This window comes from Mobula hypostoma, chromosome 14 (assembly GCF_963921235.1).
Source record: "Mobula hypostoma chromosome 14, sMobHyp1.1, whole genome shotgun sequence".
Taxonomy (NCBI): domain Eukaryota; kingdom Metazoa; phylum Chordata; class Chondrichthyes; order Myliobatiformes; family Myliobatidae; genus Mobula; species Mobula hypostoma.
In genome coordinates this window covers 31,327,711-31,616,068 of record NC_086110.1, presented here as the reverse complement: position 1 = coordinate 31,616,068, position 288,358 = coordinate 31,327,711, and the positions used below count along the sequence as shown (strand labels likewise).

The 288,358-nt window shown below is 40.8% G+C and overlaps 3 protein-coding genes across 10 annotated transcripts; 2 read left to right on the top strand and 1 right to left on the bottom strand.

The window, feature by feature from the left end:
• Positions 1 to 38,134: 38,134 nt before the first annotated feature.
• snx20 (sorting nexin 20) lies at positions 38,135 to 73,456 on the bottom strand. 4 transcript variants are annotated; one of them, XM_063067444.1, is made up of 5 exons: positions 67,087 to 67,222; positions 58,355 to 58,401; positions 54,897 to 55,083; positions 51,154 to 51,287; positions 38,135 to 39,863 (listed from the first exon to the last, which is right to left on the bottom strand). In XM_063067444.1, the coding sequence occupies exons 3-5, from the start codon at positions 55,069 to 55,071 to the stop codon at positions 39,192 to 39,194; spliced, it is 981 nt and encodes a 326-aa protein (XP_062923514.1). In that variant the 5' UTR covers positions 55,072 to 55,083; positions 58,355 to 58,401; positions 67,087 to 67,222; the 3' UTR covers positions 38,135 to 39,191. The 4 variants fall into 4 exon arrangements, with proteins under 4 accessions (XP_062923514.1, XP_062923515.1, XP_062923516.1 ...); XM_063067445.1 differs by lacking the exons at positions 58,355 to 58,401; positions 67,087 to 67,222 and adding an exon at positions 73,354 to 73,456; XM_063067446.1 differs by lacking the exon at positions 58,355 to 58,401.
• A 25,171-nt stretch (positions 73,457 to 98,627) lies between these two features.
• nod2 (nucleotide-binding oligomerization domain containing 2) lies at positions 98,628 to 138,195 on the top strand. 3 transcript variants are annotated; one of them, XM_063066889.1, is made up of 13 exons: positions 98,628 to 98,858; positions 104,907 to 104,987; positions 105,169 to 105,701; positions 107,154 to 107,256; positions 111,988 to 113,809; positions 117,700 to 117,783; positions 118,234 to 118,317; positions 119,330 to 119,413; positions 119,841 to 119,924; positions 120,040 to 120,123; positions 122,753 to 122,836; positions 130,789 to 130,872; positions 132,515 to 138,195. In XM_063066889.1, the coding sequence occupies exons 2-13, from the start codon at positions 104,930 to 104,932 to the stop codon at positions 132,585 to 132,587; spliced, it is 3,177 nt and encodes a 1,058-aa protein (XP_062922959.1). In that variant the 5' UTR covers positions 98,628 to 98,858; positions 104,907 to 104,929; the 3' UTR covers positions 132,588 to 138,195. The 3 variants fall into 3 exon arrangements, with proteins under 3 accessions (XP_062922959.1, XP_062922961.1, XP_062922960.1); XM_063066891.1 differs by having other exon boundaries at positions 104,907 to 105,061; positions 105,172 to 105,701; XM_063066890.1 differs by having other exon boundaries at positions 104,907 to 105,061.
• A 13,062-nt stretch (positions 138,196 to 151,257) lies between these two features.
• On the top strand, positions 151,258 to 234,418 carry cylda (cylindromatosis (turban tumor syndrome), a). Of its 3 annotated transcripts, none has more exons than XM_063066886.1 (17): positions 151,258 to 151,394; positions 154,373 to 155,045; positions 165,016 to 165,315; positions 173,320 to 173,419; positions 179,087 to 179,182; positions 185,750 to 185,875; positions 187,000 to 187,367; positions 189,833 to 189,998; positions 199,764 to 199,905; positions 200,510 to 200,632; positions 200,991 to 201,082; positions 202,069 to 202,135; positions 204,222 to 204,354; positions 207,450 to 207,558; positions 212,270 to 212,388; positions 225,107 to 225,323; positions 228,162 to 234,418. In XM_063066886.1, exons 2-17 carry the CDS (start codon positions 154,533 to 154,535, stop codon positions 228,344 to 228,346), a joined length of 2,856 nt encoding a protein of 951 aa, XP_062922956.1. In that variant the 5' UTR covers positions 151,258 to 151,394; positions 154,373 to 154,532; the 3' UTR covers positions 228,347 to 234,418. The 3 variants fall into 3 exon arrangements, with proteins under 3 accessions (XP_062922956.1, XP_062922955.1, XP_062922958.1); XM_063066885.1 differs by having other exon boundaries at positions 151,389 to 151,497; XM_063066888.1 differs by lacking the exon at positions 179,087 to 179,182 and having other exon boundaries at positions 151,389 to 151,497.
• The last annotated feature ends 53,940 nt before the right edge of the window (positions 234,419 to 288,358 follow it).

Genomic DNA, 288,358 nt, shown 5'->3' with positions numbered 1-288,358 from the left:
TAGTGGCTAGCACATCGCTTTACAGAACAGGCAACCGCCGCTGACTGTGACGAACTTGTACGTTCTCCCCATGACCGCGTGGGTTTTCTCCAGGAGCTTCCGTTCCCTTCCACACAGCAAAGACCTACCGGTCGGTAGTTTAATTGGTCATTGTAAATTGTCTTGTGATCAGTCTAGGATTAAATCAGAAGGTTGCAACCATCTGATTTATTCTGTGCTATGTCTCATTAAGTAAATTAAAATGTCTGTAGGAGGCCATTTGTCCCCTTTAAAGTGCATACTGGCTCCTGCCAAAACAATCCCAAGAGTCATATCCCAATTTTATTTCCCTGTAGCCTTTTGTCCCTTACAAGCCCACTAACACCTTTTTGATTCTTTTGCTAATTATCTACATAAAGGGGTCTTTTACTGTCATTAATTAAGCCACCAGCATTTCTTTTGAATTTATATACACTGAGCACTGGGGTTCTTGGCTCTACTCTGAGATATTGATCATTCTGAGACTACTTACTACTGTAAAATGGACAGTATAAAAATAAAAGAGAGAAAAAATGAGGTACAAAGGTAAACTAGCCAAGAATATAAAGGAGGATAGTAAAAGCTTCTTTAGGTATGTGAAATGGAAAAAAATAGTTAAGACCAAAATTGGGCCCTTGAAGACAGAAGCGGGTGAATTTATTATGAGGAACAAGGAAATGGCAGACGAGCTGAACAGGTACTTTGGATTTGTCTTCATTAGGGAAGACACAAACAATCTCCCAGATATCATAGTGGTCAAAGGACCTAGGGTAATGGATGAATTGAAGGAAATTTATATTAGGCAGGAAATGGTGTTGGATAGGCTGTTGGGTCTGAAGGCTGATAAGTCCCCGGGACCTGATGGCCTGAATCCCAGAGTACTTAAGGAGGTGGCTTTAGAAATCGTGGACACATTGGTAATCATTTTCCGATGTTCTATAGATTCAGGATCAGTTCCTGTGGATTGGAGGGTGGAAGAAGGGAGGAAGGGAGAAAACAGGGAATTATAGACCGGTTAGCCTGACGTCGGTGGTGGGAAAGATGCTGGAGTCAATTATGAAAGATGAAATTACGACACATCTGGATAGCAGTAACAGGATTGGTCCGAGTCAGCATGGATTTATAGGGGGAAATCGTGCTTCACTAATCTTCTGGAATTTTTTGAGGATGTAACTATGAAAATGGACAAGGGAGAGCCAGTGGATGTAGTGTACCTGGACTTCCAGAAAGCCTTTGATAAGGTCCCACGTAGGAGATTAGTGGGCAATATTAGGGCACATGGTATTGGGGGCAGAGTACTGACATGGATTGAAAATTGGCTGGCTGACAGAAACAAAGAGTAGCGATTGACGGGTCCCTTTCGGAATGGCAGGCGGTGACCAATGGGGTACCGCAGGGTTCAGCGCTGGGACCGCAACTGTTTACAATATATATTAATGATTTAGATGAGGGAATTAGAAGTAACATTAGCAAATTTGTCGCTGACACAAAGCTGGGTGGCGGTGTGAAATGTGAGGAGGATGTTATGAGAATGCAGGGTGACTTGGACAGGCTGGATGAGTGGGCAGATGCATGGCAGATGCAGTTTAATGTGGATAAATGTGAGGTTATCCACTTTGGTGGTAAGAATGGGAAGGCAGATTATTATCTAAATGGAGTCAAGTTCGGAAAAGGGGAAGCACAACGAGATCTAGGTGTTCTTGTACATCAGTCACTGAAAGCAAGCATGCAGGTACAGCAGGCAGTGAAGAAAGCTAATGGCATGCTGGCCTTCATAACAAGGGGAATTGAGTATAGGAGCAAAGAGGTCCTTCTGCAGCTGTACAGGGCCCTGGTGAGACCACACCTGGAGTACTGTGTGCAGTTCTGGTCTCCAAATTTGAGGAAGGACATTCTTGCTATTGAGGGAGTGCAGCGTAGGGGTTCACAAGGTTAATTCCCGGGATGGCAGGACTGTCATATGTCGAAAAATTGGAGCGACTGGGCTTGTATACTCTGGAATTTAGAAGGCTGAGAGGGGATCTTATTGAAACATATGAGATTATTAAGGGATTGGACACGCTGGAGGCAGGGAGCATGTTCCCGCTAATGGGTGAGTCCAGAACCAGAGGCTACAGTTTAAGAATAAGGGGTAGGCCATTTAGAAGAGAGTTGAGGAAAAACTTTTTCACCCAGAGGGTGATGGATATATGGAATGCTCTGCCCCAGAAGGCTGTGAAGGCCAAGTCTCTGGATGCTTTCAAGAAAGAGATGGATAGAGCTCTTAAAGATAGCGGAATCAAAGGTTATGGGGATAAGGCAGGAACTGGATACTGATTGTGGATGATCAGCCATGATCACAGTGAATGGTGGTGCTGGCTTGAAGGGCCAAATGGCCTACTCTTTCACCTATTGTCTATTGTCTAAAATAATTTAAAACGTTAAAATAAATACCTCACCCTTTTCTGTCTGATTTCCTAGTAGGCAAAATGAGATTCCACAGCTGGGAGAAGCATAATCTTAGATCATATTTTCACTAACTCTCAACATTCTGCATTGAATCTCAGAATTCTGAGACTTACTAAGATTTAAACCTCTTAGTTCCATTTGAAGCTATTACCTTCATTCCGCGAGAGTGACCCTGTAGCTTCCAGCAAAAGTTGGATTCAGAATTTATCTCTTTGTAAGAAAAAAATTGCAAAGTTTAGATTTAGACAATGTGCAGGATTCTGACAAGGCCTTACAAGATAGTTCATTGTCATTCTTCAGTATATGAGTATAAAGGAGAACAAAGTAATTGGTACTCTGGGTGCAATACAGCAGAGAAGAAGCAGAATTAGCATAGCAACACAATAAATAAAAGCAATCCTATAAATATACAGAATATTAACTTGTATACATAGACTGATTATATACATACAATTTGAGCAGTATCTGAACATAAGGTGACCCTGATGGGAAATAATAAAGTAACCAAGAGACCAATGGCAAGAGGAACCCTTCTAGTAGCGGCAAGGCATATCACTCAGGACACTGACTGCGTCAGTGTAGGTATGGGGTGTGGAGTGTAGGATAAAATGGCAGTGCATTGGCGGGGGGGGTATGAACAGAGCTGAGAGGCTGGGGAGAGCAGTAGCTGATGTGGATGTACTGATGGTGGGGAGTGGTTAATGGGTGGAGTTGATGATCAGACCAATCTTGAAGTTTCTTGTGCAAAAGAGAAAAATACCACTAAGCCTTTAAGCACTTTTCTTTTTGCACGATGTGTGTGCACAATCCTGACACTAATGCAAACCAGAAAGCAACCCCATGCAGAACCACAGTAGCACATTTTCACAGGTGACTGAATTTCTAAGCCTATTACTGAGCTGAATATAGCTTACCAGCTGTGCTCTTCAGTAGCCTGCAGCCAGAAAACCTGAGCCACTGTGTTCAAGATAACAATGTACTCCTGAAAAATACTAGGAGGTAGACTTTACACTGGAGGCATTCCGACATCTTTGGCAGACTCTAGAGTAACAAAGCAAGCCACCACTTCCATTGTTTTCTAGAGTTTGGGCGATTTTCTACTGAATTTAGTGTGAGGGTCAATGCCAGAATATTGGTTGCATAAACCCTATTTGAATCCAGCAATGGATCTAATGGAATGGGATTTCTGCTTCCCAGCCGATTGTCCTTACTGATTAAATAACAAATGTAACAGATTTCCAAGAACTTTGAAGGACACTTTTTAAAAAGTTTTTGCCTGTTCTTACTGAGTAATCGAGTTTCTGTTCAAATGTATACTTTGCAAACAGTTTTTCAAACCTTAAGATGAAAATTATTTCTTAACCGAGAAAGTTTTTTTTTGACGAAGCTGCCTCTGAGCAGGAAATGCGCTTACAATTAATGATTTCTTTGATAGCTAGATCAGGACTTGGTGCTCCCATCCCCCTCCACTCTACCCTTCTGGTTCATTTCCAGATCAATTGGTCTGGCTCTTTTCCCTCCCATTGGAAGCAGTTATTCTTTTGAAGATGTGATTAGTGATCATGACCAATTTTGCATGCCTGATTTATTGATAACTGCTTGATCACTATTTACTGATAAAACATCTGTCCCTCTATTTTTGATCTGCAGCTTGGTCAGCAGAGCTCGAAGAATGCTTAGAAACTAATCTATTCAACATGTTCATGCAGGCACACTAACACATCACAGATGATTACTGCATTATTTAATGCAAGAAATAATGTCACATAATGCTTTGTGGAAATGTATTCAAAATTAACCCAGAGGTACTCTCAGGTTTGGCTCTTCAGGAGGAGGAAACCAAAGGTCCATGAGCCAGTCCTCATTGGGGGATCAGGGATGTGATGTTGCAGGAGAGCAGCATCCATCATCGAGGACTCCCACTGCTCAGGGTATGCTCTCTTCTCACTGCTGCTATCATGAAGAAGGTACAAGAGCCTCAGGACCACATCACCAAGTTCTGGAACAGTTATTACCCCTCTACCATCAGGCTCTTGAACTAGTGGGGATAACTTCACTCAACTTCACTTGTCCCATCACTGAACTTTACCCACAACCTATAGATTCTCTTTCAAGGACTCATGATATTTTGTTCTCGATATTTATTTCTTCTTCTTCCTCTTCTTTTTCTTATTATTATCTTCTTTTGTCTTTGCACAGTTTGTTGTCTCTTGGACATTAGTTGTTTGTCCATCCTTTTGGCTGTATCTTTCATTGATTCTATTGCGTTTTTTGAATTTTCTGAGTATGCCTGAAAGAAAACAAATCTCAGGATTGTATATGGTGATTTATATTGTCACGTGATTGGCAACAATGAATTATGAATTGAGGCAGGTTTTATAAACAAGCATAAACATTTATTAAACTCTGCTCAACAAATAACGAAAAGTATTCAAGCGACTAACTTAACCAGAAGTTAACTGCTATACGGCAACTCTGGAACAGTTCTTAAACGGGTAAATACGAAAACAATTCATAAAGTGGTAAATTCGAAAGTCCAAGCGATTCAGACAGTCAAGAAGGAGAGACTTCTCTGGAAACGAATTTCTTCAAAGATGTGACATTACTGCTGATTCTTCAAGAGGTTAGTTAATGGAAGAGAAATGTTAACAAAATTCTTACAAAATTTACAGTAATATCCTACCATTCCCAAGAATCTTCTGAGAATTTTTTTTTTCCAGTTGGAGTAGGTACCTCTAAAATTGCCTGAACAGGAGCCAATTTTCCTTGACCCACAACATAACCAAGGTAGGTCACCGTGGCATGACCAAATTCACTTTTAGCTTAGTTAATAGTTAAGTTAGCTTTTAAAAATCTTTCAAATAGTTTCTCCACCACAGTAATATATGCTTTCCAATTATCATTTCTTGTAACTAAATCATCAATATAGACATCTATATCTTTTAACCCATGAATCACAGTATTAATCATCTGCTGGAAAGTACCTGGTGCATTCTTCATCCTAACAGGAAGAACATTATATTCACCCAACCCAGACAGGGTTACAAATGCAGAACTCTCCCTACCTCTATCCATCAATGGAACACACCAATAACCTTTTAACAAATCAACCTTTGTAAGGAACTTTGCTTGTCCAACTTTATCCACACAATCATCTACCTGAGGGATTGGATATACATCAGTTTTTGTCACAGCTTTCACCTTCCTGTAATCTGTACAAAACCGAATACTATTGTTTGGCTTAAGCACCATAACACGGTGAACTCCAATTCAAATTAGAAGGTCTAATAATATTATTCTCTAACATATACTTAATTTCTTAGTCAGCAAGTTCACATTTTTCCCTGTTCATCTGATATGGATGCTGTTTTATGGATTTGGCATCTCCAACATCTACATCATGTGAAGCTACGGTAGTTCTTCTAGGAACGTCTGGAAATAAATCCCTATATTTAAAAACTAACTGTTTCATCTGTTCTCTCTGCTCTGGCTGTAAATGAGCTAACTTCTCATCAATATTTTCTAGAATTGTTGAGTTTGGTAATCTGTCAGAAATAATGTTGGGTTTAAAATGAGTTTTAGATGAATCATCCATTAAGTTTCCAGTGGGATCAGATTCATTATTATTGACCACAATAGTTATAGCAGCAGACTGTTTCTCATAATACAGTTTTATCATATTTATATGACACAGCTGTGTTGGCTTTCTTCGATCTGGGGTTTTTAATCACATAATCCACATCATTAACTTTAGATTTAATCTCATAAGGACCATGAAATCTAGCTTGTAACGGGTTCGTCTGCACCGGAGAAAGAACCAAGACCTTATCTCCAGGCTTAAATGACCTCATTCTAGCTTCCATATCATACCAAGTTTTCATTTTCTCCTGAGCTGATTTTAAATTTTCCTTGGCTAAACTACAAGCTTTATGTAATCTTTCTTTAAATTTTAAAACATAATCCTACAAATTAGCGTGTACCTCTTTATTAATCCACTGTTCTTTTGACAAGGCCAAAGGTCCTTGAACTCTATGCCCAAACACAAGTCCAAAAGGGCTATAACCTAATGATTCCTGCACTGCCTCCCATACTGCAAAAAGTAGCAAATGTACACCCTTATCCCAGTCATTTTCATTTTCTACACAATACATCCTAATCATAGTTTCGAGGGTAGAATGGAACCTCTCCAAGGCTCCTTGCGATTCTGGACGATATGTAGATTAGGTAATCTGTTTTGCTCCCAGTTTATAAAACTATCTGCTGAAACAGTTCAGGCATAAAATTACTACCTTGATCAGATTGTATTTCCTTAGGTAAGCCAAAATAAGTAAAGAATTTTATAAGAGCCTTTATTACAGTTTTAGTCATTATATTCCTGAGTGGTATGGCCTCTGGAAACCTAGACGCTGTGCACATGATAGTCAGCAAATATTGATGTCCAGCTTTAGCTTTTGGCAATGGGTCTACACGATCTACAATAATTTTTGAAAACGGCTCACCAAATGCTGGAATAGGTTGCAGTGGGGCCACTGGGGTAACTTGATTAGGTTTACCTACAATTTGACAAGTATGACATGTTCTGCAAAATGTCACAACATCTTTTCTTAAACTAGGCCAGTAAAAATGTTTAAGAACCTTGTTTATAGTTTTCTTTACACCTTGATGGCCACCCAAAGGCATACTATGAGCCATAGTTAAAATCTCATTTTGATAAACTTTAGGAACTACTACCTGGTGACTAACTTCCCATTCCTCACTTGCAGGAATTGTGGGTGATCGCCACTTCCTCATTAACACTCCTTTTTCAAAATAATATCCTACTGGCACCTTCTCAATTTCACTATCTAGAAGAGATTGGTCCTTAAATTTGATAATCTCAGGATCTCTACCCTCCTCTGCTATCATCTCCTTCCGAGATAAAGACAAATCTTCATGGTCAGACTTACTACAATAATCTTGATCAAGTAATGTAGGTAAGAAAGTTTCTGACACATCCTCAAAGTTTGAATCTCGAGTTGAACAGTTATGGGTAACAGACCTATTTTTCCTTTTAAAAGTTCTACCTGGAGAAAATTTACTCTTATGAATTAAAGCATACTCATCAGCTAATTTAGCAGTCTCCTGCAATGTAGCAGTGCCCCTCTCATTTAAGTATGTTCTCACTTCAACAGGAATGCTCCTTTTAAATTCCTCCAGTAAAATCAACTCTTTTAATTTATTATACTCCCCATTCACATTTTTAGAGGAAACCCATCTCTCAAAACACACAGATTTCTCATAGGCAAATTCCACGTAAGTTTTTCCACGGATTTCTTCAAATTTCTGAACCTTCCTCTATAAGCTTCTGGAACCAGTTCATACACTTTCAATATATGCTGCTTCACAATATCATAATCAAGTGCTTGCTCAGCAGTTAAAGCTGTATAAACTTGCTGTGCCTTACCTCTAATTACACTTTGTAACATCACTGGCCATTTATCCTTCGGCCACCCTGAACCCAAAGCAATAATTTCAAAATGTTGGAAATATTTGTCTACTTCTGTTTCATTAAATGGAGGAGCCAAAATAACTTCTCCACTAGCAACAAAGTATTTCCTAGAACCAGAGGACTGATTTTCCATCCTTAATTTCACCATCTCTAGCTCAAATTTCCTCTGGCTATCAGCTTCTCTTTCTCTAAATTCCCTTAGTTTATTTGCCTCTCTCTCTTCAAATCCTCTTATTTTATTTTTCTCTCTTTCGGCCATTTCCACTTTAAATTGCTCAAACTTTATCTGTTCAATATCTAACTGCATTTCCAGTTTACTCATTGGAAACCTCCCTAACACCTCATCATCAAACTTTCCCGAACTTGTATAATGCTCCGCAATTTTTCTCTGAATTATCGGCTTTGTTGTAACATTCGTAATTCCTTTAAGATCCAACCTTCTAGCAATCTTGGATACATCACCCTTTCTCGCCTTCGCCAATACCTCCGGGTCTGGCGATTCCATAAAGTCGTCAACATTCATTGCTGCCGAATACCACCCACAGTCCAATCAAACAAAAGAATCAGGTATTTCCCTCTTTCAAATCAGATCGATAAATAAACAAGCACTTAAGCTCAAAATTGGAACAATTCTGGATGAGCCCCCAATTTTATGTCACGTGATCGGCAACAATGAAATATGAATTGAGGCAGGTTTTAAACATTTATTAAATTCTGCTCAAGAAATAGCGAAAAGTATTCAAGCAACTAACTTAACCAGAAGTTAACTGCTATACGGCAACTCTGGAACAGTTCTAAAAAGGGTAAATGCGAAAACAGTTCTTAAAGTGGTAAATTCGAAAGTCCAAGCGATTCACACAGTCAATCAGGAGAGACTTCTCTGGAAACGAATTGCTTCAAAGATGTGATATTACTGCTGATTCTCCAAAGGATTCACAACGAAGGAAATAAAACGGCTTAAGGGAACTGACCTTTTCCTGGCGAGTAGACACTGCTCAAACTTCCCTGCTCTTGCAGGAGTTATCTCAGATACAGGTCACCATTTCTGAAACGAATCCTCAATAGGTCGATAAAGCCGCCGAACAACTCCAACTTTATTCTGATCCTTCAGGTTTCCGTTCTTTAATTAAGTCTTCACTCTCCAATACTACTGAAACGGGAAAATTATAGATGCAACACACATAAACCTGGCAGAAATTGGCGAAACTGCCAGCACCAATCTTTGCACCTTAAAATAAACAGGAAAACTCCGCTTTAAAACGAAACTGTGTCGTGACAAAAACGCAGCATAGCGAACTAACACAAAACTAAACTGCGTCACCAGTGTTTCCCTTTATATACCTGTTGAGAACAGGTCATCATGTGACCTCACACTGGCAGGAAAATTACATCATGTGACCTCCACAAGACCATTACATTATGCTCATAAGACAGTCACAGGATACCCACGGTGTATGTAACAATATGTACCTTGATAATAAATTTATGTTGAACTTTGATGTTAAAGAGGTGGGCCTTATGGAAGGTTGTGAAGGAGTAAAAAATGAAAGAAAGATGGATAGTCTGCAGTAGGGAGTTTTCATTTGTTCAGCTAGGCACTCCCAAGGCACAGTTGTCAGTAGGGGGCCAAAGGGAGAAGAGATTTATCACAGGTTAAGGATGGAAGAAGAGAGTTCTGTATTGTAGGGCTGTATTAAGCTACTCAAATAGTGAAAGATGAGGTCATGAGCACGTTAAATAGACAGTGCTGTGCAAAAAATCTAGGGCACACTAGATATTTTACATAAATTTTGTTTTAGATGTTTGTTTTTTTTTTGTCTTCTGCATTGGTTTGTCAGTAGAAAAGAACACATTTTAGATTTCCAGACATCCATTTTCCAAAAAATGAAATGTTAAAGAGAATTTTTTGTATCTCATTAAAGAAAGTAACATATTAAGTAACAGAACACTTTACAACTAAAAACTTGTTTATTTTATTGGTATATATTGTAGCCCAGTGCATAATTAAACCCAGTTAATAAACAGGTGCTAATGATCAGTGACATAATGAATTAAGAGAACTAAACTGATTAAATGAAACAGAAATGACCGTGGAAGGAATCACACTCCGCAAAGGATGCTCAAACTGAAAGGTGAGGGTGTGCCAGATGTGACAGTTTAACCTTCAAATCATCAATTCTTACACCATGGCAAGAGTGAGCATAGCAACAAGACTCAAGGTGGTCATCCTGCATCTGCAAATTTTATCTGAAGCAGAAATTTCATGGCAGACAGAAGTTTCAAGATGTGCTGTCTAAGCTCTTCTGATGAAGTACAACTGAACAGGCAAGGTTGAGGACCAGAAACATAGTGGTCAGACATAGAAACTGAGTGCAGCAGATGAGCGATACATCAAACTGATGTCCCTTCTAAATCAGATGTCCAGTACCACTGTCTTCTCTGAACTCACAGAAATTACTGGAACCCAAGTACACCCCTCTACAGTCTAGAGAAGTCTTATCACAAGTGACCTTCGTGGAAGAGTTGCTGCCAAAAAGCCATTCCTCCGAAGTGGAAGCAAAGCCAAAAGACTCACTTACCACAAAAACACAAGGACTGGGGTACTGAACAATGACAGCGTGCTTTGAACTAATGAGTCAAAATTTGAAATTTTTGCCTCAAACAAGAAGAACTGGAGAATGCTACATGGATGAGTGTCTGCAGCCAACAGTGAAGCACAGCAGAGATTCCTGCCAGGTTTGGGCTGCATTTCTGCAAATGGAGTTGGTGATCTGGTAAACAGATTCTTATCCATCACACAATACCATCAGGGAGGTGTCTGATCTGTCCCTACTTCATTCCGCAGCAAGACAATGGTCCCAAGCACATGGCCACGGTCATAAAGAACTACCTTCAACAAAAAGAAGAACAAGGAGTTCTGCAACAGATGGTATGGCCTCCACAGAGCCCTGATTTCAACATCATCAAAGCTCTCTAGGATTACCTGGAGAGGCAGAAGCAAGCGAGATAGCCAAAGTCTGCAGATGAATTGTGGCGAGTTCTCCTAGATACTACCAGCCAATTGTCTTATAAAGAAGCAATCGAGACAGCCAAAACTAATGTCTCCAGAAGAACTGTGGCAAGTTCTCCAAGATGTTTGAAACAACCTTTTAACCAATTTTCTTATAAAACTGCACAATAGTGTACCTAGGAGAACTGACGCAGTTTTAAAGGCAAACAGCAGTCACACCAAATATCGATTTGATTCAGTTTTTTACTGTTTACTACACTTTTTAATACTTTTTGATATTTAGGAATTTCTCATTTCATTATTTTTGAAAGCAACTTCACTTTACAGATTTTTTTTATATATGTACCCAAAACTTCCACAGTTCATGTGTACATTAAAATAGATATCAATGTCCTTACTCTATGATGTTTAAATGCAGGGGATAATGTTAAAGGGAAGGCCAGCTTATCCTTAATGGAATCCAGGTGAGATGGCATGGTCAGGAAGGAAGGCTATGTTTGGAGGTGTGTCTGCATTGATCCAAGATAAATGCTGTGGAATTTAAATTATGAAGGATGTAGTGGAGAAAGATGGAATGGTTCCCTATTTCAAATGCTTCTGAGAAGTCACTGGGGGGCAAAAAGAATTAATACAGCTTAATTACTGCCACAGAGGATATTGTGCTTGACTACAACTATCTTGGTTGCAAACAACGGAAGCCATAGGACGGCTTTTAGTCGAGAGGTTATGTTGAATTATTAGGCACCAAGATCTCAGGACTAAACCTGCAATACTCTGACTTAAACCCAAACACTGCAATAAATTGTCAGGTTAGATTTGAATTGGAAGAGATATGAATATTATAATTAAAATATACAATTGTCATGGCTTTCTGTTATTATCGTTGGAACATTTATGCCTTGTTTGCAAAATTTAATATAATTTTGGGTTCTGGCACTTTAACACTAAACTCAATGCACAGATGGTACTAAGTACCACAGAACCCAGAAAGGTATTTCCCTTTTGGATTTCAATGTTCTAAGAAAATATTCATATTGCTTAAATAGCTGGGACTTTTATATGTCAGCTGTTTGTCCTGGTGCAATCTCAGGAACTTGGAGGCGAATGCCCTCAAAACCTCGGAGATGTATGTTGACTTCAGGTGAAATATGTCTCCTCTCCAGTCACTCATCAATAACTCTACAGCTAGCACCGTTTCAACATTCAGGTTCCTGGGCGCCATTATTTCATAGGGCTTCATGTAGAAGAACTATATCTTCTACATCAGGGGTCCCCAATCTTTTTTGCATTGCGGACCGGTTTAATATTGACAATATTCTTGCGGACTGGCCGACCCGGGGGGTGGGGTTGCCAACAGACAAGAGTAGCAGTCAAATGCGTTGTTTCCCCAGAAAGACTACAATGACCATGAAGCCTTGCGCGTGTACCAAGTGCGCATGCGCGTCGTGACCTGCCGATTTCCCCCCACCAGTAAATCCTTTCTGGCGATTCTGTTCGTGGGGGTGGGCGTTAATCACTACTAGAATATAGGCGATAAGTGGGTAATACACTCAATTTTGTTTCTAAAAGGGTTTATCTAACGAATTTAATATTAAACACACAGCGCATATTTTCCTCGCATGAATATAGTGATAAGTCAATTATCAGGGGAGGACAGGGGAGCTTGAAGTAAGTGTTGAACAAACTTCCAGTAGAAGTGGTAGAGGCAGGTTCGATATTATCATTTAAAGAAAAATTGGATAGGTATATGGACAGGAAAGGAATGGAGGCTTATGGGCTGAGTGCAGGTCGGTGGGACTAAGTGAGAGTAGCTTTCGGCACGGACTAGAAGGGCCGAGATCACCTGTTTCCACGCTTGTTTTACGGTCACTTATAAGTCAATAGCATCATAACATTTTTAGTAACATTTGGATATTAAACACACAGTACATATTTTCCCCGTATAAATATATAAAATCATTGCAACACACCAATATCGCTGAATCAGTGGGAGCCCTGGGCTTGTTTCCCTGCAACAACACGGTCCTATCGAGGGGTGATGGGAGACAGCGATACTCGAAGGGAGTTCCTTATGTCCAGTCTGTTCCGCAGTTTAGTTTTCGTTGCATTCATTACAGAAAACTCCACTTCGCAGAAAAATGTTGGAAATGAAAGCAATGTTTTCAGTGCTTTCGTGGCTATCTCAGGATATTTAGCCTTGACTTTGATCCAAAATGCCGACAGAGATGTTATGTCAAACATACTTTTCAGCCCGCCGTCATTTGCAAGCTCGAGGAGTTGATCTCCTTCCTGCCCTGACACGGATGACGCGCGGGTCATGAACCTCGCATGCGTAATGGCTGATCAGTGGCCGTGACAGGGAATGAGGAAAGGTGCAGCCGACTCCTATCGCCAAATCATATTGTTTCCTCGCGGCCCGGTAGCGCATGCTCTGCGGCCCGGTGGTTGGGGACCGCTGTAAGGTTCAGCGGGGGATGTACTTCTCAAGGCAGATTATAAAATTCCATCTTCCCTGAAACATATTGGTACAATTCTACTCTATTATCATGGAGAGCATCGTCATATCAGCCAGTGCTGCTTGGTTTGGTGCAGCATCCTTGCACGATGTATGAAAACGACAGCAAACTGTTCGGTTGGCAGAAAAGGTAATTGGCTGCAGTCTACCATCACATAGTCCTTACACATCTGGAGAAGAGGAATGCTTTTGTGAGAATGCTGTTCTTGGACTACAGTTCAGCATTAAACACCATAATTCCCTCTGTTCCCTTTGTGTTGGGCACGTGGCCAAGTGGTTAAGGCGGTCGTCTAGTTATCTCAAGGTCGCTAGTTCGAGCCTCAGCTGTGGCAGTGTGTTTGTGCCCTTGAGCAAGGCACTTAATCACACATTGCTCTAGTCTGTACAAGGAGTGGCGCCCCACACAGACTTCCAATCTGCGCCTTGTAAGGCATGAAAATGCCCGATGCAGGCCTCTCATGGTCTGAGTCAACATTCCCTCCCTCCCCTTCCCTCTAGGCTCCACAAGAAGCTCAGAGACTTCGGCCTTCACCCTGCCTTGTGCAGCTGGATCGCTGGCAGATGGTAAGAAGTTTGGTTTGGGCCCCCAAATCCTAAGAACTTTCTATAGAGGCACAATTGAGAGCATCCTGACTGGCTGCATCACTGCCTGATTTGGGAACCGTACTTCCCTCAATCGCAGGACTCTGCAGAGAGTGGTGTTGACAGCCCAGTGCATCTGTAGTTGTGAACTTCCCACTGTTCAGGACATTTACAAAGACAGGTGTGTAAAAAGGGCCCAAAGGATCTTTGGGGACCCGAGTCACCCCAGCCACAAACTGTTCCAGCTGCTGCCATGCAGTACCACAGCATAAAAGCCAGGACCAACAGGCTCCGGGACAGCTTCTTCCACCAGGCCATCAAGCTGATTAACTCATGCTGACACAACTGTATTTCTGTTATATTAACTATTCTGTTGTACATACCATTTATTATAAATTGCACATTGCACATTTAGACGGCGACGTAATGTAAAGATCTTTACTCCTCATGTATATGAAAGATATAAGTAATAAAGTCAGTACAATTCAATTCACTACAGGACTCATATGTGTTGAGGACAAAGATGAGGGCAGGAATATCATTGTGGACACCACCTACCCATCAAACTGCCTTTTCCAAGAGCTTCCTTCTAGAAAACCTTATAAGGCTATTAAAATTTTTAAAAATCACACCGACTTAAAAGCTTCTTCTCTCAGGCAGTTAATCTGATCAATAATTCTAGTTTGCCACCCCATCCCCTCACCTCAGTCACTGCACTGCACTGTAAGCACTTTAAACCACATTTTATAATGCTGTCTACTTTGTAAATACATTCTGGTATGTATGTATTTATGCATATTTTATTCCATATCCATACTTTAACTTCTAAGTTTATTTTATATATAATTCTTTATCCTTATAATTGTTGAATATTGTTGTTCATTGTTTCATGTCGCACCAGCACACCACAGCAAATTCCTAATATATGTGAATGTATATGGTGAATAAAGTTGATCTTTGATCCTTGATGCAATTGTTGGAGCAGGAAAGAAACAAAATATCTCCAGTGGAACTAGCAGCTGCAGATACACATTACTCTCTGAGCATTTAACATTCTCTGGAGAATTATTGGAATACTTTTGACATTTGAATTAATCCTCTAACTGGTTTAGCTGCTCAGATGTTAAAGCTTGCCCCGAATTGTTTTCTGAATTATACTTTGTCAGGGAATGCCATTTACATCTAATTGTAGATGCCCGTTTTCCTAGGAATGGTAGTTAATTTTCAATAACCATCACAGTCAATAATATGTTTTGCTACTTTGGCATCATGCCAGCTTTGACAATTGAATTTTTAATATCATCACTATCCGTCAATTGTGCATTTTGATGTTGAATCTGTATTTGCACATTAATCTGTCCCTGAAACAATTTAAAACAAATCCATGTGGACCATCTCTCTTCCATAAAAGCATGCTCTGCCCAGGCTACACAAGCTGACTTTGAATGTGAGCAGCTTAAGAATGCACTGAAAAGTACACCTGATCTATCAGCCACTGCTAATAGGAACGCCAGCAATGCCAGGCCATGAGGTGCACAGCACTTCCAGATCGGAAATCATGTTTGTATGAACTCACATGAGGATGGAGGTGGTCCTCTTGAATCTATTTAACCTCTTGAATGAGATTACATATTGAACTGAGTTACGGTACACCTAAGAGACTAATCTTAATATGACCATTGAATCAATCACCAGCAACATAAAGTATATATAAATAACAATTACATTTAAATGAACTGGTTTGAAAAAAATTGTATTTAACTGAGTTTGAACATTGAAATATTTATTTTTTCTGGATTACTTAGAGCAATATTTCCTTCATCAGACAGCCAAAACTTACTAGTAAGTGCTTTCCTAAAACCTTCTTAGAAACACGAGTTGTAAATGAGAGCATAAATGGGCCATTCAGCACCTCAATTAATACTGTTTCTCAATCTCAATATAATTTCCATACCTTATAACCTCTTCCCGTGATTCCTCTAATATCCAAAAGTCCAGTAATTTAGTGTGCCCAAAGGCTTCAACTTCACCTTCTTCTGAATTGTCCTGTTTTTTTATAATCTAATCTTGATAAGCAATTAAGACATAAGAACAGAATTAAACCATTTGGCCCATTGAGTCTGCTCTGTCATTCCATCATGGCTGATTTATTATTCCGCTCCATCCCATTTTCTTACCGCCTTGTAACTTTTGATGTATTTACTAATCAAGAACCTATCAACTTCTGCTTTAAGTATATCAAATGTCATGGTCTCCTCTGCCATCTATGGCAATGAATCCCACAGATTCACCATCCTCTGGCTAAAGAAATTTCTCTTCATCTCTTTCTAAAGGAATATCCTTATATTCTGAGGCTGTGCTCTCTGGTCCTAGACTCCCCCACCACAGGAAATATTTTCTCTATCAAGGGCTTTCAATGTCATCCCCTCTCATTCTTCTAAGCTCCATTGACTACAGGCCCAAAGCCATCAAATGCACCTCATGAGTTAACCCTTTAATTTCCATGATATTTCTTGTGATCCTCCTGTGGATCATCTCCAATGCTAGCAGATCTTTTCTTAGATAAGGGGCCCAAAACTGCTCACCTTACTCTAAGTGCAGTCTGACCAGAAATAAAACTATTTTTATTTCATATCCGTTATAATTTAAAACTTCTAACCATGTCACTTAGCGCAAAGGTAATTTCTTTAGTGCCTCCATTCTTAAAGGTGTTATTAAGATTGCTATCAATTTGGCAAGCAGTCACTGGATCTGAAAGAGAGATGATTTGACCAACTGCATAGTTCGAAATTTTTCCAAGATTGTAAATTAAACCCTGCCCTCAGGATTTCCAGGAAATAGCCAACACTGGTGAAAGGAGTTGACATTAATGTGGAGACTAATAAAGAAGTAATATCTCACATTAAATGAGAAAAACATCTTTAAACCATTTTCCTTCTTGAACAGATAAGACTAGTAATACCCAAGGTTATGGAATTTTATCTTATTCTTATAAGTGTCATAAAAAATTAGAAACTATTAAATGATTCTCTGGCCTGATACATTAACTTGACAGATTCATCCTATTGTGTGCAATTACAGAAGATATGGACCAGACTTTATTGTTGATTAGACACCATTACTACATATCCAGTTCGTCAAACCTTCAACACATCTTATAATATATCAGTGCCATCTAATGGTGAATAAGACATATATCAGTCAAAAAAAAACTGCTATCTGCAGTCAGTGATGGAATACCCAATCCTGGGGACAAAATGATGCACTTGAGATAATATGCTTATTTTCTAGACTGAATTGATTAAAAATGCATTATTAGTAATCCATGCAATAAATGTTCTTCATACTTCTGTATCTCAACTCCTTGCATTAACATCGTTTCTTCAGCGTCTTTAGCATGTTTAGAAAATAAATTGACTTTAGCTACCAGTCTGCAGTTTAGCCTAAGGATTTAATGGGAATCATTGTAAATCTTTGTCTTTTAAAGATTACTACATCATAAGTCTGCATAGACATTTATTTGTTCAAAAATGACAAAATTATTACAGTTCACTGCCATTAGTGTATGCATTATCACAGAGATAAACTTCATATTTACTCTTGACAATTCTATTTTACCTTGTATGTATGTGAAGTTAATTGATCTATGATGCCTTGCCACTATATTTGTCTATTTCCTATCTAGAAAGATGTCTCCAGCATTCACTACTTCCTCCTAGTTACTTACAAAACGTTTTCATTGTGTCCTCCATTCCAGAGAACTGGAAAATTGCAAATGTCACTCCATGCTTTAAGAAAGGAGGGAGGCAGCAGAAAGGAAATTATAGACCAGTTAGCCTGAACTCCGTGGTTAGGAAGATGAAGCTATGGAATACTTGGTCACACAAGACAAGATAGGACAAAGTCAGCATAGTTTCCTTAAGGGAAAATCTTGCCTGACAAACCTATTGGAATTCATTGAGGAGATCACAAGTAGCATAGATAAAGGGGATGCAGTGGATGTTGTATATTTGAATTTTCAGAAGGCCTTTGACAAGGTGCCACACATGAGGTTAAGAGTCCATGGTATTACAGGAAAGTTACTAATATGGTTAGGGCATTGCCTGATTGGTAGGAGGTAGCAAGTGGGAATAAAAGGATCCTTTTCTGGTTGGTCACCAGTGATTAGTGGTGTTCAGCAGGGGTTGGTGTTGGGGCCACTTCTTTTTATGCTGCATATCAATTACGTAGATCATGGAATAGATTACTTTCTTGCCAAGTTTGCAGATGATATGAAGATTGATGGGAGGCAGGTAGTGTTGAGAAAACAGGAAGGCTGCAGAAGGACTTAGATTAGGAGAATGTGAGCAGGAAAGTGGTAAATGAAATACAATGTTGGAAAATGCATGGTCATGCACTTTGGTAGAAGAAATAAATGTGCAGGCTATTTTCTAAATGAGGAGAAAATCCAGAAAAATGATGTGCAAAGGGACTTGGGAGTCCTTGTGCAGAACACCCGAAAGATTAACTTACAGGTTGAGTCAATGGTGAGGAAGGCAAATACAACGTTAGCATTGATATCAAGAAGTCTAGAATATAAGAGCAGGGATGTGATGCTGAGTCTTTATAAGGTACTGTTGAGGCCTCACCTTGAGTATTCTGACAAGATTTAGAAACATAGAAAACATACAGCACAATACAGGCCCTTCAGCCCACAAAGCTGTGCCGAACATGGCCCTACCTTAGAATTACCTAGGCTTTACCCATAGCCCTCTATTTTTCAAAGCTCCATCTACCTATCCAGGAGTCTCTTAAAAGGCCCTATCGTGTCTGCCTCCACCACCGTTGCCGGCAGCCCATTCCACACATTCACCACTCTCTGAGTAAAAAACTTACCTCTGACATCTCCTCTGTAGCTACTTCCAAGCACCTTAAAATTATGCACTCTCCTGCTAGCCACTTCAGCCCTGGGGAAAAGCCTCTGACTATCCACAAGATCAATGCCTCATTATCTTGTACACCTCTATCAGGTCACCTCTCATCCTTTGTTGCTCCAAGGAGAAAAGGCCGAGTTCGCTAAACCTACTCTCATAAGGCATGCTCCCCAATCCAGGCAACATCCTTGTAAATCTCCTCTGCACACTTTCTATGGTTTCCACGTCCTTCCTGTAGTGAGGCGACCACAATTGAGCACAGTCCTCCAAGTGGGGTCTGACCAGGGTCCTATATAGCTGCAACATTACTTCTCGGCTCTTAAACTCAATCCCACGATTGATGAAGGCCAATGCACTGTATGCCTCCTTAACCACAGAGTCAACCTGCATAGCGGCTTCGAGTGTCCTATGGACTTAGATCCCAAGATCCCTCTGATCCTCAACACTGCCAAGATTTTTACCATTAATGCTATATTCTGCCTTCATATTTGACCTACCAAAATGAACCACTTCACACTTATCAGGGTTGAACTCCATTTGCCACTTCTCAGCCCCGTTTTGCATCCTATCAATGTCCCGTTGTAACCTCTAACTGCCCTCCACACTATCCACAACACCCCCAACCTTTGTGTCATCAGCAAATTTACTAACTCATCCCTCCACTTCCTCATCTAAGTCATTTATAAAAATCACAAAGAGTAGGGGTCCCAGAACAGATCCCTGAGGCACACCACTGGTCACCGGCCTCCATGCAGAATATGACCCATCTACAACCACTCTTTGCCTTCTGTGGGCATGCCAGTTCTGGATCCACAAAGCAATGTCACCTTGGATCCCATGTCTCTTTACTTTCTCAATAAGCCTTACATGGGGTACCTTATCAAATGCCTTGTTAAAATCCATATACACTACATCTATGGTTCTACCTTCATCAAGGTATTTAGTCACATCCTCAAAAAAATTCAATCAGGCTCTTAAGGCATGACATGCCTTTGACAAAGCCATGCTGACTATTCCTAATCATATTATGCCTATCCAAATAAATGTTCATAAATCCTGCCTTTCAGGATCTTCTCCATGAAGTTACCAACCACTGAAGTAAAACTCACTGGCCTATAATTTCCTGGGCTATCCCTGCTCCCTTTCTTGAATAAGGGAACAACATCCGCAACCCTCCAATCCTCTGGAACCTCTCCCATCCTCATTGATGATACAAATATCATTGCCAGAGGCAGAGCAATCTCCTCCCTCGCTTCCCACAGTAGCCTGGGGTACATCCCGTCCGGTCCCGGTGACTTATCCAACTTGATGCTTTCCAAAAGCTCCAGCACATCCTCTTCCTTAATATCTACATACTCAAGCTTTTTAGTCCACTGCGTCATCCCTACAATCGCCAAAATCCTTTTCTGTAGTGAATACTGAAGCAAAGTATTCATTAAGTACCACCGCTATTTCCTCCGGTTCCGTACACACTTTTCCACTGTCACACTTGATTGGTCCTATTCTCTCACATCTTATCCTCTTGCTTTTCACATACTTGTAGAACGCCTTGGGATTTTCCTTAATCCTGTCCATCAAGGCCTTCTTATGCCCCTTCCGGCTCTAGTAATTTCATTCTTTAACTCCTTCCTGCTAGCCTTATAATCTTCTAGATTCCTATCATAACCTAGTTTTTTTAAACCTTTCATAAGCTCTTCTTTTCTTCTTGACTAGATTTACAACAGCCTTTGTACACCACGGATCTTGTACCCTACTATCCTTTCTGTCTCATTGGAACATACCTACTCAGAACCCCCCCAAATATCCCCTGAACATTTGCCACATTTCTTCTGTACGTTTCCCTGAGAACTGTTTCTGAGGTGTTCCTTATCTCAGAAAAGGTATACTGGCATTGAAGAAGGTTTTGAAGAGGTTCACAAGGATGATTTCGGGAATAAAAGGATTATCATAAGAGGAACGTTTGATGGCTCTAGGCCTGTACTCGCTGGAATTTAGAAGGATGAAGGGGGATCTCATTGAAACCTTTGGAATGTTGAAAGGCCTAGACAGAGTAGATGTGGAAAGGATGCTTCCCATGGTGGGGGAGTCTAGAACAAGAGGGCACAGCCTCAGGATGGGTGGGTGTCCATTTAAAACAGAGATGTAGAGAAATTTCATTAGCCAAAGGGTGGTGAATTTGTGGAATTTGGTACCACAGGCAGCCGTGGAGGCCAGTTCATTGGGTATAAATAAGGTGTAGATAGAGAGGTTCTTGATTGACCACAGCATCATGGGGAGAAGGCCGGATGTGAAGCTGAAAAGGGGAAAGAAGGATCATCCATGATTGAATGATGGAGCAGACTCAAATAGGCAAATGGTCTATTTCGGCTCAATGTCTTATGGTCTGATGGTTCAATCCCCATCTATCTCTGTGATGTATTTGGTTTTAGCCTGTTCTAGTCCATGTCTCCAAACTCTCTCAAATGTGTGATGCAATGCTCATGTTTCCAAAACCAAAGAACCCAAAAAATTCCTACCAGTCTAAGACCGTCTGGATCTTCCCGTTCTCGTCTTGCTTTGTGTCATTGGCAGTAGGGTGACTTAAAATTTAATAATATGTGTGTCTTTATGGAAATATTTGTTCTAAGTTTTGAAAAATTCTGGTATTGTACTTACAGATAGTTGGGAGGAGTCCAGTTCAGGCCACTTTGGGTCGAGAGAGATCATCCATGGAACTTGCACCTACACACACTTTAACAAACATGAAGTCAAGCATTCAAAAAGACAATAATGAAAAGATCACTCAGTGTCTTTCATTACCTTCACATGGAGAATGGTAGGGAAGAACAGTGGGAAGGCCTTCATTATGAGAGAAATGTTTGCCCATGGTGGTGGAAACTATGTTGTGGCTCAAGGGCAGAGAAGACACTGTACCCCCAGTACAACTCAAGAGCAAATAGGTTCAATAACAAAGTTTCATTGTGATCACCCCATTCCCTTTGCTCTGATCCTTCCATTCCTTCCTGTGTTGTTGTATCACTTTACAGATGTTTTGCCACAACCTGCAAATGCAACTGTTTTCTGGTTTATCTTTCCATGTAATTGGTATAAATCCTCCCTTTCCTCCCTCACTTAAAAAAAAACAGACAGAGCTGAGGGGCAAAATAAGTGCGATGGGAGAGGAGGAGGAGGACAGTGATGACAATGATGAAGAGCTTGGTATGTCATTGTGACTGGCGCCTGACAGAACAGTATCAAAAACTGATACCTTGAAGAATGGGCAGATAAGAATACAGAGATAAGTCAAAGGATACCTATGGAAACTAGCAAGCAGACTATTGTCTGCCACAATAGCAAATAATGTAGTATGGGATCTCACCATAAGGGTGGTACATTTTGCCTCAGCATACTCAGATGAGGACCACAATTGGATGCTTCAATATGGATGCAAAGAGAGGTGGTGAGCACTTTGTCAGGCCTGTCCTGCTGAATATAAGAGATGGCAAGGAGCACGAGGAGCTCCATATCAAAGTGTTCACAAGAGGGTTATGTGGAGCCAGGCTATCATGATGTCCTCTCTAGCGACCAAGTGCATTCTTTGATCACCAAACACCTTTGCTTCAGATGATGATACACGTGGAGGCAAAGATAGAGGGTGTACAAAATCTGAATTAAAATCAGAATTTTTAGAAATACTCAGCATGTTAGGCAGCTGTGGGGAGAAAAGGAGAGTTGAATATCCTCCAGTAGATGAGGAAAAAGTGGGAAAACAAGTGTGTTTTAACTTGTCAAGAGGATGAATATGCAAGAGTTCATGGGGAAAATCGAGGGTTTATTATCTCTTTCAATATTTTTATTAGTTTCTACATATAAGAATATAGAGTACAAGAAGATATATACAGGTGTCCCCTGCTTTTCGAACGTTCGCTTTACGAAACCTTACTGTTACGAAAGGCCTACATTAGTTCCCTGTTTTCGCTAACAGAGGTGTTTTCACTGTTGCGAAGAAAGGCAGCATGCGGAAAAAGCAGTGCGCGAGAAAAAGCAGCGTGCGATAAAAAAGGCAGCACACGCCCTGAGCAGCCGCTCTCCCCTGGATTCGGAACGGTATTGCTTAAAAATGTGCCTGTGAGCAGCCATTTGCAAGATGAGTTCTAAGGTATCGGAAAAGCCTGAAAGAGCTCATAAGGGCGTTACACTTAGTGTAAGACTAGACATAATTAAGCGTTTCGATCGTGGTGAACGAAGTAAGGACAAAGTGAGTTTGGCTTGTGGAAGTTGACGAAGATGATGTTGAAGAGGTTTTGGCATCCCATGACCAAGAACTGATAGATGAAGAGCTGACGCAATTGGAAGAGGAAAGGATAACAATCGAAACTGAATGAGTAATGATAAAGTAGGACTTTAATTTTGAAAGGGTACGTCGGTTTAAAGCATATTTGCAGGATGGTTTGAGTGCTTACAAAGAACTGTATGATAGAAAAATGCGCGAGGCTAAGCAGTCAATCAAGCTTTCCACATCAGCCACAAGCAGACGACGAGCCTCGACCTTTGACTTCGAGGCGAGCAGTCATAAGAGAAGATGAGCTGCCTGCCTTAATGGAAACAGACGACACCCCAGTGTCCCACCACCCCAACCTCCAGGCCATGGACAGATAACGATTCGCGGAGAATGAAGCGGTAGCCAGGAGGCATCCAGCACATCTTCAAGAAAAAAGCCAAAATAAACATGCTAATTAATTAGGCGCCGCTCGGCACGTAATTATCGGCCCAGATCAGAGACGATTGCTGATTGCGTCGCCTCTGATCTGGGCCGACACTTATGTACTGGGCAGCACCTAATTAATTAGCTTGTTTATTTCAGCTTTTTTTCTTAAAGATGTGCTGTGTGCCTCCCGGCTACTGTTGTACCCCTGCACACTTCGCGGATCGGTATCAGTTCGCTGCCCGGAGGGTGGGGGCCACTGCACCACCCAAACTCTGACGACTCAGCCTAACACATCATCATCATGTGCTCTGCACTGTCCCAATTCAGGTAAATGAAACTACACTGTACATACATTATTTCTACTTTATATCCGTTGTGTATTTTTATGTGTTATTTGGTATGATTTGGAAGCTTCGTAGCTTAAAGGTTACTAGAAAGAGTGTTCTTGCCAACAGTGCTTGCGTGAGATTTTCGGTACAGAGACCAGTGCAGCAATGATTGTGGAAAAGTACTTCTACTTTATATAGGCTGTGTGTTTATCATATCATTCCTGCTTTTACTGTATGTTACTGTTATTTCAGGTTTTAAGTGTTATTTGGCATGATTTGGTAGGTTATTTTTGAGTCTGTGAACGCTCACAAAATTTTCCATTATAAATAAATGGTAATTGCTTCTTCGCTTTATGACATTCAGGCTTACGAACCGTTTCATAGGAACGCTCTACCTTCGGATGGCGGGGGAAACATGTATTATAAATCAAAAAAAAGATAAAATAATACCAAATACATTATATTAGAATCACACTTGCAATCATATTACCCTATATTCATGTAAATTAAATTAAATTGTAATATTGAAATGTAATAATTTTATTATACAGAAAAAAAATCTAAACCCACTACCAAGATCAAAGTTGTTTGGTAAAGAAAGAAAAAAGGAAAAAAATCCTTATCATAAAGTGAAATATGTTATTAGCCACCATCTGTACTTTAACAGCAAGTCAAAGGTTTTGAAAATAGTTCAAAAATGGCCCCCATAATGTTTGAAAGTCTTGGCTAGATTCAGAAATTGAACAACGGATCTTCTCTAAATTTAAGCATGACATAACATCACGTAACTATTGAGCGTGAGTAGGCAGTACAACATCTTTCTATTTAAACAAGATCACCCTCCTAGCTATAAGAGAAGTAAATGCCAAAATGTGCAAGTCAGACGTCTCCAAAATAATATCTTTTCCTCCAACAATATCGAATAGGACGGTCAAAGGGTTAGGCTTAAAATTTACCTTAAAAAGTACCAAGAAAGTTTGGAATACTTCCTTCCAATATCTTTCAAGACTCAGACATGCCCAAAACATGTGAATTAATGAAGCTTCTCCATTGTTACATCTATCACAAAAGGGAGATATAATTGCTTTCATTTGAGCAATTGTTTGCTAAATATAGTTTATCAAAAACCCACTTTTTCTGTTACCTACATGTAGCCCCCTGGCCAGCCTCAAGGTCGCTCAGCTCGCTGTCGTCTAGGGAAACAGCCCTCGGCGCCGCCAGACTGGGTAATTAGTTTGTGTGGATGCTGTGTGATGTACCCCACCCCGCCCAAATAACAGACAATACACCAGATACGATTAAATGATTTACAGTTTATAGATATTACGGGAACTATATAATTAATAGAGAATAAAATATTAAATGAAACTAAAAGGCGCCACACTTATCAAAATTCAATCTTTTTGTACACAAACAGTTGGAGCTCAGGACCCTTTTTCTTCACCCTGCGACCCCTTGGACCATCTCGACTGGCCGCCTGGGACCAACAAAGGTGGTCGACCAGATGCTCCACACAAGTCTGTCTCCGTCTCCTCTCCTCGCCGAACGCCCTGCTTGGGGTCCGACCCCGTTAGCGGACTCACAGCACCTGGTCCATCCTCTGTCTCTCTCTCCCGCCTTCTGCCCCAAAACCCCGCGCATACAATATCTTACAGATACACCAAAAACATAACAACTATCACAATTGGTTCATAACATCTTCTTATCAGTAACGTGATTCAAACAAACTGCTAGAGGGAAGGACTTTCTCAGCAGTTAACATAACAAAGAAGCCCTTTCAATTATAACATAACAAAGAAGCCATTTTAATTAGACTACGCAGTGACATAAAAATAAAGAAACCCCTGTGACGAGAATACACATAAAATTAAGATGTTTGCTGGCCTGGGTTAGCATCAGTGGCATCAGCAGTTGGTCTGCCACCTGTCCCCAGGGGAAGGAGAGATAAGGAACAATGAAGCAGCATCTGGAGATGTGTAATGAAGGGACGGGAGAGAGAGAGCTGTCTGGAGCGGCTCCCCCTTTGAACCCTGAACTGTTTGAAGTGATGGACCGGCGATCTGGAGATGTGTAATGAAGGGACGGGAGAGAGAGAGCTGTCTGGAGCGGCTCCCCCCCTTTGAACCCTGAACTGTTTGAAGTGATGGACAGGCGATACCCCAGCAGGGGGATAAAAAGGGACAGGTTCGCTAAGGCAGCACACACACGACACCCGAGGTAACAAGACCCTGGAAGCGGTGCGCCTCTCACGAGTCGGTGGGAAGTATCGGACCTTAAACGCACAGGGTGGAAAGGTACGATCAGCGGGAACCCGGTGTGTGTCCACCCTCGCTTGGGTGCCGGGTTCACTGCAGAGGATCGACCGCATCTGGAGGAGGGGTCACAGTCGGTGACCTCAGGTGACATCACAAAGGACCCGCCCGGAAGCTGTTTGTGAGCAATATCGCCGGTCTGTGAGTGGAAGCCGTGTCTGAATGATCAGTCGTTCCCGTTCTCTCTCTCCCTCCCCCCACCATGTTGTCCATCGCCACGGCAACGATTACTGCGAACTGAACTATTAAATCGAACCGGACTTTAGTGTCACTTTGAAATTGGTCATTTACCCCAAGACAACGATAGAGCTTGATTGATCCTGTTATCTTAATTCTGTGCACATGTGTGTTTATCATTGCTGAACTGTTGCATTTATTATCCTTTCGATTACTGTGTTGCTTGTTTCTTTAATAAAACTTTCTTAATTCTAGTAATCCAGACTCCAACTGAGTGATCCATTTCTGCTGGTTTGGCAACCCAGTTACGGGGTACATAACACCCCTTACATACAAATTAGAGACTTTCTGTGTTCTCAATTATATACATTTCTAATAGTCCTGATAAGGACCTATTAGATGTAATTTCTAATTTGAAACCCTTTCTTAATGGTTCAATATCCAATATTTACGATATGTTGCTGGGAATGAGAAATGCTCCTTTAGATAAAATGAAAAATCTCTGGGAACAAGATTTACAGACTTCAATTTCTGAGGAAACTTGGAATGAAATTTTTAAATTGGTTAACACTTCTTCGTTATGTTCCTGCTGCTCCCTCCTATAATTTAAAGTGGTCCATAGGGCTCATATGACTAAGGATAAGCTATCTCGTTTTTATTTGGAGGGGTTATTATCTAAATCTATATGCCTGTAATGCTGCTGCAAGCAAGTTCTTCATCAAATCTGCATATGGCAATAAACTCAACTTGATTTGACTTGACTATGCACATACATGGTCCCTGGAAGTGGCATTACAGGTAGAGGGGTTGGTGAAGAAAGCCTTTGGCATGCTGGCCTTCGACAGTGAAGGCAATGAATATAGAAGCTGGGATGCAATGATGAAGTTGTACAAAACGTTAGTGAGGAATATCATGTACAGTTTTGATCACTCTGTTATAAGAAAGATGTCATTAAATTAGAAAGAGTGCTGAGAAGATTTATGAGGATGTTACCAGGTATTGAGGGACTGAGTTATGGAGAGAGGTTAAACAGGCTTGGACTTTTCTTATTGAAGCATAGGTGATCTTATTGAGGTGTATAAAATCATAAGGGGAATAGATTGTGTAAATGCACAACTAGAGTGCATAGGTTTAGGGTGGGGGAGATACTTTATAGGAACCTGAGGGTCAGCTGGTTCACTCAGAGGGTGGTCAATATATGGAATGGGCTGCCAGAGGAAGTGCTTGAGCAGGTACATTCACATTTAAAAGCTAATTGGACAGGTACATGGATTGGAAAGGTTTAGAAGGATATGGGCAACTGGGACTAACTTGGATGGGAATGTGGTTGCCTTGGATCGGTTGAGTCAAAAAGCCCATTTCTGTGCTGTATGACCCTATGACTATGATCCAGCTGGAGATCTGTCACTCACCAGCAACTTGAAGCTCCAAAAGACAGTGCTCTGCCACCAGGGAACAGCTTATTGACATTGATGCAAAAGGAAACCACTCATTAGCAGACTGATGCTCCCATTGAATAGCAACATACCATATTGCTCTTGGTGTACATGGAGGAGTGGCCAATGCACATGCCGTAGTTCTCTGGAGGTTAAACAATGTCCTACAAGGCCAACTGGCTGTTCTCCACCAACAGCAAGGTACTACATATCAGTGAATTTCTCGGCTGCATAAGCAGAGGGATGCACGTGAGTAGATTGTTCTTCTACATGGTCAGTGACATGGACTGTGGGAACTACTTCACTTCCACAGAAACTGCTAGTTTGTTCTGAAAAAAATTGGGTTCTAATTGATACAATTCCCAAGTTCAGAAAATGAAAATGAAGACCAAATGGTAAAGTTTCAATATTAGTTTGCGATAAATATTCTGAAAGCATTTGCTCTGATCAAGTTCATTATTTATGGCAAAGTAGATGCTTTGGGTCTCACAGGCTGGCAAGATCACTAGCAAAAGAAAACTATCAAACTCATGCCACTGAACAAAACGTGTGTTAACCTGTGGTGCATCACACCCCAGCAGCTGTTATTCATTTTCCAGACAAACGTTTTTAACCACGATTAGGGCAGTCAGAGCAACTTCTGATGATTGCGGAATTGCTTCCATGAGCACCTGGAAAGCAGAACTTCCTGGTGGCCAAATATTTTAATTCCAATTCCCATTCCCATTCTGACATATCAGTTCATGGCCTCCTCTTCTGCCTAGATGAGGCCACTCTCAGGATGAGGACCAGCACCTTATATTTGGTCTGGGTAGCTTCCAACCTAATCGCATGAATATTAATGTCTCCTCCCGGTAAAAAAAATCCCTACCCCTCTCCTCTTCTTCTATTCCCCACCCTGGCCTCTTATCTCTTTTCACTTGCCTATCACCTTCCCCTAGGTCTTCTCCTCCTTTCCTTTCTCCTATGGTTCACTCTTCTCCCCTGTCAGATTCCTTCCTCTCCAGCCCTTTATCATTCCTACCCACCTAGCTTTACCTGTCATCTTCTAGATATCCTCCTGCCCTTCCTCCCACCTTTTTATTCTGGTGTCTTCCTTTCCAGTCCTAAAGAAGGATCTCATCCTGAAATGTTAATTGTGTATTCATTTTCATAGATGCTGCCTGTCCTGCTGAGTTCCTCCAGCATTTTGTGTGTTTTGCTTTGGATTTCCAACATCTGCAGACTTTATCATGTTTATGAACTTCTGATGATCTTGGGCTACTTTGGAGGTATTGATCCTGAATAGTAAGAGTGACAGTCCTTTTTTAAAATAGGAAGTGTTTGGTATTTGTTGTCACACTAACTGTCCCGGTAAGCAATATCACGTCCACCTCATCTTTTCCATTGATGCCGCCTGGCCTGCTGAATTCTTCCAGCACTTTTTTATGTTGCTTTGGATTTCCAGAATCTGCAGATTTTCCCATGTTTGGGACTTAAAAAAGCATGCTTTGCAACAAATTAGAGCTATACTGAAACTTTGAGAGGATAGAATTGCAAATTGGGATTTGTCTATGCATTGAGATAACTTATTTGACTATTGTAACACGCTGTAAGGTTTCACTGCTAATGAAATGGCCTCTCTGTAATGTTTCACTGCTAAGGCTAAGGTAATGGTTTCTCTGTGGCAACAATGTTTGGGTTATGACTAGAGATAACGGGGCATGTTAGCCAATGAGCTGGATGTTGTTCTTTCTTGTGTGTCTGGGAGAGGGATTTCGCGGTCTTTTGTCGGGGAGCAATGAAGAGAGAGGATACGTATGGAGAGAGTTGGTAGACAGCCGGATGGAGTAGACTGAGGAGCGAGGGTTGGCTACGCTCGGAAGAGGACGATGGGAACAAATGGACGACACTGTGAGCTCCAACGTTTGCGCATTAGACTGTTTCAAGTGTGACAGTGGAAAAATATGTATGGATCCGGAGGAGATGGCAGAGGTACTTAATGAATACTTTGCTTCAGTATTCACTACGGAAAAGGATCTTGGCGATTGTTGGGATGACTTGCAGCGGACTGAAAAGCTTGAGCATGTAGATATTAAGGAAGAGGATGTGCTGGAGCTTTTGGAAAGCATCAAGTTGGATAAGTCACCGGGACTGGACGGGATGTACCCCAGGCTACTGTGGGAAGTGAGGGAGGAGATTGCTGAGCAACACTCACAACACGCTGGAGGAACTCAGCAGGTCGGGCAGCATCCGTGGAAAAAATCAGTCAACGTTTCGGGCCAGAATCCTTCGTCAGGACTGTAGGGGGAAGGGGCAGAGGGCCTATAAAGAAGGTGGGGGGAGGGTGGGAAGGAGAAGGCTGGTAGGTTCCAGGAGAAAAACCAGTAAGGGGAAAGATAAAGGGGTGGGGGAGGGGAGGCAGGGAGGTGATAGGCAGGAAAGGTGAAGAAAGAATAGGGGAAAACACAATGGGTAGTAGAAGGAGGAGGAACCAAGAGGGAGGTGGTAGGCAGCTGGGGGAGGGGGCAGAGTGACACAGGAATAGGGGAAGGGAGGGTGAGGGAATTACCGGAAGTTGGAGAATTCTATGTTCATACCAAGGAGCTGAAGACTACCTAGACAGTATATGAGGTGTTGCTCCTCCAACCTGAGTTTAGCCTCATCCTGGCAGTAGAGGAGGCCATGTATGGACATATCTGAATGAGAGTGGGAAGCGGAATTGGTGGCCACTGGGAGATCCTGTCTGTTTTGGCGGACGGAGCGGAGGTGCTCGACGAAGCGGTCCCCCAATCTGTGTCGGGTTTCACCGATGTAGAGGAGGCCGCACTGGGAGCACTGGATGCAATAGATGACGCCAACAGACTGCTGATTGCTGAGCCTCTGGCGATGATCTTTGCATCATCAATGAGGAGGGAAGAGATTCTGGAGGATTGGAGAGTTGCGGATGTTGTTCCCTTATTCAAGAAAGGGCATAGAGATAGCCCAGAAAATTATAGACCAGTGGGTCTTACTTCAGTGGTTTGTAAGTTGATGGAGAAGATCCTGAGAGGCAGGATTTATAAACATTTGGGGAGGCATAAAATGATTAGGAATAGTCAACATGGCTTTGTTAAAGGCAGGTCATTCCTTACGAGCCTGATTGAATTTTGTGGGTATGTGACTAAACACGTTGATGAAGGTAGAGCCATAGATGTAGTGTATATGGATTTTAGTAAGGCATTTGATAAGGTACCCCATGCACAGCTCATTGAGAAAGTAAGGAGGTATGGGATCCAAGGAGACATTGCTTTGTGGATCCAGAAATGGCTGGCCCACAGAAGGCAAAGAGTGGTAGTAGGCGGGTCATATTCTGCATGGAGGCCGGTGACCAGTGGTGTGCCTCAGGGATCTGTTCTGGGACCCCTACTCTTTGTGATTTTTATAAATGACCAGGATGAGGAAGTGGAGGGATGGGTTAGTAAATTTGCTGATGACACAAAGGTTGGGGGTGTTGTGGATAGTGTGGAGGGCTGTCAGAGGTTACAGCGGGACATTGATAGGATGCAAAACTGGGCTGAGAAGTGGCAAATAGAGCTCAACCCAGATAAGTGTGAGGTGGTTCAATTTGGTAGGTAAAATATGATGGCAGAATATAGCATTAATGGTAAGACTCTTGGTCATGTGGAGGATCAGAAGGATCTTGGGGTGCGAGTCCATAGGACGCTCAAAGCTGCCACGCAGGTTGACGGTGGTTAAGAAGGCATACGGTGTATTGGCCTTCATCAATCATGGGATTGACTTTAAGAGCCAAGAAGTAATGTTGCAGCTATATAGGACCTTGGTCAGACCCCACTTGGAGTACTGTGCTCAGTTTTGGTCACCTCACTACAAGAAGGATGTGGAAGCCATAGAAAGGGTGCATAGGTGATTTACAAGGATGTTGCTTGGATTGGGGAGCATGCCTTATGAGAATAGGTTGAATGAACTTAGCCTTTTCTCCTTGGAGTGACAGAGGATGAGAGGTGACCTGATAGAGGTGTACAAGATAATGAGAGGCATTGATCCTGTGGATAGTCAGAGGCTTTTTCCCAGGGCTGAAATGGCTAGCATGAGAGGGCATATGTTTAAGGTGCTTGGAAGAAAGTACAGAGGAGATGTCAGGGGTAAGTTTTTTACGCAGAGAGTGGTGAGTGCGTAGAATGGGCTGCCAGCGGCGTAAACAATAGGATTGTTCGAGAGAATCTTGGATGGATTCATGGAGCGTAGAAAAATAGAGGGCTATGGGTAAGCCTAGGTTGTTTGTGGGCCAAAGGGCCTGTATTGTGCTGTAGGTTTTCTATGTTCCTATTTTTCTATGTTTCTAATGGGCCCTTTTCTTTTTGTTTGTTTCTTTACTAACCATTTAGTCAAATTAAGAATTATAAAGCTCAATTGTTTAATCACATATTGTGTACTGTCTGATATTTCATGGTACTGATTTGTAACAGGGGACACATTGCACAGCATCCACCCGAGTGAGATTTCTTAAGTTTGGCCGGGCCAGGGGCTATCATCTCCTAGATTAAACTGCTGGCCGAACTGAAGGTCACACTATTATCGATTTTGGGTGTAACTGTTGGCACTTCATAGTGTTTTAGATCACTGGATTCACACAGTATGGCCCTACATTATACTCAGAGGCAATCAGCATCACCAAAAGGACAGTTAGAGAGGTCAGGGCATAGAGAGACTTAGTTACCCCCAAGGTATGTAACACAAGAAACAGGGTGACAGTCAGGAGGGTGAAAAGGGTTAAGGAGTCAGTGCAGTGTACCTCTCTGGCCATCCCCCTCCACAACAGGTAGACCACTTTGGTTACTGTTGGGGGCAATAACCTAGCAGACGAAAATTTCAGTGGTCGGGTCTCTGGCACCAGGTCTAGCTCTGTAGCTCAGAAGGGAAGAGGGGAGAAGAGGCGAGCTGTGTGATAGGGGATTTATTAGTTAGGGAAACAGGAAGAAGGATCTGTGGGTGAGAACAAGATTCCTAGATGGTATGTTGCCTCCTGGGTGCCAGGGAGGCTCTTGTCTTCATCATTCTAAAGTGGGAAAGTGAGCAGCTAGAGGTCATGGTCCATTTAGGTACCTATGACATAAGTAGGAAGAAGGATGAAGTTCTGTAAAGTGTATTCAGGGAGTTGGGTGCTACGTTAAAGGACAGGACCTCCAGGGTTGTGATCTCAAGATTGTTATCCATGCCACATGGTAGTCAGACCAGGTATAGGAAGATTATTCGGTCTAACACGTGGCTAAGGAGTTGGTGTGGGAGGGAGGGCTTCAGATTTTTGGATCACTGGGATCTCTTCCAGGGAAGCTGGGACCTGTAGAGGAGATGGTTTGCTCTTGAACTGGAGGGGGACTAATATCCTAGTGGGAATATTTGCAAGTACTGCACGGGATGGCGGGTGGGGGGGGGGGGGAGTTAAACTAGAGTTCAGGAGGATGGGAATCAGAGTGAGAGAACAGATGGTGGAGTGATTGTAGAGACAGATGTTGTTAAAATCTCAGCCAAAGTCAGGAATCAATAGGTTAAACATGGTGGGACTAATGTTCTCACTTGCTTACATTTCAATACAAGAAGTATTGTAGGAAAGGCAGATGATTTCAGGGCATGGATCAGCACATGGAATTATGATATCGTAGCTGTTAGTGACACTTGGTTGCAGGAGCGCTAGGGCTGGGAACTCAATATTCCTAGGTCCTCAGACTTGATAGAGCAGGAAGGATTAAAGGGGGAGGGGTAATATTACTAGTTAGAGAAAATGTCACTGCAGGGCTCAGTCAGTATTGACTGGAGGGCTGGTCTAGAGAGGCTCTATATGTAGAATTGAGGAATAAGAAAGGTATGTCCATGTTAATGGGTCAATATTATAGAGACCCAACAGTCATGGGATTTATAGGAACAAATTTGTAGAGATCAGACTGTTGCAAGAAACATAGGATTTAATAGTAGGTGATTTGAACTTTCCACATATTGACTGGGATTCGTTTACTGAAAAAGGACTAGATGAAATAGTTTCTCAAATGTGCTCAGGAAAGTTTCCTTAATCAGTACACAGAATCCGAATGAGAGTGTGCAATACTTGAACTCCTATTAAGGAATGAGACAGGGCAGGTGACAGAAGTTTGTGTAGGAGAACACATAACAACTAGTGATCATAATGCCATCAGTTTCAAGGTAATTATAAAAAAGGACAGGTCAGGCTGACATTCTAAATGGGAGAAAGGCCAATTTTGATGGTGTCAGAAAGGATCTAACATGTGTGGATCGGGTCAGACTGTTTTCTGGCAAAGGTGTGCTTGGTAAGTAGGTGGCCTTCAAAAATGAAATTTTGAGAGTACAAAACTTGTATGTATTTATTAAAATAAAGGGCAAGGGTAACAGGTTTAGGGAACCTTGGTTTTCAAGAGATATTGAGACTTTAGGTTTTAAAAATGGAGGTGCATAGCAGGGCACACAAAACACTGGAGGAACTCAGCAAGCCAGGCAGCACCTATGGAATAAAGGACAGTCGATGTTTCAGACAGAAACCCTCTGGCAGGACTGAAATGTCGACTGTGCTTTTTTTCCATAGATGCTGCCTAGCCTGCAGAATTCCTCCAGGATTTTGTGTGTGTGTGTGTTGCTTGGATTTCCAGCAGCTGCAGATTTTCTCTTGTAGCTGCATAACAGGTATAGGCAGGTAGAGACAAATGAGGTACTTATGGAGTATAAGAAACTCAAGAAAACACTTAAGAAAGAAGTCAGGAGGGCTAAAAGAAGGCATGAGATTGCTCCAGCAGACAAGATGAAGATGAATCCTAAGGGTTTTGAGAGAATTGCAATGGACAAAATTGGTCCTCTGGGAGATCAGAATGGTAATCCATGTACGGAGACAAAAGAGATGGGGGACATCTTAAATGAATTTTTTGCATCATTTACTTGGGAGACAGACACAGAATCTATACATTGAGGCAAAGCAGCATTGAGATCATGGGCTCTATACAGATTATAGAGGAGAGGGTGCTTACTATCTTGAGGCAAATCAGGGTGGACAAATCCCCAGGGCCTGACAAGGTGTTCCTTCCGACCCTGTGGGAGGCAAGTGCAGAAATTGTAGGAGCCCTACCAGAGATATTTATATCATCTTTAGCGACAGGTGAGGTACTGGAGGATTGGAAAATAGCCAATGTTGTTCTGCTATTTAAGAAAGGTTCTAAGAATAAACCAGGAAACTATAGGCCAGTAAACCTGACATCAATTGTAAGAAAGTTATTGGAAGGCATTCTAAGAGACTGGGTGTATGAGTATTTGGATAAACAGGGATTGATAGGGAGAGGGGGCATGGCTTTGTGTGGAGTAGGTCATATCTAACCAATCTCACAGAGTTTTTCAAGGATTTTACCAGAAAAGTTGATGAAGGCAAGGCAGTGGATGTTGGCTACATGGACTTCAGCAAGGCATTTGACAAGGTCCTGCATGGGAGATTGGTCAATAAGGTTCAGTTGCTTGGCATTCAATATGAGGTAGTAAATTGGATGAGACATTGTCTTTGTGAGAGAAGCCAGAGAGTGGTAGAAGATGGGTGCTTCTCTGACTGAAGGTCTGTGACTAGTGGTGTACCGCAGGGATTGGTGCTGGGTCTGTTGTTGCTTGCCATCTATATCAATAACCTGGATGATAATGTAGTTAACTGGATCAGCAAATTTGTGGATGACACATAGATTGGGGGTGCAGTGGATAGCAAGGAGGACTATCAAAGCTTGCAGCGGGATCTGGACTAAATGGAAAAATGGGCTGAAAAAATGACAGATGGAATTTAATGCCGACAAGTGTGAGGTGTTGCACTTTGGGAGGACCAACCAGGGTAGGTCTTACACAATGAGCAATAGGGCACCAAGGAGTACAGTAGAACAAAGGGATCTGGAATTACAAGTCCATAATTCATTGAAAGCAGTGTAGATAGGGTTGTAAAGAAAGCATTTGTCATATTAGACAATAGACAATAGACAATAGGTGCAGGAGTAGGCCATTCAGCCCTTCAAGCCAGCACCGCCATTCACTGTGATCATGGCTGATCATCCACAATCAGTATCCAGTTCCTGCCTTATCCCCATAACCTTTGATTCCGCTATCTTTAAGAGCTCTATCTATCTCTTTCTTGAAAGCATCCAGAGACTTTGCCTCCACAGCCTTCTGGGGCAGAGCATTCCACATTTCCACCACTCTCTGGGTGAAAAAGTTTTTCCTCAACTCCATTCTAAATAGCCTACCTCTTATTCTTAAACTGTGGTCTCTGGTTCTGGACTCACCCATCAGTGGGAACATGCTTTCTGCCTCCAGCGTGTCCAATCCCTTAATAATCTCATATGTTTCAATCAGATCACCTCTCATCCTTCTAAATTCCAGTGTATACAAGCCCAGTTGCTCCAATCTTTCAACATATGACAGTCCCGCCATCCCGGGAATTAACCTTGAGAACCTATGCTGCACTCCCTCAATAGCAAGAATGTCCTTCCTCAAATTTGGAGACCGAAACTGCACACAATACTCCAGGTGTGGTCTCACCAGGGCCCTGTACAGCTGCAGAAGGACCTCTTTGCTTCTATACTCAATTCCCCTTGTTATGAAGGCCAGCATGCCATTAGCTTTCTTCACTGCCTGCTGTACCTGCATGCTTGCTTTCAGTGACTGATGTACATGAACACTTAGATCTTGTTATACTTCCCCTTTTCCTAACTTGACTCCATTTAGACAATATTCTGCCTTCCTGTTCTTACCACCAAAGTGGATAACCTCACATTTATCCACATTAAACTGCATCTGCCATGCACCTGCCCACTCATCCAGCCTGTCCAAGTCACCCTGCATTCTCATAACATCCTCTTCACATTTCACACTGCCACCCAGCTTTGTGTCATCTGCAAATTAGCTAATGTTACTTTTAATCCCTTCATCTAAATCATTAATGTATATTGTAAACAGCTGCGGTCCCATCACTGAACCCTGCGGTACCCCAATGGTCACCGCCTGCCATTCCGAAAGGGACCCGTTAATCGCTACTCTTTGTTTCCTGTCAGCCAGCCAATTTTCAATCCATGTCAGTATTCTGCCCCCAATACCATGTGCCCTAATTTTGCCCACTAATCTCCTATGTGGGACTTTATTAAAGTCTTTCTGAAAGGCCAGGTACACTACATCCACTGGCCCTCCCTTGTCCATTTTCATAGTTACATCCTCAAAAAATTCCAGAAGATTAGTCAAGCAGGATTTCCCCTTCGTAAATCTATGCTGACTTGGACCTACCCTGTTGCACTTCATAAATCACTGAGTACTGGAGACGGAAAGTTATGTTGAAGTTGTATAAGATGTTAGTGAGGCCTAATTCAAAGTATTGTGCGCAGTTTTAGTCACCTACCTACCTACAGGAAAGATGTAAGTAATATTGAAAGAGTACAGAGAAAATTGACAAGGATTTTGCTGGGACTGGTGGACCTGAGTTATAAGGAAAGATTTAATAGGTTAGAACTTTATTCCCTAGAACGTAGAAGAGTGAGGGGAGATTTGATAGAGGTATACACAATTATGAGGGGTATAGATAAGGTAAATGCAAGCAGGTTTTTTCCACTGAGGTCAGGTGAGACTACAGCTAGCAGTCATGGGTTAAGGGTGAAAGGTGAATCGTTTTAAGGGGAACATGAGGGGAAACTTCTTCACTCAGAAGTGAGAGTGCGGAATCAACTTCCAGTGCAAGTGGTGCATGCAATTTTGGTTTCAACATTTAAGAGAAGTTTGGATAGGTACATGGGTGGGAGGGGTATGGAGGGCTGTGGTCTATGCATGTTGATGGGTCTACGAAGTTAAAACGGTTCAGCATGGACTAGATGAGTCAAAGGGCCTATTTCTGTGCCGTAGTTTTCTATGACTTTATGACTCTAAAAGGAAGACATAAAAGACAGCAGATACTGAAATCTGGAGCAACCAAAATGATAAAGAAACTCAGAAGGTCAGGCAACATCTGTGGAGGGAAATAGACAGTTGATGTTTTGGGTTGAAATCCTTCATCTGAATCCTAAAAGTCGACCGGCCCACTGAGTTCATCCAGAATTTTGTTTGTTGTATCACCAAAAGGGAATTTACTTAATGCAAATTATTTCAAGCTCGTGTTTTAGAAAACGTTCACAGTGTAAACTTACTTCCCCTACAGAGACCACATAAGAGTACAACCTAAAATTCAGCACAACGAAGAATGTTTCCTTTATTTGGCCACAAATGAGATGGGGAAATTCCAGTGTGAATTACATGGTAACAGTTAATTTCCTTTATATTGGGATAAACAAGTGTTAGCAGAGCATACTAAACAGCAAACTAAATATGACATAAAGAGTAAACTCATTTATTTTGTGCCCAGGCATGGAAAAGTATTCTGAAATTTGCATAATTATAATAGTCTGTCGCAGATTTTTTTATACTGTCTCTTTGCTCTGAGCACATGGTGTAGGTTCATTTTTAATGCCCAATGGTTGATAAGAATTAAGTCTTTTAAGTCAAATTGCGTTCCCGTCTCCTGATGAGAAGAGGGGGATAAAAGCGTACCCATGTCTATCATTTTAGTCACTTAGCTCAGTAGTTCAGTATGCCTAAAGACTATTTTTTCCAGATGACCGTCTATCATTGGATAAAACTGCCTGTTCTCCAGTATTCCTCCCAACGTTGTGGTCACATTTCCAATGCTGTTCTCAGACATGTGTTATTGTTTAAGCATTATCTTTGCCGAGGCCATGCTTTGAGGTTTTACACTTATCTCTTTACTGGAAGAAGCATTTAATTTCTCTGACACTTTCTCAAGCATCATAAAAGGATCATAAAGAAATATGTTATGCTGCCAAATCAAAAGCATGTGATTTAAATGATCTTCTTGACTATTGGCCAACCGTTTCTAGATTTAATCTTTAACTTCTAATTACATAATCTATTGTTTAACATACTGAATGGCTAAATTGATTAGTAGTACAATGTATAAATATTGAGGTGGCCAGTCTACGATAAGGAAGCTACGTTCAACTGGATGGTACAACCATTCGATGCCTTCCACCTGCTTGCAAAACATAAGTTGATATTATCTCTTTTCTCCATCGATGAGAACTCAAATGAGTTTTTAAAAAACTATTTCACATAGAATTTAGAACGTAAATCATCTTAAAAGTAAGGGGACACACCAGAAAGGCCAGCAATAACTTTTTTGTCAATTGAATTAACTGGTCATAAAGACTTTGCAGGGAGATGGTCCATCAGGCTTATTGTATGAATTCCTGTACCACCAGTTCTTTCAGCGAAGGCAGGTTATTTTGGCTCCCATGTAGTTCCTCTAGTATAATCAGGCTCTGTTGTAAGTGTTGCATATTCTTACCTAATTCATTTCCTAACGTAATCTGAACCTTTATCAAAGGGAAGTAGTACTTGTGGCCATAGTTTTTATGTAAAATAAGCCCCGCTTTCTCACAGAATTCATAGGCACCATCTATATCATTCAGATCTCTGCAACACACACCAATAGCACTGAGTGTAAGGACAAGTCGATCAATTTGGTGCATGCATAGTTTTTCCTGCAAACTAAGTACATTCATAAGACTATTCAAAGCTCTGGTGTACTGTCCACTTCTAAGGAACCCATAGCCTTCCTGTACCTCATGTAGGAAGAAGAACTCAATAAATTCATCAGAAAACCGAACGTCTTTGATTGCATATAACTGGGCTAAATAGTCCCTGAATGCCAATTTTCGTTCAGTGATTTTCTCAGGCTGGAAATTTCCAGACATAATTTTCTTTGGAAAAGTAATTTCTTCGACCTCTTCTTTAAAATTCTTCAAAATATTTTTATGCAATTTTTCAAAGTCTGAGTATCGTCGTTCGATATATGATTGGCTGCCATCGTAAGTGCCAGACTTTATCACCACCACTTTGTACACCTGATAAGAAGAAAATATACATCAGAATAGTTGTGGATGATTTCAACAATTGATAAGTAACTGATAATAAAATTTAAAAGTTGCAATCAATATCCTTATAACACTGTAAAATTAATTTAAAAATTTCAGCCCAGTTGGTATAGTTGAAGTTTTCTTAATTTGGTTGCACTAACAAAAACAAAGCAAGGTTGTGATTGTATTCCAATCATTTTTACATGAATGAAACTTACTGCCTCTACAGCACATATAAGCATTGTATTGTTTATTAATTTCTCCTTCATCAAATGTAACATAAAAATGAATATGAAAATATATCAGAAAACAAAATTACTAAGAAAAAGGAAATGCTTCCTTGAAGCCCCATTTCACTCTACAATCTGATGTTCAATAAGCGATACCTCAAGAAGGCAGCATCTGTCAGTAAGAACCATCACTGTCCAGGATATGCCCTCTTCTCATTGCAACCATCAGGGAAGAGGTCAGGAGCCTAAAGACACACACTCAGTGTTTAAGGAACAGCTTCTTCCCCTCCAACATCAGATTTCTAAAGGACCATGAACACTACCTTCCTTTTTGCTCGATTTTTGCACTACTTATTTGTTTTTAATACATTTCTTATTGGATCTTATAGTATTTTTATGTATTGCACTATACTGTTGCAATAATACAACAAACTTAATGATATTTGAGTTTGAGTACGGAGAGGAAATTAAGAACCTGGTGGCATGGTGCGAAGACAATAACCTATCCCTCAACGTCAGCAAGACAAAGGAATTGGTTGTTGACTTCAGAAGAAGTAGCAGACCGCACAACCCAATTTACATTGGTGGTGCGCAAGTGGAACAGGTCAAAAGCTTTAAGTTCCTCGGGGTCAATATCACAAATAACCTGACTTGGTCCAACCAAGCAGAAGTTCACTGCCAAGAAGGCCCACCAGCGCCTTTACTTCCTGAGAAAACTAAAGAAATTTGGCCTGTCCCCTAAAACCCTCACTAATTTTTATAGATGCACCGTAGAAAGCATTCTTCAAGGGTGCATCACAACCTGGTATGGAAGTTGTCCTGTCCAACACCGAAAGAAGCTGCAGAAGATCATGAACACAGTGCAGCACATCACACAAACCAATCTTCCGTCCTTGGACTCACTTTACACAACACACTGTTGGAGCAGTGCTGCCAGGATAATCAAGGACACGACCCACCCAGCTAACACACTTTTTGTCCCTCTTCCCTCTGGGAGAAGGCTTAGGAGCTTGAAGGCTCATGCGGCCAGATTTGGGAATAGCTTCTTTCCAACTGTGATAAGACTGCTGAACGGATCCTGACCCGGATCTGGGCCGTACCCTCCAAATATCCAGACCTGTCTCTCAGTTTTTTTGCACTACCTTACTTTCCATTTTTCTATTTTCTATTTATGATTTATAATTTAAATTTTTAATATTTACTAATTTTTACTATTTTTAATATTTAATATTTGTAATCCAGGGAGCAGGAAGCACAGAATCAACTATCACTGTGATGATTGTACATTCTAGTATCAATTGTTTGGCGACAATAAAGTATAAAGTACGAAGTATAAAGTATTTGTCTGTGATAATAAACCTGATTATGATCAAAGATAATCCTTTAAAGCATATTTCTTACACTTTCACCTGGACAATAATGAATTGTTGCAAATGTTGTATTTCCAATTTTGGAATTAACATAAATATAGCAATCAAGTTAGAAATACTTAGGATGGAAAATGTAAAATTCAAACTTGATTCCTGGAAATTGTCAATATATGATATTGGTTTGGACTTTCAGTTATCAAGGAAGGGATGGATACTATCGGGGCATTGTATGGTAAAGTTGAAAGGGACTCAGTTTTAAATATGAAAATATTTTATTTATTGTTTGATCAGACTGATGAATAGGCAATGCTATAGAAAGCAAGTATCTTCAGCATTTCAACCTTCCTTCCCTCATAAGATCAGAAATAGGAAGTCCAAAACAAATTGCACAGCATTCAATTCCATTCACTGGAACATGACAGGTGAAATTGCATATGACTGAATCCAATGAGATCTAGATAATATTTAGGGATGATCAGATTGGTGGCACGTAAAATTTGCATTATGAAACTGCTAGGCAATGAATCTCCAACAAGAGAGAATCTAATGACTTACTCTTGACATTCTGTGATATTGCCATTATTGTGTTCCTCCCAATAATATCCTGAAGAATGCAGGGGTAGAATATCCTGTAGCAAGTGACTTACCTCCAAAAAACCCAAGTCCCTTCCACTACTTACAGGAGTATGATGGAATATTGGCCTTTAGTGTAGTGCCAATGACTTTCAAGAAGCTGGACATTTTTCAAGACAAAGCACCTGTCTGATTGGCACTTCCATCTACTACACTTGCATTCATTCGCTCTCATAGTGACTACAGTGTATAATATTTACAAAATACACTGCACGTGCTTACTTGTGTAACCCTGATAGCAATTCTCAAACCTATGAAGTAGAATAAGAGCAATAGACCATAAAACCATAAGACATAGGAGCAGAATTAAGCTATGTGGCCCATTGAGCCTGCCCCACTATTCCGTCATGACTGATTTATTACCCCTCACAAATCTATTCTGCATTTTCCCCATGACCTTTGACACACTCACTAAATCAAGAACCTATCAACCTCTGCCTTAAATATACCCAGTGACTCAGCAGCCTCCACTGCCATCTGTGTCGATGAATTTCCTCAGATTCACCACTCACTGGCTGAAGAATTTTCTCCTCATCTCTGTTCCAAAGGGACGTCCTTGTATTCTGAGGCTGTGCCCTCAGGTCCTACACTCAGTTGTTATTGGAAACATCTTCTCAATATCTATTCTATCTAGGCATACGGGAACTCCACCATTTCAGGTCCTTCTCCAATCTGCATGCTGCCCTGATTTGGAAATATATTGCCATTCCTTCATTGTCACTGGATCTAACTCTTTGAGCTCCCGGATCATAGCACGATAGAAGTACTTTCACCAGAAGGACCACTGCAGGTTATAATCAAGGGCAATGGAAATATATGTTGGCTAGTGATGCCCAGCTTTCGAAAATAAATAATAAAAACATTCTCTGAAGAGGGACGCAGCAAAAAATATTGAGAGGCTTGGATATTTATAAAAGCAGTTAAACTCTAAAGCAAAATGGTGGCCAATGAATTCTAATGAAGTATCTGCAAAGTAAAATGTTAACTGTTTATCTTTCCACAGATGCTGCCTGATCTGCTGAGGTGTATTTTTAAGCATTTTATGTTTTTATTTCAGACAAGTGGGAAGATGTTGTTAATGTAATCATGGACATTCAAAAGTAAGCTACCATTAATGGTGTTTAAACTGCTGCTCAAGATTTATATACAAAATTACAAGTTTCTGTTATCACAGTCCTAAAAGTTGAGAGCTATAGTATTTGTCAATTTCTCTTTTGCGAGCATTATTTTTCAACAGCAAAGGAGACAGCTCCTTTTCCCATGAATCTGTGAGTAAACACAAAGTGGACATGATATACAAAAAATAAAACTAAGTTTTCTATATCTTGATAATTTTGGGAGCCTTTAGTAGGTTGTCAGTGAGAAGAACATTGTCATCCTATCATCAGATGGGTTATATGACCTACACATTCAATATTGACACGTGGAAAGTCTGTAAATGTACGGTATATACCTTCTGAAACAGTAGTATCAAACAAACCTGTAGCAAGTTTAAAATGGAATATGGACTTATATTGACACTGACATTGAAGAGAAAAGTTAGTTTCATTTGAACTGTAGTATATTGCAGTATCAAAGAGGAGGATAAATTTCCTGTTTGTCACAGGTAACCCTCAACTAATAATATCTGTCAGTAACCAGTCTTGTGTGACAAAATGTGGGTATGAGTCATAGAAACACCCATTAAGGTCACACATGCATTTCCCTTTGAATCCTCCTGCAGCAATATTTCAAACTTGAGGGCTTTAATGCAGCTGGCTCACCAAACAACCTGGGATTAATCAGTCACACATAGGAGGCCCTCCAAGTACCTTCTTGAATAAACCAGTTTCTTGAAATTCAAAGCAGCTGGGTTTTAAGCCTGAGGTTGTTACACATGGTGGTTTGAGTAAAGTTAAGGTTCCAGCTGCCAAATTTCCATGGTAGGAATGCAATATAAATTTGATGGGTGAACGACTTGCAACTGGAATACATTTGGTGGCCAAGGCTATGCCATAGCTGTCTGATGGGTCCCAGCAAGAGACAATTTTCACAGTAAGACCTCTTCTACCAGAGCTGTTGTATATTCAAATACATTTTTGAACAGGTTCACTTTTAAGTGTGCTATTAATATCCAAACTTTCCAAGGTTATTGTTCACAGAAATGCAGCTCTAGACCAATGAAGAGAAAAGATTAGACAAAAGAATGGTAGAAAGAAATTAAAGGAAAATAACATGGCAAAAATTCTGGATGACTTAGTAAGGTTTGAAGTTCTTGTTTTGCCGAAGTAAAACAAGAGAATGCATTGAAAACAGAAGGTAAAAATCAAAGAGAAAGAATCCAGTTGGTAGGCATGATATGCTTCAATATGAGATTCTAACTTCTTGCAAGGTGGTTGCTAAGATGCATTGTAGTTGCAATGTATATATACAATAAATGTAATCCTTTTTGAAACTTCACAGCATTATGTCTGCACCTTGCAGTGTAACAGATTAAGAGAAGATAGACGGTACCCCTAAACAGTAGGGAAATCGTCTCTGTAAAACAGCTGAAGCAATGAGAACTGCCCCATGAATTGGATGGATTGGAGTTTGGGGTGGATAACATGTCAAACACTCTAACAGGCTCAGAGAGATAGCACAGGATCTCATTCATAGTTTTGGCTGGAAATCAAAGGTTCAAAGTTTCATTTTTTTGTCAAATTATGCATGTACCATACAACCCTACTAATTATCTTCTCCAGATAGTCATGAAATACAGAAAAAACCATGAGAGTTGTTGAAAGAAAAGACATCAATTCCCACAACCGCCCCCCCACCACCGCACCTGCAAGAAAAAGAAAAAAAAAACTTGCAAACCCGAAAATCACCCAGTACTTCCAGTACTGAAAAGAACTGGAGAGAAAACAAAAGTCATGCTCACCAGTGGAGCTATATAACTATTTGTGCTCTTTCTATAAAGCATTCTGCAATTGCATTTTAAATCTCAGATTATGAATGCAATTAAATTACAGGATATGTTGCCAGAAAAATGGAGTACTGAGTTCTTGGACATCTTGTTAGAAGTCTCATTAGCCATTGGAAATTGCTAGTGATCAAAGTTTCAGTATGAAGTCTGTGAGTTCATAATTTCGCATTTCCAGTAACTGGGTCTAAAAATTGCTGACGAAAACTGGCTTCGTACACCAATTTCTTGTTTTCAGTCTGCTATCAAAGCCAATACAATATTTTCATTTCAGCAAAAAACTACAACTGTCACCAGCAAAGCTTCCATGGTATTCCCGGGATAAATATTTGATACAGAAGTGAAAATCTGAAGTGAGACATCATATGTTGGATCAGATGATTATACAAAAAATATTACACAATCTGTTTGAATAAAAGTCCCATTTGCTCACACTTAGTTAAATGCCCAAATCCCCTTAACCCCTAATGATGTTGTGTGTTGCCAATTTTAAGAAGATGGACTGTCTTGGGGGTTTCCAGACACATCAGGGATGCCCACAGCCAACCTTCTTGCATGTTAATGCATTATTTATTTATTTACTTTTTATAATAAACTTTCTAACTAAATTACCTCATTATTAAAGTCACATGGACCTCCTGTAATATTTGACACTGTTTTCAGTCTGGGAGCAATTGTTTTTGTCAATTGTTTTTGTCAATGTGGGATCTGCACCAAACTCATTAATATTTCAGAGCAATTTCTGCATGTTTTCTTTCTATTCTTCTCCTCAAGGATGTTCCCATCAGTTGACCTTACTGCAATTTACATGTTCATTGGAGTACGCATATTGGCCAACCTTTTGTCACAGGGTAGTCCCAAGGCCAAAGTCTTGAGAATTTTTCTGTTGAGGTTAACATCCAAAATAAACGTAAATCAGATAAGTTTGTGAAACTCACCAATTATTTTGAGAATCCTCTGAAATTGACCCATTCCCTCCCAAACATCTCTATTTGCTTTTGGATTTCAGAAATGAAAATACACAACATTCTGCATAGCCGTTGCTGTTAGAATTTGCCTTTAATTGACATCTCTGACTGATTTATTGAACTTCAAATGAACAAGACTTTCAGTAATTCATGCAGTACCACATCTCCTGAAATGATCACATTCCTCTTTTTACTGCTAAGTTTATATTGCAGAAAGCTCATTTCCCTTATTAATTGGGGAAGTGATTGTAAAGTGGTACCATACCAGCTGAAACTTATTTTCAGTTGAATTATTCTGAACTAGATCCAAAGAGAGTGATTCTTGGAGATAAAAGTGAGGCATTTTATGCTTTTGTAGGTCATTTTCAGTGGCATAAGCAGGAGCTAAGCATCAGAATAACAAGGTTGATCTATTTGAATTACAATTAGCTTTTTCTTCTTTAGTTTTAAAACATGGCCTAGGGTTTGTTTTGGGGAAAACACATTTCAAGCAGTGATATGATTAATAAACATTATGCATTGGGAAATGGTATGTTTTTATAACTCCAAACCTAATCAAAAGAAAAACATGAAGAGCCTGGGGATAAACATGTGTACCACATTTTTACTTTATCAATGTGTCTGCATTGAAATGGTGGCATAATGAGGTATACCATTCATATATATTTACATATAACCCATAATGAATTATGTAAACAAAGAATGTTTAATCAAGCAATATATTTACAACATCCCTCAAATACTACTGAAATATTAAATGAAATAAATTGATTTTGAAAAGACAGTGAAGAAGGTAACTAGCTTCTATTCTTTCTCAAGAGTGCTACAAATAGAAAAGAACATTAACTATTTCAAAAATTCACAGGCATCGATACTGAATGGAAGAAATCATAAGATTTGCAGTTCCTACTCGGTACTCAGTAGATTCCAGAATTTTCTCCTTCTGGTCTGTATAGAACAGGGGCAGGAGTGAAAAGATCAGATGTGTCTGATGCAGATCCGCAGAGCAAAAACCATGTCACTTCCCCTGTACTTCACTTTTTTTAACCCTCACAATTGAAGTTCTGCAGAATTATGTAGTTCTCCATGGCAGAAACTTCCCTGTATTTCTAACTTATTTAATAGTTGCTGGCTGTTTCGGCTCACAGTAACACTTCCCTCTTGAAGATGATTACCTGAAGGATTTAAGCCCTATACCTTTGCCACCTATCAGCTCCCAGCTTCTCACGTCAGCTCCCTTCCCCCACCTACCTACCTTCCCCTTCAACTGGTTTCACCTTTCACCTCCTAGCTTGTACTCCTTCCTCTCCCCCACTGACCTTCTTATTTTGGCTTCTTCTCTCTTCCTTTACAATCCCGATGAAGGGTCTCGGCCTGAAATGTCAGCTCTTTATTCCTCGCCATAGATGCTGCTGAGTTCCTTCAGTATTTTGTATGTGTTACATTGATAAGCATGGTGTTTTCAGCTTTATGCCATTTTTACACGGCCCTTGAAAATCAATTTGTCTTTTAATCATACATGCATAACTTCAGATATACTGGCTGGCACAGGGTGGCACAGTGGTGCAGCTGGAAGAGACACGGCTTCACGGCACCAGAGACCCGGGTTCAACCCTGACCTCAGACTGTACAGTCTGAACACTTCTCCTGTGACTGCAAAGGTTTTCTGTGGTTCCTTGGGTTTTCTCTGGGTCCTCGGTGTTCCTCCTGGCAAAGATCCAAAGATGTGTAGTTTGGTAGGTTAATTGCCTCTAGTGTTCGTTTGAGAATCTGGGTGGATTGGTGAGAATGTGGAGAGAATAAAATGAGATGTTTGTAGGATTGGCCTACATTGGTGGTTGATGGTAGGCCAAAGCCTGCTTCCATGCTCCAACTATCTATGACTATGATTATTTATTTATTTAGTGACACAGCATGGACTAGGCCCCTCAAGTTACACCACCCCATCAGCCTCACAATCCAGATTAACCCTAACATACTCATGGGACAATTTACAATATCCAATAATCCTACCCAGTGGGAGGAAACTGTAACACACAGGGAAAACTTGTGCATTCCACGGGTAGGATGTTCAGACTCCTTACGGGACCAGTGCCGGAATTGAACTCCAAACTCCAGGATGCCCTGAGCTGTAATAATGTCACATAAACCGCTGCACTACAATTGCACCTGATTTGGAAACTATGGTCACTGTTAAAGCACACACAGTTGTGTGTAAACTCTAAAGAAAGTACAAAATTTTAATTTGTATTTATATTCCCAAAGGGGAACCAACTGCATCCCCAGGGTCAACAGGGATTTTAGTGTGTTGTGGTCACAACTAGTGAGACCAGAAGCCGGGAGATAGAACAAAGTTGGGAATCAAAATAAACCTTTATTCGGTAAAACCGTGCCAATACAGGAATCTCAAATCTCAACAGTACATCACAAAGCATGACTGTTTAAAAGGTTTACCCAAGAACATTTGAGATGCTGATAGAAACATCAACCTGGCATTGGCTGTCAGCTGATCAGTAGACATTGGTTGTTTTGGCTTGCTGTAACACCTCCCTCTTGAAGATGACTACCAATAGGATTTAAGCTGAGGGTTGATTTGGATTGGAGCAACTGGCTTATGCTGGCGATCGTTTTCCCTTAGTGGTTGCCAGCTCTCATTTTCATGTTGTGATGTTGCTTGTGATGGTGGTTGGTTTGGTCGGGGTAAATTGAACTCTTCCTGGAGGAAATGGAGGTCCAGCTCTGGGTTTGAAGATCTGCCAGACAAACATGTGGTGTCTTCGGGAGCACGTGGCTGCAACTGGTTGATGTGGTGATGCCAGCGATCTCCGTCTTCAATAACTTTGTCAAATGAATGGGGTAAGTCCTCTACAATCTGAGCTAGTACCCAGTGGTCTTGCCTTTTGTGATATTTTCTGGCCCACACTGCAGTTCCAGGGTTGAATGATTTCACCCGTTGACCAAAGTCTCTGTGGCTGCCTTTGTGCACCTGACATCTGCTGTCTCGAACGTTGAACGCTGTGGCAGCATTGCATCCAATATTGTGTGCAGTTTTCTTCCCAATAGTGCTCCAGCTGGAGACTTCCCCTTGAGGCCTGGATGCAGTGTAATTTGATGTCAGCAGAAATGTATTGAGAACTTTGGCTGATTCTCCTTTCCCTCTTGAATTCGAAAGCAACTGTTTGAAAGTTTCCACAAACCTCTCTGGTTTGCTATTGGACCCTGGATGATATGGAGGTAAGTGGATGTGGATAATTCTACTGTTCTTGCAGAATGCAGCAAACTGCTGTGAATTGAATTGAATGCAATTGTCACAAAAAAAGCATTTCTGGCATCCCAAAGTAGCTAAAGATCTGTAGCAGTTGTTGAATGGAAGGCTCTGTCGTTGACTTCATCAATAATACCTCTGGCCATTTGGAGTAGGGGTCAACCAGGACAAGGTAGGTACACCCATTGACAGGGCCAGCAAAGTCTATATATACTCAACTCCAAGATCTGTTAGCCTGAGGCTAGTACACAAAGCTTCTTGTCAGGGTTTTCATTTGATTGATGCCTGCGTGACAACAGTGGAACTGTTTCAGTACTTCTGGTCAAAATGTTCATGGAACCACTGCTCTGCCTCCAAAAATTAGGCAGGAGTCTAGAGTTGAGACCAATGAATTATGTCAGTAGAAGGGTGCAACATCTTCCTGAACCTTGACTGGCCATCTGTCAACAAAGTATCCAGAGATATGCTGAACATGAGGATCTGCAGATGGTTCTTAACTGATATTTGTTGACAGTGACTGGAACAGTTTCAGCAGCGGCCGAACAACCCAATAGACTTTGCAATCGATTGACACCACAGCCACAAACTGCATCTTCATTTTCAGCAACCCTGTCTTAAGTCTGGAGAGGGCATCTGCCTGACCAAGCTCCTGGGTTGATGTGTACTTGATTTCAGATTCGTAGGCTAATATCTTTGTTGCCCACCTTTCAAGATTGTTATCTGTATAGGACTGGGATTCTTTGCCTAGACCCGAAGGTAGACAACTGGCTTGTGATCAGTAAGGAGAGTGAAGCATCTGCCACATTGAAAACAACTTTAATTTTTATCTCAAACACAAGAAAATCTGCAGATGCTGGACATCCAAAGCAACACATACAAAATGCTGGAGAAACTCAGCAGGCCTGGCAGCACCCATGAAAAATAGTAAACAGTCAATGTTTCAGCCAGGGATCCTTCATCAGGACTGGAAAATAAGAGGAGAAGTTATAGTAAGAAGGTGGGAGTGGGGAGGACACCTTATATTCCGTCTGGGTAGCCTCCAATCTGATGGCCTAAACATCAGTTTCTCAAACTTTCTGTAATTGCTCCCCCTTCACTATTCTTCATTCCTGTTTCTGTCTCTCAGCTGATCTCCCTTACCTGCCTCACTGACGCTTCTGCCCCTTCCCCTTCCCCCATGGTCTTCTGTCCTCTCCGGTCAGGTTCCCCCTTCTCCAGCCCTTTATCTCTTTTACTAATCAACTTCCCAGCTCTTTGCTTCACCCCTCTCCCAGTTTCACCCATCACCTGCCACCTTGTACTTATTCATCCCCTCCCCCAACCTTCTTACTCTGACTTCTCCTCTTTCTTTCCAGTCCTGATGAAGGGTCTCAGGCTGTTACATTGACTGTTTACTCTTTTCCATAGATGCTGCCTGGTCTGCTGAGTTCCTCCAGCATTTTCTGTGTGTTGAGTTTTCAATCTACTGCCTCTTTGACGATTACAAACTGTATAAACTTGTGACATACACCTGTTAGGGTGCATTCTCCAGTTATCTTATAAGGTAACCGCAGCCTTCAGCCAGGAGCGGATGTCATCAGGTCCCAACCTTCACCGAGTGTTTCGACCCTTAACCACGACACTCTCCAGTTGGTGGGCCGGCAGTGGTGGCCAAATCACTGCCTATCTGCTTCTGGCTTCCAGCTTCCCTCCTCTCGCCTACTCCAAATCCAACAAGAGGCTCGTTCTGCCTCTTCCCCCATCCTACGAGCTGCTTGTTTTTGACTCCTTTCGTCCAGGCCCAGATCTGACAACAACCACCATGCTGATTTGGCTGGGAAACCTCTGCAGCCAAACAATAGCTATGTAGTCTTTTGAATCAAACTCACCACGTGTTTGGACCACTGATCTTTCACTGTTCTGGTTTCTGGTATATCAAAGAGTAGGCGAATTGGTTTCACCTTTTTATTCACAGCATTCCAGTACTGAAATAGCTGCTTTGTGGTCAGCATAGCTTCTGGCACTGCAGTGGTGAAGAAGAGAAGAGAAAACCAGATTGATTTCAGCTTAAGTACCCATCAAAAAAGACACTTATATCACTTTTCTTAGAAACAATTCAGGAATAACATCTTAATTCTTCATAGTGGTGGATTTTGATGGAACATTTATTATAAAGATTACATTTTCCAATTACTATCACTCCTTTTCATTATAGAAATTTCAGCACAGAAATGCATTTGGCCTTCGAGGTCAAAATCAGTACTTCCTCTTCAAATGATCACGTAGATTATAATCCTATTCCTTTGATTTATCTTAAATTACTTATGAAATAATTATCAAAGTATCCTTTAAATGTTGTAGATAGTCCCTCAACAGATTAACATATTGGTTTGAAAACAATTGTTCAATAAATGTCTGACTTTATCATTGTGTTGCTAAACTAGAATCCAGGCCCCATGTGACTAAATTGCCACAATGTAATATTTCAGAACTTACTACTTATTAGTTTGCTCTCTTGAACTTCCCTGTCCCAGTTAAAAAATATTTCACTTTCATTTCTTTGTCATGAGTAACAAATGAACATTTCATGATTTTACTATCATTTAGATTCAGATTTTGTTATCACATGCATATCGAAACATGCTTGCATTAACAACCAACGCACTTAGCCAAGTACTGGAGCAACCTGTGGTATCACCACACATTCTGATGCCAAATATCATTTATGCAATAGAGCTGTCAAAGGTACACATAATATAGAATCTGTCAGCGAATGTACTGGAGGCCTGATCCAAATGCAGATGCAGAGATAATTCAGCAGTGTACAATGACTTCAATAATCAACTGCAAAATAACAACCCACGAGGGGCCACAAAACAGGAGAGAACAAACACTAAACTCAAAGGCAACAAAATAATTGAAGACTAGGAGCAACTTGTTGAGGCTGGCTGGCTCATATGAGTGAACAAGGACTGTGGATGTGAGCTGGATTTAAATAGTCTGCAGGTGATGAGCTGGAAAGAGTGGCAGGTGACTCTTGTTAGCTAGGTGGAGACTGGGAGGAGCTGGACTGTGCAGGCCTGACAGATGCAGGCCTTGGGAATCTCTGAACTGTTGGAAAGCCCGAAAGACATCAAGCATAGTGGCCAGTGGTTGTTATGAACGCCATCTTCTACTCATCCCTCTGGTGGATGAAGGTCAAGTTGTATGTGCTCCATTGGTCCAGTTTGGTGAAGTTCTGGGCTTTACGGAGTGTTTTGAATGCACTATCCATCAAGGGTGGAGGGTAGAGGTTCTTAATAGCAACTTTGTTGAGTCCATGGTAGTCAGTGCCACCCATCTTTCTTCTGGACAAGGAAGAATCTTGCAATGGATGGTGACTGGGAGAGGTGAATGAAGTTGTTCTGTAGCACTACAGTAACACAACTATTCATGACTGGCTCTCAAGAGGGGAGAGGGAGAAGAAATGAACTCAAGGGGAAAGATGCCTGGAAGGAGGTTGATCACGCAGTTGTGTGGTCTGTGAGGCAGCAGGGTGCTGGCCTCACTGTCACAGAAAGCAATGGCTAAGTCATGGTATTCCAGAGGGAGTTTGGTAAGGTCAAGTGTTTCCCCTGTCTCGACAAATTTTCGGGGTGAAGTCAAACGAGGTTGCTGGCAGGTGGTTACCCAATTCAGCAGTGAACCAGATGACCAGGCAAGGTGAGGGTCATGGGGGGGGGGGTAACCCAAGATGAGAGGAACGTTGGGCAAGGAACTGGATGGACTCGCGGTGCTGTCCAATGCTCATATGCACTCTCTGACCATCCCAGACCCCAAGGGATGTCTGCCAATGGCCATGGTGCAGAAGGGGTGAGAGGTAAGCTGGGTAGGGAGTCCAAGCTGTACTACACACAGAGACCAGTCCAGAAAGCCACCTGCTGTGCTGAACCTCCTGTGCATATAGAGCCACCAGGGTGTGGAGGAGGATAGAGAGAGTGAGTTGGGCTATGGCGCTGGATAGAGGGGCCGGGAGTGGTGGGGAAGCTGACCAGATAGAAGGCCCCTCATCTCTACCTGGTAATGCCATTTTTCAGAATGCAGTGAGCATTTGATGCGTGCGTGATCCATAGCTTCACAATAAGTGCACAAGTTGTTCTCCACCGACACACACGCTCTTGGGGGGTTAAAGAAGCTCTCCTTACTGCACAGTTTATGGAGGTGCTGCTGGTGAGGGTTCTGCAGCCTGAAGCGGTTCTGGGAATGGAACAGGGGTTTGGTCGGTGATTCAGAGTGCCGTTCCATAACATGCTTCTCAACATGAAAGGCCAGAGTGATGAGGCTTCCAAGGTGGGTGGGCGTCTTCCAGGTAGACAACTCAACTTCCAGGTGCTCTGAGAGGCTGTGTTGGCAATGGGCCAGCAGCACTTCAGCATTCCAGCTGCTCTCCACCACAAGGTTCCTGAATTCCATGAACCCAGCACCAAGCATGAGACCTGGCACAGGTGAAGTATCCAATCCACTGCCTCCCTTCCACTTCCTGGCAGTGAACTCCTCATATTTATTGTAGATGGTGGTTTTATTGCCCCGGTAAGTGGCGGCCCACATCAGGGCTCTCCCAGTCAATGGAAATTTTGGCTCAGTTTGTAGAATGCAGAGATGGCTGCTACTCGAAGTGAAAAACTCACTGCGACATCGTGGCATTGGGTTTGGGATCCGTCAACGTGTCTGGGCACCAGAACCCGCGGCCCCGAGGGAGGGGGTTGACTGGCACAGGGTTGCTGTAATGGGACGCGGAGTTGGCTAAGAGTGGTGAGCAGATGTTCAGTGGTTCCTGCTGCTTCTGGATCATGTGCTTATGTCAGCGGGTAACTTCCTGTAGGCCAGCAAACTCTGCTGAGTCAATCGCTAGGTCACCTATTCTGTCTGTGTATGAAGAGGAGGCTTGAGCCAAACACAGCGCAGCAGAGGTAATTCAGTGGGGAACAGTGACTCTGATGATGATCTGTAAAATTACCAGCCATGAGGGCCCGCAAAACAAGAGGAAAAATACTACAACTCCAAGGTAACTGAAAGCTAGGAACAAATGGTTGAGGTGGGCTTGTTCACTATGATTGTGGATGAGAGCTGGGTTTAAATAGGCTGCATGTGATGAGCTGAAAAGGAGTGGCGGGTGACTCCTATTATCTGAGTGGTGACTGGGATGAGTCTGCCTGTGCAACCCTGACAAAATCTACAATTTGACAACTATGTTCCTTGCTTCTACAATACCTATGAATGATTCCTGGAATAACATTTACATTTTAATAGCCATTTTTACTTTTGCTCTAACCTGAAGTTATTTTATTGAAGTGTTTCCCTTATCTGTTAGGATTTCTTACTCCTGGCGATCAGGGGTCCATGATTTTCCATCTACTAAAATAAATGGATGGGGTCCAGATACTCTTCAATCCAAAGACAGAAATATCAGGCTAGTTAATTGCACTTATAGAGTCTGCCAAGGTGATATTCAACCTAAGTCAAGTTTAGGCCCCATAGATGACATATGTATAAAGTAGGGATGCTCTCAAACTGTTCAGTAGTTTTATATTGAACAACTTGATCTTAACTTTAGCAGTGAAAATATCTTCTGATCTGACATCATTTTTTTTACCTGCTTTGTTGTGTGGTGAGACTCTGTCCATTGGATTGCGTCTTTGTGCTTGTGTATCTATGCCTCCAGCAACAGAAACGCTCTCGTCCTTGTTACCACAAGTTGTTGCTGAGTGTTCATTGCTCAATGACAATTTCTCTAGTTTGCTGATGTGATCAATGTTGTTGCGTTCCATTCTTGTAATAACCTGCAACATGTAAAAACACAAGATTATGTTGTTTAATTTAACTCAGACTTTCTAATCAATAATTCATTGAAATTAATATTCCACATCTGATAATTGGGTAAATTTAAAACTATGTGAAAACATTTTTACTCTCAGATATTTACTTGGAGCATAGAAGAAGGTTATTTGGTTCACTGAGTCTCTGCCAAGCTCTCAGAACAATTCCTTCAATACCAATGAACTTAGACTCTCCTTTTACCCATCTGCACTAGAGGAAGTTAACATCAACACGTATCTGAAATGTGGGAGGAAAACAGAGAATGCAGAGGAAACCTCTGTAGTCACAGAGCCGACACATGGGAGGTCAGAATGAAATTCAGAATACTTAACATACTGCAGAGAATTCCGCAGCATTGAGCTGTGGCAAATTAGGCAGATGCTTTGCAATCTTCCGGAATATAGTCAAAATTCAGAAGCTCCAGAGCAGCAAGCAGCGCATTAATGTTCACAGCTTGCCACTGTTGCAATAGTGAGGCTTAAAGGCAGCATTAAGAAACTCCAAGCCTTGCTCTTCTGGCGGGGTCTGCCTGCATTACAACTGGCTTCGCGTGCAAATGATATTGGTATCTTCAAATATTCTTTGAGTGCAGAGGGCCCTAAATATGTATGGAAAAAAAGTCATTTGATTTCTCTCAATAATAATTCCAGTGGTTTGATACTATATTCACATTGCCTTTGCACAACAACAGTGATTTTGTAAATCATTCTGTTTAATCTCCTGAGTTCACGGGCCATTCAGGAATCTGATGGCTGAGGGGAAGAAGCTGTTTCTGAAACATTGAGAGTCTGTCTTCAGCCTCCTGTACCTCCTCCCTGGTGGTAGCAATGAGAAGATGGCATGGCCACTTTCCTTTTATTCCTATTACATGCACTTATTAAATGCCAAGGCAGGCACAGTGAGCCAAGTGGTCTACTCAGGTTTCTGTTCTTGGGAGAGGAGATAATTTTAACTGAATGAAAACTCCAATTCAACAAGTTAATGTGAGGATGATATATATATGTACATCATGAAATATTTTATCAAGTGCAATCAGAAATATAAATTTGGTTCCAAAATTTAATCATAACTCAGCAGAATGCCTCATACAACTTATTAAGTTATAATGTGCTGTTCTATTCGCATAACAGATACATACCAGTGGTATTCAAAATAGGTAGCTGCCAATATCAGTCAGTGTTTTTTGTTGATCTTATATATTTCTGCCAAGATGTACAGTGTTAAACCAGCAGACAAAAAAAGGAACTATGCCTGAACAATGGTAAAACGCATGTCATGATGTGTGATGGCAATCTCAGAATCCCAGTGCAGAGGAAAGACAGACTCCAATGTAAATACAGCAAACAGACATTATTCATAAGAATTCCAACAGATCATCAGTAACTCAGCTGAGCGACACCACGAGATGTAACATTCTCAAAATTAGGACCCTGCGATTAGTGCTAATCAGGCGTCCACTTAAATAATACAAGTAACATGGAGTCCCTGAGTCTAGCAAAATAAACTTAACAAGTTTAACAAGAATGCACAAAGAGACATTACAAAGAGTGAGTCACATGAGAAAAATCACAGGGAACTCTAAATGATTAACAACTCTCATTAAACAACAATTAAGCATTTGAGGTTCTCTTAAAAACCTTGGAGGTCAACACTCTCTGGCTCCCAAAACAAGCCCAAAGAGCTCATTATAACACACAACCATCCTTCAGAATTACCTTTGTGTCTTAGGTATATATAGTCTTAATTCCTTGCAGATTGTTGTTTGGAATAATTCTCCCCAGGATTAAAAGTCTGACATAAAAGCAAAAACTGTCACTAAAAACATTTTCTCAAGCAGTACACTGTCATTCTTCATCTGCCAAGTTGAATTAAGGGTTGTCACTGGGGCACTGAATCCCAGATTCTTCACTTCAGCTAGTGGGTCTAGTGAACACTACTGACCAGTTTTGTACTGAAATCCACAGCCAAAAAGGGGCATGGTGAAAGCATCCAGTGTAAACCTTAAATACTGTTGCACTATGTGTCATAGGTGTATTTCTGGATGGATGAATTATGAATGTGCAGTACATGTGCCATTTTCAGATACATCTTGCAGCAGGTCCAACTGATGTGTGCATGTGCGTGACATGCGATTGTGACTCCATGGAATTTTTCTCATGCCACTGAACTTCTGAGCCCATCCTGCTATGTCATACTGATCACTGCCCTTATATTTTACTAGCCTTCACACCCTATCCCCAACCCATCCTCCCTCTCAAGAGATCTTACACACGGATTGTGTAAGCATTGTTATATCCTTAATGACAGTCTTAGCAAATATGCTCAACATAGATTTGTAGAGAAACATTGATATCTATCAAAATAATGACGTAAATACTGTCTATACTGGGAACATCTTTTAAAAGTATATTATATTAAGTCTTATATTAAGCATTGATTATGAAGCCAAAAGGAAGTGAGGGTCTTGATCTGTGACACCGACTCACACTTCTCCTCTTTACATCATCATCCATTGATTTAATAAGCTAGTAAGCATTTCATTCGCAGTTCCTCCACATCAATCCTATTCCGAAATACTTTATTGCAAATACTCAGCAGCCTTGAATTTTCCAAAATGGCCAGCCATTGTGTTGCAGAGTCACTAGAGAGTCGGCACTACATACCTGGTGATGCAATTATCTGATCAATCACCTAGAGAAGTCTGCCAAACCCTGTTGTCCTGAATTGCTGAAAAGATTTCTCCTCTCTAATGTCAACATTCCTCTTCAATCCTCATTTAACTTTAAAATTAAGGAGAACATCTTTTAGTTACATTCTCCTAACCTTGTCTCTCTGTTGGCTATAATTTTCAAGTAATAATTTTCTTTGGTTGTAAGAAACCCATAATAACCAACTCTCCAGCCAACCAGGAGGTCTACGCCTTCTGATAAGCATGGTAATTACAATGACTTGAACGCATCAATCAAACATATAAAAATAGATTGTAAAAATGGGAAGTGATTCTGCTAAAAGAGAGCTTTTGTCAACAGTTCCAGATTTCTGATAGTGCAAACTTATTTGTGCATTAGATGAAAGGGACATACATATCCAGATGTCTGAGTTTTGCATGCACTCATACACTTCCTGGATGCCCACACAAAAGAACATTTATTAATCTTTAAGCATTTTATGTAAATACTGCTAATAATCTTGTGAAGGTTCTATAAAAGTGGATTTAAAAAGTACTAATGCTACCTTTTATGATCAGTTGAGTAGGCACAGAATCTTTCCACATCATCAGGCTGAGGGAAACAGAAATATTGTGAGTCTTATATTAACCATATCCAAGCTTAGCCACTATCACAAAACCAAGTTAGATCTGTGAGTACTTATTATCCAGCCCACAACAACACACACAAAATACTGGAGGAACTCACAAGGTCAGGCAGCATCTATGGAGGGGAATGAATAGTCAACGATTCAGACTGAACCCCTTGGACTTGGCCAGAATGTCAACTGTTTATTCTTCTCTGTAGATGTGGCCTAACCTGCTGAGTTCCTCCAACATTATGTCTGTGTGCTCTGGATTTCCAGTATCTGCAGAATTTCTTGCGCTTATGATCCAGCCTACAAAGTACTTTTTGTTAAATCAATTAGCAATAAGTAATAGATTGTTAAGAAGGCAGTTTGACCTAAATAAAAATATAAGAAGCTGCAGACGGTGGAAACCAGAGCAAAAAATGAGCCACTGAAGGAACTTGACCTGAAATGTTGGATATTCATTGAAGGGGCTTGACTTGGAAAGCTGACTGTTTATTTCTCATGACAGATGCTGCCTGACATTCCTCCAGCAGCTTGTATTTTGACCTGGATGAAAATGGATGTTTCTAATAAATCATCATCGATGAGCTGCTTTAAGGGTGGATGAATCAATTTGCTGAGTACAAGTAACATACCACAATTTGAAATCCGTACACATGAAGAGAAGGTTCATTAAACTTCATTCAAAGGTCACAAATCTCTTTGATGTGCACCGTCATCAAACCCCCAATATCCAGGCCATGCCCTCTCCTCACTACTACCATCGGGCAGAAGATACAGAAGCCTTAGGTCCCACGCCACCAGATTCTGATGCAGATTCCGAGTACGTCGAAGTGTCAGAACATACAGTGAAATGCATTATTTTGCATCAATAAGCAATGCAGTTAGGGATGTGCTGGGGGAAGCTGCAACTGTTGCCATGCATTTCAGTGCCAGCATAGCATGTTTAGGAACAGTTATTACCCTCCCATCAGACTCCTGAACCGGTGTGGATAACTTCCATCACCAATTATTTCAATGACATATAGACTCACTTCCAAGGACTCCTTACAACTCATGTCCTCAGTATTATTTTTTATTTGCACAGTATGTCTTCTTTTGCACGTTGGTTGTTTATCAGTCTTTGTCTGCTTCTGTATGGTTTTTCATAAATTCTACTGTATTTCTTTTTTTCCCTGTAAATACTTTCAAGAAAATGAATATCAAAGTTGTATATGGTAATGTATATGTACAAACGTTACTTCATTATAAATTTACTTTGAATGTTGAAGTTGGAATTTTGAGCTAATGTGATACAGGAGAGTAAAAATATTTGATCACATATGTATCAAAACTTGATGCAAGTAAGTAAGCTCACATCATCAGAGGTGACTGTATTATTACGTGGAATGCCATGACATGGTCCATTTGACTATACTGGTCCAAGCTAGTGTTTATGTTCCATCCACCCATCCTCACACTTTACTACAATGCACCCTATCAACATGCTCTTCCATCCTTTTCTCTCCCACGTTCTCATCTAGATTTCTCATAAAAGCATCTATGCTATTCACCTTACCTATACTGTACAGCAGTTTATTTCACATTCCAACCACTCACTGACTGAAGAGTCTCTGCTGAATGCAGACATCCCACCTCTCCCGGAAGTTCCGGGAGTCTCCCGCATATTAATAGTGGCTCCCTGATGCCCGCAAATTATATGCAATATCACAGAAATCAATTTTTTTGAGAGCGAGCGAGAGAAAGCAAGAGAGAGCGCGAGAGTGACCACGAGAGAGAGAGAGCGCGCGAGCGAGAGCGCGCCATGGCAGAGTGTTCCAAAAAATATATAAAACGTACATCACCCCAGACTACACTAAAGTGTACCCCTGCCTAACAGGGGTCAAAAATAATGACAGTGTTGCTCGCTGCACTGTTTGCAACAGTGACTTTTCTATTGCCCATGGTGGGTTAAGACGGTAAAAGACGTGATGAGGTGAGTTTTAACAGGTGCCATTCGTTCATTAGCATAGCTAACGTTATTTAAACTAGCTGACTAGCTGCTAAGGAGCTACTCTATTGCAGACATCCCACCTCTCCGGGGAGTCTCCCACAAATTGATGGTGCTACCTCCCGGAAATGAGTTTTTCCAGGGTGGGATGTCTGTGAATGTCTCATTGGATTTAAGTTATACTTATGGTACCCAGCTTTGAAATCACTATGTGCACCTACCCTCTCAAATTCCTTTAACATTTCACAGCCCTCTATCAGCCAATCTTTCAGTTTTCTACAGGAAAGACCACTGTCCAATGGTAGAAGCTATTAGTGAAGTGCAGTGACTTTTCATATTCAGAGTTAATGAATTGAATCATGACTGTAAAAGATTTGAACCCCTGGCTTCATTCTTTAGGAATAAAACTGGTTCCACCGCACAATCAGTCATTATAAATTAATTTCAAGATTTTTGCCCCTACTATCCGGAAGCTTATTTCATGTGTTATCCAGCCTTTATTCAAACAAATAATTCATGAACTTTAACTGCACCTGCTGTAGTTTAAACCTGTACCTTTTGATATGGTTTGGATTAACATTTTTCCTCAAATAATCATATGTATCTGTCTAAGATGATGTCTTCTCTGGGATAAAGGTCAGGTTTTCTTGTCACTTCTATGGTCTTGACAGAGAAATCAATCCCATCAGCTTTTTTTTTGCACAGTACCCGTCACAGTACTTCCTGACACTGTTTCAACAACGGAAACAAAACTTGTTCTTATCTTTCAGTATACACATTCCAAAGTGGCTCAGAAATGTGTGGCATATTGCCAGTGTCACACGAGTCCCCTTTTACTTCTGATGTACTGAACCATTTTGATTAAACACCTGCCTGTGCTATATTCTATGAGGCAGAGAGTCATAATAGTATTCAATTAATTGATCTAATAAAAGAAAACAGCTACCACAAATCCCACGGATGATATTTTTGTTATTCAGACTTAGAGGTAAACATGCTTGTGTGGCCATCTGCTAATGGTGGGTGTGAGCTCAGATGACATTCAAAAAGCTCTTTGAAACTTGCATTAAAAGTGGCTATTTGGCATCAGCACTCACAAAAGCACACAGTTCTGAGGCTGTGCTGCCAAAAGCAAGCTCGAAAAGGGGAAACAATAAGCTTTCAGGTGCAAACGGATCCATTTAAAGGGAAGATGCTTTTAGAAAAAAAGTAGTCAGGATGCATGCAAAAACTCAATACTTCTGCCAGAATTTCTCTTTCACCTAAGCATGTGCCACTTTCACCTGATTGACATTGGCTTCTGGAACAATTTTAAAATGCACACTGTTACAGATTTCACTTTGCAACCACAGTGATTTTAGCTATAAACAAGTGAATTGTGCTTCAAGGCTTCAAAGGTATTCAGACATCATTCCATAAAATGTCATATGAAAGGTTACTGGAGAAGGGCAAGAATTTGTGGCATTGTTCCTAATAAATTAACATGACTGGAGTATTGGCTAAATAATACAAAACAGAAAATCCAGATATAGAAGGTCATTTTCAGATTGACAAGCTATAACTAGTTTCATGTTACAAGGATTAGTCCAGGGGTAAATACTAATTACAAACTTAATTAATGACAGATATGAAGCGATTGAGTATACTGGACCAAATTTACTGGTTGTGCAAAACTGGGTGGGAAAGCAAGTTGTGGGGAGGAGAATAAAGATTCTAAACAGAGATGTGGACATATTAAGGGAATTGCGATAGAATTTGGCTGATGGAATATAATGTGATAAAATACTGCATGAAGTTGTTCATTTTGATATAAAAATGAGTAGTCATAATTTATTTAAATGGAGAGAAAACAGAATAAAGACAACAGAATTAACAGGGCAGAAAGCTCAGGAAGGAATCGGAGAGTATGGCCAAGTGCTATAGGAATCGATGTGAAAGGTGAGGGGAGTAATGGATTAAAAGTATTATATATGAATGCACGAAGTATAAGAAATAAAGTGGATGACCATGAGGCACAGTTGGAAATTGGCAAGTATGATGTTGTAGGAATAACAGAGACATGGCTGCAAAAAGACCGGGGCTAGGAAATTAATATTCAAGGGTATATGTCCTATCGAAAGGACAGACAGGTGGGCGGGGGGGGGGGTGGCTCTGTTGGTGAGGAATGAAATTCAGTCCCTTGCGAGGGGTGACATAGAATCAGGAGATGTAGAGTCAGAATGGATAGAACTGAGAAATTGTAAGGGCAAAAAGACCCTAATGGGAGTTATCTACAGGTCCCCAAACAGTAGCCTGGATATAGGGTGCAAGTTGAATCAAGAGTTAAAATTGGCATGTCACGAAGGTAATGCTACCGTTGTTATGGGGGATTTTAACATGCAGGTAGACTAGGAAAATCAGATTGGTACTGGACCCAAAGAAAGGGAGCTTGTGGAGTGCCTCCGAGATGGATTCTTAGAGCAGCTTGTACTGGAACCTACCAGGGAGAAGGCAATTCTGGATTTAGTGTTGTGTAATGAACCGGATTTGATAAGGGAACTCGAGGTAAAGGTGCCATTAGGAGGTAGTGACCATAATATGATAAGTTTTAATCTACAATTTGAGAGGAAGAAGGGAAAATTGGAAGTGTCAGTATTGCAGTTGAACAAAGGGGACTATGGAGCCATGAGGGAGGAGCTGACCAAAGTTGACTGGAAAGATACCCTAGCAGGGTGACAGTGGAACAAAATTGGCAGGTATTTCTGGGAATAATACAGAAGGTGCAGGATCAGTTCATTCCAAAGAGGAAGAAGATTCTAAGGGGAGTAAGGGGCAACCGTGGCTGACAAAGGAAGTCAAGGACAGTACAAAAATAAAAGAGAAGAAGTATAACATAGCAAAGATGAGCAGGAAGCCAGAGGATTGGGAAACTTTTAAGGAGCAACAGAGGATAACTAAAAAGACAATACGGGGAGAAAAGATGAGATACAAAGGCAAGCTAGCCAAGAATATAAAGGAGGATAGTAAAAGCTTCTTTAGGTATGTGAAGAGGAAAAAATTAGTTAAGACCAAAGTTCGGCGCTTGAGGACAGAAACGGGTGAATTTATTATGGGGAACAAGGAAATGGCAGATGAGTTGAACAGGTACTTTGGATCTGTCTTCACTAGGAAGACACAAACAATCTCCCAGATGTAATAGTGGCCGGAGGACCTAGGGTAACGGAGGAACTGAAGGAGATTCACATTAGGCAGAAAATGGTGTTGGATAGACTGATGGGATTGAAGGCTGATAAATCCCCAGGGCCTGATGGTCTGCACCCCAGGGTACTTAAGGAGGTGGCTCTAGAAATCGTGGACGCATTGGTAATTATTTTCCAATGTTCTATAAATTCAGGATCAGTTCCTGAGGACTGGAGGTAGCTAATGTTATCCCACTTTTTAAGAAAAGAGGGAGAGAGAAAACAGGCAATTATAGACCAGCTAGTCTGACATCAGTGGTGGGGAAGATGCTGGAGTCAATTATAAAGGATGAAATAGCGGCACATTTGGATAGCAGTAACAGGATCGGTCCGAGTCAGCATGGATTTACGAAGGGGAAGTCATGCTTGACTAATCTTCTGGAATTTTTTGAGGATGTAACTATGAAAATGGACAAGGTTGAGCCAGTGGATGTAGTGTAACTGAACTTTCAGAAAGCCTTTGATAAGGTCCCACATAGGAGGTTAGTGGGCAAAATTAGAGCAAATGATATTGGGGATCGGGTACTGACATGGATAGAAAATTGGTTGGCAGACAGGAAACAAAGAGTAGGGATTAACGGGTCCCTTTCAGAATGGCAGACAGTGACTAGTGGGGTACCACAAGGCTCAGTTCTGGGACCGCAGCTATTTACAATATACATTAATGATTTAGATGAAGGGATTGAAAGTAACATTAGCAAATTTGCAAATGACACTAAGCTGGGTGGCAGTGTGAAATGTGTGGAGGATGTTGCAAGATGACTTGGACAGGTTGGGTGAGTGGGCAGATGCATGGCAGACGCAATTTAATGTGGATAAATGTGAGGTTATCCACTTTGGTGGCAAAAACAGGAAGGCAGATTACTATTTGAATGGTGTCAAGTTAGGAAAAGGGAAGTACAATGAGATCTAGGTGTCCTTGTTCATCAGTCACTGAAAGTAAGCATGCAGGTACAGCAGGCAGTGAAGAAAGCTAATGGCATGTTAGCCTTCATAACAAGGGGAGTTGAGTATAGGAGCAAAGAGGTCCTTCTGCAGTTGTACAGGGCCATGGTGAGACCACACCTTAAGTATTGTCTCCAAACTTGAGAAAGGACATTTTTGTTATTGAGGGAGTGCAGCACAGGTTCACAAGGTTAATTCCCGGGATGGCGGGACTGTCATATGTTGAAAGATTGGAGCGATTGGGCTTGTAAACACTGGAATTTAGAAGGCTGAGAGGGGATCTGATTGAAACATATAAGATTATTAAGGGATTAGACACGCTAGAGGCAGGAAACATGTTCCCGATTTTGGGGGAGTCCAGAACCAGAGGCCACAGTTTAAGAATAAAGGGTAGGCCATTTAGAATGGAGTTGAGGAAAAACTTTTTCACCCAGAGAGTTGTGGATCTGTGGAATGCTCTGCCTCAGAAGGCAGTGGAGGCCAATTCTCTTGATGCTTTCAAGAAAGAGTTAGTTAGAGCTCTTAATGATAGTGGGGTCAAGGGATATGGAGAGAAGGCAGGAACGGGGTACTGATTGTGGATGATCAGCCATGATCACAGTGAATGGCAGTGCTGGCTCGAAGGGCCGAATGGCCTACCCCTGCACCTATTGTCTATTGTCTATAAAATAAGTATGACAATCACAAAAGATTAGAATGATTGTACAGCAAAAGTTGCGGAAAGGCAAATGGAATGTAGGTCTTTAAAGTAAAGAAAATGTAAAAATGGAGAAGTTTTGCTCCAACTAAGGTTTAGATAAAACTGCACCTGAAGCATTGTGTACAGTTTTGGTCTATCTATTTAGGGAATAATAAATGTGCATTGGAAGTAGTTTAGGGAAGATTAGCCAGTTTGATTCCTGGACGAAGAGATTGTCTACTAAATATTTTGGGTCTGTACCATTGGAGTTTAGAAGAAAAAGAGCTGATCATGTTGAAGCGTATAATAACTCAGTGGCCACTTTATTAGGGATACCTGTAAACCTGCTTATTAATGCAAATTTCTAATCAGCCCATCATATAGCAGCAACTCAATGCAAAAAAGTGTGCAGACATGATCAAGGGGTTCAGTTGTTGTTCAGACCAAACATCAGAATGGGGAAGAAATGTGATCTAAGTGATTTTGACTGTGGATGATTGTTGGTGCCAGACGGGTTGGTTTGAGGATCTCTGAAAATGCTGATGTCCCGGGATTTTCATGAACAACAGTCTCTAGTGTCTGAGAGTGAGAACTGTGCGAAAAGCAACAGAAAAAAAATCCAGTGAGTGGCAGTTCAGTGTTTGAAAATACCTTGTTGACAAGAGAGGTCACAGGAGAATAGCCGGACTGGTTCGAGCTGACTGGAAGGTGACGGTAGGTCAAATAACCACACATTATAACAATAGTGTGCAGAAGAGCATCTCTGAACACAGAGCACTTTGAACCCTGAAGTGAATGAGTTAAAGCAGCCGAAGACCGCAAACAGGAGGTGCCTAATATAATGGCCACAGAATGTGTTATGAGGGGGCCTTACAACATAGATGCTTCGTGTGTTTTTCCCCAAGAATAGCTATTTGGAACAAGGGGGCATGGATCCCTAAGTAAGTGGTTGCCAATCTAAGAAGCACAGGAGGAGTAATTTCTTCTCCTGGAGGTTCACAAGTCTTTGGAAATCTCTGCATGAGGGAGTTGTGGAGTGTGAGTCATCCAACTTAAGCTCATACAGATTTTTTAAATGTACAGATTTACAAGGAAGTCAATGTTATAAAAAAAAAACAGGAGGAAAGTAGAGCGGAGAACAAGATCAGATCAATCAAAATCTTAGTAAATGATGGAACAGGTTTAAAGACCACATGACATACCGCCGGTACTATTTCTTCCCTTCATATTTATGTGGATGCAATTATGATAAAAAGACTACAGTTTTGGAAGAAATAATAAAAAAGCCTTGTGCCTTTTAATTGTAGTAATTCTTATCATATCTTGCAAGGAAACAGGAGCTTATGTAAAGTATAAATGTAATTTGTTTTTCCTTAGTTTCTGAAAACAATCATTTCAAACAATCATTTTTGTGCATGTAATAATTTTAATATATATAAAATTATTACATGCACAAAAATGATTGTTTGAAATTCTATTTAAGTGTTATTTAGAGATAAGAAACATGTAACTTAAGCTAAGATCTCTACTGTAACTGTGAGTTCCAGCTACCTTGTCACGGCCATAACTGAGTCATCACTGTATTGTTCAAACCTATGGGTGCCTCTCACTCATGATAAAACTATGTAACTCAATTGTTCAGTAAAATTTCCTTAAAATATGCAGTAATGAAGAACTCAAAATATGTTAAATCAAGACAAGTAGGATCAAAAAAGTATTTGTTAAATACTAAGGAAGTGAAGAAAAATTTTAGCCTTTAACTATATTGTTGCAATATATTTTCTTTATTGTAATCTCCAAAATAGGAAGCACTGAATTCAAAGCTTAAACTAACCTTTAATGTCTTCCTGGAAGTTCAGAACAGACCCGTACCTGGAAATAGTTGCGGTATTAGATGTAAACAAATAAAGTACAATTCCAGCTTTATATAACTGAAACACATTTCTGTAGATGCTGGCAGTTTTGATAAAGACAAGGCGTTCACATGTTTGCAGGAAATACAAAAATAGTGTCCAGTTCCTCTGACCTCCCGTAAAGGAGGAGCTTATGCAAAGTAAAAGTGTTCTTTGTCAGTTATTTTAAAGAGATATTGAACCCATTCAGAACATTTACAACCTGATTTAGATTTATGATGGCAGTGATAAACCTGGAGCAATTATACCATTTTTATTTGATCGCCATCATGGACAAGTGGTATAACAATGTGTCATAGGAAGCTTTATGCTTTTATAAGCTTTTAGGATGTTGTAATCTCATTTAAATGTATCTTCATGCTTTAAAATACTACTTAGAGCAAAACTATTGAAGCATTGCTTAGAGCAAAATTATTAGTAGTACTTCCAATTAATTATCAGCCAGCGAGTGTCCATTTCGTGCTCTCACTAATTTATAAATAGTGTATTTAAAATCTTAAGAGAAAGCTGCCCCTTGCCCAACAGCAAGTTTCAATGACTTGCTGATAACAATTGGCATCAAATCATGTTGAGCAATGGTTATAAAATCCGTAACATTCTGAAAAGCCTAGCAAGACTTTTCAGTTAAGGACAAATATAAAGCTCAAATTTAGACTTGGTCATGTAAAATACTTCAAATGTAAGATGGAAAAGCTCAATACTTTGTTTCCCATCATCCATTCATGGGATATCATTTAAAAGCAGCTCAATGTTAGAGTGTTCACAATGAGACAATAATAATTGTCAACCAATAATCATCTAAACCAGGGGTTCCCAACCTTTATTATGCCATGGACCAATACCATTTAGCAAAGGGTCGGTGGACCCCAGGTTGGAAGCCCTCGATCTAAACCAAAGCAGAAAGTGCACATTCATTTCGTTAAGGACTTATGGACGTGCCCCTCCAAAAGATGACAAACCTGAGTTCATTTCTTAAGTTTAGAGAGGCAAATAGGACTATGCAATTAGGCAACTTAGCATGGGAAAGTTATGCCAAAGGGTCTGTTTTCTCAGCTGTACAAATGAGTGAGGAAAGCTGGAGGCAGAAGAGGAGGAACAAATGCAGAGAGAAGGAGCAACACTAACAACTCCTCCCTTGGAGGGTTAGACACCCTGAGCCAATAGGCTGGTCCTGGACTTATTTCCTGGCATAATTTGCATATTACTATTTAATTATTTATGGTTTTATGACTATTTAATTATTTATGGTGCAATTGTAACGAAAACCAATTTCCCCCAGGATCAATAAAGTATGACTATGACTGTGTGTCATAGTCCGGTCCGTGAAGTCCATATTCCGGTTCATGGTCCGGTCCATTCACCCTTGCTCCAGGTTTTCCTATCTACCCTGTTTCTGTCCTTGTTGAGCTAATTGAGGCAGCTGAAGCTCGTTGGGGCTGGCTACATAAATACCTCCAGAGACCAGGGTGTGGCTGCTGGATTGTTCTTGTCCTTACTCCTTGTATCCCTTCCCCTGCCTTCTGTTTCCTCGCCTGAAGCCCTGCCTTGTATTGCCGGCAACTCTCGCCTCGCCTGAAGTTCTGTCTCGCCTTGCTTTGCCTGAAGCCCTGCCTTGTCTTGCCGGTAACTCTCACCTTGCATGGAGTTCTGTCTCACCTTGCTTTGCCAGTAGCCTTGCCTTGTCTTGCTGTCTGGTCCTGGAGCCACCCTGTACCTAGCTCCTTTCCTGTCCCTCGCCTCCACCCAGGTAAGCCAGGCCGTCTTGCCGTTACCTGGGGTTGGTTCTGTCCCTTCCTGTCCCTTGCCTCTGCCCAGGTAAGCCAAGCTGTCTTGCCGTTACCTGGGGTTGGTTCTGTCCCTTCCTGTCCCTTGCCTCCGCCCAGGTAAGCCAGGCTGTCTTGCCGTTACCTGGGGTTGGTTCTGTCCCTTCCTGTCCCTTGCCTCTGTCGGGTGGTGATCCGTGCCCTGCCCAGGAGGAGCCTGCCAAGCCTCGTCTCCTGCCTCCTGCCTCCAGCCTCGCCTCAAGTCTCCTGCCTGCCTGCCTCCAGCCTCGCCTCAAGTCTCCTGCCTGCCTGCCTCCAGCCTCGCCTCAAGTCTCCTGCCTGCCTGCCTCCAGCCTCGCCTCAAGTCTCCTGCCTGCCTGCCTCCAGCCTCGCCTCAAGTCTCCTGCCTGCCTGCCTCCAGCCTCACCTCAAGTCTCCTGCCTGCCTGCCTCCAGCCTCGCCTCTCACCTCTTGCCAAGCCAAGCCAAGAATCTAGCCTCTAGCTTCTAGCCTGAAGACTCCAGCTTCGTCCTGCCTGCCTGCCAAGCCTCGTCCTTGCCTAGCTCTGGGGTCCAAGCCAGAGGCAAGACCCAGGTACTGGGTGCTTGTCCAGTCTCTGGCGCGGAGTCCAAGCCCGGGCTCCTAGCTCTTTTGTCCAGTCCTGTTCCAGGTTCCTGGTTTTCCTGTCCATGTCCTTGCCATTGCCCTGTATCCTAGTCCTGCCGCTAGTACTTCAGTGTCTGTGTCTTGCACTTGGCTCCGTTCCCAGCCACTGCCCCCATATGTCACTATGACTATGAATAAAGGCAATTAATCTATCTGAACAAATTCAATTTGAGTTCTATGCACAATTTAGACATTATACCTGAGCAATAATTAATGATTAATATTTGTTGCATATTGTTGTCAGAATTAAGATTAGCAGTGTCAGAAGGTAATAAATTCCAAGTGCACTGCAAGGACCTGATTATATTGGATGAACATCACAGAGACAAGATATTCAATGTAACTTGTTATAACAATGGTAGGATGCAGCAAAGGTTGGCCATGTTTTTAGTTACCTCGTTGTGAACATTGCCAAGCCCTCAACAATATGCTGCATGGCATGACTATTGACCAGACAAGAAACTGAAAAGATAGTGGACAATTGCTCAAATGGGCAAAAGTTTGGAAGAGGCAAAATGAAGTTATGCACCATCAATTTCAGCACAAATGACCGTGTGATCTCCGTCTCAGAGGCCGATGTTAGGCTGTCTTTAAAGAGAGTGAACCCCCTCACAAGGTGGAAGGTCCCGATGGAGTACCTGGTAAGGCTCTGAAAATGTGTGCCAACCAACGAGCGGGAGTATTCAGGGACATCTTCAACTTCTCACTGCTACAGGCAGAAATTCCCACTTGCTTCAAAAAGGCAACAATTATACCAGTGCCTAAGAAGAATAATGTGGGCTGCTTTAATGACTATCGCCTCGTAGCACTCACATTGACAGTGATGAAATGCTTTCAGTGGTTGGTCATGACTAGACTGAACTCCTGCCTCAGCAAGGACCTGGACCCATTGCTATTTGCCTTTTACCACAATAGGTCAATGGCAGACATAATCTCAATGGCTCTCCACACGGCTTTAAACATCCTGGACAACATAAACACCTATGTCAGGATGCTTTTCATTGACTATAGCTCCGCATTTAATACCATCATTCCCACAACCCTGACTGAGAAGTTGCGGAGCCTGGTTCTCTGTACCTCCCTCTATAATTGAACATCTCCTCCTTGCTGACGATCAACACTGGCACACCTCAGGGATGTGTGCTTAGCCCACTGCTCTACTCTCTATATACACATGACTGTGTGGCTAGGCATAGCTTAAATACCATCTATAGATTTGCTGATGATACAACCATTGTTGGTAGAATCTCAAGTGGTGACGAGAGGGCGAACAGGAGTGAGATATGTCAACTAGTGGAATGGTGCCACAGCAACAACCTGGCACTCAATGTCAGTAAGACAAAAGAGCTGATTGTGGACTTCAGAAAGGTTAAGATGAAGGAACATATACCAATCCCCATAGAGGGATCAGAAGTGGAGAGAGTGAGCAACTTCAAGTTCCTGGGTGTCAAGATCTCTGAGGAGCTAACCTGGTCCCAACATATCAATGTAGTTATAAAGAAGGCAAGACAGCAGCTATACTTTATTAGGAGTTTGAAGGGATTTGGCATGCCAACAAATACACACAAAAACTTCTATAGTTATACCATGGAGAGCATTCTGACTGTCTGCATCAATGTCTGGTATGGAGGGGCTACTGCACAGGACCGAAAGAAGCTGCAGAAGGTTGTAAATTTAGTCACCTCCATCTTGGGTACTAGCGTACAAAGTACCCAGGACATCTTTAGGGCGCATTGTCTCAGAAAGGCAGCATCCATTATTAAGGACCTCCAGCACCCAGGGCATACCCTTTTCTCACTGTTATCATCAGGTAGGAGGTACAGAAGCCTGAAGGCACACACTCAATGATTCAGGAACAGCTTCTTCCCCTCTGCCATCCGATTCCTAAATGGACATTGAATCTTTGGACACTACCTCACTTATACAATATTTCTGTTTCTGCACGTTTTTTAAAATCTATTCAATATACGTAATTGATTTACTTGTTTATTTATTATTATTACTTTATTTATTATTATTTCTTTTTTCTCTGCTAGATTATGTATTGCATTGAACTGCTGCTGCTAAGTTAACAAATTTCACATCACATGCCGGTGATAATAAACCTGATTCTGATTTTGAAACAGATCTTATATTACTATATTGTCAGCAATTATCAAAGTCAACGAACCTTACAGATTTTATTTGTTGACTATATCCCATATGGGAGATATTGTTAAAAGTCAGCCAGAAATGCATTCCAACAGATGAAAAATTCAATAGGCACCATGGTTTAAACTCTCATCTTTCATGCAACTAAAGCATTCACCTTGTTCATTTCAGCACTGACAGATTATGAATCCTACTGAAAAAGAATTTTGTTTCACACTTGCCTCTCTAAAAGTTTCAAAAATTAATTTCTCCGAAGTGCTTCGCTATACCACCATTAGTTGATACTGTCAAATGGTTTGAAGAAAAATAAATATTAGAAGCAGTCAGCACTTAAATTCAAAATTGAAGATTTTGCTTGACAGATGTAACCAAGTCCTTTGAGGTTGAAACACTTGGTGAATGTGGGAAATACAGGAAATGTGGTATTCATTTCACAACATTGATTACCTGGTATCACAGGGGACTACTTAAACAATATAGGATATGGAACTGTGGAAGAATAGCAAAGTAACTTCAAAACAGGATAGAAATTAGGAAACAATGGGAATGATTATTGTAATTCTTAGACTGGTACATAGAAATCAAGAACAAAAAATCTGCAGAGGCTGGAAATCTAAGCAACACACTTCAAGCCTCCAGCACTAAAGACTGATCTCATTGTAACATTTATGCTGTATTCCTGCTTTCACCTTCTATCTTATCAAGTATACATCTACCTGTGTCCTAAAAATACTCATAGACTTGTTTTACCATCTTTTGACAAAGAGAATTATATAGATACACAGTCCTTCAAGGAGAATAAATTTATGTCATTTCTGTCTTGACTGAGCAATCTGTGAAAAGTAGTTAAATAATGTTCTAGATTCTCCCACAAGAAGAAACAGAAATTCACCCTTACGGAATTCATAAATAACTATCAAAAATCTGTGATACGGAATAGATATCTCTCTCGCAAAACTATGTAAAAATATTTTTTAAAAAACACAAAATCTATTTTGTTTCAACTTGCATTTCTTGACGCATCTGCAAATGATGTTATGGAAAATTGCGATCTGGGCAGTTTCTAGAAATACAGCTCCCCACCCGATAATGCAGGGGACACCTGTAATAGATTTTAAGATTATTCCATTCTCTTTATATTAACATTGTTATTGTGTTTATAATTTTGAAAATTAATAAAAAGATTTAAAAAGAAAGAAAAAAGATTTTAACATTTTGCCCATGACAGTTGCCTTTTAACAGAGGTCATGCATTTAAGGTGAAAGGGGTTAAGTTCAAAGACGATGTGCAAGTTTTTTTTTACACAGGGAATGTTGGGTGCTGGAGTGCTCTGCAAGGGCTAGTAGTGGGGGCAAATATAATAGAGAAACTTAAGAGGTTCTTAGGCAATTAATATGTGGGAAATAAACCTTGTGTGGGCAGAGGTATTAGTTTATTTAGGCATATAATTACTAATTTAATTAGTTTGGCACAATATCATGGGTCGAAAGGCCTGCTCCTGCGCTGTACTGTTTGGCTATCTATCAGTTACAGCTCTGTGTTCTGTATCTTCATTCCCTCAGTGGTAATCACCAAGCTTCAAAACCTGAGCTTCTGTAGCTCACTTACCTCCTCTGCAAACTGATCCTTATCTTCCTCATCAGGACACCACAGTCAGTGTAGATTAGTAATAACTGCTCCTTCTCCTCGCTGACAATCAACACAGGATGTGTGCTCAGCCCACTGCTCGATTGCTCGATTCTCTCGCCATTCATGACTGCGTTGCTAAGTGCCGCTCAAATGGCATCTATAAATAGGCAGATGACAGACACCACCACTTGTTGATAGAATCTCAAGTGGTGACAAAGAGTTGTACAGAAGTGAAACAATTTGGCTGGTGGAGCGGAGTTGCCACAACAACCTCACAGGCCACGAGACCAAGGAACTGATTGCAGATTTCAGGAAGGGGAAATCAGAACGCATGCCAGTCCACATTGAAGGGTCTGCAGTGGAAAGGGTGAGCAACTTTAAGTTCCTGGGCATCAACATCTCAAAGGATCAGTCTTGGGCTCCACACATTGATGCAATCATAAACTCTCATGCCAGTGGTGCAACTTTGTCAGGAGATTGAAGAGATTTGGTATGTCACCTGTTACGTACCCCGTAACTGGGTTGCCAAACCAGCAGAAATGGATTGCCCGTTGGAGTCTGTGATTACTAGGAACTAATAAAGTTTTATTTTTTTTTGTAATATAATTTTTATTGAATTTTCAAAAAGAATACATGAAAAAAAAAGAATCTACCCTCCCCCCTCCCCTTAACCCTCCCCACCCCCAAATATATTCCTACCTAAAAAGAAAGAAAAAGTAAAAAAAAGAAAAGAGCCGCCTGGGTATTGGAAGGTTTCCACATGCTCCATGGGATTCAAAATAAATTTGGTATAATTATTCGTTACTTTCCCCAAGTGACCAAAATCTTTATCGGAGCACTTAAATATGCCATCCTATCTTTTGTAAATACGGGCGCCAAATATTCAAAAATGTTACATATTTATCTCTTAAATTATAAGTAATTTTTTCGAGTGGGATAGAACTAGCCATTTCATTATTCCAAAGATCCATACTTAAATACGAATCAGATTTCCAAGTAACTGCTATAGTCTTCTTAGCTACTGCCAATGCAATTTTTATAAATTCTTTCTGATATTTATTCAATTTAAGTTTCGGTTTTATCCCTTCAATATCACCTAATAAAAATAATACAGGGTTATGTGGAAGTTGAGTTGCAGTAATTTGTTCCAATAAGATTCTTAAATTTATCCAAAAGGGTTGAATTTTAAAACAAGACCAAGTAGAATGTAAAAAAGTACCCATTTCTTGATTACACCGAAAACATTTATCAGATAGATTTGAATTTAATCTATTTATTTTTTGCGGTGTAATATATAATTGGTGTAAAAAATTATATTGTACTAATCTAAGTCAAACATTTATTGTATTTGTCATACTGTCAAGACAAAGTCTTGACCAATTAGTTTCATCAATATTAATATTCAGATCTGTTTCCCATTTTTGCTTTGACTTATGGGTTCCTTGTTTAATTGTCTGTTCTTGAATTAAATTATACATACAAGAAATAAATTTTTTAATTTTCCCTTTTTGAATTAAAATTTCAATTTCATTAGGTTTTGGCAAAAACATTGTTTGACCCAGCTTACCTTTTAAGTAAGCCCTTAATTGAAAGTAACAAAAGAAAGTATTATTAGATATTTTATATTTATCCTTTAATTGTTCAAATGACATCAATATACCTCGTTCAAAACAATCTCCTATAAATTTAATCCCTTTTTGGTACCAATAAAGTTTTATTAAAGAAATAAGTAATACAGTACACTAATCGCAAGGATATAAATGTAACAGGTTAGCAATGATAATACACACATATACACAGAAATAGAGTAATAGGAATCAACCAAGCTCTATCGCAGTCTGTGGGTAAAATGATCAGTTTTAAGTGAAGCAGAGTTCAGTTCAGTTTAGTGCAGTTCGTAGTATCGCTGTTGCTGTACCGTTGGGGAGAGAGAGAGAGTGAGAGATGCAGTTGGTTTCGGGCAGACCTTTTGATGTCTTCTGATCCCGCTGTGGTCACCGACTGTGACCCCTCTGTTCCGGATACGATCGTTCTTCCGCGGTGAACCCGGCACCCAGGCAAGGGCGGACACACACCCCAGGTTCCCACCGATCATACCTTTACACCCTGTGAGCCTTTGACCAATTCCCACGAACCGGTCCTCAAAACTCCCACCAACTTGTCGGGGCACACTGCTCTTTCCAGGGTCTCGTGGCATGTGGTGCCTTAGCAAACCTGCTCTTTTTATCCCCCTGCTGGTGTATCACCTGTCCATCAAACTTCAAACAGTTCAGGTTCAAAGCAAACGGTCTGTCAATATCTGAATTGTGTTTCTTTCTCATTAATCTCTCTCTTCTCTCTTATTAGCATTTTGAATGTTTCTCCATTGTCTTCCATTCTGTCTCTCATTAGCTTCATCCGTCCGGTAGCTCTGCTTGGCGTCACACATGACACATCAAAGAGCAGATGTGGGGTGGAAAGCATTCTGACTGATTGCATCACTAACTGATATGAAGGCTCTAATGCACAGAATTGCAAGAGCCTGTAGGGGGTTGTAGATTCAGCCAACTCCATCATAGGCACATCCCTCCCCACAATAAAAAGACATCTTCAAGAGAGGATGCCTCAAGAAGGAGGCACCCGTCCTTAAGGACCCTCACCATCAGGGACATGACCACTTGGGAAGGAGGTAGAAGAACCTGATGACCCCACACTCAATGATTCAGGAACAGCTTCTTCTCCTCTGTCATCAGATTTCTGAATGGTTCATGAATTCATGAACATCACCTTGTTTTTCCTTTGTATTTTACTTTTTGTTTATTATGTAATTTATAGTCATTTTTATGTCTTTGTACTTTAAAAGGAGTGTGGAGGGCAACTGAAGGGTTATACAGAGTGTTGATTAGTTGATTAGAGGGAGTGAGTACTTGAGATAATTGGCAAGGACAAATAAAGGGGGGGGGGGGTAACTGAAGAGGAGCAGCCAGTGTGTGAGTGGCTCAGGGTAGGAGTGGAGCTTTGAGGCTTTGCCTCAAGAGGCTTCGGCGAGCTGAGGACGAGCCTGCTCCCAGTGAGGTAAGGCTGGGTAAGTTCCTTTAATTAATTTAATTAACTTAGGAGTAGGTAATGGAGGCAGCAGTCAGTACAGTCAAGTGCTCCGCATGCAGTATGTGGGAAGTCAGGGACAGCACAATTGTCCCTGATGACTACACCCGTAAAAGGTGCATCCAGCTGCAGCTCCTGACAAACCGAGTTAGGGAATTAGAGCTGGAGCTGGATGAACTTTGGATTATTCATGAGGCAGAGGCAGAAATAGACAAGAGTTTCAGGGAGACAGTCACCCCTAAAAGTCAGGAGGCAGGTAGTTGGGTGACTGTCAGGAGAGGGAAGAGGAATAGACAGAATGAGCAGAGCAGCCCTGTGGCCATTCCCATCAATAATAAGTACATCGTTTCGAATAATGTTGGTGGGGACCACCTACCAGGGACAAGTTGTAGTGGTCGCATCTCTGGCACCGAGACTGGACCCTCAGCTCAGAAAGGAAGGAGGGAAAAGAGGAGAGCAGTAGTGATAGGGGATTCAATAGTTAAGGGGAGGCAGATGAGAGGTCCTGTGGGAAAGATCGAGAATCCTGGATGGTCTGTTGCCTCCCTGGTGCCAGGGTCCACGGTATCTCAGTATTCTCAGGAAGGAGGGTGAGCAGCCAGATGTTGTGGTCCATGTAGGGACCAATGATGTAGATAGGAAGGAGGAGGAGGTCCTGCAAAGGGAGTTTAAGGAGTTAGGTGCAAAGTTGAAGAACAGGACCTCCACGGTTGGAATCTCAGGATTGCTACCCGCGCCACGTGCTAGTGAGGCTAGAAATAGGAAGATAATGCAGCTAAATACGTGGCTAAGAAGATGGTGCAGGAGGGAGGGCTTCATGTTTCTGGACAATTGGGCTTTGTTCCAGGGAAGATGGAACCTGTTCCGATGGGACGGTTTGCACCTGAACTGGAGGGGGACTAACATCTTTGCGGGTAGGTTTGCTAGTTCTGCTCGGGGGTTTAAACTAGATTTGCAGGGGGAGGGGAACCAGAGTGTTAGAGCAGATAGTGAGGTGGAGAAGGATAAAGGTCATGCGAGGACTGCATGTATAGACAGAAATCAAAGATTTGTACATGATAGAAATGTTCTCAGGTGCATCTATTTCAATGCAAGGAGTATTGTAGGTAAGGCAGATGAGCCTAGGGTGTGGATTGGCAAGTGGGATTACGACATTATTGCTATTAGTGAGACTTGGTTGCAGGAGGGGCAGGACTGACAGCTTAATGTTCTGGGGTTCTGTTGTTTCAGACGTGATAGAGGGGGAGGGATGAAAGGGGGAGGAGTGGCATTACTAGTCAGGGAGAATATCACAGCTGTGCATTGACAGGACAGCCCGGAGGGCTTGTCTACAGAGGCCATATGTGTGGAGCTGAGGTACGGGAAAGGTGTGACCACACTAATAGGGTTGTATTATAGACCACCCAATAGTCACAGAGAATTGGAGGAGCATATCTGTAGAGAGATAGCAGACTGATGTAAGAAACAGGAAGTTGTAATGGTAGGGGATTTTAACTTTCTGCATATTGACTGGGACCCCCACACTGTGAAAGGGCTAGATGGCTTGCAGTTTGTCAAATGTGTTCAGGAAAGTTTTCTAAATCAATATATAGAGTTACCTACGAGAGAGGATGCAATACTTTATCTCCTATTAGGGAACCAGACAGGTCAGGTGACAGAAGTATGTGTAGGCGAACATCTTGGGTCCAGTGACCATAATGTCTTTAGTTTCAAGTTAATTATGGATAAGGATAGGTCTGGTCCTTGAGTTAAGGTTCTAAATTGGAAAAGAGCCAATTTTGTGGAAATGAGAAAGGATTTAGGAAGAGTGGGTTGCGATAAGTTGTTTTCTGGTAAGGATGTGTTCAGTAAGTGGAGGCCTTCAAAGGTGAAATTTTGAGAGTGCAGAGTTTGCACGTTCCTGCCAGGATTAAAGGCAAAGTTAACAGGCATAGGGAACCTTGGTTTTCAAGGGATATTGGCGAGCAGGTTAAGAAAAGAAGAGAGATGTATAGCAGATATAGGCAACATGGAACAAATGAGGTACTTGAACAGTATAGAAAATGTAAAAAAATACTTAAGAAGGAAATCAGGAAGGCAAAAAGAAGACATGAGGTTGCTTTGGTAGATAATGTGAAGGTAAACCCAAAGGGTTTCTACAAGTATATTAAGAGTAAAAGGATAACAAGGGACAAAATTGGTCCCCTAGAAGATCAGAGTGGTCATCTATGTGTGGAGCCTCACGAAATGGGGGAGATTTTAAACAGTGTGTTTGCATCAGTATTTACTCAGGAAACTAGCATAGCGTATATGGAAAGAAGGGAAACAAGCAGTAGTATCATGGAACATATAGAGATTAAAGAGGAAGAGTTGCTTGCTGCCTTACAGTGCATAAAAGTAGATAGATCCCCCAGGCCTGACATGATATTTCCTAGACCTTGAGAGAGACTAGCGTGGAAATTGCAGAAATATTTAAAATATCCTTAGCCACGGGTGTGGTGCTGGAGGATTGGAGGGTAGCTCATGTTGTTCCATTGTTTAAAAAAGGCTCCAAAAGTAAACCAGGTAATTACAGGCCAGTGAGCCTGACATCAGTAGTAGGTAAATCATTGGAAGGTGTTCTGAGAGATTGGATATACAAGTATTTGGACAGCCAAGGGCTGATTAAGGATAGCTAGCATGGCTTTGTGCGTCGTAGATCGTGTTTAACAAATCTTGTAGAGTTTTTCGAGGAGGTTATGAAGAAAGTAGATGAAGGAAAGGCTGTGGATGTTGTCTACATGGACTTTAGTAAGGCCTTTGACAAGGTCCCACATGGGAGGTTAGTTCAGAAGGTTCAGACACTAGGTATCCATGGAGAGGTTGTAAACTGGATTTGAAATTGGCTGTGTGGGAGAAGATGGAGAGTGGTTGTGGATGATTGCTTCTCAGACTGGAGGCCTGTGACTAGTGGTGTGCCTCAGGGATCTGTGCTGGGACCATTGTTGTTTGTTGTCTATATCAATGATCTAGATGATGATGTGGTAAATTGGATCAGCAAGTTTGCTGGTGACACTAAGATTGGAGGCATTGTGGGCAACAAGGAAGGCTTTCAAAGCTTGCAGAGGAATCTGGACCAACTGGAAAAATGGGCCAGAAAATGGCAGATGGAATTTAATGCATACAAGTGTGAGGTATTGGATTTTGGAAGGACAAATCAAGGTAGGACATACACAGTAAATGGTAGGGCACTGCGGAAAGGGATCTGGGAATTCAGATACATAATTCCCTGGAAGTGGCATCACAGGTAGACGGGGTTGTAAAGAAGGCTTTTAGCATCCTGGCATTCATAATTCAAAGTATTGAGTATAGGCGTTGGGATGTTATGGTGAGGTTGTATCAGACATTGGTGAGGCCAAATTTGGAGTATTGTGTGAAGTTCTGGTCACCTTACTATAGGCAGGATATCAGTAAGATTGAAAGAGTACAGAGAAGATTTACTAGGATGTTGCTGGGTCCTCAGGAGTTGAGTTACAGGGAAAGATTGAACAGGTTAAGACTTTATTCCTTGGAACATAGAAGAATGAGGGGAGATTTGATAGAGGTTTACAAAATTATGAGGGGTATAAACAGAGTAAATGCGAGTAGGCTCTTTCCACTTAGATTAGGAGAGATAAATATGAGAGGACATGGCTTTAGGGTGAAAGGGGAAGGGTTTAGGGGGAACTTCTTCACTCAGAGAGTGGTGGGAGTGTGGAACGAGCCGCCACCTGATGTGGTAAATGTGGGCTCACTCTTAAGTTTTAAGAATAAATTGGAAAGATACATGGATGGGAGAGGTCTGGAGGGTTATAGACTGGGTGCAGGTTAATGGGACTAGCGGAATAAAGTTTTGGCACAGACTGGAAGGGCCGAATGGCCTGTTTTCTGTGCTGTAGTGTTCTATGGTTCTCTGTACTCTACTACTGCAACAAATTTCGCATTCTAGTTGTCCTAGATCTTCCTTCCATTCACTGCATGTGTTTCATCTTCCTAGGGCTCTGCATTTTTTGCATAAAGGAATTACAGTTGCTATTTTTCAATCAAATGGAGCCTTCCACAAATTGGGGAGATTTTTGAAACTTTAAGCCAATATCTCACCTATTTCAAAAACTACTTATATCCTGGTGATGGAGTTCTTTGGGACTGAAAGCTTGTCAGCCCATAGCTTCAACAAATTTTCAGCTTCACTTCTTTGATGATAGTAATGTTTCTGAGTTCTTCCCTTCCTTTCCAATTCACAGCTACAACTATTTTCTGAAATGCTTTTTTGTTTTCTTCATTGTAAAGGCTCATGCAAAAGCCTGTATAATTCATCTGCTGTACCTTGTTTGTCATTATTAGTCATAGTCATAGTCATACTTTATTAATCCTGGGGGAAATTGGTTTTCGTTACAGTTGCTCCATAAATAATAAGTAGTAATAGAACCATCAATAGTTAAATAGTAATATGTAAACTATGCCAGTAAATTATGAAATAAGTCCAGGACCAGCCTATTGGCTCAGGATGTCTGACCCTGCAAGGGAGGAGTTGTAAAGTTTGATGACAATAGGCAGGAATGACTTCCTATGACGCTCTGTGCTGCATCTCGGTGGAATGAGACTCTGGCTGAATGTACTCCTGTGCCCACCCAGTACATTATGTAGTGGATGGGAGACATTGACCAAGATGGCATGCAACTTAGACAGCATCCTCTTTTCAGACACCACCGTCAGAGAGTCCAGTTCCATCCCCACAACATCACTGGCCTTACGAATGAGTTTGTTGATTCTGTTGGTGTCTGCCACCCTCATCCTGCTGCCCCAGCACACAACAGCAAACATGATAGCACTGGCCTCCACAGACTCGTAGAACATCCTCAGCATCGTCCGGCAGATGTTAAAGGACCTCAGTCTCCTCAGGAAATAGAGACGGCTCTGGCCCTTCTTGTAGACAGCCTCAGTGTTCTTAGACCAGTCCAGTTTATTGTCAATTCATATCCCCAGGTATTTGTAATCCTCCACCATTGTCCACACTGACCCCCTGGATGGAAACAGGAGTCACCAGTACCTTAGCTCTCCTCAGCTCTACCACCAGCTCCTTAGTCTTTTTCACATTAAGCTGCAGATAATTCTGCTCACACCATGTGACAAAGTTTCCTACCGTAGCCCTGTACTCAGCCTCATCTCCCTTGCTGATGCATCCAACTATGGCAGAGTCATCAGAAAACTTCTGAAGATGACAAGACTTTGTACAGTAGTTGAAGTCTGAGGTGTAAATGGTGAAGAGTGCTGCTGATCACTCTGTCGGACATACAGTGTTGCAAGCACACATACTGTGGTCTGCCAATCAGGTAATCAAGAATCCATGATACCAGGGAAACATCCACCTGCATCACTGTCAGCTTCTCCCCCAGCAGAGCAGGGCGGATGGTGTTAAACGCATTGGAGAAGTCAAAAAACATGACCCTCACAGTGCTCGCTGGCTTGTCCAGGTGGGCGTAGACACGGTTCAGCAGGAAGACGATGGCATCCTCAACTCCAAGTTGGGGCTGGTAGGCAAACTGGAGGGGATCTAAGTGTGGCCTGACCATAGGCCGGAGCAGCTCCAGAACAAGTCTCTCCAGGGTCTTCATGATGTGGGAGGTCAATGCCACCGGTCTATAGTCATTAAGGCCACTAGGGCACGGTGTCTTCGGCACAGGGACGAGGCAGGACGTCTTCCACAATACAGGAATCCTCCAGCGCCTCAGGCTCAGGTTGAATACATGGCAAAGTACTCCACATAGCTGAGGGGCATAGGCTTTGAGCACCCTGGTACTGACACCATCCGGTCCTGCTGCCTTGCTTGGGTTGAGACGTTTCAGCTGTCTTCTCACCTGTAGATCTGTGAAGCCCACCGTGGTGGTTTAGTGTGGGGAAGTGGTATAGTCATGAGAGCAGGGTGGGGGACTGTGAGGAGGGGTAGGAGGGGAGAGTGGAATATGTGTCGGTTGGGGGCTGACAACAGATGGCTCATGTGTGGGATGGGCAGGGGCCACACTGTCAAATCTGTTAAAGAACAGGTTAAGTTCATTGGCCCTGTCCACACTGCCTTCCACTCCACTGTTGCTAGTTTGCCGGAACCCAGTGATGGTCCTCATCCCCCTCCAGACCTCTCTCATGCTGTTCTGCTGGATTTTCCACTCAAGCTTCCTCCTGTACCTGTCTTTAGCCTCCCTGATCCTGGCTTTCAGGTCACTCTGTATTGCCCTCAGCTCCTCCCTATTTCCATCTCTAAATGCCCTCTTTTTAGCATTCAGGATGTCCTTAATGTCCTTTGTCACCCATGGCTTGTTATTTGAATAACAAAGGACAGTTCTTGTCGGAACATTGCAGTCCACACAGAAGTTGATGTAATCAGTGATGCACTCTGTGAGCCCATCAATATCCTCTCCATGTGGCTTACAGAGCGCCTGCCAGTCTGTCACCTCAAAACAACCCTGGAGCGCCTCATAAGCCTCCTCCAACCATTTTCTCACTGTCCTCGAGGTTGCAGGTTTACTCTTCACCAGAGGCACGTAGCAGGGTTTTAGATGCACCAGGTTGTGAACTGACCTTCCCAGTGGGGGGAGGGGAGAGGAGCTGTATGCATCCTTAACGTTAGCGTATATCAAATCCAGAGTCTTCTCCCTCTGGTTGTACAGCTCACGTACTGCGTGAAGTTGGGCAGCGTTCCAGCCATGGTAAATGGTTGAAGTCACCCGAGATGGTAATGAGGGCACTCGGGTGCTGGGTTTGTAGTCTGGCTATGACAGTGTAAATGACGTTACACGCTGATGTCGGGTTGGCAGAGGGAGGGATGTACACAACAACCACAACTGTATGGGAGATTTCCCTTGGCAAATAATATGACCGGAGTCCAACAGCAAAAAGTTCAATATCCGGGCTACAGACACGTTCCTTGATCGTAATATGCCCAGGATTGCACCATCTGTTATTTACCAGAACCGCCAGTCCCCCTCCTCTATGCTTACGGCAGTCAGTGCAATTCCGGTCAGCTCGAACGGTCTGGAAGCCCTCAATGGAAACGCTTTGATTGGGTATGTTCTCGTGCAGCCACGTCTCAGTGAAGCACATGACACTGCTCTCCCAAAATGTTTTCTGACTCCTGACAAGCGCAGTCAGTTCGTCCATTTTATTCCCCAGCGATCTCACATTTCCCATGATAAGAGAGGGGAGGCACAGCATATAACTTCTCTTCTCCAAAAGCCTCTGTTGTCTCGACCCGGTCCTCTTCCCTCGCCTTTTTGATCCCCCTCTGCATCCTCTGTGTGTTTTCCTCCAGATTTCAGTCAGTATGTCCGCTGTTCTGTTCGCTAAACCGGCTGGCATGAGTGTAATCAATTGGTCCCCGGAATACACAATGCGGCCATCCTGCTGCCACACTAACGAGACGTGTCCAAATGTAACTGTTTCCAGCGCTAAAAAAACAAGTAAAACTCTCTCCACCAGCATGTTAGAGAGGGTGCAGCTTCAACGTGTTACCGTGAGAAAAAAAATACAACAAATAACTAAGTTAAAAAGTTTAAAAGTAAGAATCTGCGGAGCAACTGTAACCGGCTGCATGCACGACCGGCGCATGCGCACAAATCTACCCTTAATGGAACAAATGCTCATTTAATGAATAATAATATCCCACGAGGTTCTGAACTGGAATACCTGCTGTATCCTGTGCACATCAGTGCCTTGTGTCAGGAACTGGAGAAAGAGAGGACCAACGTTGCCAGAAATAAATTAATGGCTCTCAATGTAAAGAAGAGAGAGGACCAAAGAGGGGCAATATTGATAACATACAATAATGGATAAACAACATATCCAATATAATTGCATGCTGGCAAAAATGAGGAGTTATCCTTTGCCAAACTAGTAGGCAGCCGTTGATCCCTCTGGTGGACTGTATCCTCTCCAGGGCGCAAGTCGGGGTGGGAAGATTTGAAGAACCGGCTGTCGCCCATGCAGCGGGCTCCCCCTCTCCACATCACTGATGTAGTCCAAGGGAAGGGCAAGTGCCGATACAGCTTGGCACCGGTGTTATCGCAGAGGTTGTCAGAGGGAAGTTGTAAGCAACATCAAACTGCCTTAGGGACCCCAGCTCCAGATTTCTTCCTTGGGGTTTACACCCGAAGCCTTTCCCATGGGTGGGTAAGGCTGCAAGGCAGTGGAGGTTTAAAATCAGAGTTTTCTATTTTCTTAGGCGGGCTGCCGTCCAAGGCTGACGAGTCCCACCTGACAAGCTAAATAAAAAGAATAGCTATACTTTGGGTCATAAGAATTATCAGGAACATTTGTGATACCAGGTTCACAAGACAACAAAGCATTAAATTTAAAGGTTAAAAGTATGTTTTCCATGATAAACATTGAAATATAGATGTCTCAATGGAATGGTGAATTTATACATAAATATTAGTAAGATTATAATCAGAGAACTGCTTATGGTTCTAGGGTGAACTACTATACTTTTGTAAAGATAAATATACAAGAACATACTGAAGTAGAAGCAGAGGGAAACCATTCTGCCCATTGTCCCTATTCTGGCAGTTACCTCACCACATTTTCCTGTACTAATCTCATATTCTTAATTCTCTTTTATATCTAAAAATCTGTCACGCTATGTATCTGTTATACTTACTAACAGGGCATCCATAGCTTTCCTGGACAGAGAATTCTAAATGTAATCCGGATGAAGGTATTTCTTCAGACCTGAATGGCTGGTTCCTTATTCTGGGACTGCAATCTTTGATCGTAGACACCACTGTCAAAGGAATCATCATTCCAGCATCTCTCCAATCAAACCACATAAGAATTTTGTATGGTTCAATGAGATTACCTCTCATTCTTCTACTGAGCATTGTAGAACGAGTTTCTCTTCACTACACAAGTTCAGACTGGGCTGGGATTGAATATTGATTTTCTAAGTTAATACCCTTTCCATTGCATTTATTATTGGGAATGCCCCTCTGTTTTCCCATTTTGCCTCTATCTTCTGAAATATCCTGAAATATTTAACACCGAATCTGGTCACTTTGCAAAGACATTTCAGTACCGACTATCAGATCATACCCATTTATTTCTACTTGTGCTATTAATTTGCCTATTTTCATATTGGAGTTTGTACATGTACATGTCTGCACAAATGCAATGAAAAACTTACTTCAAGCAGCATCACAAACACGTAGCGTCATAAAAGCAGCATTCACAAGGAAAACATAAATTAAACATGAACAATTTTTACGAGAAAGAAATAAGTGCTGTAGGCATTCACATAAAAGCCTTCAATGTTGTCTTTTCCTAAGCATTTATCTCCAATCTTTTTGCATGCTCTGTGCCTCCTGACTCTCTCAAGTTATCATTGCTCATGTTACCACCTTGCACTATCATTTTTTTCTTTCACTTTAACCTTCTAAATTTCCCCTGACCAGACCTCTCCCAGTAGGAGTGCCAGTTTTTACCATACCTTTGGGCTAAACACTTGAAAAATTGAGAAATTTTCCATTCAAGATTGGATATTGATGTTTAAAACTAGGAAGTGTCTTTTGTGATGCTCTTCACCCAGGCAAATAGCAATGACAAAGTTCCATATCCTTTATTGAAAGTAGTCATCATTCAGCTAACAGCTTCCCACGCGCAAAAACAAAATCGCACAAACTGCAACAAAAAAAAACAAGTGAAAAACACAGAATTAAAAGAGTACAGGCATATTCAGTTCAGCTCAGTTCATTATCTACAGGCTATCTCAAACAAAATCACACAAAATAGCAACAAAAAAGGAGCAACTAAAAACAGCAACACATCATAAAGTTCAATCTACAAACTTTATTGCTTCAACCTTGGCCAGGAGCCAGAAATCCAGCACCATCGGGGAAGAGAGCCATTCGAATGTAGGGATCTTCCTTCAGGAGCAGTAAGCTAGAGGGAGAGAGAGAGACCATCAAACACAGAGACCTTCCACAGCAGCGAGCTAGTGGCTGGTAGACAGCACTGAACATCCGCTCGCCTTCTGTACTCGCCTTGATGATTTGAACATTCTTCAGTGTTTACAATACCACTTATTTTAGTCGCGCCCACAAACATTAACCATGCCTTGTATATTCACATCTAAATTGTTTTTGTAAGGGGGGGGCGCAATTGAGCCATGAGCAAATAGGACGCACCCTTCTGTAGCTCCGGCAGATTTGATATTAAAACTTCATTTACACAAAGTCAATTTGAGGTTTAAGGTGGCAAATGAAGGGGAGGTGCTCTTCAATACATACCAGAAGGAGAAAGAGTGAAGGAATACGCTACAATAAGCCAAGAAGAGGAAAGGCTAAGGCAGGGACGAACGAAAAAACAGGCCCAATTGACACCTCGGAGCTCATGAGTGAGGGCCATGTGGAGCCACGTGCACAGAGAATGGACAGCAATGCGGTATTGGTGGCCATAGAGTCGCTACATGCAGAGCTAACTACCGTGAAGTCAGACATCCGTAAGAAAATTGAAGAAAAAGTTGCAGAGGTAGCGGTCGCTTTGAGAAGTGAAATTGATTTGTTGAAAGCAGAAAATGGTGCTGTGATTACCGCGTTGAAAGCCCAGCTGAATACACAGGATCAAACTCTGAAAGAGATAGCAGAGTCGGCTAACAGAACTTCGGACATAGTTGTGGAGCTGGAAAGCAAGCTGAAACGACTTTGTGGGCAAGTTGAACAACTTTCTGAAAAATGCCTGGATTTAGAGGGACGTTTGAAACGACAGAATCTGAGGATTGTGGGCCTATGAGAGGGGAAGGAAAATGGGCAGAAGACAAGAGATTTCACGGCACAGATGCCAAAAGAAGCTCTAAACCTGGAAGAATCTCCGGTGATCCGGCGATCGACCGAGCACATAGAGCACTTCGGACCCGCCCGGGGGACGACGAGCTGCCGCAACACCTGATCGTGAGGATCCATTATTGCCATGTGTTTGAAGATATAATGCAGAAGGCGATAGGTACTGAGAATATACAATATCAAGGGCAAAGGATTCAGGTCTTCAGAGACCTTCCATCCACGGTGGCTAAACAACGTGTGGCGTTCACACCGGTCAGGAGGTTGCTGCAGGATAGACCCAGAGTCAAGATTGGCCTCCACTATCCCGCGAAGCTATGAGTGACAATTAATGGAACCGAGGCAGTGTTTACACACCCAGAAGTTGTTCACGGAATGTCATTTGGGAAATGCTGAGAAGTGACTGTGTACAGTGAGAAGAAACCCCCTTACAAAATGAAGGTGCCCGAAGTAAAACTCTGCGGTAAGAAATTGTGAACGTTTTGAACATTAATGAGGCCCTGCCTCTAATCCCTGTAGAAAACAGGACTCTGAGTGATATTTGGATTGTACTATGTCGGATTAAGGCCCTATGAGTGCACAGATAGTAATAAGAGTTGGTCTAAACTGGTGTTGTATGAGGAGTATGTTGTTAATGGTGCTAGACTTTCTGGTGCTAAAGTAAGTTATAGCTTTGAGAATCACACTTACGTTAACATCTCGATAATCTCTGTTTGCTAGTTTTTCTTGGTTTTTTCATTCTGATGCCAGATTTGGCTTTGTGACCATCTATATAACTAGGGAGCTACTAAATTGGTTCAGAGAAGTGTTCGAGTTCAAGAAGTTATTCCTAGAGTTTTGACTAGGTGTATTTGTGTATGGAGATATGTTTTTTTCTGTTGTTTCAAGCTTTCAAGGGTGATGAGGGTTGTGGGGGGAAGGAAGGGACAGGGGTAAGGGAGTGCTGTTTAGGATCCATTCATTTCTAATGACTGATAGATTTACAAGGTCCAGAACAGATCAAAAACATTATCATACAGATGTTAAGTACTGAGATGGTAGAAGGTCAGGGGGCAAGAAATCGCATTACTTTTTGTTCCTGGAACGTAAATGGGATTAATGAGCTGGTGATGGGATTAAAGTGCTGTCTCACCTAAAATTGCTACAGGCCGATGTGATCTTCTTGCAGGAAACACATTTAAAAAGTGAAGCTCACAGTAAAATTAGGGGCAAGTGGATAGGCCAAATATATTCTTCAAAGTTTCCAATGAAATTTAGGGGTGTGGCAATAATAATTCGCAGAAACGTTCCATTTCGTCACCTAACAACAATAGTGGACAAGGATGGGAGATACGTTATAGTTACTGGGAAAGTACAATCTATGACAGTTACCTTACTGAATATCTACGGACCAAACTGGGATGACCTGGAGTTTTTTAGACGAGCTCTAGAATTGATACCAGAGGTCTCCAGCACTAACCTGATTATTGGAGGGGATTTTAATTTTGCTCTGGATACATATTTAGACAGAACTTCCAATCAGAGGACATTACCATCAAAGGCAAGTAACCTGTTGAAAACATATATAGACAATATGAACCTGGAGTGTCCTCTTACTGGCACTGCATGGAGTAGATGTGTTTCTCCAATGGCTCTGTTCTTTTTAAATTACTGAATCCAATCAGTTTTGAAAAACTTACTTTTGGAGTATTATGATGTCTCGTGCTAAAACTTCAAAAAAAGAAGAGGATCCTTCTGTGACTATGGAAGCTATTGCGGAGTTAATTCGGAAAGCTCACAACAAAACGTCTGAACAACTTTTGGGTGTACAGTATGTTTAAAAGTAACCACAGAGCTTAAACGATTGGAGATTCTGCTGCAGACTTTGCAAAAAACTTTACAGGAACATACTACTCAGATTCAAGAACATGAAGATTCTTTAACCAGACTGGACACTAAGAAGGATGAATTGGGAAAGCTCGGAGATAAACAATCGAAATTCGTTGAATCTTTAAGACAAAAGTTTGTTGCTTTGGAGAATAGATCAAGAAGGAACAATATACAAATTTTGGGTCTTCCTGGGTTGATAGAAGGCAAGCGACCTGCAGAATTTTTGCAAATCTGTTGGCCCATTTGTTTTCTGATGTTTAGGATATTCAGCCAAGAATAGACTGGGCACACTAAATTCCAGTGTTTAGACCCGCCTTTCAACAAAAACCTCGACCTGTGATAATTGCTTTTCATGACTTCCAAACTAAGGTTTCTATAATTCGCCAATCTCGTTGGTTAGGTATGATTAGCTTTGAAGATTATGAGATTAGACTGGTCGAAGATTATTCACCTGAGGTATTAAACGAACATATTAAGTATAAAAATTTATGGCAGAATTATACACCAAAGGCTATAAACCTTCAATAAATTACCCCGCTCGCCTCAAGATCATTTTGGAAAATGGATCTCCTAAGTGGCTTCGTTTGATTGAGGAAGTGCACGATTTTCTTCAGGCCAAATCAAGTCCAGAAGACTAATTGTTTATTACTGTTTCATATAAATTACGTTTCCTTAGCTTGACCGATTCTTTGTTGTTGGATGTTTGCAATCTAATGTGTCTTTTTTTTGAACAGTTCTCTCTTCTATTCCCGTATACTCTTATAATTAGTTTCTGTTCTTATCGTATTTTCTTTGCTGAGTTAATTTTTTTTAAACATGATGCCTTATCATGGGACAGGAGGCCCAGGGAGAAAGAATAAGGGGAGGGGGGGAAACCCAGAGGATGGGCAAGGAGTATAGTCAGAGGGACAGAGGGAGAAAAAGGAGAGAGAAAAAAAGAATGCGTGTATATAAATAAATAACGGATGGGGTATGGGGGGGGGAGGTGGGGCATTAGCGGAAGTTTGAGAAGTCAATGTTCATGCCATCAGGTTGGAGGCTACCCAGACGGAATATAAGGTGCTGTTCCTCCAACCTGAGTGTGGCTTCATCTTTACAGTAGAGGAGACCGTGGATAGACATATCAGAATGGGACGTGGAATTAAAGTGTGTGGCCACTGGGAGATCCTGCCTTCTCTGGCGGACAGAGCATAGGTGTTCAGTGAAACGATCTCCCAGTCTGCGTCGGTACTCGCCAATATATAAAAGGCCACATCGGGAGCACCGGACGCAGTATATCACCCCGGCCAACTCACAGGTGAAGTGTCGCCTCACCTGCAAGGCTAGGCCCCCTGTCCCATGATCTTCTCATATCCATTTTGCCAATCAACTGTCCAGCTCTTGGCTCCATGCCTCCCCCTCCTGTCTTCTCCTATCATTTCGGATCTCCCTCTCCCCCTCCCACTTTCAAATCTCTTACTAACTCTTCCTTCAGTTAGTCCTGACGAAGGGTCTCGGCCCAAAACGTCGACTGTACCTCTTACTAGAGATGCTGCCTGGCCTGCTGCGTTCACCAGCAACTTTTATGTGTGTTGCTTGAAATTCCAGCATCTGCAAAGTTCCTCGTGTTTAAGATATCATAATATCGTCATCTCAGACCACAGCCCTGTTACTTTTTCACTGGAGCTGGGTGAATCGATGCAAATACATAGAAATTGGAGGTTTAACCCTCAGCTACTTACAAACTCAAAATTTTGTGAGTATTTAGAATCGCAAATTTTATTGTTTTTTGAGACAAATGATAATAGTGAAACACCCCTAGGACTACTATGGGAAACATTTAAAGCTTATGTTAGAGGATGTATAATTTCTTTTCAGTCTTCCCTAAAGAAACGTAGTAGAGCAGAACAAATAGAATTAGAAGAACAAATACGTAAACTAGGCACGGAGAATGCGCGACAACCATCCGCAGAAAAATACAACAGAATTTCAGCATTAAAATACAAACTTAACTAAATACTCTCAGAAAAGATTTGCAGAGCCTTTATGTTTACAAAACAGAATTTCTTTGAATTTGGTGATAGACCGCACCAATTGCTGGCAAGACAGCTACACAAATTGGAAAGTGATCGGGCCATTCATAAAATTAAATCAGACTCGGGCACAAAGACATTAATCAAAGATTCCGTCAGTATTATGAAAAATTATATGCATCTCAATCTAATGTACTGACAGGGAGCAGGCATACGTTTCTGGACACTTGTAGGCTACCTTCTCTCAATCTGGAGGAGTGTCAGGCTTTGGAAGCAGAGATTACAAATGACGAAATAGTAAGAACAATAAGATCCCTGAAAAATGGCAAGAGTCCAGGTTCGGATGGAATAGGTAATGAGTTTTACAAGAAGTTTAGCAACTTATTAGCACCTTATATGGCAAGGATGTACAGAAAGTCGTTTGAAACTGGCAGGTTACCCCAAACCCTGAACAAGGCCATTATCACGTTTATTCCGAAGAAGGACAAAGACTCAGAGGAGGTAGGATCTTATAGGCCGATTTCACTGCTAAATTCAAATCAGAAAATTTTGGCTAAAATGCTGGCAAGGAGACTCGGTCAGCAGATAAATAAATTGGGACACTCAGATCAAACAGGGTTTATCTCTGAAAGGAATTCTTTCCATAACATCAGGCACCTTCTTAATATAATGCATTCCCCAAGACACCCTAAGGAAGACCTTATAATATTAAGTTTAGATGCTGAAAAAGCATTCGGCCAAGTGGAATGGCAATACCTCTACGAGGTTTTGAAAAACTTTGGAATGGGAGACAGATTTATAACTTGGATTAAGCTACTGTACAGTAACCCTAGTGCTAAAATACTAACTAATCAGACCCTCTCAGAACCATTCAGTTTGCACAGGGGCACAAGACAGGGCTGTGCATTAAGTCCCTTATTGTTTGTGTTGGCCCTGGAACCACTGGCGTAGACTATACGTTATCACCCTGAAATTAATGGGTACAATACAGAATATACTAGCAACAAAATTTCCCTTTATGCGGACTATGTTTTGTTGTTTGTAACAAAACCAAGTATTACTATTCCAGTTTTGCTGGAAATACTCAATTTATTTGGCACTTTCTCGGGCTGTAAGATTAATTGGGGGAAAGTGAATTATTCCCGGTCCGAGTGGAAGAACAGGAGGGGCTTAAATAATTTCCATTCAAAATAACCCTTGACACGTTTACTTACCTTGGAATTGTAATAACCAAAAAGTATAGTTTTCTATTTGAAGCAAATTTTATCCCTCTAATTGAAAAGATTAAAAAGAAAATAGAATTTTGGAAGACACTCCTAATTTCTTTAGTGGGTAGAGTAATGCAGTCAAGATAATCTTTCTTACCCAACTGCTCTATCTATTTCAGAACCTGCCCCTCTATCTTCCCAAAACCTTTTTTAAAGGATTAGATTTGATAATTCCACCTTTTATATGGAATGATAAAGCCCATCGAATTAGGAAAGAACATCTCTGCAAGAATAAGACTTGTGGGGGGCTGGCATGACCCAACCTTATTTTTTATTACTGGGCTGCTAACGTTAGCCATATAGCATACTGGATAGATGATACAGTTGTACTTCCTGGATGGCTGGAGATGGAGCGTGAGGATGGCCTACCATATTCCATACGGGCAATCATTATGTCCCCTATTCGGTTAAATAAAGCCTGTTATGGAGGCAATCCCATTATCCACAGCACCATACAGATGTGGAGACAAATAGGGAAGCATTTGAAACTCAGAACTTTATCTTTTCTTGTACCTATATCAGCGAACCCCTCTTTTATCCCTGCATGTATAGATGGGGCCTTCGATGCATGGCGAGAATTAGGGATACGCAGCGCTGGAAACTTATACATACAAGGGATTTTTGCATCATTTCGGCAGCTCCAGGACAAATTTGGATTGCAAAAGAGTCATTTTTTCAGGCATCTCCAGCTAAGACACTGTATAAGATAACTTCTTTCTAGTTCTGACACAGCAGAACCTGATAAATTAGATAATTATGTAAAATCATGTTTAGGGACAGAACACATCATCGCCTATCTGTATGATGCCATACAAAACAAGTGTCATACAACAATGGATAATATTTAAAAAGAGTGGGAAAGGAGTTGGGTACAGAGATAGAGGAGGTTATATGGAATGAGGCTTTGGAGTATGTTAACTCCTGTTCCATCAATGCCAGGCATTGTTTAATACAATTTAAAATCCTACATAGACTACATTACTCAAAAGTAAGGATTCATAAAATATTCCCAGAGGTGTCTCCAATGTGTGAGAAATGCAAGTCCCTGGAGGCACATTTGTTACGTAGTTATGCTTTATGTCCCAGGACACAAGAGTATTGGAAGCAAATATTTGAGGTCCTATTGAAGGTACTAAAGGTTCAGATAATACCAGACCCCATTTTAATGATTTTTGGAACTTCTGTGAGGTCAAATAAATTCCAGGCTACCCAGCAACAACTCCTGACGTATGGCATACTTAATAGAAAGAAACTCATACTGATGGCAGGATACTTGGTAGTGTGGAGGAGCAGAGGGATCAGGGGGTACATGTCCACAGATCCCTTTAAGTTGCCTCACAGGTAGATCGGGTAGTTAAGAAAGCTTATGGGGTGTTAGCTTTCATAAGTCGAGGGATAGAGTTTAAGAGTCGCGAGGTAATGATGCAGCTCTATAAAACTCTGGTTAGGCCGCATTTGGAGTACTGTGTCCATTTCTGGTCGCCTCACTATAGGAAGGATGTGGAAGCATTGGAAAGGGTACAGAGGAGATTTACCAGGATGCTGCCTAGTTTAGAGAGTATGCATTATGATCAGAGATTAAGGGAGCTAGGGCTTTACTCTTTGGAGAAAGGAGGATAAGAGGAGACATGATAGAGGTGTACAAGACCATAAGAGGAACAGATAGAGTGGATAGCCAGCACCTCTTCCCCAGGGCACCACTGCTCAATACAAGAGGACATGGCTTTAAGGTAAGGGGTGGAAAGTTCAAGGGGGATATTGGAAGAAGATTTTTTACTCAGAGAGCGGTTGGTGTGTGGAATACACTGCCTGAGTCAGTGGTGGAGGCAGATACACTAGTGAAATTTAAGAGACTACTGGTCAGGTATATGGAGGAATTTAAGGTGGGGGGTTATATGGGAGGCAGGGTTTGAGGGTCAGCACAACAATGTGGGCCAAAGGGCCTATACTGTGCTTTGTTCTATGTTCTATGTTCTGGAAAAAGGAGGAAACTCCATCACTCAGACAATGGCTGGCTAGATACTCTTCATCTAGAGAGAATAAGATATGTTATCAAGGACAGACTCAAGGAATTTGAAAAAATCTGGCAACCATTACTGTTGTATTTAGAAGAGACCGACAGCTGAACTAAGGATGGGTGGGGGGAGGGGTGGTAGGACCTAAACAGCACATACGGGAGGGGTGAGGGGAGGGGAGGGCTGGGAAGGGGAAAGGAGACGGGCTGGTAGGGTTTCCTTTGCTTTTTGCTTGTTTACTATACATACATTCATTTGACTTTCATTATGTTGTTACAAGAAAGAAAAGGAAAAAGAAGCTTTGTACTTTAGGACATTGTCAATTGTGGTTAAGCTGATATTGCTTCACAATAAAAAACATTTGAAAACAAATAAATTGTTTTTATAAATAATGAACAACAAAGGTTCCAATACCAGCCCCTGTGGCACACCACAAGTCATAGGCCTCCAGTCCAAGAAACAACCATTAACCACCACTCTCTGCTTCCTAGCATTGAGCCTATTACAAATCTAATTAGCTATCCCTCCCGGAATCCCATGTGATCCAGCCTTCCATGGGACCACATCAGAGGTCTTGTTAAAGTCTATAAAGACAACATCCATTCCCCTCATCTATCGTCTTGGTTAACTCTTTGAAAATCACTAAGAGATTGGCCTTTCCTGATTTCCCATGCACACAATCATGCTATCTCTAATTAGACCTCACCACTACAAATGTTCATAGATCCCGTCTCTCAGAACCCCCTTCAGTAACTTCCCACCACTGATGCCAGACTCACTGGCCTGTAGTTCTCTGACTTGTCTTTGCAACCCTTCTGGAATAATGTTACACTATTAGCCATCCATCAGTCCTCCAAAACTTCAACTGTGGTTACAGATGAAGCAAATATCTTTGCAAGCCCCTTTCCTATTTCTACCTACTTCCCACAAGGTCCATGGATGCACTAAGTCATGTGCTGGGAATTTACCCAACTCAGTTCATTTCAAGACTGCCAATACCTCCTCCCTGGTCATTTGTATTGTGCCCAAGACATTATCACTCATTCCCGCATTTCATGTGCATCCATTATTTTCTCTGCAGTGAAAACTCACCTGAAATATTCACAAAAAAGAACTCTTGCAGCTCCAACCAGATATGGTCATGCAATCTGAAGGTACCAATGCAATTGAAAAATAAACTTTGAAGAAATGGAGATCCTTCCCATAGAGTGTAAGAGCTGCAGCACTTTTAAAGGCAAAAATCAAACATAAACAAGAATTTCTGTAGATGCTGGAAATCCAGACGAACACACACAAAATGCTAGAAGAACGCAGTAAGTCAGGCAGTATCAATGAAAATGAATAAACAGGCAACACTTTAGGCCAAGACCCTTCTTCGGGACTGGAAAGGAAGTGGGAAAATGACAGAATAAAAAGGTGGGGGTACGGGAAGGAGGATCGCTGGGAAGTGATGGGTGAAGCCAGGTGGGTAGAAAAGGTGGGCTGGAGAGGAGAGTGGACCTTGGGCGAAAGGGGAGGAGGAGGGGACCCACGGGGAGGTGACAGGCAGGTGAGAAGTGGTAAGGGGCCAGAGAGTGAGGAATACCAGCGGGGAAGGGAAGGGAAATTTTTTTACTGGAAGGAGAAATTGATATTCATGCCGTCAGGTTGGAGGCTACCCAGACGGAATATAAGGTGTTGCTCCTCCTTTGTGGCGCATTTTGACATGTCAGAATGGGAATGGGAATTGGAATTAAAATGTTTGGCTGCCGGGAAGTTCCACTCTTAGTGGATGGAGCAGTGGTGATCAATGAAGCCGTCCCCAACTATGGTGGGTCTCACCAATGTAGAGGAGGTTGCATTGGGAGCAGTGGACACAATAGATGGCCCCAGCAGACTTGCAGATGGTTTCCTCAGGAATTGCTGGATCTAGAAACATAGAAAACATACAGTACAATACAGGCCCTTCGGCCCACAAACTGTGCAGAACATGTCCCTACCTTAGAACTACCTAGGCTTTACCCATAGCCCTCTATTTTTCTAAGCTCCATGTAGCCATCCAGGAGTCTCTTAAAAGACCCTATCATTCCCGCCTCCACCACCGTCGCCGGCAGCCCATTCCATGCACTCACCACTCTCTGCGTATGAAAACTTACCCCTGACATCTCCTCTGTACTTCCAAGCACCTTAAAACTATGCCCTCTCATGCTAGCCATTTCAGCCCTGGGGAAAAGCATCTGACTACCCACATGATCAATGCCTCTCCTTATCCTGTACACCTCTATCAGGTCACCTCTCATCCTCCGTCACTCTAAGGAGAAAAGGCTAAGTTCACGCAATCTATTCTCATAAGGCATGCTCCCCAATCCAGGCAACATCCTTGTAAATCTCCTATGCACCCCTTCTATAGCTTCCACATCCTTCCCTGTAGTGAGGCGACCAGAACTGAGCACAGTACTCCAAGTGGGGTCTGACCAGGGTCCTATATACCTGTAACATTACCTCTTGGCTCTTAAACTCAATCCCACAATTGATGAAGGCCAATGCACCATATGCCTTCTTAACTACAGAGTCAACCTGTGTAGCAGCTTTGAGTGTCCTATGGACTTGGACCCCAAGATCCCTCTGATACTCCGCACTGCCAAGAGTCTTACCATTAATGCTATATTCTGCCATTATATTTGACCTACCAAAATGAACCACCTCACACTTGTCTGGTTTGAACTCCATCTGCCACTTCTCAGCCCAGTTTTGCATCCTATCAATGTCCCGTTGTAACCTCTAACAGCCCTCCACACTATCCACAACACCCCCAACCTTTGTGTCATCAGCAAATTTACTAACCCATCCCTCCACTTCCTCATCCAGGTCATTTATAAAAATCACAAAGAGTAGGGGTACCAAAACAGATCCCTGAGGCACACCACTGGTCACCGACCTCCATGCAGAATATGACCTGTCTACAACCACTCTTTGCCTTCTGTGGGCATGCCAGTTCTGGATCCACAAAGTAATGTCCCCTTGGATTCCATGTGTCCTTACCTTCTCAATAAGCCTTGCATGGGGTACCGTATCAAATGCCTTGCTAAAATATGTAAGAAGGACTGTTTTGGGCCCTGAACAGAGGCGAGGGAGGAGGTGAATGGGCAGGTGTAGCACTTTGGCCACTTGCAGTGATAAGTGCCGGGAGGGAGATTAGTTGGTAGGGATGAATGGACAAGGGAATCATGGAGAGAGCAATCCCTGCAGAAAGCGAGTTGGGGAAGTGGGGGGGGAAGGTTTGGTGGTAGGACCCCTTTGGAGATGAAGGAAGTTGCAGAGAAATAAGTGTTGAATGTGGTGGCTCATCGGGTGGTAGGTAAGCACAAGAGGAACTCTATCATTGTTAAGGCAGCAGGAAGATGGGGTGAGCGTGGATATTTGGGAAATGGAGGCCATGTGGGTGAAGGCAGCTTCAGTGGTGGAGGAAGGGAAACCCCATTATTTGAACAGGGTGGACATCTCTGATGTCCTAGAAAGGAAAGCTGCATCCTAGGAACATATGCAGTGGAGAAGGAACTGAGAAAAGGGAATAGCATTTTTATAGAAGATACATAGGGTGGGATGAGGTAAAATCGAGGTAACAGTGGGAGTCAGTAAATTTATAAAAGATTTCAGTTGACAGTTTGCCTCCAGAGATGGAGACAGGTGTAGGCAGAGTTCCCAAGTGAATTTAAGGGCAGGGTGGAAGTTAGAGGCGAAGTTGGTGAAATTGACAAGCTCAGAATGGGTGTATGACGCAGACAAATGCAGTCGTCATGTAGCGGAGGAAGAGCAAGTGTAGTTAAGGGCAGGGTGGAAGTTGGAGACGAAGTTGATTAAGTTGACGAGCTCCCAAGTGAATTTCCGGGCAGAGTGGAAGTTGACGTGTATGAAATTAAACATTCATTTTCGAATACCTTCTGCTGCTAACTGGCATAAATGAACGCAAAAAAAATCAAAACACCGCATATGCTGGACTTTGAAATATAAAAAAAACAGGAAACTCTGGAGCACGGGAAGGCAGTAATTTTGGGCACGGTGCTTTCCCCCGGATATGTAGGGATGTCATATCTCTGCACAGTTGCTGATCGAGCCAATGGAATCCAGCTAATACTCCACGGTGGAGAGACGCGCAGCCCCGCAAATCTGGCAGACAGATAAATTCCCCAATGACCCAATGCTTGCTGGAGAGTCAGCATAAACTCACCGCCAGCGGTTGTGAGGGGAGAGCGTGTGCTGTATGAAAGTTCGACCTAGCCAGTCGATTCCTTCGCTAAACATTTAAACTTCCGCAGCGGGGCGTTGCCACCAAATTAATAAGAATAAGACTGGAGGTGTCGAAACTAACCATCAGAAAGGGGAAGTTTAAGCCTGCCGTTTAAGGACAACACCTAAAAGTGCGTATGTCGTATTAAGGTAAGTTCCCATATTTATCTTTTACTGAAGAATGGTACATCGATGTCGTACTGCAGACATAATATTCAAAAAGAGTTCCGACCAGCTTCCATCGTTTTTCATACTGCAAACTTGCTATCCAGAAGTCTCGTGCAATAACTGTAACCTATGACCTCTACTTGCTGACCCACACTAGCTCCTTGTTGACAATGTTTAACTTTATTTTCTAATCCCTCAGTCTTTATAATCACTAAATTTGTAATTTTCTCGTGCCCTATTATAATCTTCCGATATAGCTATACACTTATAGACTCAATGTAAGGCTTTTAAGCGTGCAGTGTTTAATCGGGGGAGGGTTGCATTTTCATTCTTGATGTTGCTAGGTAATTGGGTGTTGTGTTTGTGTGAGTTTAATGGATGCAGGGACGGCGGGGGGGGGGGGGGACTGAAATCTGACCCACTTGCCCCATTCCGCACACGTTCTTCATTCACTCAGTTGATCAGGAAGGGTTTGTGGGAAGAGAAGTAGTTATTTTTTCAAGTCAACCCCCCCCCCTCCCCGCACTAACAGCGGGAAAGTAGAAGAACAAGTTAGTCAGCCTTAAGTTGTAGGGATAGGCAATATTATATTGATATTGTTTCCTGCACTCATAGAAGTTGAAAATATTTTTACTAACTAATTTCGGTGCTTGTAGTTTTTAATCACCATCCCAACTATCCCAGTCTTTGCCCTCCCCTCCCCCACCTAGTTCCATTTTCTTTTCTCTCCGCCTTTGCCCACCTATTACTCTGTGCCTTTAAATTTCCCAGTTCACAGTTCCTCCTTCTCCATCATATCGTTCCGATTACCGCTTTCCACCTGGGTTCCTCATACAGCTCATCCTTCTTCCTTAACCATCAATTTCCTTATGCTGTGGTTGATCCCCATTTTCACCTGTTTTGCTCCCAAACAAGGCAAGAGTAGTGCCCCAGGGTCCACAACTTGTGCCTCACCTGCCTTGCCTCCTCATTCATTGAAACATCCTTCACACGTTCCATCTTTCATTAAAACTGCATCACCAAATGCACCTTCTCACCCTCTTTCAACTTTGTAAAGCAGGGGTTCCCACCCCTTTTTTTATGCCATGGACCAATAGCATTAAGCAAGGGGTCTTTGGAGCCCTGGTTGGGAACCCCTGTTCTAAAGCAATGTTCCCTTTGCTGCTTGATTCTTCCAACCACACCACTTCCCACAGCACTTTCCCACACAACTGCAGGAGACATAACTACAGCCCTTTTACCTCATTTCTTCCCATCATCCAAGGACCCAGACAGACCTTCCAGCTTAAATCTTTGCTGTACCATCCCTCTCCCACCTTCTTTGCAATTTAAAATTTGCCTGTTTCCTTCTTTCCTGCTTCTGATGAAGGTCCTTTAACCTGAAAAGCCAACTATCTTTCTCTTTCCACAGATGCTGCCTGACCTGCTGTTTTCACCATTTTCTGTATATATTACAGATTTACACTATCTGCAGTTCTTTGGTTATCAGTGTGCATATTAATTTCTAACCTTCATATTACCTGAGCTAACTTGCTCCACCATTTACTGCCACCACTAAAGGTCTGAGCTGTGCAATTCCTTCCCAAAATCCCCTTTATTATACTCCTTAAAGTGTGTTGCTCCAATGAAGCCTATGGCCTTCTGCCCTATTATCTCCTTAACATGACTCAGTGCCAATTTTCATTTCATTAATTGCACTCCTCAGAATCACTTTGGAAAGTTTTGTTAGTGTTAGAGGTACAGTACGTGGAAGTTGCTTTGCTTGTTTGAGTAAATATTCACATGATGAAATTACTGAAGTTTGTGATTAGCCAAGGGCTCTGGAAATTCCTGTCTCATCACTTGTCACACACTTGTCAAAGCTCCCAGCTTCCTGGTTATACATCAGTGAATCTATTAGAGAACATAATTCATTCACTTTAGTGAACACAGACGTTCGGGCAGGTGGGGCTCATTATCCTGGGAAGGCAGCATACCTCGGAGAAGGAAAACTGATTTAAAACCTCTGCTGCCTTGCGGCTATACTCACTCCTGGGAAAGGCTTTGGGAGTAAACCCTGAGGAAGAAATCTGGAGTCAGAGTCCCCAAGGCAGTCTGATGTTGATTCAACATCATGCTGGCATCTCCTGCAGTTCAGCCATCATCAGAATGTTAGGCCTGCTATCTCTTGTGACATCAGCATCTGGACAGAGAGGGGGATCGTGACCCTTGGGCAACTCATGGTCTTTGTACATCTCCTGCCCAGGATTTGGTGATGCCAATCTCCACAACCAACTCAAGACCTGGGGCGGTGGACGAGTGCTGACGGTGGCAGGCACAAGATGGTGCTAGGAGCCACCAGTCATGGACCTGCTCTCGAGGCCAAGACAGGATGGTCGCTGTCCTCTCACGAGGCGAGGGCAGTGTTAGACAGCCACCTTGGTGATGGAGCAGCCCTCTTCAAGGACTGCACTGCTCCCCCATCACAGGAAAGGGTCTGGAAGAGGTGACCTTAAGAAAGCTTACCTCACTTATCTTGTCAGCACACCACAGCTGACTGGACATTGATTTTGTGGTTGAACTACCTCAAAAACCACAAATCAGAGAAGAATCTCCAGAACACTGAGCAAACTCTGTGTTGGAACCTGGAACGTCAGGACATTCATGGACAACAAGACCAGCAACAGACCAGAGAAGCGAATTGCACTTGTAGTACACGTGCTCCAGAAGTACAATGTTGACATTGCAGCGCTCAGTGAGACACTCCTCACCAGGACTGGTGAAATCACAGAGCATGGTTTTCTGGAGTGGCAAGGGAAAGGATGAGGCTAGAGAAGCTGGAGTCCCTCCTCAGAGGCTCAGTGTTTAACACCATCATTCCTGCAGTTCTGATCAAAAAGCTTCAGAACCAGGGTCTCTGCACCTCCCTCTGCAATCAGACCATCAGCTTCCTAACCGGAAGACCACAATTGGTGCAGATTGGGAATAACATCTCTACGTTGCTGACAATCAACACTAGCACACCTTAAAGATGTGTGCTTAGCCACTGCTCTACTCTGTCTACACCCATGACTATATGGCTTGGCACAGCTCAATTGCCATCTATAAATTTGCTGACAGTACAATCATTGTTAGCAGAATCTCAGATAGTTTATGAGAGGGCGTACAGGGGTGAGATATACCAGCTCATTGGGTGATGTCGCAGCAGCAACCTTGCACTCAGTGTCAGTAAGACCAAAGAATTGATAATGGACTTCAGAAAGGGTAAGACGAAGGAACATCCACCAGTCCTCGTAGAAGGATCGGAAGTGGAGAGAATGAGCAATTTCCTGTTCCTGGGTGTCATTATCTCTGACGACCTAACCTGGACCCAACATATCGATGCAACTATAACAAAGGCAAAACAACAGCTATATTTGATTCGGACTTTGAGGAGATTTGGTATGTCATCAAAAACTCTCTCAAATTTCTACAGATGTACCATGGAGAGCAATCTTGCTGGCTGCTTCACTGTCTGAGGAGGGCTGGGGGTGGGGTTACTGCACAGGATCGAAGTAACTTGCAGGCAGTTGTAAAATTAATCAACTCCACCATGGGCACTAGCCTCTGTAGTATCCAGGTTTTCTTCGAGGAGCGGTGCCTCAAAAAGGCACTATCCATCATTAAGGACCCCCACCACCCAGAATATGCCCTCTTCTCATTACTACAATCAGGAAGGAGGTACAGAAGCCTGACAGTACACGCTCAGCGGTTCAGGAACAGCTTCTTCTCCGCTGCTATCTGATTTCTGAATGGACATTAAACCCATGAACACTACCTCTCTACTTATTATTGTATTTGCTTTTTTTTTACACTACTTACTTAATTCTTTCCTCTCTCTGTTATCATGTATTGCATTCTTCTGCTGCTGCAAACTTAACAGATTTCATGACATGTATTGGTGGTAATGATTCTGATTTGGAATATGAGTTGTTGCTCCTCTAATCAGAATTTGGCCTCATGGCAGTAGAGGAGGCCATGTACAGACATGACAGAATGGGATTGGGAAGTTGAATTGAAATGGGTAGCCACTGGGTGATCCTGTCTCTTGTGACGGACGGAGCTCTTTCCTTCGTTATTGCTGAGGTTAAGATCCCTATATTCCCTGTCCATTATCACTGTGGGAGTAACTGCATGATTCAGTTTTACTATTTAAGTAGAAGGCTCTCTACTACCTTATTTTGAGCTGTTCAGAAGGGTACATCTTGTTTGACTTTCTAGCAATACCCAGGTTCATATCACAGTTCTTTCCACTGTTGAATTTGGATGTGTTCAACGATATTAATTGCTCTGATAATTTGAGACTTGACTATCATGGTAATTCAAACTGGCTACGTTTGGAGGTCACGAAGGAGGAACTGCAATCATATCCATTGTGTCCTGTTATTGATATCTTTAGCAGGTGTAATCAGGAACGCTATATAAGCATCAATGAGGAAAATAGATCATCATTAACACTGGCCCCCAAAGAAAATGCCAAATCAATTTGAAGCTAAGAAGTTGCTTTAGCTGTACATTTACACTAAAGGATAGTATAAGTTGCGTATTAGATTAGTGTAGGAGGATCAAATTGATTTATATTGATTCTTATGGCATATTATTGCTAATTCTTAAATTAAGGTAATTAACTACAAAGTCTTTGCTTTTTAATTGTAAAGTACTTGCAGCCAAACAGATAAGTGGGTATTGCTGAAAAACACATTAATAACCACTGCTAAATTCCAGTTTTGTTCTTAGGGGCATGTTTCTCCCTGGTCTCTCTGGCTGTGACTGCAATTATTGGAATAGCTGATCAAGGCAGTCATGGGTCCTAGACCCATGTAGTAGCAACAGTAGTAGTGGCCTGAGTTTGCCAAACTGGTGTAGGCTGTGGTATGTTTAATTGATTTGAGGAAAAGTGTTATTGATAAGAGCATTGGTCATGATTGTACAATAGCAATACATTTTAGCTACAAAACGTAAGTTTACAATCAATCAAGTTTACAATCAGGGTATGTCCTACCCTGTCTAAATTGAACAATTGTCAGTGTGCTCTTTCTATATCGTCCTCGACTACAAGGAGTTAATTCTGCTGACTAGCATATTTCCCCTTTCAATACCACAAGCCAGCTGAGGTCTTGCATAGAGTATAGGGAACCTGAAGGGAAATGAGTCATTTAAACTCTTGAAAGTACTGCACAAATCAAGGCTGGTCCATACTTGGTTTTAGCTCCACTCTGCTGCCTATTCCTCACAATCCAAAAACATGTAGGTCTGGCTTTTGATAATACTCAATAACTCAGTCTCCACAAACATTTTGGCTTGAGAATTTTGAGGGTTCACACTCCTTTGAGGAAAGATTGCTCTCACCTCCATTTTAAGTGGCTATTGAAGAGTTATTCATGGAGAGAAACATTCTCACGGCTTCCACCCTGTAAACACTCACTGAATCATTCAACTTACAATGAGATCACCTCTTCATTTTTCTGAATGTCTGTGTTTCTAAGCTCAATCTAGTCAATCTTTCTCATCTGACAACTTTGTGGGAATTAATCTTGAAAACCTTTACTAAACTGCCTTTGGTGAATGAAATGTTCTATTTTGTTATGAATGCTATAAAGAGCCAATTTTCATATAAAGAGCCATCAATTTTGCCTTTCTTACATTTTTCCCTTTTGACTTTACTTGCAGGTGCATTCTTGTATTTATATGCTTAATTCTTTCCCATCATATTCTAGTTATGAATATGCAAACACACATATATAATTTTCAAATTGCGTTACATCAATTTGAACTCTTTTTCAATGTCGCTGGCCCAAGTTCTTCCAGCTAACAAAGGCTTCTCAACTTTCTGTCCAGTAGCACTTCACTAACTGATTTTAATCACCGCTTGAAAAGAAAGCTTTGTAATTGATAAAAAATTTCTACTTAACCTAATTTGATTTTTAAACTGAGTGTTCTCATCAGTTACTGCAATTGTATCCTTTTTTGTGTCAAGCTCATGTTGTTAACAATTACCCATTCTTTTGTCAGATTCGAAGAGCTCAAAATAACAGATGACCTGCCTACCCGTGCCTACTGGGGTGGATTTCATCACTCACTTGCCACTGAAAAGTAAATGTTGCAACAACTATTTTCAAAACATCTGTTCAGTGACAAAAGGCAGCATTTGTAATACCAAGTTTTGTGTGAGTTCTTATGGTTAAAGAGCAACTGCATTAGCATTTATGGCAGTTTTTTTTAAAGATATCGGAACAGTGAGTAAAACTTAATGATTTTATTTTCTTTGCCTCAGTAGGTGATCTGTCCATGCTAAAATGCCCTAACTTTGGGGCTGTAAGTGGAATGTGCGCCGATCAGCTTCTTCAAGCACAAAGACATAAATTCATCGCTGTTCTTGGAAGAAGCTCACTAGAAAACTTTGAGACAGTCCTTGATCATTTATTAGCATGGGATCTTCTAAACTGGGAGGAATATGAATCTGTGAAATTATCACAGCATATGTTCAATTCCAGTCGCAAACTCCTTGACATCATAATTTGTAAAGGAACAAGAGCCTGTGAACTTTTTGTCATTGTTTTGAAAAAAGTGTTTCATGGCTCACAGCTGAGTGATTTGCTGCTGCTGAACTATAACCCTCCAGAAGAGACTGATCAATCTACAACTGCATCATTAGCTTCCCAGACTCTTCAACAACGCAGACCTGAAATAGTGAGGAAGTTGCATGGGCGGACGGCAGCTCTATTAGCACGTCTGCGTGACTGTGGCCACTTTTCAAAGTATGAATGTGACGAGGTTCAATTGCCAATATACACACCTTCGCAGCAGGTACATGAACTGGAAGAATTAGCTATGTCACTTCCTACAACAGTTTAGTGAAAGGGAAGGATCAAAGACATCTGAGACTAATTTTGTAATTTTTGGAAAAAGCTACTGTAATGTTTATGAAAGTAGATTATAATGAGAAGGATTTTTTAAAAACATAATATATTTCACTACAATATCAGACCATGACTCAGTAAGAGGAGCTGTGAAATTTAGATTTATAGCTCACATATTTAAAATTCACAGCAGTTTGGAGAGCTCCATAATTAACAAAGATCCTATCTTTTAGCTTCATTCTGCTTGTCTAACAGACTTTCTATTAGGATGAGTTTCTTCAAGTATCTGCCTCAATTTCTATTGTTTAAAGAGAAAATAATTCCACATTTTAATACAGAATATAAGAAAATAAATATTAATTAGCATGAAGGTAAATCAAGTTCCTTCAATAAAGGATTTTTTTAAAGTGAGTGAGAGCGCAGATTCTGAGCAGGAGTTTTATTTCTAAGGTGAGGGGATAGCAAAGGCACCTAATTACTACGTTGCTATTCTATCTGGCTTCCACAACTACCTTTCCACCCCTAAATTCTATTGCATCAGCTTTCAAGGCTTCCTCTTCAGACAGGTATATGGTATTTTGCTTAACCCGTCTTTCTTCCCTTGTGATCTATTAACCAAACTCCTTTGTTTTTTGTAAGTCCCCATCCCTCTGCTTCATACCATAGTTGAATTGACTTTTAAGACCTATGCTCTCAAATTGCCACGTGTCTTAATAATCTGTACATCAGTGCATTTGCAGCCACTTCTCTGCTACCTGCCTGCTGCAACCGCTCCACTTCTAATTCACTAATAGTAACCGTGATCTGTGACTTTCTCCTCAGCACTTGAATCTTGTGTTCCTCAAGTTCCACAGCTGGCTTTTGATCCTTTTCTTTCCGTCACATCTTATTCATCCATCCTTCATTACTGTTTCCTTCCCCCTCTCCCACCAACTCTTACTTGTGCTCTACCAGTAAAAGGTTACTTCTAAGTAAGAATACCAAAAAGCCAGGATTTCCTTGTTTGATTTTTTTTTGTATGCAGTTGATTGTTTTTGTTTCAAAGTCAAAGTACGTAAATGTTGTTTTATACAACCTTGAGATTCATTTTCTTGCAGACATTTACAGGAAAATAAAGAAATACAATATAATTTATTTTAAAAAATGTATGTGAAGACTGACATGAATCAATGTGTGAATGTTCAGTGCTCTGACTAAAAACAATTTAACTTCTGAAAGATTCAGGCACTTGTGTTTGTCAGAGCTCTTAGCAAATTATTTTCTTTTGTATTGTTAAATTACGTGCTATCCTCTCCGCTGTAATGTATTCATTCGAATGTGAGTTGCTAATTTATGTGGGTTCTACAATTCCTGTCATTTCATTTTTTTTTTCTTGCTGTGTTCAATATTTCAATGTCAGGCACGGAAGCTTCTAGATCTTACTAGAGGAAAAGGGGATGATGCGGCTCATGTCCTATTAGAGTATATTGAATCTGAACCTGGACTTATCAAGCCTGTGATCGGTAAGAAATATTGCCAGGTTCTTCAAATTGATTTACTATCTGTACTGCAGATACATGGCAATATTGTTTAAAGGGTTTTCTGCATAATAAATCCATAGCTTTTGGTTTGGTTTATGCTATCTTGACTACACTAACTCTCGCCCTGCTTCCTGTAATTAATTGCATTTTTCCAATTTCAATAGGTCCCTCTAATATCAGAGAGTGTACACAATATTCAGCGTGAATTTCTTGCGCTGCGCAGACATCCTCAAAACAGAAGGGAAAAAACTCAAAGAATGAATGACAGAAAAAAAATAGGCAAGAACTCCAAAACCCCCTACCACCCTCCCACATGCAAGCAGCATCAACCCATCCCCCCCACTTATTCTAGCATTCCCACCACCCACCATGCAAGCAAAAGGAAAGCCCACAAAGAGAGACCATGATCTACAGTCTACAGTCCACAGCTCGCGCTCTCACTAGCAAGGGAGAGACAGATATGTCTCCTTCCACAGCGATATGTTATGGTCATGTTGCAGTTGTACTTCTAGATCGCCTTAATTATTGCTTTCCTTCCACCTTGATTAACAGGGCTCTCAATTGGATTCTACATTCATCCCCCCCCTCCCAGCTAGGACAAAGACAGGGTTCTGCTTTGTTGTCATGTTCTACTGTACCAGTCGCCATGTTATCAATAATTGCTGCTCTCTTCTGCTTCTCCTATTTCAATATCTGAAAGGAAACATTCTTTTCATGACTCCCTGTTTCATGTTTCTATCTCCACCGTTGTCCACTCCAATTCTGATGACATTTGACCACACAACCTCACTGCTTGATGATAGATCTTTTGCCTTTTTCCTTGTGCCCAAATTAGATATCCAAACCTGCCTTCCAGGTGAGATTCACAGTGTGGTCTCCGCTACACTCTACCAGAGATGGAGCATCAGAGAGACTCAAGGTAGTTAGGGTATCATAACTGGACAGAAACCCATTGATTTCTGTTTACTATGAGCTCAACAACTAAGCATTCATTGCCCTTGGGAGTAGGGAAATCCCAAAGAATCATCAAATACTGATTTGTGCTCTTCTTAGTGCTAAACTGTATAAACTGTATCGTTCTGAGATAATGGCCCCTCATTTTGGACTCCTCGGGCTGGGAAGATTTCATCCTTGCATCCTGCCTGTCAAGCCTTGAAGGAAAAAATGTAGTTTTAATGAGATCTCTGTGCTTCCCAACTCAGGAAATATCAGATACAATGTATTCTCTTCAGTATCAAGTAATGTAAACCCACCATCCCTGGAATCCTGAGCTCTTTCAATCACAAGTATTTATTCTTATAGTTAAGGAACGACATATTCCATCCTAGTTACGTAGACATACACATTGTGATGATGTGACATGCATAATCTTGACTATCTGGTATGAAACTCTTTTTGCTTGGGCGTGCACATGGGCAGTTTGAGTACAGCATGCTTGTAGCTACCCTGCACAGCAGCAGTGCTGTGATTAGGAATCCGTAGAAAGCAAATGCTAAAATTGGAGGCTAGTTATTTTGGAAGGTAGTTCTGTGAAGGTAGCATAACTTTTTTATTCATTTTAAACCATTTTAAGTGATGGATTCAATCAAATCTTCCTGCTCTACTGCATTGTTCCATAGATAGCCCTTGTTCTGACTTGTTCCACATGGGATCCAGGGCAGGGAAATGGACACACTGAACATTCATCATTTCAGTCATTTTTCTGTCCTAGATGCCAGTATACTTTGTCCCCTTTAAAGCAGCATTATCACAAGGCCTTCTATCTAGAAAGTCCTCAATGTGATAACCTTAGCCCCAGGAGTATTTTGGACCTCATATCTAAGAAAAGATGTTCTGGTATTGGAGAGGGTCTAGAGGAGGTTAGTAAGAATGATCTCAGGAATGAAAGGATTTCTGCCGCAAAGTGGCATGTTTAAGTGAAGGTGTGGTTTTGGAGATAGCATTATGTACTTTTCAGATTTGGTTTCCCTTCAAGACGAATGGTTTTCATTCCCAGGATTGAGTTATAGTCCTAGGTTTCACAATCTGCTGCAGGTGATGCATTGCAAACCATGGAAAAAAAGATTCTCTGTGCCTCGTAGCAAACTGGCATTCCCAACCCCTCCTGAGCTCCATCAGTGCACACCTTCACAAGCAAAGGAAGTTCCAGCCCAAATTTCATTGGATCCATTTCTCAGTCACATCAACCCTGTGGATTTTTCCCCTTCTCCTGTGTTCACAACTTTGGCAAACGTTTTTCAGGTCTTGCTTTGTTTCATTGCAAGGTGTTTTTTTTCCTTCCTCCTTCTGATATCTCTTAACAATGAAACCCTTAGTATTTCCATAGTCAATGGTGCTGTTATTCTTCTCATAGTGTTGATGCTAAGATGCTAATTTGGATGCAATGTTCCAGTCCATTAGGTCTGATCACTATACTGTTGGTTCTTAATAGCAAGCATTTATATCAGTATCATCATTACTTTTCAAATGAAGATCAGACATCTTTCCCTGGGGATGCCTCTAGATCCTTATTGATTTGTCTTGACAATTATTTTGCATGTCTCCTACCCATTGTGACCTCGTCTACTAGTTGTAAAGAAAGAGAAATGAGTAATTGAGGTAGAAGTATGAATTGTGTTGGGTAATGAAGGTGATATTTTCCAAATTTCCAAGTTGCTGATCACTTTCTCTTCTGCTATACTGCAGCCTAAGCACATACAATTTAATTTAGTCCCGAGAGCCAGGGTTCATTTCTTTACACTTGTATTATTACTTTGCTGGAGTCAGATCCAAAGAACCAGATCTTCCATGGATTTTAAAAGAATGGAGGTCCATGAGATCCACTTGTAAAATATCAACAGTTTATTGGAGATAACTGATTATTATTGCATATTGATTAATATTTCATAATGCATTTGTGCTTTAAAAAATTATTTTAAGCATGAATAGCTAAGATATTAATTGCATATTGCTGCTTTAAAATTTTTTTTGAAATTGAAAAGCATTTCTCTTCCCACTCCATAAAGTTAAAAAGGCAACTGCAACTATTTCTGAGAGGATTCTGGAAAATTAGCTGGGCATTTCTGACCATGGAGGCTTTAACAGGATTTCCATCATGGGTACATGGGATGATGGCATGGCAACTGTCCTGCCTTGATGGCCTTCCTAGCACAGCCTTGGAATGAGATATTTGCCACATCAATCCAATGGCTTAGCTTCATCTTGTATCCCATGATTCTAAGTACCTCTTGTCCATCACTTCGGCCATACTATCCTGATTCTGCCCCACTCTGCCATTCATCCCCACTATCATCTCATGCTAAACTCTGAATATCCTCCATGCCCAGCCATAGCCTTAACCTTTAGATATCATTGAAGATTAGTGGTTGGTCATTTACTATGTGAGACAATATGGTGCACCAGAATTACTGGGCAATATAGATTTAGTTCACTAAGTTATGAGGGGAAAAATGCTACAGCTGCAAAGACGAAGCTAAACAATTCTAACAAAACTCACAAGTGCAATTAAAACTCTATGCTTTTTTTAACATTCTGAGCAACTCTGATAACTTTGACAACCAAGTCCAGTGTCTGGCCTTTAAGTGTGGCCTGGCAAAACTGTTTCTATTGGCAAGGGAATGGGTAATGGCAGGCTACTGGCAGATGAGGCTAATCAGGAGCAGGAAAACTCTGACCTCAAACCTCCTCTGCTTTGAGGCCATACCCAGTCATGAAGACGGCTTTGAGAGTAAACTTTGAGGAAAAAGCCACACCTGGAGTCCTTGAGGCAGTCCTACATTGAGTTCAATGCTGACTGGCAACTCCTGTGACGCACGTCGCTGGTGCCCAGCTGTGTCGGTTTCTGCCGTTCCTTTGGATTCGTCAGCTGCATGGAGAGGGAGAGCCACTTGCATAGGCAACAGTTTGCTCTCCATATTGTACTGCCCTGGCTTGTGTTTCACAGGCAGATAGCAGCAAAACAATATCCACGGTTGACCTGACCAACGGAAGGCTTCAAGATCTAAGTAGCAGAGCATGAAACCACCCTAACGCCCCAGATGATTAAACATGATCTATAATCGCGAACCCATCATATATTTTAGCACACTATAGTTTGTTCGAAAATTCAGTGACATGGAGATTGCACAGATGTGCATGTGTTTAGACATCATATAAAAGGCCTTTCTGGCCTAAATGATTTATGCTCATTTCATAATAAAATAAGGGGGGAGGGATGTGGATCACTCAGCTTGGAAAGGAAGGGCTTGACAGATACATTATTGGTATGCTAAAGAGTAGATCAGATAATTACTTAACTTTAAATCCTGAGCAGAGAAATAAGAATCATTTTGTGCAGGTTATGCTTCTGCTGTAAGTGGTGAGAGTCAATTAGCAGTGTTGCTTTATTTTAAAACATGGCAATTGTGGCCTATGTTGTTGGCAAAACATTGCACTACATTTAACACATGGTTGATTCAGAAGCTGTTCAGCAGGCTTGAAAATCTTTTTTCAAGTGCAAATTTGTAAATCTCAGCCATTTCCTTAATTTTTTTGAGTGGTTTCAGTATTAGTCTCAATCTTTTCAAATCTACTGAAAATTGCATACTAAAAGATGAAGTGAGACTCATTTAACTATGGTTGATATTAATTGCAGTTTGGCAAAATAATGTACCAAAAATAATTTAAAAGATGGCAGTCAACATCCTTCCATTTATATTTTATTGTCTTTTTCAGATGATGCATGCATAAAGTATCAGGAAAAGTTGTGTTCAACTCTGGCTGCCCAGTCCCGATTTCTAACTAATTATGCAGGAACAGAAAATATGTGTCTGGAGAATGTATATGTGAATTGTATCCTGGAAGTAACCAATGCTACCTCAGAAAGTGGCTCTTTGCGGTCTCTTATCGGGCTGGAAGATATTTTTGGATCAGACGGCATATTAAATAAAGACGCAGATATGGTGTTGATCATTGGGGAAGCAGGAAGTGGGAAAAGTACTTCACTGCAGCAAATGCAACAATTATGGGCAACAAAACAAGCATTTCAGAAATTCACATTTGTATTTGCATTCAGCTGTCGAGGGTTAAACTTCATTGATACAGAAGTTTCACTCAAAATGCTACTGTTTGAACATTGCTGCTGGCCAGATGATCATCAAGATGAGGTTTTCCAATACATTCTGGATCACCCTGAAGAAATCCTGTTCATGCTCGATGGATTTGATGAATTTAAATTCCAGTTTACAGATGAGGAAAGGCACTGTTCACCCACCAAGCCCACCTCTGCATTGAATCTAATCTTTAATCTCCTCCAAGGGAACTTAATGAAAAACACTAAAAAAGTTATGACCAGTCGGCCAAGTGCGGTAACTGCCATGTTAAGGAAATACCTGCGGAAAGAAATTACTTTAAAAGGTTTCTCACACAAGGAAATTGAAGAATTTATAAAGAAATATCATGGCAACTCCTCAAATGCAGAGCATATTTTATATTTTGTTGAGGCAAACTCTGTTCTTCATGGGCTCTGTCACGTTCCCTTCTTCTGTTGGATTGTATCGAATTGCCATCGGCAGCTAATGCAGAATGCTGGTGATTTCACTCAGACTATGACTGACATCTATCTTCTGATCTTGGATCATATTCTATTGCATTTTGCACACAACAGCCATGGAGTAAATGAAATTCTACCGAGCCAAATTATGACCATCTTCCATCTTAGCAAATTGGCCATGGATGGTTTAATCACATGTAACTATGTGTTTTCAGCTGCACAGCTACAAGAGGCTCAGATATCTAAAGAAGACATTTCTTTAGGATTTCTTGTTGATAGTCATAGTTTTTCCCAAGCATGCACTGCCACTAAGAAGAAGAATTATGAATTTCTTCACATTACTATCCAATGTTTCTTTGCTGCACTCTATATCACGTTAAGTGATAATGTGGGAGAATCTACCCTTTACTCGCTGTTCAAATCTAGAGAGAAGGAAACGTTGCCCTGCATGACGTCAGCAGCTTGCATGGAGAGATTCCCATTCAGTTGTCTCCAGTCTCAAAGGCAACCTGCAAGGAGATGCGAAACCATGTTACTGGAAGCTGAGAAATCAAATCGTCAAATAACAGCAAACTTTGTTTCTGGGCTTTTGTCAGGTAAACACAGGAATCTGATCCAGAAATTCTCAGGCATCCCAAAGCAATCGAAGAAGTGCAAACTGGTTAAGAATTACTTGGCAAAGGGCATAGAGAAACATTTCCTATCCATACCACCAGCTGTAGGTGAGGAGAAGAAAAGCATGCATGCCTTGCCTGAGTTTGTTTGGTGGATCAGATGCATTTATGAAATGCAGGACAATGATTTAGCCAAACATGCTGTTAGCAATCTGGACGTGGATCACTTGAAGCTGACCTACTGTGGAATAGGGCCGATTGAATGCACTGCCCTTGCTTATGTCCTCAAACACTTGAAAAATCCTGTGGGATTACAATTGGATTACAACTTGGTTGGAGATACAGGAATTGAACAGCTACTTCCCTGCTTGAACAATTGCCAGTCTATTTAGTAAGTGCTTTTAGCTGAACATTGCAGTTGCCAATATTAGTAAGTAAATATTAATAAGTTCCCTTGGCATTGTTTTGTCTCTTATTTTGCGAATGGCTTTAAATTTAAATGTCAGTATATTCCAGTAGTCTTTTACAATAATTGACATCAGCTTAGGCAAGGAAACTATGACTTTGATGTCTAAGGTTGAGTCCTTTGTTCATTGTCATTGCTATAGTAAAAGACTAGAAGTTTGGAGAATGTCATTGAAAATTTTCCATATATATTGAAAATCAGATTTCAACATATTCCATTCAGAACATGCCATCATGAGTGATGGAAAAAATTAACACAAATAAATTTGTGCAATATCTTCTCTAAAAGCAAGCATCTCTTTTAAAAAAAAAGGACGGTTATGATGTTAGTAAAAAAGACTGACTGCTACCTTACCCAACTAGTATTGTAACTCTTCAAGAAAAAAAGAAGAAAAAATCTGAATTTTGTTTTCTAGCTTTGACCTGGATTTTACCTTAGTGTCTAGTATTCCTGGCCCTGAATCTAGTGGTTATGTCTGAATCCTGTCCCAGAAATTTGACTACATGTCTCTGTATCTCAGTTTGTTTCTTGGGGAATGATCCACATTTAGAATTTCTAAGTGTGGATCATTCTGAAATCTCTATTGTATATGCTACATATTGCACAATGAAGTGTAATCTTGAAGGCAATTACTAAATGCAATTAGCATTAAAATTATAGCATAGTCCTTTCCACATATGATGTGCTATGTACAAAGCCACAGGATGTGCAGAATTACATCAACCTGTGTGCAATACAAGAATAATGTCACATTGGCAAATAATTCCTTGCATATTTTGGCCATTATCAACATATGCAGTGAACATTAAGTTGACCTTTACTGAAAGGCTGAATGTTACTTAAAGGGCCAATTCTTATCTAGTCCAAAGTCCTCGAGTTAGCCAGAACAATAACACCTTCAATTCTTAATTTCAAATTCTCCAATCTGAAATGTTGACTCTGGTTCTTTTCCTACTGATGTGGCGTGACCTGCTAAGTACCTTCAGTATTTTCTGCTTTTGTTTTAGTCTTACATCATCTGTAGATTTATTTTTTATTGACACTTTCAGTCAATTGGATGCATCTATTACGCTTTTAAGCTCTGTGACTATGATTCCTGCTCCTGACCTGATGCCCCATTGACTGTCAGTTTGATTTTGCATGGTGTGTCAGATGAGCATGATGACCAGACCTACTGATTAGATTGCAACTTGGAACTGGCAGAAATGCGAAGTTAAATACAGCCCCTCAGGGTAGAATATCATCCAGGAAATCTTGTACTTTGCACTCAACCGTAATGGTAAAGCTTGATTTATGGGTTACCATAATTAATGGATAGGTTACCTGCAAAAGCCCAAATTTTATAGCCTTAACACCCTTGCTGAGTTGCAAACCATGTTCTGGAGGACACTTCCCCACACACTTAGGCCAACAACCCCGCATTCAAACTGTAGGAGCATTTACACACACAATAGAATTATTCGCCCATTGTCTTCGGATCGGATGCTGTCCGCCTTTCATATTAAATGTAAATAGTTCAATGAAAATTGTTTGAAAATAGTGTGCTTGCAATGTAACCATACCATCAAAATGGATTACTGGGTCATTTATCTTAGGAACATTTCAGGCTGTAGATGAGTTGTGGCTGTTCCAACATTATAGCAGTGAATACAGATCAAGCATACTTTAGTTTATCCAAAAAGTGGAGAAAAGCCATTTCATACAACAATTCTTTTTCCTCAATGACAGCCTGTAATTTAGCACTAAACAGAAAGTGCGTTTTCAGACTTTCTGTATGTTGGTAAATTGATTAGGCAATTTGCAAGAGCCAAAGAATTTAGGTTTATGCAGAACTACCGTTGTTGGAATAGGCAGGGTTAGAGTGAGGAACTGAGGCTTGAGCAAGACATTCAGAGGCTAGAATGAGGTTTCTGTTAAGTTTTTCCTCCTTTATTATGACATAAATGGAGCTGAGAGAATGGATCCCAGGGCAATGGTGAGCTCTTCTTGCACGATGCGGAAGAACAGGGAGATTTCCAGTGTTCCCCATGACTACAGCTGTAAGAAGCGCTACACCTCCTTTTCAAACAGACTCATTCAGCTCCACTGTCATAAGGATCATTACAGAAAATCTTTCCTACCAAATGCAATCAGCATATACAATAGTTCATCTCTGTGCAACAGGAGATCACACATCATTGGTACATTATCGTGTATATTAGTATTCTGTACATTATTATTAGTTAAGTCTGCACACTGCTAAGTGCGCTTTTAAATGTTGCTCCTGTAATGAAAGAATTTTCCACTCAGAATCAATAAAGTAATATTGTTATTATTATTATTACAGTCCATATTAGGGAACTGGACGTAGAGCTGGAGCTGGATAACCTACAGGTTGTTGGTGAGAATGAGAGGTTGATAGGAGGTAGCCACCCATAAGTTGCAGGAGGTGGTTAGCTGGGTGACTGTCAGAATCAGAATGAGGTTTAGGACCCCATATGTTCTGGTTTAAGGTGGTGCTGCCAAAGGCATGTAACAGCTTTGTGGTAGATCGAAAGGCAATAGATTTGCCTAAAAACATTACTTATAACATCTTTTCTGAAGCAAATTGTGGTGAATTATCGCCACAGACAGGGAGGAGGCAGGCGGAGGCGAGGCTGATTCGGTGAATGAGCCGTGCTGGGGGCATTGCAAGGCGCAGTGTGTTTGAGCCACAGTAGCAGATGGAGTTGGTATCGCTGTCGCTGTTGCACTCAACGATGGAGAGGAGTTGATGCAGAAGAGATTTGATGCCTGTCCACCTAACCTAGGTGCGAGGGTGGATCGCTCCAAGTACTGAGCCAATTTGGTAAGATTGAGAATGGCTTTGGGCTGGGCAGCCCAAGTGTTTCGTGGCACAAGTAGACTGGAAACCCAAGTGATAGGAATGGAGGTGAGGTTCAGACTTACTTTGCTCGCTCTCCCACGAATATTAATTCCTTTCTCTGCGGCGACAAGGCTGCAAACTGATCCGGCAGCTCTGCATTTTTATCCTGCTGGTGTGATGATCTGGGACCGAGGTTTGGGCCTGCTCCTTCTTCTTTGGGAGTGGATTTGGGACTCAGTCTGGTTCAGGATGCTGTTGGCTTGATTCTGTTGTTGTGTAATTTGACATGATGTGTGTGTGTGTGTGGCTGCCTGTAAGCAGACAAATTTCAAGGTGTATAATTTATACATTCTTTGATAATAAATGTACTTTGGATCTTTGAATCTTGAATATATTGTAAAATTTGTTCTGCAGCAGTACTGTGCAATATATAATAAAAATATAAATTACAATAAGAAATGTATATTAGAAATAGTGCAAAAAGAAGAAAATAAATAGTGAGGTAGTGTATGAGGGTTCACTGTCCATTCAGAAATCTGATGGTGGGGTGGGGTGAGGGGGTTGTTTTTCCTAAAACATTGAGTGTGTGCCTTTAGGCTCCTGTACCACCTCCTTGATGGTGGCAATGAGAAGAGAGCATACCTGGGTGACAGGGGTCCTTAATGATGGATGCCACTTTTTTTTTGATGCATCATCTTTTGGAGATGTCCTCCATGCTGGGAGAGTAGCGCCCATGATGGAGATGATTGAGTTTGCAACTTTCTGCAGCTTTTTCCAATCCTGTGCAGTGGCCTCTCCATACCAGATGGTAATCCAACCAGTTAGAATGCTCTATACAGTACATGTGTAGAAATTTGCCAGAGCCTTTGGTGACATGCCAAGTTTGCTCAAACTCCGAATGAAACATTAACTTTGCACAGTTCCTTCATTTTATTAATTATATAATCATTTTCATTTTTATATTTTTCAGCCTCCGAGGAAATAATATTTCTGATCAAGGAGCCTCCAAACTGGTTGATCAAGCTCTTGGCTGCCACAATTTACAAAAGATTGCGTAAGAACTGATGTTTTAAAGTGGAGTTGCCACCTTCATTTGTTAAAAGTCAATAAAGGAAGCAGAATTTGATGTAGAAGTGTACATATACATTTGATTAATTATAGTTCTGATATCAAGCCTGAGCCATAACCATTTGCAAAGTATGGTGAATGCAGAACAAAATGAGTAGTTCTGAAATTTGGAGAGAGGAGGTAACATACCAAAATCTGAGAGGGACACATCTCTCTTTATTTTGTTTCCCATCTCACTTTACCATTTGTATTGCTGGTGGCAGCTCCAGTATATAATTTCTGGTGGCTTCCAGTTTGCTAAGTGGCTTTAGGTTTGTTTAAATTTACAGATTTTGTTCTATAAAATAATTTGACAACATAGAATATATTCTTTATGAAACCAGTATTTAAATTCAGGAGATGTGCAATTACTATTCGAACTTCTATTTTTTTTTAGATTGTTTCATAATAATCTCACTGACGCATGTGCCCAGAATTTTGCAAAGCTTCTTCAACACAAGAAAAACTTTTTAGCACTAAGGTAAGATCAGAATGCCAACGGTACTTAATAAAATAAATAGTCAGACTATGAAAGCCTGAAATTGCAAGTAAAGGTAAATTGTGCATTACGTCTGAAAAGGATTTAAATTTCGGTCTAACCAAGACTCACCGGGATTTAGTCTATAATTAAGCTTGGTTTTAAGTTCCAGTAACTTGCATCAGGTAAGTGTACTTTTCTCTACTCTCTTCTCTGCCATGGGTATGACTGGGATGTTTCCTGTATTAACCAAGGAATTTCACTCACTGTTTCCTTGCAAGACCACAACAAAGCTGTCCCCTATTATAAGCTACCAAAATTGCTTTTTGAGAAGCCGTCAGAGGTGTGACGACCCATCTGCAACATCAGGGCAACATTTGAGAATGACTGGCAACATAAATCTTGAATATCCTTAAGTTTATAGAATTCAGGGGAAGCTCTCTGGGATTTGGAGTTATAACTGTGCACAGGGATGTTGGAGATTAATCAGGCCAGAATTTGGCAGAATTACAGGAGGTCAGGGTAATGGAATTTGAATGCCATTATGGCATTTAGGATTTAAAATAAATTTGGAATTAAAAGCTATTATCTCTATTGAAGACATGACAGTACTATATCGTTATTAAATCATGTTCTTCACTCTCAAAAACATGTTATTGTTGTCTTGTCCAGCCCACTGATGTGATTGACTCCCAAGCGCCTCCTCCGTTCAGGGGCAATCTAAGGTGTACAATAAATGCTTGTATTGTCAGTAGCATTCACAGCCCAATCAAAAAAAAAAAGAGAGGGGCCATAGAAAATGGTGCATTAAGCCAACTGCCCTTTCCTTTTAAATGCTGGGAGTATTTCCATGCAGATGGGTTAGTTGGTCCCTGTGATTTGGCTTTGGCCATGAATTTGAGTGGCAGTGGGATCTGCTTGTGCTGCAAACTGTACCAAATGGAGATTCCACTTTTTTTAAGGCAGTTACACTGGTGTTGATTTAATCTTTAGAGAATTTTTTGAATAATTTCAGGCTGGGCAACAATCATTTAACAGCTGCTGGGGCAGAAGTACTGGCAGAAGGTTTAAAGCAAAACAACTCCATCCAGTTCTTGGGGTATGTCATCAGTTGTTAATTTATTTGCTCTACTTTTGCACATTTCTGGCAGACATCCTATATCATCTGCAAATGAATAAAACTACTGTAATTTTTTTGCATATGATACTCTTTCACTGTGCTACTATAAATTTACATTGCAATGGATACAAACATCTAAGTTAAGTCATAAAGTTGGAAAATTCAAATCGTATCACAATAGGTTTTAGTGGATAATTTCTGAAATCATTGCAAAATAAAACCAGGCATAGGATTGAGCAAACAGGAGAGCTAAATGGGTACAGTATATTCTGACTCGCTAGGTTAGATTGAAGTGGCTTCTGTTTCATACATAAAATAACTCAGTGATGCACTATATTGGAACATAGTTTACAGCACTGATATTTAAAATTACAATTAATAAACTTTTTCTTTGACATTTGTTCAGGCTTTGGGGAAACAAAGTTGGAGATGCTGGTGCCTCTGCTATTGCAGCAGCCCTTGAAAATAACACTAGTCTCTTGTGGCTGAGGTAACAATGCTTGCAGATTCATGCCTCATGTTGATTTTTTTTTATTACAATTCAGTTTTTTTAAAACCTGTTGCATATAGCTAATTGATTCTGTTTTCTCTCTTCTGACCAATAGCCTTGTCGATAATAACATTGGCAGTCAAGGTGCTAGGGCATTGGCCTTAATGTTGAAGAAGAACACCATCCTGGAAGAGTTGTGGTGAGATTAGTTAATGAAGTGGTTATTATGAAGTGGTATTACCGTGGTTCTGGAGTGAGATTAATAATAATTCACCTCTAGATTCAATATTTTTTAAATTCGGGTTTCTGGTATTTGTGCATTTTTTATTAACTATACTGAGAGTTTGAAACGTATACTGTCATCAGACTTGCCTGTGCACAGAGATATTCACTATGTAGATGAAAAATCTGCAGTAACCCAGGCTTTGATTGAATTGTGCAGTGTGAAAGTGAAGAGCTGAAGACTTCAAATGATCTAAAAACTACTTTCCAATGACAATTTCAGATGATGATCCTATTGCCTTAATGTACAAATCCACCAAAATGGTATTTTACCACTTTTATTTGTCCACGCAGCACTCTTGCCTTGTATGATGATCCCTTTTGTGACTAAATCTTCTGTCTTCCATCTTCTCAGAGACCTCTTGGTTTTCCCATTCCAATTCCTCTGCATCTTAAAGCTCCATCTCCCATTTTTCCCAGTTTCAATGAAATGTTATCAATGCAAAATCTTAACTTTCCACAAATGTTGCCTAAATGTTTGGAATTGAATTTGATATTCATGCCATCAGGGTGCTCTTCCACCCTGAGGGTGGCCTCATCTTGGCACGAGAGGACGCCATGTATTGACAAGATAAGATTAAAGTCTTTTTCCCAGGGTAGGGGAGCTTAAAACTAAAAAGTATAGAGTTACAGTGAGAGGATCCTGAAGGATAACTTTTTGAATATGGAGTGTGGTATATGCATGGAAAGAACTGCCAATGGAGGTGATAAATGCAGGTGCAGTCGCAGGTTTGAAATGCACTTAGACAGGTACATGGCTGGTAAAGGATTCAAAGGATAAGGGTCAAATACAGACAAATGAGACTAGCTTGGATAGGCAATGTGGTCAGCATGGGTTTTATTAGGATGAAGAGGAAGGACCTGCTTCCATGTTGTGTAACTCTGTGACTCTATATCGAGGCGAAAGATCTGCAGATGCTGGAAATCCGAAATAAAAACAAAAGAAGCAGAAAGCAATCGGTAACATTTCAGATCAAAGGCTCTTTATTGGATCTTTGGAAATGTGTTGTTGCCTCTTCATTATTACCGGTTGAGTCCTGGAACTTCCCACGTTCTCTGAATGAGTAAGAGAAAATCATGTACGTCATCCAAGGTGCATGGAGACTTAAAGAACTGAATAATCAATGGATTGATATTTATCATTACATTTTCAAATCATGTAGATAACACTGACAAGTGGATAATTAAATGCTTGTGGAAGAATTCAGATCCACTGAATAAAGCAACAAAGGAATCAGTTGGTTCATTTGTGTCCTCTGTGCAGAATTTTCCATGATAAATTACATCCTGGTATTTATACTCAATGAACCACAAGGGATTGGGACCTAATTACATGGGGGTGGGGGAGAACGCAGTTCTGCTAAAACAGTGGGATGTCTGTTACTACTTGGCACTACTTACCAAAAACATAGTCACCAAAGGAAGGCAGGAATTCAACAGTTAAGTAAAAAAGAAAGAGTCAATAAAGCATAAACTAATGTTTTATGTCTGCAGTAAAGTGGTTTTGGTCCCATGTGTATCTTGTGGATGAAGAAACTAGTGGTTCAGTGGGAAATTGAAAGCAATGTTGTCAAAAAGGGCTAAAGTTGGCACAGATATTCTTCAGTTGGCTAGGCTATGGGATGAGCATTTTACTACAATTGATTACATCAGTGTATACAAGGGGAATGATGCAATTGTCTGAAAGGAGGCACAGTTTTGAGAGCAGGAGAATTAAAATGTGAATTGTCAGGATAAAGAAGTAGAAACAAGCATTGAGATCAACTGAGAAGTTGTACAGTTAAGACTGGAGATGTACAGTATTTGGGAAAATAACAGAATTAAACAAAGATACTTACATAAATGGAAGGGAAACTGAAAGGCCCATGGATAGAGGTGAGTGGAGACAAAATTACGATGACTAAGGTAGCACCACCGTCACTCACAGAACTTTTGAGCTCTTGGACAAATTAAAGGCAATCATAATAGGAAATGGTGTGGCGCATGGCCAAGTGGTTAGGGCGTTGGACTAGCGATCTGAAGGCCGTTGGTTCGAGCCTCGGCTGAGGCAGCATGTGTGTCCTTGAGCAAGACACTTAACTACACAATGCTGCAGTCTACCCAGCTGAGAATGGGTACTGGCAAAAATGCTGGGGGTTAACCTTGCGATAGACTGGTGTCCTATTGGGGGGGGCGGGGGGGAGTCTCGTACTCTCAGTCGCTTCACGGCACGGAAACCGGCATAAGTCTGATGGGCCACAAGGCTCGTGACAGACTTCAAACTTTAATAATAGGAAATGAGTGTGCTTTGCAGCTGCTCTTTGTGATATTGGTTAAGCAGCTTTCAGCTCATAATAGCCAAACAGTAATTTCAGAATATATTGAAGACTAAGCATAAGTCAATAATTCTGCTGACCATTAACAAAGATGGTTTGTTCTGTCTTCAACCCTGGCAGGGGATTCTGCGAAAATTTTATAACAGATTTTCTTAGATTAAGTTGTTTAAAATATTAATAAAAAAGAAAACCCAATATTCATTTCACTTTATGTATATTTTGTTGTTGCAGTCTTCAGGAAAACAATTTAATTGATGAGGATATACAGCACTTCATAGAAGGACTGCAGAACAACTCAAGCTTAAAGGTTCTCAAGTATGTAAAGAAATTTTGTTAAAAATGATATTTATCAAGAACTCATGGTGTCAGCTACAATTATGTACCTAGAATAGTTGTTGTGGCTATCCTTTGAGGTCGAGGATGATGGTCTTCATTCTGTTGATCTACTTATGGGCTCTCAAGTGGCTTATGAGTCCAATCTTGAATAGTAGAGTGCAGAGGCAAGGATTGGCTCCTAACACGTACGTGTGTGTGTGTGTGTGTGTGTGTGTGTGTTTGAAGAAGCTATGCAAATAGTTCATTTCCCTTCTCTCTTTCAATAGTTCAGCACATTTATCTTTAGTAACTTGACAAGAACTATTTTAAGCTTGATACTTGATTATATTAAGAAAAGATCTAGTACTTGGTTGCTTACACTGAAGAAATATGATTTGATTATTAATTTAGTATTATCAATTTAAAAGTCATACTTGCTCCCACTCATCCCAGCTATGAATATTGCTACCCTTTTGTTTATTGGACCTAAAATGTCTCCTTCATTTGAACCAGTCTTCTTTGTTAATTTTTATTGCTGCACCCTGATTCAGCATGACTCAAGATTTCAAGCTGTGTTTGGACTGACTTTGCATGTTTAGCGAAAGGAAAGCAAATGTACCTTTAAAAGACCTTGAACCAATAGACACGACCAGTTTCAGAATCAGGTTTAATATCACTGGCATATGTCGTGAAATTTGTTCTATTGAAGCAGCAGTAAAATGAACACTATAAATTACAATAGGAATATATATAATTAAATTAAATGCGTTGTGCAAAAAGCGAGCAATAAAAGATAACGTATGTCTTCAGGCTCCTGTACCACCTCCCTGAGGTAGCAAAGAGAAGAGTTTGGAGAATCAAACATGATTAAAAGGAAGACAAATAAGAGATAAATTGATCTGCCTTCTGCTTGCAGAAGTGGAGGATATAACTCCAAATGAATAAATCCAGTGAAGCCAGGGATTTCTTTTTCAAGGTGGATTATAAAGGAAGAGTGTGGGCACGTGGTCAAGCGGTTAAGGCATTGGACTAGCGACCTGAAGGTCGTAAGTTCGAGCCCCAGCCGAGGGAATGTGTTGTGTCCTTGAGCAAGGTGTTTAATCACACACTGCTCTGCGATGACACTGGTGCTAAGCTGTATGGGTCCTAATGCTCTTTCCTTGGACAACATTGGTGTTGTGGAGAGGGAAGACTTGCAGCATGGGCAACTGCTGGTCTTCCATACAACCTTGCCCAGGTCTGCACCCTGGAGAGTGAAGACTTTCCAGGCGCAGATCCATGGTCTCGCAAGACTAACGGATGCCTAAAAAAAAATAAAGGAAGAAATGGGGCTACAGCAGATGCAATCTTCCTGGCTCTTCAATCTGCCTTGGATCACATCTCCTCCTCGCTGACAATTAACACTGGCGCACCTCAAGGTACTTAGCCCAATGCTCTACTCTCTCTACATCCATGACTGTGGCTGGCATGGCTCAAATGGCATCTGTAAATTTGCTGATGACACAATCATTGTTGGCAGAATTTCAGATGGTGAAGAGGCGGCATACAGGAGCAAGATTGATCAGCTGGTTGAGTGGTGTCACAATAACAACCTTGCACTCAATATCAGTAAGGTCATGGAATTGATTGTGCGCTTCAGGAAGGAGAAGTCGAAGGAACATACACCAGTCCTCTTTGAGGGATTAGCTCTGGTAAAGGTGAGCAGATTCAAGTTTCTTCGTGTCAATGTCTCTGAAGATCTGTCCAGGGCCCAACATACAAATGCAATTACCAAGAAAGCACAACAGCAGCTGTGTTCCATTTGGAGTTTGAGCAGTCTTAGTATGTCACCAAAGGCTCACGCAAATTTCTAAAGATGAACCATGGAGAGCATTCTAACTGGTTGCTTTGCCCTCTGGTGTGGAGGGGACACTGCACAGGATCGGAAAAGATGCAGAAAGTTGTAAGCTCAGCCATTCGATCATGAGGAAGCATCCAGGACATGACTCGTCTCATTAGCAATCATCAAGGAAGGAGATACAGGAGCCTGGAGACACCCACTTCTGATTACTGAATGGACAATGAACCCATTGTTTTGTGCTCTTTTTGCACAACTTAATGAAAACTTTTAATGGAAAGCTGAATCAATCTATGTTCAAGAATGTGCGAGAAGTTGTTATAAAATTACAGTTCATGGAAAAGCATGGATCCTGTGTCGCTAGAATCTCCCAAGTGCTTTGAGAAATGTACCTGACTACAGTTAAGCATGATGGATTTCATTGCTGAAATGGTGCTTTATTGGTTTTATGGATAATTGTATAACTGGAAGTTTTAATTCTGGTTAGATGGCTTCCGAGAAACACACAATGGTTTTTCTATGAGCAATGAAGGCATAGTTCTGGTGATTCATAAACACGAGATTCTGCAGATGTTGGAAATCCAGAGTAACACATGCACAAAATGTTGGAGAAACTCAGCAGATCAAGCAGTATCTATGGAAAAAATAAACAGTCAACGTTTCAGGCCAAAATCCTTCATCACTCCATCAGGCAGTGCAACAAAATTCAAAATCTCATCCCTCCCACCTCCCTTAACTTCCTACCCCTACTTTTAAAAACCTTTCACTCTGGTCATAGCACCTGGCCAAGGGGGAGACTTTCTCATCATCTACTCTAAGTCCTTCTTAAGTGCCCTATTCCTGGTATTCTAAGAAATCTCTTCTGCACCTTCTCCAGTGTAATCACATGCTTTCTATGCTCTAGGGTAGGGGTCGCCAACCCATCGATCACGATCAACCGGTCGATCTTTGAGACTTTCCCAGTAGATCCTGAAGAAAAATCAAAAATAAATACATAAATAATGTTGTAATGTGAGCATTATAAAAGTAAGTAATACTAATTAGGATAATGGTAATATAGCAATATTTTTGCTAAATGCTGTTTGTAAAGAGAGATTGTTTCCGGGTTGCGGGGGTTTCGTTCCGTTCTTTCTGCCCAGTGCGCATGTGTGTAGTTCCCCCTGCCATGCACCGCGTTTTCAGCGTAGCCTGTGCTGCATCAAAGTGACCAATCGGATTAGGTAACAGTACAGACTGTTGCAAACATCAATATACGGCAGTGCCCCAACCTCCGGGCCGTGAAGCATGCAGGGGTGCAGCGGTAGTTGGGATGCACACAGCACATTTTTAAGAAAAAAAAGCCGAAATAAACCAGCTAATTAATTAGGTGCCACCCGGCACGTGTATGTCGGCCCAGATCAGAGGCGACGGAATCGGCAATCGCTCATGATATCCTGATAGCATAGTAGAGGCTCCACAAAAGAAGGCAAAAACGTACAAATTCCATCCCGAATGGTGAAAGACAAGTGTGTATGTATGTTGTGCCACCAAACACAAGCACTGACTGAAAGAGGGAATCTGGAGTGGCACCACAACACCAACCACCAGGAATTTAAAGACACCTACCCCCCAAGGAGCGCAATTCGTGCCTGGAAAGTTGAGCTGAAATCGGGGTTGAAGGCCCAGCAATCGTTTTTCACAAAACATGCTGCTCAAAATAAGGCTGCTATTGAAGCATCATTTCGTGTAAGTCACCTTTTGGCTAAACACAAGAAGCCTTTTACAGATGGCGATTTATTCAAGGAAGCAATGGTCATTACCACAGAGACGGTTTTTAATGATTTTAAAAACAAAAATGGCATCACAACCGCAATACATAATATGCTGCTTGGCCCTGCAACAGTGACAAGGAGGGTAGAGTCACCGTCAGAGGACATGAATATTTTTCACTACAGTTCAATGAATCCCTGGATGTAATGTAAACAGCTCAGCTTGTTGTATTTGTCAGAATGGCTTTCCAGGATTTTACAACAAAGGAGGACTTCCTCACTCTTTTGCAATTAAAGGAAAGAATGAGAGGTGAGGATATTTACAATGAGTTTAAAAAAATATGTCCGTGAAAATGACATCCCCATTCATAAACTGGTGGTAATTACTACTGATGGGGCTGAGCAATGCGCAGTGTGCTGTTACGAGAATACACATAAAATTAAGATGTTTGCTGGCCTGGGCTAGCATCAGTGGCATCAGCAGTTGGTCTGCCACCTGCCCTCAGGGGAAGGAGAGATAAGGAACAATGGAGCAGCGTCTGGAGATGTGTAATGAAGGGACGTGGGAGAGAGAGAGCTGTCTGGAGCGGCTCCCCCCTTTGAACCCTGAACTGTTTGAAGTGATGGACAGGCGATGCCCCAGCAGGGGGATAAAAAGGGACAGGTCCGCTAAGACAGGACACACACGCCACCCGAGGTAACGAGACCCTGGAAGCGGTGCGCCTCTCACAAGTGGATGAGAAGTACCAGACAACGACAAGGGTGGAAAGGTACGATCAGCGGGAACCCGGTGTGTGTCCGCCCTTGCCTGGGTGCCGGGTTCACTGCAGAGGATCGACCGCATCTGGAGGAGGGGTCACAGTCGGTGACCTCAGGTGACATCACCAAAGACCCGCCCAAAAGTTGCTCGTGAGCAATCTCGCTGGTCTGTGAGTGAAGCTGTGCTGAATGATGAGTTGTTCCTGTTCTCTCTGTCTCTCTTCCCCCACCTTGTCCATCGCCATGGCAACGATTACTGCGAACTGAACTACTAACTGGACTGAACTTTGAGTCATTTTGAAATTGGTCATTTACCCCTAGACAACGATAGAGCTTGATTGATGCTGTTATCTTAATTCTGTGCACATGTGTGGTTATCATTGTTGAATTGTTGCATTTATTATCCTTTCGATTACTGTGTTGCTTGTTTCTTTAATAAAACTTTCTTAGTTCTAGTACTCCAGACTCCAACTGAGTGATCCATTTCTGCTGGTTTGGCAACCCAGTTACGGGGTACGTAACAGTGCGCGTTGGTTTTATACCACTAAAAGTCAGTGCCTACTTCGGGTCAACTTATCTATGTGAAATTGCATTTTCACAGATAAAAATTATTAAATCTAAGTACAGGAACTGACTTTACTGACAGACACCTCACTAGGGTTCCCAACTTTCTCACTTCCAAATAACGGACAAAAGTAGCAGTCAAATCCCGGGACATTTGTGTTTACCCCGAGAAGGACTACCATGACCATGAAGCTTTGCACGGGCACCTTTGTGCGCATGCGTGTACGTGCCAATTTTTTTACCCCACAAATCGGTTTTGGCTTAATTTTCATTATTTCTACTTTATATAGGCTGTGTATTTATCATATCATTCCTGCTTTTACTATATGTTAGTGTTATTTTAGGTTTTATGTGTTATTTGGTAGGTTATTTTTTTGGGTCTGGGAACGCTCAAAATTTTTTCTATGTAAATTGCTTCTTCGGCATAAAGCATTTCGGCATGAAAGGTTTCATAGGAACGCTCTACCTTAGCGGGGGGAATACGTGACAGTTGGCAACCCTACACCTCACAGACTGTCTCAGACTGGCTGTCTGTAGTTATGAGCCAAGTTTCAGGGAACTAGTAGAAAGAATTCAGCCCCAGTCATCACACTGAGTGCAACAGTCAATATTTATTCATTTATTTTTCATATTGGAATAAAATTAAATAATGAAACTTAGAATTAAAGGTGTGAAGTATTGTAATATTCTTAAAGAAAGACAGCTATGGCCTGCTTGATATGCTAGTTACAGTGTTTTCTTGTTTGAATTAATTTGAACATTTGACAAAAGTATTTTGTGTAATTCAAATACGATTCGCCCAAATAAAAGGCCTCAAATTGGAAGTACAATCTGAGCTGTTTTCTCTCTAAATGATTTAGTAGGTAGATCTTACCTTTCACTGAGGTCGAGACAGGGGATCTTGGGCTTAAAAAGGTTGGTGACCACTAGTCTAGGGGAAAGCACCTGAGCTATGGTCCATTTATACAGATTTAACATAACTTCCCTGTTCTTGTATTCCAAGCTCCAATTAATGAATGCAAATGTTCTCTATCTCTTCCTAACCACCTTCTCTGTGTTGCTGCTTCAGGAAACTTTGGACATGTACACCATGTTCCCTCTATTTATCATCATTTCAAGAGTCAAACCATTCACTGAGTATATCCTATCCCTACCAGTCCTTGTAATGTGTAACACCTTTTATTGTTTAGGACCCTCTGTTTCCATGTGCCATTTTTCTGCCCATCTCAGTAGATGATCAATATCATTCTTGCCCTTTTCAATGTCATCACGATTGCCAATTTTTGTGTTATCTTCAAAGTTCCTAATCTTGCCCCTTAATTTTGCATATCGAACAAATCACAAGAATCCCAGCACCAATCCCTGCGGGTCTTTGCTGCTTGTAAACTGAATCAGCCCTCGACCATCATCTTGTGCCTCCTGGTGTTTAAAAAGTGAATCCCTGTAAGCACAGTATGATTTTGAAGTAGTAGTCCACAGAATGCAGGGTTTTATGAGGAAGGTGGCTGGAAAGTGATTGTCAGTAGGAGCAACTCCACCCTGGCATTTAATGGTTTACAATGACATGGTTTGAAAGCTACATCAAGAGAAATCTACAGCAGTGAATGAGTAGGAATATGGTTGGTAATGACCATGGGCTAAGTTTAACAATGTACAACATTTAAAGAAATTTTAATATTCATTTTAATAAAGATTTAATTAAAATTGTGCTTATTTGATTAGCATTAAGCTAATTAATTAATTAGGGCAGGAGATGAGCTACTGTTGTAAAAGAGGGGAGCTTGTGGATATCTCTGTGTGGGGCACCTACATCTGTGCAAAATGTCTGCATGTTGAGGAATTTGGCTAAGGAGCTGAAGTCTGAACTGAAATAGGTTGTGAGACATCAGCAAGGGAGAAAGTTACTAGGAACTTTAGCTTAAGGTGGCTGTGTCACCCCTTAGATTTAGTGCTTAAGAACTGCCTATGAAGTAAGTAAAGTGGGAATGGGAATTTAGGAGATACAGTAGAATTGCAAAATCTTCCATCCCTGCATTTGTTCAGTAGATCTAGGGGAGAGCAATCAAACTGACTGTGGCAGTGTGGTACAAGAAACTGTTCATATGGCGGGGCAGAATGGAAAGAGATTATAATTAAGGGTTGAATAGCTGGTAAGGATTGATATTGTCATTTAGAATCACAAAGTTTAGACCTCAAAAAGGTCTATATTACTTACCCATTGTCATAGCTAAGGATATCTCATCTAGACTGCAGAGGAATTTAAAGTTGAAAGACAGGGTACAGTTGTCCTGTTCTCAATGACACAGGATGGATTAAGAAAAGGTTGCTGCTGAGAGTTGGAGCAGAACGCTTAATGGTAATCATTTCTGCAACATTACCTTAGCCAAGAACAAATATTGTTGGGATCAGGGAGATGACTGCATGTTTCAAAGACTGTTGTACAAAACGTGTTTCGATTTGTGGAGTGCCAAGAAAGAGCTGTACAGCTGGGATAGACTGTATCCCAACTGAACAGCATGTTGGGACCAGAGGACAAACAAATCAAGAGTGAACCAGCAAACAGTCCAAATAAGAAAGAATTTTATTGCAACAGATGGATCCTTTAATATAATATAAAAATGTGAAAAAGGCAAGAGGATGGCACAGTGTACAGCTATAAAGATGTTGCCTCAAAGCTCCAGTTCAATCCTGACTTCCAGTGCTCTCTGTGTGGAGTTTGCATTTCCTCCCCAGGATGCTGTAAGTTTCCTCTGGGTGTTTCCTTCTCCTTCTACATCCCAAAGCATGTGGTTTGGTATATTAACTGACCAAGGTAATTTGCTACTATTGTTTAAAGGAGTTGTGAGATCTATATCCAATCGCAGCAATGGTAATTATTCAACTTCAGGTACAATTCCATTCACTACGATATTATTCTGCATTAAACAATAAACTTTGTATGAATTATTTGGGTGAATAATGTTGGGAAGTGCTTGAGTTGCAAGGTTAACTTAATTGCAGGGAATGCCTATTACTATGACCTTTTTATTTCATCCTCTCTACAGGTTGTCTAATAATAAGATAACAAAGAAGGGAATAGAATTTATTATTACTGCTCTAAAGCACAACACTACCATTACATCAATTTGGTAAGTCTTTAATATGCAGTCTCTTCTTGTCACTTATAGAGCTGTCCTTGGGCTGATCATCTTGGTTCATAGCTTCCCTATGTATCTAATATTAAAATCCAGGTAACCCAATCAGATACACCTCGTATGCTCCTTGTTGTGGATCTCCACCATGCATCCCCTCTGGCCAATATGTGCTGCTCTGTATTCACAGGGAATCCTATAAACACCAGCTGTTCTGGGTCCCAGGTCATCTTTGACCTGCATAAGCTGTGATTTGAGCTTCTTTACGGGTTTGTATTAATCCAGTATTTCTTCAGGATCTTGGCGATCCTTCCAGAAACCATAGAACTATAGGGAAGACAGGGAGTACTGATGGGTTCATCCTCATTGTTAGGTTTCCTGTTCTTTTTCTGTTGGTCCTTTTCAGGGCCTGGTTGATTTCCTTCTCATTGTGACCATTCTGTAGGAATGTCATGCATAATCATATTTCCTCATGGATATTCTCCAGCTCCAAAATAGTATTTGCACAGTTAATCAAAGTGGAAAGAACCATTCGATGTTGGGAGGCATGATGGTGATTGAAATAAATATTATGACCTTGCACATGTTGGCTATCAAATAAACTGAGTTATATTACTCTGTTTATTAAAGCAGGCAATCAAATTACAAATGACTGGTGAGAAATTAAGATACCCATTTTTCAAATCAGCATGTTTTAAATTTGATTCGTTGATAACTACAAAACATATAGATCTCCTTCCTCAATCACACTTTATTTACTAGTGCACAAAGCAAGCAGCCTGCCTCCTCTCACCACACTGTTCTGGTTTGAACAAAGAAATACCATATTTATACAGAAATCAACCCATTGTACATAAATAATGATCCAAAAGAAACTCTATGCATTTCTGAAACCCACCATAAGTGCCAATCATAATATTATTTCAGGTGTTAATACCTAACTAATTCTGTGTGCTAAAGAATTAGTAAAATAACTGTCCAATAGTAAGCATTGCCTTAGAATCCTTTGTTTGCATTTTTATCTTGTTTTGGTGTGCTTGGTGACCTTGGTTTCCCAGGCTTGAACAGAAAGGCTGTAAAAGAGCTAGGCCTTCAAGGGCCAAGTTCAGCCTGGGTGACTGCACCAGGTCTGCACAGTGTCTCTCTCAGCTTATCCTTTTGATTTGTTGCCTACGGAACGAGTCTTTACAAAGTGCCTGCACTCTGTTCAGTTAGCACACATTTTAACCTGTGCTGCAAATTCCACAGTGCATATTTGGTGATTTAGTCAACTTTTCTCACACCCTGAGTGCAGGAATGGAATACATTGGCCATTACTTCTGGAAAACCTCGGCTGATTATGTTTGATTTCCCCTTTTTAAAGACTGGCTTTCTCTGTAATGGTGAAATGAACTTTCAATACTCTCTTGTCACATACTGCCGAAATACTCTAGGATTGCAAGTGTCCACGGAAAGATGTTGAAATACGAATTAGGCTTTCAAAAGAAAGCAGGGTGAAGGAGAGCTCTCTGAAACAGCCGTCATACGCTGTACTGTGCCACATTCTAATCACAGCACAATTTTTGTATATTCCAAGCTAATTATTATACAGAAATTATTAGCATGAAATATATTGAATCATTTTATTTTTGGTTTTCAGGTTAGGAAGAAATCAAATGACTGATGAGGAGATTGAAGAGATGACCAGTGCAGAAAGGAGACTGACATTTTGATCGAAAATGTTGTCCATATATCACTGATCTCACAAACAGCTGTATTGTCCCACTTAATTTAAATATAAATATCTGAGGTCTCCATCAGTCAGGATTAACCATGGATGCTACATTCCAGCTATCTAGATATGCAAGCCAGGGCAGTACAATATGGAGAGCAAGTTGTTGCCCACGTAGCAAGCTCCCCCTCTCCATGTATCAGGTGGATCCAAAGGAATGGCAGAGACCGATACAGTAGCCCACCTGTGCCCCTTCTCCTGTCAGGCTTAGTAGCCAAGTCATATGTGTCGCGTCTTCAACCCTCCTCCTGGACACCCCGCCCTGGTCTTCTGCCTGATCTGGACCTTATCATTGCCAATTCCTGACAGGACATTAACCATCTAGACTTTTAACACTCCTCACTCCTTCCGAACGCTGGGCTCTCCACTCTCTCAACACTAATCCTAACTTCACCATCAAACTCACAGATAAGAGAGGTGCTGTAGTAGTCTGGCAAACTGACCTCTACCTTGCTGAGGCCTAGCACCAACTCTCAGACATCACCTCTTACTTGCCCCTCGAATAGGACTCCACTAAGAAATGCCAGGCCATTGTCTGCCACGCCATCACCAACCTTACTGGCTCTGGGGATCTCCCATCCACTGCCACCATCCTCATAGTTCCCACACCGTGCACCTCCTGTTTCTACCTCCTACCCAAAATCCACAAACCTGCTTGTCCAGGTAAACCCATTGTTTCAGCTTGCTCCTGCCCCACTGAAATCATACCTGCATATCTTGACTCTGTTTTATCCCCACTGGTTCAGTCCCTTCCCACCTACATCTGTGATACCTCTTCATCTTTTCAAGATTTCAGGTTCCTTGGACCCCATCATCTTAATTTTACTATTGATGTCCAATCCCTATACACCTCCATCCTCCACCAGGAAGGCCTCAAAGCTCTCCATTTCTTTCTGAACACCAGACCCAACCAGTTCCCCTCCAACACTATGTTCTTCCATCTAGCGGAACTTGTCCTCACTCTAAATAATATCTCCTTTGGGTCCTCCCACTCTCTTCAAACATGGGCACTCACACTCACATGGGTCCCAGCTATCCCTGCCTGTTTGTTGGCTACGTGGAACAGTCCATGTTCCAAGTCTACACTGGTGACCATCCTGCACTCTTCCTATGCTACATCGACAACTGCTTTGGTGCTGCCTCCTGCACCCATGCTGAACTTGTCGATTTCATCCACTTTGCCTCCAACTTCCACCTGGCCCACAAATTCATCTGGTCCATTTTGGATACTTCCCTTCCCTTTCTCGATCTTACTGTCTCCATCTCTGGAGACAGCTTATCCACCGATGTCTATTGTAAACCAATGGACTCTCACAGCTACCTGGACTATACCTCGTCCCACCCTGCTACTTGTAAAAACACCATCCCCGCCTCTCAGTTCCTCTGTCTCTGCCACATCTGCTCTCAGGATGAGGCTTTTCATTCTAGAATGAAGGAGGTACCCTCCTTTTTCAAAGAAAGGGGCTTTCCTTCCTCCACCATCAACGCTGCCCTCAACCGTATCTCGTCCATTTCACGCATGTCTGCTTTTACTCCATTCTCCCGCCATCCTACCAGGGATAGGGTTCCTCTTGTCCTCACCTACCACCCCACCAGCCTTCGCATCCAGCAGATAATTCTCTGAAACTTGTCCATTCGTCCTCCACATTGATCTCCTTCCTGGCACTTATCTTTGCAAGCGGAACAAGTGCTTCATCTGACCCTACATCTCCTCCCTCACTACCATTCCGGGTCCCAAACAGTCGTGCCAGGTGAGGTGACACTTCACCTGTGAGTCTGTTGGGGTCATATACTGTGTTCAGTGCTCCTGGTGTGGCCTCTTGATTGGGAGACTACTTCACCGAGCATCTACACTCCATCCGCCAGAACAAGCAGGATCTCCCAGTGGCCACCCATTCCCATTCTGATATGTCCATCCATGACCAACTCCATCGGGATAAGGCCACACTTACGTTAGAGGAACAAGACCTTGTATTCTGTTTAGGTAGCCTCCAACCTGATGGCATGAACATCGATTTCTCAAACTTCCAGTAATGCCTCCCTACTCACCTTGACAATTACCAATCCCCTTTCCCTCTCTCCTGTTAGCTCCTTACCCGCCCATCACCTCCCTCTGATGCTCCTCCCACCCCCCCTTCTTTCTTCCATGGCCTTCTGTCTCTTTCAGTAATCAACTTCCTAGCTCTTTGCTTCATCCCTCCCACTCCAAGTTTCACCAATCACCCGCCGTTTCTCTCTCCCCTCCCTCCCCACCTTTCAAATCTACTCCTCAGCTTTTTTTCTCCAGTCCTGCCAAAGGGTTTCGGCCTGAAACGTCAAGTGTACTTTTTTTCCATAAGTGCTGAGTTCCTCTAGTACTTTGTGTGTTGCTCGGATTTCCAGCATCTTCATCTTTTCTCTTGTTTGTGAAGGGTTTGGTTGTCAGAGGCTATTTGAGGCACACACCATTGGGATCATCCATTGGGTAGTGGGAGCTTATCCCCATTGCCACCCCTGGCTATAACAACCTTAAGGAACCAATTATAGATGTGAGAGTGTCTTATTTATGGATTTATTACTCAGCTGGGTGGGAAGGAGATGCGTCTCTACCAAAGGAGGCGTGCGTAAGGCACTGTTTCCTTCTGCTGGCCTACAGATCACCCTTGGGCAAGGTGTAGCATCTGCTTAGCCCACCCCCATCCCGATCAGGGCCACGTGAAGCCAGGAGAGCTGCAGGTGGATGGTCACATGAGAAGCTGGGAAATATCAAAAGTCCTGGTTATGTGACCACTGACGCCAGGCAGACAATATCTGAAAAGTGTTGATAATGGCTGGGATAATCTGTGTTGTAAAGACACCGGCTGGAAGAAGACAATGGCAAACCACTTGTGTAGAAAAATTTGCCAAGAATAATTAAGGTCATGGGTAAGACCATGCATGATTGCCCAGGTCATATGACACAGCACACAATGATGATGAATTACTTTACTAAACATGTTTTACTTTATCCATCAACTGAATACCTCACTTATTGTGATGTGTGTGTGATTAAGAGTGGTTTCCATTTTCAGTATTACTGATTTATGATGGCCATTGTCATCCACTATGTTAGTATGAAAACCTCTTGATGTCTTATCTTTTCATTGTACATTGTTCCAGGAAGATTCCTACAAAAAATCATATTCTTGATACATTCATTTCAGATATAGCTGTTTACATTGTAAAAGTGTAAAGGATTGCCTGCAACAGTAGAATTTTATTTTATACCAATGCAATCTATAATCTCTGGTCTGCTCCATCCTTTTCTTTAATTCCATCATCTGTGGAACAAACTAGTTTTATGATGAATGCAGGAGACCCCATCAAGGACAGCAACAAATGCACCAAAAATGTACTGTCAGCTAGGTGAATACAGAACCTGCTAAATGGTGTGGCTTAGAGCTAACCATCCTCAGACTTTACTGGAAAGCTTCCTAATCTAATCTAATCCAGGCAAAGTTGCTGTCTTCTATATTGTGTTGGTATTGAGTATATATTGTGCTAAAGTCACCAAGTGTGTCATGAGTATAAGAGGAATGATGATTCCAGGCACTGGAAGGACTTAATTCAATGTACATTTCAATGGCAATGTTCCCATCTTCTGCTCAGACCCATGTAGATTTATGTCTTCCTGTGTTAATGTTGAGATAACCTTGGGGCTCAGAGAAAATTAAAGTAAAAGTGAGGCTAGATCCTTTGGAAACTGATCAGACCATTATTTGTTCATTTCACTGTCAGTTTGTAATGATGGAGTGGGTACAGTGAATAATGACAGAAGAAGTGTATTCTATAAATGTAAATTTTATGGACTAAGTATACCAGTTTGAAACTTAAAAATTCAGCCATATAGATAGATAGACAGATATACTTTATTAATCCCGAGGGATATTTGGTTTTGTTACAGCCGCACCAACCAAGAATAGAGGGTAAATATAGCAATACAAGAAACCCCAACAATCAAACACCAAAAAGCAAACTATGCCGGATGGAAAATAAGTCCAGGACCGGTCTATTGGCTCAAGGTGTCTGACCCTCCACGGGAGGAGCCGAACGTTCGATGGCCACAGGCAGGAACAACCTCCCGTGCTGCCAAGTGTTGTATCACGGTGGAATGTGGCTGAAGTCCAACAGTAAAAAGTTCAATATCCAGTCTGCAAACACGTTCCTCGATCGTAATATACCCCGGATTGCACCATCCATTGTTAGCCAGAACAGTAAGCACCCAACTCCTTTACGCTTACTGCTCTCAGTGCACTTCTGGTCAGTCGGAACGGTATTACCCACCGAACTCCTCTTCTCCAAAAGTCTCTGTTGTCTCGACCCAGTCCTCTTTCCTCGGATATCTAATTATAAACGTTGGTGAGGCATTACCTAGCCACATATTGAGAGTGGTTCTGTGAATATTCATGTGAACACAAAAGATACAGCTTGCAACCACCTGCAGCCAGTGCACTGATTAGAATACAGTAAATGTTAGGGACCTGATGACATTTGGTTTTTAAGGTCAAAAGCTTCTATTCTACTGCTAATGTCCACTTAGCCAAATTTATTAGCGCATCAATATCAACATCAATATTTCATTCCCAAACATTCCATCAGCAATGTCTGGAAGGTTACACAGGGCACAATCCCTCAGTTTCCTATCGAATCCTCAATAGAATTCCTCCATAGAGTATTTGTGATAGATGCTCTAAATTCTGTGTGTCCCTCTTCAGGTAGTCCTCAGTAGTAGAATAATGGGAAAACAAAACATGTCTTCAGAGGGTTTATGATCTTCCCACTGCAATATATAATTGTCTCAGTTTGTGTTTCTGAGAACAAGCCAGGGAATATAGATCATTGTGTCACACAGCTGTTCAAGATGAAGACCAAGGTACTGAACTCTCCCGTGACTTGGACACCAACTGCTGTGGAGCACTCTGGCACAACTTTGAAAGCCAATGTCACTGTCACTGAACAGAAATAAGTTAGCTAGTCCTTCAAATTTGTACTGATATTTTGCCATATCTGAACGTGTTTTTTTTTCAAGCATTCGCATAACCGTCATCAAAACTAACATGGACAATTTTAAAAATGATTTGTGGCCGTGGCTTCCAGAAGAAAGGAAGTACTCTGTTTGCAATACTTGTAATTTCTTCCGAAGAGACTTTGATTGCTTCTGATGAGAAAAATGGAGGTGCAGAATGGTTGGTAATTGAAAGCAGGATGTCGCTAAGACACTTAACTGAATGGATATAAATTATGACCAGCAATTCCTGGTCGTTCTGGTACAGTAATATCAGCCTTCCTTTTGGCACTATTTCCGCAGTCTTAATGTGGGCGATGTAAGGATTAAAAGAGGTGCTATATTCTAAGAAGTGTGTGTTGTGTTGTTTCAGTAATATTTGAGTAATCTTATGTTTGTGTATGTTATTTATATATTTTTTAAAGTTTCCTTGTTTAAATAATTCATTACAGGTTATATATATAAATATGTGCATTGCCACCAGGTGATACTTGTGTGTGTCACTTAAAGTAAACACTGATGTAGACTCCCATTTCAGACTCCCGTGTCTTCCTTTGAATTAGTTTAATGTTTTGAAGTTACAAAACATAACATTAGCAATGGAGATGGGATTTTTAAAGCGAACCCAAGACAGCTATCAACCTGTTGAAGTGCAAAGACACATTTAAACTTTAAAAAAAAAATACAGCAAGAGGAACAGAGAGTAAAAGAAATGCACTCCAACATGTACAGAGATGGTCAAGTTTTAAAAAAAGCAGTGCTGCACATGTTCTGTTGGGATAACACAATTGAGTGTTAAAACAAAATATTAGAAATCAGAAGAATTCACAGGTTCATAAAGAGTGAGTACTGGGTGATGATAATCATTAAAAAAGAGCGGAAGTGGCTGGTTACATTGGAAAGAAGCACATGTTTGATTACACAACAGATAACTGGATTTTAGAGCAAAATCAACAGTATTTTAAATAAATGAAATAGCCAATAAGAACAGGTACCAATTTTGCTGAGCACATTGGGATTAAAGGCATACAGTTTGCTTCGAAGCTTAATTGCCCCAACCAAATGAACAGAAGTGTGTTTTGCTGATATTCTGAAAGTAATGCAGGAACATTTGGAACCAAAGACATTGTTGAATGCAGTGGAATCAAAAAGAAGGGGTGTCCTTTTCAGTGGATGTGGCTGAATTAAGGAGATTGTATGAGCATTGTCAGTTTGGTAATAAACTTAATGATGCACTGAGAGATCACTTAGTTGTGGAAGCTTCCAGGAAAACATTCAAAAACAGCTCCTAGCTGAAGCACACCTCACATTTAAAAGAGCAGTTGAAGTTGCTTTTCAATGGAAACATTAGACGGAGGGACAATTGAGCTGCAGTCAGGAATGAAAGTGACTGTGAACAAAATAGTAAAGTCTAAACAGAAACCAGCCTGGACAAACAAATCGTGTTACCATTGCGGCAGGAGCTCACGTACACCAAGTAAGTGCAGTTTAAAGGCGAAACTTGCAGCAAATGCAACAAAGTAGGACACATAAAAAGATGAAAATAAATGGACTGTACAGGAAGAGAAAAATAAAATATCAAACTGCAGTTTCAAAAAAGAGCACTAATGTGTATTTTGTTGATGAAAATTCTGATAACGATGACTGGTGCAGGACTGGAAATAACATGAAAGCTAACAATAGACGAGTAATATGGCTTGCACCAGAATAGAATGACAAATTAATTAAAATGGAATTAGACACTGGTTCGGTCTTCAAGTGTTTCCACAAAATGAGTGTGAGAGGTATTTCAAAGATACTAACCCACAGCCTTCAGATACCCAACAAAGAAGTTATACTGTGGGAAAATTAACTACTGTGGGAATTACAGTGAAATATAACAACCAACAATCCACATTGGGCTTGTATGTGGTAAAACCATGAGGATCAGCTTTATGGGGACATGATTAGCTGAAACAATTACAACTTGATTGGAGATCCATCCACCATTGCATGCCATACTGTATACCCTCCAATGAAGCCAACTGAAAATGAATTTAAAAGGTATTGGATGATGCCACAACTGCCTCCATGCTTTACACCATGAACTGTTGCCCAACAGAGGATAAACAGATATTGATGCCAACATCTTTGCCTCTGGTTGGAAAGCATATTGGACCAAGGAAAGAGCATGCTGCTCAGAAGAAGCATGAAGGTGTCGAAAGCAGTGGTCCGACTACAACATGCAACAGTAGGCAATATATCTGAGAAAGCTGATCAGATCATAAATGGACCAATAGAAGGATTGATAAGAGAATGCTCTAGTGAACTAAATGCACCTTCCCAAGATCAAGATGCACAAACTAGAAGAAAAAGGAGAAGAAAGGTGTTCAAATCTGTTGGAAGAACTTCTTGCAGTGTCTGTTCTACAACCACCACTGACGAGGCCCCAGATCCTCAGACTGTTTTCACAGCCACAAGTCCCACCTGCCTAGCAGAATGATACCTCTTACCAGGAAAGATGTTGTCCCATAAGAGTAAAAAATCCTCCACAATGATTAAATCTTTAGGCCTGAATGGGACAATTTAAAAATTTACTCTGCTGTGGATGTCTGTATGTAGTAGTTGTAGTACATGGCAGCGGTCCCCAACTACCGGGCCGCAAAGCATGTGCTACCGGGCCGTGAGGAAACGATACGAGTCAGCTGCACCTTTCCTCATTCCCTGTCACGCACTGTTGAACTTGAACATAGGGTTGCCAACTGTCCTGTATTTGCCGGGACATCCCGTATATTGGGCTAAATTGGTTTGTCCAATACAGGACCGCCCTTGTCCCGTATTTTCCCCGCTAAGGTACAGCGTTCCTATGAAGCTGTTCATGCCGAAATGGCGTGAAGCGAAGAAGCAATTACCATAAATTTATATGGGAAAAATTTTTGAGCGTTCCCAGACCCAAAAAATAACCTAACGAATCATACCAAATAACACATAAAACCAAAAATAAATAACACTAACATATAGTAAAAGCAGGAATGAGATGATAAATATACAGGCTATATAAAGTAGAAATAATGTATGTACAGTGTAGTCGGGAAGATGAAGGCTAAACCGATTTGTGGGGGAAAAAAATCGGCACGTACGCGCATGCGCATGTCACATATGTGTACACAGGTGCCCGTGCAAGGCTTCATTGTCACGGTAGTCTTTCCTGGGGTAAAGTGTCCTGGGATTTACTGCTACTTTTGTCCCTTATTTGGGAGTGAGAAAGTTGGCAACCCTAACTGTAAAAGACATGTTGAGGTGAGTTTAACCCTACTTGAACACCCCCCCCCACCCCGGTCGGGAAGAATATTGCCAATATTAAACGCGTCCGTGGTGCAAAAAAGGTTGGGGACCCCTGGTATATGGTATATTGGGAGTATGGTGAGATGTGTTCTCTTGAGTCGGAGTTTATAGCTAAGCAAGGAGGAGTGTTTAATATTTCAATAATATTTGAGTTATCCTGTGTATATATTGTTTGATTATGCATTCTTCCTCATTTAAATAATTCATTAGTTATATGTTTAATATGCTAATTACATACATCACATACTACCACATAATATGTGCATGCCTCTCTTAAGATAAACATGAAGATAGACTCACATTTTGGACTCACGTGTCTTCTTTTGAATTAGTTTTGAATTATGTTTTGATGTTACAAAACATAACTGTGTGTCCAGATGCATAAAACATGGTTTCAGGTTACCAATAGTTTATTTAATATTGGTCTGGATAGTTAAATAGATTTTGGTCCAACAATACCCTATTGCTATCCATAGCTTCCACTGATGTACAAAGGTTAATGTTGATCTCCTTGAAATCAGGCTTCCCCCTCTTTGCCTGGCTTAGATCATTCCTATTAAATGTAATACTTCAGATTGCCTTGAACTTGGCTTTTCAATAAACCTTCATCTGAATTTGAATGAACTTCTATTTGGAGTTTGTGGTTTTGTCAAATTAGCTTTCAATTGATCTTTCCTAGTTAAAATCTTTAAATCTGATTTGGCTTACTTTCCTCTGTTGTAAGTACATCCAGCTTTCTATGTCTTGCATTGTAATTATGTGGTCCGTCGTCCAAATTATTTTCCATCTGCTTGTTTGCTTGGATATACATGATTTGTGGATTACTGGTGGCTGAGCCCCTGGCAGGACTAAAACAAACTTGGCCTGAGATCTTTCAATTCTTGAATTATTAAAGAATTTCCACATTAAGGAGAAAAAGGAAGTCAAATTCTAAGGAATCACGAACTTCTGTTTCATTTGAAGGAAAAACATTACCAATAGATCTGTAGAAATTACCTTGATTAGGAATACATACTGTTGTTCACTGTGTATGTATTAGACTGCCTCAATAATTAACTGGAAAAGCTTAACTGAAAAATCAGTTCATTGGCTTGACTGAGGTTAGACGTTCTACACAGAAGAGCTGGTAAATGCACAAAGGTGCCAAATGCCTCTCTCACATTTTCAACCTCTCACTGCTATGGTCAGAGTTCCCACTAGAGCTTAAGAAGAATAGTATGAGCTGCCTTAATGACTATTGTCTCGTAGCACTCACATCTACAGTGATGAAATGCTTTGAGAGGTTGGTCATGGCTAGAATCCATTCCTGCCTCTGCAATTTGCCTATCACCACAAGAGGTCTACAGGAAACACAATCTCAATGGCTCTTCATACAGCCTTCGATCACCTGGACAATGGAAAAAACACCTATGTCAGGACACTGTTCATTGACTATAGTCCTGATTCCCACAGTCCTGATCAATAATCTACAGAATCTGGGCCTCTGTACCTCCTTTTGCAATTGGATCCTCGACTTCCTAACTGGAAGACCACAATCTGTGCAGATTGTTAGTAATATTTTCTCCTGGCTGATGATTGACACTGGTGCATCTCAGGGGTGTGTGCTTAGTCCACTGCTCTACTCCCTCTATACCCATGACTGTGTGGCCAGGCTTAGCTCAAATACCATCTATAAATTTGCTGATGATCCAACCAATGTTGGTAGAACCTCAGATGGAGATGAGAGGGCATACGGGAGTGAGATATACCAGCAAGTTGAGTGGTGTCGCAGCAACAACCTTGCACTCGAAGTCAGTAAGACAAATGAGCCGATTGTGGACTTCGGAAGGGTAAGATGAGGGAACATGAACCAATCCTCATAGAGGGATCAGAAATGGAGAAAGTGAACAATTTGAAGTTCCTGGATGTCAAAATCTCTGAGGGTCTCACCTGGTCCCAACAGATCGATGCAGCTATAAAGAAGACAAGATAGCGGCTATATTTCATTAGAAGTTTGAAGAAATTTGGCTATCACCTAAAAGACTCAAAAAACTGGAGGGCATTCTGACAGACTGCATCACTGTCTGGCATTGGGGTCTACTGCACAGGACTGAAAGAAGTTACAGAAAGTTGTAAAATTAGTCATCTACATCTTGGTTACTAGCCTCCAAAGTATCTAAGACATCTTCACAGAGTGATGCCTCAGAAAGGTGGCATCTAATATTAAGGGCCACCATCACCCAAGAACATGCCCTCATCTATTGTTACCATCAGATAGGAGGTACAGAAGCCTAAAGACACACACTCAGCAATTCAGGAACAGCTTCCTTCCCTTTGCCACCCAATTCCTAAATAGACATTGAACCCATGAAGACTACCTCACTTTTTTATATTATTTCTGTTTTGCACTATATTTAATCTAACTATTTAATGCGCATATATATAGTTGCTGTTATATTTGTTATATTATTTATATGTTTATTATTTTCTTGTATATTATCATGTATTGCATTGTACTGCTGCTACTGAGTCAATAAATTTCATGACACAAACTGGTGATAATAAACCTGGTTCTGATTCTGATGCCTACCTCTGTAGTGTATCAATCTAGGATCTATGAACTTTAAAAAGAACATTAAAAAGCAGGGAAACAACAACAACAACTTGCATTTATACAATATTATTAGATAGATACATACATAGATACTTTATTGATCCCAAAGGAAATTAAAGTGTCACGGTAGCATTACAATTGCACAGACATGCATATGTTAGAAAAGAAGTAAGGAAGAATAAAAAATAAGTTACTACAAACAGTCTAACAGGAGGGGATCATCACTTCCCCATCTATAGATTGACTCATTATAAAGCCTAATGGCCAAGGGTTAGAATGACCTCATATAGCACTCTTGGAGGCAGCGCAGTTGTCTTAGTCTATTATTAAAAGTGCTCCTCTATTCAGCCAAGGTGGCATGCAGAGGGTGAGAAACTTGGTCCAGAATTGCCAGGATTTTCCATAGGGACCTTTGTGCTACTACAGCCTCCAGTGGGTCCAGTTTGAGTCCCATAACAGAGCCAGCCTTTCTAATCAGTTTATTGAGCCTGTTGGCATCATCCATGTTAATGCCGTTGCCCCAGCACACCACTGCACTGAAGACTGTACTGGTGACAACAGACTGGTAGAACATGTGAAGGAGAGGCCTGCGTACTCCAAAGGACCTCAGTCTCCTCAGGAAGTAGAGGTGACTCTGTGTTGGTGCTCCACTCAGATTTGTCACCCAGGTTCACCCCCGGGTACTTGCAGGCCCTCACCATATCCACGTTCTCTCCATCAATAGTAACAGGGAGCAGTGCAGTCTTAGTCTTCCTAAAGTCCATCACCATCTCCTTTGTCTTACTGATGTTGAGCTGCAGGTGATTCAGCTTGCACCATTTGACAAAGTCCTCCTCCAGGGCCCTGCAGTCATCCTCCCATCCTTCCTTTATACACCCAACTATTGCTGAGTCATCAGAGTATTTCCGCAGATGAAATGACTCAGTGTTGTATCTAAAATCTGAAGTACATAGGGTAAGCTGGAAGGAACGGAGACAATGCATTCCCCTGTGGGGCCCCGGTGCTGCTTATAGCCATGTCTGGCACACAACTCTGAAGCTGCACAAAACATGTATTCTGCCAGTCAGGAAGTCCATTATCTAGGATACAATGGAAGTGTCAACTTGCATTGAACGGAGCTTTATCCCCCAGCAATGAGGACTGTATGGCATTAAAGGCACTTGAGAAATCAAAAAAAACCATGATCCTCACAATGCTGCCCTGCTTATCCAAATGGGAGTTGGCTCTGTTCAGCAAGTAGATGACGGCATCCATTGTGCTCCTGGTAGGCAAACTGAAGGGGATCGAGGGTTGGATTGGAGATGAGCCAGGACCAGCCTCTCCAGGATCTTCATGATGTGTGAGGTCAGGTCCACTGGACGACAGTCATTCAACACTTTTGTTTAGCCCTTCTTGTGTACTGGGACCACACATATTGTCTTCCACACAGTTGCGACCCTTTCCAGGCTGAGATTCAGATTGAAAATGCACTGGAGAGCTCCACACAGCTGCTCAGCACACTCCTTCAGGACCTTGGGGTTCACACCACCCGGTCCCAGTGCTTTGCCGTGTCTCTGAGTTTCCCCAGAGCCCTTCTCACCTGCTCAGTAGTGAAAGTGAGTCCATGATGACTGGGGAGTTTGTAGAAGGAGGGGGCTTGGGGAGGTGAAGATCAGGACGATAGGAGTTAGTATGTGGTGGTGTGGATGGTAGGTGCAGGGCAAGGAGGGGATGTAGACTGTTGTAGCCTGTGTTGTTCATCCATGACTGGTGTGCTGAGGGAGCGTGAACAGGAGGGTAATTGTCAAACCTAATGAAGAATTAGTTTAACTCATTAGCCCATTCATGGCTGCACTCCAGGGCTCTACAGCCAGGCTGATTGAAGCCAGTGATTTTCTTCATGTCTCTCCTCACCTCCTGCGTGCTACTCTGCCCAAGCTTGTTCTCCATCTCTCTCCTGTATTCCTCTTTAGCCACCTTGATCTTCTCCTTTAGTTCCCTCTGCACACATTTCAATTCCTCACTGTCTCCTGAACTAAAGACTCTCATTCTGTAGTCGAGAAAAGCCTTTAGATCACTAGTGACCCATGGTTTGCTGTTAGGGAAGCAGTGAACAGCCCTTGATGGTGTTACAGTGTCCACACAGAAGCTGATGTAGCCAGTGATGCAATCAGAAAGTCCGTTAATATCTTCCCCTTATTGTTCACAAAGCACATTCCAGTCAGTAACCTCAAAGCAGCCCTTTAAGCCCTGGAGACCATTTCTTTACTATCTTGGTGGTAGCTAGCTGTTGCTGTACTTCGGGCTTATACAAGTACATGAGGTGAACCAGGTTCACCCTCTTGCCCTTGTAATGTAATGAGCTCCACTGGAGATTTAGCTTTAAGAAGACTCCTAGATCAAATAACCAAAATATCCAGTAAAAGGTAGCGTTTAAGCAAAGCAAAGGAAGAACAAGAAACAGATTTAGTGAGATAATTCCAAAGAGCACGGTCTCGATAAATGAAGCCAAAAAAGGCAATAATGGAACAATGAACATTTGCCATGTGTCAGAGGAGAGAACTGGAGACGTGCTGAACATCAGAGTTATTAGGGTGGAGGAGTGAAACAGAAGGACGAAGCTACTCAAGGTTTGAAAACAAGGATAAGAACTTTAAATCAAAGTATTGATTAACCAGAAGGTTCTAATGTTGCATTACATGGGATGATGATGTAAACCAAGCTTGATTAGGAACTAGACAATGCTGTTTTGGATGTTGCTGGCTTAATACAGAATGGAACATGACTGTCAGCCAAGTATGTTGCTAACAACTCTGGAGATGAGAATTTGAGTTGCTGATGTGTTGGGCAGAATAGGGGCAGTTTATTTCATTGGACATTGAAACAAGATACTATTGGTGATGATATAGACATTAACAGCATTCTTTCAGCTACTGGGAGAGTTGATTATGTCCACATAACTGCATAAGTTTTTCCAGAGGATAGGAAGCATGTTTTTAACTTTACTGAGAAGGACGATAGATAACAATACCCACAAAGAGGGTATTTATGAGTTGCCCCATTTGGAAACAGGACCCCCTGTGGACATTGTTGGTGGCTGATTAATAGGGAGATCTTTAATGTAATCAAAATTTTGCATCCTTCTCACCAGTTGAGAAATATCATGATCTTGTAAGGTTTCACAAAATTCTTCAGAACTTAACACTTTTTCCATTGTATCTAATGTATAGCTCTAAACCATATGGTTTAGATATGGCCCTTGTGGCTACGGGGGTCAGGGGGTATGGAGGGAAGGCTGGGGCGGGGTTCTGAGTTGGATGATCAGCCATGATCATAATAAATGGCGGTGCAGGCTCGAAGGGCCGAATGGCCTACTCCTGCACCTATTTTCTATGTTTCTATGTTTCTATAGTATCATAACACCTTTCTACCACACTCTGTCTTTCTTCTGTCTTCCTTAACTCCTTTCTCCATACTAATTTCCTGTCCCTGCAACTCCTTATGTTCCTTCTTGCATTGCTCTGTATCCCTGCTGACCCCTTGTTTCTCCCTCTCCCTGCCTCAGCTTCTCCCTCGCTCTTTTTACCTGATGAGCATTGTCCCCCTTTCTCCTTCTGTCAGAAGCTACTGTAACATGCACATTTCTTCCTTTCTCTGTCACTGTTGTTCTGCAGTTCCCTCCTTCCCTGTGTGCCTTTCGCTCTACACCTCTCTCCTTATATACCACTCCGTATCCATCAATCTTCCTGTCTTGGTCTCCCTGTGTCTTTCTCCCACCTACTTACAGCTATACGCACAACATGCTGGGGGATCTCAGCAGATCAGGCAGCGTCTATAGAAATGAATAAACAGTTGACTTTGCAGGCTGAGACCCTTTATCAGGACTGGAAAGGAAGGGGAAGAGGCAAAAATAAGAAGGGGAAGGAGTCCAAGCCAGAAGATGATAGGTGAAACCAGGTAGTCAGGGGAGGAAATAAGAAGCAGAGAGATGATACGTAGACAGGGTAAAGTGTTGGAGAAGAAGGAATCTGATAGAAGAGGTGGGTGGACCATGGGAGAGGGAAGGAGGAGGAGGACCAATGGGAGGTGATAGGCGGATGAGAAAAGGGGAGCCTGAGCGAGGAATGGCAGAAAAGAGAAGGGGGGGTGGGGGAAATAGGGAAGTTTGCAAAATCGATGTTCATGCCATCAGTTTGGAGGCTACCGAGACAGAATACGAAGTGTTGCTCCTCATCATGGCCACAGAGGAGGCCATGGACCGACACGTCAGAATGGGAATGGAGATTGGAACTGAAATGGTTGGCCACTGGGAGATTTTGCTCTTTGTGGGTGGAGTGAAGGTGCTTGACCGATCTACGTCGGGTCTCACCAATGTACAGGAGGCACGTTGGGAGCACTGGATACAACAGACAACCCCAACAAATTAGCGGGTGAAGTATTGCCTCACCTGAAAGGATTGTTTGGGGCCCCGAATGGAGGTGATGGAGGAAGTGAATGGCTAGTGTAGCACTTCCTCTGCTTGCCAGGTGGGAGATTAGAGGGGAGAGATGAATGAGCAAGGGATGCCTGTGGAAAATGGAGAGTTAGGGTGGGGTAGAGATGTGTTTGGTGGTAGGATCCATTGAAGATGGCAGAAGTTGCAGAGAATGATGGGCTGGATTTGGAGGCTCAGGGGTAGTAGGTGAGGATAAGAGGAGGATGAGGAGAGGGCAGACAGAGGATGGGAAATCCCATTCTTTGAAGAAGAGGGACATCTCTTATGTCCGAGAAAGGAAAGGAAGGCCTCATTCTGGGAACAGATGTGGTGGAGATGAAGGAAGTGAGAAAAGGAAATGGCATTTCCACAGGGTACAGGGTGGGAAGAGGTAGAGCTATATATTTCCTTTTAATTGGACTTGCCACAGAAGTTTCAGGAACTGTCTCCTCCATATGTATGATCAGAAACCTGCAACTGGATAGAGAGTGGATGATACAGTTTTCTTGGTTTCACTGCACTGAACTTGGGGTTAATTCAAGAAACAGAGTTGCAGTCAGTTAGACAGGGTTGCAAAAGGATCAAGGCACAGTTTCAGAGAGTAAATTTCAAACGTTGCGACTTGATGACGGCATTGATTTCAAAATGCCCTTCAAGAAACTCTCTTAATCTCTTCCTGTCCTCTCCACCTTTTTCTCTCCCTCTCTCTCTCTTCCTTTCTGTGCTTTTAATCCACCATTTCTCCTTCTCACCCCCGACACAAGTGAGCTTCCACACACTCATACCGAAGTACATATATTGGCAATGCTTGCATCACTGCAGCCTGCACCAACTCAGAAGCACACTTCATCTCTTGCTCCATTATTTCCGACACACTGGAAAGTTAAGATATTTGATGGTGGAACTAATTGGCAACTATAAGGAGGATGCACAAGATGTCTCAGTCAGCTTAAAGGTGAATTTATCCCAGGCTGCAATAGGAGGAGATTGCTTGGTTTTCACATCTTTTCTAGCCCCAGAAGCAGTATCAGATGGTTAGAGGAGAGCAAATGTGGTATTTTTAGCAACAATGTCAAGAAGAGCTACAGGAATAAGCCAGGTAATCATAGGCCAGTGAATCTCACTTTTTAATATATTACAAGGGACAGTAGAAAGCTTGAAGGGAAAAATGGTGGAAATAGTCAGAGAATTTGTGGAAAGAGAAACATTCCATACCAATTTCGCGTGCTCTTCCGCGATGCTCACTTCTATCTCAGTGGAGCTGACGCTGTGAGACTGCCCCCTGTTGCTGTGCTGTGTGACTGCGAGCTTCACGGCGATTTGCCCTGCTAATATGATGAACTGATGCCAAGGCTTTGGGCCTGCTCCAGGCTGCTGTGGGAATATGGATCCCAGGACTCAATTTGTTTCGGAATGCTGTTGCTCACTTCTAGTGTTTGCACGATTTGTGTTTTTTTTCTCTTTCTCTGCACATTGGGGGTTGGTCTTTTTAAAAAAATTGGGTTCCTTCGGGTTCCTTGTTTTGTGGCTGCCTGTAAGCAGATAAATCTCAAGGTTCTATAACCTACACATTCTTTGGAAATAAATGTACTTTGAGCCTTTCAACTGTTAACATTCAGATCAGAGAGCCTTCATCAGAAATGGATAAGCAATTTTTAAAAAATTAAACAACAGAAAAGCAACTTAGACTTTGCATGGTACTGTATTTGTCAACATGGAGTGGAGAACAGGCTTGTAAATCTGGCAAGAGAAGAGGATGTTGGCATTGGTTAGGATGGATTGGCACAACTGGCAGAGGAGTACCAGATGTGGGCGTAGTGTGGGTGCAGACACACCCAGCTCTGAGACACCAAGCAAGGTCATTTGGTTCCAAACAATTGGTTTATTGATCATTACAAAATGTCTCTCAGGTGCTTCCCACTCCCTCTCCTCTCCCTTCCCCTTTTCCCAACCACCTCTCTGCTCCTTCCCACTCTCAGTCCACAATGGGGGCCCATATCAGAATCATCACTCATATATGTCACGGATTTTTTTTGTGGCAGCAGTACAATGCAACACATAAACTTACTATAGTTTTGGGCAAATGTCTTTGGCACCCTAGGACTTTTGCCCAGTACTGTAGAAGAATCAGGTTTGCTAACTCAATATAAGAGGATAAGAAGAACACAATAGTTTCAATGGGTGCAGAGTTACATCTTATTGAAGAGATATGGAAAGAGATGGGGTTTGAGTTGAGGAGTTTGAACAAATGTTGAAAGGTTTTAAACCTTGTTGATATTGTTGAGATAGCTGAGAAAAGGGGAATGGAACCATGTAAGATTAGTTCTGGGCAGCAGATATCTGAATGGCCATTAATTTACAGAGGATAGAGGACAGAATACTCAAGATTTGAGGTAACACAGATATTTGTTTTCACATTTTGTGTACTGAATCATGAATGAAGAAAATTGTATTGCTGAAATAAAGCATTCAAAATGTCTGTAATATCTAGAAGGTCTGACAGCAGCTGTGGACAAAGAAAGGGGTGTTGCTTTTCAGGTTGTTGACCTTTCACCAGTTCACAAAATTACTTTAGTATGAAAGAAAGTTATTTCTCTCGGTTCACTTTCTCATTTCAAAAATTTCCTTCAGTAGTATAAATTTCCGGACTTGTAGTAAAATATTTGATTACCCAGGGCAAATCTTCCATCTTCTGTCCAATTTGATGTTTCACCTTGGTGTCAATGACAATAGGCCTTCGGCATATTTTGCTTGGAAACAAAAATCCAATGGAAACAATAATCCAATGGAAAGTTTAACACTAAAAAGGGCGGAGTGAAATTATTTTGGCAATAACCTTTAAAGTACTGCTTATGCAGCTATATTTAAATACAAGAGTCAATAGAAAATAACCTTACTCATATGAGGGTCTAATTTAATTTCTATCCGCATGTATAAATTCAAATAAGATCGTATTTAACCAATTGTTATTTCCATTATGCGAACGAGAAGTTGCGAAGCTGCGGTAATAACATTACCGGGGAAATTCCAGCCACACACTCCGGAGGCGTGACAGCTGTCACTCAGGCTCCGCCCCGACGCCGCAGAGCGAACTGCGCATGTCTATTGGTCGTTGGCCCCTCAATTTGACAACGGAGGCAGCGTGACGCTAGGATTGACAGCGGGATGCACCATTCGAAAAGGGGCAGAGGCGAAGGGATAGGGAGGCGGGGCTTGTCGCCGATACGACTCCGTGGTGGTGGGTTTCCTTCCGGTGGGGACGTTCTTCTATTTACAGTTGCTCGCCGGGTGTTTGATCTCACCGACCTCTATCAGCTTTGCTCCATAAATTTCGGAGGTCGCGGGCGGTGCCGGAGTAAGTGAGAGTCTTGTGTCCCTGCGTGTAAGGGTGTTCCCGGTGTCTGGAGCGCAGAACCCGCGGTGTCGATTGCAGCCGCGCCGGGGCCGAGCTGATTCTGGTCGGTAGCGACTGCGCTTTACTTTAATTCTTCCCTATTTCTGCATTTGCTCCTCCTGAGATGAAGATGCTGCTCCTTCTCTGCTGGCAATAGGCGTTGTGGTTGAAGCCGCTCACGTTTGCATCCTTAAGCGCAACCTTGGCTGGACTACATTTGCGCCCGGGTGCTTGCTGACTTGGATGGTCAGCATTGTATTTATACTGCCCGTACACTGCCCTTCAAGAGTTCCTTCTCTGGTCAATACTTCAGCTTATTTTTGTAGAGGATAACTTGGCAGTCTATCACACAAGGTTAAATTTGGTTGTGTATTAAAATTATTTCAAAGCGATGCATTGGCATTTTCTAACCTTGTGAATCCGCGTTCAACTTTACGTGAGGATAGACGTGTTTCAAGAATGTATGTATAACTGTCTGATGGACAAGGGAAGTATAAACACAAGAGATTCTGCAGATGCTGGAAATCCAGAGCAACAGACGCAAAACGCTGGAGGAACTCAGCAGGTCAAGCAAAACCTATGGAAGTAGATCAACAGTCGGCCTTTTGGGCCGAGACCCTTCTTCAGGACTGGAAAGGAAGAGGGAAGATGCGAGAATAAGAAGGGAGGGGAAGGAGAACGAGCTGCTAGAAGGTGGCAGGTGAAGCCAGGTGGGTGGGGGAGGGGGATAAAGTAAGAAGCTGTGAGGTGATAATTGGAGAAGGCAGAGGGCTGGAGAAGAAGGAATCTGATAGGAGTGGAGAGTGAACCATTCTGTCGCTTGTATGGAAAGTATATTGTTTTCCTTTTGAACAAACGTTGTTCTGTTGGTTCTGAGCATATTTTATTGCTGTGTTTTGGTTTTGGACTCAGTTGTGCACAATGGATTTCATCAACAGTGTTCTAGATTTGGCTGGGTGGGTGGTTTAATATTTGTAATTAAGCTTGGGCTATTGTTGATATTTCCTGTAGTGGAGATTTTACCTAAGTAGGTTGACATGTTGATAGAAATGGGCCTAAGATGGAAAATTATGCAATGTGACAACAAATTTGGTGGGGCATTTTTAATATATCCGTTTCTCAAGCTGTGTGTCTGCCTTAGGAAACTTGTGGCAAGGTCAGAGCTACAATACTCAACATCTTATACTGATCATTATCTGGCATTATCCAAAATGTAATGGTTAACATACTTACATCAGATGTTGGTTTAAAAATTTCATTGACGGCTTTCACCTAGCTAGCAGAGGCACCAACTTTCCTCAGTGCAAAAATAGTTCCAACCAATTTTTGTTTCAGTTCATAATTTTTAGTCCTTTAGCAAGAAAGATGTGATAAACTGAATGTGTTAGGCCAGCAGAAGGTAAAGTTAGTCTCTGAAAATTGAAATTAAAACAATTCCTACTTGATCACTGGGTGCAGATTACTTCCAAGTCCTCTTTATGGGTAGAATTTAAAGGAGAGCTCTGTTGAGTTGGATTCATATCAGGGAAGTCCTCCTCCTTCAAAGAACAGTGTTTCCCTTCCTCCACCATAGATGCTGCCCTCAATTGAATTTCCTCCATTTCCTGAACATCTGCCCGTACCCCATCTTACCCATTCCTTAACAGGGATAGAGTTCTTCTTCTGCTCATCTACCACCCCACGAGTCTACGCATCCAGCAAATTATTCTCTGCAGCCTCTGCCATCTTCAGTGGGACCCTACCACCAAACACATCTTTACATCCACCCCCCCCCCACCTCTGCTCTATGCAGGAGTTACTTTCTCCGTGATTCCCTTGTCCATTCGTCCCTGCCTACTAACCTCTCTCCTGACACTTATCCCTACAAGTGGAAGAAGTGCTACTCTCCCTGCCCATTCACACCCTCCTTCACTTCCATTCAGGACCCCTGGTAAGTGCTTGTAGGTGAGGCAGCAATTCACTTGTGAATCTGTTGGGGCCATCGACTGTATCTGGTGCTCCTGATGCAGACTTGAGACGTGATGTAGAGTAAAAGGCCACTTTGTCGAGCACCCTCACTCCATCTGCAAAAAGCAGGATTTCCCAGTGGCAACCATTTTAATTACAATTCTCACTCCCATTCCAACATGTCGGTCTATGACCACCTCTGTCCTCATGATGAAGCCACTCTCAGGTTGGAGGAGCAACACCTCATATTTGGTCTGGGTTGCCTCCAGTCTGATAGTATAAACATCGATTTCTCCAACTGCTGGTAATTTTTCTCCCCTCTTCTTCAATTCCTCACTCTTGCCTCCTCTTCTCCTCACTTGCATATCACCTTCCTATGATGCCTTGCCACCTCCTCTTTCTCCCATGATCCACTCTCCTCTCCTATCAGATTCCTTCTTCCCCTTTATCTTTTACACCAATCACCTCCCAGATTCTTACTTCATCTTCCTTCTCCCCTCACCCCACCTGGCTTCATCTATCACCTTCTAGTTTGTACTCCTTTCCCTCCCTCACCTTACTCTGGTTTCTTCCTCATTCCTTTCCACTCTTGTTGAAGGGTTTCAGGCTGAAATGTTGACTGTTTATTCATTTCCACAGCCGCTGGCTGGCCTGCTGAGTTTGTCCAGGATTTTGTGTGTGTGTTGCTCTGCTGAACTGGTTCTATTCAGTTACATTAGGACAAAACCAAACATTTTCTGTTCCTAGTAGATTCCATCTCAAAACCTTGCGCTGACATTTGTAAATTCTTTATGACTGTATAATTTAATAACAAATATGAGTTGAATTGTGTTTTGGAAACTTAATTCCTGCTTGGTTCCCAGTCTGATTTTATCTTTGAATAATTTATGGTGCATGCTTTTCTTGTATTAACGACAAACTAATGTACACATGCACTAGCAATTAAGTGTTTGGAATGCTTTTGAAATTTTGCTTTCTGTTTCCCCAAACAGGTGAATCACTGATTTTGTTTCTTCAAGAGTTTAGCTTTTTTTCTATGAAGTCTATTTAATACGTTCAAAAATGAAGTATGGACACTTCTCAAGGCCCTTGCAATCATAGCAACAAATTGACTTTAAGATACAGTCTTGTCTAACAACAGAAGTCTGCATCATGATGAGTACAGCGACATGGAATAAAGACAAATCCACTGTGGGTTATGATGAGTGTCATGAAGAGCCCGGATATTACCTAGTTTCGCAAGAATGTACTGCAGTTGAAAAACATAGCAAAGCATTAATAAGACTTGTAAAGGGGACCATGTTGATGCTTTATGATAGAGTCTCTCAACTGCCAAATGTCCACAGTACCAAGAGCAAAAGAGGACATATTACCGTGCAGTGCTTAGAAAGCCCGTATACCATCATGCTGGTTGATGAAAAGGATTTACAAGAAGTCGAACCTCGAGTAGCTGAACTACTTTTGGCAGTTTCAACCTGTGATGAGCGATACACGTTATCCAAAAACAAACAACGACTGCAGAAAGCACTCCAAATTGATTATGGGTCAAAGGTTAATGTTCAGCTGAGACTTGGTGGAGAAAAGCTACCTGGTATAGTAAGATTTAAGGGGCCACTGCTGCAGCGTATAGTGCTGTCTGAAATGTGTTTTGGAGTGGAATTACTGGTAAGTCTCCTTTTACATGGTGTAAAATTGTTAAGGGGATATTGGTGGAGTGCAGCTATGAAATGTCTCTCTGCTTTCTAACTTGGACATTGAATAATGGAGAACAGCAATTCTTCTGTCCATTGATGACTCTGCCTCTAGTTATTATGCAAGTCTTCTCTACTAAAAGCTATTCTTTTGCTGGGTTGTGAAGTGTTTTAGCTGTTGATAGTTATTGATCTCTCTGACTTCCAGTTCATTTATCCTGCTATCTTGGCTACCTTTACAGATTATTAATATGGCAAAATTTAACAAGGGTTTGGGAAGTTCAAAATTAGAACAGCCAATTGATGATTTACATTTGCTTTAATTAACTCCAGTATGTCTACAAGGTTCAAGTGACCACATTATTGTTATCATGAAATAGGAATTATTTATTTAGTACCACAAAGTGCAACAGTTTACCCAAGTTTTCACAAGCGTTTTGTGTTTTGCTGTCCTGTGTGTAAATCCTGCTAACCACCCCTCTCTTTGTTTTGTCTTTTTCCACTACCATGCCCAACACCTCACTTTTTACCTCTTCTGCCCCCCTCCCGTGATCTGCTGAATGCCCACACATTCGAAGGACTGATCCGCTGACTAGTTCCCCTCATCACCTCCTTCCCTCTGCTCTATGGCCACCATCCTTTCCTATCAGATTCCATCTTCTTTAGCCTTTTGTCATTTCCACCTATCACCTTCCAGCTTCTTACATCACTCCTACTCTTCCCTTACCTGTCAATCACCCCTTCACCTGTAACCTTCTGTCAGTACGTGCTCTTGCTCCACCCTTCAAAGAGCCCCAACTTCGACAAACTTTTTATACTGGCTATCTGTCCTATGTCTTTCCAATCTTGATTAAGGGTCACGATGTGAAATGTTGACTATCCATTTCCATCCACATATGCTGCCTGACGTACTGAGTTCCTCCAGCTTTTTGTGTGTTGTTATAAATCTGAATTGTTTTCAGAATAAAAGATACTTGGAACTGAGTGGAAAAGAATGAAATGCCTTAAAAGGGGGAAAAAATTCTAGAATATCCAGTAGAATTTCCTTAATCCAATACACTTGGGACCTTGACATTTTAAAAGGAATGCAGGAAACAAGGACACGTTAAGTTTTAAGGGCACATCAGAATCAGGTTTAATATCACAGGCATATATCATAAAACTTGTTGTTTTGCGGTAGCAATATACTGCAATAGATTAAAAAAACTATAAATTACAATAATATATATATATATATATTGCTAAAGGAGAGCAAAAAAAATTGAGGTAGTGTACATAGTTCATTGTCCATTCAGAAATCTGATGATGGAGGGGAAGAAGCTGTTGAGTTTGTGCCTTTAGGCTCCTGTGCCGCCTCCTTAATGGTAGCAATGTGAATAGCCCGTGTCGCGGGTGATGGGGGTCCTTAATAATGGGTGCTGCCTTTTCATGGCATTGCCTTTTGAAGGTGTCTTCGATGCTGGGGAGGCTGATGCCAATGATGGAGCTGCTGAGTTTGCAACTTTCGGTAGCTTTTTCCAATTCCATACCAGTTGGAAACCTCTCCACAGTAAAATTATTAAAAAATTGATAGAATCGTTGGTGACGTACAGAATCTCTTCAAACTCCTAACCAAATATAGCCGCTGATGTACCTTCTTTGTAATTGCATCAATATGTTGGGTCCAGGATAGAGAGGTTCACACCTAGGAATTTGAAACTGCTCTCCCTTTCCACTGCTGATCTTTTGATGAGGACTGGTGCGTGATCTTTCCCTTCCCGTTCCTTAATCAAATGTTTGGATGTGGCCCCTGAGATCCCTCTGTTCCTCACACTAACGTACAGAGAAATACTAAGAAACTTCCAGTGAACCACAGTGGTTGCAGGAAATCTGAAATATAAAGAGAAAATACCGGAAATGTTCGTGACTCTGAATTGTTGAACTCTCTGAATATTTCCAACAATTTCTTTATGAAAGGCTGTAAAATAGCCTGTTAGTATTTTATAATTACTACTTTTATTAACTTTTATTGAGATTCCCAGAAAAGTATAGGAAGTGGGAGAAGAAGACCCCAAGTGTAAAGGGGTCAAGGGGTCAGAGGAGTAACCTGGGTGTCCTATTTAAATGTGTGAGTAACTAATTAGGGAAATACAATATTTCTTATAATTTATAGTTTTTTTTTATTATGTTGAATGCAAGGTTGTTTTTGAGACACCACTTAACCAGCTGATCTATGTCACTCCCGTAAGCCTCCTTGTCACCGTCTGAAATTCTACCAACAATAGTTGGCACTGACAAATTTATAGATGGTGTTGCTGTGCCTCCTCACAGTCATCCACAACATCGTGTGGAAGCAGAAACAGGTTAGCTTACAGAGAGTGCAGGAACTGGGGTCGTGGTGTGAGAGGGAGCACAGGAATCTACACCTAGCAAACCAGATGCCTGATCATCAAGATCAGGTTTTCGCAAGTCTCTGAATTCTGTCCAAATCCCTAAGTAACCTACTTGTAACTTAACTTTTCTGACCTTTTTTGATCTGGAGGAATTTTTAATTACAACTGAATTATACATGTTCAAACTATTTTTTGACTTCAGACTTCTACCGAATATCATTCAGGTTTTTTGGGTCATGACATGTATTAAGAAACTTCTGCTTGTGCACGTGACAACTTAGTGACTGCGTAATTTGTATTAATAGGAACAGTCTGTTTTTTGAAGTGTTCATTGTAAGTGTTTGTTCCATTTCATTTTGCGTGCTGTTTCTTTTAACGTAGCAAATTAATTGGTGAAAAGACTTCTAAGAGTGTAGAATTTACAGGATCCAGTGCCTGTGTCAGAAAAAGTGGTCATAGGCAAAGGCTACGAAGCATTATAATGTGCTGCTACAGTCTTAGAAGCTATGATGGAAACAAAAAGACTAAATTAACTTTTGTGAAGGGTAATCCCCCACAGCTACATTGTGCCACCTTTCTACATTTTTTTTCTGTGAATACTAATGAAATGGAAAAGTTAGCAAGATTTTTATTCTTTTAATTCCTGTATACTGTTTAATCATTTATAAATTAATTTTTCTTATACAATCAGGTGTTGGATGTTTCTCAATGATTAATAAAAAAAATATTTTGTCGTTGTCCCCAAATTCTACCTGCTGGGATTTGAACCTTGAGTGGATTGTCATAGGTTGTAAAGTAGTGTTGCTTGTAGTAAATTATAATCTAAAGGTGTTTTGCATTGATGACACCTCATGCTGTAGTCCTAAATAGTAACTCTTGATATTGTAATGAGTTGCACCATTCTCAGGCTGTCACCAAACAGCATTTTGTTCTGTTTTTCAATATTGCCATTCTGACTCATGCTGATAGTGGTCATTATCATTGTCAATAATAAAATTATGAATAATCAAATGGAGAACAACAAGATGCACAGAATTTTAGCTGTTTTGCATGCAATATACTTTATTCCTGTTGTAGACAATGACGCTCTGTACTCTTTAGTAGTCCCTCTTGGGATGCTGTGTTTTCAAACAATTATTTCATAATGTTTGAGCACTATTTGAAGGTAGCAGCTTTCAAGCTTTTCATTCATTGTTAATTTTATATTTGCCTAATTAGTTCTTCATGTACATAAATAGGACACCCAGGTTACTCCTCTTCACTGTGGGTCTCTTTCCCCTGCTTCCTCTGCTGATGTGGGAATCTCAGTATAAGTTTTTTAAAAAAGTAGCAACTATAAAATACTAACTGGTTACTATTTTATAGCCTTTCATGGAAGGGCCTATTCTGCACTGTATCTCAATAAGTAATTAGTTGGAAATATTCAATGAGTTCAACAATTTTCAGTCATGAATATTTCCAGTATTTTCTCTTTATATTTCACATTTCCAGCAACCACTGCAGTTAATTTGAAGCTTCTCAGTATTTCTCTGTATGTGAGGGAAGAGGAACAGAGTGATCTTGGGGTCCACATCCATAGAACTCTCAAAATTGCCACACACATTGTTAAGAAGCATATGATTCCTTGGCCTTCATTAGTTGGAGGATTGAGTTCAAGAGCCATGAAATAATGTTGCCACTCTAACTCTGGCTAGACCACACATGGAATATTGTTTTCAGTCCTGGGAAATATTGTGTTCAGTCCTAGTTAGGAAGGATGTGGAAGCTTTCGAGAGGGTGCAGAGGAGATTTGCCAGGATGCTGCCTGGATTAGAGAGTCTTTAATGAGGACAGGATGAGCGAGCTTGGGCTTTTCTCTTTGGATCTAAGTTGGTGAGACGTGATTTGATAGAGGTGTATAAGATAATCAGGCATGGATAGAGTGGACAGTAAGAGACTTTTTCTCAGGGCAGAAATGACTAATCCAAGGGCTTAGTTTTAAGGTGATTGAAGGAAAATATAGTGAGGATGTCAGAGGTAGAATTGTTTTACAGAGAGTGGTAAATGCTGGGTGTGGTGGTAGTCAGATACTTTGGGGACATTTAAGTGAATCTTGGATAGATACAGGGATGAAAGAAAAATGGAGAGTTATGTGGGAGGGAAAGGTTAGATTAATATTGGAGTAGGTTAGAAGTTTGGCATGGCATCGTGGGCTGAAGGGCCTGCACTGTGCTGTTATGTTCTGTGTTAACAAGTTTCTGAAATGAGATTGAGATGTTTAAAACAGCCCATTCGTTCTTTTGCTTATGCTATTCTTCCTAGTCTCATGCCCATCTACAAGACAAAATCTAATCCTGTTATTAAAGGTGCTGGAAATTAAAACAGAAAATGCTGCAAACATGGGTAGGTGGTGGAGGGAAAGAAGCTGTGTCTGAATTGTTGAGTGTGGGTCTTCAGGCTCCTTTAGTGCCTCCCTGGTGGTGGTAAAGATGTCTAGCTCCAAAGCATAGTGGAAACCCAGTGACAGTACTTCTGCTGTAGATCTGTTGTGGATGTAGTTGAATTGCCATATGTCCAGGTCTCACAAGGCCTTCTGTAGGTTGTAGCTTGATCTCCAGTAAGACTCTGATCAAAATTCTTAAATACTGTACCATAGATCTAGCCCTCAGCAGACTGTGAATCTCCTAATTCATCTAGGGCTCCTGGTTTGGGAATCATTATGTTTTCAAAGTTACATACTCACCCATGCAGGCCAAGATGAAGTAGTTGACAGCCATGGTATTTTATTCAGATCTGAAAATAAATCTCTGAACATGGCCCATTGTACCAATACAAAACAGACCTATAAATGCCTTTGCCTCCCTTGACCATATTTTCGTGCTCCTCACCACTGGAACTGCAGTGATCAGTCTTTGCCTGTATGCTTGGAGAAGTACAGCCAGGTGATTAGACGTGTTGAAGTGTAGCTGGGGGATGGCACAGTAGGTGGTGTAACAGTGATGGAGTGTGTTGGCTGCTTCGGTTCTGCAGGTTACACGTTGGTAGTATGTCAGAAACTTCCTCAAGCTGGCCTGATTGAAGTCCCCTGCATTGATTGGGAAGGGGTCAGGCTGCACAGTCTCATGATCACAGTGCTCAGCTCCTCCAGTGTCAGCCTGACATTTGCCAGGGGTGGAATGTGCACCACCACCAGGATGATGGTGGGGAACTTCCTGGGCAAATAGAATGGATGACACTTGACTGCCAGTTGTTCCAGGTCAGGGCAGCAGAACTGAGACAGAACCGAGACAGAACCACCATGTCTGTGCACGATGATATATTAATAATGAAGCAAACATTGCCTCTCTGTCTTTTCCTGATGCTGCTGTCTGGTCCATAAGTTGGTTGTTGAAGCCTTCTGGCTACAGCATTGTGTCTGGAGTGCTGGGGCTGAGCCATGTCTCTGTGAAGCAGAGTGCACAACAGCTCCTGATGTCCCTCTTGTACTGCAGTCTTGTTGTAAGGCCTCCTGTGGTTATTTTCCAGAGACTGTGTACATTAGCTAGGCAGATGGTGGGGTGGGAAGCCTTTGGTCCTGTGCCTCAGTTTTACCTAGAGTCGTCCTCGGCAGCCACATTCTCTGTGATGATAGAGAGCTCACTTGCTCCCTACGTGGTCTGGAGCCCTGAGTCTGTCAGTTCTAAGAATTGCTTATTCATTTAAATGGCTTTAAACAATATTTCTTACGACAGTCTCTGTGGCTTCACAATTTGATGATTCCCTTAAGAGCTGCACACAAAACGTCACCTCTCTCTGGTGCCATTCATTTTCTATAAAGTTGGAACATAACCTCCCTGCTTGGGTATTCAATGATCCTACTAATGAGGGCTAGTGTCCCATATGCTGCCTTGTCCACATTTTCTACCTGTCTCTTCCAAGACAGACTATCTCCTACTGCATTTGCACACTATTCCAGACTACCTCCTACTACGTTACCATTTGTGGTGTATGTCCTAGCCTCATTAGTACTCACAAAATTAATTACCTCAAATTTATCAGGATTAAATTTTTGTCAATTTCCCAGCCCCTTCCACATTCTCATCTATATTTTCCCCATAAGTCAAGACTAACCTCCATACTTTCAACAGCTCCACCAATTTTTTGCAAGCTTGCTGATAATGCCTTCTCCATCCACAGCTGAAATATTTGCATATATTGTAAAGTGGATTCCAGTTAATTGAGATATTTCAGGATTGGTGCATTTTGGCCCAATTAAGCATCTGCCCCAGTTAGCTGAAGTTTCAATGAGATAGTTAAAAGGTATAAAAAAAACTCTAACTGTTGTTTAATTGAGTAACAATTTGTGTATTTAAATGTAATACAGAACATTTAGAATACTATCAATATCTATATAGTACTAAACAATTGTGTGTTAGTTCCTAATAGTTAATGACTGATGAATTCATCTGCTGTGTTCTTTTGATTGACTGTAAGTGAACAAGATCAGCACGGACACCTAGTGCAGATAATGGACTGCCTTAGATTAGTGGTCCCCACCCATATGCTACTGGGCTGCGAGGAAATGATATGATTTGGCGATATGAAACAATACGAGTCAGCTGCACCTTTCCTCATTCCCAGTCACGCACTGTTGAACTTGAAATAACCTACCAAATCATACTAAATAATACATAAAACCTAAAATAACACTAACATGTAGCAAAAGCAGGAATGATATAAATACACAGCCTATATAAAGTAGAAATAATGTATGTACAGTGTAGTTTCACTTAACAGAATCGGGAAGGTTAAGCCAAAACCAATTTGTAGAAAAACAATCGGTACGTACATGTATGCGCACGTCACGCATGTGCACACCGGTGCCCGCGCAAGGCTTCATGGTCATGGTAGTGTTTCTCGGGGTAAACGCAAGTGTCCCATATTTGGCTGCTACTTTTGTCCCTCATTTGGGAGTGAGCAAGTTGGCAACCCTACTTGAACACCAACCCCCTTCCCCGGTCGGCCGGTCCGCAAGAATATTGTCAATAGTAAACGGGTCTGCGGTACAAAAAAGGTTGGGGACCCCTGCCTTAGGTGATTGCATCCTCCAAATCTTCATTTTCATTATAATATTCCAGATCATTGTCAATACCTTCAAATTCTTTGCAACTCATAACTTGTTGAAGTAGTAAAATCGTTTCATTTTCACTTCCAGTTATCTGTGGCATCTCCAAGCCTGAATACTTGAAACTGCAATGAACAAAACAGCTCTGAATTGTTTTACTGCTTAATTCTTGCCTGCTTATGAGTGACAAAAGTCATTGTTTTTGAACATGAACACAAGACTGATGCTATTTTAAAAACTGATTGCTCTAAACATGGTGTAGTGTCTAAAGCCAAAGAAGTGCACAGGGCTGACGCTAGTTAGAAACTACTTGGCAACAGTTGCCTACCCCGATTAAGTGGCATATTGTCCCAAGTAAACATAAGGAATCATGACTATTTTCTTGATTTAATTTTTGTCCTTTGAGTTGTGCCAAATAAATGGCTTCTCTAATTAACCAGAACCCACAGTATTAAAAACGGCAAGGGTCCCAACTAGTGATCCCCATGTAACACCAGAAGCATTCATCACAGAAACAGCTCTCTCTAGGGTGAGGCCAGCATAGCTAGTCAATCAATTAATAGGATCAGTCAAGGAAGCAGAAAACAGCCGCTTGTTCATTAAGATTCTGAAATTGGGGCTATTATAGAGCAAGATACGAAATGCTTATTGAGAGAGTACACCTTGAATCAATATTATAGGTAGATGTCTTGGAACGTTCTGATAAACTCTAATCCTCTTGTTACATCTTAACAACCATGTGGAATTACACTTTTCAATCGCATTTGGCCCTTTTACAGTATATAATTTAGTTGTCAGGCTTCGAATTTCTTCCAAGACTGATACTAAAACTTCATCTAAAATAATGCGTGGGTGAATGAAATTGGGTAGAAGTATTGTGCATAAGGTCTTGCATGAAGATAGTTTTTAAGAGTATGCTAATCTTCTTTTGTGAAAGCTTTCCAACCTTGCTAAGTTTATAATTCACAAATCTATAAGAGTTTCTTATGCTTAATAGCCTTAAAATTCCGTTACTTATTATTTGTTTTAAATTGTGTTGGCCTTGTGTATGCCCAGTCCCCATTACATCAGAATCTGCTGTAATTGTTTACTTCTACAAATCTTTGCCTCAGTCCTAGATGGTCAGCCATTTATTTGTTAATTCTCTGTTGCCTGTTTCCCTGTGTTGGATTATTCATAGTTTATCTTTTGCTTCTCCATAGTTTTGATACATGGCTTCATTGGAATGCATGGATTCTGTTTTCCTTCTGCAGTTGTTTGATGGCAAGAAAAAGATTCCCTTCTAAATGAAGCACTGTTGCACTATTTTAGATAAAGTTTTTAGTATCAGTTTCTGAGGGCCCAAATTTTTAGGGTAGTTCTGCCATCTTGCTTGCATAATGCAAAATGTTTCATCACTGCAGATCTCGACTAGGTATGTGAAATGGGTACAGGTAGTAAATTAAATGTGGACTTTACTGGAAACCGGGGATTTTTTTCTATATCAAGTTTTAACACAATTAACTATCATGAGTGTTACCCTTGCTATGTAGGCTCTTTGGTGTTTAGATATGGTTTCACCTCTTTTGTTTCTGTTTCTATTTGTTTTCATTGAAGTTCTATATTTAATTTAGGGATACAGTGTGAGATTAATATAGGATTAATAACTTCAACAATTTTCAACAGAACTTGAATCCTCTTCCTGGTAAATAGTAGTTTTATTTGTTCTGTTCAGTTCATACTATCAAAGTAAGAATCTTGTAATTTCCCTAAGTTATGTTACATAATGTTAACATAATTTCCTCCAAAAAAAACTTCTCTGGATCCGGTTGAATTTTTTTAAACATTTTTAGAGCCATTGATGCCCATAGGTTCAAATGCGATTGCATGTAGATGTGGAATCACACTTCGAAGCATCATGCATTAAGAGATGTCTCTTAGGTTCAAACAAGAACATGATTACCTGAAAATATAGAGTAAGGGAGCATTCCACAAATGAAACACATAAGGACATAAAATGATAAGGGACGCACTGCTTGGTGACATGGCTCATTCATTTTGCTTTACTACATATCACCAGGAGCTGGTTGGTTGCTTTTAATCCTCTGGATATTTACTTTCATTTAAAATGCAGCACGTAACCTCAAATTTGTATGTAAGCCAAATATGAAGGTAATGCTCCTCAGAGTGTGACCATGATGGTCAAGCAATTTTTTTTTAATATGTTGTAGGCTGTGTACAACCAATTAAAATGGAATCAGAGGGAGAAGCAGCACAGAAATAGGCCCTTCGGCCCACCAAATCTATGCTGATCATCAACCACCCAGTTACACTTTATTACATTAATCCATCTATGCAACTGTGACATTCTTTTAATTTGTAATTCATGTGTTCTGTGCAAATATCCCAGTGTTGCTTTAATATCACTGTAGTTTAAATATGTAACCAGTTGTTTCTTCCATTGTTGCGTCAATCAGTGAATAACAATGTGTTTGTCTCTGATTTAACAGGAAGAAGGCAGGGGTCATGGCTATACACATGGTTCATACAAAGATAAACAATTGTTTCAGTGTGATGAAGATTGTGGAGTTTTTGTCCCTTTCGACAAACTGGAGCTTGTTGAAGAGGAAGGTGGTATGGAACATGAAGCTTCAATCGTGGAAAGGTTTTACTACAGTGAGAAATCGGCTTTGCCAATTAACTCAAGGGTGTCTGCAACAATTGAAAATGAACTAATGTTTGGTACAGTCGTATTCTGTGGTCTACTGCCTGGAAAAGAGGATTATGGCTATTTTTTAGGTGTCCAAATGGTGAGATTTCTTATAAGTGCATTCTGAATTTTGTCTCCAGAGTGGAACCTCCTTTGATTATATTTATCAGCCATTATCAGCCGTCTTCTGATGTGGTGAAGATGTCTCCAGTAGTGGGAGAGTGTAGGACCAGAGAGCACAGCTTCAGAATACCAGGGCCTCCCTTTAGAACAAAGATGAGGGGGAATTTCTTTAGCCAGAGGGTGTGAATCTGTGGAATTCATTGCACACATGTCTGTGGAGGCCATGGCATTTGGTATGTTTAAGGCAGCAATTGATAGGTTCTTGATTAGTAAAGGAGTCAGAGGTTACATGAAAGCAGGAGATTGGGGTTGAGAGGGAAAATAAATCAGTCATGATTGAATGGCAGGGTGAACTTGATGGGCCAAATGGCCTGATCCTACTCCTATATCTCATGGTCTTATTCTTATTCAAAGGTCTCAGCTCATCACCCAATGGTGAGACAGTTTTTATGTGATACTTGTTTAAAACAACTACTTGCCACTATTGCTTATGCTGGCTCCTGTATGTGTACTTCGATCCTCTAGATTGGTTGCCTCCAAGGAATTTGCAAATTAATCCTAGGAAGAAGAGAGGACAGGTTACATTGTGCTTAATTATGGCCTGCCAGTTACTCTATTAGTGCAGCTATGTTTTAGTAGCCCTAAAGACAAGATAACACTGGAGACCAGCTCACCACTGCTCTTTATATTGTTTTAAATGTCTTTTGATCAGAGACATTTATTAACAGTCCTAAAGGACTTGTTTTTAAATAAGCGTTTTTCTTTAGAACTGAACTTAAAATACCTTTTCTAAAACAAAATCTGTTGAAATGTCATTAAAAATATTAAGTGGAATAAAAAGAGGAAGAAAACAAACCTTTTACCTCGCAAACACGAGGAAATCTGCAGATTCTGGAGTTTCAAGCAACACACATAAAAGTTGCTGGTGAACGCAGCAGGCCAGGCAGCATCTCTAGGAAGAGGTGCAGTCGACATTTCGAGCGGAGACCCTTCGTCAGGACTAACTGAAAGAAGAGCTAGTAAGAGATTTGAAAGTGGGAGGGGAAGATCCGAAATGATAGAAGACAGGAGGGGGAGGGATGGAGCCAAGAGCTGGACAGTTGATTGGCAAAAGGGCTATGAGAGGATCATGGGACAGGAGGCCCAGGGAGAAAGACAAGGTGGGGGGAAGCCCAGAGGATGGGCAAGGGGTATAGTGAGAGGGACAGAGGGAGAAAAAGGAGAGTAAGAGAAAAAGAATGTGTGTGTATATAAATAACGGATGGGGTACGAGGGGGAGGTGGGGCATTAGTGGAAGTTTGAGAAGTGAATGTTCATGCCATCAGGTTGGAGGCTGCCCAGACGGAATATAAGGTGTTGTTCCTCCAACCTTTTACCTGTTCTTTTTGACCAAGGTTGGAAACATGCCTTGCATTCTACATACCTGCTATCCCTGGATTGCATGCAGCCAATCCACTCAGTATATTCTGTTGATGCTGGCCTTGGTGCTGAGTCCAGTGCTGGAGTGATAGGTCAGGTGAGGCAGTATCTGGATTCCAATTTGTTCTTGTTGTTCACGTTGTAACTTGTGGGTGTGGAGGTCAGGATTGAACTGACCCACGCACTATTAATAATTTCACTCAGAACAGTTGGCTGAGAATCTGTATTTTCTAGCCAGTCTCACCACCATGTATTTAAACTTTTGCTAAGAAGTTGCTTATATTAAAGAAGGTTGCATGCAATGCTCCTTGATTGAGGGGGAAAAAGTAGTAATGGAAAGGCTTGAATCAGTTTCTTTCCCCCCCAAATAAGAATTGTTTCCATGTTAAGCACTAACTCCAAGATGTGGATTATGGCGGTGGCTTCTCCCAGAGGGATCCTGTTGACTCAGAGTATTAGCCAATATTCGTACTATCTGCTTTCCTATGCTGCTGAGAAGCCATTTAGTCTCTGCAGTAGATTTTTCCCATGTTTCCTTTTTTTGTGTCTACAAATTCAACCAGTTATCTTCTGAAAGATGTCAGTTGATTTTACATTCATCTCCGTGATTCAATTTAGAGCTAAAGGAAGTTTCAATACACATATCTTAAATGTTAGTTATAACTTGGATTACAAAACTGGAGTTTAGTTTTAATTTCATTTATTACATATATTGAGAGGGTATGGTGCCAAGCTGTATGGGTCCTAATGCCCTTCCCTTGGACAACATTGGTGTCATGGAGAGGGGAAACCTGCAGCATGGGCAACTGCTGGTCTTCCATACAACCTTGCCCAGGCCTGTGCCCTGGAGAGTGAAGACTTCCCAGGCGCAGATCCATGGTCTCGCAAGACTAACGGATGCCTTTACTTTTGAGAGGGTATGCGGTTGGATATTTTGTTTCCAAGTTGTATTTTAATGCGAATAAAATTTGACCTATCTTAATTTATCCAAAAAAGTTCTCAACAAATCCTATTACATTAAGAAGTTATTAGATTAAACATTTAGTCTGTGATGTTATTGATGGGCTTTTGACTAAAGTTGTCCTCCTTGACTGATCAACCTCGATGTTGTTGGTAGGATGCAGCAAACTCGTGCACGACAGTTTGAATATTATCTCATGCATTTCCATGATTTTGCAACATCTGCAGATTTTCTCTTGTTTGAAAATTACCTCATCTGACTTGTACTGTATGGTTATACCAGTGTAACTAAATGTTCCTTTGGCCTTGTTACTCTTCATTTTCTTAATAACTTTATTGAGTGCAGTGCGAATTCCAGACACTTCTTGAATATTTTCTATTTCAGAGCAATTTTTATTGTGCATATTCCTATCTTTTCTTTACTCTCTTCACACTTTATAGAACCAAATAAGCTTAAATCTTACCTTCCATTGTCCTTTCACAACTAGCACAACTTGTTCTCTGATTTTTATGTTCTGAATTCTGTGCCCTTGTAGTCTGATGTCATCATAAAATTTGAAAGCTGTATATTGACATTTATGAAAGCTAGAAATTACACTCCGTGGCCACTTTATTAGCAACTTCCTGTACCTAATAAAGTGGCCACTGACTGTGTGTTCATGGTCTTCTGCTGTAACCCACCCACATCAAGGTTCAACATGTGTATTCAGAACTGCTCTTCTGCACACCACTGCTGTAACACGTGGTTATTTGAGTTACTGCTGCTGCCTTGTCAACTTGAACCAGTCTAGCTATTCGCCTCTGACCTCTCTTATTAACAAGGTATTTTCACCCACAGAACTGCTGCATACTCTTCTTTTTGTTTTTTCAAACTATTCTCTGTAAACTCTAGAGATTATTGTGCGTGCGAAAGTCTTAGGAGATCAGCGATTTGTGATCCTCAAACCACTCCGCCTGGCACCAACGATCATTCCACCGTCAAAGTCACTTGTACCTCTTAATCCTTCTGTCTGCTTGCTTATATATACTGAGTTGCTGCTGCATGATTGGTTGTTTAGATATTTGCATTAACAAGCAGGTGTACAGGTGAACCTAATAAAGTGGCCACTGATTGTTTACTGCATCTAATACTGAACCTAAGGTACTCATTCAGAGCATAACCATCATCGCTTTGAAATGCCCAGCCCAAAAAGGAAGAACTACTACTGTGAAGAGCTGGGGGAACTATGGAAAAAGAAGTTTTGTCGTGGGAGTAAAAACATTTAATATATGTAACTTCCTTGGGACTCTTCTTCTTCTTCTGCCTTTCAACTCACAAGTGAGCATAGGCCACAGCAACCTCTTACCAGATCAACCTGTCTTGTGCATATCTGTCCAGCTGTGACCATGTCATTCCCACTCTCCTGGTGTCAGTTAACACTTCCGTCCTCCATGTGCACTTGGGCCTACCTCCATTTCACTTGCCCTGAGGATTCCATGTGAGAGCTTGTCTGGTGATATTATTCGGAGGCTTTGTCAACGTGTGTCCTATCCAGCACCACTTCCTTCTCTTGATCTCTGCCTCATTTGGTGTCTGGTTGGTCCTTTGCCATAATTCTGTATTGTTCACATAATCTGGCCATGTTAGCCCCAAAATCTGACGCAAGCATTTGTTGAAGGTCTGGATGTTTCTGATTACTTCTGATGTCAGTCTCCAAGTTTCAGAACCATATAGGATGACAGATTAGATATTTGAGTTGAAGATTCTCAATTTGGTTCTTAACCTTAGTTCTTTTGCCGTCCAAACTGGATGTAGTATTATGAAGGCTCCTCTGGCTTTTTGGATCCTGGTCTTTACATCCTCATCTGTACCTCCTTTCTTGTTGACAATGCTTCCCAGATAGACAAATGACTCAACTTCTAGAGGAGCATTTCTCAGGATAACTATGTTGTTTCCTGCATTTACTTTTAGTAATTTTGTTTTCCCTACATCAAAGATTCAAGATTCAAGATTCAAAAAACTTTATTGTCATTCTAACCATACATCAGCTCTGCAGGGCAGAATGAGACAGCATTTCTCAGGAGCAGTGCAATCATAACATAACAAACGCAAGACTAAATAATAAACATAACAATAAATAGTAAAACACAACAGCCACATGTCAGTTAAAATCAGTTATAAGTGTCCAGTGCAAGTTAAAGGTGTCCAAAGCAGAGTCAGGTGGAGCAGCTATCTAGCAGTCTGACTACCTGTGGGAGGAAGCTGTTTAGTAGCCTTGTGGTTTTAGTTTTGATGCTCCTGTAACGTTTGCCTGATGGCAGAAGAACAAACAGTTCATGGAGAGGGTGTGAGGGGTCTTGAATGATGTACCCTGTCTTCTGGAGGCATCGACTCTGAAAGAGGTCTTGGAAAAACAGAAAGTAGGGAGACCCCAATAACCTTCTCTGCTCCCCTAACCACCCTCTGCAAGGCTTTTTTGTCGACAGCACTGCAGCTGGAGTACCAGGTTGTGATGCAAAAGGTCAGCACACTCTCAACCACGCCTTTGTGGAATGTAGTTAAGATGTTAGTGGGGAGTGATGCTTGTTTAAGCTTCCTCAGAAAGTGCAATCTCTGCTGGGCCCGTTTCACAATCCCACTGGTGATCCTGGACCAGGTGAGATTGTCCGAGATCTGCACCCCAAGGAACTTGATGTTTTCCACTCTCTCCACTGTGGAGCTGCTGATGCTGAGGGGTGTGTGCTCAGGCTGAGACCGTCTGAAATCGACGATCATCTGCTTGGTTTTGGTGACATTAAGCATCAAGTTGTTATCCCTGCACCAGCTCTGTAGATGTTTGACCTCCTCCCTGTACATAGTTTCATCATTTTTGCTGATGAGCCCCACCACTGTGGTATCATCTGCAAATCTAATGATCAGGTTCTCCTTGAATCTGGCTGCACAGTCATGTGTTAGCAGTGTAAACAGCAGTAGGCTAAGCACACAGCCTTGTGGGAATCCAGTGCTCAGTGGATGTGATACATGGATGTGTAGGCCTGTCTTCTGTGATATGGAGTCGAGAAGATCTGTTTTCTCTTGCATCTGGGCATGGCTGTGTGACAATAGTGCCAAATCATCAGCAAAGTCAAGATCATCTAGCTGTCTGAACAATGTTCACTGTATTCCATTCTTCTTGCCATCTGTTGTTTGCTTCATAATCCAGTCCACCACTAGCAGGAAGACAAAACGGGACAGTAAGCATCCCTGTCGTACCCCAGTGTTCACTTTGAAAGTATCTGACAACTGACCTATATGGATTGCTGTGCATTCCATATCTTCATAGATCTTCTTTACCAAGTTAGTTAACTTCTCTGGAATCCCAAAATGCCTCATTAGTTTCCACAATGTCTCCCTGCCCAGGCTGTCAAATGCTTTTTCATAATCTACAAAATTAATGTATAGTGATGTGTTCCATTCCAGCGACTGTTCAATGATAATCCCAAGAGTGTAATCTGATCAGTGCAGGACAGTTTTGTTGAAATCCTGCTTGTTCATCTCTAAGCTTCTCATCCACTGCATTTTTCAATCTCTCTAAAATGATTCTGCTCAGAACTTTCCCTGGCACTGAAAGCAACATTATCCCTCTGTAGTTTTTGCATTCCTGGAGATCTCCTTTCTTAGGGATTTTAACTAGATGTCCTGTTCTCCAGTCCTTGGGTACTTCTGCTTCCCAGACCTTTTTTGTGATGTGCATCATTTCAATAGATATGTCTATTCTGCTCTTCAGTGCCTCTGGAGGTATACCATCAGGTCCTGCAGCTTTACCATCCTTTAGGAGCTTCATTGCCATTCTGATCTCCTCTTTGGTAGGAGTGCCACAGTCTATCTCTAGGTTGTTCTCTGCTTGTGGGATGACAGGTAGTTCTGGTGATGATGGTCTGTTTAGAAGCTGTTCAGTGTTCGGCCCATCTTTTGGTCTGGTCCTCAACTCCTGTCAGAACTTGTCCTTCTTTATCCTTAATTGGTCTTTCCACTGGTTGAAATTTGCCAGAGAGTTTCTTGGTTGTGTCGTACAGTCCCTTCATGTTCCCTTTTGATGCTTCCTGCTCTACTTCTTTTGCTAGGTCTTCAATATAGTTTATTTTGTCCATTCTGATGCTTGCTTTCACTTTCTTATTTGCTTCTGCATAGTTTTTCTGTGCAACAGTCTTTGATGCTCTTGTTTTGCTTTTAAGTGCATCCTTTTTTGCTTTTCTTTGCTCTATTTTTCTGAGTGTTTCAGCAGAAATCCATGGTTTGTGTTGGCAGTCTTTCTTACCTAGAACTTCTGGTCCAGACACCTTTGGCTTGTTCCCAGACCCTCTCAACACTTGATTCTTCATTTAGATTCTCCAAGGCTTGAAATCTGTTCTGCAATACTAAGTTGAATTGTTGTCTTTTCCCCTGGTCCTTCAGAAATTGTGTTGCATAGCTTTTCATTTTGCTTGTTGCAGCATAGTTCCTTTTAAGGTTGAGCTGAAGCTTACCAATAACAAGATGATGATCTGATGCCACGTCTGCACCTCTAAGGACTCTGACATCCTGCATGAATCGTCTGAGCTTCTTACTAATACAGATATGGTCAATCTGGCTTCCTGTTCGATGATCTGGTGAAATCAAGATCCTTGTGGATCCGCTTGTGAGGGAATATGCTGCCACTAGTTACCATTTTGTTGAATGACGGAAGTCTACAAATAGCTCTCCATTTTCATTTTTGTCTCCAAGTCCATGCTGCCCCATTATTTCTTCAAAACCTGTGTTGTCATTTCCAATTTTAGCATTAAAATCTCCCATGAGGATGGTGATGTCTCTTCTTTTCAGCTTCTCCAGGAGTACTTGCAGTCTGTTATAGAAATCTTCCTTGACAGTGGTATCCTTGTCATTTGTAGGGGCATAGGCTAACACAGTGATTAACTTTACTCTCCTATTACTGGTGCGGTAGGATGCAGACATGATGCTGGGTCCTGATGTTTCCCAAGCCAAAAGTGATCCCTTTGTTTGTATTGATAACATTAATCCTACTCCCTCAGTGTGTGGTGCGTTCTCTTCCATGTGTCCTGAATAGATGATAGTTTCCCCTGAAGTGATGAGTTGTACTTGTCCTGAATTTGTCTATCTAGTTTCACAGAGTCCCAAAATATCTAATTTATTGTTCTGAAATTCTTTTGCCACTTGTAGGGTTCTTCCCAGCTTCATACATGGTCCTCACGTTCCAGATGCCAATTCTGGAGGTCTTCTTGGTTGACAATAGGTTTTTCGTTAAAGGAGCTTCCTTTCGGCTTTCACTTCTCCACGTCATACAGCTCTCCAAAAGAGGCCCTACCTCTCCCAAGACTGGCGGGCTTGGTTTTGATGCTGCTGATGTTTCTGTAGCAATAATTATTTTTACAGGATAGGACTGCTAACCCTATGCCCAACCCTCCTTAGTTGCCTTTTAGAACATGTGTGGCAGGGTACAGCGGTTCTATTTTAAAGGACCTGGAAACCGCACAGGTAATTTCCTTGGGTATTACTCATTCAAAGCCAGAATGCATTGTTTATTATATGATCAGAACAATGATACTAATGATAATAACTTTTTAAAATTAAAACTTGTGTTTCCAGGACAAAGGCTTCAGTGATTGGGATGGCACGTGGAATGGAAAAGTGCTATGCAGACATTCACAAGGCATGGCTCTTCTTTGGATTGAAGATGTCACACCAGGTATACAACCTCAGATTTAAAATGAATTTTTCAAACAGGTGTATGGATAGGAAATGTTCAGCAGAATTTGGGCAAATGCAGGCAAATGTGACTAGCTCAGGTAGGCAGCTTGGTCAATGTGGATGAGTTGGGATGAAGGGCTGGTTTCTGTGCTGTGTAACTTTGACCGGAATGGAGTACTTTTCTGTATTTTGCTGCCCTGAAGTATTTAAAGAATAATGTGACATAAATTTATAACTTTATACAATATCCACGTTTTTCTTCACTTTTTTTGTTCCTCAAGGGGGTTCTAAACGTTTTTTCTCCATAAAATCATTTCACAGTTTGGAACACTGTTCATCCTGGACTCAATAGCAGTTATTAATATCAATTGAAGACTGAATCGAAAACTTTAACATTCCTTTAACATTCCATGAGTTTGGATCTAAATATGATGGGTACAAGGCAAAAGCCATTGATGGAATATGCTCCACTTGCCTGGAGTGGTGAGCCCCAGCAAAGCACTAGAGGCTCAATGTTATCCAAGGCAAGGCAATTCAAAGATCAAGGATCAACTTTATTTGCCACATATGTTTACAGCTATTGGAAAGTTGCTGTGGTGTGTTAGCACTAGATGCAACAAAAATGTTAGAGAATAGAGTGTCACTTACTGGAATAGCACCCCACCCACCAACTTAAACATTCTATCCTGTTTTATCCTGATGCTTTGGCGGTGCAAAGGTTCTTTGGAAGTCAAGAATGCGGCACAAAATTTGTTGTTATCAGTCTTAAGTGTTACAAGATCAGAGAGAGCAAAGAAAAAAAGAAAAGCGTGGTCGTGGTAGTCTCAGACTAGAGATAACAAAAATTTCAGTGATAACAATTCACCTATAAAATAGCCAAATTCAAGCAGTGTGATACCTGCTACTGAAAACTAAGAAGTATCCAGAAAAATACAGAAGCAACTCTACAGTAATTACTGGAAAATCCACTGAATTCTTACATGAACCTTTTCGGTGATTATTTTAAAATTACAAGCAAGCATAGGAAGGTTAAGCTGCCAGAAAATTAACAATTCTGTATCCAAATCTAATCTAACAGTCCCTCGATCGATAGAATACAGAGCATGTCATGCAGGCAGTGGGTATAGAACGCACTGCAGGTACTCATCTTCACTTTTCCAATGACACCACCTAATTGCCACTAAGATTGGTAAGGGTAGCAGATACAAGTTGAATGGCACTCTGACTTGGAACTGTTCCTACTTCATGACTGGTTATAAATTCTGGAAGTTCCTACCCACCAAGATTGTGGGAATTACTTCCACCAGAGAGGCTGCAGTGATTCAGGAAGTTACAGTTAAAGCCAGAAGTTTACGTACACCCTAGCCAAATACATTTAAACTCAGTTTTTCACAATTCCTGACATTTAATCCTAGAAAACTTTCCCTATCTTGTGTCAGTTAGGATCACTACTTTATTTTAAGAATGTGAAATGTCAGAATAATAGTAGAGAGAATGATTTATTTCAGCTTTTATTTCTTTCATCACTTTCAGAAGTTTACATACACTATTTTAGTATTTGGTAGCATTGCCCTTAAATTGTTTAACTTGGGTCAAATGTTTTGGGTAGCCTTCCACAAGCTTCTCACAGTAAGTTGCTGGAATTTTGTTCCATTCCTCCAGACAGAACTGGTGTAACTGAGGTAGTTTTATAGGCCTCCTTGCTTGCACATGCTTTTTCAGTTCTGACCACAAATTTTCTATCGGATTGAGGTCAGAAAATGATGTCAAGTCTGGTTCATCATTGGGAGCAATTTCCAAATGCCTGAAGGTGCCATGTTTATCTGTACAAACAATAGTACTCAAGTATAAACACCATGGGACCACGCAGCCGTCATACCGCTCAGGAAGGAGACACATTCTGTCTCCTAGAGATGAACGTACTTTGGCGCGAAAAGTGCAAATCAATCCCAGAACAACAGCAAAGGACCTTGTGAAGATGCTGGAGGAAACAGGTGGACAAGTATCTATATCCACAGTAAAACGAGTCCTACATCGACATAACCTGAAAGGCTGCTCAACATGGAAGAAGCCACTGCTCCAAAACCGCCATAAAAAAGCCAGACTACAGTTTGCAAGTGCACATGGGGACAAAGATCTTCCTTTTTAGAGAGATGTCCTCTGGTCTGATGAAACAAAAATTGAACTGTTTGGCCATAATGACCATCGTTATGTTTGGAGGAAAAAGGGTGAAGCTTGCAAGCCGAAGAACACCATCTCAACCGTGAAGCATGGGGGTGGCAGCATCATGTTGTGGGGGTGCTTTGCTGCCGGAGGGACTGGTGCACTTCACAAAATAGATGGCATCATGAGGAAGGAAAATTATGTGGATATATTGAAGCAATATCTCAAGACATCAGCCAGAAAGTTAAAACTCAGTCACAAATGGGTCTTCCAAATGGACAATGCCCCCAAGCATACCTCCAAAGTTGTGGCAAAATTGCTTAAGGACAACAAAGTCAAGGTTTTGGAGTGGCCATCACAAAGCCCTGATCTCAATCCGATAGGAAAATTTGTGGGCAGAACTGAAAAAGTGTGTGCGAGCAAGGAGGCCTACAAACCTGACTCAGTTACACCAGTTCTGTCTGGAGGAATGGAACAAAATTCCAGCAACTTACTGTGAGAAGCTTGTGGCAGGTACCCAAAACATTTGACTCAAGATGTGTAGTTTGGAGCAAAAAACAAGCTGCTGGAGGAACTCAGCCTGTTGAGCGACATCTGTGGAGGCAGCATGATAGTTGATATTTTGGATCAAAACCCTGCATTATTCCTGATGCTCAACCTCCTTTGTTCTTTCATCTGTTTTTTTTTGTTCTTGATATTTTACTTTTATTTGATTATTGACATGTATATTTTTGAAACCATTAATATAGTGTTTCCATGTAGTATACATATGGGTTTAGAGCAGAATGCAATTGTTTAACATTGCTGTTGCTGAAGTAGTACTATGCATCGTAATGTTCTTTGTGATGTCATAGACCTCCAACCCTTTAACCCTGCATTTAGTCAATACAATATTTGTAACCAATGTGCTTAGTGGATGATGTGATTGATATCCGAAGGTAGAGAGTCTTTCATGTATGTAGCTTCCCCAAAGAAAAAACTAAATACAGGAAAAAAAGTTTTAAAAAAACATGTTGATTTCCCTTTTGACCCTAATAATAAGGACTGAGAAAGATTTTAAATGATAAAATTATTTGGAAGGTAAAGAGAAATTGCTTTCTCTGATGGAAGTGTTTTATAAGGGGGCAAATCTATACAAAGATAAGCATTTTGGAGGTGATATCAGCATGCGGGTGCAGTAAATCTGTAATTGTCCATGTGGTTAATAGGAATGGAGATTCATAGAATGGATGTTAAGGGATATAGAATATGGAGAAGTAGTTAGACCTAATGACACAAATTGACCAAAGTGACTAGTGGAAAAGTCTTGAAAAGACTAACCTAGTCATTTTGTTAGGATTGTAACATTGCTCAAAATGTAATTTGATTGACAGTGAAATAGTGTTTCTGTTGATAATGCCATTTAAGCCAAACAATATAAACAGAGAGGCCATGCTATATTATGGACAACATACAACATATAGATGAACTATGATTTCTAGATTATTACTAAAAGTCTGCCAATATGAATGATAGCTTTCATCCTAACGCACACTGTAAAGTATTTAGATAGATAGATAGATATACTTTATTAATCCCGAGGGAAATTTGGTTTTGTTGCAGCTGCACCAACCAAGAATAGAGCGTAAATATAGCAATCCAAAAAACCCCAACAATTAAACACCAAAATGCAAACTATGCCAGATGGAAAATAAGTCCAGGACCAGTCTATTGGCTCAGGGTGTCTGACCTTCCACGGGAGGAGCTGCATGTTCGATGGCCACAGGCAGAAATGACCTCCCTTGCCGCCAAGTGTTGTATCACAGTGGAATGTGGCCGAAGTCCAACAGTAAAAAGTTCAATATCCAGTCTGCAAACACGTTCCTCGATCGTAATATACCCTGGATTGCACCATGCATTGTTAGCCAGAACAGTAAGCACCGAACTCCTTTACTCTTACCGCTTTCAGTGCACTTCCGGTCAGTCGGAACGGTATTACCCACCGAACTCCTCTTCTCCAAAAGTCTCTGTTGTCTCAACCCGGTCCTCTTTCCTCGGCTTTGTGATCCCCCTCTGTGTGTTTTCCTCTGGATTTCAGCAGGGGTGTCCACCGCTCCGTTCGCTAAGCCTGCCAGTCTTTGCTGTTCTGTGAAATACACAATGTGACCTTGCTTCTGTCCCGTGTGTCGGGATGTAGCCATTTCCAGCGCTAAAGAACACCCAAATAAAACTCTCTCTACCAGCATATTAGAGAGGGTGCAGCTTCGATGTGTTACTGTGTGAAAAAAAATACAAAAAATAACGTAAATTGAAAAGTAAGAAGAAGAAAGTAAGAATAGATCGGAACGGCTGTACCAGGCTGCATGCACGACCGGCACATGTGCACTTATTATTAAGTCTTTTACTTCTGATGCATTTATCCATTGGAGTCAAATTTTGTGATTTTGGTGAAAGCTATTATGCCTTAAATTAATAATTGTCTGCTTGTGGTACCTCTTGATTAAATTTAGAAGGTGCTAAAAGCAAACAGGTCAGTTCATGACAGCTGCCACTGGTCTATGAAGAAGCCTCAAACTGTCCTATCAAATTATTCAGTTTTCACTTTCAAGGCTGCCACTGTCACATGTAATTAGCCAACTGAATTGCTGAAATTCTCTGAAAAATTTCTTTTGCAATTTGACTTCATCAAAATAACTGTACGTCATTGAAAACAATGCACTGCATGAAGTTTAATGAAATTACACCATTTTGGAAAAAAAAATTAATTCCTGCACTTAACCAGAGAAATTGTTTTAATAGCAAATTATCAAATTTCCAGATAATTTGCAATCTATTTCAGTATTGGCTGATGTAGCAACAATAGGAAAGAATATCACCACAGTAGACTCTTAGAAACCATTACACTCTTGTTTTGTTCCAATAGTCATCATTGAAGTTCAGGGAATATATGATGTTGAGATGGATGTGTGCCAGGATCAATCGTTTTTCTTTTTGGCCTGGAAATAAAATGTTTTCTAAAAATACTTAATTTCATAAATGGCCACAGGATATCTTACTGTTTTTTTTCCCTCTTATCTTCCACCACCCAATATACTCGCAGTCAATGTAAAATCTTCCAGTCCTGCTTGTAGTTGAGTTGGGAAATTACTCTAGGCCTGGGTCCTGTGGGTCAATTCTGGAAATTTACTTCCTGAGATGTTGTAGGACAATAAAATGCATTATATTAAACCTTGGAATACAAATTGTACAAAGTAAGGTCAGAAATATCCTCTTACAACATTGTATTGTGCACTTGTAGCAGGAATTTTTAAATGTGTATTCATTATTTCTATGCAGAATTTGGTGATTTAAGTTGTAGGTCAGTATTATGCAAGCATGTTATTTCTGTTAGAGGAGAGAGCTGAGTTTCTGCTATGACCTAAGCTTGCAGCAGGGAAAGTAAATATGCAACTGCAAGTATTTTGAAATAATTAAAAAAAAGAGCCTGCATTGAAAGTGCTTGCTGTTCTCTGCAATTTTGCAGATACCTCAGACTCAAGACCACTGAAACAAAGCTTTGACTCATGTGCATGTAATGAAAAAATCTCTTCAAATATAAATAACAGATCAAAGAATAAAGGTAGGAATAGTTTTCTGTTCTATTCCACACTATGATTCTCCTTAAAAAAGGGATTTTGTTGAAAGGAAGTAGCAGACGGGAAGGACTTATTTTCCTTTAAACTCAATGGCATATATTGTAGGTAATTAGTAAATGTAGAGGGAAGTTTTTTTTTCCCATGTACTGTAATAGAGATTTGAAACTTCCTTAAAACCCACCATCACATGTATTGGACTGCATGTGCTAGAACATGCAGTGCTGCAGGTTTGGCTGATTTAATCAGCTGCTTTTGATCTGGCCTGAACATGATGGATGAAAAGGCTCTTAAGTCTGAATATCTATGACTGTACCTTTCTGGGTCTTGATTTTAGGATAGTTGGTACTCAAGCAAAAATTAATATTATTTTAGAACTGTAATAATCCACTGCCCAATTCTGGAAGTCTTGATGGTTCAGCAATAATTCATGTAGCATTTGATTTGCTGGGCATGTACTCTTTAAAATTAGTAGGTTCACTCTAAAATAAGTGTAATATCCAGAACAAAACTAATTAAAAATGTTTGGTATTAATAGGGAATAACATCACATTGACTGGAAAATCCACTTCATTCATTCATAGCTTGGCTTGGCAAATGAAGATTTAGGAAAGGGGCTGCCCACGTCTACTGCAGGCTCGTTGGTGGCTGACGAGGCCAATACGGGACAGGCAGGTCGAGCCACAGCGGCTGCAAGGGAAATTCAGTTCTGGGTTTGGTGCTGCTGTGTCATGGTTCTTCCTCCTTCTCCTTTTGTCCTCAATGCCAACCTTGTGTGCGTTCTTGAAGTAGGAGACAGACTGGTGAATGGTGTGTCGCGAGGCCTCGCGATCGGAGGCCAGATTAGACCACTGGCAATGGTCAATGTGACAGACAGCAAGGGATTTCTTCAGAGAGTCCTTTTACCTCTTCTTCAGTGCCCCTCTGTCACCGTGGCCAGTGGAGAGTTCACCGTACAGCACAATCTTGGGCAGGTATGATCCTTCATCGTGGAGACATGCCCTGCCCAGTGCAGCTGCGTCTTCAACAGCATGGCCTCGATGCTGGTGACCTCCGCCTGTTCGAGGACTTCAATGTTGGTGACGAAGTCACTCCAGTGGATGTTGAGGATGGTGCGGAGGCGGTGCTGGAGGAAACGCTCAAGGAGTCATAGGTGGTGACGGTAGGTGACCCAGGACTCAGAGCCGTACAGGAGGGTGGTCAGTACAACGGCTCTGTACACACTGATCTTTGTGCCTTTCTTCAAATGCTTGTTGTTCCAGACTCTTTTGTACAGCCTGCTGAACGCGCTGTTTGCCTTTGCCAGTCTGTTGTCAATCTCTTTGTCGATCTTGGCATCTGATGAGATGGTGCACCCCGGGTAGCTGAACTGGTGGACTGTCTTCAGGTCTACCTCACAGACAGTGACACAGGGAGGGTGGTAATCTTCCTGAGGTGCGGGCTGATGGAGAACTTCTGTCGTCTTCAAGTTGACTTCCAGTCTGAAGAGCTTGGCAGCCTCTGCGAAGCAGGAAGTTATACGCTGCAAGGTATACACTCTGTGTGGGCAACAAGGGCAGCATCATCGGCGAAGAGTAGCTCTCGGAAGAGGTGCTCCAATGTCTTGGTGTGGGATTGTAGTCGCCTCAGGTTGAACAGGCTGCCATCAGTGCGGTATTGGATGTAGACACCGTCCTCGTCATCAAGGTCTTCTGTGGCCGTTTCGAGCATCATGCTGAAGAAGATGGTGAAGAGAGTCGGTGCGAGGACACAGCCTTGCTTTACTCCATTGCCTATTGGGAAGGGGTCTGAGAAGTTGTTGTTGTGCCTGACTTGGCCACGCTGATCTTCATGTAGCTGGATGACCATGCTGAGAAACTTTGGGGGGGCATCCCAGTCATTCCATGATTTGCCACAGACCTTCCCTGCTCGCAGTGTCAAATGCTTTGGTAAGGTTGACAAATGTCACGAACAATCCCTTGTTCTGTTCCCTACATTTCTCTTGGAGTTGCCTGAGAACAAATACCATGTCGGTGGTGCTCCCGTTGGCTCTGAAGCCACACTGGCTGTCTGGGAGGTGTTCTTCTGCAATGATGGACACCAATCTGTTCAGGAGTACTCTTGCGAGGATTTTTCCTGCGATAGAGAGAAGAATTATCCCCCAGTAGTTAGAGCAGTCGGACTTTTCCCCCTTGTTCTTATACAAGGCAATGATGACTGCATCACGGAGGTCCTGTGGTAGTTTACCTTGTTCCCAGCAGCAGACAAAGAACTCGTGGAGTTTGGTGTGTAGCGCTGGGCCCCCACTCCAAAATAAGTGTGTAATATCTAGAACAAAACTAATTAAAAATGTTTGGTATTAATAGAGAATAACACCACATTGACTGGAAAATCCGCTATTACAGCACCATGAAGTCCTGAGTGTGCTAGGTTATTGAAGTTGCATAGTATTTTACTTTGATGCGATTACTGTGAAAATGTAACTAACCGATTGGTATTATTTCTCCTGAAGGAAAATCAGCTAAAGCTAAAATGTAAGGCAGTTCGATTTTGATTGCAAAGAGTATTAATGAGATCCAGTTTCCTTCATTGTGTATGCTACTGGTCTCCTTGCTGAAGGAAAGATATAAATACATTGGAAGCATTAAGCATTAACATAAATACATTAACCAATTTCCCCCGGGATTAATAAAGTATGACTATGACTATGAAGCAGTTCAGAGAAGTTCTGCTGGACTAACACATGGAATGTGTGGATTGTCTCTGGAGGACGGGTTGGTTAGATTAGGTTTGTTTTCACTGAAATTTAGAAAAGTGAGAGGAGACTTGCTAGGAATGCTTCAGATCTGAAGGGATTTTGACAGGATGGATATGGTGAGGATGTTTCCTTGTGTGAGAAGATCTAGAATAGAGAGTCACTTAAAAATCTACCTGTATTACCTTTCACACACTTGCTTACCTAGATCATCTACCTTAGCCTTAAAAATATTCAAAGACTGCTTTCGTCACCCTTTGAGGAAAATAGTTCAAAATCTCTACAACCCCCTGAAAAATAAAAATTTCACCTTGTGTGTCTTAAATTATTATTTTTATAACCATATAACAATTACAGCACGGAAACAGAAGATTTACTAGAATGTTACCTGGGTTTCATCTCCTAAGTTGCAGAGAAAGGTTGAACAAGTTGGGTCTTTATTCTTTGGAGCATAGAAGGTTGAGGGGGGACTTGATAGAGGTATTTAACATTATGAGGGGGATAGATAGAGTTGACGTGGATAGGCTTTTTCCATTGGGGGGGGGAGATTCAAATAAGAGGACATGAGTTGAGAGTTAAAGGGCAAAAGTTCAGGGGTAACATGAGGGGGAACCTCTTCACTCAGAGTAGTAGCTGTGTGGAATGAGCTTCCAGCAGAAGTGGTTGAGGCAGGTTCAATGTTGTCATTTAAAGTAAAATTGGATAGCTATATGGACAGGAAAGGAATGAAGGGTTATGGGCTGAGTGCAGGTTGGTGGGACTAGGTAAGAGTAGGAGTTCGGCACGGACTAGAAGGGCCGAGATGGCCTGTTTCCATGCTGTAATTGTTATATGGTTATAAAAATAATAATTTAAGACACAAGGTGAAATTTTTATTTTTCAGGGGGTTGTAGGGATTTTGAACTATTTTCTCAAAGGGTGATGAAAGTGGTCTTTGAATATTTTTAAGGCTAAGGTGGATGATCTAGATAAGCAAGTGTGTGAAAGGTAATACAGGTAGATGGGGTGCAGAGCTGAGGTTACAGTGGGATCGGCCAGGACTAGTAGAGTAGGTTTAAGAGTTAATCTACTGCAAATTCATATGCTTGTATATTGAATGGGGAATTTGCGAGGAATGGAGTTTGGTGCATTGAGAGTAATCTTGTTTTTTTTCATGCGAACTTTATATTAGCTTTGATGGCATTGGTCACTTGCTGGATGCAATCCAATGGTGATAAGAATCCTCTGGTCCTTTTTTTAAATCTATGTGCCATATATGAACCTTGACAGGTAGATTTGCAGACATTACAGGCTAGCTAATAAAACAGGATTCAGGAGCAGAAAAAGATTACTGGTGCAAGAATATGAATAGTAAGTTAATCAATGCATCTGTTATTTTAAAAAAAAGAGAATTAATAGATCTATACTCAGCAGTCATATAAATTAGCATATTAGATTAGTTGTATTAGCATGACGTTTGCTGAGCATATAGTAATTTTCACCTTTTATATATTTATCATGGATGCAAAATTATCTTAGTTTTGTTCACCTGTGTTATAATGAATGCTTTAGTATATTTTTAAAACTTTATACACATTGTCTCCCGCACCATCACCGACTTTATCCGCTCAGGGGATCTCCCATCCACTGCTACCAACCTTATAGTTCCCACACCCCGCACTTCCCGTTTCTACCTCCTACCCAAGATCCACAAACCTGCCTGTCCTGGCCGACCTATTGTCTCAGCTTGCTCCTGCCCCACCGAACTCGTTTCTGCATACCTCGACACAGTTTTATCACCCCTTGTTCAATCCCTTCCGACCTATGTTCGTGACACTTCTCACGCTCTTAAACTTTTCGATGATTTTAAGTTCCCTGGCCCCCACCGCTTTATTTTCACCATGGATGTCTAGTCCCTATATACTTCCATCCCCCATCAGGAAGGTCTCAAAGCTCTACGCTTCTTTTTGGATTCCAGACCTAATCAGTTCCCCTCTACCACCACTCTGCTCCGTCTAGCGGAATTAGTCCTTACTCTTAATAATTTCTCCTTTGGCTCCTCCCACTTCCTCCAAACTAAAGGTGTAGCTATGGGCACCCGTATGGGTCCTAGCTATGCCTGCCTTTTTGTTGGGTTTGTGGAACAATCCATGTTCCGTGCCTATTCTGGTATCTGTCCCCCACTTTTCCTTCGCTACATCGACGACTGCATTGGCGCTGCTTCCTGCGCGCATGCAGAACTCGTTGACTTTATTAACTTTGCCTCCAACTTTCACCCTGCCCTCAAGTTTACCTGGTCCATTTCCGACACCTCCCTCCCCTTTCTAGATCTTTCTGTCTCTGTCTCTGGAGACAGCTTATCCACTGATGTCTTCTATAAGCCTACTGACTCTCACAGCTATCTGGACTATTCCTCTTCTCACCCTGTCTCTTGCAAAAACGCCATCCCCTTCTCGCAATTCCTCCGTCTCCGCCGCATCTGTTCTCACGATGAGGCTTTTCATTCTAGGACGAGGGAGATGTCTTCCTTTTTTAAAGAAAGGGGCTTCCCTTCCTCCACTATCAACTCTGCTCTTAAACGCATCTCCCCCATTTCACGTACATCTGCTCTCACTCCATCCTTCTGCCACCCCACTAGGAATAGGGTTCCCCTGGTCCTCACCTACCACCCCACCAGCCTCCGGGTCCAACATATTATTCTCCGTAACTTCCGCCACCTCCAACGGGATCCCACCACTAAGCACATCTTTCCCTCCCCCCCCCCCTCTGCATTCCGCAGGGATCGCTCCCTACGCAACTTCCTTGTCCATTTGTCCCCCCCATCCCTCCCCACTGATCTCCCTCCTGGCACTTATCCGTGTAAGCGGAACAAGTGCTACACATGCCCTTACACTTCCTCCCTTACCACCATTCAGGGCCCCAAACAGTCCTTCCAGGTGAAACAACACTTCACCTGTGAGTCGACTGGGGTGATATACTGCGTCTGGTGCTCCCGATGTGGCCTTTTATATATTGGCGAGACCCGACGCAGACTGGGAGACCGCTTTGCTGAACATCTACGCTCTGTCCGCCAGAGAAAGCAGGATCTCCCAGTGGCCACACATTTTAATTCCACATCCCATTCCCATTCTGACATGTCTATCCACGGCCTCCTCTACTGTAAAGATGAAGCCACACTCAGGTTGGAGGAACAACACCTTATATTCCATCTGGGTAGCCTCCAACCTGATGGCATGAACATCGACTTCTCTAACTTGCGCTAAGGCCCCACCTCCCCCTTGTACCCCATCTGTTACTTATTTTTATGCACACATTCTTTCTCTCACTCTCCTTTTTCTCCCTCTGTCCTTCTGAATATACCTCTTGCCCATCCTCTGGGTCCCCTCTGCCTTGTCTTTCTTTCCGGACCTCCTGTCCCATGATCCTCTCGTATCCCCTTTTGCCTATCACCTGTCCAGCTCTTGGCTCTATCCCTCCCCCTCCTGTCTTCTCCTATCATTTTGGATCTCCCCCTCCCCCTCGCACTTTCAAATCCCTTACTCACTCTTCCTTCAGTTAGTCCTGACGAAGGGTCTCGGCCTGAAACGTCGACTGTACCTCTTCCTGTAGATGCTGCCTGGCCTGCTGCATTCACCAGCAACTTTGATGTGTGTTGGTTGAATTTCCGGCATCTGCAGAATTCCTGTTGTTTGCTTTATACACATTGTCAGTTTTCTACTTCGTTTTCCAAAGCAAGGTGGCATTTCAAATAAATCTTTATTGATTTTATTTATTGTTCTACATGTGGCCCAGGGTCGTAAATATTGTTCTTTAATGCAGAATTTGACTTTGTCATCTACAGGGCTTGTTTCCCAATCTGGAAAATCTCCAGGTCATAATCGGAGCCGATCAGAATTGCGTTGTACATTAAATGGCACGTTGGTTGATCCACAAACAAAATCCAAAAGCACATGGTATATTAATGAAGGTAATAAACAAGGAATGACCAGATTTTATCTCTACAGTAGCATAACAGTTTGTGCTGGTAACAACATGTCATTGAATATCATTCACATTATGTGTAAAATTTGTTAGTCTTGCAATGTAACACTATAGCATTAATTTTGTATTGTAAATCAAAAACACTGCAGAAGCTAGAAATCTGAAGTGAAAAAAAAAATGTTGCAAACACTCAGCAGGTCAGGCAGCATCTGTGGAAGCATAACACCTAACATTTCAAGTATGTGATTCTTCATGAGAATGCGCTATTAATGGTGTCTCCTTTCACGGATATTACTCAACTTTGAGTGTTTCCAGCATTTTCATGTTACTAGACTAGGAGCCTAAAGGTCTATTCCAGTGTTCTGGGGATGAATCTAATCCCGTCGAACCAACTGGGAAGTTTAAAGTTATTTAGTTAAATAAAGCTGAAATAAAGTGCCTTTTCAGTAAGGATCATATAGGGGCCTGTTTGAAAAACTCAACTGTTTCTCTGATGTCCTCTGAGGAAGAAATCTGTTTGTAGCAGCTGTGATATAGTTTATCTGTTTCTACATTCACACCTTAGCGATTGAGCCTGATCTAGCCAAGCAAGCTACTAGAGTCCCGATGCAACAAAGAACAATGTTCATTAAAAATACAGTTGGATAAACTGGTATTATCTGACAAAAATACGCAAGGTCCAGTCAGCCCTACATAGCTATTTATAATCGGGGCAACTGCCAAAATTTGGGAGGATTTTCTTCTAAACCTGACAGTCATTCTCACAGAATCACAGCTTTAAGTTCCTTTTTTCTGAGTACTTTCATATTCACTTTTATTAAGGCTATTAATAAATCTACTTTTGTCATCTGTTGAGTTGCGCATTTGAGGTCGTAATGATTAATTATAATTTTGGTGCTCCCTCTTTTTCCTTTGTACTGTCACCTTAAATTACTGACTTCTCTATCTCTGGGTTTTATTTGGGCAATTGGAAGCACTGCTGTACATACAGTTGTGTATAATTTAGTTATTGACATATCCTTCACTACAACAGATGAGTTTAATATTAAAATCATATTTCACAATTGAAAACAAAATTAGACAGTTATAATGTACTTTTTATCTTTTTAGGAGGTGAAGATGCAGCAAAATCACTAGTAGATACACAGTCAGACTTGAGTCAATCACCACCCTCATCACTTCAAGCCGCACTTTCAAATGAAAACAAATTCCATTCATTACCCTTCAGCCTCACCAAAAAGTCAAGTGTAAATGGAAGCATTGGCCATCCCCTTTCTTTGTCTGTTCAATCAGTAATGATGGATGTGAATACCAATACGAATGAAGACACTGAAGCGGTTAGAGTGCCACCCAAAGAGAAACCCAATCTGGAAGAGGGCTCATTGGTGCAAGTAAAGGAAAATCCTCCTCTCTATGGAGTAATTCGGTGGATTGGTCAGCCTCCTGGAGTTACTGAGCAGATAGCTGGACTTGAACTTGTAAGTAGTATGGAAATAATGCTCAAAGTAAAATTTGTAAAGGCAGCTCATATTCAACCTAGCTCACTGTCTGGACCTGCTACCTTGCAATGATTGAATCAAGTGACCCTCTGCATCCAAGAGGCACCCTGCAAGCCAAAATGGGTTCTTAGTGAAGGTTTCAGGCATTGGATTTTGATGTGATAGCTCTTGACAGCTCAGCATTGTCAAATTGCTTTGAGCTATATTTTTTTCAGTTTCTCTAATTATCATGGACATTTAAACCCCTTCAAAAATAAGATGCAGTGGATTCTGGTACACATCAGGACCTGTACATTTTGGCCCAATTAAGTAGCAGTCCCAATTAGCTGAAGTTTCATGGAAATAATTAAAAGTAATTAAAAAAAAACTATCATTTAACTGAGGAACAAATTGTGCATTTAAATAAAAAACAAAACAAATTGGAACACTATCAATACCACTACTATACTATAAAATGTGTTTTTGTTCTTAATAGTTATTGATGGAGGAATTAATCCAGTATACACTGTGTTCTTTTGATTGACTGTAAATGAACAAGATTAGCGCTGGCACCTAGTGCAGATAATGGACTGCCTTAATACAATCCTTTCAATGCTTGTCTCCTCCAAATCTTCTTTTTATTATTATTGTAATGTTCAAGATGTTTGTCAATACCTTAATTCTTTGTAGTTCCTAACTTCTTGAAGTAATGAAATTGTTTCATTTTCACTCCTGGCCACTTCTGGCATCGCGAAGCCCGAGTTATTGAAACCATAGTGAGCAAACCAGTTCTGATTTGTCTTGCTACTTATTTCTTGCCAACTATCAGTGACTTTTTGAACACAAACACACGTAACTGATGCTATTTAAACTGTTTGCTCTAAGCACGGTGTAGGGTCTAACAACGACACAAGTGCCCATGAGTGACACTAGTAAGAAACTGTTTGGCAATAGTATCCTGCCCCAATTAAATAGCATAGTATACCAAATAAACTGTGAGAATCCTGGCTATATTTTCTCAATTAGTTTTTGTTCTTTAAGAGTTGTCCCAAATAAGTGGCTGCCCTGATAACTGGAATCCACTGTATTTAATTTTTGTTGAAGTATTAGGATATAATTAAAAGCATAAAATGACTGGTGATTGCTTTTTTTCAGAGGGTCAGTGACTCTGTTTATCCTTGGCTTAGAGCTCATGATGAATGCAAAATACATCTTACCCCTCTCCTTAGCATAAGCATACGCTCTGTTGGACTCAATGAGTTCAAGGGTGAAGTGGGAGCACTAATCCAACGATATATGTTTTCTGTCTTGTCTCGGCTCTGCCCATCTGTTTGAGCACATTCGGAGAACCACGAAGTACGGATGCTCACTGGTTGTCAAGCCACTTCAAATTGGTCCAATTGTTTTTTTTTCTTCAAGCATATTTTGAAAAAAATTGCTTGGCTTGCTTTCGAAAATTGATTTGTTGGCAGATGAAATTTGCTTCTAGGTTGAGTGAGGAGTGGTGATTTTATACAAAAAGAGCATCTGTGCATATAATTCATTTTCCTTATTAAATTCCTGCTTCTAAGCCATGTTTAGTACATTGGATATCGTAACCCAATATTTATAAAATATAGTTTTAGTTTTGCTCTGAGCTTCAGTGCCTTCTAATAATCTACTGTTCAATACTGTATAACAAGCGTGGATGCATTATAAATCTTGGTTGATTGTGTTGTTGTATCTTGTCTGCCTGGCATCTCCAAATGAGATGGTATTTTCCTTTAATCTTGCAGTAGTTATACTGGGGTCTGCCAGTGATGCTACCCATTACAACAAAATTGATTTTCAGTTGGATATTGAATTGACCATTGAAATTCATTTTGTGCACAATTGTAATAGACAAAGGGGTATTTTGTTTAATTATCATCCTTTTAAAGAGAATGAGTTTAATTATGTGCATCAACTATCTCAAGATGTCCATCTACTGTATGGTCAATTAAGTCCCTTTTTTAAAAAAAGTATAGTAACTGGTGCAATGTAGGGAAGTGTAGTAGTCAGGTCACACATAGCAATTTGTGTTTGTTATTTCTGAAATGCCCAATGGATAAAACAAATCGCTGAGATGAAGGAGAGCTACCATGGATCTTTTATGTCTCTGTGGAATTTGCATCGAGAACTTCTGGCTTCATTTTGCACCTAGAAGATAGGTTCTTTATTAGCGTAATACTCTAAAATACTGTCAATTCAAATGTTTTCGCTTCAGCTTCTTTAAAGGAACATAAATCCACAACCACCTGGCTGAGAGGTGAGACCTTTCTCTGAGCAAGCTTCTCCATCTTTATAAACCTAATCTATGAGAATTCTATTGGACACTAAATATGGATTGCAGGCAGTTATTAAATACGTTTCTCACACTTGTAAGAATAGAGATGTTGATGTTTTTAGTTTTAGAATGATAGTTCTAGATTCTTATCTTCATTCAGGAAGAAGAAAGTGCAGGCTGTACGGATGGTACTTTCAAGGGAGTGCGTTACTTTGTATGTGCATCAAAGAAGGCATTATTTGTAAAGCTTAAAAGCTGCCGGCCCGACTCGAGATTTGCATCATTGCCTCATCACTCCAATCAAATTGAAAGATGCAATTCAATTGGTATTTTTTATATAGTTTTGCCTTTCCATTGTATGAGTCTTTGGTATTTCTTTAGTCATTTCTGGTCAAGGTTTCTTTACCATGTGTTTTTGACAATGCTGTTTGTTCTCTTACTAATTCATGAAAGTTTTTCGGGCTACTCCATTATTTTTCATGCAGCTGCTTGTCACAAGTGTCAGTAGATGGTATGAATTAAAGTTTTCACAGTAGGAGGTTAATGTTTATTCCTCTTCCTCATTACTCTGCTTTTTTTCTATTGATGAAATTTGCAACAGATTAAGATGTGATAAATATTTACAATTAAATCAGTTACCTGACAGAAACAGAAATTTTAACTGGTTTAGCAAAATTGAAAAGATACAAGAAATTAAAATGATCTTCACTGAAAATAAGATGGGTATTATAAATTCTGTTTAGGAATCAATAACCTGAAATGTTAATCCTGCCTTTGTTGCCATTGATGCTCCGTGACCTTTTGGGTATTATTAGTACTTTATTTTTATTTCAGATATCAAGCATCCACTGTATTTTGTGTTCATATATTTTTAAGTGCTTGGGGGGAGTGACTTAAAATGGTGGCTAAAATTGCTGCAAATATTGTACTTTAAAGAATGACAAAAGTGCCTACATTTTTGAAGTTGCTATTTGTAAACGAAAGCTATGAGGAAAAATTATTGATCAAGTTCATACCAGGAGTCGATAACTTGTGTGGGGGATTACTGAGCTATGTATTGTGGGAAGCTAGAAAGAATGAAAGTATTTGCTCTGCAAAGCTAAATTGACATAACTCACTGGAGGAACTTTATACACATAGGAAAGTAGTTCTCTGTATCATCCCTGGGCTTTTGTTCCTTTTGGGTTGTCAGAATGAGCATCAGGTTTAATATTGCTAGCACATGTTGTGAAAGTTGTTGTTTTGCAGCAGCAGTGCATTGCAATACAAAAAAATAAAAAACTAAATTGCAATAAGGAATATATTTTTTCAAAATTAATTAACAAGAGTGCAAAAAATTGTTAAGGTAGTGTGTATGTGTTCATTGTCCACTCAGAAATCTGATGGTGGAGGGGAGGAAGCTGTTGAGTGTGTCTTCAGGTTTCTCTACCTCCTTGATGGTAGCAATAAAAGAAAGCATCTCCTTGTGATGGGGGTCCTTGATGATGGATGCTGCCTTTTTGAGGCATCGCTCTTTGGAGATGTTCTCGATGCTGTGGAGGTTAGTGCACATGGCTGAGTTTACAACTTTCTGCAGCTTTTTCCCATCCTGTGCTGTTACCCCACTTTGCCAGATGTTGACACAACCAGTTAAAATGTTCACCACGGTACATATGTAGAAATCTGCAAGAGTCTTTGGTGTCATAACAAGTCTCCTCAAACCCCTGATGAAACATAGCCATTGTCATGCCTTCTTTGTAATTGCTTCAATATGTTGGGCCCAGGATAGATCTTCAGAGATACTGACATGAAGGAGCTCGAAAACTGCTCACCCTTTCCACTGCTCATCGCTCGACGTTCTTTTCTTGAATTCTGTATTCAATTCCTTGGTCTTACTAACGTTGAGTGTAAGGTTGTAGTTATGACACCACTCAACCAGCTGATCTATCTCACAACTGTACGCCTCCTCGTCACCGTCTGAAATTCTGCCAACAATAGTTGTGTCATCGGCAAAGTTTATAGATGGCATTTGATCTGTGCCTAGCCACCCAGTCGTGGGTGTAGAGAGAGTAGAGCAGTGAGCTAAGCACACATTCTTGAGGTGTACTATTGTTGACTGTCAGCGAGGAGGAAATGTTATTTCTGTTCCGCACTAACTATGACCTCCCGGTGAGGAAGTCAATGTTCCAGTTGTAGAGGGAGATACAAAGGCACAGGATTTGGAGCTTGTTAATTAGTACTGAGGATATGATTGTGTTGAACAGCAGGCTGACGTAGGTATTAGTATTTCCCATGTAACCCAAGGCCGAGTGGAGAGCCAGTGGTGTTGCATCTGCTGTAGACCCATTGTGGCGATGAGGCAAATTGCAGCAGGTCCAAGTCCTTGCTTAGCAGGAGTTGATTCCAAACACGACCAATCTCTCAAAGCACTTTATCACAGTAGAAATGAGTGCAACTGGGCGATGGCCATTGAGACAGCTTAGCTGCTCTTCTTGGGTACTGGTGTGATTGCTGCTCTTTTGAAACAGGTGGGGACTGTCGAATGCAGTAGTGAGGGATTTGAAGATGCCCATGAACACTCATGCCAGTTAGTTGCCTCGGGTTTTCAGTGCCTTATCAGGTACACCATCTGGGCCAGACCCTTTGCAAGTTGTATCCCATTGTGCAATAATACTTACAGGAAAGGGTGTATTATGGTGATTTGACAGTGCCACATTGCTTGCGGGTGCATATCTTGTGCAACTTGGCTTATGTCACCTTCTGTTTGAGTGTTGTTGACTGTACCTCCACTACATGTTTGTTGATCGTGGATGAATGGCAGAGGAGTAGCTTGTCTAAAGTTAAGTTTTGAATATATTATTCATAAAAGCAGCTGGCTAAGAAATCCATTAACAAAGCTCAAGTTCAAAGTAATGTATATGTTACCATTTGCTATCTTGAGATTTGTTTTTGTAGGCATTTATTGGAAAAAAAAGAAATAGAATAGAATTAATGAAAAGTGATGCTTAAACAGACAGAATGGCAAGCAACCATTGTGCAGATAAAAAATAATACTGAGAGCATGAGTTATAAAGAATTCTTGAAAGAATTCTATAAAGAATTCTGTACGTTATAGAATCAGTTCAGAGTAGTAGCAATTGAAGTTATCCACACCACTCATAACTGTTTCTGAACTAGTGATGTAGGATCTAAAGTTTCTGTATCACTTGCCAGGTGGTAGTTGTCCTTTGACACACCCTAAAGTTAAGACTACCACCTTGCATTTAATTTAGATAATATCATATTATGTCAATAGAGTTGGATATTAGTAACTGTAAGGAAATTGAACACGACAGAATGTGTGGCAGATATAGTTTTGAACCTCTCACTGTTACCATTCTCTGCGTTACTCTTTTTGACTTAGTGTGGAACTCAGCAGCAGAGTGCCAGCTTCTAGCTGTTTCTCAGCAGTTCCATATGGAAATCAAAGTTCAAAGTAAATTTTATTATCAAAGTACATATATGTCGTCATATACAACCCTGAGATTAATTTTCTTGTGGGCGTACTCAACAAACCTTTAGAATAATTATAACAGAATCTTTGAAAGACTGACCAACTAGGGCGTTCAGCCAGAGTGCAGAAGACAACAGACTGCTCAAATGCAAAAAGAAGAAATAATAATATAAATAAATAAGCAATAAATACCGAGAACATGAGAAAAGAGTCATTGAAAGTAAGTCCATTGGTTGTGGGAACATTTCAATGATGGGGCAAATGAAGCCGAGTGAAGTTATCCCCTTTGGTTCAAGAGTCTGATACTGGTGGGATAGTAACTGTTGCTAAATCTGGTGGTGTGAGTTCTAAGGCTCTTGTACTTTCTTTCTGATGGCAGTTGTGAGAAGAGAGTACGTACTGGATGGTTGGGTCGCTGATGATGGATGCTGCTTTCCTGTGACAGTGATTTGTGTAGATATGCTCCACGGCAGGGAGTGCTTTACCCGTGACGGACTGGGCCATATGCATGACTTTTTGTAGAATTTTCTGTTCAAGGGCATTGGTGTTTCCATACCAGACTGTGATGCAGCCAGTCATATACTTTCCACTACACATCTATCGAAGTTTGTCGAAGTCATGCTGGATCTAAGGAAATAGAGGCACTGCTGTGCTGTCTTTCTAATTGCACTTCGTATGTGCTGGGCCCAGGGCATGTCCTCTGAAATAATAATACCTCGGAATTTAAAGTCGTTAACCCTCTCCTCCTCTGATTCCCCCAATGAGGACTGGTGCATTGACCTCTGGTTTCCCTCTCCTGAAGTCTCTAATCAGTTCCTTGGTCTTGCTGACACTGAGTGAGAGGTGGCTGTTATGACACCACTCAGCCAGATTTTCAATCTCCCTCTTGCATGCTGATTCATCTACCTTTGATTGGACAATGACAGTGGTGTCATCAGCAAACTTAAATCTGACTTTGGAGCTGTGTTGAGCCACACAATCATAAGTGTAAAGCAAGTAGAGCAGGGGGCTAAGCACATAGTGTTGTGGTGCACCTGTGCTGATGGAGATTGTGGAGGAGTTGTTGTTGCCAATCCGAAGTGACTGGTCTGCCAGCAAGGAAATACAGGATCCATTTGTACAGAGAGGTTTTGAGGCCAAGGTCTTGGTGCTTATTGACTAGTTTTGAGGGAATCTGAGCTGAAGTTGATAAATTGCAGCCTGCTGCTGTATGCATCTTTGCTGTCCAGATGTTCTAGGCTTGAGTGAAGTGCCATTGAGTTGACATCTCCTGTGGGCCTGTGGCACCTGTAGGCATATTGGAGTGGATCTTAGTCACTTCTCAGGCAGGAGTTGATATGTTCCATCACCAACCTTTCAAGACACTTCACCACTGTGAATGTAAGTGTAACTGGGTGATAGAGGCAGGTCACCACGCTCTTCTTGGTCACCGGTATAATTGAAGCCTGCCTGAAGCAGGTGGGTACCACACACTGTCATGGTTAAGGATATCAGTGAACCCTCCAGCCAGTTGATCAGCACAGGTCTTTAGTACTTGGCCAGCTTCTGGCTGGGCTGGATGCTTTTTGTTGATTCACCTTTCTGAAGGCAACTCGCATGCAGGCCTTAGAGACTGAAATCATAGGATCATTGAGGGATGCAGGAGTTCATAATGATTCCTCCATGTTTTGACTGTCAAAGCGAGCATGGAAAGCATTGAGCTCATCTGGAAGTGAAGCCCGACTGTGGTTTCTGTTGCTTGATCTAACTATATAAGGGGTGATAGTATTCAAGCCCTGCCACAACTATCGAGCATCCATCGTTGATTCAAGTTTGGTGTGGAATTTCCAATTTGCCTGTGAGATAGCTTTCCAGAGATTGTACATGGACCTCTTGTAATTCTCTTGGTCACCACACTTGAATGCCTCTGATCTGGCTGCTAGTAGATTTTGGATCTCATGGTTCATCTAGAGATTCATTCTAGAAGACTGAATGATTTAGTGGGGGCACTATCTTGCCTTGTAGCTGCGTGTAAGTAAGCATATTTCAAGGTTGTACAATTTATATAATCTTTGATAATAAATGTGCTTTGAATCTTTGAATCTACAGCTGTTTTAATTAAGTTTGTTACAACCATAGTGTATTCATTCAGATCCTTTGAGTGCTTGAACACGGCCCAGTCCACTGACTCGAAGCAATCCCGTAGCAGTTCCTCTGTTTTCCATGACCACCTCTTTGTTGTCTTGATCTCTGGAGCTTTGCTCTTTAGCCTCTGCCTCTATGCAGGTCAGAGAAGGACAGCCAAGCCATCCGATTTACCAAAATGCAGTATGGGCAAGGAATGATAGGCATTCCTTAACTTAGTATAACAGTGGTCTAGTATTTTGGGACTTCTGGTGCTACAGATTATATGCTGATGGTAATTGGACAGGGTTTTCTTCATATAAGCTGGTCGGAGTCTCTGACTGATTTGAAATGTGTCGGGATGGACTGTTTCTTGTTTGGAGACAGCATCATTCAGGATCATAAGCGCTGGATTATAGTCAGCTGCTGGTGATATGTAAACTGCATATCATAAATCTGCAAAGTGGACCCACATCAAGTTAGACCGTTAATGTACTCAATGTCTCCATTAACTAAATTCAGCTTTTAAATGTTTCTGATGTTTTAAAATTTTTTTTTCAGTTTTAACTCTACATGTTTCTGTGTGCTTCATACATTCAAGGTGCTTGGTATTTTTGATAGTCAATAAACTAGCGGAGCAGGGAGGAGAGGGAGTTGGTTGGTTGGCTGTCAAATTATTCTTGAAGGTGGTGCTTGTCATTACAAGGTTTACTGTTGAGCTAAGTGCCCTCTTCTGGGCGATGTTGTTGCTGAATATGCTCCATTTTAAGGCAGACATTTTCTTGGTCCTGGACACTATTGTCCCACAGATCTCAGTGAACAAACTCCTACTCCTTGGTCTCAATGCACCACTGTGCAACTAGGTGTTGGACTTCCCAACCAACAGAACTTGGACAGGATGTACAACTGCTCCTTCCTCTCTGTTGTCCTCAACACAGGTGCCCCCCTAGGGCTGTGCACTGAGCCCCTTGCTGTACACTCTCTTCACATATGACTGCATGGTTAGATATCCAAGAAATCACATTGTCAAGTTTGCCGATGACATGACAGTAGTGGGGCTCATTACCAACAACAGTAAGACGGCCTACAGAGGAGAGATAAAAGAGCCCAAGGCCTGGTGCCAGGCAGATAACCTCATTGTCAACAAGACAAAGGTGATGGTTATGGACATCAGACGAATTTGCATCATTCATACTCCTCTTTACATCAGCACTGCAGCAATGAAAACTGTGAGCAGTTTCAAGCTCCTGGGAGGCCACATCTCGTACAACCTCTCATAGTCTCAGAACACATCCTTCACAATCAGGAAAGCTCACCAACCCCTCTGCTTTCTGAGGAGGCTGAAGATGACTGGACTATGAACATCTATACTCGTCCTTCCACAGATGCACGGTGGAGAGTGTATTAACATACACCATCTCTGCATGGTATGAAAACAGCACAGTGGCGGACAGGAAGGTTCTAGAATGGATAGTCAAAACTGCCCAATGCAACACTGGCACCAACCTACCTGCTGTCAAGGACATATATACAGAAAGGTGCCAGGAAAGAGCCAGTAACAACATGAAGGGTCTCACCCACTCTGCTCAAGGACTGCTTGCCTTACTTCCATCAGGGAGGAGGCTATGTAGCATCCATGATGGACTACAAGACACAAAAATAGTTAATTTCCCCAAACAGTAAGAATGATTAACACTTCCACCCACTAACTCACCCCTCCCATTTCTGCCGCCACCACTACATTATCATTTCCTCTTAGAGTTGCCGTATGCACAGACACTCCTGTGCCTAGCATTACTTTATGGACATACAATCTATCTATATAAAAACATAAGAAATAGGAGCAGGAAAAGGCCATCCAGCCTGTCGAGCTTGCTGCACCATTCAATAAGATCATGGCTGCTCTGACCATGGACTCATCTCCACCTACCTGCCTTTTCCCTGTAGAGCTAATTCCCCTACTATGCAAAAATCGATCCAACCTTGCCTTAAGTATATCTACTGAGGTAGCCGCCACTGCTTCCTTGGGCAATAAATTCCACAGGTTTACCACTCTGAGAAAAACAGTTTCTCCTCAACTCCATCCTAAATTTACTCCCCCGAATCTTGAGGCTATGTCCCCTAGTTCTAGTTTCACCTACCAGTGGAAACAACTTTATTGCCTCTATCTTATCTGCCCCTTCCATAATGTTATATGTTTCTATAAGATCTCGCGTTCTTCTGAATTCCAGCGAGTACAGTCCCAGGTGACTCAATCTTTCCTCAGTCTAACCCCGTCATCTCTGGAATCAACCTGATGAACCTCCTCTTCATTATTTCCAAACCCAGTATATCCTTCCTCAAGTAAGGAGACCAGAACTGCACGCAGTGCTCCAGATGCAGCCTCACCAGTACCCAATACTGTTGCAGCTCAACCTCCCTGCTGTTAAATTCAATCCCTGTAGCAGTGAAGGCCAACATTCCATTTGCCTTTTTGAAAGCCTGCTGCACCTGCAAACCAACCTTTTGCAATTCATGCACAAGTACTCCCAAATCTGTCTGCACAACAACATGCTGCAGTCTTTTGCCAGTTAAATAATAATCTGATCTTCCATTTTCCCTTCCAAAGTGGATGACCTCGCATTTACCAACACTGTACTCCATCTGCCAGACCCTTGCCCACTCTCTTAACCTATCTATATCTCCCTGCAGACTCTCCATATCCTCTGCACAATTTGCTTTTCCACTCAATTTAGTGTCATCGGCAAACTTGGATACGCTACACTCAGTTCCCTCTTCCAACCCTTGCAGCACACTGCTCACCACTGCAGACATCCCACCCTGCAAAAACTCATTTCAGGGAGGTAGCACCATCAATTTGCAGGAGACTCCCGGAACTTCCGGGAGAGGTGGGATGTCTGCAATAGAGTAGCTCCTTAGCAGCTAGCCAGCTAGTTTAAATAACGTTAGCTATGCTAATAAATGAATGACACCTGTTAAACAACATGTCATTTACAGTCTTAACACACCATGGGCAATAGAAAAGTCACTGTTGCAAACAGTGCAGCGAGCAACGCTGTCGTTATTTTGACCCCTATTAGGCAGGGCTACAATTTAGTGTAGTCTGGGGTGACGTACGTTTTATATATTTTTTTGGAACACTCTGCCATGGCGCGCGTGCGCTTGCTCTCGGTCACTCGTGCGCTCTCTTGCTTTCTCGCTCGCGCGCTCTTGCTTGCTTGCTGTTGCTCGCTCTCAAAAAAAATTGATTTCCGTGATATTGTATATAATTTGCAGGCATCAGGGAGCCGCTATTAATATGAGGGAGACTCCCGGAACTTCCGGGAGAGGTGGGATGTCTGCCACTGATTGCCAACCATACATCCCAAATCTGCATTCTATTTGGTTAACCAATTCTCTATCCATGCTAATACATAATCCCCAACTCTATGCATCCTTATCTTATGGATAAATCTTTTATGTGGCACCTTATCGATCGCCTTCTGGAAATCCAAAGAAATAACGTCCATCTATCCACTACTGTGCTTGTTACATCCTCAAAGCTATCATGTATTCATACTTATTGTGTTTCTTTTGATTGTGTTCTGATTGTGTTTTTATGTGCTGCATTGGATCTGGAGTAACAAATATTTTGTTCTCATTTAAACTTGTATACTGAAAATGATGTTAAACAATTTTGAATCTTGTGTTGGAAGGCAGCCAGTGTGCACGGTGTATCCACTTGCTGAAAATTCCAGGCCACTTGCTACCGTGTCTGGAATGAAATAACAAACAGAAATGCTGGGGTACTCAGCTGGTCAGGGAGCATCATGGTAATAGAAACGGTTACCATTTCATATTAATGACTTTTTATCTCTGCTCTGCAGAGTGGATAGACAAATAGGTGGCTTGCTTGTATTTTACCCTGTCAAAATGCAGTTCAATTGGATTGAACTCCTGAACACTTGGGGCTCATAATCTTTGGGTTTGCTGATCTCCTTAGCAATTTGAACTTTGATAATTAAGGAAAACTACTGGTGTTTCATTAGTGTTTTCCAAAATACAGTGCCATTTCAGGTGACTATCAAAACAAAATCACTCCTCTTTCCTGTTTTTTTTCCTAGTACCTCAGTATTCAGATGTTTTCTTACATTTGCAGAACATTAAAATGTAGATATGGTTTTACCTGTCTGATTTCTCCGTCCTATGATTTATAATCATGATAGTACAGCTAGATTGCAGCAAATAGTTAATTAAAAAAAGATTGCTGTTTTATCTGAAGCTTCATCCTGTAGCACTGAGAAAAGCCTGCTCAACTTAATTAACATTACATCAAGTAATGTTTTTCATCCCTAGCGCTTAATGTGTTTGTATAGAAATAGTTTAACATTTTTTGGTGTGATTGATGTTTGTAATTAGGTGCCACTTTATGATCATTGATGTAACTATGTACTGAATTGATATTCAAAAACACTTAGCTCCGTACCGTGCATTTCTTCATAATCAGTAATGCAAAAAAACTTTGTTTTTGTTTTAGCATTTGGAGGATACCGAAGTGAAATAGTTAAAGAAAACACTCCTCCCAAGATGGAGAAGGAAGGCCTAGCCATAATGGTTGGAAAGAAAAAAGGCATTCAAGGGCATTACAATTCCTGTTATTTGGACTCCACATTGTTCTGGTAAGCATGTATAATTGCCTTGCTATGTGTGGTTCTGAACTTGAACCAATGACTTTCTCCTGGCCCCGTTTCTCATTCTGAGTCTGTATAGTTTAATACGTTAGTGTAGCGGTTTGGGCTTTCTGGTGTTTGGAGTTCAATTCCAGTGCCGTTCAGTACCTGTGGAATGCATGGGTTTTCCCTGGGTGCTCTGGTTTCCTCCCACAGTCCAAAGACCTACTGGGTAGGTTAATTGGTCATGTAAATTGTCCTGTGATTAGGTTAGGGTTAATCGGGTTTGTTGGAGGTTACTGGGGTGTCATGTCTCAAAGGGCCAGAAGGGCCTACTGCACATTGTATCAATAAATAAAATGTGACTCATTCCTTGTCATCCTCCAGTCCATCTGTCCTGATCCTAGGATTGGAAGGGCATTAACTAAAGAACACTGGGAGGGAGGAGGCAGAGGCATGGATGCTGATTATTGTATGTTACAGGTTTAATGTAGGAAAAGATAAATCTTAGTACACATGTTGATACATTTGTAGCTGAAATAGTTAACCAAATTTATATTTAATGATGCTGTAATTAAGTATTTCCTTATGATTTAACATATTTTCTTCACAGTATGTTCGCTTTTAGCTCTGTGTTGGATACTGTATTACTTAGGCCTAAAGAAAAGGATGATGTTGAATTTTATACTGAAACACAAGATTTATTAAGGACAGAAATAGTCAATCCTTTGAGAAAGTAAGTACAATGAGGTTTTATATAATTTCAATATTTATAGAAGCATAGTTGAATTATTTTGAATTTCAGATATAATTGAAGTTTAAAACAGATGCCAAAGTCTTGAATTAATATACAGTCAAAAGAAAATGGAAATTTCTGAGGAATGTTAACTTGAAAATCTGTTTTTCTGTTTTCAAAAAATGCGAAATATTCAGTGGAGTGTAAGTTTTTGTCAGGGAAACTTAAAAGTAAATTAAACTTCATTGTTGAAAACCATATAGGGACAGCATTTGGATTAGTTGAAAACTTGTGACTGTGATGTCTGGCATACTGCTTTCATTCATTGTTACTAGAAAACTGTCCTCCTCTCTTCTAGTCATGGCTACGTATCTGCTACTAAAATAATGAAACTTAGAAGAATTCTTGAAAAGGTTGAGGCAGCTTCAGGATTTACCTCAGAAGAGAAAGGTGTGTCAACTTTGTGTTTTGGTGTGTGTATGGTTTCAGTTTAAAATTGAGGAAGAGGGATTTCAGTGGAATCTATTAAAGTTTCATAATATTTAGTTTTTTAAAACTGTGCAATATTTAATACATTATGATTCTACTATAGCTTTGAAAATATTTCCTTGTATTTTCAATTATCACTGAAAATATTTCTTTATCTGTTCATCATTCACAGGCAATTGTACTTCTTTCAGACTCCTTTCTCAGCCAAAAATAATTTTACATCTGCCATGTTCCAGTCACAGTAGTCAGACCTACAGCAAAATTCTCATGTTTTACCTGCAACCTAATTGCTTAACCTCACTCTGAGTTCCTTGTATTGTGAATGTAATTTTACAGCTTTGTGCTTTGAATTTATTCACCAGGAACTAGGTTGCGACACTCGAAACTTAAATCTGATCTTGACTTGGATGGTATTATTTTAAGTTGCCTTAGAAATATGCAGACCCTTGCATTTGGCCAGCTGTGAAAGATCAGAGTGCAGTTAATTGAGCTGCTGCCTGATAGCTCCAGTAAACTGCGTTCAGTCATGATCTCTGGTGCTGTCTGTGTGGAGTCTTTGCCGCCTTCCTGTGATGGTGTAGATTTTTTACGGATGCTCTGACTTCTTCCCATGTGCCGGAGATGTGTGGGTTGCTAGGTTAGTTGTCCATGTAAATTGCTCCTAGTGTAAGTGGAATAGGAACGTATAAAGAATAGGTCAGAGGGAAAATTAGTGAGGAAATGGGATTATTCTGTGACCCACCATTAATGCTTCTCTCCTCTGTAGAAAGGAAATATGGAAGTTTACACATGCAAGGGTTTTGAGTGTTTAGAACATTTGAGCGATAGCAATTTGGGTAAATGCTGATACATACCTACTGAACATCTGAGTCTAACTTAGTTAAATTTTAATTGTATGGCTTCATATGTTTGACTACCTAACCTATGTTGCAACATGTATCTTGTAGATCCAGAAGAGTTTCTCAACATTTTGTTTCATCATATATTGAAGGTCGAACCTTTGTTAAAAATCAGGTATGTAAATTTTTATCACATTAGAGTTATCTTCTTTGGCACTCATTCACTCTGTTTAAGGTTTAAGCTGCATTTGATACAAAAGTTTGAGCAGTGCCGTTTAGGCCTAAAGAGGATAATGTCAATTTGCTAAGGACAGAAATTCTCTGTGCTTTGTGAAAGCAAGTGTAGTGGAAAATCTTGGTTATGCTCACTTATGTTATCTAAGATATCGTATTGACTGAGTTTTTCTCATCCAGTTCTTAAATACAGATACATTTTATGACAAGTGAATATATTCTTGTTTGTAGTATTTTAAAATTTCTAAATGTATCTGATGAAGTAAACACCATTAATCAATAGGCAAATGTAGCAATAAATCTGAAAGTCAAAAATTTCACCAGAAAAGGGCCACACTTTCTGGTTATTTCATTTAAGTGTTGTTATAGATATCCAGCGACAATATTGGGCCTTACACTTCAGTCCTTTTATTTAGGAACAACTGATACTTGAAATTCAAAATGACAATTAAGCTGAAATTTTCCCACCTGACTGAAGTAGGATCAATCAGTAGTATTACGGTAATCTGGAAATTCATGCAACTTCTCTGTCAGCGGTTTTTTATTCCAACTATGATCACATATTATTTCTGAAAATACAATAGAACATGGATCTGCTGCCAAATGGGATGGAGCAATGGAAGATGGAACTTAATGCAGACAAGTATGAGATAATGCAGGTCAAATTTTGTAACAACTTATTAGGGACTTTGATTTTATTGTTGCATGAATGTCACTGGAGAGAAGTACTGGTAGACATGGAGCAGTCTCTATCTGACAAAATATGAGAGGGAGATGGAGGACACTCAGGGGTCTGCTTCACCCAACACTACACCACTATTTGGTGACAGTCAGAAGAAGTCAGGGAAATTCAAACAAATCCATATTTACAATTTTACAATGCTTCCTTTGAACAACATGGAACAGTTTCAAATTTCATGGATCTTCCCATCAATACACCCAAAATAAGTGATAACTACTGTTGTATTAATGCAATGGGATGTTAATTGGGTTCGTGCACATGTAGACAATTAGTTAGGTGCCTGTTTCCTGGTCTGTCTGGTCTGCATTTTACTATTCTGAGCTGCATTTTAAATTTAATCTAAATTGCATATTTGAATCTGAAGGCTAGTAGATGAAGTCAGTTGAAGTTGCTTGCTACATGTGCTAACCACAAGATTTGGTCTAGCAATTGATATACAGAGAAACCTGGGGGTGTAAGTCAATAGCTTCCTAAAAGTGGAGATACAGGTCGATATGATAGTGAAAAAGGCATTTGAAATGCTTGCCTTCATAGGCCGAGTTGTTGAGTATAAGATTTAAGATGTCATGTTGCAGTTGTACAAAACACTGGTTAGATTACAAATAAACTCTTCTCATGCTTCCAGCTGGGTACAGGTGTCGATTTTGACCGATGTTTCGATGACCAACTCCATCATCTTCATCAGGGATGATGCCTAGCATGTCTAGTCCAGTCTAGGTGAAAGTCTTGCTCCAAGTAAGACTGGAATTTGATTGTAAACAAGGTGGAAAGGCAGAAAGCTGATTGGTTGAGGACTAGCCAATCAAGAGGGGTAGATAACGGGAGCATATATACTACTGGACAGATGTGCCTGGGCATCATCTCTGATGAAGATGGCGGAGTTTGTCATCGAAACGTCAGTTAAAGTTGATACCTCCTCCGTGGGCTGAGCATAACCAGTGAATGGTTTAATACCTATCTTGCATCCCTCTTCTGGTGATGACATTGTACAGGCATTGTAGAAGTCAGTTGAGTAACTATTGCTCTGTCTAACTTCATACGTAATGAAGTTGAACTGTAGCTTCACTTGAGACTCACAGTTACTATGTCCAGACCACTAAAACTGCAGATATTTACATAGTACAAACTAACAGTTATGCTCCTGTGGCATTCAGATTAACGCAGCAGCAATTGCTATCTAGAGCAGCAGTCATCATAGTTTATTTTGTGATTTAAATTGTAGGATATGCAAAAAGGATTTCTATTTTGTAGTGATCATTTTCTTTCTCTATTTGCTTCCTAATAGGTCAGCAGGGCAAAAAGTACAAGATTGTTTCTTTTACCAAATATTCATGGATAAAAATGAAGATGTTGGTGTTCCAACAATTCAGCAGTTGCTTGAATGGTCATTTATTACCAGTGATCTTAAGTTTGCTGAGGTAAAAAATATTAGACTAAACTGACTGGCTATAAAAGTTCAGTTGTAATTTAGAATGCATGTGGCATTGCTGGTAGTAAGATAAAATAACTGGGCTCGGAACACACACACCCTTAAGACTCAAACATTTTTATTTTACTTGTGCACAAGGAGAAAAGTGTGACTCCTGTCACCCACACTGTTCTGTAGCCAGGACATAAAGCTGCTATTCTTATACAAAATTGGCTTATTAGTTATGGATATTGACCACTTTGTATGTTGCCTATGTTTGAATTGTTTACTGGTAAGATCATTCACCGTTCACAATAAATTAAAAATCAGTAGGAACTGCAAGATGACAACCGATGGCACTGAAGTTAGTAAAACATTTATCCCTTAGTTATTGGGTGTGTTTCATGTTATTCCTATCTTGTCTGTCTCTGCACCCCTTTTGTGTAAAGGAACACTGTTTTAGCAACACCTTTCTATAAAAGTCTCACTACAGGAGCCTCACTTCTCTGGCTTGAATACAGACTACTGCAGTCACTCCTGCTTATCTCTTCTGTAGTAAATAGAGGTGTCTCCGGTAATCTCACTGTAAGGTCTCATTTGACCACAACTGCCCCAAGCTATCCTTGCCTGGATGCTGATGTTAACAGTTGCCTTACTGCAGCTTCCACACATGGAAGTTAAAATATTCATCAGAGGAATTTCATCATGGGGTCTATCATGACATCAGCCATTTCCATCTTTCAGTTATAGGTCTGTAACCCTGCAGGTACAGTCTGCCTCAGCTGTGATTTCAGGCTGTGAGTTTCAAATTCCTTCCAGCTTCTGGGTGAAAATGATTCTTCCTCTCAGCTGGTTATTCTACCACATAACCCAACTCATAAGACCCTTCTGCTTTTGACCTTTTTCCTGAGAAATATGTACTTTTCATTTGGTGTCTTCATTTCCTGTGTATATATTTCAGCTTCATGATAGAAAACAAGGTAAAGCTTATTCAGACTTTCATCATTGTTAGAGTGTTCTGTCCTGATAACATGGTCTTCATCTTCTACAATGCATTCGTAACATGACCAGAAATTTTTGCAGTACTCAATTTTAACTAGTACTATCTACAGTTCTATTGTAATCTCTCCAATATTATCCTCGTGCTTAGCCAAGGCCAGTGTGCACCTTTTTGCCCTCATTATTAGGCTGTCCCGCTATCTTTTAAGGATCTGCGGATCCCAATGTCCTTTGTTCCTCTATTCCATCAATATCTTCCCACTTCTGCTTTGTTGCACCTCTCTAAATTGACTACCTTACAGTAAAGAGAGTCATAGAGCAGTACAGCATGGATACAGGCAAGACACGTCTGTGCTGATCACAGAGCGCACACAGCTAGTTGCATTCGACCAGTATCCCTCTTAAAGCCCTGTACCTCCATGTACCTATCCAAGGTGCTGCTTAAGTGCTACTCTTGAATCTTCCTCAACCACTTCCTCTGGCAACTTGTTCCATATACTCACCACGCTCTGTGTGGGGAAAAAGTTGCCCCTCAGATCCCTTTTTAAATTTTTCCCTTCTCACCCTAAATCCAGGCCCTTTAGTTTTGGTCTCCCCTACGTTTGGGAATCAAAGACTGTCACCACCTTACCTATGGCTCTCTTAATTTCAAACATTTCTATAAAGTTGCCCCTCATTTTCCTACATTCCAGTGAATAAAGACTTAGTCTGGCCAACATCTCCCCATAACTCAGGCCATCAAGTCTTGTTACAGCCTTGTAAATCTTTTTTGCACTCTTCTAGTTTGATTACATCTTTCCTATAACGAAGTGACCAAACTGTACATACTCCAGTGCAGCCTTGCCAATGACTTGTACAACTGCAACATAATGTCCAACTTCTGTACTCAATGCCTTAAATGATGAAGGCCTTTCGCCATCCTGTGCACCTGTGACGCTACTTTCAATTAACTATGCGCTTGTAGTCTTAAGTCCCCCTGTTCCACTGCACTCCCTAGTGCTCTACCATTCACAGTGTAACTCCTACTGGTTTGACACTCCTATGCATCACTTCACACATATCAGTATTGAAATCCATTTGCCACTCCTTGTCCTGTTTCCCTTACTGATGAAGGTCCTACTGTAACTTAGGATAACCTTCTTCATTATCAACTGCACCTACTAATTTTGTGTCATCTGCAAACTTAGTGATCAAGCCCTGTAGTTTCAAATCCAAATCATTTAAATAACGAATAACAAAGGTCCCAACATTGGCCTTTCTGACACATCACTGCTCACTGGCTTCCATTTCTGAGAACAATCTTCAACCACCACCCACTGCTTCCTACCTCTGAGCCAGTTTTGAATCCATCTAACTAGTTCACCTGGATTCCATGGGACCTAACCTTGCCGACCAGCCTAACATGCAGGAACTTGTCAAAGGCTTAGCTAAAGTTCAAGTAGACAACATCCACTGCCCTACTCTTTCTTTTTGGTTATCTTTTCAAAAAAAAACTCCTAATGGTTACCTTTTCAAAAAAAAACTCTTAAGAGGCTCACCAAGCATGTGACTTCCAAAGTCACACAGACACCTCTTTATTAGACTGTCTATTCAAATGCTGTTATATCCTATCCCTCAGAAATCTCCCCCAGTAACTTCCTTACCATTGATGTCAGGCTGACCGGCCTATAGTTCCCCAGCTTGTTATGATGCTACATCAAGGACCAAAAGGCCTGTACTGTTCTGTGTTCTAATGTGGACAAGATTTACTTCTTTATGAAAATTGTTATGTAACACCTGTTTGAAATAGAATGTATTATGGGGAAAATCTCGTTTTATTTTCTTTGTGAATTGTAAGCAAAATTAGAACAATGGTTTACACTGGGGTGAAATTTGAAGTATGAATTTTTCAGTGAGTGAAAAGACTACAATAACCAAAAGAGAGGAAATTGAATATTTTGGCAGAACCATACCACACTCTATCATCTTATTTAACTAGAGGGTGTGAAATTTTATTTGAATGTCATGATTACAATTTAATAAAATTTAAGTTTATTTTGAGCATTTGACTGATTTTAATTCAATATGAATAATTAAAATCCTTGACAAGGTTGTATTTTCTTTAAGGCGCCTTCATGTCTCATAGTTCAGATGCCACGATTTGGAAAAGATTTCAAAATGTTTAAGAAGATTTTTCCAACTTTGGAATTGGATATCACTGATTTGTTAGAAGATAGTAAGTAACATCGTATTTCTGTTTGCTTTTAGAACTCGTGTTTTCTTCTGTTGATACGAACTATGAAGAGCTGTTTTAGCTTCTCTTGTTCATGTTTAAACTTGGGACTGGCTGCCCTTTTAGCTTTCCATTTGTCAGTTGGGACTCTGAATATGATTTTGAATGTCACTTAGATCATGTTTCTTCCCCATTCTGATGTTTGGTCTGAACAACAATATCTTAATCTCTTGACCACATCTACATGCTTTTCTGCAAAGACTAGAAGGGCTGAGATGGTCTGTTTCCATGCTGTAATTGTTATATGGTTATGCATTGAGTTGCTGCCACATGATTGAATGATTAGATATTTGTATTAACAAGCATGTGTACCTAATAAATTGTCTACTGAGTAGACATCAGAAAGTTACATTTTCATTAAAATGCTGAGAATTTCCCCCAAACTTTCTATTTATTCCCTCTTGAGGCAGTTACTATATTTTAAAGTTGATTATGTGACTGGCATTTCCATTATGATCGAGATGCATTGATGACTGCTTACCTGTTGTCAAACAGGTTTGAGATCAAGTTCATAAAAATTTTAAAGAGACCCTTTGGAGACAAAGATGAGAATTTTTGTCTCCTCATTACTGGTTGCAGCTGCAGTATTATTAAAAGCCACTTGAGGGAGTAAAGCTTTACAAGAAGCCCAATTAGACATTCCTTTATCATAGAATGATCTGTGAAAGTTCTCATAGTTTTCCAGGAGGAGACCACTCAACTAATCACATTTATGTCTGCTCACAGAGTGAGCCCATTTGTCCCCATGCCCTACATAGTTCACTGTAATCTATTCTTTCTCACATGCCCATCAACTCCCCCCTCCCCCCCCACAATTCTCTTGCCATCTGCCTATACTTGGGACAATTTGCAACAGTGAGCTCACCTACCAGCACACTTTTGGGGTGTGGCAGCAAACCAGAGCACTCAGAGGAAAGGCAGTCACAGAAAAAAGGTGCACTCAGCACCTGAGGTCAGAATCAAACCCCCAGTTTCTGCAGCTGTGTGGCAAGAGCACTAACTACTCTACCAGTGTGTGTGATGTTTTCCAGTCATTTCTATGGCTGCTCTGTGGTTACAAACATCTCGATTTGGAATATTATTTCCCAATCATTTTTTTTTAGATTGTTTTACTGGTAAGTTTCTATTGAACATCTGAACATCACACTCTGCTGCTATCTCTTAAAGCAACAATCCTGTGATCAATAATGATTTGAGTCCATCCTTATTAAATAGTAATATTGAGAAAAATGAACTACATTGGTTTAGCATCTATGAGAGGGCCAGTTTTCCTTGTCAGAGAGTACATCGTGGGTGAAGACCTCCCAACCGTTGAGCACGCTGTCAAAGAAAAGCAGCATCCATCATCAGAGTTCCTCATCACCTAGCCAATGCTCTTTTCTCATTGCTGTCATCGGGTAGAAGGTAGACATGCTTCAAGACTCATGCCACCAGATTCAAGAACAGTTACTATCCTTCAACCATCGGGCACTTGAACAAAAGGGGACAACTACACTCATCTATTGAGATGTTCCCACAACCAATGATCTCACTTTAAGGACTCTTTAACTTATTTTATTCTCTCGTTATTTATTTATATTTACATTTGCACAGTTTGTTGTCTTCTGTGCTCCTGTCCTGTAGATTTGCTGAATATGCCCACAGGAAAGAGAATCTCAGGATTCTATGTGGTGACATGTATGTACTCTGGTAATAAATTTTACTTTGAACTTTGAATACATGTTGGGTGTGGCAGATAGAAAGATAGTTTGAGACTATCCCTAATGCAAGACCTCTGTATACTCCCCATACGTATATTCAAAACTGTCCCAAATGCTCTTTCTCTATTCGGTAGTCAAGGGCCGTGGGTTTCTAAGTGTTGATGTGAATGTTACATTTCTTCAAGGAGGCTTTGAACACATCCTTCTATCTTTTCTTCTAAACTATTCCTATGACTAAGTTCAGAATAGAACATTCAGAATAGAACATCTGCTTTTGAGTTGCAGTTTGAGCATGAGAAAGACATGGCTAGGAGGGATGACTGATTTGCTTCTGGTAAGTGCTAGTTTTATCAGTGACAGGAAACTGAATTACACAAGTCACAAAGCTACTGTGGCTGCAAGAGCAGGTTCACGCGCTGGTCTCTGGGGTGAATGACACATCAATTCACTTTGTAAAGTTTTCCTACTATCTGCAAGACACACATCATGAGTGTGATGGAATACAGTCTGCTTATGTAGATGGGTGTAGCTCAGTGTCATCCAGGATAAAATGCATCTATAACTGGCACCTATCCAGCACCTTAGGCATTCACAATGCACTATGACTACACTGTATACCATATACTGTGCAAGGTGGTAACTTGCTATATGCCTCAAACCACTGCCATCAAGAAAGAGAGTGAGCAATTGCATGGCAACACTAACACATTCTCTGTTCCTCTCCTAGTCTCTCACTATCTTGATGTGGAATAGAGGTTTACTTTGATGTATACTGAGTCATGGAAACTCCAAATTTAAGAAATTTTTCACCACTAACAGCTGCAGTGCTTAAAAAAAAGGCAGTTCAGTTCCACCTTCTCAGTGCATTTAAAAATGTACACTAAATTCTAGCTTTGTCAAAATGCCACAAAAAGTTGGTTTTCCTTCATCTGTAAGTCTGAGATTCTTGATATGTCAGTCCACTAAAATATTAAGTGGTATCTCTAAGTGCACTTGCCAAGTTTTGTTTAGAGCAGAGGTTCCCAGCCTGGGGTTCACGGACCCCTCGGTTAATGGTTGGGGTCCATGGCATAAAAAGGGTTGGGAACCCCTGGTTTAGAGGGTTTTGGGAATACTGAAAAGAAAGAAAATCCTAAAGGAGCTGAAAGATCCATCTCTGTTGGTAAAACAAAATGCATTGGACAAGTAATCTAGAGAGACAGAATGGAAGGGGTGCATATCTGAAGACAACCATTCTAATTCAGTATAACGATGGTTTTGCAACAGATTTGGCCTGAGTTATTGATGCTGTTGGAACCAGTGAAGAACAGTTACTTGCACAAAGCAGTGGATGATTTTCTTGACACAGTTTATTGTAGTTGAATATTAAACTTGTGTACAGTAAGAAACTTGAAATGTTTTCACTGTCAGGCCAGTTGAAATTCATTCACTCAGCACACCACACAAATGGCAGGTACAGAATAAAAACAATCAAGGTTAATGAAATGCAAACCTTTGTACAAGGGGTAGGAACTGAATATAGGTTACGTAGCTTATATGTCTGGAATACTATGATAAGTTTGGAACACCACTTCTTGGTTGGGATATACTGACCATGGATGGAATCCGGCATAGATTTATTGAAGTGATATCAGGATTTGAAGACTTGAGTTACAAAGAGGTTATAGAATTTATAAATCCCTGGAATGTAGAAATTGAACAGGTACTTTATTTGCACTTTAAGATATTAAAGAAATAGTACATCAGAAAACTAGAAATAGGAAAAAAAATACTATGTTCAGATTCGCTGTTCAACAAGGTTTTGGCTGACCTTCTCCCTCATTGATATTTTCTAGCTAACCCCCATCCTTCAATTTCCTTAAAGGCCTGTAAACTATTCATCTGTTTTGAATATACTGGGCCCCTGAGACTCCATAGTTCTCTTGAAAGGAGAAATTTCAAGATTCACCATTCTTGTGTGAATTTTCTCTTTTATTTTTAATCACAATTGATGCCGGGTTCTGGATGTCCTTGTTGGGAGCGACACCATCCCATTATTTACATTGTCGAGTCCTGTAAGAATTTTTTACTTTTTAATAAATTCACCTCTTGTGCTCTCTGCAATTTAAAATATTTTAATACTTAAATCTATACAAACCCACTATGCAAGAAATTAGTCTGGTGAGGGTTTGCTGCACATGCTCAGTTCTAAGTGCTTTCCTTCGAAAGAGAAATTTGACCTGTGCGCTAAATTCTAAATGCAGTTTCATCAAGTTCTTCTGTAAATGGAGTAGGGTATTACTGCTCTTGTGCTCCAGCCCTCTTGCAATAAAGGTCTTACTTCATGGTCTTACTGGTGTTGAGTGCAAGCAACAACCTTGCACTCAGCTTCACTAAGTCCAAGGAATTGATTGTGGACTTCAGGAAGGGGAAGTCAATGGATCACACACCAGTTCTCATCGAGGGATCAGAAGTAGAGAGGGTGAGCGGTTTCAACTTCCTGGGTATCAGCATCTCTGAGGATCTATCCTGGGCCCAACATATTTAAACAATTACGAACAAGGCACAACAGTTGCTATATTTCATTTAAGAGTTTGAGGAGAATTGGTATGTCACACATGACACTTGCAAATCTCTACATATGTACCATAGAGAGTATTCTAGCTGGTTGCATCACAGTCTGGTATGAAGAGGCCACTGCACAGGATCAAGAAAAGCATGCCCAGGACATGTCCTCTTCTCATTGCCGTCATCAAGGAGAAATACAGGAACCTGAAGGCACATACCATTACAGGAACGGCTTCTTCCCCTCCACCATCACATTTCTTAATGAAATATGAACCCATGAACACTACCTGGTATTTTCATGCACTACTTACTTAATTTAATCTGAGTAGCCACATTTGTTACTGATTTATAATAAAAATGATTTAAAATATAGAACAGTGTTGATAATTTTGCTATTTATATTTTAGCACCAAGAGACTGTCGAATCTGTGGAGGTCTTGCACTTTATGAATGTAAAGAATGTTATAACGACAATGATATAACTCCCGGAAAAATCAAACAATACTGCAAAACTTGCAATACCCAGGTAGGTTTTCAGTTTAGATTTTGTGGAATTGGTAACTATTGTTAACATTATTTATATTTTAATCTTTAAGTTGATATTAAGATGCACACTTCTCTTTGAAGCATTGGTTACTTTTTTGGTAATACACTTAGCAAAATCATAATTTTGGTAAATGATAATTCATGATCAGGAGTTTTGTCTTGTTATTTTTAGAAATCTTCAGTTACAATGATGTGCCGTCCCGTAGATCCTAATAAATCTGTAATAGAGCTGTTATAGTTAGTCTAAGTTTTGAAAGCGTGATAGCTCATATTGCTCTTGTACCATCTCCCAAACTATTAAAGAACCCTCTGTTTTGCTCTGCAACTCATCATAGCCTAGAACCCTACATTCAGCTGCCCCAAAGAGTGCTGATTCTTTACTGTGCTATTTCCTGGGAGGAAGGAAATTAATAAAAAAAACACAAAGATGTCATTAGTAATATATTAAAAAAGGATCTAGTGCTTTCCCAGCATATATGACGAATAAACTCTTCTGGGGCTTCAAGCCGGGTACAGGTATTGTTTGTATCTGACGTTTTGCTGACAAACTCTGAAGAAGATCGCAGGGATAACACCTGGGTAAGTCTAGCCCAGTAGAATTTATACTCCAGTAGTCAAATCCAATTCTTAATTCAAATCGAATTCTGTCAAAATCAATCCTATAGCTGTTGCGAATGCTGTGTTCTGATACCTCTGATTGCTTGGGTTACCGGAACAGATACATCTCCTGTGCTCCTTGATGTGGGATTCCACCGTGCGCCCCGTCTGGCTGATATATGCTGCTCCATGTTTACAAGGAATCCTGTAAACGCCAGCTAACCCAAGTCCCAGATCATTTTTGGCATGCGTAAGCTGTGACTTGAGCTTCCTTACAGATTTGTGGTTGGTATTAATCCATTGTCCATTGGAGAAATTGGCAGAAGCAGAACACTGCATTCACAATAGCCATAGCTGTGTGCCACTGTCGACAAAAAACACACTTGTACAGGATTCTTCTTATAGCTGTACGAGCACTGGGAATCCAGTAATTTTGGTGCAATCTGGATAATGTGATTACAGCCACCATGTCCCACCTCTTGACACACATACCTCTAAATGAGGTCTGAGATAGGAAGATCCTTTGCCAGTATAACAGGATGTTTAGTCTCTTCAAGTATGGCTGCCCTACTAAGCCAACCACCAGGTCTTAAGTCACCATTTTTAAGTACTGGATTGAGTTTTAAAATATGATTATTCCTTTTCACACTTTCTCTCCTTTGCAAATTTGAGTATTCATTTGGAAATCTCTTCCTTCGGCAAAATGCAATGATCTCTATTTCACCCTCTCTGACCTCCTCCTCTGAGAGACAACCTCGGCCAATCTGACCTTTGGCATTTTCAATCTCTCTGTCCAAAGAATATCCTTGTTGTTCATGTAAGGAGACTGAGCAAAAATGATGCTCATCTGCTGCTTCTTTCAACTAAGAAACAAGAACAGGTTCTTAAATCTAAGAATCCAGGCCACTGTCTTCTCAAATGGGTCCAAGATGAGAAGAGATGGATTATATGTGTTACCATATCCACCTCCTCTTCATTCTGCATGGCACTCAATTGTAACACTCCTCTAGACTTCCGGATCATTTAGCAGGAGTTCTCTTAGAACAATTGAAATCCACAGGCCATTCCCTTTCAGGCTGAAGAAGCTACTGGGGCTCTGATACCCATGTCGTAACCTTCGGGAACGCTTTCACCTTCAGCCCTCTGGAGGCTACATCTGTTGTGTTGCTTGAGGTGTTTGCATTCTTCTATTGAGATGCCTATGAGACCTTAAGAATTTCTGAAACTGTTTACAACAAAGGTTTGGAACCTGGAAGTTTCATTCTTGGTATACTTCAGCACAGAAGTACTATCAGTTCGAAGAAACTTGAGTCATGAAGCTGCATATGCAGCACCTTCCACTGCAATGTGTCCATCCGGCTTCCCGTCATAGCAACATGAGCTTCATACAAGGGTGGAAACTGACTTCAATAGAACTACTCTAGGTTTTCCCATGATAAAAGCATTCTGCATCTAAGCGTGCATGTTGTGCAACAATAGATTGGTCACAGATCCATAACAATCTTCGTTTGCATCTGTAAAATGGTATAGCTATGCAGCAGTATCTTCTCCAAAATATCGAGGTTTCAAGCATCTAGAGCAACTGATGTTGGTATAGTGTTATCCCAGCCAAGCTCTTTCTTGCATGGGTCTTGTAGGATCTTCTTGGCACGTAGCACTGCTGAATTCAGATTCCTAAAGAATCATAGATGGAACTAACTGTGGAGAGGATCCCCCTTCTGGGGAGTGGTTTATCTTGGGTTGTGATCTTAAACTTTTATGTATCAGACTGAATGCACCATTGCATCCCTTGTACTCTCTCCACTGAAGGTGTATCTTGATTCAAATCCAAATTCTTCATGTCTTTGCTCTTCTGGTAGCTCAGCTAACACACTATGTCTGTTGCTTATCCACTCTGAGTTGAAAGTTGCCTCTAGGACAAATGAATACAGGATCATGATAGAAAGACACCACTACTTCCTCAGAGAACACTGACACAAGGCAGTTATCACCAAAGAAGCAATGCAAAACCTTATGCACCATCTCGCAGCTCAATTGTTCTTCATTATCTTCTGCACATTTCCCAAGGGTGAAGTTGACATGGCTTGGTGATGAAGTTGCTCCAAAGAGATGTGCCACCATTCTAAAATTCACCGCATCTTGGCTGAGGTCACCATCAGTCTATCAGAGAAATTTCAGCAGATTGCATCTGCTGCCGGTACCTTAACATGATGAAACATTGATGCAGTATCTGACGTGATCACCACTGGTTCTTTTCTTAATCTGGTTATGACTCCAGTCAATGAGCAGTGAAAGCTGAACATTAAGTTATATTCCCTGAAAAGTTGCTCCACAGTCAAAGGCAAAACAAAGTTTCCTTTTTTTGGGTGGTAAACACTATGATGTGGAATATACCAGACTTTCCCATCACTATGTTCCAGATCTTCTGCTGGCACTTCTTCGACATAACCTTTGAAGATGACGTCCTTTATGAAAGCTATGTAGTCAGTGTGAAATGACAAATCTTCCTTGAACATCTCCCTTAGATTTAGAGCTTGCTGTTCTGCAAACCTTCAGCCTACCTCTTCATTTCTCAAAGTTAAACCAATCTTCTAGTGGTCATTCACCAGTTTTGCAGAATTCATAACCAGCTCTGTGAACTTGTGATTTTCTCTCTTTTTAAAAAAAAACAGATGATTCATCCTGACTGTATTCAGGGGAAGTCTGATATGAACTGCTGCTGCCAAAGCTGCTTCAAGTTCAAAGCTGAGATCCTGTTAACTGTCAGCTTAGGCTGTGCACAGTCTCTTCTATCACCATTGTCTCCTTTCAGAGGCTCATGTGCAGTCCAACCCAACCTTATTCTAATTGCATAGGGTCCATCATTACCACTGCGAATCACTTGCAACGACTCCATTGCTTTAGACACATTTGTCCCTATCAGCTGCTCAATTTCAGAGTCGATCTCTGGGAAATGGATGTTTCAAGTCTTAGATTTAGATTTAAGACCATCCCTGGAGATCCCTCTGACGTGGAATGTTCCTTCGTGGACAGGCATACTTTGTATGGATATTGAGTAATTCACAATAGTTTCCACCATCTCAGCCAGTCACTTCCAATCCTGAAACAATGTAGCTACACATGACCTTCTCTTCACCCCTGGTGCACAAGAGAATAGGTGTCCTTTTTCCTGTGAGGTTGAGCTTGTTCATGAGGTCCACTGTGCAGAAAACCGCTGTATTACTTTGATCTGGGAAAGCATAAGTAACCCCTGTCTTGCTATCGTTCTGAGACTTCACTTGTACTGGAATTATGGGAAGATTACAATCATGATGGCTAGTCCCTGTAAGGCCATTAGATAACAGGGCACTACTTACTGCTGTATCTCATTCTTTCACGCCTTCTTTTGATTCTGTAGCTTTTTCATCAGAGTGAATATGAAGTATGCTGGGATGTTTGCAACTGCATACCTTGCATGACAGACACTTCCTGCAGCCCTTGCTCATGTGTCCTGCACACAAACAGGCAAAGCAGGCACCGTGTTCCTTTAAGAAGGCTAGCTTCTCACTGTGCGCCCTTCAACATTCTGGCAACTTCTGACAGGTTCTCGAGGGTGACTTGTGGTGTACTGTTCAAGAAAATAGAGGCAGTCAATGTAGCTGTCAGTCTTGCCTTCAATACTGTTTTCAAAAGCCCTCATGAATGCATGATAAGCCATCAAAGATCTGAATCTCTCTTTTAGGCAAAGATGAAATGTGTTGCTGTTGCACCAATAAGGTTGATATTTCATTTTGCTTTCTCATCATATCAATAATACTATTTTGACATCTATCGTCCGAAACCAGTATTTCCATGCTGTAATTGAATATCTCCATGAGCACTTAGAGCTGTGGAATATCACGTAGGTTCAGAGTGCCTTATTAGTGCAGACTGAGAGTAAACACCCTGGGGGACTAGTTCATTCATCCCATACACTTGAACAAATGATTCAACATTATCATTGAACATTTTTTGCTTTTCTCTGTGCCTTTTCAATATAGGAACTTGCACCATAGGACTGTCCTGTTGGAGCACTTTTTGAAATTGCCAGACTTGAAGCCCCTAACACATTAACTTTGGCCATCTGTGTGACAATTTCTTCCTGCAACTTAAGCTGCTTCTTCCTTTTCCTTCTTGTTCTTCCAGCTCATGTTTATCTTTCAATAATCATTGCCATGCGATTTAATGCAGGTAAATCAGCCTCTATTTTAATGCATGCAGAGGAAATATAAGATTCAAAAGTTGTTCTTCCTGCAGCCGAACTTTGAGCTCTGACATTTGACACAGTCTTGTGGGTCTTCTGCTGTAGGCGTAGTCAAAACATGCCTTGGAATTTGAGAAACATTGTCTGGTTGAAGGTGAGACATGTATTCACTTGTTGCAGTAACATGACCTTCAATGTAACGTGTTTGGATCAACGATTGTTTCATATCCTCTAGGAACACACTACTAAGGCTATCAATACTTGAAAAACATTCCTTTTGTTTTCGCTGTTCGACCTTGGGAAGTATGAGATTAACATGTGATGTTGCTTAGCAACAGCTCCACTGAGATTAGCCAAGTCCTCAAAATGAGATTGCACTTGTAAGGCATTTTCCTTATTTCCACAAGATCCTTAATTGATGGTGTTAAACGTTTAATTTTGTTCATATTTGTTTATACTTCTTTTGAAGACTTTTGATTCTACCTGCCAAAAAATTTTGAAGTAAGTTTAATTTCTCTTGTCCTGACCTCAAGGTCACTGATGACAGTTCCATGCTTTAATGTTACTTTCTCCTTATGTGCAACTTGTTCACCCACAACACATTTGGATTGCACTAGTGATATTCCGTTCAATAAACATAGGCAACAAGTTATCCGTGCATCCACAGCATTTAAACCAGACCAAACAAACAGTGTTCAATTCAAATGCCTGGCAACTGTGACAAAATTTCAGTACTTCAATAAGACAAAGCGACCAACTCTCAGGCTAACACCACATTATCGAGCAATGGTCCCCAATGTGCAAGAAGTGCTGACCATTCAAAATTGTGTCCAAATCACAAATACACAGCATGAATCAACAAGAGGCCATTTACTTGTCAGAAGCTCTTTCCATTTTACCAGCGGGTCTGAGCAATCCTTTGCCGTAGACTGGTGTGTATTTGGTATAACTGTTTATTCTTGTCGACAAAATGTTGCATTTACTTGAAAACAAACAAAACCGCTGAGAGATTGAGTATGGGAGTTGACATTGTATGACACACTTCCAGAATAACTTAAGTTCCAAGTTGAAAAATGTATATTTGATCCTAACAAGACTAAATTAGTGATGTAGTGAAATAAGAATAACTAGCGTAATTAATGTAATTAACAAAGTTTACGGTCAATAATAAAACACAGCCTGTGGCTCACCTACTCTCAACTAGACTAAACTGAACTAAGACAAAGCATGAATACCGAACTATACTCATTTGCTTCTGCCATGCCGCAACCCATGTGACAAATTACCCATAATAAACACACAACACAAAATACAATACAGACAAACAGAAAATAGGTACATAGCTCCTACACTAACATTAGTTTCAGTTTGTCTCCCAATATTAGCATTTATTGCAAAAAGTCAGTAAGTAAGGAAGGGGTTTTCCGCAGACCTCATGCCCATAATCTGGAAGGCAAATAACGAGGCTTGGGCAACGATCATAACCTTTTGAAGCTGTTTTTCCCCCAACAGTGCTATTTCTGAGACAAAAACAACCTTCGATCTTTTGCTTAAAACAATGTTTTTGCTTGACAGTGCTTTAAACTAGACAGAGGGCCCTGATAATTTCCCAACTTACCTCCTTCTGGCACTAATATACTTTCTGCCAAACACACCAACATTTATCCAAGCAATGGACCAATGCTGTATCCCCTTTCAAGTATAACAAAGCAAGGATGAGGGGGAAGCCAGAGGATTGGGAGACTTTTAAGGAGCAACAGAACATAACTAAAAAGGCAATATGGGGGGAAAAGATGAGGTACGAAGGTAAGCTAGCCAAGAATATAAAGGAGGATAGTAAAAGCTTCTTTAGGTATGTGAAGAGGAAAAAATTAGTTAAGACCAAAGTTGGTCCCTTGAAGACAAACGGGTGAAATTATTATGGGGAACAAGGAAATGGCAGACAAACTGAACAGGTACTTTGGATCTGTCTTCACTAGGGAAGACACAAACAATCTCCCAGATGTAATAGTGGCCAGAGGACCTAGGGTAGCAGAGGAACTGAAGGAAATTCGCATCAGGGAGAAAATGGTGTTGGGTAAACTGATGGGACTGAAGGCTGATAAATCCTCAGGGCCTGATGGTCTGCATCCCAGGGTACTTAAGGAGGTGGCTCTAGAAATCGTGGACGCATTGGTAATCATTTTCCAATGTTCTATAGGTTCAGGATCAGTTCCTACGGATTGGAGGGTAGCTAATGTTATCCCACTTTTTAAGAAAGGAGGGAAAGAGAAAACAGGCAATTATCGACCAGTTAGTCTGACATCAGTGGTGGGGAAGATGCTGGAATCAATTATAAAAGATGAAATAAGCGGCATATTTGGATAGCAGTAACAGGATAGGTCCGAGTCAGCATGGATTTACGAAGGGGAAATCATGCTTGACTAATCCTCTGGAATTTTTTGAGAATGTAACTATGAAAATGGACATGGGAAAGCCAGTGGATGTAATGTACCTGGACTTTCAGAAAGCCTTTGATGAGATCCCACATAGGAGGTTAGTGGGCAAAATTAGAGCAAATGGTATTGGGGGTAGGGTATTAACATGGATAGAAAATTGGTTGGCAGATAGGAAACAAAGAGTAGGGATTAATGGGTCCTTTTCAGAATGGCAGGCAGTGACTAGTGGGGTACCGCAAGTCTTGGTGCTGGGACCGCAGCTATTTACAATATACATTAATGATTTAGATGAAGGGATTAAAAGTAACATTAGCAAATTTGCAGGTGACACAAAGCTGGGTGGCAGTGTGGAGGATGTTATGAGAATGCAGGGTGACTTGGACAGGTTGGGTGAGTGGGCAGATGCATGGCAGATGCAGTTTAATGTGGATAAATGTGAGGTTATCCACTTTGGCAAGAACAGGAAGGCAGAATACTATCTGAATGGAGTCAAGTTAGGAAAAAGGGAAGTACAACGAGATCTAGTTGTCCTTGTTCATCAGTCACTGAAAGTAAGCATGTGGGTACCGCAGGCAGTGAAGAAAGCTAATGGCATGTTGGCCTTCATAACAAGGGGAGTTGAGTATAGGAGCAAAGAGGTCCTTCTGCAGTTGTACAGGGCCCTGGTGAGACCACACCTGGAGTATTGTGTACAGTTTTGGTCTCCAAATTTGTGGAAGGACATTCTAGCTATTGAGGGAGTGCAGCGTAGTTTCACGAGGGTAATTCCCGGGATGGCGGGACTGTCATATGTTGAAAGATTGGAGCGACTAGGCTTGTATACACTGGAATTTAGAAGGATGAGAGGGGATCTGATTGAAACATATGAGATTATTAAGGGATTGGACATGCTAGAGTCAGGAACCATGTTCCCGATATTGGGGGAGTCTAGAACCAGAGGCCACAGTTTAAGAATAAGGGGTAGACCATTTAGAATGGAGTTGAGGAAAAACTTTTTCACACAGAGGGTTGTGGTTCTGTGGAATGCTCTGCCTCAGAAGGCAGTGGAGGCCAATTCTCTGGATTCTTTCAAGAAAGAGTTAGATAGAGCTCTTAAAGATAGCGGAGTCAAGGGATATGGGGAGAAGGCAGGAAAAGGGTGCTGGTTGTGGATGATCAGCCATGATCACAGTGAATGGTGGTGCTTTCTCAAAGAGCTGAATGGCCTATTCCTGCACCTATTGCCTATTGCCTCCTGCCTTTGATGCACCTTTGAACAGCTGTTTGGAAGTACAGATGGTAAAGTAGTTAATAAAAAGAATTCTGGAGGTTGTACAGCATCTTGATTGTCAATGATAATTGCTGGGAGCCAGTTACTAGCATTTACATGAAAGTTGTTGACCGGTATTGGGGCCAAAGGCATGGAGCAACTGTGTGGTATTGGAGGAGGTGGAGCAGGTCAATATCAGTGACATTGTCTAGCATGCTACTGAAGCTGGACTAGGTGACGTTGGTTTAATATATATTAGCTCCTACGGACTTGAAGAGACAACAAAATTAATGAGAAACTACAAAAGTTGAAGCAACACACATAAAAGTTGCTGGTGAACGCAGCAGGCCAGGCAGCATCTCTAGGAAGAGGTGCAGTCGACGTTTCAGGCCGAGAGCCTTCGTCAGGACTAACTGAAGGAAGAGTGAGTAAGGGATTTGAAAGTTGGAGGGGTAGGGGGAGGGGGAGATCCAAAATGATAGGAGAAGACAGGAGGGGGAGGGATGGAGCCAAGAGCTGGACAAGTGATAGGCAAAAGGGATACGAGAGGATCATGGGACAGGAGGTCCGGGAAGAAAGACAAGGGTGGGGGGGACCCAGAGGATGGGCAAGGGGTATATTCAGAGGGACAGAGGGAGAAAAAGATATACCCCTTGCCCATCCTCTGGGTCCCCCCCCTCCTTGTCTTTCTTCCCGGACCTCCTGTCTCATGATCCTCTCATCCCTTTTGCCAATCTCCTGTCCAGCTCTTGGCTCCATCCCTCCCCCTCCTGTCTTCTCCTATCATTTTGGATCTCCCCCTCCCCCTCCCACTTTCAAATCTCTTACTCACTCTTCCTTCAATTAGTCCTGACGAAGGGTCTCAGCCTGAAACGTCGACTGTACCTCTTCCTAGAGATGCTGCCTGGCCTGCTGCGTTCACCAGCAACTTTTATGTGTGTTGCTTGAATTTCCAGCATCTGCAGAGTTCCTGTTGTAAAAGTTGAAACAACACTTTTTTCAAGTAGAGGTTGATGATACTGGGGGAAAAATGTAACTACTCCAGTTGAAAGAAACCTGAACACAACAATTTTGGTTAATGCTTTCATGATTAGCAAGTGTTCTGCGCTTTCATAGGTTTGAAATTGTTCCTGTTTCTTTTCCTCTTCATAACTGAAGTAGGTGTGGGGATAAAGAGTTACATTTTGAAGTTTGTGATTGGCACAAAGCTGTGCAATGCTGAAAGCACTGGACTGGATGGTCAGGGACATGTGCAGCACTGAGGTGCAGAAGTTAACCCTCCTGTTCCAGAGACCAGTTTTGATTCTGATCCTCAAGGCGATGTGTGTACGGTTTGCAATTTCTCTGTGAATATAAAAGCTTCCCATGGTTTCTCTGGTTTCTTCTATAGCATTCCCAAGATGAACTAGCTTGTAATTAAATTGACTACTGTAAATTATATTCAGTGTAGATAACTGACTCAGAACTGGGTTTATTATCACTGGCATACAGTACGTCATGAAATTTGATGTTTTGTGGCAGTAATACAGTGCAAAACATTAAAAAAACTCAAGTTTCAATAGTAAGTAGTGTAAAAGAGGAATAGTGAGATGGTATTCATGGACCGTTTAGAAACTGATGGTGGAGGGGAGAAAGCTGTTCTTAAAATGTTGAGCGTGTACCTCTTCGCTGATGATAATAAAACTTGTCACCATTTTTTTTTTGGAAGTGTTGCTTCCTCAGAATTTTTCTTTTGTTTTTGATAGAGCGCTTCAAGCCGAACAGAAATATAATTTTAGGTTACTTGTATCACATAGGAATTTGGAGAAACAAGAAATTAGTGTTTATTGAATATAATGCATTTAATTGCATAGTGGTACTGATGCTTTGCAATAGTTCAGCTAAGCTGAAAATGTTTTGTTGATGATTTTCTTTGTACTTAGTCTCGCTTAAATGTTCAACAGTAATCAGCCAGCATTGATGGATTCCAGTTGGCCTGATACTGTTTCTCCATTACCCCAATATCCCAGTAAAACCTTTTACCATGCTTGTCACTGACAGCACCAAGAATTGCAGGGAAGAAGTCTAAATGGGAATGCAGAAAATGAATCTTTATTTCATTGAACTGCTGCTACTAAGTTAACAAATTTCATGTTACAAGCCGGTGATAATAATTCTGATTCTGAAATGTTGCATTTAATGTTTTTTGTATGCTTGAAGCATGTTATTAACTAACCACACGTAGCTTGGTGCTCTGTAGTTGCCAAGAAAATTTTCAGCAACACCCTTGAATGCCTTCCATGCAATTTTCTCCAGTCCCACTTGAAGTTCTTCGAATTGCCTGTTATTAATGACCTGTTTGATTTGAGGACCAACAAAAATGCCTTCCTTAATCGTGGCATCAGTTATTCCAGGAAACATCTATCTCAAATGTCAAAATCATTGACGGAATTTTATAGCCTTTCTAAAACTTGTCCTACCATGCAGCTTCTACCCTGCCTAATCATGCCCTGGCATGCCTGGACAAGATAGAAAACTTATATTGTGGGCAACATTTTAATTGACTTGAATTATGCATTAAAATAAATATAGGCAATTTCAACAAAATAGTGTGTGATAAGAAATTTCATGGTGATTTTCATGATCAGCAGTACAAAATCTGTAAGATGCACTTAAAAGTATTCAGAAAGCAAAATCTTCGTTGTCCAGTGTACTGAGAAGAGGGCATATCTCTGACAGTGAGGATACTTAATGGATGGCGCCATCTTGAGGCATGTCCTTTTGAAGATGTCCTTGTACCCGTGGTGGAGTCAGCTGAGTCTACAACCCTCTGCAGCCTCTTGCCATCCTGTACATTGGAGCCTCCATACCAGGTGCTGATGCAACCAGTCAGAATACGCTCCATGGAGCCATCTGTAGAAATTTACTTTGGTGACAAACCAAATCTCCTCAAACTCCAGTGAAGCATAGTTGCTGGCATGCATTCTTTGTGATTGTATCAGTATGTTGAGCCAAGGATAGATCTTCTGAGATGTTGATGCCTTAAGAGTTTCAAGCTGCTCACCCTTTCTGTTGTTGACCGCTCAATAAGGACTAGTGTGTGTTCTCCCAACTTACCCTTCCTGATGTCCACGATCAATTCCTTGGGTCTTATTGACATTCAGTGCAAGGTTGTTGTTGCTACGCCACTTAACTAGATGTTCTATCTCAATCAAGTACGCCTCCCCATCCTCTCTGGGAAGGGGCTCTTAATAGGCATGTTGAGAGAATAGGTTATAGGTAAATAACTGAAGAGCAAGAAATAATGGAAATGTTCTGAGAGCTGGCCTAATGGTCTGAATGGGCTCCTCCTTTGACATGAAACATGAAAAGCAGGCTATTTCAGGTTGGGAGCTGATTCAATGTAATGCAAAGGCTTTAGGGGAAAGAATTTGGAGAGACGGTGACTAATGTGTGCAACTTGATTTATAAAGCTACTATAGAATGGTCATATCTTGTAGTTGGACTACTTGTAAATCTTGGAAGCAGTGTTATCAATTTGGAAATAAATATAGGAGCTTCTCAGTTATGGTTGACTGCCTTGCAGAAATGCGATTCAACCACAGAACCTTTATATAGAGGACTGCCTGTAGCACATTCTCATAAAATAATCGCTAAATACTAAACAAAAATAGTCATAGAATTCGAGTAACTTCACTCAAAGCAATGAACTGCAAAGAATGAAAATCTGGAAATAAACTGAAAAAGATGGAAATACTTAGCAGGGTAGTTTCTCTCTCTATTAAAGCTGCTTCTTGACCTTCTGAGAGTCTGCAATATTTTCTGTTTTTCTTTTCAGTAATATAATTGATTTTATATATTTTTTTTATTTGTGTGTGTATGTGTATATATGTATGTATATATGTATATGTATATGTATGTGTATGTATATATGTATGTGTATGTATATATGTGTGTGTGTGTATATGTGTATATATATATATATATAATTATTTTTTTAAAGAAAACTAATCCTTTTTTGGTTTAGCCCAAATGGTGCTCTGTAGAGGACTGATAAGTCACTTGCTTGTATTGAGATGAAAGTTGGGCATTAACTTTCCTGCCCGTGATGCTCAAATTAAAGTAGGGAAAAATGAATGAGTATTTGAACTTTCTGACTGTTAATGCAGTAGTATCCTGTGTGTAAACATTAATGCAGTTTGTTTTGTGCTAGGTACATCTCCATCAGAAGAGACGTGGACATGAGCAAAGGAAAGTGACTTTACCAGAACAGATGGCTGACTATGCCTGGAGGCAGAGCTCTGTACCCAGGCAGAAGATGAAATTGTTTGCTGTGCTCTGCATCGAAACTAGTCACTACGTGGCTTTTGTCAAATATGGCCCAGATGACTCGGCATGGTTATTTTTTGACAGCATGGCGGACCGAGACGGTACAGTGAAACTTTAATGATTTCTACCTCTTTTATCCCATTTAGTCTTTCACTCTGTTTGCTTTTGTTATGCTCAAAGCTGTGTATATTGTGAGCTACATAAACATGCAACATAAGTGGGCAATCTATCAGAAAGTGAGATGAGTTGAGGGCAACCTGCAAATGAATTTCCTTCTATTAATCCATCATCTGTTTGGTTGTGCTCTCTTAAATTTCATTAGCAAATAGCTACAGTGCAAAGGTGAGGGAATCACTAAAATCATTAACCATCCCAATGTAAAGTTTCTTGTATCTGCTTGAGTGACTTGATAGTGCAGAAATGAATTGAAAAATGCATCATATAACTGTAGGCAAGGGCCTGGCTTCACTAATAATTGTCACAAAGTTCAGACAGACTATATGCACTTGAAATCTTGCGCACTAAATGCTTTATCACAGCAGCTGAATCCAGGATTTTGGTATAAAGTGTCCTGAATAGGTTTTTGTTGTGTATAAATCCTGAGATGTACAAAAGCAACCTTAAGCATCACTTGAGTTACAGTTATGTGGTTCTTTATCGCTACATATTTTGTCTTTTCCAATATCAATTGCTGTTAAATTCCGACTCCATGAAGTCTCTCGGGTCCAGCATCTGGAATGTCATCAGATCAGGTTGAGCAACTCAGGTGAAGAATTCTCTCAGAGCAAACAAGGAATTTTTTTAATATAGTTTTATACTGACAGTTAATATAGTTTCAAAGTAAAGGTAGGAATGTACAGACACAATTAGGGTAGAAGTTGTAATATGCTAATCCTTTAAAATATAAACTGTACTTTAGCACAGAATTTTGAGCAGGTTGTGGACATGACATTAGTTATAGCTTTAAATTCCATTAAAGACTTAATAGCTAAATTGTTGATGGTCTTTTCTGATGATTATGCTGGAGAAGTTTGTAAAATATTACATCCCATGGTGGAACATTGATTCACTGATGGCTGTTTGTGTGTAGATTTTTATTTAGCTATGCATCTCTGTACTCAGAAAGTTTCTATTCATTACTAAACAGTAGAACATTTTGATAATTTTACACTTTACGACTACAAGGTCACATTCTATATCTTTAACACATATTAAAATGCTTATGACCATAAGTATTTGTTTGAATGGAAAACTTAAGAATACTCAAATATAATCCTTTTTCTGCTATTCTGAAAGAGTGTCAGAGAAAGCATATTTGTGCATAGCACCTCCAGATCCTCAAGATGTTATGGGGGTAATATGACATCCAGCCTGTTAATATGACATCCAGCCTGTACTTGAGGTCCTAAGTGTGCCCCGAAGATAAATCACTCCTAAATCTTTTCCATAGTGCTGGATGAAGACGAGCTATTCATTGGTCTTAGGGAACGCGTCATGTCTTCTGAAAATTCTTTGTGATATTTTATGTTGCAAGTGTACGTGGGTAGTTGGGAGTCCTGGTTTAACAGCTCATCCAAATGATAGTGCTTCCAGTGCAATAAGGAAAGGGTACTGCACTATTAGAGTGTCAGTCAATTTGGATTCAGACACTAGTCCTCTAATTGATTTGTAATTTCATTAATTTACTGACAAACATTAAAGGTATTATTAGGCAGGATTTTTTTTATTTGCTAGCTTCACGTACTACACAGTGGTGTTTCACACTTGTAGAATGGCGATAACCTGAAGTGCAAACAATACATCTACTTTTTAAAAATAAATTTAAGCAATTATTTTTTCAGAATTTCATTGATTCTGCATAGAACTGAACTGCAAGGCAGCCTTAAATGGTGCAACAACTTTAAATGGTCACATTTTGGGGTTTAAGACGTCCACTTTAAGACAGTGCTACTGAACGCATGTGACAGCTCATTGGTAGTTCAAAAGGCAAGAAATGCAACTAAAGACATTGTTAGTAACACCTTTTCTGAAGTAAATTGTGATAAATTATCGCTGCAAGCAATGAAGAGGCGAGCAAAGGCGAAGCAAATTTCAAGGATGAACTGTGCTGGTATGTTGTAGAATTGATGCAGGTGGAGTGAGCCACTCAGAGAGAAGTCAAGGCAGAGGATGCCTGATGCCATACAACTGGCCCGGGTGTGAAGTTGGATCAATCAGGGCACTGAGCTGATTTGGAGAAATTAAGAGCAGCGTCAGTCTGGGTGGCGAAATCTGGGCCCACAGCGAGTCACTGGGTGGCGGGTTCTAGGCCCGGAACCTTTCACTGCAGCATTGCCTGGGTCCGAGTGAAACATACACTCTGCTGTTTGTGCAGTTTCAATGATATACTGGCAAGGCAGGGCATCAGGAACAGGCGAGAGCTGATTTCGCTTGCTCTCCTGCAATGTTCACTCCTCTCCATGGCGCTGAGGCTATGAGCACTGTCCCCGGCTGCTGTGCTCTGTGCCCATTAATATGGTGGACTGATACTGAGGCTTGGGCCTACTCCAGGCTGCTCCAGGGTTCAGATCTAGCGAGTCATTTTGGTTCTGATTGTTGTTGCTCACTTTAATTGTTTGCATGATTTGTGTTTTTTTCCCTTCTTTCTCTGCGCATCGGGTGTCAGTCTTTATTTTAAACTGGGTTCTGTTGAACCACAAAGCTCAAGGTTGTATAATTTATACTGTACATTCTTTGATAATAAAGATGATTTATTGGCAAGGAAGTGTCATGAGTATAAAGTGAAATTGGGGCATATTTTCATATTTGAGTACCAAACATTTTTAAAGCATTAAATCTCATCTGTACAATAGTTGTTTACATGAAATGAATTTTACAAAACAGAAACAATAGCTACTAAGCTCTTGTTTGTATGTTTAATTTGATTTTCCTTTTTCTAGGTGGACAGAATGGCTACAACATCCCTCAGGTGATTCAGTGCCCTGAGATAGGAGAATACTTGAAAATGTCACCAGAAAAATTACATGGATTGGATCCTAAAAACATTCAAGGCTTTGCAAGAAGGCTGCTATGTGATGCCTATATGTGCATGTACCAGAGTCCAACCATGAGTTTGTACAAATAGTCTGCAAACATCTTAAGGTTTGGAAGCAACCAACTATTTTATCTCACTTAAAGAATATCCGCATTGCATAAAATGAAGTGGGAGCATGGCAATAACTTCTCTCTGTAGATTGTGTCTGCTGCTTCTTAAATGTCCACTGATTGAATATAACAGTAGGATTCATTTTAAAGTCAGTGCGTAAATAATTTTATTTCAATTAATTTTGAAAATGTGTATAAGTACTAAACTGTTAATGAATCCCACACCTTTATTGCTCTGTAAGATCAACCACTGGAAACTCTTTCATCACCCACACATCATTGGGAATAGTGTTAACAAATAGTGTTATGTAAATGCTGAACTTGCCTGTTGTCTCCTTTGGCATGTATTGCTCAGTGTCAGTCTTGTATTTCAGCAATTCAAGTTTTTTGCTGCCAGTCCCAATATGCTGACACAATTTTTGAGGAGCCTGATTCGTTTCACTGGATCCTTCTAATTTATTTCTTGGTGTTTCCTGTTGTATTATGATTTTTTTTTGCAATGAACAACATTATTGTAACTTCCTAGTAATGTCTAGAAAATTTGATAAAGCAGGAATTGTGCTTTGGTTTGCTTGAAAGTTGCTGATATTTTTGTAATTTGGAGCCTTGAAAGAAAAGAAGTTGTTGTGTGAAAATCAGGGCCCACATCAGCACTGACCCAAGTGTATATTTTTGGTATAATTTTATATTTTTGTCTGGATATTTGTATTTAAGGCTTAATCAGTGTGATCCTTAAATTGGATAATACAGTAAATTTCTGTGATAAGGCTAATCTGGATTTTTTGAAAAATATAATCATATTAATCTTTATTGTACAAAAAGCACTTTTGTTTTTATGTACAATTACCTTATGTCAGTATCATCTGAAGGAGAAATTGATAGAACAAATGCTAAGGAAAAATAAGATTGACTGGGCCTGAATAATCTTTTTTGCACCTAATTAAAGATTTACATTTGCATAAGGACTTGTCCACAGGATAATTGCTGATATGTGAATTTAGAAAAGCAAAGTAAATGAGGCATCATTATTTAAATATGTATATTAGAATGATCATTGTGCTGTGATACATTAACTTTGAAAATCAATTTGTATTCAGTCATAACTGTAATTGGAAGTTATATGTATGGAATCATTATTCTAAAAGGCTTTCAGCTTGACTGAATTATGTTTAATTAGTATTTTTATCAGCATACTTTTGTATTGATATAGTACTTGAAAAGAAATAACTGGAATTGACAAAGTACAATCTTGGATTAGTGTAATAATTTTTTTACAATGGAATACAAGTACCAGCCGGTAATTGGTGTTTAGTCATGTTTGGTTTATCTACTAAAGGTACTGCAGAAACATTGGGAAAGAAAAAAAACATTGTTTCTTGTCCAAAGAGAATGGGCACTGGAAATTTCTTTGGGGATTCTGTGTTTTCCTAACCATGATTTTGCACTCTTTGATTGTTTTGCTGATCCAGATCTGCATGTTGTGTGTTAAGCATTTTAGAACATGATGCAGGGATCCATGGAGAAGGGAGCACACAAGTTTGAGCTATTGCAGCAAGAGCTATTAAGCATGTTTAAAATTACAATCTTTTCAATGGACTTCTAAAAATGTTTGATGGTGTGTTCATCATTGATAAGGGTCACCATTTATTGTCAGAACTCATTTTCTCTTGAGCTAAGCGGCTGGGTGAGAATGGCCAAACTGAACGATGATTTTTACAACAATCTGGTTTCATGGGCACTCTGAAACTAATTCGCTGAATTCAGACTTATCAACTACAATTTTGACCTTTGAACTCTGGATCAGTGGCCCAGTCCTCTGGAAACTAATCTAGTATTTTAACTATCGTACTCCTGTATAGCTACTTGTTTCAAAATGTAAAGCTATTGTTAAATTACTTAGTCATACAGTTGGCAAAACTGTTTTGATTTAGTTTCTTTGTGAAAGTTCCTTTTCATTTCCCGTATTTCTTTCTCTCATCCAAATTCCAGCACAAGCAGGCTGGCTGTTCATTCAGGCCTACTGACATCTGAGTTCTAACTGCTTAACACAGCAAATCCTTTTGGTGTACAAATGTTTTGTTATTGAATCTCTGACACATCTGCACGCTGTCCTGTGGCCAGAGTGAGAATTATTTCTGGAACTTTGAGTAGTTTCCTGTTAATGTCTCTGTCACTGTGTGCTGCACAGTATACTGCACAGTATACTGAAGGATATACTGAAGTAACAGTATACTGTTACTTTCAAGTCATGTTCGGCCAAAGCTCTCAAAAGTAAAACTCCTTTTCTCAGTTCAGGACATAAAAAAAATAAGCGATACTTGGAGATTTTGATGAAACTGGATGCACAATCTGCATTCTGACAACTTGTGACAAATTAACAGGAGCTTTTTAAAAAAAACACTCGCACTGCAGGAAGTGCAAAGGCATCACGTATCTAGAGTCCTTCCTTGAATCTTGACACTTTTGCACCTGTCATTTGATACTCCGGCAGTTCCTACCTGCACTATTAATTTATATCAACTCGCTTAAAGATGATCCCAGTTTGAATAAAAGTCCCTTATTATTAGACTAATAACATGTTATTTTTTCAAGTTCTTGAAAATTTTGTTGTATGGTAATTTAATGTATTGTCCTTTTAAATTAGTTTACATGATGTGTGTGTTTCTGTGAAGCTCAGCATTAGTTCTACTTCCCTAGTTGCTCCTTGTCAAGGTGACAGTGACAATCAGCCCTTATGAAGAGCTAAATATAAGTGATAAAAATTCTCCCTCAGTGATGTGCGCAAAGCAGTTTCAGTTATATGTCCAAGACAAATGTATATTTCCATATCTAAAGAGAAATGGCAAATGCCCATAGACTCGTAGAGACAACTAGGTGGTGGCAGACCCATGCAGTTGCCACCTTGACCTTATGAGTGGTGGAAGTAATAGTTTAGGAAGCAATTTGCAGGAAAGTAATCTGTAGATGATCGATATTGCAGACATTGTAAGTTGGAAATATTGATCAATGGCAGTGATGTCTAAAATACTCATAGTTGTTGAAGCTGCATTTATTTATTGCTTTGGTGGAAGAAAGGCTTTGAGGGAGTTTCTTGTTACAGGATATACAACTTCTCATCTACCCTTGTACAGAAGTATTTAATAGGCTGGTACAGATGAGTTAGTCAATGTTGACTCTCGTTTTAGTCCCTAACGACTGTTGGTGATGGATGTTTCCAGTGATGGTAATGTTGTTGATTGCAAAGTAGATGCATTTAGGTTCAATTGTTGATTTTGCTCATTGAATCCACTTCAGTTTAGCGTTGCTGGCCACTTGAAAAATCTAACCCTGAATATGTTGTAGGTTTTGCTACATGTACGCACTAACTATATAAAGCATCTTCAGAGTTGTGAACGAATTTGAACTTTGTTCAGACACCATTAGCGTTCCTGGCTTTCGGATAGAACAAAGGTCTTTGATGGAGCAGGAGATTATGGGCTAGGACACTGCCCTGAGGAGGTGCTGAGGCCAAGATTGGCCTATTTGAGCTGGTGGACCTGCTGTGAATTTATCCCATATAATGCAATGATAGGGTAACATCATGGGTTATATGTTAAGAAATTGTAGAGAGGAGTCCATTCTGTGCTCTTACTATTTCCCATGCATCCTGCGAGGTACAAACCAATTGAGGTGATAGACGATGTAAACAGCAGTTTGGTCCAGTGCCATGCAGCTTCTTGGGGTTTGGTTACAGTACTGAGAATGCTACCACTGCATCTATTGGAACACTCCTGCCAGTGTGCCCCTGAATCATAATGAAGGGGGTCTGTGAGTTGCTGGATCTGGGTGTTTCATGACCATTTTGGTCATACCCTCAGGTTTTAAGCTTGGTGTGCTTTGCAATAGCAGTTTGATGCAATTGAATGCTTACTGGGAATTTTTGAGTGTGGCTGAAGATGCACATAGGCTGGCCTGTATAAAGGCAACTGATTCCACCAGGATGGTGTGTGTTAGCAACTCTAGTTTTAAGGCAGTTTGATGATTTCATGGAAGACTCCACTGAGATGTTTTTCCAGATTTATTTAATTAACAAATTCAATTTTCCTGATGGTGCAGTGAGATTCAAGCTTACACAGTAAAACGTTAATCTATTACCTGTTCAGTAAGTATCTTATTCGCTGATGTTTACCCTAGAGTGTCCTTTGCTAGTTATGTAAGATAGACTACTTCAGTCTGGATGTGTGCCCATAACACACAGCTGCTATTTCAAAGGCAGCTGTAAGCGGATGGACGGAGAATAAAGCTCTCTTGATGTTGTAAGGAGTAGTTTGTGGGGCAATTGAGACAAATTTAAGAGAACCTTGCATAAATTGATGCCTGTTAGTGAGAGTGGATGACGAACAGGTAAAATGATCAATTCCTTTAATAAGTTCCTTCATGTAAGATGCAAATTTATATACACAAACTGCAAAAGTAATGAAAATGGTTGTTTTCTTGGTGGTGGTGTAATTTATTTTTCCAGTGGCATAGAACTGACAGTAAAATTCACACTTGGTATCAGTCATACTCGGCCGAAGGTCTGCAAGAACCCTTGGAGGGGCTTCCTTGTATCACTTGGCCATGACATCTTGTGACATTTAATTGCAGTGCGGTGCCAATCTACCTATAAATTATGTTCTCATGGGCACTTTATAAATTGATAGGGTTTCCGTGTACAGTACATGAAACCTTTTCCAGTTAGTCAGTATTAAATGAGGTGTTGCTGACTTGAAATTGATTTTGTAACTTCCAAACTCAAATTGGTAACACGGTATTGTTGGCCTCAGATTCCACTGGTCTTGTAATTCTGATTAGGAGATGAGGTTCAGGTTGCTGACAAAGCAGGACTGCTGTACTATTGGAAGATGTCACGCACCTTTTGTGAGGTGAAATTGTATTTTGTTTCATTATCTCTTTAACCATTTGGCTATATTTATACACATTCTAAAATTTACATTTGTGTTGTAAGTTGTTTGCGTAAACTATGATAAAATTATGTTGATGCAGATAGCATGCATTGCCAATTTGAGTGCACATAGGATATGTATCAAATGCACAAATACAGAACATGGTGTTATTATTCAATATTGATCCATCAGTTATTTTCTTTTCTAAAGTCCACCCTTTGTTTTCAGTTGGTGCACTGCTCAAACGTTATGACTGCTGGCCTGGTTTAAGTTTATTTTCCATGAAGATTAGTATTTGAGCATGCCTTTTTGTTCTTGAATCACCTGGAGTTTTCCACCGTCTCTATGCCTCAAGTTAATAAACCTTAAATTTAGCTTGAGTTGGAGTTATAAAAGATAGAAACAGGCACTATGGCCCTCGTGTCCATGCTGACATATGTTGTAAACTAGTCCAATGCGCATTACCTGTACTGAACTTTCAGCACTGTCCACGCAGTATACCATTAATAAATTGAGGCCTACTTTGGAATTTCCTATCCCTTCCACCAAGAAGCCAGGTATTAGTGTAGCAAGATGTCTTCTATTTAATCTGAGCTACTGAATTTGACTTGATTTGTTTTGAATTGTTTTGGATACATGAGTTTCAATGAGACAATTTTGCAGGGCAAACTGGCTATTGGTAAATATTTATGGACAAAACAGAATAAACATCAGAGTGTGCAAAAATCTGGAATGGGGGCAGATTTTATAGTGGGCAATCTAAATTTTGATGCTTAGCATTTTTCAACCAAAGTTTAACAACCAAACTTTAAGAAGTCTCTGTTTTGTATATTATTGTCAGATAGATTGTGAAGTCCGTTTAGAGCAAATGAGGGTTTCATTTACTTAGATGCTTCTGTACTGTGCTCAGATTAAAAATTAAAATATTGAATTGCAGAGAAATGGAGTGTGTGTTTTTGGAAGTGTTCTTTTTTTTACTTGCATTGAATATGATGCATTTGATTTGCAGTCACCTACCTTGAATCTATAATTATTATTTTTTTTAAATTTGGAGAGACAAGCACTCCACCCAGCAACTCCTGATTTAACCCGAGCGTAATCATGGGACAATTTCCATTGACCAATTAGCCTACTAACTGATACACCTTTGGACTGTGGGAGAAAACTCACACATTCCACAGGGAGGATGTACAGACTCCTTACAGATGGCATCAGAATTGAACTTCAAACTCCGAAGCTCTGAGATGTAATAATGTCGCGCTAATATGCAAGTTCAATATATTTCAAATCAAAGGAATGAACTTTGCAAATTCTACAGCTGCTTCTAAAACATTGTTTGTCATTGTAATGGAACTATAGAAGTAGGTCTTAGAGAGAATAGATGCCCTTAGGAAACTGCACCCTGAAGGAATGGATCTATCAGATTTTGTAATCATTTAATTGTGGTTGTTTGGCCTATAGCTCCATCTTCAGGGTTTTAGCTGAATTGCACTGTCTTCATTTTAAGAATTGGATTTTGCCACAATTTTAAACATTTTATCAGAATCAGATGTTTGGAGGTACAAAGTCTACTGATCAGTAAGTTTAAAAACAAATTCTAGAAATACATCAGAGTAGATAGCATCTGTGAAAAGGAAAACACTGGTCATGTTTTAGGCCAAAAGCACTTAAGACCATAAAACCATAACATAGGAGCAGAAGTAGGCCATTCAGCCCATCAATTGTGGGCTGATCCAATTCTTCCAGTCATCCCCACTCCCCTGCCTTCTCCCCATACCCTTTAATGCCCTGACTAATCAAGAACTTGTCTATTTCTGCCTTAAATGCACCGAATGACCTAGCCTCCACAGCCGCTCGTGGCAACAAATTCCACAGATATTTACTTCTGACTAAAGTAACTTCTCTGCATCTCTGTTTTAAATGGACGTCCTTCAATTCTGAAGTTGTGCCTTCTTGTCTTAGACACCCCTGCCATGGGAAATAACTTTACCATCTCTAATCTGTTCCGGCCTTTTAACAATTGGAATGTTTCTATGAGATCCCCCCCACACTTTATCAGGATTGGGAGAGAGTGACAAATTAGTTAATGTTGTGGAGAAGGTGGGTGAGACTGTGGTAACTGTTTCGCTTCCTACAGATGCTGCCTGACTTAAGTTCGCAGCATTTTCTGTTTTTTACTGCTAGAAATATGACTTCTCATTTGGGCTCAATAAATTATTTGTTCATAAATGTATAATTGTCAAATAGCTTATGGCAAGTTATTACTTTTAATACATTGAAAATAATATGCTGGTGAAAATCTTCATCAAATGCAAATCTTAACCCTTCGCTGTTTGACATCAGGTGATTCCCTAATGATGATATCAAGATTGTTTAATGTCGTTTCCTGTACACAGGTGTAAAGGAGGGCAAAACAATTGTTACTCTGGATCTGATGCATCACAAAAAAGAACACAATAATGCTAATGAAAAAAAACAATAAATAATAAGACAATTTCTATACCTAGACTATACTGTATGTCCATTAAGTGAGGGAGGGGAGTGTCTGTTCATAAGGTGACTGACAGGAAATGAAGTAGTGGGTTGGGGTGTGGAGGGGTGGCTTAGTAAGTGGAGGTGTTGATCAGCTTTACTACTTGGGGAAAGTAATTGTTTTTGAGTCTCGTTGTTCTGCTGTGGATGTCACATAGCTTCCTCTCTGATGGGAATGGGATCATTCATGACGTTACTGGCCCTTTTCCGGCACCTTTCTGTTTTTATGTCCTTGGTGGGTGGGCTGGTGCTGGAGATGAGTTGGCCAGTTTAGACCAATCATGGTAGAGCCTTCCTGTCTGCCACAGTGCAGTTTGTTTACCGAGCTGGGGTGCAGCTTGTCAGAATGCTCTCTACTGCACATCTGTAGAATGACATGATTATGGATGTGCATAGTCCAGCTTTCTTCAGCCTCCTCAGAACGTAGAGGCATGGGGTCAGCTTTCCTGATTGTGAAAATGTGTTGTGGGATCATGCGAGGTTGTGCGGGATGTAAACTCCTAGGAGTTTGAAACTGCTCACGGTTTATGCCCTGTGCCACCGATGTAAGGGGATGTTGGTGGCGTGAGTGATACGGGTCCTCGTGAAGTCAATACTCCCCTCCTTTGTATTGTTGACATTGAGGAAGATGCTATGCTGGCACCAGCCCTCAAGATCTTTCACTTCCTTTCTGTAGGTGTCTCATCATTGTTGGTGATGATTCACACCACTGTCATGTCATCAGTGAACTTGACTATGTGATTACTGTTGAGCATACCATCAAATCATATCTTGTGTAAGTAACCTCTAAATTTGCCTTGATTTTAATTATACTATATACATTCCTGTAAACTAAGAGGAAGCTACTGATATGATGAAGGAAGCTCTACACACCACCAGAGATGCAGGACCTTCATTGCTGCCCTAAATGCCAGCAGCACAACGGGCAGTAGGTAAGTATATATCCCTGTACAAAACCTCATTACTATCCATAGAAGATGCTGTGTAGACAAATAAATAATTGTGATAAAATTAGAGATAGGCAAATACTTTTTAGCATCCTAACAGTTCCATATTTGGGTATGATTGTGAAGGTCAGACGTGCTTCAGTTATGTCACTGATGTGGTGCTGGGCCATATCACACTGACCACTCCTACATTTTCCACATGGATCTTCTGCAGTACAGAAATCCAGTTGTCCTGGAGATCTTGCCACTTGTAGTCCCATGCGATACAGTGATGTATAAGAGACAACTAGGACTTGTCTGACCCTGAGGCAGGAGACCTTTTGATAGCTACTTAAAAACCTTCAAACAGCTGTTAACAAACTAAAAATATTACTGAATTTTAAGAATTAAGCACTAAGTGCTATAAATTAAATGAGAAAGATATTGTAAAATATAACACTTATCAAGCAAACCGTTTGACAATGTTTACTGATTGGTTTGTACTGGGGGCGAAGATGAATGTAATGTGTACCCACTGTTTGGTACAGGAGGGAAGCCTGATGTCCCAACATGTTCTTGACTTGCACCGGGAAGTCCTTTGCTTCAAGAGCCTAATGGTTGAGGGGTAGTAACTGTTCCTGAAGCTGGTAGTCTGAGTCCTGAGGCTCCTGTACCTTCTTCCTGATGGCAGTGTTGAGACGAGGACATGCCTGGATGATGGGGGGGTTGGTTTATGGACAATGGGTGCATCTTTTCTGTGACAATGCTTCATGTAGATGTGCTCAATGGTGGGGAGGGCTTTACCCCATGATGGACTGGGCTATATCCATCACTTCCTGTAAGATTTATGTGTTGGGCATGTGGCCAAGTAGTTAAGGCATTCATCTAGTGATCCGAATGTTGCAAGTTTGATCCTCAGTTGTGGCAGTGTGTTTGTGACCTTGAGCAAGACACTTAACCACACATTGCTCTAGTGTCTGTGTGAGGAGTGGCGCCCCACACAGACTTCCAACCTGCGCCTTGTAAGGCATGAAAATGCCCGACGCAGGCCTCTCATGGTCTGAGTCAACGTTCCCTCCCCTCCTTCCCCTTCTCCTCAAAGGCTTTGGTGTTTCCATATTGGGCTGTGATGCAGCCAGTCAATACACTCTCTACCATGTATCTATAGAAGTTTGTCAAAGTTTTACACGTGATGCCAAATCTTCAGAAACTCCTAAGGAAATAGAGTCACTGCTGTGCTTTCTTCATAATTGCACTTGCATGCTGGGCCCAGGACAGATCCTCCAAAAAGGATAACACCGAGGAATTTAAAGTTGCTGACCCTCTCCACCTCTAATCCCCTGATGGAGGAACTGGCTCAGGGACCTCTGGATTCCTCCTCCTGAAGTCAATAATCGGCTTCTTAGTCTTGCTGACATTGAGTGAGAGGTTGTTACTGTGGCACCAGTCAGCCAGAGTTTCAGTCTCCGTTCTAAATGCTGATTCATCATCACCTCTGATTTGACTGACGACAGTGGTGTTGTCAGCAAACCCGAATATGGCATTGGAGTTTCCAGTGTTATTGCATTTAGGAACAATGACTGGTTTAGTTTTGCTTTTAAATGCTTTGTGTTGAATCCAACACATTAAATTCCTTGACTAAATGACTAAACAGCAGCACTTGGAAGCCAGTTTAATGAAATGATTAAAATACAATGTATTTTGTATTATTTACAAAACTGTCAACCTATTTATCAAAGAGCATGGTTAGCTCCGTTGTCATCTTGTACCATGTTGTTTGCTTTGATACATCTGTGCTAGTTTTTCCTCTTGGATCCTTCACTCCCAAATAAACTACCACCCCAGTGCTAAGTGCATTGGACTAGCAGACCTTCCTTGCTCTTGGAAACTTGTCAATCTACTGTAACCTTAAATCTGGGCATCCCAGAATTTTGATTAATGGAATCCAGGATGCAGACTCTGGGATCAATGACCACTGCTAGATGCACTTAAGGTAGGCAAAACTTTTTATTCCTGGTAGACTCTAATTTCGCACTAAGTGAAGAATTTTTATCTTGGTTCTTTGTGCTATGTTGTATTTGCTAAAGGTGGCATGCACCAACAGATTAGGTGATAATTTTACACTCTTGTTCAAATAAAGTTAGCTTGATTTAAATATTAATTCACTTCTAATTCCTGTAGAAATCCTATGCAAGTCTCCACTCAGCTTGTAATTATCAAATAACCTTAAATGAAATTTGTTGGATGGATGCAGTGGGAAGATTAATCTTTCAGCATGCCAGTGAAATGTTGTATTTCCTAACATATATAATTTTTCTTTCTTAATAAGTTGAGGATAATCCATTCTACCATTTTCTGTGCATGTAGGAGGCAATGGAAAATGATAATGTTATTCTAATTTTGCTCTGTTTATTTTGTTTACTGCTGATGACAGACTCAAATAATGTTTGAATAAATGTCAATAATGAGGCAATGAAGGGTTTGGCCAGTAGTAGGTGTCAGAGTGAACATGAAGAAAAGTAAAGCCCTTTGACCTTTTGTCATTTAAATTAATATCCTGACTTAATTTTATATTTGTGAAGGGGTTATGATGAAAAAGTTTGTTATTAACATCAATATTAGATTATGGTTGATAGTGAAGAAATCTTATGCTGTTGGACTATGGTTTGGAAAAAGGTGAAGTAATACACTTGTGGAAGACAAACCAGGCAAGGTAGTGAATACTATAGTGCTAACAAATTTAGAGGAATAGAAGGGCCTTGAGAGTGCATGCTTGCAAATTCATGAATGTAACAGCACAAATTGGATAAGGTAGTTAAGAATGCTTTTTGGAACATACCTTGATTGGCCAAAGCAAAAAATTCAAGAGCAGAGGCTCGTGGTGGAATTATGCATAATATTAGTTGGGCCACAGCTTGTTCTGGTCACCGCAGGAAGATTGTTGCATAGGAGAACTACTGTTAGTGCTGGACACAATAGTTATGAGGTGAGACTCTCCAGGATGACCTTGCTTTCTTTGTGACAAAAGAGTCTAAAGAGATACTTAACTGAGATGCTTAACGCAGTTTTAAGGCTCTAGTTCCCTTTGTGGAAGGTCAATAACCAGGAAAAATATATTGAAGTTAATTCGTGAAACTTGAAGCAGAAGAGAAATGATTTCATTTATGTGGTGAGTAAATACAACTCCCTGCCTGCCTGTGCAAGCATTGAAGGCAGAAACCTTCACCATAAACCAAATGTATCTGGAAGATACGATCTGCAGGACTAGGAACTAAGAGCTGAAAAGTGAAATTAATTTTCAAACAACATTTTGCTGGGATAGAAATAATGGACTGAATGTCTTCCCATGGCATAAATTTCAGAATCAGGCTGATTATCACTGACATGTGTCACAAGTTGTTTTGCGACAGTAGAAGACATTCAAATTATTGTAGTTTGCAAAAAAAATGTTTGAAAGATGAATAAATGGTCGTGTTCATGGGTTCATAGACCATTCGGAAATCTGATAGTTGAAGGGGAGAAGCTGTTCTTAAAATGCTGAGTGTGGGTCTTCATGTTCCCATACTTCCTCCCACAGATAAGGCATGTCCTGGATGGTGAGGATCTTTAATAGTGGACTCCACTTTGTTGAGACGCCATTAAATATTTTGTAATTGTGAGCAGCCCTTTACAAATGTGATGTGACTAAATTTATTCATCAACAACTGAGAGGAAAGGATTATTGCTTTGGTTGTGAGCCAAATATTCTTCTCAAAGCCTGTTGACCTGCATGTTGGATGCAGTGGGTAATAACTGTTCCCTCTGTTCTCTGTTTCCACTGGCACTAGAACCTATTTGATATAAATATTGCTCCCTTGGGCTGTTACAGCTGGTTTAAGATCATTGTAAACATAAATCTATCTCTCTTTAATCAAAGACAACATTACTTTTAAAGTAGCTTATCTCAATGGTTAAGAAATGTGAGAGAAATATGTCTATGAGGGGAATTGAATCAGAGATGAGTTTGAAACATCAGTTTTATAATCTAGGAGCACTTAATACCTTCCTCTTGCCTTAATTGGGATAAATACATCATTCCATTCTTTCATCTTCTATAGCCTTTTATCATGTTAACTATAATAACATTGCCTATTTTCTAATTTACTTTGATTATATTTTAATCATCATTCAGAAGAAATTGTAATTATTGTTTAATTGCTCTTCCATAAAGCTTCAAACCACATGTTCACTCTGCTTGGGTACTATGATGTACTACTTCAAATATTAATATTCAGAAATTCTCTAATAATGATAACTTCAGAAAATGAGATTGATTTGCTTTTAGCATCATATCTAAAGCAAAGGTTTTCCCTAATGCCCCTAAATGTTCTTCAGTTTGTAAAAGGAGCATTGGTGCAGCTTTTCCGCAAAGGGTGTGCTGAACTTCTTTACGGTAAAACTCCGACTACTCGCTGTCCCAACTATTTGGAAATCCCAATGCTCAACTGCATCTGGTTTCTGTGCTCCTTTCCACACACCCAGGCCTGGTTCCTGCCCTCCCTTTAAAGTTCCATGTTCCTTGGAAATGTTTATCTTTTGCTGACTAAGATCTCAATTTAAAAAAGTTGAAAGACAAAAAGAAAGTTAAATGTGTGATATTGTTAAGCAGTTTTCAGTTACATGCTAGTCTGGCAAACATTCTGAAGTTCAAACCTACATGTTAACCTTAATTTTTTTTAAAAAGCCCTCCAGTTCAGAAAAGTTTCCTTAACCAATATATTGAAGTCCCACCTAGAGAGGGTGCAATACTGGATACCCTTTGAGGGAATGACACATGGCCAGTGACAGAAGTGTGCGTAGGTGAACACTTTGGATCTTATGATCATAATTCCATTAGTTTCAAGATAGTGAAGGACATGGTAAGACTGGTCCTTGGGTTGAGATTCTAAATTGGAGAAAAGCCAGATGTGATGGCACCAGAAAGGATCTGGCAGGTGTACGTTGGGACAGGTTGTTTTCTGCAAAGCAATGCTTGGTAAGTGGGAACCTCAAAACCATATCCTTAACAATTGACTCCAATATCTTGCCAAACACAGAGGTCAGACTAGCTGACCTATAATTTCCTTTCTTCTGCCTCTCTCCCTTCTTGAAGAGTGGAGTGACATTTGCAATTTTCCAGTCTTCCGGAAACATTCCAGAATCAATTGATTCTTGAAAGATCATTACTAATGCCTCCACAATTTGTTCAGCCATCTCTTTCAGAACACTGGGATGTACACCATGTGTTTCAGGTGACTTATCTACCTTCAGACCTTTCAATTTCTTAAGAACTTTCTCTCTAGTTATTACCCTTCTGTCCCCTGACACTCTCAAACTTCTGGTATTACTGCTAGTGTCTTCCCCATTAAAGAATGTTGCAAGATACTGATTCAGTTCATCTACCATATCCTTATCCTCCATTACTACCTCCCCAGAATCATTTTCCAATGGTCCAAATCCACTCTCACCTCTCTTTTACACTTTGTCTGAAGAAAGTTTTGGTATCCTCTTTAATATTATTGGCTAGCCTATCTTTGCATTCCATCTTTTCCTTCTGGATGACTTTTTTAGTTGCCATCTGTGTTTCAAAGCTTCCCATCCATTTTTGCTCTATTATATGCCCTCACTTTGTCTTTTATTTTGGCTTTGACTCCTCTTGTCAGCCATGGTTGTGTCATTTCGCCTTCAGATTACTTCTTCCTCTTTGTGATGTATATTTCCTGCACCTTCCAAATTGCTTCCAGAAATTCTATCCATTGCTGCTCTGGCATCATCTCTGTCCGTGTTCTTTTATAATCAATTTTGGCCAGCTCCTATCTCATGCCTCTGTATATTCCTTTACACCACTGTAATACTGATACATCTGACTTTAGCTTCTCCTTCTCAAATTGCAGGGTGAATTCTAACGTGTTATGATCACCTCCCCTTAGGGTTCCTTTACCTTAAGCTCTCTAATCAATGCTGGTTAATTGCACAACACCCAATCCAGAATAGCTGATCCTCTAGTGGGCTTAACCACTAAATTCGCTAAAAAGACATCTCGTAGTCACTCTAGAAATTCTCCCTCTTGGGATCCAGCACCAACTTGATTTTCCCAATCTACCTGCATATTGAAATCCCTCATGACTCTTGTAACATTGCCCTTCTGGCATGCATTTTCAATCCCCTATTGTAACTTGTAGACCACATCCTTACTACTGTTTGGGGGGTTTGTATATATCCCCATCAGTGTATTTTTTATCCTTGCAGTTCCTTAGTTCTATCGAAAATGATTCAACACCTTCTGACCCTATGTCACCTCTTTCTAATGATTTGGTTTAATTTTTACATTGGAGCCACACTGCCTGCCTTTTCAATACAATGTGTATCCTTGGGTGTTAAGCTCCCAGCTATAATCTTCTTTCAGCCACGATTCAGTGATGCTTGCAACATCATGCCTGCCAATATGTAACTGTGCTACAAGTTCATTTACCTTATTCCATATACTGCACACATTCAAAGATAACATCTTCCTGTATTCACCCTTTTCCATTTTGGCTGCCTTTTACATTGCAACTCATCCTGTTGACTGCAATGTTGCCCTATCATCAGCCTCTCCTTGCTAGCAGTCACACCACACACTGCCTCTGTAAGTCAACTACCTCATCCTCAGTACAATCGCTCCAGTTCCCATCCTCCTGCCAAATTACTTTAAACCCTCCCAAACAACTCAAGCAAATCTGCCCACAAGGATATTGGTCCCCCTTGGGTTCACACCAAGTCTTGATCCTTATTCAAAAGTTGACCTGCCAGCTTGGTTGAGAAGAAATTTTATGGGGTGTGGTTCATTATGAGGAAGGGAACCCTATCATCATTCAGCCTTTCATTTAAGCACTCGGGTTAGAATACAGTCTGCAATTTTATACATTCTAAGAAATGTTCCAACCCCCAAAGGATGAAGGGGCACACCTTTCTATCCAATGGATAGTATTCATGGACAGATTGCAGGGAAAGATACTCAGATCACCTCAACTCCCTTTACTCTAGTGTAAAGTGTACTTGGATCAGAAACTCTATCAGAATTCAAGTGAGAAGTGGTTTCACAGGAACCTGAAGGTCAAGGTCCAACAAAAAAAAACTGATAACAAAGAATAAATGAACAGAGCACAAGAGACCAAGCCATTTGTTGACAACAATGACATGCAAATTCCTTACTAGTGCAAAGTCGTCTGTGGCCCATAACCAAAAGTGCCTGCCCCACTATAAAGTAGAAATAGGGGAGAACTTTACAAATCAAAGAGGAAATCACCACCCTCTGGAAGAAGAACACCTCAACCATGAGTTCTATTCTTGACACTGCTGTCCTTGATCCTAGAGGAATCTATCTGGTCCAATCTCCTCAACACTTCATATCAAAAAGTTATTGAAAGACAATATTCAATAATAATAAAAAAAAACCTGAAGCACAGATAGAATACCATCATGAAGAGCCAAAACTTGGCGCAGAAGGAGCTTCAGTTACAAATTCACAACCTCAGCTCACAGATTTGGGAAGATACCATGCCAGGGTATCTCAGAATCATTGCAATCATGACCATCTTCAAGAAAGGAGGAAACCTAACTGTGGTACTGCATAATGGGTCCACTGACACCTGTTGAAGGGAAAGTTTACGAATGCTTCCTCTTCATAGTCATAGTCATACTTTATTGATCCCGGGGGAAATTGGTTTTCGTTACAGTTGCACCATAAATAATAAATAGTAATAGAACTATAAATATTTAAGTAGTAATATGTAAATTATGCCAGTAAATTATGAAATAAATCCAGGACCAGCCTTTTGGCTCAGGGTTTCTGACCCTCCAAGGGAGGAGTTGTAAAGTTTGATGGCCACAGGCAGGAATGACTTCCTATGACGCTCTGTGTTGCATCTCGGTGGAATGAGTCTCTGGCTGAATGTACTCCTGTTCCCACCCAGTACATTATGTAGTGGATGGGAGACATCGACCAAGATGGCATGCAGCTTGGACAGCATCCTCTTTTCAGACACCACCGTCAGAGAGACCAGTTCCATCCCCACAACATCACTGGCCTTACGAATGAGTTTGTTGATTCTGTTGGTGTCTGCTGCCCCAGCACACAACAGCAAACATGATAGCACTGGCCACCACAGACCCGTAGAACATCCTGAGCATCGTCCGGCAGATGTTAAACGACCTCAGTCTCCTCAGGAAATAGAGACGGCTCTGGCCCTTCTTGTAGACAGCCTCAGTGTTCTTTGACCAGTCCAGTTTATTGTCAATTCGTATCCCCAGGTATTTGTAATCCTCTTCCATGTCCACACTGACCCCCTGGACAGAAACAGGGGTCACCGGTACCTTAGCTGTCCTCAGGTCTACCACCAGCTCCTTAGTCTTTTTCACATTAAGCTGCAGATAATTCTGCTCCCACCATGTGACAAAGTTTCCTACCGTAGCCCTGTACTCAGCCTCATCTCCCTTGCTGATGCATCCAACTATGGCAGAGTCATCAGAAAACTTCTGAAGATGACAAGACTCTGTGCAGTAGTTGAAGTCTGAGGTGTAAATGGTGAAGAGAAAGAGAGACAAGACAGTCCCCTGTGGAACCCCAGTGCTGCTGATCACTCTGTCAGACACACAATGTTGCAAGCACACGTACTGTGGTCTGCCAGTCAGGTAATCAAGAATCCATGACACCAGGGAAGCATCCACCTGCATCACTGTCAGCTTCTCCCCCAGCAGAGCAGGGCGGATGGTGTTAAACGGCCTGGAGAGGTCAAAAAAACATGACCCTCACAGTGCTCGCTGGCTTGTCCAGGTGGGCGTAGACAAGGTTCAGCAGGTAGATGATGGCATCCTCAACTCCTAGTTGGGGCTGGTAGGCGAACTGGAGGGGATCTAAGTGTGGCCTGACCATAGACCGGAGCAGCTCCAGAACAAGTCTCTCCAGGGTCTTCATGATGTGGGAGGTCAATGCCACCGGTCTGTAGTCGTTGAGGCCGCTGGGGCGCAGCGTCTTCGGCACAGGGACGAGGCAGGACGTCTTCCACAGCACAGGAACCCTCTGGAGCCTCAGGCTCAGGTTGAATACATGGCGAAGTACTCCATATAGCTGAGGGGCATAGGCTTTGAGCATCCTGGTACTGACACCATCCGGTCCTGCAGCCTTGCTTGGGTTGAGACGTTTCAGCTGTCTTCTCACCTGTTCAGTTGTGAAGCCCACCATGGTGGTTTCGCGTGGGGAAAGGGTATAGTCATGAGAGCAGGGTGGGAGACTGTGAGGAGGAGTAGGAGGGGAGAGTGGAACATGTGTTGATTGGGGGCTGACAACAGATGGCTCATGTGGTGGATGGGCAGGGGTCACAATGTCAAATCTGTTAAAGAACAGTTTAAGTTCATTGGCCCTGTCCACACTGCCTTCTGCTCCTCTGTTGCTAGTTTGCCAGAACCCAGTGATGGTCCTCATCCCCCTCCAGACCTCTCTCATGTTGTTCTGCTGAAGTTTCCACTCAAGCTTCCTCCTGTACCCATCTTTAGCCTCCCTGATCCTGGCTTTCAGGTCCCTCTGTATTGCCCTCAGCTCCTCCCTATTTCCATCTCTAAATGCCCTCTTTTTAGCGTTCAGGATGTTCTTAATGTCCTTTGTCACCCATGGCTTGTTATTTGAATAACAAAGGACAGTTCTTGTTGGAACATTGCAGTCCACACAGAAGTTGATGTAATCAGTGATGCACTCTGTGAGCCCATCAATACCCTCTCCATGTGGCTCACAGAGTGCCTGCCAGTCTGTCACCTCAAAACAACCCTGGAGCGCCTCATAAGCCTCCTCCGACCATTTTCTCACTGTCCTCGAGGTTGCTGGTTTACTCTTCACCAGGGGCACGTATCCATCCATCACCATCACCTCCCTGTGGTGAAGAGATGAACCCTGAATTCTATCAGTCGAGACACACTTGACAGGATCTTCAGCATGTGACAGCTCTAAGTGTGGGGTCATCACCAACCACTTTGTATTTTTTACTTTTATCTCTAACCATCCGTTGAGAGGAAGAGTATTTCTCAAATTTAGCTGCCCTCAGAATTTCATCCCATTCCTACATCTGCCATGAGCCAAAATTCTAATTGATAGATTCACCACAAACACTATGCTAATTTACACTGGGGCCTAGCAAAGCTGTGTCATCATGCCAACATGTTTATTTTTCCTGTCTAGTGCTGCATCTCACCTTCCTGTTGGAGGGAAGCAACATTTACACATGTGTAGATTCAGACCTTAAGCTCCAAATCACTACTGATTTATTTACTGAAACGCGAGGGAGAGAAGCCTGCACTTACCATCGGCAAAGCAAAGGTCCATGAAGAACATGAGCCACTTTCACATATCTTGGAATCCACTTCTCAGCAAATCAGGTATCAATGAAATTCACCAAAATCTTCAGTCTGCCAGACCAGGACCCGTTGTTTATATTACCGTTATCTGCATGGTCCCTACAAAATACCAACAGCAGTTATGAAAAAGACATTCATAGTTCTTGTCACATGTTTGCAAGTTTGTTGTTGCATTGACGATGACAATGTGATTTATTAGAGTTCTCATGTGTTTTTGTTTTTAAATCTTAGCTGTACAGTTGTGGGACTAATATTTTCCACAGTGTTATCTGTGTACTATCACTGATTAAAAGAAGAAAAATTAAGAGTCAAAGGACAACAAAAACAACTTGGATTTCATTAATCAAAGACTTTTTACAGGAAAATTTGAATGAATGTAAACAGAGTTGCATACGTAGAGGCAGGTGTGGAGGAGCATCTTAGACGAGGGCAGGTAAGAGGGAGGTCTAGATAAGGAATTTGAGTAATTAAGGCCTCCGTAACTGAAGGTTTGGTAGTTGGTAAAGGAATTAAAGATAAGCAAGCAGCATCGAAATTACTGGAGACTCACTTTAAAGTACAGCACAAATTAGTCTTTGGTCATTGAGTCATATTGAATCATAGGTTCTTCGGCCTACCAAATTCATGCTGATGATCCAGTTCATTAATCTCCTTTTTATTGTCTTCACATTCCCTAAAACAACATCCAGATTCTATGACTATTAGGAAGATAACTGGATCCACCCAGAGAAAACCAACACAGTCACAGAGAGAACAATCAAACTTCACACAGACAACAATGGAGGTCAGAAATTAACCTAGGTCACTGGAGCAGTGAGACAATGGCTCTTCTGGCTGTGCCGCTGTGTCATTTAATGAGCATCATTTATTATACAAATGATATTTGTTGAATCTGTATCAATATTAAATTGTTACCCAAAGATTGATTTTAATAGGATTCATTTCCCATTTAATTTATAAATGCTGATTTGCAATTCAAGCAAATGAGTTGATCAAAATTACTTTAAGAACTCTTCATCATCTTTGAAAGGCTTGCTTCTTGGTGACAGGAAATCAGATGTAAAATTCACCGTAGCAGCTTCAGAAGTTGAGCAACTTGGTTTTAAGTTACTATCAGAAATAAAAATGATGCTGTTATTTAATACTAATTGCTCATCAACTTGTAGCTTTGTATTTATTAACAAAAATATTTTGCAGCATTCATGTGCTGACTTCTCAATTGCTGAAATAATTTAGGGTGCAGTAAGCAAGATGACCACACCATATTATAGCAAATGTACTTATTAATCAAAATATCTGACTCTACATTATAGAGATTATCAGACATTATTTTCACATTTACACATGTGTAGATGAACCACTAGGTTCATCCTGGAAAACAAGTAACTGATGCCTTTCTTCATCAGTGACAAATGTCACGTCAAATCTCATTCATCTTCTCCCTTTACCATCACCACCTACAATAAGTGCAAGGAATTTACATTTGTCTTTGATGCCAAGCCCATCCATTCTGGACAAATCTTTCCTCTTCCACAGATCTACTCCCATGGTAATCTAGCTGTGATTCCTCATCTTTGCATTCTCCTCTAAGGTTGTCATAGCCGTGGGTGGTAGTGAGGATAAACTCTGACTACCTATAAGGTGTGCCACGGCGTGCGACTCTAACAGCCTCTGACAACCAAGTCCAACTCTTTGCCTTCATGTGTGGCTTAGCTACTAGGCGCGGCGGATCTGTTTCTTCTGACAAGGGAAGGGGCAAAGGCGGACCACTGGTGCCTCAAAACCAGTTACTTCGGACAGGTGGGGCTTGTCAGCCTTAGACGGCAGCCTGCCTAGGAGAAGGAAAACTCTGATTTTAAACCTTGCGGCCATACCCACTCATGGGAAAAGCTTTGGGAATAAACACTGAGGAAGAAATCCGGAGCCAGGATCCCTAAGGCAGTTTGATGTTGTTTACAACTTCACTCTGGCAATCTCTGCGACAACACCAGTGCCAAGCTGTATCGGCGCTTGCCCTTCCCTTGGACTACATCAGTGACATGGAGAGGGGGAGCCCGCTCCATGGGCAGCAGCCAGTTCTTCAAATCTTCATGCACAGGCTTGCGCCCTGGAGAGGACACAGTCCACTCGAGGTGCAAACCCATGATCCCCTGGGATTGACAGTTGCCTACTACTATACATTCTCCCCTCTTGCCCTCAGCTCCCTTAACTGAAATTCCCATTAAATCACTAATCACCATCTAAATCTTAAACAAACTTTTATAGATTCGCAGTTGAGAGTATCCTAACTATTTGCATCAAGGTTGGGTATGGAAACACCAATGCCCAGATATAGAAAAGGCTACAAGAAATGATGGACACCACCCAGACAATCACAGGTAAAGCCCTAACCACCACTGAATACATTTACATGGAGCAGAAGAAAGCAGCATCCATCATCAAAGATATTCTACCATCCAGGCCATGCTGTCTTCCCACTATTACCAGCAGGCAGGTGGCACAGAAGTACTGGGACCACCAAGTTCAGGAACAGTTATTGCCCTACAACCACCAAGCTCCTGAACCAGTATGGATAACTTCAATCACTACTATTCTGAATCGATCCTACGACTTTGCAGACTCTCTTTCAAGGACTATTTACAATTCATGTTCTCAGTATTTTTTTACTTGCACAGATTTTCTTCTTTTGCAACTTGGTTGTTCGTCAATCTTACACTGCTTTTGGATAGATTTTCATTAACTCTATTGTATTTCCTTTTTACTTGCAAATGGCTCCAAGAAAATGAATCTCAAGGTAGTATATGGTAACATTGTATAATAATAAATTTACTTTGAAGTTTCTTTCCAAAACCTCACAAGGTGATTTCATAACTAGCTGTGGTATCTTTTAGCTTTTATTGGTGAAGATCTGTACATTATAACCATGATGAGAACCTTCGCTACGTAAAGGAAGAGGGAAAGAACTGTATAGCTAATATGCTGAAGTTATTTTTTATTTTAATTAGAGATGCAATGCAGTAACAGGCTCTTCCGGCCCTATGAGCCCAGTCTGTCCAAATACGCCAATGTGACAAATTAACCTTCTAACCCCTACAACAGGAAGCTGGAGCACCCAGAGGAGACAGAGAAAGTACAAACTCATTACAGACAGCGGCAAAATTGAACCCAGGTTGCAATGGCTATATTAGCATTACACTAACCGCCACATACTATACCACCCTATGTGTGATAAGGATACTTATTTATCAGTTACCTGAAGAGATGCTGCAGAATGAGGTGATATACAAGTACTTCTGCATTAGAGTTTCTTTGATCGGTTGCTTCTATTCGACTTTTATATAATCAACACATTACTCACTTTGTAGTCAAGAAGGTAATGTACTTGTATTTGAGTGAGGTAACACTGATAAACTATGTCATGCTGACATGAGTAGAGAAAAAGTGTTTTTTGTCTAACAATTGAGAGAGAAAACTGAGTACTTGTTAAGGACCACGTAGAAGACAAAAGCAAATCAGACTGAAGATGTCACCCATATTTGAGAGGCTCCAAAAATCAAGAGTTGCCAACTATTACCTGCTGCTAAGTACAATATCGACTTTTGTACTTTATAAGTCCTCAGTGTTTTATACAAAGTATTGGTGATTACCATTTTTTTTTGTCTTAGCCAGTCTTATAATTCCCATAGTTTGAAAACCAGTCATTATACTCCTCTTCTAAATCCATGCTTGTCCCATCCTTGTAATCTGTCAAACATTGCCAATTCTCTCATTCTGCAGTATCCTCCAAATGCAGAACCTCCAGATTTTTGAAGCACTTCAATTCGATTTCTTCCGAATCAGTATCACAGCTGCTATTCTCTGAATGCACCCCCTCCATCCCCAACAACTTCTCATTCCTGCCTGCAGGAGAGCTTTCCTTCCTGTGCATACACAATATTTCTGGGATTCCTTAAGGATTCATTTTTTCGTTCTGTTATTCTTAGGCTACTCCTTGGCATCACCTGTGGTGAGTGGCAGTTTCCAAATGCTTGCTGATAACACTGAATTTCACTTCAACACTCTCATCATAAACCCATCCTTTGTCTATGTCTCATTCAGTCTTAGATGAATCAAAATTTCCAAAAACAAACATTAATCTTTTACATCATTTTGGAAGATTTTCAGAGTGGCTCTAGGAAACAATAGATCTTTTCACTCCAGCTGGTGGTGTAGTGGCATCAGCACAGGACTTTGAATTGAATGGTCTCGAGTTCAAGTCTGGCCAGTTCCTTGCATGCTTTCCATCCGTGCCAGGCTGAGCATCGAGCTAGCAACTCGGCCTCGTGAGAAAACAGTCAAATGCTATGGAAACAGCATAAATTCCACGTGATGCACCACAAGGCATGAAAAGGAAAAACAACAACAAATACCTAATTAGGATTTCTAAACTACTAGTGTCATACACAAATTTTTGACAAAGCCAATGTAAAAGCCAGAGAGGGTATATAATAGAGCAAGAATTAATGGGATGTTGGAGGATTGGGAAGCTTTTAAAAGCCAACAGAAGGCAACTAAGTAAGTCATTAAGAAGGTAAAGATGGAAAACAAGAGAAAGCCAGCCAATAATATTGAAGAGTTTCTTCAGATAGATAAAGTGTAAAAGAAAGAAGAGAGTGGATATTAGACCAGTGGATAATTACGCTGGAGAGGCTGGAATCGGGAACAGCAAAATGCTGAACAAACCGAATAAATATTTTGCATCACAGTGGAAGACACTAGCAGTATGGTGGAAGTTCCAAGTGTCAGGGGTCATGAAGTGTGTGAAGTTACCATAATTAAAGAAAAAGGTTCTTGAGGAACTGAAAAAGCTGAAGGTAGATAAGTGATCTGGACCAGATGGTGTGTACCCCAGTGTTCTGAAAGAAGTGGCTGAAGAGATCATGGAGGTATTAGTAATGATCTTTCAAGAATCACTAGATTTGGGAATGGTTCTGGAAGACTGGAAAATTCCACTCTTCAAGAAGTAAGAGAGGCAGAAGAAAGGAAACTATAGGCCAGTTAATCTGACCTCAGTGGTTGGGATGATGTTGGAGTCCATTATTAAGGATGAGGTCTTGAGGTACTTGGAGGCACATGATAAAATAGTCCATAGTCAGCATGGTTTCCTCGAGGGAAAATCTTGCCTAACAAATCTGTTAGAATTCGTTGAAGAATTAACAAGCAGGATAGACAAAGGAGAATTGGTTGATATTGTGGATTTGGATTTTCAGAAGGCCTTTGACAAGGTACCACACATGAGACTGCTTAACAAGTTAAGAGCCCATGGTATTACAGGAAAGATTCTAGCACGGACAAAGCAATGGCTGATTGGCGGAGGCAAAGAATAGGAATAAAAGTAGCCTTTTCTGGTTGGCTGCCAGTGACTAGTGGTGTTCCTCAGGGGTCTATGTTGGGACCGCTTTTTACGTTATATGTCAATGATTTAGATGATGGAATTGATGGCTTTGTGACAAAGTTTGCAGATGATATGAAGATGGGAGGAGGGGAAGGTAGTGTTGAGGAATCAGGCTACCGAAGGACTTCAACAGATTAGGAGAATGGTCAAAGAAGTGGCAGATGGAATACCGGGTTGGGAAGTGTAAAGTGTATGGTCATGCACTTTGATAGAAGAAATAAAAGGATAGACTGTTTTCTAAATGGAGAGAAAATACAAAAATCTGAGGTGCAAAGAAACCTGGGAGTCCTTGTGCAGGGTTCCCAAAAGGTTAATTTGCAGAGTGAGTCTGTGATGAGGAAGGTAAATGCAATATGTGTATTCATTTCAAGAGGACTAGTATATTAAAGCAAGGATGTAATGTTGAGGCTCTATAAAGCACTGGTGAGGCCTCACTTGGAGCATTGTGAGCAGTTTTGGGCACTTTATCTAGGAAAGGATATGCTGACATTGGGGAGGAGGTTCACGAAAATTAATCCGGTATTGAACGGCTTGTCATACGAGGAGCATTTGATAGCTCTGGGCCTGTACTCACTGAAATTCAGAGGAATGAAGGGTGACCTCTTTGAAACCTATCAAGTGGGAACAGGGAGGTAAACTGACAGAGGTAGAAGGTTGAGAAATCTCCTTACCTGCCCCATCACTTCCTTCTGGTGCTCCTCCCCCTTCCCTTTCTCCGCTCTCCTATCAGATTCCCCCTCATCACTTTCACCTATCAGCTTCCCGGCTCTTTACTTCACCACTCCCCCTCTCCTGATTTCACCTCTCACCTGTCACCTTGTAATTCTTCCTCCCCTCCCCATACTTCCTGCTCTAACTTCTCTTTTTCTTTTCTCCAGTCCTGATGAAGGGTCTCAACCTGAAACATCGAGTGTTTACTCTTCTCCATAGATGCTGCCTGACCCGCTGAGTTCCTCAAGCATTTTGTGTGTGGTGCTTCCATTTCCAGCATCTGCAGATTTTCTTGTCTTTAACCTGCTGCATTCTAACTCAAGAACTTAAAGTCAACCCCGGAAAATGGAGACATTTATTGTTTTAGTTAGAAATTTCATTCTGTGAATACAGTGTACAACACTGTGATACACTTGCAAAATGGGTATTATTTTCCACAAGAATTAGTAATGCTTGCAAAGTGAAAACTGTTACCTCTACGTGCTTGAATTGATTTTGAGTTCCAAACCAACTGCAGCATTTGTTTCCATATATTCGCGCACTCTCAGTTTAATCATTTGTGAAATCAGAAGCACTGTGTGAAATGCAGCAAAATAAAAACTCCCTCATTTCTTGGCTATTAATAACAAAGTCGATGCAAACAAATTTTGTTAGACTCCATTGGAAATACACTCGATTTCCACACATCCAGTGTGTCTGCCACTTTAAAAATCGTTCTCGGCACTGAATGGAAATGAGCCTAATATCAGACTTGAATGTAAAATCCAACACAGGCTCGGAGAGCTGACGGTGCCTGTGAAATCTACAACTAGTTTGTTTTGTTAATTGTGTTAAAAAATCAACAGTATCACTTTTAGGAGCCAGAAGAAATGTCTCCTGTAAGTGTAATATTGCTATGGCTTGCCAGATTGCTTGATACTGGACACAATGTTTTCAAGGGGTCATGTTACCATCTATTTTATTTGGTAGAAAGGTGTTGCAGTTTATTAAAATTGTAGAGAAAGGTGCTTGCCACAAACATAAATGAGCTTGTAATAGTCCATATGCTTTGATTTTTATTGGACAATCCCTCAAGGGTTTAAAACTCGAGTGAAATAACAATGCGTCAGCCCATCTGCTGGTGCATTATCAGCCCTGCTTAAATTCTCACATGCTCTGAGTAGCTGGCATATGTTGCGGCATAAAGATGTTAAAAAAAGTGCTATCAGCCAGCTGCTGTGTCAACAAATACTTTTCAGCTAGTCATTAACTTTCTCACACTGATCGGGAAATACTTTATCTAAAATGATTTTCCCCTTATGATGGAGTGAGTTTGAGGTGAGGTGCTGGGGGTGGGTGCACGTGGGGAAGGAGAATGTGGGGTTAGATGAACTCTTGATACTATCCAGTGTCTGGGCTCCCTCTCACATGAGACGATTCTTGAAAATTTTCACAGGAAATGTCTTCAGTTGTGTTCTGTTCTCAGCTCTGTTCTCCTTCAGGGAATATCTTCACATGCACGCGTTGGAACTGTTTCAGCATTATGTTCCAATGTCATTATCGGGCTGCGGCAAGCCTGAGAACACATCGCAGCACTTTCTAATCTGACTGCAACATTTCCAATTCCCTTCCCTTTCAATAGGCTAAGAACTGAAGTGCTTTGCGCATGGACTGGCGGGTAAAAAAATCAAAGAAGGTAACACCAAATAAACAAAATCATCATCTAAAGGTTATTTCAAATACTGGGATGATGTGTTGTACTTGCCTGGATTTTGTTGTATAACAGGGTTGCAGGAGCAGTCAACAAAGAGAAAATAGTCATGGTGACTTTTTTCAGTCTTGATTTATTAGTCCAAGCTAATATTTAAATTGCTTGCAAATGATTCACAGGATTTCCTATATAACAAGTTACAGGATTCCAAAACAAATTCCATCGCAACGAGTGATTCTGAGATGCCTTGATTTGGAAAGACACTACAATGAATGTGAAAATACTGAAACAGGAGCAAAAAGGCTGATGGAACTGAGAGGCTAACTGGCAAGGTCTAGTATTATAAACCAGAATATACCATAATTAAGAATACATATAGTGAATTCAGAAAAAATAAAAACAAGTTGTATGACTTTTTGATTGAATTTTAGTCTGCTTCCAATGTACCAGTGGCACAATATTTAAGATGTACAGTGGTAAGTAAATGTTTTGAAGACCAGGTCAATTTTGCCTCTTGCTCATTCTGTATAAGAGGACAACATCAACATTGTCTATGAAGTAACACACTGGAACTTGCCACCTCAAATAACAATTAGAATTCTTGCACTCTACTTGGGAGTAATCCTGATCTAGCTGTGCAAAGAATTGTGCTAGAAACCTGAATCACAGTTCAAAGCTGATGAATGTTAACTTGTATAATAGTTCACTGTTGAATTTGAAAGAACAAAGCATGAAGAGTTGCCAGCTGTTCTGAAACAGTAGAGGTGTGAGAAGATGACCAGGAATTATGTGGCCTACAGCCAGGTCCTTTACCTAACTTCCTCATGTTTTTGTCCACAAAACTTTTGATTTTCCCAAAGTTGCTGGTGTCACAGAACGGCAAGCCCTTTTTCAATAAATCACCACTTTTTTTTCAGATTATGAAGACACGTAGTCCCCTTTTATTGTCATTTAGTAATGCATGCATTAAGAAATGATACATTCTTTCCTCCGGTGTGATATCACAAAACACAAGACAAACCAAGACTGAAAAAACTGACAAAACCACATAATTATAACATACAGTTACAAACAGTGTAACAATACCATAACTTGATGAAGAAAGTCCATGAGCACAGTAAAGTTCAAAGTTTCTCAAATATCCCACATCTCACACAGACGGGAGAAGGAAGAAAAACTCTCCCATCCACGCCAACCACAATCTGACTCTGAGTCATCCGAAAACTTCGAGCTCTGATCAGCTCTCCGACACTGAGTACTGAGCAGCATCTCTGCCGAAAGTTTTGACCTCCTTCTCAGTTGCCAAAAGCAGGCAAGACCAGGGATTTTGAGGCCTACCCTCCGAAAGATTCCCGAACACACAGTAACGACAGCAGCGGACGGGCGTTTCAAAAATTTCTCCAGATGTTCCTCTGTGCTTTCATGTCCATTCTCCATCAAATCAGAATTGTCCACGGCCCCTATTTAACAGATACGACATCATTTTTCACCGGAGAGCTGTGCACGCGCAGCACGCTGCCATCTTTTCCTCCCGCCGAATTTACATGTTTGTCAATATCTATTTCTTAAGAAATGGGAGAAGGGGAATACAGCACAGCCCTTTGATCCTGCTCTGTCATTCAGTAAATTCTTGGCCTCAATTACTTCCCTGCTCAATCCCTGTAGACCTCACTTCCCTTGTATCTCAAACATGTGTCCATCTCATCTTTGGATATATCCACTAACTAGGCCTACAAACAGTTTGGGCACCCTGGTCAAAATTTCTGTTACTGTGAATAGTTAAGTGAGTAGAAGATGAACTGATCTCCAAAAGTCATAAAGTTAAAGATGAAACATTCTTTTCAACAATTTTAGCAGGATTAGTGTATTATTTTTGTTTTGTACAATTTTAGAGTAGGAAAAAAAGGAAAGCAGCACCATGTAAAAGTTTGGGCAAGGTCTTTTACCAAGGTCTCAGAATTTAATTAGTTTGTTAGGGCTATGGCTTGTTCACAGTCATCGTTAGGAAAGGCCAGGTGATGCAAATTTCAAAGCTTTATAAATACTCTCACTCCTCAAACCTTATCCCAACAATCAGCAGCCATGGGCTCCCCTAAGCAGCTGCCTAGCACTCTGAAAATTAAAATAAATGATGCCCACAAAGCAGGAGAAGGCTGTAAGAAGATAGCAAAGTGTTTTCTTTTTTTTTGTAATTTGTTTTTTATTGGAATTCAGCATCATACAAACATTTTCTTAAGATATATTTCAGATACTGTATGTATATATCACATATTCATGTTTGCCACAAATCTCCACAGAGTATTTATCTGAGGTATACACTTACAGAAAAGAAAAGAAAGAAAAGGAAGAACAAACAAAAGGAAAACTATGTGCAAGTAGAGAGTAATCTTTTTTTTATAACATAATCATTGATTTGTGAGAATAAAGGCAGGCCTATGGGGTGGTTATGCAGTTAAACCATTTTCCCAGTATGAATCAAATTGTTCCAATTTATGATTGACAGTTGCTGTTATCTTCTCCATTTTGTAAATGTCCATTGTAATTTCCATCCATTCACTTAAAGTTGGGCTCTCCTGTGATAACTGGTAAGTTTTTTTTACCAGTCACCAGCAGTATATTCATTAAATATTTATCTCTTTTCAACCATTCTTGAGGTATATAGCCAAAATATATGGTCTTACTTTCTAAGGGTATTTCACATTTTAAAATGTCTTGTAGGGCATTGTGTATCCCACTCCAATAGTCTTTGATAATGGTGCAATCCCAGAAAATATGGTAATGGTTTGCATTTTGATTTCCACAATTTCTTCAGCAAACAAGGAGGTTACTATCATAATAGGATTTCTGAGAGGGTGTAATAAAACATCTTATCAGGTTTTTCCACCCAAACTCCCTCCATTTCTGTGAAGTGGTACACTTCCATTGATACCTCCATATTATTGTCCATTCTTCCTCAGATATAGTTATCCCTCCTTCCTTCTCCCATTTTGTTTTAATGTATGAAGTCGAGTGTGTTTTAAGATTAGACAGACCCTTATACACGCTTGAAATGATTCTACTACCATTATCTGAATTATATGCTTTTCTAAACTGTTCTATCAAACATGTATTTGCCTCAGTTACATTTTTCACCCTCCTATTAACATAATGTTGCATCTGCAAATACTGATAAAAGTCTTGTCTTTCTAATAAGTGTTCTCTTTAAGCACTTCAAAACTGAACAGTGTTCCTTCTTTCATTATATTGCAAATAGCTGTTATTCCTTTAGCTGTCCAGTCCTTAAATCTAGCATCCAGTTTATTCGGCATAAAATCTGAGTCATATGCACACTATTTAAGAATTATAATATCTCCCTCTAGTTTATATTCTTTTGTAATAGTTTTCCATATTTTAAGAGTCCATTTCACCCATGGGTTATCAATAGTATTTATATAACTTTGTAGGTTGTTATCAGCCAAAATTGTTGTATGGGGATGGAAGGTATGTTTTTCCATTGGGCGTCATATGATGGGTTGCACCAGTATATCACAGCTCTCATCTGTGCTGCAAAATAATAATCTCAAAGAGAAGGTAGGCCCCATCCCCCCTTTTCCTTGGCTAATTGCAAAGTTTTGAGGTGAACCCTAGGTCTTTTACCTTGCCATATATACCTTGATAACATTTTGTACCATTCATTGAATTGATTTTGGTTAATCTCTATTGGTAGGGTCTGAAAGAGATATAATAGTCTGGGCAATATATTTATTTTAACGGATTCAATCCTTGAACTGAGACTAAAGAAAGAAATTAGATCCCATCTTGTTATGTCTTCCTTAATTTTTTATATATAGGCAAACAATTGCATTCTGATAATTTTGCCAAATCTTTTGGCAAGATGATGCCCAAATATTTGAAAGATTCTATTTGCCATGCCAAAGGATATCTATTTTCAATTTCTCTTGATGGGTTATAGTTATATGAAAGTAATTGGGCTTTATCTATGTTGATCTTGTATCCTGATAATTGACCATAATGTTCAATGGATTGCATCAATTTAGGTAAAGAGTATGTTGGTTGCCCTAGAGAGATCAAAATGTCATCCGCATAACAGGCCAATTTATGCTCTGCCCCTTTAATAGTAATTCCCCTGATATCTTAATTTTGTCTGATGTATTGAGCTAATGGTTCCAGATATAATGCGAAGAGTAGTGGTGACCATGCACAACTCTGTCTCATGCCCCTTTCTAGGGTAAAAGTATTTGATAAATATCCATCGATTTTAATGCTAGCAGTGGGATTGTCATATAGTGCCTGTATAGTTTTAATAATTATGTTATGTAAAACAAATCTATGTAAAACTATGTAAAGGAAATTCCAATTAACTGAATCAAGTGCCTTTTCAGTGTCCACACTTATCACTATTGCTTTAATTTTATTTTTTTGTATATGATCCATAACGTGCAGTGTCCTTGTATATTGTCTTGTGTTTAGTGTTGTTGTACAAAACCTGTCTGATCGTTATCTACCAGTGTGGGTAGAAACTCTTCTAATCGTTTGGCCATGATGGAGGTAAACAATCTATAATCTACATTAAGAACAGATATTAGTCTAAATGACCTACATTCCATTTTATCCTTACCTTCTTTTGGTATAGCTAAGATTATTGCCTCCTTCCAGCTGGGTGGCGGCAAAGCATTTTCAGGTAGCCCTTAACCTCAGTTCGTAATGTAATTGAGAAATGGCAGTTAACAGGAATGGTGGTAGCCAAATTAAGGTCTGGAAGACCAAGAAAACTTTCCGAGAGAACTGCTCATAGGATTGATTGAAAGGCCAATCAAAACCTCCGTTTGACTGCAAAAGACTTTCAGGAAGATTTAGCAGACTCTGGAGTGGTGGTGCATTGTTCTACTGTGCAGCGACACCTGCACAAATATGACCTTCATGGAAGAGTCATCAGAAGAAAACCTTTCCTGCATCCTCACCACAAAATTCAGCATCAGAAGTTTGCAAAGGATCATCTAAACAAGCCTGATGCATTTTGGAAACAAGTTATGTGGACTGATGAAGTTAAAACAGAACTTTTTGGCCGCAATGATCAAAGGTATGTCTGGAAGCAAACATCACATCGTCTGTAAATAAAAAAAAAAGCTGAAGGTGAAAAGAGGATGGCTTCTAGAACAGGATAATGATCCTAAACACACCTCAAAATCCACAATGGACTACCTCAAGAAGCCCAAGCTGAAGGTTTTGCCATGGCCCTCACTGTCCCCTGACCTAAACATCATCGAAAATCTGTGGATAGACCTCAAAAGAGCAATGCATGCAGGACGGCCCAAGAATCTCACAGAACGAGAAGACTTTTGCCAGGAAGAATGGGTGAAAATCCTCCAAACAAGAATCGAAAGACTCTTAGCTGGCTACAGAAAGCGTTTACAAGCTGTGATACTTGCCAAAGGGGGTGTTACTAAGTACTGCCATGCAGGGTGCCCAAACTTTTGCTTTGAGCCCTTTTCCTTTATTGTTATTTTGAAATTGTATAAGATGGAAAAAAATTAATATTGCTTAAAATATTAAAGAAATGTGTCATCTTTAACTTTATGCCTTTTGGAAATCAGGTCATCTTTTAATTGCTTAGCTATTCACAGTAACAGAAATTTTGACCGGGGTGCCCAAACTTTTGCATACCACTGTAGCTCTTTGAGATAAAGAGAATAAATTGTTCCTCGTCTCTGCTTTGACTCATTTTGAAACTATGTACTTTACGCAACACACATCAAAGTTGCTGGTGAACGCAGCAGGCCAGGCAGCATCTGTAGGAAGAGGTGCAGTCGACGTTTCAGGCCGAGAACCTTCGTCAGGACTAACTGAAGGAAGAGTGAGTAAGGGATTTGAAAGTTGGAGAGGGAGGGGGAGATCCAAAATGATAGGAGAAGACAGGAGGGGGAGGGATAGAGCCAAGAGCTGGACAGGTGATAGGCAAAAGGGGATACGAGAGGATCATGGGACAGGAGGTCCGGGAAGAAAGACGAGGGGTGGGGGGGACCCAGAGGATGGGCAAGAGGTATATTCAGAGGGACAGAGGGAGAAAAAGGAGAGTGAGAGAAAGAATGTGTGCATAAAAATAAGTAACAGATGGGGTACAAGGGGGAGGTGGGGCCTTAGCGGAAGTTAGAGAAGTCGATATTCATGCCATCAGGTTGGAGGCTACCCAGACGGAATATAAGGTGTTGTTCCTCCAACCTGAGTGTGGCTTCATCTTTACAGTAGAGGAGGCCGTGGATAGACATGTCAGAATGGGAATGGGAATGGGAATGGGATGTGGAATTAAAATGTGTGGCCGCTTTGCTGAACATCTACGCTCTGTCCGCCAGAGAAAGCAGGATCTCCCAGTGGCCACACATTTTAATTCCACATCCCATTCCCATTCTGACATGTCTATCCACGGCCTCCTCTACTGTAAAGATGAAGCCACACTCAGGTTGGAGGAACAACACCTTATATTCCGTCTGGGTAGCCTCCAACCTGATGGCATGAATATCGACTTCTCTAACTTGTGCTAAGGCCCCACCTCCCCCTCGTACCCCATCTGTTACTTATTTTTATGCACACATTCTTTCTCTCACTCTCCTTTTTCTCCCTCTGTCCCTCTGAATATACCTCTTGCCCATCCTCTGGGTCCCCCCCCCCCTTGTCTTTCTTCCCGGACCTCCTGTCTCATGATCCTCTCGTATCCCCTTTTGCCTATCACCTGTCCAGCTCTTGGCTCTATCCCTCCCCCTCCTGTCTTCTCCTATCATTTTGGATCTCCACCTCCCCCTCCAACTTTCAAATCCCTTACTCACTCTTCCTTCAGTTAGTCCTGACGAAGGGTCTTGGCCTGAAGCGTCGACTGCACCTCTTCCTGCAGATGCTGCCTGGCCTGCTGCATTCATCAGCAACTTTGATGTGTGTTGCTTGAATTTCCAGCATCTGCAGAATTCCTGTTGTTTGCTATGTACTTTATGCTGGGTTTTCCTATGGGGAGGGGCAATATTTTCTCAGCATTAACACTTTCAATACCATGCAGGATCTTTTTTTCAATGTAATCTTCTCTTATTTTAATCTCCAATAATTATAGGCCAATCTTGCTCAACTATTCCTCACAAAACACCCCATTCATTCCCAGGGATCATTCTTGGAAATGCTCCCAACGTAATTGTATTTTTTCATAAATAAAGGACCAAAACTCAGTGCAGTGTTCCAGGTGTGGTCTCAGGAAAAATACTGTACAGTTGTAAGAAGAATTCATTACTCTATCTCTTCGCAATAAAGGCCAACAGTCTATTTATCTTCCTAATTACTTGTTGTACCTACATGCTAACTTGGTGTTTTGTGTATGATGACATCCAGATCCCTCCATAATGCATAATCTCACTTTAACATTCTGCTATTCTATACTATCCACCATATATTTTCCAATATTATACTTTACCTGCTAGTTTCCCCCCACTATCTGTATTCCTTTGTAGTCGGTTCTTTTTTGTAACTTACTTTTAAGTCTTTATCAATCCATTAGCTGCAACTAGCCGACCTGAAAATCACTCATTTTTCCTGACAACTGGCCAGTGTTTTATCTGTTGATAAATTCCCCTCTCATTTTGTGCTATAGTCTTTTTATGTGACATCTTATAGAAAGTCTTATGAAAATGCATTACTCAAGTTCCCTGTCATAATGCAATTAAGCACAATGAATGTTTTGATGAAAAGCCTGCTACTCACCTAATACAGAATTCCATATTTTCAATGTGTAACATAGAAAACAGAATATTTCTGAAAAAAGTGAATAAAATAGTGAGTTGAGCTGCTAAGATAATATAAAACCAGAGTTGAATTTTATGTTGTATTAAATCACTTCCCAGAGAGTTTTATTGATGGATTGGAAAATATTTTTGGAAATTCTCCTGGAATACTACCTTCAGAGTTGATGCCTCCAGAAGACACGGTACATCATTAAAGACCCCTCACACCTTCTCCATGAACTGTTTGTTCTTCTGCCATCAGGCAAACATTACAGGAGCATCAAAACTAAAACCACAAGGCTATTAAACAGCTTCCTCCCACAGGCAGTCAGACTGCTAAATAGCTGCTCTACCTGACTCTGCTTTGGACACTTCTAACTTGCACTGGACACTTATAACTTGATTTTAACTGACATGTGGCTGTTGTGTTTTACTATTTATTGTTATGTTTATTATTTAGTGTTGCGTTTGTTATGATTGCACTGCTCCTGGGAAACGCTGTCTCATTCTGCCCTACAGAGCTGATGTACGGTTAGAATGACAGTAAAGTTTTTTGAATCTTTGAATCTTGAATCTTCAGATCATGATACTAGTACTAGATCACATGGGTGTAAACTGCATTCACACTGAGAAGGGGGAAAACTCTTGAAATGGTGGTGAGGACACCCAATTCTTTTTGAATGAGGATGTAGTATCTGTGGTGGAAGGGAGTAAGCATTGAACTTGGGATTGTTGCATATCTGTTGGTGAGTGGATTCATCTTGAATGGGAAAAGTATAGCAGAATCTCCTTAAAGCGATAAAAGTTATTGTGTTGCTATTGCTCTGTATACTTATTGAAAACTGGCACTAATGGAGAATTCAACAGAAGACAGGGGTCACGGGAATTTTGAGAGCTTTGGTGAAGACGGAGCATAACTTAGATGGGGCTGATCTGGGGAATGAGTGAGATATGATTGGGATCGATGAAGGAGAAAGGATTTAGAAGTTTTAATGTGAGGAAATGAAAATTTCTGTAAAGAATTTATGATTATTAACTTGTTTAAGTTATAAATTATTTGTGACATAATGGGGGATTTTATATGAAATGCTGCAAGCTCATAGAATAAACTGCCAATAAGCATCATGAAGGTTAACTCAGCTCCATCATTCAAGTAAGAAACAGACATCAATAGCCAATTATGAAGCAGCATGTATTGTTAATAAAATAATTCTTCTAAGTAATTGTTACAAGCGGAGCTACTGAACATCTGTAATACTATCATTGGAAATCAGTGTCTGTGTAGATCCCTCTTAAAATAAATATCTACAAACTACATGAGCAATATGTATATCAAATATTTTAAAGTGTTTTGTTTTCACATGGACCATGCAGTCTGCTGATATTACAGGTGCAAAATGCAGCGTTATGCGAAAGGGTGTACTTCTCAGACTGGAAATTCTTGATTTAGCACAAACAAATTTCATCCACAACTACTATTTATTAAACTTTTGAGTCCCAGGTACTTTACATCATTCTGTGCAGGAAGAATATTGTGTTTTTTTTTAATCTGTTTTTTAGTTGAAGTAAAAACCTGTTAATTTGTGAATAACACAATCTGACCATTGTCTGCTAGTTAAATAAATATGTAATTAATTGATTAGTTTAAAGTACCTGTTGTGTTCATACTAGATTTCAGCACCGTAGCATCGTGGTTAGCACAACACTTTACAGTACCAGTGACTTGGGTTCATTTCCCGCCACTTTCTGTAAGGAGTTTGTACGTTCTCCCTGTGACTGCGTGGGTTTCCTCCAACAGTCCAAAGACGTTCTGGTTGATAGGTTAATCAATCATTGTAAATCATCCTGTGATTAGGCTCGGGTTAATTTGAGGGTTGCTGGGTGAGGCTCAGAGGGCTGGAAGGGCCTACTCTGCACTGTATCTCAATCAATCAATCAATAAATAATCAATCAATTCTCTATTCTTTTCTTAGGCATAGAATTTTAAAATATAGTATTATCAGATTGTATAAGGTATGTGAATGAAAGTAACTTGAATTTCTTAGCTGGACAGTCATATTGCTAACATATTTAGATGGTACCAGCATTTTCTTACAGACATCATGCCACACTGCCTTGCTTTCACCACCAGTCTGATGTCTTTTCTTGTGATATACCAGTACAGCAGTTTAACCACTAAAATTTAATCTTTCACATCATATGTGGAAAGGGATTATAAATTTTAACAACATCAGAGTCCTATTAAATAATAAAGACCTGTATAATTATGCATTGCTGTTTAGCTTTAATAAACGTATTTTAAATTATATTAGCAATATTAGATTTTGTTAAAGTGCAATTTTAAAATTTGCTCAAAATAAAGTTTAATTATCCATTATTCTAGGAAGAAGCATTACTTTTTTTTTAAGTTTCTGAATTTATATCAAAAATGAATCAAAATGATATGCAAATATTTTGAAAAGAGTATTACATTTTCTACTGCATTATAGGCAGCATAATGGATCAATTAATGAAGACACTCCTCAACCTGATGCTGTCTCTGTCCATTTCCTTGTTTAATTTGCAATTTCAACAACATAACTTGGTTTAAAAAGCACATTTATTCTCTAAATGGAAAGAGACTGAAAGCATGTGAAGTTCATAGGGATCTCAGTGTTCTTGTGCATGAGTCACAAAACGTTAGTAGGCAGGACCAGCTGTTAAAAAGGCAAACCGTATTTTATCTTTTGATTGCAAAGGGACTGGAGTTTAAGAGCAGTTTGGGTCTGTATCCCTTGAAGGTTGGAATTATGAGGGGTGGCCTTATTTCACCACGTAAGATCTCAGAAGGCTTGACAGGATAGATGATCAGATATTCTCACTAGTGAGTGTTACAAACAAGAGGACATGGCTACAAAATAAATTTAAAACCAAGGTAGTTAGAAATCTTTCAGAGGTGGTGGATTTCTGGAATTATCTGCCCATGAGAAGTGGAGGCTAGATTATTAGATATACTTAAGTTGACTAAAGATATATTTGAAAGATTGAGAAATTTAGGGTTATAGGGAACTGGCACAGAAGAGACATGGAAGCTAATATAGGTTAGTCATAAACATATTGAATGGCGGTGCAGGCTTGAGGATTTGGTGGTAAACTCCTGCTCCAATTCTCTTGTGTTTTTACCTCATTTAATACGTGACATTTTATCTTGAGGAAGGTATTATAGATTCAACTTCACACACCTTCTCTTGTAATGTGCATTGGAGATCTTTAATGATTAGTAAAAAAAAACAAGGATGACATTTCATTCTTAATGTAACATCAAGATTGGGCAACAGAAGGCAGAATTGTTTAAGAAATATGGAAAAATAAATGTCCACGTTTAAATAAAGTTCATCTTCAAAAACCTAAAAAGTCTGGAGGTTTAGCCTTACTTAATTTTAGGTTTTATTACTGGGAGTTAATATACAATATCTTACGTTTTGGCTATATTATATTAATCCTGTAGACTGTCCGGTATGGGTTTCTTTAGAGGCTAACTCTGTTAATAAATTTTCTATTATTTCTCTTCTTGGATCCTCACTTCCTTTATTTGTAAGTAAACTAACTGATAATTTGATAGTTAAACATACTCTGAGGATCTGGATACAATTTAGAAAACATTTTGGTTATTGAGATTTTCCCTTTCTAGTCCCATTTATTCTAATTTTTTTTAAAACCCTCCATGACCGATTTAGTTTTTAAAGAATGGGACAGGTTGGGTATTAAATGTTTTTGGGATCTGTTTGCTGGAGGATATCATTTTTCATTTGAGCAATTGTTAACTAAATATAGCTTAACCAAAACTCACTTTTAGATATCTACAAATAAGATCTCAATTATGCACATTTCCTATAAGCTCAGATAAGAACCTACTAGATGTAATTTTTAATTTGACACCTTTTCATAATGGTTCAATATCTGATATTTATGGTATGTTACTGGAGACGAGGAACGTTCCTTTAGACAAAATTAAGAATCTCTGGGAACAAGATTTACAGACACCAATATCTGAGGAAACTTGGCATGAAATTTTTAAACTGGTTACTACTTCATCGCTATGTGCTCGCCATCCCCTCATACAATTTAAGGTGGTACATAGAGTCCATGTGACTAAAGATAAGCTATCTCGTTTTTATTCAGATATATCTCCCTACTGTGACAGATGTAATAATGGAGAAGCTTCATATGTTTTGAACTTGTCGATGTCTTGAAAAATATTGGAAGGAATTTTTTCAAACTTTTTCTTTACTTTTCGAAGTCAATTTTAAGCCTAATCCTCTGATGGCCCTATTTGGTATCGTTGCAGGACAAGATATCAAGCTGAAGATCACTGATTTGCATATTTTGGCCTTTAGCTCTCTTATAGCTAGGAGGGCGCTTTTATTTAAATAGAAAGATGTTTCTCCTCCTACTCATGCTCAATGGTTATGCGACGTTATGTCAAGCTTAGATTTAGAGAAGATTCGTTGTTCAATTACTGAATCTTGTCAAGACTTTCAGATATTGTGGGGACCCTTTCTGAATTATTTTCAAAACCCTCAATTCATTGTTTAAATTTAGATGTTGGCTATTATTAATTTTTATTATACGAGAAGGTATTTTACCTTTTTTTCTCCTTAATGAACAGCTTCAGTCTTGGTAGGGGCTAGACTCTTTTTTTGTAAAAATTAGTATATTTCAATATAACTTTCACTAACCTACATGAATACAGGGTAATGAGATTGTTACTATGAATAGATATAATGTAATTGGTAGTATTTTTACCTTTTATATATACTTTCTTATACTCTGTATTCTATGTAGAAACTAATAAAAATATTGAAAGAGAAATATGAGCAGTCCATGCGAACTTGAAACATTTCTCAGCAGAAATGCTTCCACTTTTGGGATTCTTCCACAAAGGTAGAAGTCTTGGATTTGTCAGCCTACGTTTTACCAATTATTTCACAACTATGGTCCAGTGTTCATTTCTTCATGGAGATCAGTGTTAAAATGCTGAAATTCTCCAGTAATTAAGTGAAGAATCTTCTTGTGAAACTCCTACTGTTTAAACCTGACATAGGCACAGAGTCCATTCAATGTTATGGAATTGGTAGTGGTAAGGAACAATCAGTTTACATTTTAATTGCCTTCAATTAAGTGCTTTAAGGGCTTTTATGTTTATTCATTTGTTTTATTAGTTTGGATGTGTAAGGGTTTCTTTTTTATGTTAACTTCTAATGCTAATAAAATGACTTCTCTATAGTGTTATAATAAAATGGCTTCTCTGTAATCTTAACTGCTGAGGTAATGGGTTCTCTGTAGCAGCATGTTTGGGTTATAGGTAGAGATAACAGGACTTTGGAATTCAGTTGCTAACCAATGGGTGAGATGTTATTTTTTCTTGTTTGTGTGAAAGCTGTTGGTTTTCGTGAGCTTTGGGCAGAAGGCGCGAAGGGAATGAAGAGAAGAGACGCGACGAGGAGTCGGTGGGTTGCCTGGCTGTCCGGGCTCCGGCGGGAGCCACAGGTCATCAATGATCGAAGGAGGAATAAGCGAAGGAAAACAATGAGCTCCACTGAATTGTGCACGAACTGATTAACTAAATTCTTGGTGCCTTTTATTTTATATTTTGTTCTCTACTAGTCTAAGTAAGAGTTATAAAATCTTACTTGTTTAACCACATATTGTGTCCTGTTAGTTATTTTGGGGGATTGATTTGACACAGGGGACACTTCATGCAGCATCCACCCAAACAGGAGTTCTAATGTTTGGCCGAGTGGGGGGAGGGGGGGTTACCACCCCTGAGATCATGCCACCAGGCAAACTGAGTGTTACAGATGTTTTAAAGAGCTGGCCAAACCAGAAGACATTGCATCTCTGGGAATCCAATAGTTTATCAGCTGATTCATGAAGAGACTTGTCCTGCCAAGGCCCTTCCACTTTCCCAAAGTTTCAGTCCACATGATAGCATTATGTCACTCTGCCTCCTCTTCCAGCATTGGCCTCGCCACTCAGGAAAGGGATGGCACCTATCAATAATATGACCAAGGGAAGGTAGTGTGGACAATAGGTGTCTAATAAAGATAAGCACCCATTTAGTGTGCAGATAAGCAGCAAGCATTGGAGGCTCACCAGGGGCAACAAGCTCTGTCCTGAAAGCATTTTGGGATTAAAGGCTGTGCTTAGCTTTATTTTGTACATCAATCCAACTCAAAGTTGTCCAAGTTGATGCTTTGTCTGGGAAGGTGATGGGATTGGCTTCATTGTCCACACAAAAATGCTTATTCCCTCCTTCAATAAGAGGGCAGTGTAGACATTCCCCCACCATCCCTTCTTCTAAGTGTATATTTTTCTATTGATTTAAAAAGAATACTCTGCTATTAAAAAGCAGCTGCATGGAGTGTGTGGGAAATGAACCTTGTGTTATCAAATAATGATTAGATTATTTAATTTGATTGATCTCACTATCCTTTTCTCCATTAAGGGATTTGAATTTAAAGCTTCGACTATGCTGTTCATTTTGTGTACCATATTACCATGGCATCAAGTTAAAACTATTTTTAAAAGTAACATTGATTTCAAATAAATTACCAACAGTTTTATGTCCTAATTAACTTAATACAGATGGAAATTGGAATTAGCATTAACATTAGCTATTGGCTAAATCAACATTTATTGCTTTTTTGTGGCTAATCATTTGGATGAGGGCAAAAGATTCTTAACCAGGAAATAACTGTTAGCCTTGCAAACTAACACTTTCCATATCAACATGAAAATCCTACCTTCAGATAAATAAATTGATTAATTTAAAGTAAAATTACTAAATTGTTGTGTCAAAATTATGATTAGAAGAATTTCATTCTTTTATTAATAGTGGTAATAATAATTAATAATGTAACAGTTAATGAATATTTTGTAGAAATTCTAGGAGGACCTTGTTAACAAAACACAGTAGCTGATAATACAAGCCAAAAACATACTTTTAACAGTATTCAAGAGGGAAATGACATCGTGAAATAAAATCCCCTTTTAATAGTTTATCCTATTCAAGTCATAAAGAGAATGACAAAGCTTAATTAAGCCAAAGAGGTTGAAAGTGGAGTTCCTTCATGTACCAGGTTGGGCCTGGATGCCAGCTGTTAACAGCCACTTGGTTAGAATATCAACCATAAGCTAGCATATGAATTGTTAATTAGAGCTGCCTTTTGAACCTGTAGATTGTCATGATTAATAGGATGAGGGGGCTGACAGAATGTTGATTTTAATTATAACTGGTTCATTTAATTTGAGGATCATTAGCATACTTGTTTGGCACCACTGATTATGATATTACATACCAAACAGATGACCCTGCTCCTGCAACAGAAAGACAGAGATATGTATGCAGGCTGGAGTTGGAGAATTATGAATAAATTGTTGCTCTTGTAAAAGGCTATTAATTACACAAATTAGTGCGTACTGGGGAATCAGATGGAGCATGTATAATTTATAATAATTGATTACGTTTTGACTGACCAACAGTACCCCTGTAAAAAATACACTCAGAAGAAAAATGGTCCCATTAGGAAAAGTTTAATCCTAATCATAGTTAATGAATCTTATTGCTTTAAGGTCATATTTGAAGCTTTGTTAATTGTCAGAACCATTTTAAATTGATTAGTGCTAAATTAAATCAATGTAATGTTTAGAAAAACAATATTTCTAATGGATGAGGCTGGAGCAACCCTGAATAAACATATTTATCAACCGATTATAGTGAATGAGAAGAAGAGTGGCTGTACAAGCAATTCATCACTGTCTGCAGAATATCAAATATCACTATTGAGTAATTATTTCCCTCTGTATGCCTTTTTTGCCATATGATAAAATAGTTTTACTGAATAAGGAATTTTCAGCAAGTTATGTTTCTATCTTCATACTGTGGGACCAAGCAAATTTCGGCCTACGATATACAGTATTTAAATCTTGTGCTGAGCAATTATTCAACAGAATTATTTTCTGAAGCTGAAACTTTGCATCATAGCCAGTTGGGAATATGCTGTTCTATATTGGGAAGAAACTGCTATAAAAACAAAACAATCATAACTAGATCTTTATGAAGAAGCTCCCATAAAGATTCAGTTATCGTTGAAACAGTGATTCCCTTTACCTTGCACTCAGTTGTCTTCAGGCATCCACTAGTCTTTGCAGGCTGAGCAGCCAATCATATCGAAGAACTCCATCAAACAACAAACCAGGAAGATAAAAGACATTAACACAAGAGATTCTGCAGATGCTGGAAATCCAGAGTCGCGCACACAAAATGCTGGAGGAACTCAGCAGGTCGGGCAACATCTATGGAGGGGAATTGCCAGATGAATCTTAGAAACATAGAAAATAGGTGCAGGAGTAGGCCATTCGGCCCTTCGAGCCTGCACCGCCATTTATTATGATCATGGCTGATCATCCCTCAGAACCCCACCCCAGCCTTTCCTCCATACCCCCTGATCCCTGTAGCCACAAGGGCCATATCTAACTCCCTCTTAAATATAGCCAATGAGCCTTGCGGTACCCCACTAGTCACCGCCTGCCATTCTGAAAAGGTCCCGTTTATTCCCACTCTTTGCTTCCTGTCTGCTAACCAATTCTCCATCCACATCAATACCTTACCCCCAATACCGTGTGCTTTAAGTTTGCACACTAATCTCCTGTGTGGGACCTTGTCAAAAGCCTTTTGAAAGTCCAAATATACCACATTCACTGGTTCTCCCCATCCACTCTACTGGTTACATCCTCAAAAAATTCTATGAGATTCGTCAGACATGATTTTCCTTTCACAAATCCATGCTGACTTTGTCCGATGATTTCACCGCTTTCCAAATGTGCTATTATCACATCTTTGATAACTGACTCCAGCAGTTTCTCCACCACCGACGTTAGGCTAACCGGCCTATAATTCCCCGGTTTCTCTCTCCCTCCTTTTTCAAAAAGTGGGGTTACATTAGCCACCCTCCAATCCTCAGGAACTAGTCCAGAATCTAACGAGTTTTGAAAAATGATCACTAATGCATCCACTATTTCTTGGACTACTTCCTTAAGCACTCTAGGATGCAGACCATCTGGCCCTGGGGATTTATCTGCCTTCAATCCCTTCAATTTACCTAACACCACTTCCCTACTAACAAGTATTTCGCTCAGTTCCTCCATCTCACTGGACCCTCTGTCCCCTACTATTTCTGGAAGATTATTTATGTCCTCCTTAGTGAAGACAGAATCTTGGAGCTGAGACCCTTCATCTTGACTCAAAACATGAGTTTCTAAGCAGTTACAGTACATTCTGAGATTAAAATCAGATGCTGAAATGTCATGTATATTTAAAAATAAAATATTAGGTTATATTGTTCACGTTTTGTACTCTGTTGAAATATTTGAGAATGATTATCTGCATGCTTTAAGTCTGAAGAGGTTTAGATTTGGAATGCAACTTATATACCGTATCACATAGCAAAGTATATCAATTTCAGACTTTTATGTTAAAAGCAGAAAATAACTCATAAATATTTGAGGGTTTTGGCAATTCATTGATGGTACCATCGATCATGGTAACATTGTACCCTCTAGAGGCTTGATAATCTCTGACAGCAACTTCAGGATTTGAGTTTTGAGTTATTTGTGTGAACATCAATAGACTGGTCAAAAATCATCCACTAACACAGTGTGCTATGATAATTGCGTTACTACTCTCATCACAATTATTTGGGTATTTATTTTCCATAATTACAGTTGTGATGGGAGGAGGGAAGATTACCAAGTGCATGGAAAGAAGCAGTAATAATTCCAATAAGGAAGCCTGGCAAGGATCTGTCAAAACACACTAACTACAGACCAATTGCATTAACATCAAGTATATGTAAGATAATGGAAAGGATGATAACAGAAAGGTTATCATATGAGCTTGAGAAAAGGGGAATGCTGGCAAGTTATCAGAGTGGTTTTAGAAAGGGAAGGAATTCCATGGACTCAGTGATTATGTTAGAGACTGAAATAAGGAAGGCCCAGGCAAATAGAGAGTCAGTTGTGGCAGTGTTCTTTGACATTGAAAAAGCCTATGATATGATGTGGAAGGAAGGATTATTAATTAAACTGCACAAGATGGGGGTTGGTGGGAGAGTTTTTAATTGGATTAAAGATTTTTTGTTTGGTAGAAAAATTCAAGTTCGGATTGGATCAGAATTATCAAAACAAGTACATAGTGGAACATGGCACACCTCAAGGTAGTGTGATTAGCCCGTTACTTTTCATCATTATGATCAACGATGTCTTCACAAAGGTACCAGTGGATATAGGTAGGTCACTGTTTGTGGATGATGGGGCCTTGTGGAAAAGAGGCAGGAACATGGACCATATAATCAGGAAACTACAAGAAGCAATTGATGAAGTGGTGGAGTGGGGTTATGATTGGGTATGTAGATTTTCAGTAGACAAAACTCAAACTGTATTTTTTACCAGGAAAAAGGTTGAGGTAGGGAAGAAGTTAAGGATGTATGGGGTTGAATTAGAAAGGGTTGCATCATTTAAATTTCTGGGAGTTACATTTGATTCACGATTAACATGGGCAGACCATATCAGGAAAGTTGAGAAGAAATGTAAAAAAGTAATAAATGTGATGAGATGTTTGACTGGTAGGGAATGGGGAGCAAGTTGTTCAGCTTTGAAGAGAATGTATGTGGCTTTAGTAAGATCTGTATTGGATTATGGAAATATAGTATATGGATCAGCAGCTAGGTCTCTTATAAGGAAACCGGATGTGATTCAGGCTCAGGCCTTGAGAGTGTGCAGTGGAGCTTTTAAGACGTCACCAGTGTCAGCCCTGCAGATAGAAATGGGAATAGTGCCTTTGGAACTAAGAAGGATGCAACTGATGGCAAACTACTGGGCTAACTTGCAGGGGCACAATGATTCTCACCCTACTAAAGGACTGTTGCAGGAGTGCTGGGAAAATGGGAGGTTTCAGAGGGATACCTTTAGTCGGGTAGGGAATGATATCGCGAAAGAATGTGGAGTATTTGATCTGAGGATAAGTCCTTCAGTAGTTTATCCGGTTGTAGCTCCATGGAAGCTTGTATGGCCTGACATAGACTGGCATTTGTTAGAGGTAAAAAGGAAAGAAAGATATAAAACAGATTTGGTAAATGCATTTAACTGTCATGTGATGGAAAAGTATAATGATTATACTCACATTTATACGGATGGTGCGAAGGAACCTGAAACAGGCGTGACAGGGTTTGGGGTGGTAATACCAGCAAAAGAAATTGGAATCAGCAGAAGAACATCTAATAAGTTAGGGGTGTTTACAGTGGAGATGCTGGCAGTGTTGGTTGCATTGCAATGGGTGCAGAAAGCCAGACAAGCCAAAGCATTGATATGTTCAGATTCATCCTCAGTTCTAGCAAGTTTAAGGTCTTTTCACACAAACAGTCGGCAAGATGTACTTTATGAAGTCCTTCAGTTACAAGAATTGCAAATCAGGGAGGTCAGGTAAAATTTCTATGGGTTCCAGCACATGTAGGAGTGAAGGGGAATGAGAGGGTGGATGAGTTGGCAAAGAGGGCGTTAAAGAAAGAAAATGTGGAAATGCACATTAGTATCAGTAAAGCAGAGGTTAAGTGTGTAATCTGGGAAAAAGTCAACCGAATGTGGCAAGAAAGATGGGACAGGGAGGGGAAAGGGAGGCATTTATATCAAATACAAGAGTGTTGCAGGTACTAGTGTAGGTAATGGAAACAGAAGAGAGGAGACTGTGTGGACTAGGTTAAGGCTGGGGCATTGTGCATTAAACAAAACATTGAAAATGATAGGGAAACACCAGACAGGATTGTGTGAGGAATGTTAGGAAGAGGAGTCAGTAGAACATGTAGTTTTGTGTCGCAGGAAGTATGGAATACAGAGAGAGATGATGAGAAATAAATTAAGGGAGTTGGGGATGCAGGAATTCACATTAAAAGGGTTGCTGGGCATGGGTGAGAGAGCACAAGTCCGGGTATTTTTAGCGTTTTTAAGGGGTACAGGGGTTTTTTATAGAATATGACGAATAAACAGGAATAGGATACTAGGATGGTCAAAGATGGGAGGGTGAAGTGTAGGTTTGTGTGTGTGTGTGTGTGTGAGATTGGGTGAAGGGGTTTAGAATGTATGTCTAGTGCACATTCTGGAGCAGAGGGTGGCGGTAATGCACCATTAAGCTGGATGCCAACCGCCGTGAAACAAGATACAGACAGACAGACAGATATTAAGTTCACCAGATACAAGAATGATTTTCGATTTTGTTTTGAATGGAGTGGACCATAGCTATTACAAAATAAACTTTTTAAATTATTTAATGTGCTTCAACAATCTGTGTCCCGAGCTGCCCAATACTGGAAGAGACTGCAATTCATTGGCCAAGATGGAGGGGCAAGTTGAACAAGGTTATGAGGGAGGCACGGTTTAAATCATGTCAATCAGTGCCAGGTTTCTGCAGACAGAAAAGGAGAAACTTACGGTCTGCTCCATGATTTTGGAGCTTCTGCTTGTGGTTAGATCAGTGATCTAAATTCTTTCATGCTGCAGCCCTTCTCATATTCACATCAGGTTCACCCAGCTCAGCTCCTGATCTCTGCATTTCTCTGGTACCCTGATTTTTTTTTTATATATACTAATAGATAACTCTCTCCTTCAATGCAAAGAAAGAGGTTGTGTATGTGGGTATGGAGTAGAGAAATATGAATTTATTTTTGTTCTTGTAAGAAAACAAACACAATTGATTTCCTAAAATTGTACATGTTGAGAGGTCAATCAGCACATAAAATAAGCAGAAATTAAGATCCCTTAAACTCCCAGGTTGTGGTCTTCTATAACGTGACACTGAATTATCTGCAAGAGTCAAGAAACGCATGCTGAAAACGATCATGTGTTTATTTAGTTATGTTTTCACAAATTCTATGGAAGTGAATTGCATATTGCATCTCACCAAGTCACATACTTTCCCCACTATTGTTCTTGCTGAAGCTGTCTCCCAAAGACTCTTTTCTGATGATCATATGCTCACTCCTTTGAACCTCTCCATGATCTTGCTGTTGTACCAGTAGACAAAGTTAAGTTTCTGTTCCCCCAATTTTCATCACTTCACCATCAATAACAGTGCCTTCAGCTGCCTGAACCTTGCACTCCAAAGTTCCCTCCCTAATTCCCTTTGTTTCTCTTGTCCTTATAGTCTGAAATCAATCTTGTACCTGGTGATCCCAGATGAGATGGGATGAGATGAGCTGGGATATTTTTCAAATATCTTCTTATGCTGCTTGATGTCATATTTGGCTCTTAATGTTCTTTGTAACTCCTTGGGACTTTTTACAATAAATAGAGCCATTTTCATTGACCAGAAACAGAACAGAAGCAGGTCAAAGATTGGGTGACTGATACAAGTGATGGTCTTACTGATCCCTGTATGACACAAATCAGGACTGTGATGGAGTACTACGCACTTGCCAGGATGAGTACAGCTCCAAAAACACTCAAACTTTAACACCATTCAGGACAAAGATTCGTGGCCGCTGTTAGGGAATATTATGGAATTATGTGAATATAGTAGGTATTAATTCAAGCAAGAAACAGGCTTCAGTTTTGTGAGTGTAATTAAGTTCAGGAAGCTTGCAATTAGCCTTCAGTATTTTTGTAAATTTCAAGCAGTCAGTTGAAGATAAAAGCATAGGATGCTCCACAGATTGGACTTGCAGGAGCCAAGCGTTAAGACAATGGGGTTATATTAATTGGCTTGCATCAAACCAGGCAACATGGCTAAGTTATTTGCACCATTGTGACTTGAGTGCAAGCTGGCATAACAGAAATTGTCACTTGGCATATCAAACATGGTCACAAGTATAGGCAATCGATAGTTTTTGTGTGCTTAGCATATTTGTGTACTCAGAGACACCCTGACAACATTAATTTTGAGTATCTGGGATTTCTGCTCCCAGAAGATTTTAGACTGTTAATGTGAATTACTTTGTGACAGAAGTGCTTGAACATTCAGAGGTATCTATCACTGTAGAAGTGTAATTCAAAGGAAGCATCGTCAATCCATAATATTGGAAGCACCTATGACATTGTAAATATTGAAATTGTATTGTATCAGCTACTGCATTGTTAATCTTAAGGGTATAAAAATGTGATGTACCTTTGGGTTTGTGAGCCTCTACTGAGAGTGTCTCCATGAGAATGCCTGTTGTTGTGTTGAATCAACAGTTTCACTGTGTCTCTGATGACTTCGATCACAGTTACAACAGCCACAGTGTGTTCCATTTACAAACCACACTGTAATTACTCACCTATTACCAAGAAAGTCAATAGTAGCTTGTGCCTGGGAACAACACCACCTCCAGTCTCCTCTCCAAGTCACACAGCGTCACAAGAAATTGTTGGAATTGTTGCAGAACACCCTAAGGGTTAACTTTGCAGGTCAAGTCGGTGGTGAGGAAGGCAAATGCCATGTTAGCATTCATTTCCAGAGGTCTGGAATACAAGAGAAAGGATGTGATGCTGAGGCTGTATGCGGCACTAGTGAGGCATCATCATGAGTATTGTGAACAGTTTTGGGCCCCTCTTCTTAAAAAAGATGTGCTGGCATTGGAGAGGGTTCGGAGGAGATTCACAAAGATGATTTTGGGAATGAAAGGGTTATCATACGGGGAACATTTGATGGCTCTGGGTTTGTACTCGCTGGAATTCAGAAGGATGAGAGGGGATCTCATTGAAACCTTTTGAATGTTGAAAGGCCTAGACAGAGTAGATGTGGAGAGGATGTTTCCCATGGTGGGAGAGTCTAGCAGAAGAGGGCACAGCCTCAGGATAGAGGAGTGCCCTTTCAAAACAAAGATGTAGAGAAGTTTCTTTAGTCAAAAGGTGGTGAATTTGTGGAATTTGTTGCCACATGCAGCTGTGGAGGCCAGGTCGTTGGGTGTATTTAAGGCAGAAATTGATAGGTTCTTGATTGAACATGGCATCAAAGGTTACGGGAAGAAGGCCAGGAACTGGGATTGAGCAGGAGAAAAAAAAGGATCAGCCATGATTGAATGGTGGAGCAGACTTGAAATATGATTAAATTCTTGCCATAAACTGCAATGTTTAAAAGAAAATCCTACATTGAAACATCACAAGTTCCTGATCAGATCTTACACACTGGGGACCAATCAATAGAAAACTTAATTCAATTCCACTAATTACAATTACTGAAGAGGAAAATTTGCAGGTACAGGAAACTTGAAATAAAAATCTGGATATGCTTGACAGAACAAGAAATACGTAAGGAAAGAGAAACAAAATTAATGTTTTCATCGTAACTGAGTATATATAGTTGTTTCATAAGTTTTAAGTTGTGGAAGGAGTGGGTGCTGAGGGACAGTTGAATTGAGAGAACAGAGAGAATGTCTGTGATGTGTTGCAGACCAAGAGAGATTAGGTGACAACAATGATGGTGCTGGTATTGTTTGAAAGAAGGTGCTGAAGGTTTATTAATCTCTGATGGAACAGCAAATGGGAAATAAAATCAAAAATGGAGAAAAAGAGAAACAATGCTGACACCATAACAGACAATAGACTGCAGATGCTTGAAGTCGGAAATAAATAATGAAAGTGCTGAAAATACTTAGCCAGGCAGGCGGCAAATGTGCAGAGGGAAGCAGATATTTTTCTATCAGAATTGCTAATGGTGACACAAAATGCCAATTATCTTGGTTGTTGAATTCAATTTTGAAACCCGAGAACTGCATTTCATGGGTTGATCTTGGATTTGGCTGCAAATGGATAAGAGGTTGGAGAGGAATGGAAAATTAAAGTGACACCAACTTGGAATTTTAGGTCACTTTAGCAGGCTGAGCACAAATGATAACCCAGTAAACATTTGGTTTCTCCATTGTAGAAGACACCATATTGTGAAGACTGAATGCAATACTCTGAACTGGATGAGGCACAAATGAATCTCTGCTTTTCCTTGGAGTGTTCAGGATCCTGGGTTAGAATGGAATAGGTAAAGCTATAGATGTTATGCTTGTTATGGCTGCATGGGACAACACAGTGCAAAGTGGATATTGGGATATTGGTCGAGCTGGAAGAGTGAATAATTTTGGGGTTTGGTGCGGGGAAGGTCACACTGGAATTCTGAAAGTGGAGCTGAGTAGAATTCCACAATTTCTGGTAATCTGCAATTTCCATTTGTTTTGGAATTTGACAATTCTGATGGGAGGTCATCAGTTAAGTCCACTGTTTTTCTCTTTCCATGGATGTTGCTTGACCTGCTAACTATTTCCAGAAATCAATGCTTTTATTTCACTAATTATACAGTATCGTTAATCTCTGCCTAATCCACTCTCTCAGAATGTGTGGACCAACAGCTTCCTATTTTAAATTTTTTTGGTTCCATTGACCAAATCTCTCCTGGCTCAAAGGAAATAATCATTTTCTTCCATCATTTGGGAGAAGGATCAAAACTTCACTCATTATTGACTGGAGAAATGAAATGATTTTTCTTTGCACATAAGAAGTTATATGTATTTATTATCTGTATTATTAGATGAACAGATAAATGATGGTGACAAAATCATTGCTTTGTCTGAAAAGTGCTGGCATGAAAAGCAGCTGGTGCTTCTCTCAATGCTAGTGCGGTTTTGTCATTTATTATATGTTGCACTGCTACTTGTCAAATGTTTTGCAAGAGTAAATTGATTTGTGTCTGCTCTTAAGCAAAAGGTCACTTTGATCAACACAGTACGAAGCCAGCAAATTAAAGGTCTTCTGACAGCATATCGGTTGAAGTCAGAAAAGGAATAAAGGCCTGTTTAAAAAAAAACACTTTACATCAACTTACAATATAAACATAATTACCAAAAAGAAGTGTTATATTGATTTACAAAGAAATGACCAGATTTCTCTTGTGAGACTCCCTCAGCATTGTGGTGTTGGGAGTATCACTACAGGGGTGGTGTTGTCGAAGATTTCTGAATGGTCTATAAACCCTTGAGCTTCTTTACTCGTCGTTTGCACTGTTTACCTATTTTGTAACTTATAGCAATTTTTATGTCCTGCATTGCACCACTGCCGCAAAACAGCATATTTCACATCATACATCAGTGATAATAAACCTGATTCTGATTCTGAATTTAAGATCTGACAAGATGGACTGCTGATCTCTTCAGCCGACGTTATTACAAAGTTTACCCACTTCAAAATACTCAATAAATAACAAGAGCATGAGAGAACAAGATAAAGAGCTTGGTGACGCAAGTCCGGAGGCACTTGTGCCTTCTACCTGATGGCAGCAGTGAGAGAAGAGCATGGCCTGGGTGGTGAGGAACTTCGATAATGATGGATACTGCTTTTCTACGACAGCGTTTCATGTAGATGTGCCTTTACTTAAAACTTCTATGACTTCAGTCTTTTAAAGATTCAGTGTTAACTCACATGTCCTTTAATTTTATAGGAAATATTCTCCTTAAATATTGTGTTCCTGCCTCTCTTCTCTCCTTCCAGTTCTTCAGGTATACACCAGATGATTAGCAAGTAAGAAGTCAGCCTGTGCACTTATCTCTAAATGCCAGCCTGACTAATTGAAGAACTGAAACAAGGATAGGTACGAAAAAAATGTAGAATTCTCCTATATTGCTTTACACAATTTAAGGCCACTTCATCGTCTGTGTGTGATAATGGGAGCACCTCTTAACTGACAAGGCCACATCCAAATATTCTTTCATCTCCTCCACCATTTATTAGAGAAGGTAGTTCAGAATGAAATTCTAAAAGCCTCTGAGACGAAATCCAGATATCCAAAACACCTTTTTTTTTCTAATCACGGTATCATGAGAGGTGGATACACAAATACCTCAAGTATTACTTGACAGAACAAATAAGGCCACAAGCATGTTTGATGTACTAAATGGCAAAATATTCTGCATCTCGATCTCATTTGGGGTAGGTTGTTGTTGCCTAATTAATAGAGTCTTGAGCATACAGGATTGTTTCATGGATATGGTCCTTTCCAAAAAATCTTTCTTAAGTGGTCTCTTGCTACGGACTGCTCACCTGCTCTCTTCAGAGGTACATTGTTCATGCAGCTGCCCTTGTAATTAAAAAAAATGCTTCTAGATTAAGTTTAAAAACAGTCTGAAGACTGTTTCTCATTTGTACTAATAGCTTCTACACTATAACCTCCTGCTTATCCCTAGCAAGGAAATCCAGATCTTCTTTTTCTTGTAAACTGCCACCATTCACCATGGCAACATTTGGTTTTGCAAATACTGCTCTCTGGAGAGGTCCAAGACACCAAGCCTCAGCCTATGCCTCCCACAAGCTGCACTACCTAACTTCAGTCTTTACTTGATCAACTAGCTCTCCGTGTGAGATTCAGTCCCAAGCAGTCAAAGTGCCCTTCCCCATGCTGAAGCTGAATCTCAATGCTTCTAACGTGCTCAAATTAATCTCTCCCATTAGTTCTCTTAACAAACCTGTTTGGAGTAGGTGATCTGAAAACAGATGGTCGCACTGAATACCCATTAATGACCATTTCTTGACTTGTATTTTATAATAAATTTCAATTGTAGACAGCAGTTAATCAGAATCAAATTTAATATCACTGAAAAGTGTTGTTATGCAGCAACAATGCATTGCTATACATAATAAAAAAAATTAAATTATAGAAAGTATATATTTATTAAAAAGGCTAAATTAAATAAGTTGTGCAAAACGAGAAGAAGAAATGGTGAGGTAGTGTTCATGGGTTCAATGTCCTTTCAGAAATTTGATGGCAGAGGAGAAGAAGCTGTTCTTGAATCAGAGAGTGTGTGCCTTCAGGCTCTTGTGCCCCCTTCCTGATGGTGGTAATGAGAAGAGAGCATGTCCTGGGTGATGTAGGTCCTTAATGATGGATGCCGCCTTTTTGAGGTATCGCTCCTTGAAGATGTCCTGTATGCTGGGTAGGCTAGAGCCCATGATGGAGCTGACTGAGTTTTTAAATTTCTGCGGCTTATTTTGATCCTGTGCAGTGCCCCTCTATACCAGTCAGTGATGCAACCAATTAAAATGCTCTCCATGGTACATCTGTAGAAATTTGTTAGTGCCTTTGATGACATGCCGGATTTCCTCAAGCTCTGAATGAAATACAACTGTTGTCACGCCTTCTTCATGACTGCATCGGTATGTCGGGTCCAGGATAGATCTGTAGAGATGTTGACACCCAGGAACTTGAACTTGCTCACCCTTTCCACTTCTGATCCCTTGAAGAATACTAGTGTGTTCCCTCATCTTACCATATTAGCAAATATAGAATTGAAAATTATAAGTACACTGGACTCAGGTCGTTCTACATCTGTGTAATAGAGAACATTCTGACAAGCTGCATCACTGCTTGATTCAGAAACTGCACTACAGCTGACAGGAAGGTCTACAACGGGGAGTCAAGACTGCCCAATGCAACCCTGGCACCAGCCTACCCGCCATCAAGGACGTATGTACTGAAAGGTGCAAGAAAAGAGCCAGTAACATCATGAAGGATCCCACACAAACTGTTCATGGACTGCTTATCCCACTCCCATCAAAGAGGAGGCTGCATTCAAAGTTTAAAGTTAAGAGCATGTTCAATAAATCCAATAATTAGATTAGATTAGATTAGATTATGAGGACATGCAGTCCTCTTTTTTGTCATTTAGTAATGCATGCATTAAGAAATGATACAATGTTTTTCCAGAATGATATCACAGAAACACATGACAAACCGACTTAAAAACTGACAGAAACCATAGAATTATAACATATAGTTACAACAGTGCAAAGCAATACAGTAATTTGATAAGAACAGACCATGGGTAAATCTCAAAGTCTCTCAAAAGTCCCATCATCCCATGCAGATGGTGAACCTCCAGCGCAGCAAACTTGCCAATGCAGCATACTGGAAGCATCCGACCACAGTCCGACTCCGAGTCCGTCCGAAAACTCCGAGCCTCCGCCAGCTCTCTGACACCGAGCACCGAGCACCATCTCTGCCGAGCGCTTTGACCCCGGCCCTGGCAACAGGCAATAGGCAAAGCCGAGGATTTGGGGCCTTCCCCGCCAGAGATTCTCGATCGCACTGTAGCAGCGGTAGCGAAGTGTGCATTTCAGAAGTTTCTCCAGGTGTTCCTCTGTGCTTCTCACGGCTGTCTCCATCAAATTAGGATTGTGCACGGCCTCCTAGTTAATACATAATCGAGCAACACACATCAAAGTTGCTGCTGAATGCAGCAGGCCAGACAGCATCTCTAGGAAGAGGTACAGTCGACGTTTCAGGCCGAAACCCTTCGTCAGGACTAACTGAAGGAAGAGTTAGTAAGAGATTTGAAAGTGGGAGGGGGAGTGGGAGATCCAAAATGATAGGAGAAGACGGGAGGGGGAGGGATGGAGCCAAGAGCTGGACAGGTGATTGGCAAAGGGGATATGAAAGGATCATGGGACAGGAGGCCCGGGGAGAAAGACAAAGGGGTGGGGGGAAACCCAGAGGATGGACAAGGGGTATAGTCAGAGGGACAGAGGGAGAAAAATGAGAGTGAGAGAGAGAATGTGTGTATAAAAATAAATAACGGATGGGGTACGAGGGGGAGGTGAGAAATTAGCGGAAGTTAGAGAAGTCAATGTTCATGCCATCAGGTTGGAAGCTACCCAGACGGAATATAAGGTGTTGTTCTTCCAACCTGAGTGTGGCTTCATCTTTACAGTAGAGGAGGCCGTGGATAGACATGTCAGAATGGGAATGGGATGTGGAATTAAAATGTGTGGCCACTGGGAGATCCTGCTTTCTCTGGCGGACAGAGCGTAGGTGTTCGGCAAAACGATCTCCCAGTCTGCGTTGGGTCTCGCCAATATATAGAAGGCCACATCGGGAGCACCGGAGGCAGTATATCACCCCAGCAGACTCACAGGTGAAGCGTCGCCTCACCTGGAAGGACTGTCTGGGGCCCTGAATGGTGGTAAGGGAGGAAGTGTAATGGCATGTGTAGCACTTGTTCCACTTACAAGGATAAGTGCCAGGAGAGAGATCAGTGGAGAGGGACGGGTGGGACGAATGGACAAGGGAGTCCGCTTTGCTAAACACCTATGCTCTGTCCGCCAGTGAAAGCAGGGTCTCCCAGTGGCCACACATTTTAATTCCACATCCCATTCCCATTCTGACATGTCTATCCATGGCCTCCTCTACTGTAAAGATGAAGCCACACTCAGGTTGGAGGAACAAAACCTAATATTCCATCTGGGTAGCCTCCAACCTGATGGCATGAACATTGACTTCTCTAACTTCTGCTAATGCCCCACCTCCCCCTCGTACCCCATCCATTATTTATTTTTATACACACATTCTTTCTCTCACTCTCCTTTTACTCCCTCTGTCCCCCTTGCCCATCCTCTGGGTCCCCCCCACCTTGTCTTTCTCCCCAGGCCTCCTGTCCCATGATCCTCTCATGTCCCCTTTGCCAATCACCTGTCCAGCTCTCGGCTCTATCCCTCCCCCTCCTGTCTTCTCCTATCATTTTGGATCTCCCTCTCCCCCTCTCACTTTCAAATCTCTTACTAACTCTTCCTTCAGTTAGTCCTGACGAAGGGTCTCGGCCTGAAACGTCGACTGTACCTCTTCCTGGAGATGCTGCCTGGCCTGCTGCGTTCACCAGCAACTTTGATGTGTGTTGCTTGAATTTCCAGCATCTGCAGAATTCCTGTTGTAACACATAATCGATATCATTCGGAACGGCCGCGTGTGCTATGTCGCGCTGCCATCTTCTCCTCCCTCCATTTATAAAAGACTCATAATAGAATCAATGAAAGACCACACAAACAGTGTCAATTTGCAAAAGACAACAATCTGCAAATACAACAAGAAATAGGAGGAAGAAATAATAATGATAATAATAATCAATAAGCAATAAATATCAAGAATATGAGATAATGAGTCTTTGGAAAGTGAGTTCCATAGGATGTAGGAACAGTTCAGTGATGGACAAGTGGGGTTGAGGGAAGTTTTCCACCCCGGTTCAAGAGACTGATGTTTGAGGGGTAATAACTGTTCCTAAACCTAGTGGTGTGAGTCCTGGGTCTCCTGTACCTTCCTCCTGTTGTAGCATCCTCGCCAGAACCACCAGGCTCAAAAACAGTTACTTTCCCCAAGCAGTAAGGCTGATCAACACCTCCACCCACTAACTCCATCACTACTTTATTATTTCCCATCAGTCACCTTATGCACAACCTAGCGTCAGTTGATGGACATACAATCAATTTGTATATATATATAAACTATCTTCTGTATTTATATTTATTGTGTATTTTTAAGAATTCTTATTATGGTTTTCTTTATCTTTTGTGTGTTTTTGTGCTGCATCAGATCTGGAGTAACAATTATTTCATTCTCCTTACACTTGTGTACAGGAAATGTCATTGAACAACCTAGCATTGTGAACAGAAAGGATTTCATGACTGTATGGGCAGAATCAGCATTGATGAACAGAATGATTTCATTCAGCAACCCTCACCTAATGTTTATTTAATCCATATATTGAATTCAGTACTGCCAGAAGGTCATGAACTGAATCTTTACTTTGACTTATGCTTTCAGATGCAGCCAGAATGATTGTTTATTTCAGATATCTTGTGTCTTCATTTCAGATTTGTAGAACTTGCTGGTGCTTTTTACTCTCTTTAAAGAATTTTCTTTCAAGATCTATTTTCAACTTCCTGTATAATGATCCAGAAGATAATAAATCCATTTAGTTTGATGATAAAGTGTTGTTGCTCAGCTGGAAGTGCAAATTTACTTGTATGACAGCTTGTGGTTGAGCCCACTAGGGGAAAAGCAATTCTGGATTGGGTGGAGTGTAATGAACCAAATCAGATTAGGGAGCTTAAGCTAAAGGACCTTTAGGAGGAAAGAACATTATATGATAGAATTCACCCCGCAGTTTGAGGGGAAGACAATAAAGTCAGATGTATCAACATGACAGTGGAGTAAAGGAAATTACAGATGCATGAGAGAGGAGCTGGCCAAAGTTGATTGGAAGGGAACACTAGCGGGGATAATAGCAGATCAGCAGTGGCTGGAGTACCTGGGGGCAATTCAAAAGGTGCAGGATAGATACATCCCAAAGATGAAGTAGTATTCTAAAGGGAGGATGCTGCAACCATGACCAACAAGGGAAGTTAAAGACAGCATAAAAGCAAAAGAGAGGACATATAGTATATCAAAAAATAATGGGAATTTGGAGAATGGGGAAGCTTTTAAAAACCAACAGAAGGCAAATAAAAAAAACATAAAGAAGAGAAAAGTTGAATATGAAAATAAGCTAGCCAATAATATAAAAGAGGATTTTTTCAGATACATAACTGGTATACAAGAAGCAAGAGTGGATAATGAACCGCTGGAAAATGACTCTGTAGAGGTAGTAATAGGGGACCAAGAAATAGCAGACAAACTTAATAAGTATTTTGCATCAGTTTTCACTATGGAAGACACTAGAAGTTTGACAGAAATTTGAGAGTGTCAAGGGTAGAGGTGAACGTAGTTGCTATTACTAAGGAGGTGCCTGGGAAGCTGTAAAGTTTGAAAGTAAATAAATCACCTGGACCAGATGGACTACACCCTATGGTTTGGAAGTAGTTAGCTGAAGAGATTGTAGAGGTGTTAGTAACGATCTTTCAAGAATCACTAGATTCTAGAATGGTTTCAGAGGACTGGAAAATTGCAAATGTCACTACACTCTTGAAGAAGGGAGGGAGGTAGAAGAAAGGAAATTACAGTTAGCCTGACTTCAGTGTTTGTGAAGATGTTGGACTCCGTTTTTAAGGATAAGGTTTCAGGGTACTTGGAGGTGCATAATAAGGTAGGTCAAAGTCAGCATAGTTTCCTTTAGAGGAAACCTTCCTGGACAATTCTGTTGGAATTATTGAGGAAATAAGTGGTGGGGTAGACAAAGGAAAGGAAAGACAAAGGAAAGCCAGTGGATGTTGCTTACATGGATTTTTAAAAGGCTTTTAACAAGAAGCCACACATGAGGCTGATTAACAAGAAAAGAGCCCATGGTATTACAGGAAATATACTAGCATGAATAGAGTATTGGCTGATTGGCAGGTGGCAAAATGTAGGAATAAGGGGGAGCCCACTCTGGTTAGCTGCCAGTGACTAGTGGTGTTCTGCAGGGTCATATTGGGACTGCTTCATTTCAGGTTATATGGCAACGACTTGGAAATGTTTTTATGGCCAAGTTTTCAGACAATACAAAGGTAGGTGGAGGTAGTGTTGAGAAAGCAGGGAGTCTGCAGAAGAACTTGAACAGATTAGGAGAGTGGGCAAAGAAGTGGTAGATAGAATAGAATGTAGGGAATTGTATGGTCATACACTTTGGTAGAAGGAATAAAGGCATTAGCTATTTCCTAAATGGGGAGAAAATTCAAAATTTAGAAGCGCAAAAGGACTTGGGAGACCTTGCACAGGATTCCCTGTCGGTTGACTTGCAGTTGAGTCATTTTTAAGGAAAGAAAATACAATGTTAGCATTCATTTCGAGAGGACTAGAATATAAAAGCAAGGCTATAATGCTGAGGCTTTATAAGGGATTGGTCAGGTCACATGGAGCATTGTGCAGTTTTGGGCCCTTTATAAGAAAAAAATGTGCTGACACTGGAGAAGATCTAGAGGAGGTTCACAAGCATGATTCTGGGAAGGAAAGGGTTAATGTATGAGTAGCATTTGATGGCTCTGGGCTTGTACTTGTTGGAGTTTAGAAGAATGAAGGGGGCAGCCTCATTGAAACCTATCAAATATTGAAAGACCTAGATAAAGTGGATGTGGAGAGGATGTTTCTTATAGCGGGAGAGCCGAGGACCAGAGGGCACAACCTCAGAACAGAGGGATGTCCATTTAGAACAGCGATGAGAAGGAATTTCTTTAGCCAGAGAGTGGTGAGTCTGTGGAATTAATTTCCACAGATGGCCGTGGAAACCAAGTTCATGAGTATACTTAAAATGGAGGATGATAGGTTCTTGGTTAGTAAGGGTGTCAAAGGTTACAGGGAGAAGGTGGGAGAATGGGGTTGAGAGGGATAATAAATCAACTGTGATGGAATGGTGGAGTATACTCCATGGGCTGAGTGGCCTAATTCTGCTCGTATCTCTTATGGTCCTTTTCTACTTGTATTGATACCTCCCAACATCATCTATTCTTTCTTTCAGGGGCTCTTAAAAGTATTCCAAGTTCTTGCTTCCCTTTCAATGTTCAGTCCTCCAACCTGATGACATGAACATCGATTTCTCTGGCATCTGGTAATTTTCCTCCACCCCATCCCTCTTCTTTCATTCCCTTCTCTGGCTCCCCTCTTACCTCTTGTCTTCTCCTCACCTGCCTATCACTTCCCCTGGTGCCCCTCCTTCTTCCCTTTCTCCCATGATCTCCTCTCCTCCTCTATCATATCCCTTCTTCTTCAGCAGTTTACTCTTTCCACCTATCATTTCCCAACTTCTTACTTCATCCCCCTCCCCCACCCACCTGGCTTCACCTATCACCTTTAGCTTGTGCTCCTTCCCCCCCCCCCAACACTTCTT

Coding starts and splice junctions, on each gene's coding strand:
- snx20 (XM_063067445.1), bottom strand. CDS start 55,071: ATGGAACGCAACAACATTGATCACATCAGCAAACTAGAGAAATTGTCA. Junction 51,288..54,896: donor CTCACCACACAACAAAGCAG/GTAAAAAAAATG, acceptor TCACCACTGCAG/TGCCAGAAGCTATGCTGACC. Junction 39,864..51,153: donor ATCAGTGGTCCAAACACGTG/GTGAGTTTGATT, acceptor TCTTCTTATCAG/GTGTACAAAGTGGTGGTGAT.
- nod2 (XM_063066889.1), top strand. CDS start 104,930: ATGACCTGCCTACCCGTGCCTACTGGGGTGGATTTCATCACTCACTTG. Junction 107,257..111,987: donor ACTTATCAAGCCTGTGATCG/GTAAGAAATATT, acceptor TGTCTTTTTCAG/ATGATGCATGCATAAAGTAT. Junction 113,810..117,699: donor AACAATTGCCAGTCTATTTA/GTAAGTGCTTTT, acceptor TATATTTTTCAG/CCTCCGAGGAAATAATATTT.
- cylda (XM_063066886.1), top strand. CDS start 154,533: ATGATGAGTACAGCGACATGGAATAAAGACAAATCCACTGTGGGTTAT. Junction 187,368..189,832: donor AGATAGCTGGACTTGAACTT/GTAAGTAGTATG, acceptor ATCTTCATTCAG/GAAGAAGAAAGTGCAGGCTG. Junction 204,355..207,449: donor GTGATCTTAAGTTTGCTGAG/GTAAAAAATATT, acceptor ATTTTCTTTAAG/GCGCCTTCATGTCTCATAGT.